This window comes from Mobula hypostoma, chromosome 18 (assembly GCF_963921235.1).
Source record: "Mobula hypostoma chromosome 18, sMobHyp1.1, whole genome shotgun sequence".
Lineage (NCBI taxonomy): Eukaryota > Metazoa > Chordata > Chondrichthyes > Myliobatiformes > Myliobatidae > Mobula > Mobula hypostoma.
Window position 1 is genome coordinate 27,890,009 of NC_086114.1, and position 216,313 is coordinate 28,106,321.

Sequence of the window (216,313 nt, forward strand, 5' to 3'; positions counted from 1 at the left end):
CCCCTTACTCACTCTTCCTTCAGTTAGTCCTGACGAAGGGTCTCAGCCTGAAACGTCGACTGCACCTCTTCCTAGAGATGCTACCTGGCCTGCTGTGTTCACCAGCAACTTTTATGTGTGTTACATACATGGATTGTCTGTCCAGTGATGCTAGGCTGTACATCAGGTGACTAATAAGAAATAATAAAGTAGTGGTGCAATTAGTAGATGAAAGTGTTGATCAGCCTTACTGCTTGGGGAAAAATAACTTTTGAGTCTGGTTGTCCTGGCATGGATGCTACATTTCCTCCTCCCTGATGGGAGTGGGATGAACAGTCCAAGAGCAGGGTGGGTGGGATCCTTCATGATGTTACTGGCCCTTTCTCAGCACCTTTCTGTATATATGTCCTTGTTGGCGGGTAGGCTGGTGCTGTAGAGCCTTCACAAACAAGAGAAAAACTGCAGATGCGGGAAATCCAAACAACACACAAATTGCTGGAGGAACTCAGCAGGCCAGGCAGCATCTATGGAAAAGAGTAAACAGTTGATGTTTCAGGCTGAGACCCTTCATCAGAATTTCATCAGCACTTTTGTTCTCAACATTGTCTGTTAATGGTGCAAAATTGCAATATTTAAATTCTGGCTTTCGATGTGAAGTGTTATCTCTCTTTCCACAGATGCTTCCTGGCCTGCCATGTGTTTGCAACATTTTGTGTTTTTATTTCAGATTTCCAGCATCTCTAGTTTCTTTAAATTTGCAATTGCCACAATTTCCTCCCTTTGGTTATTTCGCCCAGAGGCCAAAATTCAGGTATATCAGGGAAGCAGTGAGGCCCTTTATGGCAGTTGTGTTACTTGCCTATGGCCATGAATTCCACATTCTCACCACTGCCAAGGTAATGATATTTCTCCCATCTGTTCTGGTAACATAGACAAGAACAGATTGAGTTTGCGGACCATTCTAGGTAGCTTGATGGCTTGTGATGAAATGAAGAAATGTTTCTGAGGTGAGATCTTTGTTAATACTTTATTCACACAAACTTTTGAGTTGTTTGAAATATGTATGACTTAACTTTGAATTATTTGGGACTGATTAATTAATTACTAGCACGTATTTTATAGTATCAGTTAATATACAACTCTGGATTTTGCATAGGATTCGTCCAATGTTGTGATAAAAGAAACATTATGGGATGGAGGAAATTAAACATATTAACGTGCAAAGTGTTTTCTCTTGAGATGTTGACATCTGCTGTTTTTTGTAAGGTGTTAACATACTTAAACTCCTGTAGCTAACTGTAATTTCAGAAGATTTTTTTCAAATTTCACCTGTCTGTATTAGTACTTTTATGTTGGGCACTGAAGTTTATAATACTTCTCTGGTTCTAGACTTCTCGTGCTCTCTTCTTATTAACACCATTGGGAGGAGGTATAAGAACCTCAGGACACATACAGATTTTAGGAACAGCTTCTTCCCCTCTGCCACCAAATTTCTGATTGGTCCATGAATCCATGAACACTACTTCACTATTTTGCTCTCTTTTTGCACTATTTTTATATTTCTTATTGTAACTTATAGTAATTGGGAATTTATTGCATTGTACTGCTGCCGCAAAACCACAAATTTCATGACATCTGTCGGTGATAATCTAATTCTAATTCTAAACTTGTCCCAATTCATCTGTACTAAGTTAATTCTCAAAGTTGGAATATTTAATTTAACAATTGAGTGCAGAAACATTCCTAACACTAAATCCGTTTTTTTTTCCATTTTTGGCAAGTATTGGCATCATCTGACAAAGCTGTGATCCAATTTTTTTCAGTACATTATAAGCAATTAAATATCAATGCAATTCTGGTGATTCATCTCCTTGCCTGATACTGTATGCTATCTGTGTTTACTTCTCATCTGGCACAGTCACAAACCACACTCTGTGTCTGGTTTCAGAGAGCTGTTGCATTGAATCAAGCTATTCTGTGATCAAAGCTACAGGAAGTTTTTGGGTTGTGGTTCATGACCAAATTTCATAACCAAGCCACCTGATCTTGTGAAGTTGTGAGTATCTTCAGAATTCTTGCATAATGTTCAATTGGGACATCCACTTACAAAGGCAAAACAAAGATTTGTTGAAGTATACCAAATTTTAAATAAGAAAGTGCTTGACTGCTTGGTGGTATATAGTTCCAGTTTAAGGGCCATTTGTCAAAGGAAGGGTTCAGATTGTGAATATCATTTGGAGACGCAATTGTTTCTTATCCATGACACACAGACATGTAGGAGAAACATCCTTGTCTTGGGAGTGGTGCAAATATACAATTCATGACCATGGGGAGTGGTTCAGGCAGATAATACAGTTGCATAAAGGAGAAACTAAATAATAAGGAAAAAGAGTAAAGGTTCTGTCAAAAGGGTGAGGGGACAGTAGAGGCTTGCATGTGGAATAGCTTCTTTTGGCCAAATAATCTAACAATCAGAAGTAATTCCATGCAAATTGTCCATGGCAACATTTATGATAGATGGTTCATTATTGTATAACCTCAATAAGAGAGGATATAGTGTATGAATATCATATACAACATTAAGCCTTAATTTTTTACACAAGTGTTTTGAGCCTTCGGAATTCTTTACCTCCAAGGACTGAGTTGAGAATATTCAAGACTGAAATTAATAGATCATTGGACATCCTGGGAATCTAAGGCTGGGGTTTCAGGGCAGAGTGAATTTGAGATGTAGAATCAGGAATGATTGTATTAATTAGCAGAACAGAATCATGCCCAGATGATACCCTTTTTTAATGCAACACACATAAAATGTTGGAGGAACTCAGCAGGCCAGGCAGCATTTATGGAAAAAAGAAGCAGGAACGTTTCGGGCCAAAATCCTTTTTTAATGTTCTTATGCTTTCTTTGTAGATGCTATTCAACATTTTCTGAATTTTTTGTTCAATTTCTTCTATCTGCATAGTTTATTTGTTAATTAACTTATCCAGTAACCAAACAACAGGGATTCTGCAGATGCTGGAAATTAAAGCAACACACATCAAAGTTGCTGGTGAAGCAGCAGACCAGGCAGCATCTCTAGGAAGAGGTACAGTCGACGTTTCAGGCCGAGACCCTTCGTCAGGACTGTTCCTTCAGTTAGTCCTGACGAAGGGTCTCGGCCTGAAACCTCGACTGTACCTCTTCCTAGAGATGCTGCCTGGCCTGCTGCGTTCACCAGCAACTTTGATGTGTGTTACCCAGTAACCAACTACTTTTCTGCCTTCATGGCATTACACACCTCCTTTATCCAGTAAATGGAGAATTGATTGTTAATCAGTAAACTCACAGCAATCACATCCTGAACATAATTTATTTAGTGAGGATGTCTTCTTGGTTTCCAATGTCTGTCATCAACCATCAGAGAAATAAAAGGAAATGGTATTAAGGTGATGAAGTATTAATACTATGTCACTCAAACAGCAGATCTTGGATTCTTTATGCTTAAAAAATTAATTCAATATGTCTCTGAATTTGTATTGCTGAAGAATTATTGCTGTCTCAATTTATAGATCATTCCTTGCAATCAATCCAACACATTATAATATTAAGTATATACTCCATTGTTTGACTATCAATTACCATCGTTTTGGTAAACTGCCTATCATTTCGTCATATTAGTATCTTAAGGTGAATGTTAACCATCAATTAACACCAGGCAAATTAGCCGTCAAATCTGTCTGTCCTCCCGATGAATATAAAGAGACCCAAATTCACATCAAAGACAGTTCTTGAAGTTGTAAACACAATGCCCAGTTTGAAAGCTATGTTTTACTGGGAACCAATGTTTCGGAGGTCTGTAGTTTAACATTGCCTTAAGCAAAACCTACTTACCAGCTTCAACGCCTGAGCTGAGATTCTGAACTCTCTCCTGCCCCACCATGTGGTCTACTTCTTTCTGTCTTTGTAAGAAAGGTTAATTGCCCTGCTTCAGCTCTGCCAGTGAAATCTATTTCCACCTTTTCCTTTTTCTCCAGAATCAACTATTCCAGTGCTTTACTGACTGACCCCTCTCTCCAACCTCCATTGATAAAAATTCACCCAAAAGTCGGTCCCTCGTGTCTTTTCCTGCCCCATGCGTATTGCACCTACTGCCAGTAACACAATGCTTCTTATCTAAAAACACACGTCTTTTGTTTTCGTATTCCTCCGTGGGGGAATAGACCAATTGACTAAGATCATGGAACATAAAGTGGAGACGTATTCCTACAGGCAACCAAATTTGAAAGGGTTCTCCATAGTTAACACTGCCTGTTAACAGTCAAAGGCTTTAGTAACATTGAAAAAGGCTAAGACATTGGTGCATTTCTCTAAAAATTTTTTAATTGTAATTGTGTTCAAAAGAAGAGACAATGCTGATTCCAGGAACTCCAGAAGCTCGTTTTTTTTTTTTGGCTGCCATGGGGAAAATCTCTGCTCCTTCTTTCATGTGAACACATACCCAGTTTGAAGCAAGTGACTAATGTATGCATCAGAAATGGCACTGATCCCAGAGATGAACTTTATGTGATTGCTCTTTTGTCTTTTGAGTCTAAAAATCAGCCACTCCACATAATTTTGTGGCTGGGTCCAGAGAGTGGCTGCTGATGAACTCTAATCTATTCTCATTATTACTCAGTGTAAATTCCCTTTTATTTTGATCATGGGTAGGAATCCTGGCTGAATTTCTTCTTCCTGGGTGCCAGTGCTGCAGTGAGCACAAATGTTTATATGCAGATATTTTAACCTTTATTATTTCGGTGAGAACATGCATAACGTGCACACCCTCCTTGTCCAATTAGGAAGCCTTTTGCCAGCTTAATTTTTGCTTATTTGTTCCCTGAAAAAAATATTTTTAATGAATCAATAACAGAGTTAATTCCAAGAATACTTGGAAAATTAACAGTAACTTCTAGAGAGCAGACTTAGTATTTGATCATGAAAGTGAGGGCAAATGCCCAAATGACATCGAGAGCTCCCCCTGCTGCTCCAATCCAAAAAGAGCAAACATCCTCCTATCATTCCAAAGAACAAACAGCCTGGAAATCCTTTAAAAAAAATTTACCCACCAGTTTAACTAGAAATTCCACCAATGTTTATTTCATCTATTTAATATACAGGTGTCAGAAATAAAACTAGAAAATTCAGAGGGGTCAGGCAGCATTTATAAAACGCAAAAACAGTTTTGGGTCAATTCTGATAAAAGATCTGCCTGACCTTAGTGTTTTGGGGAAAGTCAGAGAGTAAAACCAACCATCATGAAATAGTAGGTTGGCCAGTATTTTCAGCCTTAATAGACTTCTGGAGGTGACCATATACAGGGGTTGTTAGTGGCCTGCGAAACTCTGTGGAAATAGAAGGGGAGTATCATGACAGAGACTGACAACAAAACTAAACTGAAGGAATGGGTGGTCTAAGATGATCATGGAATTCTGAATTAGGAATTGTTTAGAAAAGTCAAACTGTGAGACATATCAGGGCAAGAACAAGACTAAATTGAACTGCAATGAAATACTGTATGTACTCACCCTGAAGACATGTCTGATAAAAGCAACAACAGTAGAGAAAAACAGGCTTAATCTGAAACATAGTAATACCCAAGTGTTGAGGCTTGATCATGAGACCATTACCCATAAGGAGAATGAGGTTCTTGATTGTCCAGGGTTATTGATGACAGAAAAAATTATTCACGTGCTGCGGTGTACCTAAAACGATCCAAATGGAGGGTCTCCACTTATCGTTTTCCCCGGCTCTCTGAGTTCCTCCAGAGGACCTTCAGTCCTCTCAAGATGTTGCCTGACTCTTGTGAGTTCCTGCAGCAAATCTTTTGCTCCAAGTTCCAGCATCTGCAGTCCTTATGTCTCCATGCTACACTGCAGCTGTTTGTCTTTGGGCTGAAAACTAAACTTGTCTGCCATGTGTCTGTTTATTCTAACTGTTCATCTCTACTTTCCCCTCTCACTTTCTGTTGTTGTGTGAATGAAGTCACCGGGGAAAGGTACTAGCAAATATGAAGCAGCTTCTTTATTCAACAAAACAAGATACAGCAGCCATCATATTGAGGCGCTTTTGGTTGTTTGGCTGGTCCAACATGGGGCTTGATAGTTTATGTGCTAAACATCAAAGGACAATGCCATATTTACAATGTAGCTACAATGCTTTCTAAAGCTACACACAAACTTCACACCTCCCAATTCACACCCACACCACAGACCACATCCAAATTAATTTTAATCAGTATTGTCTGGTCTAGGATTCACAGCTTTTAGGAACCCGTTGTTCAGAGCTGCACTCCAAATAAAATCCACAAATTTATACTCAGACCCAAAGACTGGTGGCCAAAATCATGGGCTAAACCCAAAAATCATTCTAACAATTCCAATTTTATTTCATCAGCAAATTTTGAATAAATCCTGCATCCTTGACTAAGTTCTTAGTGTAGTGGTGCCCATGGATTGATCTAGAGAGGCTGCTTCTGAGGGCTAGTGTTGGGTAGCTGGTTAAGCACTATGGCCACTGAGAAATTTGATGTGGAGCTTTGTTCTGACCCTGGACATCTCAATGTCATAGCTGGAGTCAAGCTCAAGGGGCAGTGGCCACTGTTAAATTGGCTACCGTAAGGGAGTGCTCTGCGGCCAAATATCAAAGGTGGTGATGAGACAGACCATAGAATTCGGTGGCCTGTCAGCACAGAATTGGATGATGTCAGTCACCAGAAATAACCTGAATCTCAAGTGCTGAGCTGCTGCAGTACTCACCCTGACCAGTCTAGCATAAGCCCTCAGAGGCAGCCTGTCCATGTAAAGCTATGGGTAATTCACTGCTGGATTCATGCCAGGTTTTTTGCTACCAGGTCCCTGCACAGCAGTAATGTCTGTAATGCAATAGTTAGATCTGAATTTATTTATCTCTGTGTACTTTGAAAAACATACAGTGAAATGTGTTGTTTGTGTTAGCATCCAACACACCTGAGGATGTGCCAGGGCAATCCGCAAGTGTCACCACACATTCCAGCACCAACATAGTAAAGCAGAACACAGCAAGCAACAAAACAACAATCTCCCACACACCCATCCGTGCAAATGCACAGTCCTGCAACCCCAGGACAGGCTGTCTTCAGCTGCCAGTGGACTTGGACTCAGGACTCACAGACACTGGGCTTTGACTTCCTCAGTGGACTTGCAGAGATTCACAGACTCCTTGATCCTTGAATTCCAGACTTCCGTTCAACCCTCTGACCTCAGTACTAACCCTAGGTCCCGTCAATCGCCATACACTAGGCTTCAACCTTCGATATTACTGATTCGTGTACTGATGGGGGGGTGGGTGTTGGTGGAGTAACTCTGACTCCGGAACTACTGACAACTTGCTGGCCTGGGGGCAGGGGGAGGGGGAGCCACCGGCCTCATCCATGCTGGTCTGCTGGCTTGAGATCTGACCATGGATGTCCCATATCTGCATCACTGGCTTTTGAATGCGGAGCAGAGGTTTAGAGTCTGGCCTGACCTTTAACTCACCCACATCCCTATGTCTAAATCCCAAACTGACCTCCAGCTCCCCTCTCTGTCCCCAAAACCATCACTATGAACCTAAAGATGCAATGCTATAATGAGTCATTTGGTGCAGATTCCATTATCTCTTCCTCATACGAGCACAGGCTCAGCTGTAAGCAAAGTACCAATTTACCTCTCAGATACAGCAGTTGTCCCAGTGCTGAGCTCTGTATGACTGCATATACATTTCCATTCAGTCTGAAAATCTCCACATATTTGCATTGTTGAGTGGTTTCTGATAAGGTTATTTGTTAATGGAGAGACACAATCTATAATCTGCTGCAATCCTCACTAAATGTACACTTCTTTATCTTTAAACCATGAGTAGACATCCTGGCTGTTTTCCTCTTTCTAATCCTCAGGAACCCGATGGGAAACATTCTGAACTTAAAGTCAGTGAATAGGTGCCAAGTCCTATAGCGTTAGCTGAGCTTGATTGAGAGACCTTGCTTTAGTTCACCAGATTGCAGATATGTCCCACTCTGCATATTCGGCTATATTACATTGTAAATTGTGATATTTTTGATGAAATTGTCAGGATTTTCTTGCTTATTTTATATTGCTGTAACGCTGGCGAAGTAATGTTGCATATTCGCAAGAAATTTTGATGTTGGACATTCAGAGCAACACATAAGCTGCTGAAAGAACTTAGCAGGTCAGGCAGGAATAAGCTAATAATAATGGAGAGGAATAAGCAGTTGACATTTTGGGCTGAGACCTTTCATCAGGAATATCGCATATTATTGGATTTAGTAACTCATAAGTGTGTTCTGAAGTCTTTAATCTGCTACTTTCATTACATTGGATCAAATTATACCTCTAATTTATTTCACTAGGGTTTCACGGGATTTTTCATCATTCAGTAATGTTGTGCTTCATCAAATCCTGCAGTTGCCCTGTATGTGAACACTGGAGCAATTTAAAGAGAATAATTTCAAATTGTCTGCCAAGGACTTCAATGGAAAGAAAAAAAAGGTTATTGGGCCAATGAAGGAGAAATTTAAAAGATGTGCTCAAAGTCTTGAAAACTTGCAACATCCCAAATGATGATTTGGATATGTTGTCCAAAGTGGAAAAGAATTATTCAGAAACAACAGGAATTCTGCAGATGCTGGAAATTCAAGCAACACACATCAAAGTTACTGGTGAACGCAGCAGGCCAAGCAGCATCTATAGGAAGAGGCGCAGTCGACGTTTCAGGCCGAGACCCTTCGTCAGGACTAACTGAAGGAAGAGTGAGTAAGGGATTTGAAAGCTGGAGGGGGAGGGGGAGATGCAAAATGATAGGAGAAGACGAGAGGGGGAGGGATAGAGCCGAGAGCTGGACAGGTGATAGGCAAAAGGGGATACGAGAGGATCATGGGACAGGAGGTCGGGAAGAAAGACAAGGGGGGGGTGACCCAGAGGATGGGCAAGAGGTATATTCAGAGGGACAGAGGGAGAAAAAGGAGAGTGAGAGAAAGAATGTGTGCATAAAAATGAGTAACAGATGGGGTACGAGGGGGAGGTGGGGCCTAGCGGAAGTTAGAGAAGTCGATGTTCATGCCATCAGGTTGGAGGCTACCCAGATGGAATATAAGGTGTTGTCCCTCCAACCTGAGTGTGGCTTCATCTTTACAGTAGAGGAGGCCGTGGATAGACATGTCAGAATGGGAATGGGATGTGGAATTATTCAGGATGGTTTTGACAATCCTCAGTTCATGCTTTGGGAACCACTAGAGATCCTGTGTAATTGAAAGGAAGTAGCACACCCCTTCTGTCAGATGCCTCCTGTTTCTTTCTCTAGAAGAGTCAAAGGTCCTGATGTTGGCCTCATCAGTCACTTCTGAATTGTAAAGCCAGAGTGCAAGCTAGTCACCTTGATTCTGAGGGAGTGCTTCAGAAGAAAAACATGAATCAAGTGGGGGTGTAATGATGGGAATGTAACATAAGTGTCTGTAACAGATGGATAAAGTGAAATGTATAGTGGCTAGATATGTTTTGGCAAATGTGTAATGAGGATGTGTTATGGATGGGTCTTTAGCCATCAAGTGTAATGTGAATGAGCTATGATGGGTAGGTATATCATGGACTGGTCTATAACATTCTGTATGTGCATGGAGTGGGTGCTATGCACAATGAGTAGCTGTATTCTGGATTGTGTAATGCTACAGCGTGTAATGTGCAGTTAATTTTATAGCCTATTTTTCACCATTGTTCTTACGTAAATACACAACATTTTGGTTAAAAGTACATGTTTTGTTCAAGAATGCCTTTGAAACCTAGACTTATAGCTATTTTCATTGGAGTGTGGGAATTACTTGAAGGTCAAGCAGTGTCCATTTGATTTTCTGAAAGAAGACCTTTTGCTGATTCAGTTCCTGTTTGTTAATCTCTGAAAAGTGCAAGTCCAATATTTCTGTGTTGCAACAGTGTTACCTAGACACCAATGACGAATACAACCAATACAAATTCCTGCAACACAGTGCATTTTTTATACAGCTGGTGAATTATATTTTTGAGTACAAGTTACTAAAATTTGAGGTTAACTAAATAGAATGTGAAAATACCAACTTTAATCATGAAATGTGTTTCTTTAAGCACTTATGTGTATCACACAGAACTATTTGAAGCTAGATTCCCCCCTTTTTGAACCATTAATTTGCATAGGGTTTATCAGCACCACTTCCCATCAAAATTTCTGCATCTTGAGATATTCCAGTGTCTACTCTACTTTCCTGACCCAATTCCCTTGATCTCATTCTTATTTTGCCTGGTATCCCGTATGAGTTTTGTGCGGTTCTACAAAGTGGCACTGGTGCCACTAAAAACCCGAGGCACCAATTTACTGGGAGCAGAGGTGTGAGAGATTTACCTCTTTAATTATGCCTTCTCAAATACACTGTGTGTAATATTTAATTACTTTTGATACTCTTTGTAATACTTTCCCTTTCAAGTTTGTTCTTTGATGACCAGTTTGCTGTCATTCAACACTTTTTACAGTGATTTGATTATACTTTGCTCCCAGTTACATGACCATATATTTGCACCTTGATGGACTTACCAATCCTTATTACTTAGGTCTTCTGAAGTTCCTGAGTCTGAAAGGGATAGAAAGTTAGGCTTGGACTATAGTGATTTGGATGCAAGCAGGCAGTCAACCATGTTCACCTTTTTACCTCGAGATCAATATTGTGCTCATTCTGATGGCAGTGGCTGAGCGATGAATTGGATGATATCCATTTATTCAAAGAGTTCTGCAGTTCTTGTACTCGAACAAACAGAAGGGACCTGTGTTTAATTTCCCATTTGAAGTGCAATTCAACACCCATCTAGAATGCACTAAAGTCTTAAATAATATTGCAGGATCCAGGTGAGTGAAGGAACGTGCGGTGGTTCAAGCTACAGCTTTCTGATTCAGACAAGAATGTGATCATTTAGTTCTTTAGGGTCTAACTACATTTCTGATTAATACATAAAAATATTAATTATTTTAGTTTAGCCTGTAACCTCGATACTCTTACCTGCAACTCTATCCACATGAACTTTGAAGTTTCTTTGCATTTACTGATAAACCAAAACTTACCTGAAATTTAGATGTTTCAGGAGGGGCGAGGAAGGAGGTAAAAGAGGTGGGGAGTGTCATTGTTATTCAGGGATAGTATCACAGCTGTAGAAAAGGAGAACCCCTTCTCTGAGCTCTTCATGATTTTTGTAAATGACTTGGGTGAAAAATTGTAAGCGTGGGTTAGTAAGTTTGCAAATTACATGAAGATTAGTGGTGTTGTGGATAGTTTAGAAGGTTGTCAAAGTTCAAAATAAATTTATTATCAAACTACATACAAAAGTATGCAAAAGGTATGCAAAAGTTTGGGCACCCTGGTCAAAATTTACATTACTGTCAATAGCTAAGCGAGTAAAAGATGACCTGATTTCCAAATGGCATAAAGTTAAAGATGACACATTTCTTTAATATTTTAAACAAGATTACTTTTTTATTTCCATCTTTTACAGTTTCAAAATAACAAAAAAGGAAAAGGGCCCAAAGCAAAAGTTTGGGCACCTTGCATGGTCAGTACTTAGTAACACCCACTTTGACAAGTATCACAGCTTGTAAACGCTTTCTGTAGCCAGCTAAGGGTCTTTCAATTCTTGTTTGGGGGATTTTTGCCCATCTTCCTGGCAAAAGGCTTCTAGTTCTGTGAGATACTTGGGCCATCTTGCATGCACTGCTCTTTTGAGGTCTATCCACAGATTTTCGATAATGTTTAGGTCGGGGGACTGTGAGGGCCATGGTAAAACCTTCAGCTTGTGCCTCTTGAGGTAATCCATCGTGGATTTTGAGGTGTGTTTAGGATCATTATCCTGTTGTAGAAGCCATCCACTTTTCATCTTCAACTTTTTCACATACAGAGTGATGTTTGCTTCCAGAATTTGCTGGTATTTAATTGAATTCATTCTTCCCTCGACCAGTGAAATGTTCCTCGTGCCACTGGCTGCAACACAAGCCCAGAGCATGATCGATCCACCCCCATGCTTAACAGTTAGAGAGGTGTTCATGAAATTCTGCACCCTTTTTTCTCCAAACATACCTTTGCAGCCAAAAAGTTCTATTTTAACTTCATCGTTCCACAGGACTTGTTTCCAAAGTGCATCAGGCTTGTTTAGATGTTCCTTTGCAAACTTCTGACACTGAATTTTGTTGTGAAGATGCAGGAAAGGTTTTCTTCTGATGACTCTTCCATGAAGGTCATATTTGTGCAGGTGTTACTGCACAGTAGAACAGTGCACCACCACTCCAGAGTCTACTAAATCTTCCTGAAGGTTTTTGCAGTCTTACAAGGATCTTAATTTGCCTTTCTAGCAATCCTACGAGCAGTTCTCTCAGAAATTTTTCTTGGTCTTCCAGACCTCAACTTGACCTCCACCATTCTTGTTAACTGCCATTTCTTAATTACATTACGAACTGAGGAAATGGTTACCTGAAAATACTTTGCTATCTTCTTATAGCCTTCTCCTGCTTTGTGGGCATCATTTATTTTAATTTTCAGAGTGCTCGGCAGCTGCTTAGAAGAGCCCATGGCTGCTGATTGTTGGGACAAGGTTTGAGGAGTCAAGGTATTTATAAAGCTTTGAAATTTGCATCACCTGGCCTTTCCCAACAATGACTATGAACAAGCCATAGCCCTAACGATGCTGAGGATGTTCTACGAGTCTGTGGTGGTCAGTGCTATCATGTTTGCTGTTGTGTGCTGGGGCAGCAGACAACAACAGAATCAACAAACTCATTCGTAAGGCCAGTGATGTTGTGGGGATGGAACTGGACTCTCTGACGGTGGTGTCTGAAAAGAGGATGCTGTCCAAGTTGCATGCCATCTTGGACAATGTCTCCCATCTAATACATAATGTACTGGTTGGGCACAGGAGGACATTCAGCCAGAGACTCATTCCACTGAGATGCAACACAGAGCGTCATAGGAAGTCATTCCTGCCTGTGGCCATCAAACTTTACAACTCCTCCCTTAGAGGGTCAGACACACTGAGCCAATAGGCTGGTCCTGGACTTATTTCCTGCATAAATAATTTACATGTTACTATTTAACTATTTATGGTTTATTACTATTTATTATTTATGGTGCAACTGTAACAAAAACCAATTTCCCGCGGGATCAATAAAGTATGACTATGACTATGACTAACAAGCTAATTAAGGTCTGAGACCTTGGTAAAAGTTATCTGAGAGCTCAAATCTCTTGGGGTGCCCAAACTTTTGCATGGTGCTCCTTTCATTTTTTCACTCTAAAATTGTACAAAACGAAAATAATACACTAATCTTGCTTAAAATGTTGAAAAGAATGTTTCACCTTTAACTTTATGACTTTTGGAGATTAGTTCATCTTCTACTCACTTAACTATTCACAGTAACAGAAATTTTGACCAGAGTACCCAAACTTTTGCATGCCACTGCATATGTCGTCATATAAAACCCTGAGATTCATTTTTTGTGGGCGTGCTCAATACATTCATAAAAGCATCAGTGCACCAACTTGGGCATTCAACCAATGTGCAAAGATCTGTGCAAATGCAAAAAGAAAGAAATAATAATAATAAATAAATAAATAACAATAAATATCAAGAACAGGGGATGAAGAGTCCTTAAAACTTAGTCCATAGGTTATGGGAACATTTCAGTGATGGGGCAAGTGAAGTTGAGTGAAGTTATTCCCTTTGGTTCAAGAGCCTGATGGTTGAGGAGTAATAACTGTTCCTATACCTAGTGGGGTGAGTCCTGAGGCTCCTATACCTTCTTTCTGATAGCAGTAGCAAGAGCATGACCTGGGTGGTGGTGGTCCTAATGTTGGGTGCTGCCCTTCTGCAACAATGCTCCATGTCAATGGGGAGAACTTTACCCTTGATGGACTGGGCCATATCCACTACTTTTTATAGGATTTTCAGTTCAAGGACATTAGTATTTTCATGCCAGGCTGTAATACAGCCAGTCAATATGCTCTCCACCACACATCCATAGAATTTTGTCGAAGTTTTAGATAGCTGAATCTTTGCAAACTCCGAAAGAAGTAAAAGCGCTGCTGTGCTTTCTTCATAATTGTACTTACGTACTGGGCCCATGACAACTTCTCTATAGACCCTCCATTTTAGCTTCAGTAAGATATTGACAGGGTTTAGAGCTGGGCTAAGAAGTGGTAGATAAAGTTCAATCTTGAAAAGTGTGAAGTGATACATTCTGGAATGTTGAGCTTGATGGCAGAATACAAAGTTAATAGCAGGATTCTTAGTAGTGTGGAGGAACAGAGGGATCTTGGGGTCTAAGTCCATTGATCCCTCAAAGTTGCCGCGCAAGTTGATAAGGTGGTTAAGAAGGTGTATGGTGTATTGGTCTTTGTTAGTCAAGGGATTTAGTTTAAGAGCTGTGGAGTTATGTTGCAGGTCTATAAAACTGGCTAGACCACACTTTGAGTATTGTGTCCAGCTCTGGTCATCTCATTATATGAATGATGTGGAGGTTTCTTTGGAAGAGGGTGCGGAGGAGATTTACCAGGATGCCACTTGGATAATAGAACATGTCTTCTGAGGAAAGGTTAAGCAAACTGGGGCTTTTCTCTTTGAAAGGAAGGAGGATGACTGGAGACATGTTAGAAGTGTACAAGATTATAAGAGACATTGATAGTGTGGACGGCCAGTGCCTTTTTCCTGGGGTGGCAATGGCTAATACAAAAGGAAATACTTTTTAAGATGATTGGAGGAAAGCTTAGGGGAGATGTCAGAGATAAGATTTTTACAAGAGAGTGGTAAGTGCATGGACCACACAGCCGGGACGGTGGTAGATGAGGGATGTTAAGGAGACTCTTAAATAGGCATATGGATGAAGAGAAATGAAGGGCTATGTGGCAGGAAAGGCTTAAATTGACATTGAATTAGGTTAAAAGATTGACACATAAAGGGCTGGAGGGCCTGTACTGTTCTGTATTGTTCTAATTTCTGTTCTAAAACACATAATGTGTGAATATTCTTTCACACACATAAGCTGTACCTAACTTAGTTGGTTATTGAACAGAGGTAGATGTTTGTTAATTATATAGACTGACATACAGCACATTTACTTGTACTATGTAACAGAAACATATCATTAGGGGTATACAGCAGATCAAGCAGTATCCATAGGGAGAGAAAATGCCAACTTTTCAGGTCAAGGATGATTGTGTGAAGTTTTCTAACAGTGGAAATTGAATAGTGTCACTAGAACTACTTCTTTCACTTCTTTTACAGCTTCTTTTTCTTTCAAACCTGTTGGAGCCTGTGATCTACATTTTGGGGATGTGTTTTCGGGTTGATTGAGCAATCTGGTGTTTTGCTGTCTCCAAGGGGGTTTGATGAGGTTTCGAGCAAAATGTGCAGCCTTGAGGCCAAGAAGCCTGTAGATGAGGCAGGAAGGCCATGATCAAGTCTATTTCTCACCAATCTCGGCAATTAAAGTGTTGAAGAAGATGGAAATTCATCAAGGATGAGAGCTGAAGGTGGGTGGGTGTTTAACGCTGTGTACCTGCATGTGTCCAGTCTCTCTCTCCCTCTCACCTGCTGATCCTGGAGGAAAGTCCTTGCATTTGAATGACCTTTCTCTCTCTCCCTCTCGCTTGATGGTCATGGGTCTTGGGTAAGGTTCAATCGACGCAGTTTGTGGATTGGGTTTTATAGTTATGATGTGTTTCTGCTTTCTGGTCGCTTTTTTTGTTGCTATTTTGTGTGATTTTGATGAGGGCGGATCTGCAGGCTGAAGTTAATGAACGACACAGCACTAGATTGAACTGAACTGATCTAAATTGAATATACCTGGACTCTTTCAATGACTGTTTCCTATTCTGTGTTTTTCACTAGTTTTTTTTTGCCATTTGCGCGATTTGTTTTCTTTTGCGCGTTGGTGTTTGATATTTTTCTTTGAACATGTTTCATGGTTTTCTTTGTTTCATGGCTATCTGGGAAGACAAATCTCAGGGCTGTATACTGCATACATACTTTGATAATAAATGTACTGTACATTAACTATTACCTGGTGCTGGTCAGTAATTTTCTTTCCTTGGTGGAACGGATCAGGTGTGTTAGTGTTCTGTACATTGGACTTCAACTGAGCATTTAAAGAATATAAAGTACAAAGATTCTTCAAAAGCCTTGCTGCACAGGCAGAGAACAAAATAGACTCTGGTTTTGTTGACATTTTATTTCATTTAGAAAATTGTTGCTTGACAATAAATAGAGGCATTCGTAAGCCATAAATGTATATCCACCATCTTTGACTTTATTTAAGTTTAGTTAAACCATATAGATTCCATCTGTCACAAGAACCCAAAAGTTGTTCTTGATCAGTATACGGTAAAATTACAAAATGCATTGAAATTGAATAGGGGTGAAATGACCAGCTTTTAAAGAATATGTATTTTATGCAGTGATGATTATTAGCCAAGTGCCACTTTTAATCCAATGTTTTCCAAGTGCTCCTGTGCAAAGGCCAACTGAGTGCTGGAAACAGCTGGCTTCATGGCACTTGTCCAAGGGCTCTACAGATCATCAGTTTCAGCGTTAAACTCGAGATCTATTCCAAGGTTAATCAAATTATCTGTGCTTGTTGGAGTCCAGCCCAGAGGCGTCCTGTTGAAGTTGGGCCGAGTGCTGATGTCTTGGTGGAACACGAGCACCGGCTCAGGCTCTGGAAGAGTGGCTTCAAACTCTGGGAGCTGAAAAGTCATCAGTTTCACTGCCTTTTCAAACCCTCCATAGGGCATAGCAGTTCTGCAAAGTATTTTAAACATGTTTGAGTTTATTATATTCAACAATTCTTTAAATTTACTACTGACCTTTCTTACACTCTTTTTGGAATTATAATACTATTCTGTTGACATTTGAAATATAAAACAAGTTAGCAATTCTCTTGCTGACTTTATCCAAGGACTATCAGCAAAGAAACAATTAATGGTTAGAAATATTAAAGAGCAGAAGAGAGGTGGTAGGATGCTCATATGGAGCATAAAAAACTGAAATAACCTGCAGCTATATTATACATTGAAGTTGCTATTAAAGCACAAAAAATTCAAAACCAGCAGTGGGAATTAACTATGTAAAGAGTCATGCGGTCCGCAACTTTTAAAATCTATTTTTGGAATGTGGGGTATTGCTGACAAGATCAGCATTTAATGCTCTTGCCCTTGAGTCGCGTTGGTGAGCCACCTTGATCTGTTCTATTGTAAAAGTACTCCCACTATTATTGGGTAAGGAACTGAAAGATTTAGCACCCAACAACAGTAAAATAATGGTAATATAGTTCCAAGTCAGGATACTCTGCAATTTGGAGGAAACATGTCGGTATTAATAGAAACATAGAAACATAGAAAATAGGTGCAGGAGTAGGCCATTCGGCCCTTCGAGCCTGCACCGCCATTTATTATGATCATGGCTGATCATCCAACTCAGAACCCAGCCTTCCCTCCATACTCCCTGACCCCTGTAGCCACAAGGGCCATATCTAACTTCCTTTTAAACATAGCTAATGAACTGGCCTCAACAGTTTGCTGTGGCAGAGAATTCCACAGATTCACCACTCTCTGTGTGAAGAAGTTTTTCCTAACCTCGGTCCTAAAAGGCTTCCCCTCTATCCTCAAACTGTGACCCCTCGTTCTAGACCTCCCCAACATCGGGAACAATCTTCCCGCATCTAGCCTGTCCAATCCCTTTAGGATCTTATACGTTTCAATCAGATCCCCCCTCAATCTTCTAAATTCCAACGAGTACAAGCCCAGTTCATCCAGTCTTTCTTCATATGAAAGACCTGCCATCCCAGGAATCAATCTGGTGAACCTTCTTTGTACTCCCTCTATGGCAAAGATGTCTTTCCTCAGATTAGGGGACCAAAACTGCACGCAATACTCCAGGTGTGGTCTCACCAAGGCCTTGTACAACTGCAGTAGTACCTCCCTGCTCCTGTACTCGAATCCTCTCGCTATTGTTCCTCTGTATCTGCTTCCCCTATTATTATTGCTGATGAGGTGCTGCACTAGCAAGTAGTGTTCAGAATAACGTAAGTGCTGTGAGTTTTGATTATTGTGCCAGTGATGGAGAGAAAGTATGAGATATAATTAATTATATGTTGGTCAAACCAGCATTTTGCCTTGGATGTTATGGAGCTCATTAAGGTGACTAAGTAGCACTCATCCATGCATGTCATGAATATTCCATCATATACCTGACTTATGTTTTGCAAATGGTGGAAAGATCTTGGGAATCAGATTGTGATTCACTCCTGGGAGTATATCCAACCTGATACAGTTGATTGTGTTGAATTTTCTATAAATGGTGACCATCTCCTCCTAGGGTATTGGTTCTGGGGGACAGTGATGGCAATGTCACTGGATATCAAGGGTAGGATTAAGTTGTCCCATTAAGCAGCACCAGCCTGAATTGTGTTCAGGTCTGGTCACATGCAGGTTTGGGTTGTTTCATTTCCAAAGAAGTTGCATATGAAGTTACACATTGCAAAATCTTCAACAGGCATTTCCACTTTTGACTGTGATGGAAGGGAAGTCATTGATGATTGAATCAAGGTTCCTGTGAGGTCTGAAGCTAAACTAAGCATTATTAAACATACTGATCGCACAAAAGACTACGTATGCTGGAAACTGGAGCAATACACAAAACGCAGGAGAGCTCCGTATGGATTTGGCAGCACCTGTTGAGAGGAGAGGACAGTTGACATTCCTGTAGAAACCCATCAGTTTTGTTGGAGGCACAGCTATTTCTGGAACTTAAGACTTCTCAATTAAAAGCAACAAATCTAGTTCCATAGTTGAATCAGTCAGTGATTTCATGATATCATCTGAAATTACATAGTTTGGCTCAAGACTGACTTCTGTAATGTTGGAGACAGGATGGAGCTCAGGTGGACTTGCATGAAGATGACCTAAGGTGCTTCAGACCTGTCCTCACATGTTGGTTTCAACATTACTGAAGATGGGATTTTTTGGAACTTCGTTCCCCTGTCAGCTGTTGATCAGTTTATGGTTATTCACAAGTGCTATGTCAGGACTGCAACTCCACCACAGACGGTCCCAAGCCCAACTGTGAAAAGTTGTTTACAAGGCAACTTTACCATGCTTCTTTTACTGTTGGCATGCACGTCGTTAATGTAGCTTCGTTGTGTTGGTGCTTCATTTTTTGGTACACCTGGTGCAGCTCCTGGCCCACCCTTCTACTTTCTCCACTGATCAGGGGGCTGAATTCCTGGTTTGATTGGTAGAGCAATCAGTGGAGTGAGGGGTCACAAGATTAACTTATACTGAAATACAGTTATGCTTTTGCTGATAATCCACTGTTTTGAACTAATAAATCAGTTCCAATCAACCCCATTCAGCGCAATAGAGGGGGTATGGGACTGTCTCCACAACGATTAAGTGATGCTCACTCCTAATAATTTTGTCATGGACCAGTGCATCTCCAACCTAAAGATTGGTGAGAACAAAATCTATTGCACTTCCTTCATTTTGATTCACTCACCACCTCCTGCAAACTCAATCTGCCAGGTGTTTCAACTTCTGTAGATGCTCTCAAACATTCAGGTTCCTCATCAGGGCCCATTCTTTCACCTTGCTAGTATCATTTCCAATATTACTCTACATTGGAGAGCACAGATTCTTTAGCTGAAAGAGAACTGCAGGAAGTTCCTCTGTCTATAGTTGACCTGATAACACAGAGAGTTAATATTAAGCCCTCCCCCCCCCAACAAGGCCATCCTTCCTGCCTATATATCATAGTACAATTATCTCTGTTGGCTCTGAACTGTGATACAGAATGTACCAGGGGCTGTGATGGAGGAGTCTTGAATATCTGCCAAAACAATTCTCTGAATATGACACCAGGCTCTTGCTTGACTAGAGTGGGACAACTCTTCCAATTTAGCTAAAGGTCCACAATTGATCATGGGAAAGATTTTGCAAAGTTAACTGGATTAAGAATGATTTGTCCATGTCCAACTCTCATTCTGTTTTAAAGTAGTTTTATTTAATACAACAAAATGGCTACTGGGCGATTTCAGTGGTCCATTATTGGTTTGTCACATTACTACAGATCCAGAGTCACACTGGCTGTAGTAGACAGCGTAGTAAATCTTCCTCCATGAAGGTTATCTGTGAATGACATGTCTTTCAGGATAGGGGTTTCATGGCTCCATTGTAGAGTCTAGTTTTTCCTTAAAATTCCAGATTATTTAATTGAATTTAGCTTGCCCAACAGTTATGGTAGGATCTGAACCGATGCCTCTGTATTGGTAATCTAGATCAGGGGTTCCCAACCTTTCTTATGCCATGGACCGCTACCATTAACTGAGGGATCTGTGGGACCCAGGTTAGGATCCCCTGATCCAGTCATTGCATCGCTCAACTAGTTACTTAACCCTATACCACCAAAACATTACATTATGGTGCCATTTTTTAAAGAAAAGGTATTTGATATTTATTTTATTCTCCAAGGAGACTGAAGTCCTTTAAGTAAGGCAGCTCTGCTGGAAGAATGTGGACAGATTTCAAAGCTAAGCCACCATATCCAATGACACAGCTATATCAAGACACAGGGCAACAGTCTAATTTAAGAATACTGATCGGGTCACACAGATATTAGAGACTTTTGGCAGTATAGTGTTGAAACTCTTATCACCTTTTGCGCAGTTACATGCAAAATTGTCCCTTTGCCGCTTTATTATTTGATATTTATTGGAGGTTACAAGATCAGCACTAGTCATTCTGAGCTTACACACATTAATTATCTTCTAGTAAAATGGGTGGGCTGATTATTGGTCAGCATGCCTCTCTAACCAACCAGCTGTTGTAAAGAGTGCACTCTAGGCAGTTTGAAGACTAATAGGCAACAAGACTCATTGCATAATTATTTTCCGTACACAAAATGCCCACCCGGCCCATTCACCCCTACCTCCCACACCTTCAGTCTGTTGTTTCTCTTGCAACGACTTCTGCTAGCTATCTCCACATCCTTTAATCTGTACATTGCATCTGAAGGCCACTCAGCCTCTCAGGCTTGTTCACCAATCAATGATATTCATTTATTTAGAGATACACTGCTGAACAGGCCCTTCTGGCCCAATGAGCCACACTACCCAGCAACCCATCTATTAAACTCTAGCCTAATCGTAGGACAGTAACCAATTAACCTACTTACTGGTATGTCTTTGGACTGTGGAAGAAACCCGGAGCACCTAGAGGAAATCCATGCACTCACAGGAAAACGTACAAATGCCAGAATTGAACCCTGAGCTCTGGAACATACCCGCCCCCCCCCCCCAACCCCCGGAGCTGTAAGAGTGTTATGCTAACCGCTACCTGTCATTCTCATTTAATTAACGTTGCCCCGCCCCCCCCAAATCCTGACACCTTTGGTTAACAAATTTATCAGTCAGTTACAACTGATCTGGTATCAGCCAGCATTTTCATTTTTTTTTACCACTTTCTTTGTTGTATCCTACATATCCTGAGCATGCAGTGTAGAATATTCTGGTCTTTTAGGATATTTCTGACAGTTCCTAATTTCGTGTCAATTTTACTTAAGCGAAGTGTCCATGTGATGGAATAGTTACACATTCCACATCTAAAATGAACTAAAATTTTAAAGAAACAAAAAACATTTTCAGTTGTATGTGTATAAAAACAAGTTTGTACGTTCTCCCCATGACCCTGTGGGTTTCCACCAGGTGCCTGGTTTCCTCCGTATTCCAGAGACTTGTAGGTTAGGGTTGTCAGCATGCTATGTTGGCATTGGAAGTATGGCAACATGGCGGTATTTGCGGGCTGCCCAGCACAGCCCTAGCTGATTTGTTTTGATGCAAACGATGCGGTTCAATGTTTTGAAGTACATGTGACAAATAAAGCTAAGCTAATCTTTCCACGATACAGTAACATTTCCATATTAACTTTCACCTGAAATTTGGTTGCATTTACTTCAGTGAACTTAAATGCACCGACATTAGTGCATTCCATATCTGTTGCACGCAAGTGTGAATAAATTTCTATGTCAATATGGGAAGGTCAGAAAGATAGATAGGGGACAAATGAAGGGCAGACTGAATATGGTCAGCCAACACCCTGGCGAACTCTGCAGCCTAGTAATCGCATTAGTAGAAGTCACATGACAAGAGAAGGAGTCCTGTTGACTTCAGTGTTAAAACACATACTCCTGAAAACAGACTTGTAAATGGGCCAATGAAAGACTGGTAGTAGCTGTTAGTATTTCTTCCAACACTACAGATACCACACAAAAAAACACAAATATAAATATTCATACATGCAAAGACAGGTGATATGAAAGTAGTGACAGACCGCACCTAATTCTCTCTTTCAAGGTTGCTTTAAGGATGTGGAAAGGATTCAACAAGTGCACGATTAATTGAAATTGTTAGCCTGGATTTGTGACTAGCACACCTTTTACTATTTAAGAATTAACAGAGACATTGTGCAGTCAAAATAAAAAGCACTTCTGAAATGCAAGTTATGTACAGTAGAAAATGGAGAATACTCAGAGTACCAAGTGCTACCAAAGACTGGAGTGCCCATCTTTCTCCACCAGTCATTTATCTTCTTTCTATCCAGCAATGTAAGATTGTTCAGAATACTTGGCCAGTATTCCAGCTATGGCCAAGCCAATAATGTGTAAAGGTGCAGCATCACTTTGTTATTATATTCAATATCTGTTGTTTACAAAGGACTTCCCCAACCACATAGACAATTTGCTCTGCCACCTTCAAAGAAATATTGTTGACCCTAGGGTCCTCTGATCTAGTACTCCCTCAAATGAGGACCACTCAGATTATACCACTGCTCCCAAAGAGAACCATTTCATGCTAATTTGCAAATGTTGACCAAATACCTACCTCATTGCAAAGTTTCATATCAACTGCAATCTTTGGAATTAAATTTCCTGTACCCAAATATCAAAAGAAATAGCCAATATTAAACCCAGGAAAACCACAATGCATATTTTTCTCCATTTAGATATACATCCAATCACCATTAACCTTATTTCCCTTGTTGAGTTAGTTTTGTAACAATGTTATTTCTTTAAAATCACAAGTTTCAGTTTTCTGATTAATTCTGATGTGGCTAATTATGAAATGCCTTTTGGGAGTCATTATGTATATATGTTGCACTTCCTCTCTGTCACTTCTTCATTCCCTTGGGTAACAGTGCATGCAAGAACAATCGGGTATTGGCATCCAAAATATTCAAATGAGCTGGCTAGACTGACATTTTAATCTTTCCCATTCTTTCCCCAAGGTAACAAACTAATCTCAGAGGTATTCACCAATTTCTTTCAGCAACCATTTTGGTGCTAGGCCAAACTCCGTAAGAATTTGAGAAGAACAAAGTACCTCCAATAAAGAAGGAGAAAGAGAAAAAAAAAACAAAACTTCAGTTTTTCAGGGAATCTTAGAATTTTAGGGCACTGAAGGAAGCTAATAACGTAGTTGTTCAGCTTACTTCCACCTCCCAGGTCTTAGTCTGGTAGCCTGTTAGGGGACAGAATATTGTGCTCAGTGCCATCTTTTAAATGTGATGGGACTCTGTCTCCATCATTGTTTCAAGCAGTGAATTCCAGACCCCCACTAATATACATTTCAGACCTGCTTGCATCTCTCTTAAATTTTCTTAAATCTATGCCTCTTTGTTATTGGCAAGCAAGTCCTTCCTGTTCAAGTTGTCTAGTTCTTTTTACAGAAAGGTAAGTATGGAAATTGGCCCTTTGGCTCAGCAAGTCCACACCAAACATCAACCACTCATTTTACACTGATCCTACATTAATGGCATTTATTTTTATTATCCCCTCATTCTACCATCTACCTACACACTAGGGGGAATTAACTGACCTATCAACCTGCACATCTTGGGACATGAATGGAAACTTAAGGCACCCAATGGAAATCCATGCAGACACATGAAACCTCCACAGCAACCAAGTTGGGATTGAACTTGGGTCTCTGCCGCTTAGAAGCAGCAGCACTGCTAACTCTGCCACTGTACGTAATAGTCATTTCATAATTTTGTACACCCCAATTAAATTAGATTGCAACCTCTTGTGCTTGAAAGAAAACAATCCTAGTCTATTTCATCTCTCCATATAATTTTATAGCCTGGTCAAATCTTTATAAATTTCTTCAGCACCCATTCTTATACAATCATATTATTCCTATAGTGTCATGACCAAAATAATACTTCACACTACCATTGATGCTTTTATGCTGGCTAGAATTTTCTTCTCTATTAACCACACTGCCACTTTTGACATCATTCTCAGTTGTGGTTCTTCCATTTAAGTCCTTGTTATTAATGTACAGTATGTCGCAAAAAGAAAAGGACTATAGAGCCTTTCTGCTATAGATCTCCAGTCTCTAAAGCTTCAGTACTTTCTGCTTCTCCTACTGAAAAATAAATATCACATGGGCTTTTACACCCTAGTTAGTCTACCATGTAGGGTTTGTCAAATCAACTGCTTGTAAGTAGACTACGTCAAAATTACTATCCTCATCCGCACATTGTTTCTCAAAAAATGTTAACATAATTAGTCAGATTTGGACATGACTTACTCTTAGAAAATATATTATGACTGCTTTTAATTTAACTCTGAGTGTTGATTTACCCAATTTGAAGTCTTCAACCAAGGAAGACTGGACAGTAATAGAGCTATATCCTCCCTTGATTCATTTAAGAGTCTGGGATACAGTTTAGCTAAGCCTGGTGATTTATCCATTTTTAAAGATCCTGTTCCCTCTCATTATGCCAAAATTTCCAATATTTCTCATTCTTCCTTCTTAATGTTAATGACAACAAATTATGCTATTTATCTTAAGTATCTTTAGAACCCTTATGAAACATTCAGTAACAGCGCAAGGTAATTAATCCTCGTGAAACTGATTAACTGGTCATCGCTAGTTTGGTGCCAACTTTCTTCCAGTATAGAACATAAGATTTTGCACTAAATAATATTAGTTGACTGGGCAACTGTAAATCTCCTATTAACTATTTTTTTCTGGGGAGCCATTGCCAGAAGCTTAAATGTGGTTGGTCATTTTAAGAGGATTTCACCAAATCCTAATACCATGACAGTTCTTTTATACACAAATTGCTTGCCAATGAATTTTAATAATTCATGAAAGTGCCAATAAATTGCAAAGAGTGAGTTACTAAAATGGTGGCAGGTGCTGGTGTAAATGAAATGGAGTGAATGAGGGGGATATGATAGGTGGTGTAATTTTGACTTCTACTCCAAGCAGAGTGGGATTCTTGCCCAAAGTGCATCACTTTACCTCCCACCATAAATCCCCTGTCTCTAATTCCCAGATCCCACTCTTTTGGCTTCATCTCATGTCTGTGGATAGATAGCCCATCAAGGAGTGAAGCTGAGAAACTCTTAAGTGTCATTTCCTAGGCTTTGTAATTCTAACATCTGTTCACTTTGTGGCTAGAGCCTCACCTGTTAAAACACTTAAAGGCACGAAGTTTGGCTGGAGCACCTGGTGGTTCCATATGAAGACTCATGGTGGACTTCAGTTCCGGATCATTCCCCATGGCCTGTTCCCAGGGTGACACATAAGTTTTGATTGTCGATGTATGCTTTTTGCCTCCTCCTCCTCCAGTTCCCTTCCTATCAACACCTCCACCTGTCAGGGAGCAAACAGCACAGCAACGGATATTAACATGATGTCACACTACCATTCCAGCTCATGTAGTTCTGATCACCAGGAGAGCAAAGACCATGGTTTTCCAGTACCCATTTCTGTGAATACACACAATGTAATTACATTTATGCCTTGCTATGCTTTTATGAATATAACATGAAATTGATGTAGGAGAAGCCTCTCAGGTCTGTTCCACTATCAATAATGTCAGAGCTTATTCCTTGCCTCAGATCACATACTACCGATTCACTGGTTCTCCAACCCATTCCCACCACTCATGTTCTTCGTGTCCAGAAATCCATCAATCTCAGTCCTGAAATTTCTCAATAAATTATGGGGTTCTGTATAAAAAGGCATCTGAATGGACAATTCTTTATCCTAACAATATGCCTCCTTATTCCAGATTCATTGGATTGAGAAAACCGTTTCTGAACATCTACAACATTGATCCTTTCTCAGAATGAATTTCCCATTGATATCATATCTTGTCCTTCTTAACACCCAAATATAGTCAATCTTATTCAATTTTTCCTCAGAATTCAGCCCCATCATTCCTGGAATCAATCAATGAAATCTACAATTCACTGACTTCCAAGCTAGTGTACCCTTCTTCAGGTACAAAAACCAAAATTGCACTCAGTTGTGGAAATGAGATTTCACCAAAGCCCTAAGAATCCAGAAAGACTTCCTTACTTTTGCATTCTTGTAAAAGACACAAACATGATATTTGCTTTCCTAATTGTTTGCATGGTTACTTTCTCCAATCATGATTCAGCATATCTTTGGTATGCTAAAATTTTCCAGTGTTCGTCCATTGAGAAGTATTGCTCTTTCTATTTTTAGATTGGACAGTATATTTTTCCACATCATACTTCATGTTCTGGGCTATTTACTTAAATTGTATACCTTTAAAACTATTTTGCATTGCTGCTCACAGCCCAATTTCCCATTTAGGATAAGCAACATTTCACCCAAGTTTTTGATGCATTGATTCCTGTGGCACCCTACTAGTAATGGTCGTTCAACCTGAATGCAACCCATTATTGCTTTACATGTAGACTCTGCCTAATCAAAATTCAGTCTAACTTATGCCAGTTACAACATCCTTAATGGAGGATTCCAGTGTTATGGTGACAATGTATGCCAGGTAAACAGGTTTGTAGTTCCTTACATTTTCTCCCTTCTTAAAACTTGCTATTTCATTTACTACCTTTTAACTGCTAAGATAGTTCTAGAATTGAAGGAATTTTGAAATAATGCCAATAATTGTGCTGTCTCTATAGCCAGCTTTTTAAAATCTCTAAGGTGTAGGTTATTAGCCATAAAGGATTTGTTTGCTCCTTACTTTCTTCTCTGTTTTCTTATTTGTGGTACTAATTTTTCATAAACATTTAGTTTTGTTCCACTTAAGTCTTCAGCAAAAAGATAAGCACAAAATAGTTATTTAATGTTAAGATATTTACAATTATAATTTGAATCTTTATTTTTACTTTCTTCCTTTTACTGGTTCAAAGAAATTTTAACAATATTTTGATGTACTTTTTGGCTAACCAATAATCTATTTCTTTTCTGTACTTTAATTGTTCACTATTACCTCTTGCCCAAATCCTCAGGGTTACTGTTCCACCTGGCAACATCAACTGCCTTTTCTTTTGAATTAGTGCTATTATTAACTTTAGTTAGATGCTGATTATTTTTTATTATTTTCTACTTCTCAATAGAAGTATCAAATCTTATATAATTAGCTAGCATGTCTATTTTCTTGATTTTAACAACTTAGCTAAACCTATGTAAAATGATTCAATGTTGTATATCTATCTTTTTGTCTGTTATTTTAAGAAGGATAGTTTAACCAGTATTAGCTGCAGATAAAATGTAAATACTTACTTTCTGAAGCTTCCATGAATCATCATGTAAAGGAGGAATAAAGCAACATTTGCTTTTCACTCTACACAAATTCTCTTGCTAAACAAACTCCTCCTGACAGAGCACCCTATTAAAGCTGCACTTCTTTCAAATTTACCCTGTTCAATCACAGAATGTTAATAGAATCACTACACACAAAATGCTGGAGGAACTCAGCAGGCCAGGCAGCATCTATGGAAAACAGTAGAGTCAACGTTTCAGGCAGACACCCTTCATCAGGCTAACCTCTTCCTTTTTACACATCTAAAGGAAACTGTTATTTCCAAATCAGTGTTGATTAGCTTCCCAATTTTCACTTGCATAGCCTTTTCAATTTGTGTTGTTCTTTGTGCATTGGTTGGGAAAATGCAACTGTTTTACTGAAGCTTGAGGTTCGTCTAAATAAATTATTTTCATTCCATTGCTTTTTAAATTTTGCTTGTATTTTCTCCTCTTTTATTCCTTCTCTCTTGAAGCTATTTCACTGTCCTGATGTTTAATTTCATTGGCTGCTCCTGAACCAATTAGCCAAATCATTAAAATGTATGCATGGTTACTGAATTCAATTATCTGGATGACAGGGAGGGAGCAAGCACTACAACTGAGTACGATAATCAACAAGCTATGGATTAATTTTTCTTCCCCTTTTTTGCAGAGAATAAGAACAGTGGCCTAAATCTGGTGTTGATGAGAAGCATTCTCAAGTATCTTGCTCAAAATCCAGTGATGGGTGGCATTTAACACCTCAGCTCATAGAGAAGATCTATCATTGTGAAGACCCATCTTGTCAGCTAGGCTGTATCAAATGTGCCATTGTCAGTGCCATTCACATCCAAAGAATTTAAAGAAAGTTTGTTTGCTTTTTTTGTTACTGATTATTTGAAGGATAGGAGTCAGTTTACTTTTCCTTTGGAAATAGCAAGTTCTATGAAAATCTTGACCAAAAGAATTATGCATTTGTGGAAAACCTTTGAAGCAGTTGAATCCATTCATAACTATGAAAAAAATTCCAAAACAACTTAATTGGCTGCAAAATCTCTCAAGATTTTGAAGCTGTTAAAATCACCATAAGCTCCTTTCACACTGCCTATCTTTACAGATACTGGTCCAAGTTGACATTACTATAGTGTTTTGTTGTGGGTTTTACATATGCAGTGATAACCCATTTATTTCCTGAACTTCAAACAAGCTTTAAAATAGTTAGGATTTCTATCTTCTTGGCAGCCTTGGTACTTCTGCAAAATGTAGACTTCATTTCAGTATTCAAACCCTATGATGCTTAGTTCTCACTGGTATTTTCAAGCTTTCAGGAGACTCGAGGGGTCACTGGAACAGCAACTCTTTGGAGAAGAGCTAAAATATTGAAACATTCCTAATATTTTGTGGAGATAAATTAGACTCTTTTACTCCAAGAGACAAAAAAATCACATCATTTTTTCCTCTACTGACTGTTTGACCCCATGCACCCTTCCTTCCATCTATGAGGTGGAATTACTATGTCTCTGACAGAATAATTGTTTCAGAGTACTTGTGTTGTTTACCGACAAGGCTTGAGTGCAAGCTTACTCAGATCTTTTAGCCTCTTTGCTAAGTTCCTCAAAACCTATTCATTTTCAGAACCTCATTCATATGCTTACCCTGAACCCCACTTCCCTCTGGACCTCCAGCCCCTCCGCTCCCTCCATCTCCTTGGCCACTTCCTTGTTTCCCAATGATTCCAGAGACAGCCGCAAGATGTTGAGGTTTGGGTTGAGGTGCTGGTGCTGTGCCCTTTGAATGTGTTCCATGCAGGCTGTACCCACTTTGGAATTTGGAGTCCATCCCTCCAATCACCTGGATACCACCTGGCCCAGTCTTCAGCACAACACCAGAGCCAGGGAGGAATTTCTGGAAGTTGTCCTAGAAAATTAAAATTGTGAATAAAAAAAACATTTCATTAAATTTAATTGTAAACAAAGTTCAGAGGTGAGGTGATTAGGATTCTTGTTGGTTTCAATTGGAATTTGCTTTAGATTTTGGCCTTCAACTCCAATAACTTTTTTAAAAAAGGCTATATTGTATTATCAGGTATGGAAGTGTTGTGGGAATATGGGATGTGGTGGGTAAAGAAAGTTGCAGAGCAATCGTGTGAGATGATGCTTTCCTTTCAAAGTAATCCTCCAAAGCTCAAAACAAATATTTACCCACACCAACCAGGATATCTCTCTCTCCCAGCCTGATTTTCCTTTCCACCCCCCATTAGCTAAATTTGTTCTTTCATTCAGCTCTTCAGCATCCTCATGTTACTTAACCCATTGAAAAATGGTCTTCCACAGAGTTCTAATTATTTCTGTGCCATTAGCCTATCATCAGCTCAAACCACCTGTTGTATATTGGTATCCTCTCTCTTCAATCTTGACAGATTTTCAGAGATAGTTGAGGAACTCACAGTAAACAAGTCACATGATCCATTAGATAAAAACATTTTCCATCATCACTTGCCACACTGTTGTGCTAGCTTTCTAGTTGCAGAAAATTCAGCGACCCCAAAAATTCCTTTATGATGCAGCTTTCTATTTTTTTCTCCATTTAAATGATACTATTGATCTTAATTCCAAAATGAAAACCATCACATTCTGTTATAGTCCACATGCCAGCATTTTGCTTACTCACCTTTCTCTTCAATATTATATAAACTGTTTGCATTCTTGCAACTTGCTTTCCCATCTATTAGTGTGTCACCCACAAATTTGACCATCATACATTCACTTGTAAACAGTTGCAGTCCCAACACGGGTTCCTATGGTACCCACTTGTCACAGGTTAACAATATGAAAATGAGGACAAAAGAGATGCAGGTGCTGTACTCTGGAGCAACACAGAATCTGCTGGCTGAATGGCAGTAGGCGGAAAGAAACTGTCAAGATCTTGGGTCAGACCCTGTATTAGGACTGAGAGTGGAAAGGCAAGCTGGTCAGCAAAGACAAGGGAAGCAGAGTGGCAAGCTTGAAAGATATAACTAATACATATATTACCTCAGTAGCTGCTACTTTTAGGATTCTAGGATATAAGTCACCTGGTAAAGCAGTCTTATCAACCTTCCACCCCTATTAGTTTGCCTCATACTAAATCTCTTGTGATGCTCTCAGTATTTAATTCCTCCCCATCATCATTCAGTATTGATGTCTGTTGCACCCATTTTGTATTAAGATTTCCTTACTTTAATATTTCAACCCTCTTGAAGTAAGAGCCAACATGCCATTCATATTCTCTATTGCCTGCTACACTTTTGTGCTAGCTTCTTATTATTATTAAGAATCTATCTTACTACAATGTACAAAGATAGCTGTAAAACCTCTGTCAAGCTCCTCTGCCATTTCCTTGTTTCCCATAAACATTCACCAACCATTCTTTAGAGAGCAATATCTACATGGATTCCTTTCTGACTTTATATATACTGAAAGAAACTATTATTGTCAATAGTTATATTTCTCATCCGTTTTCCCTCCTAGTTTATTTCCTCTGTTTTTTATTATTATGGTCCTCCTTTACCAGATGCAGAATTTATCCCAATCTTCAGATACACTGCTGACTTATGCCTCTATATGCTTTCATTTTCAATATCTTCCTTAAATTCCTTGGTAAGCCCTGGTTGGATCATTCTTTCTTGGAATCTTTTCTTATTACTGGATACAATTTTGCTGAATGTTATGAATTACCTCATTAAACACCTGCCAATACTTAACTATTGTTGTCCTGCTAATCTATCAGCACAGTTTGCTTTAGCCTTATTCATTGTAATTCCCTTTATTTGTTACAATTCCCATACAACTGTTTCTGTTCCATTGCGGCTTTCTCCCTCTCCCTCTCAACTTACATACAAAATAGTATGATCCCGTGATGATTACTTACCAGGAGACTCAGTCAATTATTAAGAATCTGCCACACTACCCTTTATCAAAGCCAAGATAGCTTGTTCCTGCTTGGCTCCAGAAAACCACCCCAAATGCACTCCATGAATTCATTCTCAAAGCAGATTTTTCCAACTTCACTGACTGAATCAAAGTGAAAGTTAAAGATTCCTATAATGAAAGCACTGATCTTTTAACAGCTCCACTTCCCCCCATAATTTTGTTGATTTATATCCTTTCTGAACATGTGGTTACTGTTTGGGGATCTGTACACTACTCCTACAATGGTTTTCTTTCCCTTGTTGCTTTTTAACCCCAGCCAAATAGATTCAACATCTTCTGAGCCTTGATCAACTGTGACAAGTAAACCTATTTCATACCTTATTAATAGTGTTACCCACCACCCTTACCTTACTGCCTATCCTTGTTAAAAATCACATATCTCTAATCATTAAGTTCCCAGTTTTGATTTTCTATTAACCATGTCTCCATAATGGTTATGAAATTATACCCTTTTGCCCGATTTGTTCATCTAAGTACCTAACTGTAAATACTTCATGCATTGATCCTAAATCTTCAGGCATGCCTTTTCACCATTTTTTAATTATCTTGTCTTTTTTGTACTATGACCCTTTTGCTCTTTATTTTCCCTTCTTTTGCTTTTAAATTCTAGAGTTAACTTCTTCTTTTATTCCTGTTTTTTCTCTCTCTCTTCCTGGTCATCTTGCTTAGGTTCCCATTCCCCTGCCACTCTAGTTAAACCCTCCCCAATAGCACCAGCAAACAACCCTGTCAGTCCTTCACGGATGTAAACCAAACCACTTCTATAGCTCCTATCCTTTCCAAAACTGATTCCAGTGTCTCTGGAAACTAAATCCCTCCATTTCTTTAGTATGCATTCCCAGTCTATTTTTCCTGTACTACATTTAATGCTCTGCTTTTCTAATTTATCTTTTAGAAGCATAGAAAACCTACAGCACAATATAGGCCCTTCAGCCCACAGTGCTGTGCCGAACATGTACTTACTTTAGAAATTACCTAGGGTTACCCATAGCCCTCTATTTTCCTAAGCTCCATGTACCTATCCAGGAGCCTCTTTAAAAAACCCTACCATATCTGCCTCCACCACCATCGCCGGCAGCCTGTTCCACACACTGCCACTCTCTGTGTAAAAAAACTTACCCCTGACATCTCCTCTGTACCTAATTCCAAGCACCTTAAAACTGTGCCCTCTTGTGATAGCCATTTCAGCCCTGGGAAAAAGCCTCTGACTATCCACACGATCAATGCCTCTCATCATCATCTACTTTAGCTACTTTAATTTGTTTTCCAGGACCTTATTCCTTTCTCTCACCTATGTCATTGGTACTGATATGTATTACCAGCACTGGCTGTTCACCATCTCCTCTCAAGGTGTTCTGTCATTGCTCCAAGACATCCTTGACACTGGCATCAGAGAGGCAATATGCCACCCAGGAGTCATGTTTGTGGCTGTAGAACCACTTATCTGTTTCCCTTAGAATGGAATTATCTGTCACTCTAGCTCAACAACTCTCTGCTCACCCCTCATCTTCTATCTACTTTCCAAAGCAATAATTTATTGCAACCTTCCAGCTCCAGATTACAGTTTGATCTATTAGTTCACACTTAAAAGTGGCAGCCCACTGGGGGACCTGTTGAAACAGTTTTAGCATCCATCTGTTCTTCACAAGTTGTCATTTTCTCTAGTCAATCATTAGACTCCCAGTACCCAGATCTTTTCCAGTCAAGGGATGCATCTTAAACGTTACTTGTATTTGTAATTACTTTTGATGCTGTTGATTCCTAAATCTTTTCCAAACAATGAGAAATGACTGCTTGTAGTTCCTCTACTCAATGTGTTCTGTTTGCAGAGTTTAGGACACTTCTTGGATTATCCCTGTTCTACAGGTTTTCATTCGCACCAAACCCATCATATAATATGTGATAAAAATTAATTTATAGATCAATTTCAACAGAAAGGAAAATGGATGTAACATAAATTGGATTGAGGTAAAGATGAGGCTCAGTGTAAATCAGATCATGTGTGAATCTGGTGTGGTTTTAACTTGGAGCAAGTTTTTCCACTGAGGTTGAGTGAGACTAGAACTAGAGGCCATGAGTTAAGGGTGGAAAAATAAAATGTTTAAGGGGAATATGAGGAAGAACTTCTTCACTCGGAGGGTGGTAAGAGTGTGAAATGAGCTGCCAGCAGAAGTTGTGGATGTGGGTTCAGTTTCAACATTTTAGAGAAGTTTAAATAAGTACATGGGACTGGACTAGTTCAGCACTTACTAGATGAGCCAAAGGGCCTGTTTGTGTACTGTAGTGCTCTAAGAATAAAAACTGGCAGAGTGGAAAGTTGGCATGCAGAACATTTAAAGTAGCTTAAATGAGATGCAGTGTTTATCAGCAGAGGCTTACAGGTGCTTCAAAAACTAAGGTGCTAATTCATTATGAATTCATACAGTCTACCTTGGGACATATCTCCGCCTTTGAAGATGATATATCATTGCTTTGTGCACATTGAATCCACGTTGTGATGATAGGTTTATTAATTGTTCACTATTTTTATTGATTATACTTCCCACTTCTCTCATTACTGCTTTTTCCAGTTTACATATTTTTAAATACTTTTTCACATCTGTGCTATTTAGATTTCGTCTATTAGAATGCCCATACACTATGAAACATCATTGGGCCACACTAACTAACCAACACCTTATTTTAAAACATTTTATTACTTTCCCCAAACCTCATTTTACAGTATTACAAATTACTTAACACTCATACCACAATATCCATTCAGTATGGATGGGGAGATTTTTAGCATAAATAGATTGATGTTATGTTTATTTTATTTCAATATCTTCATTATCTCAAAGGGGGGGTCTTTGAATATCAACCTGACGATAGAATAAAAAATATAACATTTTCTTTAAGTGATGGAAATTTTTAAAAATTTTGCACTCTAAAATTTCATTCTTTTTTTTGGCAGACGGTATCATAAAAGCACATTATCGAGAAACATCATGAATAGTTGGGATGCATTGATTGAAAAGTAATGTTAATCAGTTTCTCATCAGTAATAAACTTGTTTTTTTTTCTTTATTTATGAGAGAAGTCGACAAGAACTTGAAGCCCAGTCATGTCAGTCAATTATTAGACATGTAGCATGTAGGAGGAAAAGTTCAAACAGAATGTCATGAAAAAAAATCAAATGAGTGATAAATTCCAGCGTGGAAAGGCAAATAGCACCAGAGGAACACACACAGAATGCTGAAGGAACATAGAAACATAGAAAACCTACAGCACAATACAGGCCTTTCGGCCCACAAATCTGTGCTTACCTTAGAAACTACTGAAGGTTACCCATAGCCCTCTATTTTTCTGAGCTCCACGTACCTGTCCAGGAGTCTCTTAAAAGACCCTGTCGTATCCACCTCCACCACCGTTGCTGGCAGTCCATTCCACACACTCACCACTCTCTGCGTAAAAAACTTAATCCCTGACAGCTCCTCTGTACCTGCTTCCAGGCACCTTAAAACTCTGCCCTCTCGTGCTAGCCATTTCAGCCCTGGGAAAAAGCCTCTGACTATCCACACAATCAATGCCTCTCATCATTTTATACACCTCTATCAGGTCACCTCTCATCCTCCTTCGCTCCAAGGGAAAAAAGACCAAGTTCACTCAACCTATTCTCAAAAGGCATGCTCCCCAATCCAGACAACATCCTTGTAAATCTCCTCTGCACCCTTTCTATGGTTTCCACATCCTTTCTGTAGTGAGGTGACCAGAACTGAGCACAGTACTCTAAGTAGGGTCTGACCAGGATCCTATATAGCTGCAACATTACCTCTTGGTTCCTAAACTCAATCCCACGATTGATGAAGGCCAACGCACCATATGCTTTCTTAATCACAGAGTCAACCTGCGCAGCAGCTTTGAGTGTCCTTTGCACTTGGACCCCAAGATCCCTCTGATCCTCCACACTGCCAAAAGTCTTACCATTAATACTATATTCTGTCATCATATTTGACCTACCAAAATGAACCACCTCACACTTATCTGGGTTGAACTCCATCTGCCACTTCTCAGCCCAGTTTTGCATCCTATCAATGTCCTGCTGTAAACTCTGACAGTCCTCCACACTATCCATTACACCTCCAACCTTTGTGTCATCACCAGATTTACTAACCCATCCCTCCACTTCCTCATCCAGGTCACTTATAAAAATCATGAAGAGAAGGGGTCCCAGAACAGATCCCTGAGGCACACCACTGGTCACCGACCTCCATGCAGAATATGACCCATCAACAACCACTCTTTGCCTTCATGCCTCCTTACTTTCTCAATAAACCTTGTCTGGGGTACCTTGTCAAATGCCTTGCTGAAATCCATATACACTACATCTACTGCTCTACCTTCATCAATGTGTTTAGTCGCATCCTCAAAAAATTTAATCAGGCTGGTAAGGCATGACCTGCGTTTAACAAAGCCATTCTGACTATTCCTAATTATATTATGCCTCTCCAAATATTCATAAATCCTGCCTCTCAGGATCTTCTCCATCAACTTACCAACTACTGAAGTAAGACTCACTGGTCTATAATTTCCTGGGCCATTTCTACTCCCTTTCTTGAATAGTGGAACAACATCCACAACCCTCCAATCCTCTGGAACCTCTCCTGTCCTGGATGATGCAACAATGATCGCCAGAGGCTCAGCAATCTCCTCTCTCGTCTCCCACAGTGGCCTGGGGTACATCTTGTCCAGTCCCAGTGACTTATCAAACTTGATGCTTTCCAGAAGCTCCAGAACATCCGCTTTCTTAATACCTACATGCTCAAGCTTTTCAGTCTGCTGTAAGTCATCCCTACAATTGCCAAGATCCTTTTCCATAGTGAATACTGAAGCAAAGTGCTCATTAAGTACCTCTGCTATCTCATCCGGTTCCATACACACTTTTCCACTGTCACACTTGATTGGTCCTATTCTCTCACATCTTATCCTCTTGCTCTTCACATACTTGTAGAATGCCTTGGGGTTTTCCTTAATCCTGCTCACCACGGCCTTCTCATGGCCCCTTCTGGCTCTCCTAATTTCATTCTTAAGCTCCTTCCTTCTAGCCTTATAATCTACTAGATCTCTGTCATTACCTAGTTTTTTAAACCTTTCGTAAGCGCTTCTTTTCTTCTTGACTAAATTTACAACAGTCTTTGTATACCACAGATCCTGTACCCTACCATCCTTTCCCTGTCTCATTAGAATGTACCTATGCAGAACTCCTTGCAAATATCCCCTGAACATTTGCCACATTTCTTCTGTACAATTCCCTGAGAACATCTGTTCCCAATTTATGCTTCCAGGTTCCTGCCTGATAGCCTCATATTTCCCCTTACTCTAATTAAACACTTTCCTAACTTGTCTGTTCCTATCCCTCTCCAATGCTATGGTAAAGGAGATAGAATTGTGATCACTATCTCCAAAATGTTCTCCCACTGAGAGATCTGACATCTGACCAGGTTCATTTCCCAATACTAGATCAAGTACAGCCTCTCCTCTTGTAGGCTTATCTACATACTGTGTCAAGAAACCTTCCTGAACACAACTAACAAACTCCACCCCATCTGAACCCCTCACTCTAGGGACATGCCAATCGATATTTGGGAAATTAGAATCTCCCACCACGACAACCCTGTTATTGTTACACCTTTCCAGAATCTGTCTCCCTATCTGCTTCTCGATGTCCCTGTTACTATTGGGTGGTCTATAAAAAACACACAGTAGAGTTATTGACCCCTTCCTGTTCCTAACTTCCATCCACAGAAACTCCGTAGACACTCCTTCCATGTCTTCCTCCTTTTCTGCAGCCGTGACACTATCTCTGATCAACAGTGCCACGCCCCCACCTTTTTTGCCTCCTTCCCTGTCCTTTCTGAAACATCTAAAGCCTGGCACTCTTAAGTAGCCATTCCTGCCCCTGAGTCATCCAAGTCTCTGCAATGGTCACAACATCATAGCTCCAAGTACTGATCCACGCTCTAACCTCATCCACTTTGTTCATAATACTCCTTGCAATAAAATAGACGCATCTCAAACCATCGGTCTGAGTGTGGCCCTTCTCTATCAATCTGCCTATCCTCCCTCTTGCACTGTCTCCAACCTTTCTCTATTTGTGAGCCAACCGCCTCTTCCTCCATCTCTTCAATTTGGTTCCCACCCCCCAGGAATCCTAGTTTAATCTCTCTCCAATAGCCTTAGCAAACCACCCTGCCATGATATCGGTTCCCCTGGGATTCAAGTGCAACCCGTCCTTTTTGTACAGGTCACTCCTGCCCCAAAAGAGGTCCCAATGATCCAGAAATCTGAAACCCTGTCCTCTGCTCCAATCCCTCAGCCATGCATATATCCTCCACCTCACTCTATTCCTGTACTCACTGTCACATGGCACAGAAAGTAATCCCAAGATTACTACCTGTGTGATCCTGTTTTTCAACTTCCTTCCTAACTCCCTGTAGTCTGCTTTCAAGACCTCCTCCCTTTTCCTGCCTATGTCAATATGTTGGTACCAATATGTACCACAGCCTCTGGCTGCTCTTCTTCCAACTTCAGGATATCATTGGCACAGCAGGTCAGGCAGCGTCTATGGAAAAGAATAAACAGTCGACGTTTCAGGCTAAGACCCTTCCTCAGAAACAATGACTATTACTCTTTTTCATGGATTCTGCCTGACCTGCCAAGTTCCTCCAGCATTTTGTATGTATTGTTGTGGACTTCCAGCATCTGCAGACCTTCTCATGTTGGTAAATAGCACCAATCTGAAAGAACATTTTGTATGGATGGAAGAGTTTGGTTAAACACTGAGACTGATAGACATAAGACAGATAAGAATAAGGATGTCCAGATGAAAGTCTGAAATAGCAAGTTATGTAGCAATTCCAAGTGGGATTCAGGAAATTTATTTTGATCTTATTAGAGCAAACTAAACAAATGTTCATACCAAATAGCCTTAGAGCTGGTCAAGTATTGTAATCAGGCCACCGAGATGTTTAATGTTTTAGGACAATGGAGAATTCAACATGCTATCTAATACCAAAGCACTGGATGTGTAGCATTATAAAGCAGACTTCTGCTGCACAGAAAAAGTCAGGAAAATGGATAGCCAACATTTCAGCTTCAGGTAGACTAGGTGAAGAGTTTTCACCCAAACGTTCAACTGCCCATTTCCCTCCACAGATTCTGCCTGACCTACCATGTTCTTCCCTCTTTCAGCATCTGTAGTCTCTTGTGTCTCCTCCTCATTACAATTATCTCATGCCTATAGTTATTAGTTGGGAGGTCCAGCATTAGAGTCTTCAACATTCTTAACCTCCAATTAGTAATCTTTTCCAACATTCAAAACTTGAATAGACCCCCTCTGTCAGGACAACTCTTGCAGCACAATTCTGTCTATACGTTATATTTCATGGGTTTACTTGTACCAGGCCGGGAATGAAATTGGGGGTGTGAATGGTTCAATATGAGGGTTTGGTAAAAGAGGGACAGGTGCCAAAGGCCTTCCAAGGGCTTAGTTGGATGAAATCATCTTACATTGGATGTTGATGACACAGAGGCAGCAAGTGATTGAGGGATGTGGGAGAAATAGATCTGGAGGGTGATGACATTTCAAGCAAAGCTGATGCCAGATTAGTGTAAGGGATGGAGATTTAGAAGAGGAGGAAGAGCAGGGTGTATCCCAGGAAACTTCAGAAGCAAGCTCAGGAAACAATTACTGGAGATGCTTTAGCATAGAAAGTTTAGGGTGTAGAAGGATACCATTTGGCCCATTGCATTGGTGATGGCTACATAGTGCTTTGCCATCTAATCCTACTTCCCAGCACTAGATCTGTAGCTTTCCTGTTCATGGTTTTTCAACTATACATCCTGTAATTTTGTAAATATCGCCAACATATTTTCAGGAAATGAACTTCAGGCTTCTTGATTCCTCCCTCCACCCCCCCCCCCCCACACACACACACCCCAAACCCTATCTCACCTCTAATCTTTCAAGCAATTATTGTAAATCCATGCTTTCTAGTAATTACTCCTCAGCTGTGGGAAATGAGATCTTCCTATTCACTCTACCTGGACCCCTCATGATCTTGTGCTGCTCAATCCCCTTACTCTTTTCCAACTTAAAAAATGAACAATAATTTTAGGTTATCCAATCTATCCTCACAGCAATAAATTTTCATCTTCTAGTTATCCTCTGTATCCTCTCCAGTGCAGTCTCTGTAGCGGAATGACCAGATTGTGGGCAGTACTCAAGCTGTGGTCCAAATAATGATGTGTAAAATTCTCCCTTCCTCTTATATTCTATGCCTCAACAAAAAAAAATGAAAGCATCCCATGAACTTTTTAAGGGTAGAACCATTTGAGGCATTTCCCATTAAGGTGATGAGAAGCTTTGGAAGGGAAAGATGTGATTGACTATGTCAGAGTTTAGGGAGGTCAAGGAGAATGAGTTTAATGCAGCACAATCACATTTACAGAGAAGGTCATCCATGTCTTTGGTAAGGCATATTTTAGTGGGAGGAACAGGAATCTGATTGGCGATCTTCAGTCAGGAAGGTGCAGAAGAAATGCCTAGGAGTTGGAACTTAACCATCTGTTCCATTGGAGAGGACGGTGAGGTCTGAGTACAGAAAGTTTCATGGAGAGATTGGAGTGAAAATTGTAAAGCTTAAGATGATCATCTTGGCTTTGTAAGAGAGATAGAACTACTTACCATAACACCATGGTCACCTGGAAAAGAAAGTTGTAGCATCAGAAATTTGGTGAGAATGGAGTAAGAGAGCAGAAGGTTGGTTTTCTGGAAGTTATGAGATTAATTGGTCCATGAGAGAGTTGAGAGTGACAATGTAGGGTGCTCAGGATTCAGGATTGTGTGAGATTCTGTTCAGTGAGCCAGAGGAAAGGAGAGCATAGAATGAAAGGGAGCAGGGTTCCATCTGGGTGAAATTGGGACCAACTCCTCGTCAGAGATGTGATTGCCAGGGCCGGTGAGCATGCATTTGAAGAGGACCTTAACATCATAAGTGGAAGAAGGAAGTCAGATGATCTCCATTAGAATTAGAATCAGGTTTATTATCATTCCCATCTTCTGAAATTTCTTGTTTTGTGGTAGAAGTACAGTGCACATTAAAATTACTACAAATTTCAAAAAATAGATGGAAAGACAGACCAAAAGGTATATAGAAAAATAGATAGTGAGGAAGAGGGAGGTAGTATTCATGGGTTCATTAACCATTCAGTAATCTGATGGCTTCCCGAGATGTTCTAGGACACTGTAGGATTTGGCACGGTGTCTGATTTGTTCAGGCCCCATCTGGTGATGAGCAGTTTAAACAAATTTAACACCAAAATTCAGATTAGTTCTTGAGGAAGCAAACACCTGTGTAATTGGGATAAGGCACCGATTTAGCTGGAGGCGAGATAGGATCTTGCCATCTCTACTCGTCTGAATATTAATTATTACTTGTTATATGTTGGGATTTTCTTTAATTCAAGTGTTAGACAGACGTTCACTGTCAGGCAATATAAAGTACTTCAGAGAAATGGAGAGGTGGCGTGCATGAGAATGTTACACAGATGGAGTGAACTTTTGTTCAGGGGCAGGATTGGAGGTTGTGTGTGAATATGAAAGTTAACTGGATAACATCCTGGAGGAAGAAATGCATACCATCGAATCGGGGTTAAAGACGTCGGGGTGTGACTCGTAGATGAATCTCTCGACCCTGCGCTGCCGCTCTTTAAACATCTGAGATCCTTTATTCTTCAGCAGTGACAATTCCTCCAACATCACATCCCGGGGGATGCTTATCTTCTTCCCGAGGTTAATCTCGGCTCCGGCTGCGCAGAAAGTTGGTTTTAAAAATGTGAAACAGTTAACTAGGGGGAGCGGCAGCAAGATCCACCTTTGGAGCTGGTTATTTAATGAACTGCACCCTCGCCAATTCCTCTCGCCTTCGAGGCTGGAGTTACAGGCAAGCGCGGCAAATATTAGACACATTTCACTCAGTAAATCATACACATCCTCAGCTGTTTGCATTCGACAGCGCAGGGGACTGACATGTTCTCCTCGGAGGAGAGGACAGACGTATGGCTGCGCGAGTTTTATAAAATTATTGGAGGCACGGACTGAGTGGACCAATCAGTGACTGCTTAAAAAAACTTGGAGAAGATACAGTGTTTATTAATAAGATGCAGCTTGCAAAATTTCACCATAAAAAGGCCATGTTTTCTGTATTAACTACAGAACTCACTAGTCACAACGCCTCAATTTCACAGTTTACCGCGTTATAATCAGCTGCGGATAAATACTAACAGCAGGTTGAATAACCCTGTAATCCGAGTAAGCGCTCCATCTTTTTTTGGGGAGAGCTCGAGCTCAGTATCTTTATAGGGAAAGCTGTGATCCAAATGTGTGCCGATGTGCTCAAGCGTTGGACCTACCTTCCTTCAGCGCTTTTGTGATGATTCTCGATGACTTTTTCCTCTTGGCGGGTGCGGGGGTTCCAGCTAACGGCATGGTCGATGGAGTTTAATCCTTTCTTGCCACTGTCAAGAGCCAGGAGAGGAAAGTACACACATTGGCAAAGTCATTAAAAATTGGGGAAGGTGTCCGATTGATGCATACTAACGACTATCCAAAGCACCAACATTTAGCTTCTCATTAACTACTTCAAGATTATTGATCTTAAACACCAAATAAATGTTTTAATCTTAAGATATTGGATGGATACTGTACCCACAACAGAAAAGAAGGAACACAAAAAGTTCAGACGTATTCTTATTCTCTGCAGTCAAACATTTCTATAACAAAGACATATAGAGAAAAAAATATCCTTGCAGTAAATCAACCACATAAAGCTGTTACTTTTGATAACAACTCCATGGAGATCCTGTCACTGCCAGACAATCCAACATTATCTTATAACATGGAGATGTTCACGGTGACATACCTTTAAAAAAAATCTGCTGGAATACCTGGCTACTGGTTGCTGACTTAGCTCCGAATCTGCTAAATAAAGATGTTCATGAGATAAGCTGAAGAAATTGTGCAGAAAGAACAGACAGGAGTTGGGTCTGCACAGCACCAAGTGCTGATGCAAAGTGCAGTGAATTTGATTCCAAATGTTTTTCTTGCATATGCATCATTGAGATAAATATAGTATTGAACCAAGGGTCTCAGATAGCAGTGAGACAAGATAAAACCATGTATGTAAGCAGTCTTCAAACTTCAGATGTTAAGGTAGAAACAAAATGAAAATCAGACTGAGGCCGTGAAGAACTGTAGTCCTCATATAATCACAAGGCAGCAAACTGGTCAGAATTTCCAAGAAGTGTGCTGGTTTTTAGTCAAGTAAAGAAAAGTCTTGCTGCTCCTCTGCTGACTCGTGTACAAAGGCATCGGGTGTCAAAGCTGGGAAGTTGACATGTTTGCTCCCTGACCTGCACTAAGTTAACAGGTGCTGCCCAGAACATTGAGTGAGTTATTCGAAGTGACAATGTCCTTGGCCAAGGGAAGAACTAAATCATCTTACAGGTTTAACATTCCCTAACTCCCATGGAGTGAGATAACACCTGACCACATATGTTTTAGCACAAACATTTAGCAGACATGAGGAATAAATGAATTGTCAGTAGGCTAGAGGCCCACTCAGTCTTGAGAGCTGATTCTGCAAACCTGCACTGATGTGGTGTTATGAACTTACTTCTTATCATGCAATGCAAGTAAAGGCTATTTGAAGCAGATAGGACAGTTGCTCAGACTGCATGAATTCACTATGAACTTCCCTGGCATTCCTTTACATTCCCTGTAACGCCTTTACATTGAGGTACACGGAGGAGGATCTTAGAATCATAGAGTCATAGAACAGTACAGGACAGAAATAAGCCCCTTGGCCCATCTAGTCCATGCCAAACTATCAATCTGCCTAGTCCTATCAACCTGCCATACTCCTCCCATCCATGTACCAATCCAAATTTCTCTTAATTGTTGTAATCAAAACCACATCTACAACTTGGCCCATCTAGTCCATGCCAAACTATCAATCTGCCTAGTCCCATCAACCTGCCGTACTCCTCCCATCCGTGTACCATTCCAAATTTCTCTTAATTGTTGTAATCAAAACCACATCTACAACTTTTGCTGGCAGCTCATTACACAGCCTTGCAATCCTCTGAGAGAAGAAGTTCCCCCTCATATTCCCCTTAAACATTCCACCTTTCACCTTTAGTCCATGAACTCTAAATCTAGTCTCATCCAACCTCAATGGGAAAAGCTTGCTTTCTTTTACCCTATCTATACATCTAATAATTTTGTATATCTCAATTAAATCCCCCCTCATTCTCCTACGCTCTAGGGAATAATGTCCTAACCTATTCCACCTTTCCCTATAAATTAGGTCCTCAAGTTCTGACAGCATCCTTGTAAATTTTCTCTGCAGCTTTTCAATTTTATTGACAGCTTTCCTGTAGTTAGGTGACCAAAACTGCACACGATACCCCAAATTAGGTCTCACCGATATATTATGCAACTTCATCACAACATCCCAACTCCAGTACTCAATGCTGTACTTTGATTTATGAAGGCCAATGTGCCAAAATTTTTCTTTACAACCCTATATATCTATGAAGCCACTTTCAAGGAATTATGGATTTGTATTCCCAGAATCCTCTGTTCATATGTACTCCTCAGAACCCAACCACTCACTGTGTAATTCCTACCATGGTTTGTCCTCCCAAAGTGCAACACTTCACACTGTCTGCATTTAATTCCATCTGCCATTTTGCAGCCAATTTTTCTAGCTGGTCCAGATTCTCTTGCAAGCTTTGATAGCCTTCCTCGCTGTCCACTGTAACCCCAATCTTGGTGTCATCCACAAATTTGCTGATCCAGTTTACTTCATTATCATCCAGATTGTTGATATAGATGACAAACAGCAGCGGACCCAGCACCAATCCCCGCGGCACACCACAATTCATGGGCTTCAGTCAGAGAGGCAGCCATCTTCTAACACTCTCTGGCTTCTCCAGCAAACCCAATGGTCTAATCCAATTTATGGGTTGAATTAAATGCCAAGTGACTGCACCTTCTTGACCAACCTCCCACGTGGGATCTTGTAAAAGGCCTTGCTGAACAATATCCACTGACTTGCTGTCATCAGCTTCCCTGTAGCTTCCTCAACAAACTCTATAAGATTGGTTAGACATGACCTATCACGCACAAAGACATATTGACTATCTCCAACCAGTCGCTGTCTATCCAAATACTTATATATTTGGTCCTTCAGAATATCTTCCAATAACCTACCCACTGCAGATGTCAGGCTCAGCAGCCTATGATTTTCTGGCTTATTCTTACAGCCTTTCTTAAACAACAGTTCTTTAATTATCCTCAATCCTCCAGCACCTCACACATAGCTAAGGACATTTTAAATATCTCTGTAATTCCTGCACTAGCCTCCCATGGGGTCCAAGGGAACACTTTGTCAGGCCCTGGTGATTTGTCCACCCTAATTCGCCCGATCACAGCAAACACCTCCTCCTCTGTAATCTGTATATGGTCTATGGCCTCACTGCTGCTTTGCCTCACTTCCATAGACTTGGTGTCCATCTCCTGAATAAATACAGATGCAAAAGATCCATTTAAGATCTCCACCATCTTGTCCTTGTTTCAATGGTTTCTCGTCACAGTTCTGCTCCTTCCCAATCTTTACAATGGTTCATTCTTAGCCTCCTCCTGTTTCTCGTTTACACAGTGTCCGTCAGCATTGGAAGATGTGTTGAGACCTGCACCTACCTTTCTCTATTTTCTAGTTCCTTTGCTTTCACTGGGTTATCTGGCACTTAGCCTCACATAATGAGCAAATCCCTCTAACCAGGTTAGACACATTGTCTTTAGGAATAAAAACAGAAGATCCTGGAAACACTCTGGTGTTCGGACAGCATCAGAGAACATGTGTTCTGATGAGATGTCATTGACTTGAAACACGGTTTCTTGCATTGCAGATACAGCCTGAGCTTCAGAGTGTTCCCAAAAGTTTCTGTTTCAGATTTTCAACATCTGCAGCATCATTACTTATTTCCTCATGAAATAAGAGGAGGCCATTTGGCCCATTGAGTGTTTGTCAGCTGTCAGAACAATCGGATTTCCCATTAATTTTCCTGCTACCTATTATCCTTACATTCCCACTGACTCTCGACACTTGTCACATTCTACTTCTCACCTATACCAGTTAACTCTAAATATTTGGGTTGAGGGAAGAAACCAGAACACAGCCTCATTGTTTTTACATTGTTTTCAATGACAACAGGAATATTATCTGGATGTAGTGAGGACCTACAAGTACCTGGGGGTGCACCTGGATGACAGACTTTAGTGGAGCACTAACACAAAGGCTGTGTACAAGAAGGACCAGAGTCACCTCTACTTTCTGAGGAGACTGAGGTTCCTTGGAGTATGCAGGCATTTCCTTCACATGTTCTACCAATCTGTTGTTGCCAGTACAATCTTCTATGTAGTGGTGTGTTGGTGCAATGGCATCAACACAGGTGATGCCAACAGGCTCAATAAACTGATTAGAAGGCTGGTTCTGTTATAGGAGTCAAACTGGACACACTAGAGGCTGTGGTAGAACGAAGGTCCCTCCGGAAAATTCTGGCAATTCTGGACAATGTTTCTCACCCTCTGGATGCCACCTTGGCTGAACAGAGGAGCGTTTTTAGCTGCTCCAAAGAGCGCTACATGAGGTAATTCCTACCCTCGGCTATTAGGCTCTATAATGAGTCAACCTATAGTCAGGGATTTGTTGACCCCCTCCTATTAAACTGTTATTAACTTCTGTTTACCAGAGATCCATTTAAGCTCTGTTTACCACACCCTGTGCAATATTACCATCACTTCTTATCTGTATGGTGTGAATGTGCACCCATTACTGTATAATATTACAGTAATTCTTGCACTACCATCTTATCAGTGTGAACTTGGAAATCTTGTAAATCTTGCAATCTTTGACTTGTAAATCTCGTACATCTTATTTTAAGATAACTTATTTTTTATTCTTTCTTCCTTTTCTTCTAATATTTGTGTATCTGTGCACGTGTAAAGCTACTGTGCCACTGTAATTTCCTTTGGGATCAATAAAGTATCTATCTATCTTATTTCTGTCACTGACTTTTGACAAAGTATTATGTACAACCTCCCTATAAATTAGGCAACTGTAAATTGGGTGTTGCACAAAATGCCGGAGGAACTCAGCAGGTCAGGGAAATGAATAAACAGTCGCCGTTTCAGGCTGTGACCATTCATCAGGAAATTGCGTATGCTGGAAATCAAGAGCCATAAAATAGACCATTACAACACAGAAACAGGCCTTTGGTCCATCTTGTCAGTGGCAAACTGTTATACTGCCTCGTCCCATCGACATGCACCCAGTCCATAGAGTTCTGTACCCCTCACATCCATGTTGAAACATCTCTTAAATGTTGAAATCGAACCTGCATCCACCAATTCCTCTGGCAGTTTTATTCCACATTTTGACCATCCTCTGAGTGAAGAAGTTTCCTCACAGAATCCCCTGAAATAATTCAAGAGAGATACAAGCAAAATAGATTTTATATTAAGTGGAGTTTAACTTAGATGAGTGAGTGTCATTGGGCATGTTGTAAACTGAGGGAGTAAAGACTGAGTTTGACAAAGTGCAGTTCAAGTGGTGGAGGATGTTTTCTGGACTGGGTCTCTTTCAAGTCGAGCAAGGCATAGTTTGGGTGGGGCGTAGTTCAAGTGTGACAGGATGTAGATTGGGGAGTTTGAATGGAATAGTATAATTTGGACAGGATATAAGGTCATCATCATAGCTTGTCACACCAGACAGCCAGCCACTCTAGTGTTGTTTGGTTGATGTTGAGCAGGTCAGTGTCAGCTAAATCAGGTGAGAGTGGGCAGTTGTGCAGAACGTGTTCAATATTCTGCACCCTTTTGCCACACTTACAGGATTCGCTGGGCTTTAAACCCACTTCACCATATTGTCTCCCGTCCTACAAACTCCCGCTCTCGCTCTGTTGAGAGTGCACCACTTCCATCTGTCAAGCAGTGCCCCGTCTGGTAACATTTCTGTGGGGTCTTGCACTGTATTGTTTGGTGGGGTTCTGGCTTCTGTTTGTTGCCAATCCTGTATGTTTGGGGGGTTGTTCCGTGCAGTAGACTGGTTAGAGTGTAGACTGTGAAGTGTGCAGTTTGAATGGAATGGGTGTAATTTGGTCAGGGTGTAGCAGAAATGGGATTGGGCATAGTTGGGTAGGGTGTCATTCAGCTGCTCACATTCTATATCAATGATCTGGATGAAGTCACCAAGTGCTCTATATCTGAGACAGCTGATACTGAGCTGGCACTGTGGATTGTTAAAAGGATGCTGAGAGATGTCAAGGGGATATAGACAAGTGAATGGGAGAGCAAATGAATGATGGAAAAGACTGCAGGAAAATGTGAGGGTATCCACTTGGAATGTGTTGTAATTGGTGAGAGACATCAATGGTGTTCTGGACATCGTAACAAATTGCTCAAAGTTAACATGCAGGTCAGGCAAGTGCAAAGTAAGAAAAATGCATAGTGCCTATAAACATTATTTACACCCTCTGGAAGTTTTCATGTTTTATTGCTTTACAACACAGTGGATTTAATTTGGCTTTTTTGACACTGATCAACAGAAAAAGTCTCTTTTGTGTTGAAGTGAGAACAAATCTCAACAAAGTGATCTAAATTAATTACAAATATGAAACAAAATAATTGATTGCCTAAGTATTCACTGCCCCCGCCCTTTAATATGACACACCAAATCGTCACTGGTGCAGCCAATTGGTTTTAGAAGTCACATAATCAGTTAAATGGAAATCACCATGTGTAGTCAAGGTGCTTCAATTGATTGTAGTAAAAATACACCTGTATCTGGAAGGTCCAACTGCCAGTGAGACAGTATCCTAGCAAAAACTACACCATGAAGGCAAAAGTATGTGCCAAGCAACTCTGCAGAAAGGCACAAGTCAGGAGATGGATGTAAGAAAATTTCCAAGTCACTGAATTTCTGATTCATCCCTGCCTTTCCGAGTCGTTGTTAATCATGTCCCTCAGAATATTTTTGATGACCTACCAACCACATGACACGGACCTATGAAGAGAGGTTGAGTCGCCTGGGACTATACTCTCTGGAATTCAGAAGAATGAGGGAGGATCTTATAGAAACATACAAAATTTTGAAAGGGATAGATAAGATAGAAGTAGGAAAGTTGTTTCCATTGGTAGGTGAGACTAGAACTAGGGGACATTGCCTCAAGATTCAGGGGAGAAGATTTAGGACGGAGATGAGGAGAAACTATTTTTCTCAGAGAGTGGTGAATCTGTGCAATTCTCTGCCCAGGGAAGCAGTTGAGGCTTCTTCACTAAATATATTTAAGATACAGTTGGATAGATTTTTACTTAGTAAGGAAATTAAGGGTTATGGGGAAAAGGCAGGTAGATGGAGCTGAGTTTATGGACAGATCAGCCATGATCTTATTGAACGGCGGGGCACGCTTGATGGGCCAGATGGCCTACTCCTGCTCCTATTTCTTACGTCCTTATTATGTTATTATACTACCTTATGTCACACAGCCACACATTCTTCTGCCATGCATTCTTTCATGTTGTGCTGCTGTATGTTGCACTTGTCATGCATAGTGTTCTCACACCGTCACACCGTCTCACTGTCACACGGTAACAAGTTGCATTGTCAAGTTTTTCTGTCACACCTTGCACTGTCAGTGAACACCTTGTGTTGTTCTGCTGCATGTTGCATTGCCATGTGTCACACGGTGCACTCACTTGTACTGTCAATGGTACTGCTGTTGCTCTACTCCAGGTACTGTAAACCATCGCACTACTGCATGTTATGCTACTTATGGACCGTATCGGATCGACTGCATGAATGTGGTAAGTGTGCATGTGTGTGCCTGCCAATTGATTGTTTGGTGAATCGATTGGGCCTCTTATGTGCGTGAAGCCCTCTCTTTTCAAGTTTTTGAGTTTTCAAGTGCGCACATTTTCATCTCGGCAGGCCCGATTCATTGCTCCAACGCTGTAGGTTGCCCAGCGTGTAACGTGGCTACATGGCTCAGTAACAATGTTTAATCCTACTGCTCCATTGTCGTTCTTGCTCCACACATATGTAACAATCTGTTTTTTTTCCATGGCGCAGTGTCACGTACTGTATTTCACTGTTGCACGTGTTGTCAATGACGCAAGCTGCTCTGCTAAGTGTAACAATGTTGTATAACTCTGTGAACTATGTGCTCTCGCACACTGCACTTTGCACTGTCACAGTTTGCATTGGCAAGTGGTCCCTCGAAGGATCTTCCTTCAAGGATATGGTGGGAACAGGTGACTCAGCCCACCACTTAGACGGAGCTCTGTTCCCTCAGGATCCAGTGAGAACATGAGCAGAATTTTGTGGGAGGATTTACCATAAGTCAGCTGGAGGATCATGTTGACGCTCCACTGACATTTATTGAATCGAACGGTGCCCTCCACCGGCCCTGGAGAGACAATGTCATGTGGTAGGACGAGCTGCCTATCGAGCACCTCAGGGCTCCAGTCATTCTCCCTTGCCAGCGGTTTGAGGTGCTCTGTCTGCTCGGTGTCTGAACAGACTGCACAGTAGAGAAGTGATCTGCATGTCTCAGGGGCTGGTGGCTGAAGTCTGTGATGGTCCTGTCACTTTGGATGTGAGGTGATCCCAACTGGGTTGATCCTCACTTAGCCAGAACTTCTCATCGGAGCCAGGCTCCAAAATATTCCTTTGGAACTGGTCCCAAGAAGGACTACAAGGACAGGCCAAGAAACTACAGATCACCAAGCCTTACATCAGTTTTGAGTCTGAATCAGAATCAGGTTTTATAATCCCTGACATATTTTGTGAAATTTCTCAGGGATAAGATTTACAGGGATAAGATTATCGAGGACTGATTAGGGATATGGACAGCATGGAAGGTCATGTCTCACTAATTTGATTGAGTTTTTTGAGGAGATTATCAAGAGGACCAACATGAACAAGGCAGTGGGCGTTGTCTGCATGAACTTTAGACTTCCAGTATGGTAGGGTGGTCCAGAAGGTAAGATCACAGAGGATCCATGGTGAGGGAGCAAATTGGATAGCAATTTGGGGCCACGGTAGCGCAGTGGTTAGTGTGTCACTATTACAGCTTGGGGTATCAGAGTTCAGAGTTTGATTCCAATGTCGTCTGTAAGGAGACTGCATGTCCTCCCTCTGGAATGCGTGCATTTTCTCTGGGTTCTCCGGTTTCCTCCCACAGTCCAAAAACATACCATTTAGTAGGTTAATTGGTCATTGTAAATTGTCCCATAATCAGGCTAGGGTTAAATTGGGGGTTGTGGGGCAGTGTGGCTCAAAAGGCCAGAAGGACCTATACTGTATCTCTAAATAAATAAATTGGTTTGGTGGTAGAAGGCAAAGGGTTGTAGTGGAGGGTTGTTTTTCAAGTTGGAATGATTTAGAGGAAGATATGAGCAGCATGATTAATACATTTTCAAGTAATACCAAAATTAGTGGTATATTGGACAGTGAAGAAGGTTATCTAAGGTTACAGCAGGAATTAAATCAACTGTGAAAGTGGGCTAGGGAATGGCAGATGAAATTCAACACTGATAAGTACAAAGTGATGCAATTTGGAAAGTTAAACCAGGGCAGGACACATAATGAGGGAGTATTATTGAACAGTGAGACCTCGAATACAAGAACACAGTTCCCTGGAAGTAATAATACAGGCAGATGGAGTGGTAAGGACAAAGTATGGTATGCTTACCTTCATTGGCTCAGTCACTGAATTTCAGAGCTGAGAAAACACACAACTGTAGTTAGACGGGCCACACTTGGAATATTATGCACAGTTCTTCATCAACATACCATAGGAAGGAAGTGATTAAACCAGAGAGTGCAGAAAAGATTCATAAGGATTTTGCCTGGACTTGGAATGCTTGAGTTATAAGGAATGATTGTATAGGCTGGGACATACATTGGGTATATAGTCACAATATTCTTTCCCAGGGTAGGGGCGTCAAAAGAGAGTTTAAGGTGAGAGTGGAAAAATATAAAGGGAGTCTGTGAGCAAGTTTTTCATACAAAGGATAGTGAGTGTATGGAATGAGCTGCCAGTGGAGATGATAGCAGCATGTATAATTACAGCATTTAAAAAATACATGGATAGGGAGGTTTTAGACAGAAGTAAACCAGATATAGGCAAATGGGATAAACGTAGACAGGCATCTTGGTCAGCATGGATGAGCTGGGCTGAAGGGCCGGTTTCCATGCTGTATACCTCAAAGAAACCTTAAACGTGAACAGACCCTCAGGAATGCACTCCATGCTGTCCCAGACAAAGGCATTTCCTGCACAGACTGTTCCTGCAAACTTTCCACATCCTCATTCTCACCTGCCATAATGGACAGCTCTGTCATTCAGCAGTAAGAGGTCTCCATACATGGTAGTCCTCCCCCTGTACATTGGGGACCTGCAGTTGACACCGTAACACAGAGCAATGCCATGAAACGGAGTTTTAGCTGGCTCATGAACTGCGATTTCCGTAGCCTGGAGGACTACATGTTCCATGTTTACATGCAATGTGAGGGGTTTCAGCCCCTGCTTTGCATTTAAAGGGGCTGCTCCTCAAGTTCTGGTTGCACCTCAAGCCCCTGTTCTTTATCTTCGGGCTCCATATTCAGTGTCGGGGGGGGGAGTGAAAATTGGTCACAGTACCTCCTCTTTGGTCTGATCCTGGGGCCTGGCCACAGTGCCCATTCGCGGGTCACTTATTCCATGTTCACCCATGGTGTGGTCACGTGGTCACACAGTCCACTGACTTAGTTTCCGCTGTATTGCATTTTTCTGTGTATGTTTTCCTATGGACTATCAAACACACTACTGATCGTGTTATTGAATCCCTTACACTGTCACACATGAGTCCCGATGAAGACTCTTGGCCCAAAACTTTGACAGTTTAATCCCCGCTCCTCCCCCCCACCATAGATTCTGCCAGACCTGCGAAATTCCTCCAGCACTTTGGCTGTTGTTTTGATATTATGCTGTCAGATGTTGCTCTGTCATATACTCATTGCTGTCAGTGGCAAATTATATACACCTGCTCATTAATGCGCACATCCAATCAGCCAATCATGTGGCAGCAACTCAATGCATAAAAGCATGCAGACACGGTCAAGAGGTTCAGTTTTCATTCAGACCAAACATCAGAATGGAGAACAAATGTGATCTAAGTGACTTTGACCATGGAATGATTGTTGGTGCCAGATGGGGTGGTTTGAGTATCTCAGAAGCTGCTGATCTCCTGAAATTTTCACGGACAGCAGTCTTTATAGTTTACGGATAATGGTGCAAAAAATTTAAAAATCCAGTGAGCAGCAGTTCTGTGGGCAATAATGCCTTGTTGATGAGAGAGGTTGTTGCCCCATTACTCAGTTATGGTGTTCTGTCACTGTTACAAGCTGTGCTGTCAAGTTGCGTTGACATATTCCTCTACCAGCCCTATCCCCGACGCACATCACACCGTCACATGTCACAGAATGACATTGCAATGATATCAATGTCGAGCATGTTTGGGCTCTCCAGCTTCACTGAGGCACACTGTTACACTGTACCCTACCAAAAGTTACATCCTTTTACACGGTGCACCGTTACGCACTAACATTTGTCCAAGTGCACAGTCACTGTCGAAAGCTGTGCAGTCACAAGGATGCTTAAGGCTGTGAAGGGGGAGGGGGTAAGTCGGCAGGTATCTCATCTGCTGCTCAGTTTGCCTTTGGGCCTGGCCAAGGTGGCCGTCTGTGGGTCCAGGCAGCAGACAGTCGAGGGCACTGCTCAAGCTGACTGCCTGCCCCTCTTTTTGGGGTTACCTCCATGCCTGGGTGTCACAAGAGAAGGAGGGCAATGTATCCACAGGTACAATGGGGGATTTCTGGGACCAGAGGGCACCTCAGGGGCTCGTGTGATTTGGAAAATGATGACCATATTATAATTTGAAAAGATAAACCATGTAACATGAAATCCTGTAATACTCCATTACTGTGATTTTGTAATTATTGAATAAACCAACTTCATAAAACATATTATTGTTGAAAGTTGCATAGTCACAAGGATGGTTATGTTCTCATTTGAATTTGAATTTTATATATATTCAGGTGGAAATATACATATTGTAAGTGCATAAATAAACCCTTTTTGCAAAGTTCATACAATGTTAGCCACATCAGATGCATTCCTTGCACCGTCACATGTTGCTGTGGTGTATGTTGAGTGAATAATGTCACATGACGAGACATCACACAGTGCTCTTTCACACTCACATACTGACATGGTTTGTTCTGTCACACTATACCTACATGCAGTGCTTCCAGCTGCCTGTCATTTCTGTGGCTGGGAGGAGCCAGTGTATATATGGAGTGTGAGAGGTTGTAGCCACTGTTGACCGAACAGCAGAAGCACGGGCCGAAGGGCATCCGAAACCTGAGGAGCAGCCCCTTCAGGTACGCAAGCATGTGTAGAGAGGGGGTGGGGGTGGGTTTGCTCCTGGGCCTGGCCAAGGTACCATTTAGGGGTCCAGGAGATGGGCAGTAGAAGTTTCTACCTGAGCCGACTGCCTGCCCCCCTCCTGGGGTTACTTCTGGTGCCTGTATGTCCTTGCAAATGCAGCATGTGGTTTCAATGGGTTCAACGGGGAATTTTGAGGAGCTTGAGTGCATTCTGGATAGAAATGACAATCTTATGTTGGAACTATGTTATATACTGTGAATAGTGGAATAGTGTAATATTGTAGTTATGTGATGCTGTAATCACTGAATGAACATCTTTTCAAACCACTTTCACATGGTCCACTCTCACACTGGACTCTGTCCCCTGCTCACTTTCATTGTCGGCAGCGTACGCTCACACCTTGTCCACTGTCACACTATACACTGCCAGATGCTGTGCGTGGTGTGCTTCCACACAGCGGTGCACTGCCACGTGGCATGTTGTAACGCTAGATGTACTGTCATACTGTCAGTTCTTAGCTGCTCCACAAACCGAGTGATATGTCTACAGCCCCTCATGGTATTGATGGCAGTGGCCCCACGAATAATTCCTGTGTTCTTTATGACCCACCCAGGTTATCCAGTAAGTGAGGGGGCAGGGAAAGAGGAGGATGTCCCAGTTAACCTCCTCCTGGGGCAGGCTAAAGCCTGATTTATACTTCTGTGTCAACTCGACGCCGTAAGTACGGCGTCGCTGCAAACCCTACGCAGAGCCGACACGGATCCCTACGCCAGAGCCTGATGCGCACCTCTCCCAAAATGTAACTACGCATCGCGGCAACGCAGAACGCAACAGCTGTGATTGGTCCACTTGGTAGCATCGCATTTCCTCCTACGCTGCAATAGCTTCCCATTGGGCGACTGAAGGGTGGGGAAGGAACTCTGGCTGCGATGCTTTCCATAAAGCTTTACAGACTTCCAAAATTATGGAGAACACATTTCGCTTTTACGAAAAAAGACGCTTGCTTTAAGCTTGTTTACCCTGAGAAAGACTACCATGACCATGAAACCTTGCGTGGGCAGGTGTTTGCGCATGCGCGACGTGCCCAGATTGCAGAGGGATGCAGACACACCAACGCACAAGTATAAATGCTCACAACGCACGTCAGTCACTTGCGTAGGTTACAGCGTCAAGTTAACGCAGAAGTATAAATCAGGCTTAAGATAGCTATCCGTGGATCCTGGAGAGGGGCAGCAGAGGGCTCTGACCAGGCTATCAGCCTGATAATGTTCAGGGGGTATGTATGTGCCTGGGTAGATGTCGAAAAAAAACTTGTGGGATTCACAGGTAACATGGGAGTGTTTCAGAACCATTGGACACCATGGGAGTTAAATGCCATCCTTGATGAGGATGGGAATGTGTTAGTTTAATGTATATTAGTTATGATTTGGCTGGTCTTTTGTAATATGATTATATATATGTAAAGAGGTTTGAATTTGTAATATAAGTTTTGTAACAAAAATAGAATGTGGGCTTTGTGACTTGCTGTCAGTTCCCTTCATGATTTATTCAATTTTGTCCCCTGCAGGAGGAAATTTATCCCTGCTTTCACTTTGCTCCAGGCCAGAAGGGAAGCTGCCAGTTGCTGGCTGATGACTGACTGCCACATTACTGTTCTGCCTGCTGCTTCGGACCACACGACTGGAAGGGCTGAGAGTTGGAGAAAGCATGATGGTGATTGCACCCAAAATACAAGAACAATCCCTCTCTTGTGGAATTCACCCTCACTCTCTGGCTGATCATCTCTTCTGCTCTCTACTCAAAGACATTCCAGGGTCTACAGCCAGGAGTGTGAACAACTTTGTGGTCAGGTTACTGGAATTAAAATCCACCAAAAAAGAAGTTCCAGGCCCACCATCCGATGGATCCAGTGAAAATGACATCCAAGTGCATGAAGATGGTCTCTGTGAAATGCAGACAGGTACATATGAAAATAGGAGGAGGAGTAGGCAGGCCACTCACCACCACCCCAACCCTTCTCCCAAGCTTGCCCTGCCAATCATTATGGCTGATCTATACTGGCCTTAATCCTCTTCTGTGGAAGTTCCTTCTCACCTTCAATTCCTCAATCTTTCGAGCATTTTCCCATCTGCATCTTAAGTACATCCATCCTTGGAAATAGAGAATTCCAGAGATTCGCTCTTTTTGGAGAGAAATATCCATGTACCTCAGTTTTAAATGATAGGCCCCTTATCTTGTAAATATGGTCACTTGTTTGTGACTCTCCCACAAGAGAAAGCATCTCAAAATCTAGCCTGACACAACCCCTTAGGATCACACTTGTTTGAATTAGGTCGTCCCTCATTCTTCTGAACTCCAAGGAGCACAGACCCAAATTGTCAAGCCTGACTTGATAGGACAATCATTTCATCTCAGGAATTAGCCTGATGAATCTCCTTTGCCTGCCTCCAATGACATCATATCCATCTTTAGGTAAGTGGACTTCAGTATTCCAGATGTGGCCTCATCAACAAAGTGTACAACTGTAACATAAACCTCTCTATTTTAAAACTCAATTAAGTTCATTAAAGGATGATCTTGGATTCTCATGAACATCTAGTTTCTCATACAAGTTCATTAAAGATCTAAACGCAATTAATGTAATGGGTTCATAAAGGTCTATATTTAGTTACAATCCTATACTATCATCACTAACTATATACTAAAATGGCTGAGCTAGACTCAATGCTTACAGACCATTATTCAAGTGGGCAGCCAATTGCTAGACAATAAGGCTATAGGCATAGACCAGGAGGCTGGATAACCTGCTGTGATCATCTCCCTAAAACCTTTCCACCATTCATAGGTCAGGACTGTGAGAGCATACTTTCTGCATGTGCAGATTTGTATGTGTTCATTAACTATCAAGAAACTTAACCCCATCCAAGATAAAACATTTGCTGAACTGTCACCCCACCCAACAACCAAGACACAAGAAAATAGGAATAGGTGTAAACCACAAGGTTCCTCAAGCCTGGCCTACCATTCAAAATGATCATGGCTGATTGAACCCAGACCTCAACTGCTGCCATCTGCCAAATCCCCGTGGTTTTCAGTTCCTTGTTCTTTCAAAAATTTATTAATCTTCTGTCATACCTCCTCAGATTCTTAAAAAAACACTCTCCTCTCACCTTAAATCTATCTCCTCATGTTCTTGATTCCCCAACCGTAGGAAAGAGACTGTGTGCATTCATCCTATCTATGCCCCTCATGATCTTGTACAACAACATAATGTCCCTTATTCTCCCACAATCCAATAAATTAAATCCTAGCTTGCTCAATCTCTCCCTCTAATCAGTCCCTATATATTAACATTTTTATTGGCTCTGAGATTATTGCCCCCGCTCCCCCAGCTTTTCATCTATCAGTTTCTAGGAGATTCTCAATTCTTGTAAAATCCAGACCACCCTGGAAGTTTCGCAGTCTTACCAAAAGAAAGATCAAAAGTTGTGCCTGTGTTTTGACATGTTGATGTTCCTAAAAAGACATGGATTCAGCTCCCTGGGCAGGAGCCAGATGGTTCCCACTGGCATCCACATCTGTTTGAGAGATGCATTTACGATCCACTCGAGACCCACAAATCACATTTTAACTTTCAGCAGCCCATAAATTTATCAATGATTCACATTTTATTATTTTACATCAGCAAACATAGCACAAATTGAACATTAAAACCACAATAAATGAGTATAGTTTGCACAAAGTAAGGCTAGACTTTTCAAGAAATAAAGCACATCATTTGGTGTTAGTAAAGTGCAGAGCTTCACTTACAGTACCTAAAGTGCCCCAAAGCCAAAACAGGTACGCATGTCATTCATTCACTGACGACTCTCAGCCCAAAGACGCTCCAGTAAAGCACCCAAACACTGCAAAGGTGCTTTTGTATCGTAATTACTAAGAATTAACAACAAAAGGTGCCGGGAGCACTCAGTAGTTTGGTTCTTTATTGGTAATTGTCTCTATTATCTATCTTTATCTCTATTTTGGTAATTGCTGGAAGGTTTATACAGAGCCTAACTGTACAAACTACAATGAAGGGAGCAATGCAAACAAGATCTTGAGCTAGCATTGATCTCCTGAGCTCATTTTCTTCAAAGCTGAAAGCAATTTAATGGTGATGAAGAATTAAAGCATGTGAGATTTACGGCTTACAAATTACAGCAACTTTACTTGCCAAAACTGATATCAAACTTCAGTCTGGCAATGCTAATAATCAAGGCACTTAGCAGTTTTGTGTGAAACTGCAAATAAAAGTGTAGAATTTCCCTACTGAACTCAAATATTTAATTCTCAGTGGTTGGTCAAAAACCATAGCATGAAGAAAACATTTGCAAATTATTAACTTTCGCAAATGATTAACCCTTGCATTATCAGACATTACAACCTAAACCAGCTCAAATCATTGAACTAACCCCTAGTTCCATTTACTCTGCTTCCCATCACTACATACAGAAACCAAGATCATCCATGTCTCATCTGATCCAATCTTCCCTACACCTCCAATCATCAATTCCACCTTTTCTGTCTATAACTGCTCATATCCTCATAATGTAACCAGTCTATATTCACCTTAGTTATTTTCGTACAAACACAGAAAGTACAGCCAGTTCTATGTCACTTAACACTACAGATTTTGCACTATTATCCAAAAAGCAGGTTTACCTTTAAGAGTAAGCTCATTATCTTACAATAAGAACTAGAGTCAATACTTGGCCATTCCTGAAGTTAATTCAGGAACAAATTGGATGATTTGAATTTGAATTTGAATTCTCTCACTGAAATGCTTCAACACACTTACAGAGATGCTTTTCGTCCTGACGTATGGTAGTGCTAACATCCAAAGTCTGGTACGTTGTTGATCAGTACCCTGTGTGATCTGGTCAGGTCGTCTACACTCTAATTGGACTGAAGGTGACTACAATCAGCAATGTGTGTATGTTTAAAACAATGCAGTGGATAGATATTATACTTATCCTTCAGAGCTAAGTGCTATTACACAGCTGATGAATAAATGCTTAACTCTACTTGAAAAGGATGGTACCAGATGGTTGACGACTCACCCTTCATTTAAATGGAAGATCAATTTGGAAACAAATCTAAACTGAGTTGTGCCAGAGTTAATTCTGTTTCCTTCAATGTAGATACAATCTCTATCTGAGAAAGCAGGGTCAAGCCATTTCTTTTTGGATTTTCCTGAGATTCTTCTGATGTTTATCTTTACCCTCTGAACTGTTGTCACTATTACAGTATATTTCACCATAGAAAAGAAAACAATCTAATTGTATTGTTGCATGTCCACAATTGGTGCTATCATTTATAACTCATGTGAGACATTACGACCAGAAATATATCTAAATTCATAAACTCCTCCAAAAATATTCTGTCTTGAAATCCTTTCCATTGCCCTGGCAATTTCTGCTTGTTGTTTTGACATTTAATATACATTTATTGCATACCACTCCGTAAGATAAAAGGGTGTGTGTGTTTGTGCACGCATGCCTGTTTTAAAGAAAAATCCTTCAAAAAGAAACCAACATTACATTACACTTCCATTTTGTTCTCCTAAGGAGACATCCAGGGTAAGGAAAGATGATTGTGTTTTATTAGTCAGAACCTTGGATAGGTTCTAGTAAATTATAGCGATGCACAGAGAGACCTCAAAATGACACCATCTCACTCCAATACATTTAAGGATATAAAGAAACTTATTCCTGCAGGTATTGCAACACAACACAACAGTATATGCTGGTAAATCCTTAATACAGGGCCATGTGAATAATCACTTAGGTTTAGATTGGCATTTTATTAGAACTAACGAGAAGAATTCTTGACTCTGTGTCAACAAATCCTGAGTTTGTGTCCCACTCAGAGACTTGACTGCATAATGTACACTGAAGCCAATGAGGTATTGAAGGAGCTCTGGTCCAGCAAAGGTAATGTAGAGACCACCCCCTCGTCCAACTTGGTGCATGGTGCTTATTTAAAAAAATATTGGGGAGAAATTCTGGGGAGTTGGGTCAATAATCTACCCCTCATACAAAACCCCAGAACAGGTCATTGTCATACTGCTATTTATGGGAGCTTGCTTTGCACAAAAATTGGCTGCAGTGCCTACTACACTGTGATACACTTCAAAACTAACAAAACTTGGTATATCCTGAGGTCCAGACAGATAACACATAAATGCAAGTCTTCCTTTCCTTTCGGGATTAGAGTCCTTGTTTTGATGGAAAATCTTCATCTATCCACTCAGAATCAAAGTGCATATAAACATACTTTCATTCCTGGAGTGTCCCTGGTCTCCATGTATGAGAACCGCTTCCACCCCTCACAGCCGAGAACCTTGGCCTGGGGACGGGGTTCAACGACTTCTTTTGCATTTGCACATCTTCTTTAGGTGGGAACTGAAGCAGTGAAGGTTCTAAGCTTACCTCTGGACTTTCTCTAGGTGCCCTCCCGTATTCCTGAATCAGTCCATTTCCGTGAGATACTTTGGGCGATGCTGGTGGTGGAGAATTAGGTGCAGACATCCACACGGGCTCAGCAAGTGTGGTGGCTGACCGTGGGGCAATAACTGTGGGAGTGACAGTAGGCACTGGGGTGGAAAAGCGTCTGATCTCAAAGGCTCTCGATGTCTTCACGGGAACTTGCTTTGTGGAGACAAAGGACTGTTGGCTGAGTGGTATGCTTGGCGCACCTCCTGACAAACCCTGTGATCTCACATTGGATTCATCGAAACTGAACATGGCCGGATTTAATTGGTAGGGTTGACGTCTCATGAAATCAATGGCTTTTATTCCCACCTTTTGGTTGCTTGTTGGCTTCCATTTCTTCTCCGTTTTGGAGGCAGATGCAGCTTGCGACCTGCTGGCTGCTAATGGGTATGACGGGGAATAAATGGGATTATAACCGATCGGAGGTGGAGCCCGGATGTTGGGAGAATATTTCCATGTAGCCGGAAGGGAAGGAGTGGGAGATGGCCCTCTTGACTGAGGAGAGCTCGAAGGCACCGAATCAATGACAAACTTATCCATGCGACTTTGTCTCTTAGCAAAGAGTTCCGCTCCCTTCCCCTTCAGCTGCAAGGTTACTGGTGGGTTGGTTCCATTCACTGCAAGAGAGCCACCACCAATTAACTGAGGCTTTAAGTAAGGCTTTGGGGCAACTGGAGGGGGAATACTTTGCCTGCGTGCCTGAGACTGCATAAAATTGGAAGCTTCAGCACCAAGACTCAGAAAGTCTTCCTCTGGGCCTGATTCGAATCCCACTCCAGCATGGTCTGGCTTTTTCTCATCCAGGTTTTGTACCAGGGAAAGAAGCTCGGGGTTTGGCGAGGCTTTTTTCTGTTCAGTCTTTGTAAACATTGGCTTCCTGGTGCTTCTGCGACGAGCCTCCTGTAGGATGCCAGTTTTAGAGGCTGGCACTGAAATTCTTTGCTCTCTCGTGGCCAAGCTTTCTAATGGCTGGTTGGCTGCCCAGGCTGGTGATGAAGTGCCCCCAACAGTGTTCACTGCAGATACGCTCTCTCTCTGTGGCAGCAGTGTTGAGGAAACGCGAAAGATAGCCGTGCTGGTGACCGGAGCCTGAGGTGCCGAATATGGAGTTGCTGTGAGCAGTGATGTCATTGATGGAGGTGGTGGTGACATCATTGCGGGTGGTGGTGACATCGCTGCAGCTGGTGGTGACGTCACTGCAGTTGGTGGTGATGTCACAGTGGTTGGTGACACCGTGGTTGCTGCAGTGTTTGGTGATGTCACCATGGGTAGTGATGACATCACTGTGAGTTCTGCTGGCTTCGGTGCACTCGATAGTAAAGGAACAGTGGTCGGCGGTGACATTGCCGTAGGTGGAGGTGACATCACTGTGTGTGATGGTGACATCACTATGGCTTGCTGCGACACCTTTACAGGTGGTGGTGGTGACATCACAGGAGATGGCGGTGACATCACAGCAGCTGCTGGCGAATAAGGGGTCTCCATTCCCACTGCTGCTGAAGCTTTCATTGGTTCAGATTGAGTAACTGCACTCACATTTGGGCTGGAGACCAGTGCTGTTGGATGTGCGAAAGATTTGGTTAGTTTGTTTTGCCCAGTAGTTTGTTCCCAAGGCTTTGGAAGTGACGCGTTTATTGTACTACGCCGATATAGCACTGGAGCAGAGACTGAGTGCAAAGAGCTCACGTGGCTCTGCTGTAATCCTGGAGTGAATGGTCTTGCTGTCCAATTTGCCACCCCAGGGAGGCTAGGAGAACCTTGTACAACATGCTGTGAACGCTGCTGTTCACTTGGCCTTGGCAAAGTGGTCTCTGTGCGCTCCCTTGGCGACAGATTCATTTCTGTATAATAGTTCAATGTATCTGAAGCTGGAGTCCCAGCACCTACAGTCGTACTCCTGGGCCAGGTCTGGACTTCGTTCGTCGTGGTGTAGCTCATCACTTCAGCCTCTGTCTTAGGTTTCACCTGTAGACTGTCTGGTGTCTGAACTGGAGGTTCCTCCAATATATACTCCTTTGCCCGTTGTCTCTGATGTTCAAATAACCTCACACCCTTCCCTTTGGTTTCAGTTAAACCCTGGGGCTCAGATTTGGGCTTTTGAATGTCCAGGTAAGAACTGTCCCAATCTGATCCCATTGACTGATTCGTCAAACTTTTTGCATCAGAAAATGCCTCTTCATCAAATTCAGACTCACTAGTTGGCAGAAGCTCTCCGTCCTCGTCGATGCTCTGCTTCTCCTCGTCCACACTCCCATAACTAACAAGGGTGTACTTCTTTGCCCTTTGACGCCGTTTCTTAAACATAAGAACCCCCTTCGAGTGAGGATTGGGTGCAGAGGTAAGGAGGGAGGCAATGGTCTTGCATTTTGACTTGGCTTCCTTGGCTTGTTTCTCCTGCACACTTTCACTCCGATGTAGCTCTGCAAAGCCAGAACATGAAAGAATAAGCTAACAAACTTCCAAAACAAGCTGTTTAAAGTTTAACAAAATAATCCCACAGCACCAAAGGATGTTTTCCTTATTCAGCCTTGTTCAAAACAGCAGTAAATCACTCCGACATTCTACCAGTGTTGTTACATTAGTTTAACCAGAATTCTAAAGTAATATGGCATCCATTAACCAAGAAGTGAATAAACCAATCAAATCTCTTTAGTTTTTAATATGCTTGACACAATCTGATATTGCCAAGTGTTATAGTTCTACAGGGTACCATGGAGGGCATTCACAGTTCGCATCACCATATCAATGGACGGGCCACTGCACAGGATCAGGGAAAGCTGCTGGGGTGGGGTGGGGGTGATGGTTATGGGTTCACTCGGCTCCGTCATGGGCTCTAGCCTCGCCAGCATCGAGGGCATCTTCAAAAGGCAGTGCCTCAATAATGTGCCATCCAACACTATATATACCCCCACCACACAGAACATGACTCCTTCTCATTTCTGCAATCAGAGTGGTAGGTCAGGAGCTGAAGACACACGTTCAATGTTTTAGGGACAGCTTCTTCCCCTCCACCATCAGATTTCCGAAATACAAATATAAATACAATAAACTACAATAAGAAATACATACACACACAAACTATATATATTTCTTATTGTATTTTATAGTAAATTTTATGTATTGCACTCTATTGCTGCCATAAAACAACAAATTTCATGACTTCTGTTAGTGCTAATAAACCCGATTATGATTCTGGGACAGAATCTCAGACCAGGACTGTGAAGAAGGGAGCGCAGAGGAGTGAAACAAGCTTTGGTCTTTAGGGGGAATCAACACCAGTTGGGAACAAAGCAGCAGTTTGAGAGAGCATGGAGAACCCTTTGATTTTGATGAACAGGCTGAGGCAGGTTCTGGGTTCAAGCATCTCTCCAAAGCCAAAGCATTAAATCTAGATTGCCTCTTCAGGGGTTACTGCATTGTTACAGTTGCTCCAGATGTGAAGCTCAACCTTCTATGCTCTCCGGTGGACTTAGAAAAAGAGTTGTATAGTCCTCCTCGGTGCCCTGGGCAATATTCGTCCTCAAGCAACGTCACTGATAGAGACTAAAAAGCAAAACAAAATGTAAGATGCTGGGCACTTTAAAATAAAAAGGAGGAAATGTTGTTGATATTCAGTAGGTCAGGCAGCATCTGTGGAGAGAGAAAAAGAGTTAATGTCCTTCACCAGAATTTTAGCATTTTCTACTTTAATAACAGGGATTACCTGGTTGTTATTACCTTGGTGGTGCCTTGCTAGCACAAGCAGACTGCAGTGTTGCACAAATTAAAAATGGGATTGTACAACACCAGATTACTGCAAAAAACAATGCAGAGTCCTAATCGCAAATGACCAATATACTTGATGGCTGCACTCCTCCGAAGGTAGACAGATGCTGGAGGGATGATCTGATTGTTATACGAACCTTACCTGAACCAGGACTGTGCAGCAAGTGTCACACTACACACAGGAGTTACTTCACTCTACATCACCCTGTATTCAGCAACATAATGATGAATTATTTGAATTTCAGGTATCTATACACAAAACATTACTTTTAGCAACCTGTGTCCAAAGTATTTAACGTAGAAACATAGAAAACCCTTCAGCCCACAAAGTTGTGCCGTACATATCCCTACCTTAGAAATTACTAGGCTTACACATAGCCCTCTATTTTTCTGAGCTCCATGTACCTATCCAAAAGTCTCTTAAAAGATCTTATCATATCCACCTCCACCACCGTTGCCGGCAGCCCATTCCACGCACTCACGGCTCTCTGCGTAAAAAACTTACCCCTGATACCTCCTCTGTACCTACTCCCAAGAACCTTAAACCTGTGCCCCCTTGTTGCAGCCATTTCAGCCCTGGGAAGAAAGCTCTGACTATCCACATGATCAATGCTTCAGTATTTATCACAGTATTGTCCCGTTCTGAGAATTAAATGCTTTAGCATTACTGAAAATTGTAAGCGATCCTTTCCACACCCATGGAAAATTCAACAATTGTCTTATATTTTTGGTCTTTTCCATCTTTTTTTGCATTTTATTTTCATGTTTTATTTTTATTTTTATTTTTTCATCTTTGTACTTTTATTCCATTGTAAAGCACCATGAACTATATCATCTATATGAAAAGTTCTCTATAAATAAAGTTATTATCATTATTATTACTGTAGCACTCAGTCGGCCAGGCAGCATCTATGGACAGGAATAAACAGTCAACATGTCAGCCTGAGACCTGTCATCACAACTGGAAAGGAAAGGGGAAGAAGCCAGATTAAGAAGGTGGGGAGGGGGTGCAGAATAAGGAGCACAAGCTGGCAGATGGTAGGTAAGAACAGGTGAAGGTGAAGGTGGATTGGGTGGAGTAGGGAGGAGGAATTAAGTAAGACACTCAAGATTTCCAGCACCTGCAGAATCCTTTGTTTATGTATTCGAAAGGAATTTGTCAATCGGGAGTACATCTCTCTGCAATTCCACATTTCCCCACTGGGGACAGTGAAGTGCATCAGTGGCAGGAAGAAAGCAGTAACAGCACAGGATGCAGAGAAAAATTCATCGTGAAATAACAATAATTTTTTTTTAGTGAAAGTATCCCCTACCCTACAATTGAAAGCAATGCCTAGCCTTGACTTTTTGTGAAATGCAATGGGTGTTCAGCAAGTATGTTCCTCAGATACAAGCATCGCAGAAAAGAGCAGCATTAAATCACCTATCCCAAATTGCCCTTGAGGAGATAATAGTGAGCTGTTTCATTTTTAAACCATTGAAATCCATGAAGGTGCCTTTTAGGAAGTTTCAGTGTTTTCCCCAGCGAAGTTTCATGCTAGTATGGCCTGACAGAGAGTTTGGGAGTGGTGCTTCTCTCAGTCACCTGCCATCCTTGACTTTCCAGGTGAAGATTCTGGTTGGAAGGTGCTTCCAAAGAATCCTTGCCAAGCAATGACAGTTTATAGCCACAGTGCTCCAGTGTTGGAAGGTGTGAGTCCTTCGGATAGTGGGAGGGATGAAAAAGTAATGGCGGGGTACTTTGCCTTGGATAGTATCAAACTTCTCCAGCTTTCCTGGAACTTAACTCATCCAGGCAGGTGAAGATTATGGCATCACTCTCGTTTAGAAGTTGGAATAGCTTTGAGAGGTCAGTGACTCCCTCTCTGTAGATGATCAAACGCTGACAACCTACGAGGCCTCACTGCAAGGATTTTCATAACCAGTGCTTGTTCTAAAAGAACTATCCAGAGGTACATACTCTCCAATTACCTACTGACTCACATTCAGTCTAGATTTCACCCAGATTGCTTGGCTTCATATCTCAACATAAACTTAGCCCAAGCAAGCAGACAAATTTTAGGGGTCTGGTGACAGCATTTGCTCTAGGCACCAAGGCAGTAAGTCTGGCATCCGAATCATGGTAAAACTGAAGTGAATGAGTATCAAGGAGAAAAACACTCTGATAGCTCACATCTTGCTTCACACTAAATACGTTGGTTGTAATTGTTGGAGGTCAGTCTCCTCAGCCCTGAGGCCTCACTGCAAGAGTTCCTGGGGCTTTGTCTTAGAGCCAGAATCTTCTGCATCTTCATCAGTGACCATTATTCCTTCATAATGAGCCATGGGATATCTGGACAATATGATGATCAATATGTTGATAATTTGACAACATTTAATTCTATTTTGTACCTCCTCAGCAAATAAAGCAGCTCATGCCTCCATGCCTGATACAAACTTGGATAGCAGTAAATGTCAGGTAACAGTTGCACCATAAGAGTGCCAGGCAATGGTAAGCACCAACAAGTTAAACTACCCCTTGATCTTTGATGACATTGCTGTCTCTCAGTTCTATTTCATCTACTCTCTGATAGTCACTAATGGCTGGAAACTCAACTGGGCCAGACACATAAGTATGGTAACTACAAATGCATGTCTGAATATAGGTATTACACAGTAACTTACATCTGACACCTTTCTACAATTGAATAACAACATTCAAGAAGCTCAGTATCATCAAGGGCATAGTAGTCTGCTTCATTTCAATCCTGTCCACCATCCTGTATTTTAACCTCTCAGGCCTCTTAAGTTTGTATATTTATAAAGTCATTTGGAATGATTTGTCTAGGTTACTCCAACAGTAATTAGAGAACTTGTGACCTCTAATGCTAGGAATGACAAGGGGAACACAACTACACGAAAGTTCCCCAAGTCATACAGCATCTTGACCTGGAATTATATCACTGGTTGTTCATTGTTGGTAGGTCTAAATCCTAGAATTCCCTCCCCAACCTCACTGAGAGCATCTTCATCAGAAGGGCTGCAATGGATCAAGGAAGTGGCTCATCATCTCCTCCTCCAGGACAATTACAGATGGGCAATAATTGCAGTGACACCCAGATAACAAAATAAAAGAATATGAACAAATTATGGATGAATGTCAACAGACTGGAAGTTTACATTAATTAATCTTCTGAGATGATTAAGGAAAATCATTCTACAGCAAATTGGTCATGAATAGCGCCAAGACACAGCTCTGATTCTGTGTTTTAAAATGTTACTGTTATCTTTTCATCTGACCTTGTGATAAGGTAAACTCAGTTTACTCTATAACATACCAGTTTATTGCAGCATGGTGATCGGTGCTGACGTGTTTGGCACAGACAGTTGTATCTAATAACTATTGACATATGTGGGAAACTAAGGCATTGAAACATTTCTGTTTGTTACAGGTTCAGAAAATTGCATTTCTGAAAAACTTACTGAAGAGATTCCGGAAACACTTAATCCAGGTAATCTTCATATATTTGTTTATTTTTGGTCATCCCTGAATTTGGTTTTCCTAAAACACTGATATGAAATGAACAAACCTGGGCTGCCCTGCTAGAAGCTAATGCAGAGTTCACTCCACTTCATGCAACAAAAGATATGGTTTATCTTGAGTGGCGGTTAAATACGAGACAAAACAAAATGTTAGTGTACCCAGATGATTAACATATCAGGGCACATATACCAGAGAACTGCCTGATGGGTCTAGGTGTGAGAAGGCCATGGGTGAAGAGGACATATAGCCATAAGCCAGTGATGGGGCCTGGAATTAGGGCCAGGAATGGAAACTGCAAGAATCAGAATTAGATGAGAGATTGCAAAGAAGAACTGGGGCCCAGAGTTGAGGGGCAGTGACCAAATGAGTGGACAGTGGGAGTGGAGAAGAAGGATAACTGGGACCTCCAGTGGCAACTTGGGGAATAACTGGATCAAGGATTTAGACTTTATCAGGATACAGTGACTTGTAAGGGAGGCTTTTAAGTAGCCATTTGGATCACAGTCTTTTCCTTGGTTGGTCCAGACCATTGAAAGGGAATCGGAGGCTGGAGGGCTTTAGAACTTGGGTCTTGGACTATGGGGATAAAAGTGCCTTATGGCTGTGAGGGTTAATGATTAGAAAGTTAAACGTAGTTGTCCCAAGAGTATTGTTCCCTGGATAACTTGGTCTAGTTTTTCTTGAGATGTTCCTAAGGAGCTCTGCATTGAGAATGTTACATCAAACGATGCAGAGTTCCTATCAGGCATGTAAGGTCAAGTCATTTCAAGAAGTCCACAAGTTAACTTCTGGAATACTCCAAAATTATGAAAATGACAAACACCATAAATAATGATATTTATACTTCACTTATGGAAAAATTCATTTTAAACCCCATGAAACTGGGAGGGGAAAATTATTTCAAATTTTTAGATACTCATATTAATTTTACTACACCAGCCACCAATTAGAAATAAAATCTCCCCCTTCTTCGACCAGTTCAAAAGACTGGTGACTGATAACTATCACAGTTCAGTAACAATAACATGGCCCTGCACAGAAAAAAAGCCAGATTTTTTCTTTGCTGTCTCAGAGATAAACCTCCACAAACAAAGTTTCACAGAGCAATTATTTGAGTTAATTTGCAATGCAGAGACCTTCAGCTCAATTGAAACAGTATCCCTGTTATTTCTAACCAGGTAAGATATACTAAACCTTTTGTACATCTATTTCTGCAGTAAAGAATATCCAAGAAGAAACTAAAATTTCCATATCTTTTTGCTAAATAAATAAAACACATCAAATGAAATAACATTATGCTAAAATTCTGACTTTCCACCTTACTTTAGATTATAGGCATGAAACCAACTTTGGTTGCAAAACTTTTATACACAGTACAGAATTCATCGTAAAATCAGCTAACACATTCAAATATACATACACATTCAAATACCTGCATAAATTTGATGGTTGCTGGTGTTCTTTTTTGATTGAGTTTGTGAGCTTTGCATTCTGATAGCACTTGGACTAATAATCTGTGTTCTCAATTCCATGGAGAGATTGCAATCTGTCACAGTCTGGATTGAGGCCAGGACTGTAAGTCTGCTAAGCTCTCTATCGCTTTTTACTCCCCTTGTCAGACCAGACAAAAGGATGGTTGAGAACTTCTGTCAGTTCAACTATTTTTACCCGGTTACATACCAACTAGTTCTGTGATGGAAACAAGCATCTGTCTGCGCTCACACTGACCTTCAGGAGATTTTTTTCCGGGACAAAAGCTATTTCACCAAAAACAACATATTGTGGCAATTGACACAAGAATGAATGTGACAACGTCTTTGACAAAGACGTCATAGAAATACTTCTCAGCCTTAACTTTGGGATGAGCAAGAAAGCATTGTTTCAAAATTCAGGTAAACATGGTCAAATGCTGAATATACTTTGAATCTATAAATTGCTCCCAATGGGGAAAAAAATCTGCAAATTGTAGCAGTGCCTCATTTCAACAGGGCAATTCTCGTCTCCATGTAGAATTTAAGGCATGTTTAATTTTAAATATGAGATGCTTAAATAGGTCATTGGTGTCAGCAGTTCATGAGCATTAGACAAGATATGCCTCTTTATCTGTAACTCTCCTTGATGGCATTGCAATGTACTAAAAACGACTCCCTCAAGCCTCAACCCCATGCTCAGCCTTTGATTTTCTGTCAACGCATTCCCCCACTCCCTTCCCCCTGTCTCTACTCATCACTGCAATCCAGCACTCTAAAATTCCTTATAAAGCTCTTAACCTTACTGCCCTGATCTGCATTTCTCAAAGCCCATGACCAGCAGTCACAAAGCCTCACTTCCAAAGTGTGTGTGTATATATACGCACATATATACCTACCCTTTGCTGACATCACCACTACCCACATCCCACCATAGTAATTAGTTTTGAATCTAATTACTTTAATGTGTTAGGTGATTTTTCGATGGAAGTTAGAATTCTATTTTATTCCAAAAGCTTTAAAGGTTCACATCATTATAGGCAGCTAGAGAGAGAGGGAGAGAAAAATCAATGTCAACATCAACCAGCTATCACAGTCGGTATGTTGAAACAGTTTTAGTCTTGTCCCACCTACAATGACATCACCCAGACTATCAAGTAACAGATAGCAACTCAGGCGCTTTTCAGAGAGTTGACCTCATATCCTTTAGACCTTTTTCCCAGCTCATGTTCCCCTAAATAGCAGCACACAGAACAAGTCAGGAGAGACATCAGAGTTTTAAATCACTTAAGGTCGTCTTGGAAGGTATCAAAATAAAACTTACTGGCTTGCTTGGCCTTCTGTTTGTAGGTGGTCGTCAGCGCCTCATCCACGGGGTTGTTGACTGGGCCCACCATGGGCACCAGCTGCGTCTCTCTCAGGCTGGGCACGCCGGCGGCCGGCAGCAGCTTCTGCTCAGGTGAGCCAGCGTGGGCGGGTACCTCCTGAAATCCGCTGTCAGCTTCCGATGTGCCCAGGTTGCCCTGTCGCAGGGCGCTGTCCTCGCCGCTGGACTGGGCGGACCAGGTGCTGGCATAGATGGGGTTCAAGTTGGGATAGGAGGGGTTAGTCGCTGGGTTGCTGGAAATGGGGTGGGTGAGACTGGCGGGGGTGGAAATGGGCTGGGTGATGCTAGGCTTAGGGTATGTGGCAACCTCCACCTTGGGCTGCCAAATGTTAATCTTGGCTTCCACCTTCCGAGGCTGAAACATCCTTGGGATCGCCCCCTGGGTGAGGCTGGTAGGCTCCAGCCGGGTGGGCGCTGCTGGTTCCGGCGACAAGGGGCTCAGGGGGCTCCAGACGTGCTCCGGGGCGCTGTCGTACTCGCTCTGCTCCGACGCCTCATCGGCCGATCCCCGCACCGGGGGTCGGGGACCGGGCCAGCGCCGCCTCTGCCTTCGCTGCCTCTCGCTCGCAGTGTGATCCGCGTCACTGTCGGTCTCGCCGTAGTAAGCCTCGCTGTCCGGGGGCGATGTGTAGCTCTCAAGCTGACTCCTGAGTCCCCTGGCGCCGCTGGCCGCTTCCTGCTTCACACTGGGGGGTTCAGGCATCTGCCGGGGGGCTTTTGAAGAGTCTTGGCTCCGTGCACGGGGGGCGGTGGCGAGGCCGGCCTCAGATTGAAAGCTGCCAGTTGCCGGGTTGGACGTCATCCTAGAAGAGGATTCAAGTTACTGGGATCAGGAGCTTTGGAACAATTGAGCATGATGGACCTGCACCCTCCTGGATTACTGACATCTCACGGGCCTATATGAGATAAGTGGGCAAGGGCGTCCCAGCGAGTGCCAGAGTCCCTCCACCTCATCCCTTTCCTCCAGCTCATATAGGTACACTTATAGAATGAATATAGGAATCTCCAGGAAGGTTGTAGGGTAGGGGCATGCAAAGTAGAGGTAGCAGTTGGTTACATAACTCCTTCCAGTCTGATCCAACACTTACCTTTCCTCTTTGATTCCCATAATCCCTGCTATCCCCATATCTTCCAAATGTATCTCAGGCTGAGATGTACCTAAGAGATTCTCAGCCTTGACTACACTTGATGATTCATTCCCACCAATGCCTCTCTAAGCCAGAGGGGTTCAACATTCCTCCAGAGACACATTGTGCTTCAATTATTTAACCACTGGGAACTTGGCCAGTACATGTGAGTACAGTGTTCAGCTATGAATGTATCATAAGCCCATCTCGGCTTCATGCTCATGCTTAGTCAGGTTGACGTGCCTGAAATAGAGATGAAGGACAGGATCCACAGGAAATATCTCACCACAATTGCACTGAGGGGCTTTGGATTCCCCACCAAACGGAATAACATCTCTGCATTTACTGTTATCATATTCCTTTATCATTTAACACAAATTAATTGGGTTTCCCAAACATCTAAACATAAAAGGAGTATAAAATATTTTTATAAAGACCCCATTTTTAAGCTATCTGCATGGTTCATATTTGGTACCTCTTGACCCAGATGCGCAGTGTCCCATCGGAAGAATCGATGATGTTCATGGCATCTGCATGTGAAATTCCACTGCAAGATCTTCCATTGATAGTCAATAGGATATCATTTTCACGTAACCCACCTCTACAAGCTTTCCCTCGCTTCCGCACCTGGAATAAGCCAATTAAAAAGTTCTGTGATTTGAGGCCCCATTTCTAGGAATCGTGCTGGTGTCCCAACTTCATTATTTTACACCATTTTTATCCCCTTCACATGAAACAAATGAATCCTAATCTCATGGAACAAAAAGCTGCCTAAGTTTTACTTGGAAAAAATGAATTTCTCATCCCGTTCAGCCAGACATGATCTGTGCTTGGCTGGGCTGTTACTTTCAGAGCAATACAATCAGCCAATCCAGAGTAAAATACTGAGAATTTTCCAGTAGGAGTGCACCCAGTGACAAATGAGTTTCAGCAAGTGAAGCTGGTTTTTAATGTGTTGTGCTAAAATTCAGCCTGAAAACTGGCCAAACCCCTTTATCTGGGGGGTGGGGGTTAGTTTGATACCATTACACATTGCTGAAAATTGCACCAATTCAGGCTGCTGTTAGAAATACAAAGGCACAAAACACATCATTAGTTCTTTTCCGAATATGTACCTACAATGTATAAGGTATATATAATTTATTCCATTGTGACCATTGTACACCAATGAAGCCAATAAATGGTTAAATTGAATTCATAAAGTCAACTTTGATTATTAAGAATTGTACCAAAGGTTGTAATACTGATTAAAAATGCTCAATTTTGTAAAAAATCATTTTCTGCTGTATTAATAAAATTGCATTTTAAATATATAATTACTTTTAAAAAAATATATACATTTATTCATTACATTCTAATCCATTATCCAATTGAGTTGGTCCATGCCTAAGCTTTTCATTTGTCAATATACAACTATACTTAGGTAAAGACTCAAGCGCAGCACAATCACTTCTAAAAACATTTGTAATTTTTTCCTAGATTACCAACTATCCTGGAAGTATAAATAGTAGGTCAACATGAACAAACTCATCATTCAGAGGTGGGGTCAGTCCAAACTGAGAAATTGCTACCAGTGACTGATCATACACAACCAGGAATAGTTCCATTTTTCAACAATTCTGTTACTGATCATTAATTGACAAGTGTCTTCAAAACCCATCTAGGCTGAACAAGGTCAGTGCAGAATATTGACATACTTAAAGAATCAAAATGACCTGAAGCTTGTCAGGTTAAAAAAGTGTCAACTATTTACTTGAGGTACCGCTAAGTACATCTTTACCTCTCCTCCCCTCCCCCCCACCCACTCTCTGCATTCCGCAGGGTTCGCTCTTTCCGTGACTTCCTTGTTCATCCAACCCTCCTGATACTTAGCCCTGCAAGCGGCACAAGTACTACATATTCCCATTCATCTCCTCCCTCGCCATCATTCAGGACTTAAACAATCCATTCAGGTGAGGCGAGTCAAGATTATCTACTGTATTTGGTGTGATCTCCTCTACATCAGTGAGATGCAATGTAGAATAGGTAATTGCGTAGTGAACCACCTTCACGCTATGGTTATGATGAAGCCACTGTCAGGCTGAAGGAGCTAAACCTCATGTTTCCATAGATGCTGCATGAGCAGCAGAGTTCCTCCAGCATTTTGTGTTATTTGAAGTACCCTGTTTTCCCTTAAGATCTCCTAATGACTCACAGAAAAACAGTCCAGTGCCAATAGAAAAAAGAAATGTTAGTGTAATGTAGAATTCAGATTCCTATATCTAGAAACAGTGAGGACAATAAAATATAGATGACTTATTGGATTATATGACACCAGATTTCAGATAATTGATAATGAAAGCAGTACAACTCTCTCCAGATATAGCAGCAGGGAATATTAGTCATAGTCCAGATCCTGATTGTGACTCTATGACTTCTGACATAGTTATTGGGGGAGGATTACATCGAGGTTGGCCGTGATGACTTTATTGAATAGTTTGCCCGTGATCAAACAGTGCAAGTGGGTGAAATATCAAAAGATGACTGTTGTTTGTGCGTCAGGAAGATCCTTCCAGGAAAGGACTGAAATAAAGATCAAACAATTTTTTTTACATAGAGTGATTGATGTCTGGAATGCACCACTAGAGGAGGTGGTGGAATCAGAGAGAAGGATTATGTTTAAGAGCCATTTAGTCAGGTACTTGAATAGACAAGGACAGAAGGATATGGACCTAATGTGGGCAAATGTATTTAGATGGCAGAACGTCCAGCATGGACCTGGAGGGCTGAAGGACTCAATTCTGCACCGTACATCTCTCTGACAACTGAAGTCTGTTGGGATGACCAGAAATTTGTATTTTATTGTTGCTGTACAGCCTAAAATTTCAGAGACAAAACACTGCAGATGTTAGAAATGTGACAGAAAATACTGAAAATCATTAGCAAGTCAGGCAGCCTCTACGGTGAGAGAAACCGCTTTAATATTTTATTTCAAATATATTTCCTCAGATAACTGTTCTCTCTGCACAGGTGCTATTTGACCTGTGAAATTTTGCAAGATAAAAATCCAAGTAATGCTAACTGTTTTTGTTCTGAAGTATGGAAATAATTTAATGGAGTTACTTCATAGAAATAATATTTCACTTTTCATAAACTGCCCTGATTCCTGTAGTCCAAAAATTAAACAAATCCCACTGGCAGCTGTCAATCAAGGGAAGAAGATTTCTCAGGGTGTTGCAGACACAGAGAATGTCTGGATTTGCAAGTTTGGTTCCCAGTAGGAGGGACTACAGTAAGGCATTCTACAATGGATGAAGATGAAGGCAAATTAGACTGAGGTATAAACAATGACAAAGGATGGGGACAGAATTGATGGTGGTCAGCTTTGATGGAGTGGTTAAGAACTAGAGATCACAGGCTAAAAAAAAGATTTAACAAAAAAGTACATTCAGTGGCCACTTTATTACCTCTTGCATTGAACAAAGTGGCTACTGAGTGATGTCCATGGACTTCTGCTGCTTTATCCCACCCACTTCAAGGTTCAATGTGCGGTGTGTTCACATGCCATTTTGCACATCACTGCTGAAACGTGGTTATTTGAGTTACTGTCGCCATCCTGTCAGCTTGAACCCGTCCGGCCATTCTCCTCTGACCTCTCTCATTCACCCATAAAACTGTCACTCACTGTATGTTTTTGTTTATTGCATCATTCTCTGAAAACTCTACGAGACTGTGTGCTTGAAACTCTCAGGAGATCAGCAGTGTCTGGAATACTGAAAGTGCCAAGAATGGCACCAACAATCACTCCATGGTCAAAGTCACTTCGATCATATTTCTCTCCCATTCTGATGTTTGGTCTGAACAACAACTGAGACTCTTCAGCTTGTCTTTTATACATTGAGTTGCTGCCACATGATTGGCTGCTTAGATATTTGCAGGGGTACAGATATACCTAATAAAGTGGTCACTGAATGTAATTCTAGTGTGAGACTTGTGAGCAGCACAAGGAGATTTGCACTGGAGTTCTTTCATTTCCCCCAGTATCTTCACAGCCGCAAGATGTCTCAAAGTGATTGACAAGTGTAGGCATTTCTGTAACATAGGAAATGCATCAGCCTATTTGTGCACAGTAATCTCCCATAGACGGTAATTTAATAATCTTAAGGTTTTTTCTGATGGATTGATTGGGGAAATCAGTTTTGGACTGATCTCAAGATTAGATCGCACCACTCACTGGCAGCTTTGTGAGAAGATGTAGAACTTAAAAATGTCTCAAGTTCAGGCAAGAATGCGACTGACTGTGTAGACAAGCTGAAGTTATTAGCATTATCAAGAATGTTAGGAAGAAGTTACAGGGAAAGGTTGAATAGGTTAGGATTTTATTCCTTAGGGCATAGGAGAAGGAGAGGAGATTTGATAGAGGTGTGCTAAATTATGAGGGGTATAGATAGAGTAAATGTAAGCAGGCATTTTCCACTGAGGTTGGGTGAGACTTGACGAGGCCATGGTTTAAGAGTGAAAGGTGAAATACTTAAGTGGAACTTGAGTGCATATTTTGACCCTTACGGGTTGCTGTCAAGCTTTTCTCACCTCTCTGTCTCTCGTGTGCGTTATTCATGGCCACCTGGCTTCCCAGTACCAAAAGCACAACAATTGGTGACGAAGTGACAAATCCTCATGTGATATTTAATGCTGTGTTCCCTTCGGCAAGGAATATCCATGTGCAACGCCAGCGGTGTACCGCCGTGTAATGTGGGTGAGCAAGAGAAACAGCACTGGAAGCGTGATGAGTGAGAAACTGAGGGGAGAGAACAAGAAAGGGATGGTTAAATAGAACGAGTAAGAGAGGGAGAGGGAGAGATGGATAAGACTAGTTAACTTTTCTGGACAAGGACTGAGTTTGAAAATTGTGAAGTATGGGGCTGTATCATGAAACTACAGAGCAATGGAGATCATATACTGAACGATTTGCATGTTTTGCGCTGGCAAATCAAATTTCAGATGATATCATGCTCCAACTTTCCTGACTGTGATGGGTGCAAAAATGTTTACTTTATTAGGCAGTTTTGTGCAACCCGCTAAGCCTGACAATAAACCTTATGAGGACATAGTTAAAGTCTTAAAGGACCACTGTTCACCTAAACCTTTGATTATTACTGAGTGGGTTAGATTTCATAAAAGGAATCAAGAAGAAGGTGAGCTTATTTCACAGTTTGTGGCAGTGCTGAAGCAATTGTCTGAACACTGGGCCTTTGCTGAATGACACATTACGTGTAGACTCATGTGGTCTGTGCGGTAAACCAATCCAGAACCATTTGCTTACAGAAGACAGACAAGCATTACAGATAGGTCATTGAGATTAGGACGGCTATGGAGATGGCAGCTAAAGAAGCATAGCGATTAAGCGCATCTTCCCAAGTTCATAAAATTTCCTCTGACTTTAAGAATAAGAAACCTATTGGTAATCAGTTTTACCCTTGTGATAAAGCTGGGCATTCAGCAAAAGAATGCTGGTATAAGGATTTAGATTGCTGAAGCAGTGGCAAATAGGGATATATTGAACATACTTGTGAAAGTAAAAAGACACTGTCAACCAAAAACACTGTCATAAAGAAAAATGACTTTTGGAAAAACAAAAAGAAACACTTGTACAAGATGGAGCATACTGAGCATGGACTGAATGACTCTCACTCTGTGGTTGAAGAAGCTTTGTATGTTTTATCTGTTTCGGGACCCAAATATGGCTATTGGGTGACCCCTGGTTGGATGGGGCCACAGTGACCATGCAGGAGTACACAGGTACTGCAGTATCGCTGGTGTCAGAAATAGTTTACAAGGAGAAATTGCAGCATCTTACCCTAGAAGGAGCAATGTTGACTTTAAAGACTTACACTGGTAAGGTTATTCCAGTGAGGGGAGTAGTACATGTTACAGCGGAAATCAACAAACAGAGAAAGAAGCTAACATGGTACATCTTTAAATGTAGTCATCCAGCACTTCTGAGCCACTCGTGGCTGGAGCAGCTCAAACTCAACTAGCACGAGGTGCACTTGATTGTTGAGAGCACTGGTCTACAAGAGGTATTGAAGAAACACGCAGAAGTATTCAAGACAGAACTGGACTGGATGAAAAGAATCACTGTTAAGCCTGACATACCACAAAGATTCAGATCCAGAGTAAATTTACCCAAATGCCTGAAGGCAAGGCCTGTTCTATATGCCCTCAAACCAGAGGACCCAGCTTCAGAATAGAGAGACGTCTATTTCAAATGGAGATGAGGAAGAATTTCTTCAGCCAGAGGGTGGTGAATCTATGGAATTCTTTGCCACAGTGAGCTGTGGAGGCCAGGTCATTGAGTGTATTTAAGGCGGAGGTTGATAGCATCTTGGTTAGTCAGGGCATGAAAGGTTATAGGGAGAAGTCAGGAGAATGGGGTTGAGAAGGAAATGGATCAGCCATGATGTTTAAGGGTCGGCACAACATTGTGGGCCGAAGGGCCTGTACTGTGCTGTACTGTTCTATGTTCTATGAAACGGCGGAGCAGCCTTGATGGGCCAAATGACCTAATTCTGCTCCTATGGTCTTACAGTCTAAACCAAAGGTTGGGACTGAATTGGAAAGACTCATCCGGAGTAAGTTAGTGGAACCAGTGTGTGTGAGTAAATGGGCAACTCCAGTTGTTCCTGTCCTAAAAAGGGATGGGTCTTTAAGACTTGTGGAAACTTCAAGGTAACAATTAACCCAGATCTTACAGCTGAACAATACACTTTTCCCCTCATTGATGACCTTTCTGCAGGACTGGCTGGAGGACAGACACTTAGTAAGATTGACTTAAGGAAGTATGTGGAGCCAGAGTCACAGGAACTATTGACCATAGTGACTCACAAAGGGATATTCAGGTACTGAAGATTTCCGTTTGGTATCACCTTGGGTCTCGCACATTTTCAGTAAGCAAAGGACCAGATCCTGAGCAGGTTGACAAGGGTGCAGTGCTATTTTGATGACTTATTCCTCAAAATAGGCTCAAGGAATATAGGCTACGGGTCCAGAAGGACAAGTGTGAATTCTTTCAACCTTCCATTGAAAATTGGGCCATGTCGTCGACAACTCCAGGCTTCGCAAGGCACCATCAAAGGTTAAAGTAATCATGGAGGCTCTATCACCACAGAATGTAAGTCAATTAAGATCTTTCTTAGGACTACTAACATACTAATTAAGTTTGTTCCTAACCTGGCTAGCATGTCGAAACCACTACATGCGTTTTTAAATAACACAGTGGCTGTGGAGAGATTGCTGTGAAGAGGCTTTCAAAAAGGCCAGAACAGCTTTGTCACAATCTGAAGCACATACCCACGTCAATGTGTCATTGCCCATAGTTGTTCTGTGATGCATCACCCTATGGTGTGGGGGCAGTTATCTCACACATCATGCCATTGGGTGATGAGTGTCCAATCACTTTCGCATCAAGGACATTAAGCAAGGCAGAAAGCCACAATGCCCAGATTGGGCAGGAAGTACTCGCAATTGTCCTTGGTCAATGATTTACACTACTGACGAAACATCACCCCCTGACTTGCCGGCATTGGTTGCTAGTTGAATCACCTGCATGTGTCATGAAATTTGTTAACTTAGCAGCAGCAGTTCAATGCAATACATGGTAATGCAGAAAGAAAAAATAAATAAGTAAATCAATTACATTAAGTATATATATGTATATTAAATAGTGAGATTAAAAATAGTGCAAAACAGAAATAATATAAACAAGTGAGGTAGCGTTCATGGATTCAATGTCCATTTAGGAGTCAGATGGTAAAGGGGAAGAAGCTGTTCCTGAATCACTGAGTGTGTGCCTTCAAGCTTCTGTACCTCCTTCTTGATGGTAACAATGAGAAGAGGGCTTGTCCTGGGTGATGGGGGTCCTTAGTAATGGATGCCCCTTTCTGAGGCATCACTCCTTGAAGATGATGGGACTTTCGAGAGACTTTGAGACTTTTACTGTGCCATGGTCTGTTCTTATCAAATTATGGTATTGCTTTGCACTGTTGTAACTATATGTTATAATTATGTGGTTTTTGTTAGTTTATAAGTCGGTTTGTCGTGTGTTTTCATGATATCTTTCTGGAAAAACATTTTATCATTTCTTAATACATGCATTACTAAATGACAATAAAAGGGGACTGCATGTCCTCATAATCATATATCATATACTACAGAGGCTAGTACCCAAGATGGAGCTGACTAATTTTACAACTTTTTGTAGCTTGTTTCGGTCCTGTGCAGTAGCCACCCCCCCCCCCCACCCCATACCAGATGGTGATGCAGCCTGTCAGAATACTCTCCACAGTACATCTATAGATGTTTTTGAGTGTTTCAGGTGACAAACCAAATCTCTTCAAACTCCTAATGAAATATAGCTGCTGCAACATTGCCGAATGTAACACTGGGCTCTGTTACTATCTGCACATCATAACAATACAAAGTACAGGAGATCCAGGCACCATTCGAATGCTGATGGATGATCCAGACTATCCAGGCATCCCCAAAGGAGACCCTTTACTTCAAGGAAGTACCTACAGCTCCAATAATTGCGGCATAAGTCCAGAATCACAAACATACTGACTCTGTTCTATCTAAAGTGTGGTCATGGTAACTCACGAATGGAAAGGAGAGCCAACCATAGAATTGAAACCTTACCAGGCTCAATGGAAGGAGCTCACAGTCCAAATAGGATGCTTACTACGGGGCTACCATGTTGTCATTCCGCCACCATTCAGAAAGCAATTCCTTAACGAGCTGCATACAGGACACTGTATGTAGCTCGCATGAAAGAAATTGCACACAGCTACTTCTGGTGGTCAGGACTGGATGTGACCTTTGGATAGAAAACCAAAGCATGCCCACGTTATCAGCAATCGGGAAATGTTCCTCAACTTGCTCCTTTGCATCCATGAGAATGGCCTGAAGAACCATAACACAGGATTTTGCAGGACCTATACAGGGCCACATATTCTTCGTTATAGTGGATGCACACAGAAAATGGCCTGAGATTGCCATCATAAAGAGCAGTACATCTGAAAAATGCGCTGAGGAGCTACATTCCATCTTTAGCCATTTTTGGATTGCTCAATAGCTTGTAAGTGACAATGGCCCACAACTCCTGTCTGAAGAATTTAAGGCGCTTATGGAAGCAAATGGATTCTGCACATCAAGTCAGCACCATATTATCCAGCCACTAATTGCCTTTTTGAATGATTCATACAGACAATGAAACAAGCCTCAAGACTTCAGAGGGAAGCCTTAGCACTTTCTTGCTGACATACTGCAACACACCTCATGCCATCACCAAAGTGGCTCCAGCCACTGCACTGATGAGAAGACAGCTTCACACCTGGCTTGATCTGCTAAAACCCCCAAACACAAAACCCAATGAACAGAAAACCCAAGCAGAGAGACATGCCAAAGTGAAGTACAGACGTTTCATGGCAGGAGAGAGGGAGAGGATTTGCCCAGAACTAGAGTGCTGTGCAAAAGTCTTAGGTGCATACACATAGCTAGGATGACCAAGTCTTTTGCACAGTACTGTATTAGTCAATGTGGAGCAGAGAGTGAATTTGTAAATCTGGCAGGAACAAAGGATGTTGGGAATGGTGAGGGTGGAGCACCTTGGGAGGGATGTGGGACAGGTGGCAGAGAAGGAGTACCATGGGTGGGGGATGGTGCGATGCAGACTCACCCAGCCTGAGACACCAGGCAAGGTCATTTGATTCCAAACAATTGGCTATTGATTATTACAGAATGTCTCTCTGGTGCTTCACTCTACCTCCCCTCTCCCCTCTCCTTTTCCCAACCATGATACCCCTCTCCCAGACTCCTTCCCACTCTTTGTCCATAATAGAGACCCATATCAGAATAAGATTTATCATAACTCACATATGTCATGATATTTGTTTTCTTTTATGACACCAATACAGTGCAAAATTTTTAGGCACCCTATCTCTCTCTCTCTCTCTCTATATATATATATATATATATTTAGAGAGAGAGATAGAGACACACACAAAATACACACACACACACAAAGTGGACTCTTGCGACAGTGGTGGCACGAACTGGTCTCCTGTCGTACACAGTGAAAACTAGTAACCACAGTATCCAGATAAGGCATGTTGATCAGCTGTGGCCCACTTCTGAAGCTACTGAAAACTAACACAAACTGATCCAGTTGCAGAAATGTGACAAGATTCTGAGGCAATGACTGTAGAACTTCCACTGAGATCAAATGACACAGCTAGTACTCCCCCATCACCTGTGCTTTCTGAGGTGGCCCCTACTGACAACATAGTACCCGAGCCAAGATCTATAGATATACCACCATGGGATAAAATGACTTTGGCATCATCCCCGAGTTGTTGGTACCCTCACAGGAACTGGCAGCCTCCAGACAGATTGAAGCTCTACTCTAGTGACTAACACTCAGCACATGAGGCATACTATCCCAGGGTTATGTTTGGGAATAGAGGTAGTCTACCCTCTTTCCCTAGTTAAGAAAAAAATCTTTTTGTTTGTTGGTTGTTGGTTGATGTTTCATGATTACTCCATCGAATTTTAATAGGTCAGCAACTGATCTGTGAATGGGAAGGAGAAGAAAACTTTATAATAAGCCGGGGGGAGGGGAATAAGTTATGTATTCATGCCTATTTTGACCCTTGAGGGTTGTCGTCAAGCTTCCCTGTGTGTTACATACTGAACGCAATGTGAGAGGGCATTCTGGGTAGATGACTTACAAGCAAATTAACAGCAGCATGCCTGTTCCACACCTTTCCCACTCTCGTGTGTGTTACTCACGGCCACCGAGCTTCCTAGTACCACAAACATAACAATGAGAACATAGAACATAGAATTGTACAGCACATTACAGGCCCTTTGGCCCACAATGTTGTGCCAACCCTCAAACCCTGCCTCCCATATAAGCCCCCACCTTAAATTCCTCCATATACCTGTCTAGTAGTCTCTTAAACTTCACTAGTGTATCTGCCTCCACCACTGACTCAGGCAGTGCATTCCACATACCAACCACTCTCTGAGTAAAAAACCTTCCTCTAATATCCCCCTTGAACTTCCCACCCCTTACCCTAAAGCCATGTCTTCTTGTATTGAGCAGTGGTGCCCTGGGGAAGAGGTGCTGGCTATCCACTCTATCTATTCCTCTTAATATCTCATACATCTCTATCATGTCTCCTCTCATCCTCTTCTCTCCAAAGAGTAAAGCCTTAGCTCCCTTAATCTCTGATTATAATCCATACTCTCTAAACCAGGCACCATCCTGGTAAATCTCCTCTGTACCCTTTCCAATGCTTCCACATCCTTCCTATAGTGAGGCAATCAGAACTGGACAGAAGTACTCCAAGTGTGGCCTAACCAGAGTTTTATAGAGCTGCATCATTATATCGTGACTCTTAAACTCTATCCCTCAACTTATGAAAGCTAACACCCCATAAGATCTGTGGACATGTACCCCCAGATCCCTCTGCTCCTCCACACTACCAAGTATCCTGCCATTTACTTTGTACTCTGCCTTGCAGTTTGTCCTTCTAAAGTGTACCACCTCACACTTCTCCGGGTTGAACTCCATCTGCCACTTCTCAGCCCACTTCTGCATCCTATCAATGGCTCTCTGCAATCTTCGACAATCCTCTACACTATCTACAATACCACCAACCTTGTGTCATCTGCAAACTTGCCAACCCACCCTTCTACCCCCACATCCAGGTCGTTAATAAAAATCACGAAAAGTAGAGGTCCCTGAACAGATCCTTGTGGGACACCACTAGTCACAACCCTCCAATCTGAATGTACTCCCTCCACCACGACCCTCTGCTTTCTGCAGGCAAGGTAATTCTGAATCCACCTGGCCAAACTTCCCTGGATCCCATGCCTTCTGACTTTCTGAATAATGTGGAACCTTGTCAAATGCCTTACTAAAATCCATGTAGATCGCATGCACTGCACTACCCTCCTCTATATGACTGGTCACCTCCTCAAAGAACTCTATCAGGCTTGTTAGACACGATTTGCCCTTCACAAAGCCATGCTGACTGTCCCTGATAAGACCATGATTCTCTAAATGCCCATAGATCCTATCTCTAAGAATCTTTTCCAATAGCTTTCCCACCACAGATGTAAGGCTCACTGGTCTATAATTACCCAGACTATCCCTACTACCTTTTCTGAGGGGAAACTTCAGTCTGAGGCTGGTGGGACTGTAGAGCAAGCAGCTAGCTGAAGTGGTGAACACGGGCTCGATTTCAACATTTAAGAGAAACGTAGGTAGGTACATGGACGGAAGGAGTATGGAGGGCAATGGTCCGGTTGCAGGTCAATGGGATTAAGCAGATTAATAGTTCAGCCTGATTAGATGGGCTGAATAGCCTGCTTCTGTGCTGCAGTGTTCTATGACTTGTATGCCTCTAAGTTAGTGACATTGGAAATAACAGCATATATGTTTCATGATAAATAAGAAGGAAGATCAATCATTATGATGATTGTGCTCTTGCAGAGCAATGGTTAACAACGATGGCCATCTGAGCTTCCTTTGATTTTTTTTTGGTTTTATTTTTAGATTTATTTTGAGATACCGCACGGAACGGTCCTTCCATCCCACCGAGCCACACTGCCAAGCTACCAATTTAACACTAACCTAGTCACAGGACAATTTACAATGACCAATCAATCTACTTTGGACTCTCGAGGCAACCAGAACATCCAGAGGAAACCCATGTGCACGTGTGAAGAACATGCAAAGTTTCTTACAGAGGACTCTGGAATTAACTCCAAACTTTGATGCCGTGAGCTGTAATAATGTTGTGCTAAACGCTACACGACCGTGCTGCAAAAGAAATCAAAGATCAGCAACTCACCAAGTCAGCTGGCTTAATGGGTCAAGTGGTGTTGACTTGTTCTATTAGCTGGTGTTTACGATTACTTATATTTTTTGATTAATAAATTTCAATTAATTCAATCAGTGTGACGTCCTGAATGCATGCACATAATAATTTGGACAATACCAAATACTAGAAGCTATAGGTCCTCTTCAATCTTATTTCTCTTAAAAGGTTGTTTCATGGTTAGGTATCAAAACGTAATAAACAATAATATTAAAATGAAAGCTAAAACATCTCAGAGGATGTGACATTTAAAAGCAGTTGTATCGTCCATGTCTGCTTAGCTCAACAAACAGAATGACCAAAAACTGCTCTGCATTGCAAATGTCTGTCCTGCGACCCTGCGCTGCTGCTTTGCCAAGTTGAGCTGAAGGCAAATCCCAAGTTACTCAATGGCCGAAAATAGCAGGTGTCTCAATGACAGGTGTCATTGCAGGCAGTCCACACATTGCAGGCACAGTGCTTGGCTGTCATTTCACATGCATTATCTCCCTACACACAGTTTATTTAGGGCACTAACTTATCTGGAATGTGTGTATACCATTCCCCAGTAAGCAATGAGACACAGTTACGCCCACTCATGGGACAGCAACCATAAGTGTTCTTTAAAAGGTGCATCCTATTTTCACCGACTGACTTCATATTGTAATGCTTGTTTACTTCCCTGCTCTTCACTCTTCTATTTCTTTCCTCTCTTAGCTTCCCTACTTTGCGAGCCAAGGGTGCAAAGTTATCTTGTGCTTTAATTAATTATTGGAATCCTTGTATATTAAGTCATCCTTTCTGGTAATCATTCTGTTTAGAGCTGGGGATCCCTGGATTTTGTTCCAGTGTGACACCTCCAAGCTACCTCCACTTAATGTTGATGTACGTAAACAACAGCCAACTGGCTGAAATGCTAATAGAAACTTGGAATTAGCAACTGCATTAATGGAAAAGAAAATCATTTATAGTGGGAAGATGGCAGCAGGCTCATTGACAAGTTTATTTCTGAATTCAATGCGGAACATTTAATTGTTCGGCAGTGACGTAGAACATACATGGCAACCTTTTAAGAGCTCTAAAGCCAAATTAAATTGTGTTTTAATAAAAGAGCATGGAGCAGAAACTTCACCTTCAATTATCTGATAAAATCTATTGCAGTTAAATGTTCCATGTTCTCTACTAGAAAACAAATAAAATTGCAGATGCTGGAATCTGAAAGTTCTCCACTCCACTTTTATCTACAGTCTGCCTATGGGGTCCAAGATTATTCTCAGCTGATGACATGGGATTTTAAGTGCCCTCTAACTCTGGTTTGCTTCACCTCAAATGACAATTGCAGCAGTTTATGGGATCACTATCAGTACCATTATTTCAGGTTTGGCATATTTTACTCTCGTCTTTGGGTTAAGATCCTGAAAACATTAGCTAACAGCATTGCATATGATCATCATAACAAAGAATACCAGTCAAACACAACCTCACGTTTTTAAGAACAACTAAGGATGAGTAATTAATGCCTGTTTAGCCAATAACCCCCAAATCCTGTGTTGAACAAAAGAACATCGACTTAATCCTATGATCCACTAATATCCTCCCAAAACTGCACATCAACATGCTGTCAACATCCCAATCATATGATTAATTCACTAATTATATCTTGAATAAATTAACATCTCAATTAGTATGCAGATACACTTACTTATGTTATAAATGGTTACCTTGGAAACTTGCACCATGATATTATGTGTGATATTTGGCTTACTGCATTACTTAAGTAAGTAAGCTCAAAATTTATTGGAATCTAAGCATCATAGCAATTTTATCAACAAATAAGGAGACACCCAAATGCCAAGTTTTTATATTTTTATGGAAAGAGGGCTTTGTTAGAAAGGTCAGAATGTACCACCAATCCCGATTTGCCCTTGAGAAAGTGGTGAAGAGCTTTTTTTCTTGAACTGTGCTGGTGAAGGTGATCCCACTGGTGATTGTGTTAACTTCAGCTATCCATTCTTGTAGAAGAGGCCACAGATTTGGGAAGAGCTGTTGGAGTTGCCTGGGTAATTTCAGAGCATTTATAAATGACCCACCCTGCCAGCCTGATGTACAAGTGCTGGGGTAGGGAGTTGATAGGTGAGAGTTCGGGGGACAGTGTTGAGCAAACTATGAAACAGATGTAACAACCAAATAACAACTATCAGTTTTTTAGCTGTTGGTTGTGAGATAAGTATCAACAGGACATAACATCTCTGATTTTATTTGGAAATAGCACCTTGGGATCATTATGAATACCTAAGAGTACAGACAGAGACTTGACTTATTTGACTGACATCCATTGCTCCAAAATCAATGGCCATCTACCTTGCCCCATGAGGTAGACTCTGGCACTTTCTTCCCCATGGAGCCTGGCTCTCAGTATTTCAGCATGTTCAGCACAATGGAGAATCCATCTCAGCATAGGCCGCACTCAGCAACAGCTCTGACAGCCAGTGATGCTCCATCAGTGCACATACAGTACATGGGATCTGTGTGAAAGGTAACACTGGTAAAAAGTTGGGATTTCTTAATTGTCTTATTATTCTTATTAAAAAGCCTGAAAGCACATCCACATAAAAATAATTAAAAGTTATTGGTAGACTAAAATAGGGTACACAGTCAGAATCTTTCTCCCAGGGTGGAAATGTCAAATAGTCAAGGGTGTAGCTTTAAGGTGGGGAGGGAGATGTGCAGGGTTAAGTTTTACACAGAGAGTAGAGGTGCCTGGAATGCATGGCCAGGATAGTGGTGCAAGCAGGTACAATGGTAGAGTTTAAGAGGGTTTTAGATAGGCACATGAATAGAGAGAGAGATTAGTTTAATTTGGAATCACAGATATCTTGGGCAGAAAGGTCTGTTTTCGCACAGTATTATTCCATATTCCACGCTCTATAACTCAAAATAAATAGTAGAAGTGTAGTTACTTTTTCCTGGAAGCTGATGTCTCTCATCCAGTTTAATGAAATTACTGCATTAGTACCAGGTTTAACCTGGTTCACGCTGGGGCAGATTTCTCAACCTGATTTTCAGAGAGCTGGGAAATCTGGAGGAGCGGGCTGTTGCTGTAGGTGGGTTAACAAGTCGTGAAAAGGACATAAAGGACTGGGAAAATGTTTAAATAAGTTAAGTGAACAGCAAGAAATTGGCAGATGGGATATAATGTGGGAAAATATTAGGTTATTTTAGAAGGAAGCACTGAAAAGCAAAGTAATATTTAAACTGAGTGAGACAAAATTGCAATGATACAGCCCCAGTGCTGCTTGTGTGCATGAAAGAAATGGGGGGTATTCAGGACAACAACTGGATGGAAAGACTAATGAAATGTTGCCTTATATTGTAAGGAATATGATGTACAAAAGTAGAAAAGGTTTGATGCAAATTTACAGGACACTCGTGAGACCTAGGCTAAAGTAATGATACAGTTTTAATATCCATATTTTTGGAAATATGTGTTTGTATAGCAGGCGGTGCAGAAAAGGTTTACTGTTGACTCCTAGAATGAAAGAATTAATGTATGAAGAAATGTTGCACAGGTTGGGCTTAAGCCCATTGGAGTTTAGAAGAGTGAGAGGTGACCTTATTGAATCATACCAGATTTTGAGGGGGAATTAGCAGAGTGGATGCCGAGAGCATGTTTCCCTTAGTGGGGACATCAAGGACTAAGGGATCTGGTTTCAGAATAAGGGGTCATTCTTCTAAAACTGACATGAGGAGGAAGGAACTTCTTGTCTAAATGGGCTATGACTCCATCCCTGAGAGTTGAGTATCTGGGAGTCATTGAGTATATTCACGGCAGATCCTGAAAGATATTTGAATTGCAAGGATTATGCATAAAGAACATGAAAGTGATGCTGAAGACAGTATTAAGTCAACCATGACAGAAAAGAAAAATAAGAGAACGACACAGCAGTGATTTTACTTTAGATTTCCAGCATCTGCATTTTTTAGTTTGATTCTCATTTAGATCCACTGACATCTTTTGGAATAGGGAGCAGGCAATTGATCAACATCTGACTTTTTTATTTGTTAAGTTAAACCTAGAGTATCTTAGAAAATAATCTATTAAGTGACTTGCTCAAAATCTTGCTGCTATTGACGCTGCTGTGGATCACACATAAATAGCACTTGAAGACAAGATAGCACCTGCTGTCAGCATTTTACCCATAATAGCTTTGTCTGGTATTGTGGTTACGTGACTTTAGGCACATTGCCAGTCTTTCCCATTCTCCTGGCGTCCTCTATCTCTGCAATCTGTCCCAATCAGTGTCGAATACTTGTGGATGTAAATGAGCTTTGGAATTCTATGCCATGTGGTACTAGATAAAAATAAAAATTATCGCAGTGCATGTCCCCCATCCGAAAATAGTACACGAGAGTGGGGAGGGAGCATTCCACATTACTGTATATTCAAGGCTTGAGCTAATGCAACGGAATGCACCAGCTCAAAGAAGCAAAGAATGATTTAATTTTTCCAAGGAAACTCTGTTTTTGGAAAAAGAAACCAGAGAGACTTTAGTTTTACTAACACACCAAATACTTTCACCTCTTCCATTACCTAGTCACAACTATGTGGAGCATTTTAAATGGTTTGCTGGAAGTAAATTTCCCTTGAATCTGCTCTTGATTCTAGTTTCCTAACTCCTTAAGCAAAACACACGGACAGAATCCACTTATGTTCTATTGCCAAGCCAAAATTGCACATTTTGAAAGATCCTTCATTGCAATGAGTTACTTGCCCTAGTGAATTAGTGAAGTTCAAAGCAAACTTATTATCGAAGTGTGTATATGATCCGAATGGTAGATTTTTATTGGTTAGTGGTTTATTATTTAATAAAAAAGTAGTTTTGGTTAATGTTTATGCTCCTAATATGGATTGTCCGGAATTTTATAAATCATTGTTTGATCAGTTTCCGAATTTGAACGAGTTTTCATTGATTTGGGGCGGAGATCTTAATACCTGTTTATCTCCAGCTTTGGACCGTTCGGCTCCTTTACGGACTTTACCTAATAAATCTGCAAATTTGATTAATTTTTTCCTTTCTGATTCTGGGTCGACGGACATTTGGCGTTTTCTGCATCCTCAGGAAAAAGATTTTTCCTTCTTTTCACATGTTCATCATTCCTATTCAAGAATTGATTATTTTTTCATTGATTCTCGTCTCATTCCTTCAGTGATTAAATGTGATTATGATTCTATAACCATTTCGGATCATGCTCCACTTAAGCTTTCTATTAAAATTATGGCCAATATACCAAACAATAGACAATGGCGTTTTAATTCGCTGTTGCTTCAGGACTCGGACTTTGTTAATTTTATGAATGAACAGATTGAGCTTTTTTTTACAATTAACCATACAGAAGATATTTCGGTTAACACTCTTTGGGACACTTTTAAAGCCTATATTCGGGGTCAGATTATTTCGTATTCCGTTGCTTTGAGGAAGAAACAGAAGCAGGAGGAGATGGTAATTGTGGACAAGATTAAAGAAATTGATAAGAAATATGTTATGGCTCCTTCTGAGGAGCTATACAAACAAAGAACTGAACTTCAAATGGAACACAGTTTACTACTCTCGTCCTCGATTGTAAACCAATTAAAGAAAACAAGAAGTGATTTTTATGTTCACAGTGATAAAATTGGCAAGCTGCTGGCTAATCAATTGAAATCTAATTATGTTAAATCTCAAATCAATCAGATTTATAACCAAAATGATCGATTGATATTGGATCATGTGGGGATTAATCAAACCTTTTGTGATTTTTATTCTTCTTTATATCAATCAGAGTCTCCTCGAGATTCTAAATATATGAATGATTTTTTAGATAAGTTAGACTTCCCTCTGATTTCACAGGATATGTCTTCTTTATTAGATACTTCCATTACAATGGATGAGATTAAGAATGTTATTTTTTCTATGAATCTGGGGAAAGCTCCTGGCCCTGATGGGTTTACCGTTGAATTTTATAAATGTTTTGCTTCTTTATTGATTCCTTGGCTCTATAAGGTTTTTGAGGCTTCTTTGAAACTTGGTAAACTTCCGGAATCTTTTAATAGAGCATCAATTTCTTTAATACTAAAGAAGGATAAAGACCCTGCTCAATGTGCATCTTATAGACCAATATCTTTATTAAATGTTGATTCTAAAGTTTTTTCTAAGTTATTAGCAAATAGACTAGAAAAAGTACTCCCTTCTATTATTTCGGAAGACCAAACGGGTTTTATTAAAGGTCGTTACTCTTTTTATAATATTCGTACATTGTTAAATATCGTTTATACTCCCTCACAAAACGTTCCTGAGTGTGTTATTTCTTTAGATGCCGAGAAAGCTTTTGATAGAGTAGAATGGCCTTATTTATTTAAGGTGCTTGAAATGTTTAATTTTAGCTTGAAATTTATATCCTGGATTAAACTGTTATATCACTCCCCTGTAGCCTCGGTTCGTACTAACTCCTTAAACTCACCTTTTTTTCCTCTCTTTCGTGGTACTCGACAAGGCTGTCCTCTTAGTCCCCTATTATTTGATATTGCATTAGAACCTCTTGCAATTGCTATTCGAGAATCTTCAAATATTACTGGGATAACTCGGGGATTAAAGTCCCATAAATTATCACTCTATGCTGATGATTTACTTTTATATATTTCTAATCCTGAGAGATCCATTCCTGCTGTTTTAGAGTTATTAGCACAATTTGGTCTTTTCTCAGGTTATAAATTAAATCTTAGTAAGAGTGAACTTTTTCCGATTAATAAACATCTTCCCTTATATTATAAATTTCCATTTAAATTGATTAATAATTACTTTTCATATCTTGGGATTAAAATTACTTGTAAACATAAAGATTTATTTAAGACTAACTTTTTACCATTAATAGACCATATTACTCAACTTTCATCTAAATGGTTTCCCTTATATTTAACTTTGATTGGTCGTATTAATGCAGTTAAGATGTTTTTTTTGCCAAAATTTTTATATGTGTTTCAGGCATTACCAATTTTCGTTCCTAAATCTTTTTTTGATAAAGTTGACTCTAAAATTTCTTCATTTATTTGGCAGAATAAGAATCCGAGACTGGGTAAAATACATTTACAGAAAGCTAAGAGAGATGGAGGTTTAGCATTACCTAACTTTAGATTTTATTATTGGGCTATTAATATTCGACATATGAAATTTTGGTTACTTGACCGGGACATACTATCTATTCCTAAATGGGTAGCATTGGAATTACAATCTGTTCAGGGTTATACACTTGGTTCTATTTTAGGTTCCTCTCTTCCTTTTGATTCGAAACGTCTTAAGCAGGTCTCTAACCCGATAGTTAAATATGCTTTGCGCATTTGGTTTCAATTCAGAAAATTTTTTGATCTTAATCAATTCGGGTTAGCGATTCCTATTTTAGGTAACATATTTTTTCCTCCCTCTTTTACGGATCGCGCTTTTCAAACTTGGAAGACTAAGGGTATTTTACGGTTTTTGGATTTATTTTTAGATGGTTCCCTTATGTCTTTTGAACAATTATCTAATAAATATAACTTATCAAGAATACATTTTTTTAGATATTTACAAGTTAGAAATTTCCTAAGTACTATACTCTCTTCCTTTCCAATGCTTCCTCCTATATATATTTTAGATTCGATAATTAACCTTAATCCATGTCAGAAAGGTGCATCGGCTATGATTTATAATATTATTATGAAACTTAGGAAAGCTCCATTTGATAAGATTAGGGTAGATTGGGAACAGGAATTGGGGCTTACCATTTCTGTGGATGATTGGGGGCAGATTTTACAATTAGTTAATACTTCCTCTATTTGTGCTAAACATTCCCTAATTCAATTTAAAGTGGTTCATAGAGCACATATGTCCAAAGATAAGTTAGCGCGTTTTTACTCGCATATTAATCCTTTCTGTGATAGATGTTCGGGGCAGATAGCCTCTTTAACTCATATGTTTTGGTCTTGCCCTACTTTGGAAACTTTTTGGAGAGATATTTTCAATATTATTTCTAAGGTATTAAATATAGATATCTCTCCTCACCCTATTACTGCTATCTTTGGACTACCTAAAATTTCTAGTAATCTTTCCCCTTCAGCCCGTAGAATGATTGCATTTCTTACTTTAATGGCGAAAAGATGTATTTTACAACATTGGAAAGAGCTTAATGCTCCAACTACCTTTTTTTGGTTTTCTCAGACGATTTTATGTTTGAATCTGGAGAAAATTAGAAGTAACCTTTATGATTCTTCATTTAAATTTGAACAGATTTGGGGACCTTTTATTCGATATTTTCATTTAATGTAATATTTACCCTTCTTGTTTTTTCTTCACTGTTTTAATGGAGGTCGGGATTGAGGACGTGATTTTAAGTTTAACTCTGTTTGGTTTCAAGTTAGCCCATTGCTTTGCTTTGCTTTTAGTTAGTTGCACGGTGGGTTTTTTTTTTGGGTTTTTTTTTCTTTTTTTTTTCCATTGATATATATAAAATCTAGTATACTATTATGTTATCTTGGTTTCTTATGCTTAAATTACATTGTTTGTAGTATTTTCTTTTTGGTATTGTTATCTTTTGGAATTTTATTATACTTTAACATTGTATTAATGTTTATATGGCTTACCTTTTTTGTATACTTACTCAATAAAAAGATTTAAAAAGAAAGAAAGAAGTGTGTATAGGTCACCAAATATTACCTTGAGATTCATTTTCTAGCAGGCATTCACAGAAGAACAAAGAAATAAAATAGAATCAGCGAAAAACTATCGTACGCATAATCAACAACTTAAAAGCAACCAAAGTGCAAAAGAAGGCTAACTGTACAAATATTCTTTTAAAAATTAAGAAGTTAATAAATAATACTGAGAACATGAGTTGCAGAGTTCTTGAAAGTGAGTCCATAGTTTGTGTTCAACGTTGTGGTGAGTGAAATTTTCCACGCTGGTTCAGGAGCCTGATGGTTGAAAGGTAATAATAACTGTTCCTGAACCTGGTGGTATGGGACCTAAGGCTCCTGTACCCTCTTCCCAGTGGCAGCAGTGAGACAAGTGCATGGCCTGGATGGTGGGGGTCCTTGTTGATGGATGCTGTTTTCTTGTGGCAGCGCTCTTTGAAGATGTTCTCAGAGGCAGGGAGGGCTTTATCACTGAGAACTACAGCCAATAAGCTAAGCATTATTCTACCTTTTTTTTAAAACAGAAATACCATCTAGAAGATGAATAACAAATGTGTAGAGGTTTTCTTAGACTTGTCAACCAAAGCAGAATCAGAATCAGGTTTAATGTCACTGGCAGATGTCATGAAATTTGTTGTTTTGTGACAGCAGTATATTGTAATACATAATTATATAGTTTTTATTATTGTATTGCAATGTACTGCTGTTGCAAAACAACAAATTTCCCTACACCTGCCAGTGATACTAAACTGATTCTGATTCTGCTTTGGTGGACAAGTGTAAGGATAGAGGGTAGTGAGAAGATGTGAAGACAAGGGGAGTGGAAAGAGAATGAGTGGAGATGGAGCTATTCCCTGCAACTAAGAACCAAGAAGTAAGTAAGGGCAACTGTGAGTGATTAATCCTTTCGTTCTTGGGTTCACTCGGCCTGTAATACACATCTAGTGCAACCACAGATTAAGTAGGCAAGCCATATTCATTTGTTCATCTTCACAATTCTCTGATATGGAAAAGTTGAACAACCTTTTCAGTTAAGAGACTATTTTGTATTCATTTCTCTTTGCCTCCCTCCCTGTTGATCATTCTAGAGCTCACAGAAAAGCCCTCATCCTATCTTGGCGTAATGCTGTTCAGAAGCCTAAAACCTAATAAGCCTTTGTCTCCTTCTTTGACTCTTCACTTGTAAATGATTCAACAGGTTGGGACACATTTAGGACCATATGGTGCAAGCCATCTATGGGTAGAACAGGGAACCAGAGTATCTGGACACAGTTATACCAAGCACTAGACCAACACCTTAACCACTTGGCCACGTGCCAACACCATACGAAGTTCGCTAGTTCGAGCCTCAGCTGAGGCAGCGTGCTGTGTCCTTGAGCAAGGCACTTAACCACACATTGCTCTGCGACGACACCGGTGCCAAGCTGTATCGGCCCTAGTGCCCTTCCCTTGGACAACATCAGTGGCGTGGAGAGGGGAGACTTGCAGCACAGGCAACTGCCGGTCTTCCATACAACCTTGCCCAGACCTGTGCCCTGGAAACCTTCCAAGGCGCAAATCCATGGTCTCACGAGACTAATGGATGCCTATATATACCAAGCAATTACAGCATTTCAATTTCCCTTCATTCTATTTCTAAGCATTCTTATAAGATATGTTTGCTGCTCTTTCTTCAGCCAAAATGAATTTAGAAGTGCCTTTAGCACATGGTAGCTTTATCAGCTTTCCCCTATGTCTTGATAAGCAATTAACCTTCAATCACCGTCACAAAATCTGATCATTTACCACAGTACTTTTAAAGAAAACATATTTTACAGATTGACTGTTATATTACTTCCCACACAATAACTACATCTCCAAAGTGTTTAAATAGCTATAAAAAGCTTTAGAATATCCTGAGGTCATAAAGGGTGTTGGATAAATGCAAATTTCCCCTTCTAGTACAACACATCATCTCTGCTTCAATCAACAGTTAAACTACCAAAAGATTGAAAGTGTTGTATTTTTGCTGTCCTTAAAATATACTTTAATGGGCTTCATTGTTCATGAATAAATAAATGTACTGTTCAATGTGCAAATGAGCATACAAAATGGAATAGTTTTGGGTAAAACCTCTAATCTGTAGTCAGACAGTAATCAGGCAACAATTATCCTCAGTGTTCTGGGTCCCTTGAAGAGTGTGGCTCAGCTGTAGCTTGTACTTGACCAAGATTGCCTGCATTTCCGTATATCATCACAATACTTTGTCTCCAAGAACGCACCTATAACTTGTGCTACTACAAGGCTGATGACCTGTTTCGCACATTTTCCAGCAAGAAACAATACCTTCGGGTAAGGTACTTTTTAAATCCATGTTTAACTTAGGGAATCCTAAATACATATTACGGGACTCCTGGTTTTCTGTCAAGTTTATGAAGAATATTGGTCATTTATCCCAAGTATTTATTTTGCTTTCTACCAAGTCTCATATTTTTATAGAGTTATCTTAGCACCACAATTCAAAGTCACATACGGGAGAATCTTGGCAAATGGTGTTCATTAATTGGTTGCATGATGAAATGAAAGCATTGGCAATTTGAAGCTTGGTTAATCACCACCTCAGGACAAGGGTCAATGTGAGGATTTATGTCAATAAGGTGGCATTGGACATCACAAACACTCCCTGAGAGAGGTACCACATGATCAAATCAATCATCAGGTACGCAGTGAGCTAGTTTCCATGATTAATTATGGATCCAACACTGTCCATAAGATCATAAGATATATGTCCACTCTGAACATTTCCAACACTGTCCACTCACAACAAAATGTTCTAACAGCACTTCAGCATCTTCCTCTTAGACCGCCTTGACATGATGCTGGTTTGATTGCCTTTGAGGATGAAACTGGGGAGACTCTTCCCCACTCTGCCAACAGTTTGATTATAGTATGATTGAATAATGATTGAGGGTTCCACCAATAATTGGATGAGGCAGTCTTTAGAGGCGTTTTTGATGTGTCAAGTATTTCGCCATCATGTTTGTCAATTTGACTCAGTCTCCCATATAGAACCCATGTGCAGTATTCTAAATTTGAAGAAGTTTAAAAAAAAAATCACTGCATCAGTTGGAAGTAGTGTTTAGGTCTCTGACTGACAAACAGCAAAGAAGTGACAGAGCAGGTTTATCATTCACAATGGTTACTTGGGGAGATGCCATGAACAGTGAACATTGATAGAAATGGAGCACAGTATCACAGAGCGAATAGTCCACTGTAATGTTACCAGTGGAGGTACAGGAAAAGATGAATCAACTGGTGCTATGTCAATGGAAATGTTAGGAATTACAGATTTACAAATTAAAAATGACAGTGTTACTGATCTATTGAATGTTTAGACTGGAGGGGCAGAAGAAAAGGGTAAAGGGATCCCAAGTCTTATTCTGTGTTGGAGAAGTGTGAGTAAAGAGCAGAATATTGGAGCAGACATGATTAGTAGCCCTGGAAGAGAAACAGTAGCAGAGAAAAATAGATGTTGAGAACAGAATCAATCAGGTTTAGTATCAGTGGCATATGACATGAAATTTGTTATTTTTCAGCAGCAGTTCATTGCAATACATAGGGAAAGAGCTATAAGTTACAATAAGATGTATATATTTTAATAATAAGTTAGTATTGCAAAAAGAGAGGGAAAGAAAAACTGAGGAAGTGTTCATAGGTTCATTGTCCATTCAGAAGCGGAAGAAGAGACGGAGGGGAAGAAGCTGTCCCTGAAACGCTGAAGCAATAAAACAACGGTGGAGATAAGTTGGGAGAATGGAAAAGCGTTCTCACAGGAAGCAGATGTTTCAACTGGCAACACCACTGCTTGGTTTATTCAATCTCTCCAAGTCTCCAGCCTATCAGAGATCCCTTATTTTGTTCTTTCCATTCAAAGTCAAAGTAAAAGTAAATTTATTATCAAAGTACACATATATCACCACATATTGCCTTGATATTCATCTTCTTGCATGAATTTACAGGAACATAAAGAAATACAATAGAATTTGTGAAGAAAACTCTGCATAAATAAAGATGAGCAAACAGCCATCAGGAGCACAGGCCCCATCAAGGGCACTGGACACAGTGGATGACCCCAGCAGATTCACAGGTGAAGTGTTGCCTCTCCCAGAAAGATGGTTTGGGGCCCTGAATGGAGGTGAAGGAGGAGGTGAAAGAACAGGTGTGGCAGCCTGTCTGCTTGCAGGGATAAGTGCCTAGAGAGAGATTAGTGGGGAGGGACGAATGGACAAGGAAATCATGGAGGGAGCAATCCCTGCAAAAAGTGAAGGTGGGGAGGTAAAGATATGTTTTGGGAGAAGTTGAGGAGAACATGAGATGTAAAGTCCTTGAAAGTGAGCCTGTAGGTTATGGAATCAGTTCAGAGTTGTTGTTAGTAAAGTTTGCCAGTTCAGAAGCCTGATGACTGTAGGGTAATAACTGTTCCTGAATCTGATGGTGTGAGACCTAAGGCTCCTGTACCTCTGACTTGCTGGTAGCACCAAGAAGGGAGCATGGCCTGGATAGTGGGGGTCCTTGATAATGGATGCTGCTTTCTTGTGGCAGCACTCCTTGTAAATGTGCTCAATAGTGGGGAAGGTTTTGCCGGTGATGGACTGGGCTGTATCCACAACTTTCTGTAGGCTTCCATTCCTGGGCATTGATGTTTCCATACCAGGCTGTGATGTAACCAGTTAGGATACTCTCCACTGTGTACCTATAATAGTTACTTTCTACAACTTCGAAATTTTAAATTCTACCTTTTGCTATCCTGATGAACAGCCATTGACCTAAAATGTCAATTTTGTTCTTCTCTCCACAGATGTTTCCTGACCTATTAAATTATTTCCAGTTCTTTCTGTTTTAATTTCTGACTGACTTTTCCTTTGTTCACACTTAGTGAGTGTAAAGGAAGACAGGGTTAGCAAACAACCTCCATTCAGGGCCCCTCCTTTTCCTGTCCTTGGCCCTTTCCACCTAACGTCTCCCAGCTTCTTACTTCATCCCTCTTCCCCCACCCACTTGGCTTTACCTGTCACCTTCTAGCTTGTCCTCTTCCCACCACCTTATTCTGCTATCTTCCTGCTTACTTTCCTTTCCTGATGAAGGGCCTCAGCTCAAAATGTCAACTGTTTATTCATTTCCATGGGTTCTGCCTGACCTGCTGAGTTCCACCAGCATTTTGTGGATGTTGCTCTAGATTTCTAGCATCTGCAGAACCTCTTGTGTTTATGTTAGCAAGAAACTGTTTGAATAATCCTGATGAAACAACCTATCATTCAATAAATAATGAGCAAAGCCAGATCTTATATGTTTAACATATAAAATCACTGAATAATGTGAGAAGAAATCAAATTCCATTTTATTGCAAGTGAATAGTTCAGGGACTGTATTCCCTTGACTATCACTTAAAAGGAGAAAACAATCCTTCACTTGTGTCACATCCTGCAACAATCTCTAATTAAAGCTTTTAATTATTAGCTTCAGTCACAGTCACTCAGCAGGAGCGCTGTCTCACTTTCCGTTTAACTGTTAAAGAAAATGTTGCTTTCTTACAGCCAGCAGCATTCCTTTATCAAATGATGTGACATTTAATCATCAAGAAAGTTTTCCCAAGCTCGAAGCTTTTCCTTAAAGTTGTGAAACTTGTCACGGTTTGAACTTCCAATGCTGCTATCGCAAAATGATCAGTGCTTGAATGCCGTACATCTGGCCAGCTGAATTGCTGGTCTTTCTGTTCCCTCCCACCTTAAAGTTCCACAGTAGACTCTACCCTCTTCCAACAGGAGAGCTTGGTTGCACTGTCAGCAACTAGAACTGGATTCTCTAGAACACCTTTCTCTCCTTCTCCACTGTTCATCTGGGATTGACAAGTACAAGAAGGTGATGATTTGTTCACTATCCTAATATAGCAACAAGACTAAACCTTTCCTCTGGCTATTTCGGGAGGAAAATGGAGTACTTTCTTCCTGCCTGGATTAATTCAGCTTTAACAACACTCAACACACTCTGCACCAATCAGGGTAAAGCTGCCTGTTTGATTAGTACCAATCCACTATCTGAAACTTTCATTTCCTTCTCATTGAGCGAGCACCATCTACGAAAAGTACTGTGATTACTCACGTGGATGATTCTGATAGTACGACCCAAAAGGCATCAAACGTTAGGAGGAGAAGGCAGGAGAATGGGGTTTGGAGGGACGATGAATCAGCTATGAGAGAATGATGGAACAGGCTTGATGAGCTGTTTGGCCTAATTCTGCTCCTATGTCTTATGGTCAGACCTGCAACCATGTCGACATCAGGAAGGATCAGGATAGCTCCTGATTCACTCCTGAAGCTGCACAGCATCCAGATTTGAAATCTGGAACACCCTATTTGAGAGTTATTGACATTGAGTACCTTCACCAGTGTTTCACGGAAGTGGCTCACTATTACATTCTGTAAAGTAGTTGGGAATGAGATATAAATACTTGCCAATGGTGGTCAAATCCCCACAAACAATTCAATGATTTTGTTTTTGTGAAATGCAAATTGCAGACTCTACCACAAGAAAGGTTCATCTGGATCCTGTGGCACTGTATTTCTACGTTTCCTTTGGGAAATAGGATCTTTAAGAATGCAGCCAAGCAAAGAGTCTAAATGGTGTAATGAAATGAATTCGTTTCCTATGAAGCAACAGCCTATTAGAGTAAGGGGACCAGGTCATGATATGCCACTGGGAAAGAATGATTACATTGAATTTCTCTATTCTGGTAGGCCCTGGATTTTCAGTCATTATGTAAAATCAAGAAAAAATTATTTCATGGAGCCACAGTTGCTTCCCCTTTTTAATGTTCTTAAAAAACAAAACTATTGTAGATGTTTGTTTATATTAAATCCTTCATCCTTGATGTTATATGTATATATATAATCTAAACGCAATTACCTTGCTGACAGAAGAAAAGATTCAAGGATGTGCTCACATTCTATTTTGAAAAACAGCAATTACCCACTGACTCCAGGAGTACCCGACTCATGATGGCTTGAAGTAGGGAAGGGGCAACCAGAGTCGTAATTAGAACCTCGAGTCCATGTTTTGGGAGCACATTGATATGGGTGAAAGGAACACACCACCTCACAAGCTAAACACCCACCCACCCTGTCAAATACCTCCTGCCTGTCTATTGAAGAGTCTGTAGTTCTAAATTTTTAATATTTATATCTTTTTATATTAACGACAGACAGTGTGGAGTAGCCCCTTCCGGCCCTTCGAGCCACGCCACCCAGCAATCCCCCAATTTAATCCTCGCTGAATCATGGGACAATTTACAATGACCAATTAACCTACCAACTGGTACATCTTTGGAATGTGGGAGGAAACTGGAGCACCAAGAGGAAACACACACAGTTATGGGGAGAACATACAAACTCCTTACAGGCAGCAGCGGGAATTGAACCTGAGTCACTGGTACTCTAAAACATGCTAACCACAGCGCTACCATTAGCATTTGTAACCTCAGTATCACAGATGGGAGTTGAAGCAAGTCATTTTTGATCCTGAGTGGTTGCCTAAAAAGGAACCTGAATAAACTTTTAAATCAAAATTGCTGGTGAACGCAGCAGGCCAAGCAGCATCTGTAGGAAGAGGTGCAGGCGACGTTTCAGGCCGAGACCCTTCGTCAGGGCTAACTGAAGGAAGAGTGAGTAAGGGATTTGAAAGTTGGAGGGGGAGGGGGAGATCCAAAATGATAGGAGAAGACAGGAGGGGGAGGGATAGAGCCGAGAGCTGGACAGGTGATAGGCAAAAGGGGATACAAGAGGATCATGGGACAGGAGGTCTGGGAAGAAAGACAAGGAGGGGGGTGTAACCCAGAGGATGGGCAAGAGGTATATTCAGAGGGACAGAGGGAGAAAAAGGAGAGTGAGAGAAAGAATGTGTGCATAAAAATGAGTAACAGATGGGGTACGAGGGGGAGGTGGGGCCTTAGCGGAAGTTAGAGAAGTCGATGTTCATGCCATCAGGTTGGAGGCTACCCAGACGGAATATAAGGTGTTGTTCCTCCAATCTGAGTGTGGCTTCATCTTTACAGTAGAGGAGGCCGTGGATAGACATGTCAGAATGGGAATGGGATGTGGAATTAAAATGTGTGGCCACTGGGAGATCCTGCTTTCTCTGGCGGACAGAGCGTAGATGTTCAGCAAAGCGGTCTCCCAGTCTGCGTCGGGTCTCGCCAATATATAAAAGGCCACATCGGGAGCACCGGATGCAGTATATCACCCCAGTCAACTCACAGGTGAAGTGATGCCTCACCTGGAAGGACTGTTTGGGGCCCTGAATGGTGGTAAGGGAGGAAGTGTAAGGGCATGTGTAGCACTTGTTCCGCTTATACGGATAAGTGCCAGAAGGGAGATCAGTGGGGAGGGATGGGGGGGACGAATGGACAAGGGAGTTGTGTAGGGAGTGATCCCTGCGGAATGCAGAGGGGGGGGAGGGAAAGATGTGCTTAGTGGTGGGATCCCGTTGGAGGTGGCGGAAGTTACGGAGAATAATATGTTGGACCCGGAGGCTGGTGGGGTGGTAGGTGAGGACCAGGGGAACCCTATTCCTAGTGGGGTGGTGGGAGGATGGAGTGAGAGCAGATGTACGTGAAATGGGGGAGATGCGTTTAAGAGCAGAGTTGATAGTGGAGGAAGGGAAGCCCCTTTCTTTAAAAAAGGAAGACATCTCCCTCATCCTAGAATGAAAAGCCTCATCCTGAGAGCAGATGCGGCGGAGATGGAGGAATTGCGAGAAGGGGATGGCGTTTTTGCAAGAGACAGGGTGAGAAGAGGAATAGTCCAGATAGCTGTGAGAGTCAGTAGGCTTATAGTAGACATCAGTGGATAAGCTGTCTCCAGAGACAGAGACAGAAAGATCTAGAAAGGGGAGGGAGGTGTCGGTAATGGACCAGGTAAACTTGAGGGCAGGGTGAAAGTTGGAGGCAAAGTTAATAAAGTCAACGGGTTCTGCATGCGTGCAGGAAGCAGCGCCCATGCAGTCGTCGATGTAGTGAAGGAAAAGTGGGGGACAGATACCAGAATAGGCACGGAACATAGATTATTCCACAAACCCAACAAAAAGGCAGGCATAGCTAGGACCCATACGAGTGCCCATAGCTACACCTTTAGTTTGGAGGAAGTGGGAGGAGCCAAAGGAGAAATTATTAAGAGTAAGGACTAATTCCGCTAGACGGAGCAGAGTGGTGGTAGAGGGGAACTGATTAGATCTGGAATCCAAAAAGAAGCGTAGAGCTTTGAGACCTTCCTGATGGGGGCTGGAAGTATATAAGGACTGGACATCCAACCTTCCTGAAGGGGGATGGAAATATATAAGGACTGGACATCCTGATGGGGGATGGAAGTAACCTAGCTATGCCTGCCTTTTTGTTGGGTTTGTGGATAAAGGTGTAGCTATGGGCACCTGTAATCCTAGCTATGCCTGCCTTTTTGTTGGGTTTGTGGAACAATCTATGTTCCGTGCCTATTCTGGTATCTGTCCCCCACTTTTCCTTCACTACATCGACGACTGCATTGGCGCTGCTTCCTGCACGCATGCAGAACTCGTTGACTTTATTAACTTTGCCTCCAACTTTCACCCTGCCCTCAAGTTTACCTGGTCCATTTCCGACACCTCCCTCCCCTTTCTAGATCTTTCTGTCTCTGTCTCTGGAGACAGCTTATCCACTGATGTCTACTATAAGCCTACCGACTCTCACAGCTATCTGGACTATTCCTCTTCTCACCCTATCCCTTGCAAAAATGCCATCCCCTTCTCGCAATTCCTCCGTCTCCGCCGCATCTGCTCTCAGGATGAGGCTTTTCATTCTAGGATGAGGGAGATGTCTTCCTTTTTTAAAGAAAGGGCTTCCCTTCCTCCACTATTAACTCTGCTCTTAAACGCATCTCCCCCATTTCACGTACATCTGCTCTCACTCCATCCTCCCACCACCCCACTAGGAATAGGGTTCCCCTGGTCCTCACCTACCACCCCACCAGCCTCCGGGTCCAACATATTATTCTCCGTAACTTCCGCCACCTCCAACGGGATCCCACCACTAAGCACATCTTTCCCTCTCCCCCCTCTGCATTCCGCAGGGATCACTCCCTACACAACTCCCTTGTCCATTCGTCCCCCCCATCCCTCCCCACTGATCTCCCTCCTGGCACTTATCCGTGTAAGCGGAACAAGTGCTACACATGCCCTTACACTTCCTCCCTTACCACCATTCAGGGCCCCAAACAGTCCTTCCAGGTGAGGCATCACTTCACCTGTGAGTCGACTGGGGTGATATACTGCGTCCGGTGCTCCCGATGTGGCCTTTTATATATTGGCGAGACCCGACGCAGACTGGGAGACCGCTTTGCTGAACATCTACGCTCTGTCCGCCAGAGAAAGCAGGATCTTCCAGTGGCCACACATTTTAATTCCACATCCCATTCCCATTCTGACATGTCTATCCACGGCCTCCTCTACTGTAAAGATGAAGCCACACTCAGATTGGAGGAACAACACCTTATATTCCGTCTGGGTAGCCTCCAACCTGATGGCATGAACATCGACTTCTCTAACTTCCGCTAAGGCCCCACCTCCCCCTCGTACCCCATCTGTTACTCATTTTTATGCACACATTCTTTCTCTCACTCTCCTTTTTCTCCCTCTGTCCCTCTGAATATACCTCTTGCCCATCCTCTGGGTCACCCCCCCCGTCTTTCTTCCCGGACCTCCTGTCCCATGATCCTCTCGTACCCCCTTTTGCCTATCACCTGTCCAGCTCTCGGTTCTATCCCTCCCCCTCCTGTCTTCTCCTATCATTTTGGATCTCCCCCTCCCCCTCCAGCTTTCAAATCCCTTACTCACTCTTCCTTCAGTTAGTCCTGACGAAGGGTCTCGGCCTGAAACGTCGACTGCACCTCTTCCTACAGATGCTGCTTGGCCTGCTGCGTTCACCAGCAACTTTGATGTATGTTGCTTGAATTTCCAGCATCTGCAGAATTCCTGTTGTTTTTGTTTAAACTTTTAAATTATATCTTGTTATTCGAAAAAATGCTGAAAAGTAATCAGCTTGTCATGTGATTAAATTTTTTTTGACTGAACTTTTTTTCAGTTGAGCCAGAGAGAGCTCAGTACCATCTCCACACCTGATACTATACACAGAGCTATGCGGGTCCTTGCATACTTAATAAATGAGTCTCCCCTTGGGACCAGCTAGGTGGCATCGTCATGAGCTGAGAGAACGTACTATTGATCTAAATATGGTTCTGGCTGGCAATTTGGTCTTTATTTCTTGATTACTGATGACACATAGAGGGTAACCTGAAAGAACACAAAGAGAATCTGCAGATGCTGGGAATCCAGAGAAGCATACACAAAATGCAGGAGGAACTCAGCAGGTCAGGCAAAATCTATGGAGAGGAATAAAGCGTTGAAGTTTGAGCAACTTGCACCAGTTCCACCTGAAGAATAATCTAGTGGTGTGAATTGACAAGCTTATGAACACGTCTAATTGTCAACTGGTTGAGAATCAGGCAGATATACTGTTAGTGAGGCACTGCATTATCTCCCAGGTGGAAATTAGAAATCGGCTCCTTCAGGTTGTTATAGCCAGAGTGGTAGTGGGCAAAAGCCCCCAATACCATGCATCCCAAATAGCCTCTGACAACCAAGTCCAGCTTCTGGCCTTCACATGTGGCTTAGCGACTAAGCCCAGTGGAACTGTTTCTATGACAGGGGAATGGACTGGCAGATCACTGGCGCCTTAAAACCAGCTGAATTGGACAGATGGGGCTCGTCAACTGTGGTTGGTAGTTCACCGAGGAGAAGGGAAACTTTGATCTCAAACCTCTGCTGCCTTGCGGTCATACTTACTCATGGGAAAGGCTTCGGGAGCAAACCCCAAGGAAAAATCTAAACCTGGATGCCCTAAGACAGTCCTGCATTGAGTTCAATGCTTACTGGCCACTAGTAGTAAACTGTATTGGTCTCTACTGTACCTTTGGGTTCATCAGCTGTGTGGAGAAAGGGAGCCTGTTGCATGCATAACAGCTTGCTCTCCATATCATACTGCCCTGTCCTGTGTACTGGATTGTGCGTCACGTACACAGCTAAGGCACAGCATCCAACAGGGGGGCCTCAGCTTTGGAAGCTAGTCCGATGATTTATTAAATAATAAAATAATTCAGATGCTTGTAGGCAGATAAAGCTTTCAAGTTCAGGATTTGGTTTGTAATGTTAGAACAACTGTTGCACATTAGTGTGTGGTTACAACATTTGATCCTGAGAGTGAGAGGCTTTAATTGTGAAGAGGGATAACAGAAGCTGCTGCTTTATTCAGAAGAACAATCAGCTACAAGATAAGACCTGTGAGAGGGGTTCAAAGGTGTTTATAAATAGAAGCAAACTTTTTCCACTGGTAGATATATCAGCAACTATGGGGATAAATTTACAAACGTCATGGAAAAGGTAGCGGATTAAGAGATGTTTCAAAGCAGGGGTTTGCTGTGACAAGGAATGTCTGACCAGAAGTAACAGGGAGACTGAATTCAAACAATATTTTGAAGAGGAAATGGATTAGTTGCTGAAGGACAGAAATGTAGAAGGTTTTAGCAAATTACTGGTGGCCGAAGCAAAATGGGGCTGTTCTTTTACTGGATGCGATCTGAATTGTTTCTGGGAAACTCTGTCACTTTAAGGGCTGATTAACATTTGTAAAATGAGACAAAATTATTTGCTCTCAAGATAGGTTTCTCCAGTCCAACAAGTGAAAAAACGAGGATTGCTTTGAATGTAACATCAAAGACTAGTGGAAACAGAACAAATAATAATAGTGAATTTAATAAATATTTGAAAAGGGAAAATTTGCAAGGCTGTGGGAAAGAATTGGGGAAGTGGAAAAAACTGGATACTTCTTTCAAAGAGCCAGCACAAAGAAAACGGCCAAATGGCTCCAGATTCAAGTGCATATATTTATAAAATGTACATAACAACCTAAATATTTAACCAAGAAATGTGCTGCATTGCCTTAGGTCACCACGAAATACTGGATACTGAGAGTTTTCTGGCGAGGATTCAGCAGCTGTGCTTTCCCATATCAAATACCATATCACTATTTCCACCCATTTCGACTAGCAGACAGGAACTTGGTTCAAGCAATAGTTCAAAGAACAGTCGTTCAGATACTGTAGCAATGATGAGCTGTGCCTGTGCCCACAGATAATACTCTGTTAACTGATCTAGGTGATGTCACCATTAACCAAGCTAAAATGCCAGCAAGCAATGTCCGAAGTACTTCTCACCTTTCCCCGGTCAGAACTGAATATTGCTTATTTAAATTTCCTTATAAACATTCAGCTGAGGAATGCTGATCTTCATTTCATAAGCAGAGTGAAAGTGACCTTCCCCCTACCCAAAAACTAATAAAAACTTTTCTCTATAATCCACTATGATTACACAATGGGATACAAAACTGTAATTAATTGTTGAGACAACATTTAGAGATAAATTATAGTATTGTGGCGGCCCGCACACGCAGGACTCGAACCGCCATCGGGAGCTGCAGGCACACGGTAGCGCGTTTGGAACTACCCGCTCAGGGCGGACCTTCCGGGGATAGTCTGACGTCATGTCCACCCCGCGGGTCGCAGGGGCCCATGGGAGGAGAGATTGAAGCGCGCGATTGTGAATCAGTAACGGCATTCTGAGTTCAGCTCTCTCTGCCTCCGTGTGTTTCTTTAGTAGCACGTTTGCGCGCGACTACAGTATCATCAGTAAACACCTTTCGAATTTCTGCCCTTTATAAATTCATAATAAATTTACAAATAGTGAAGAGAGACCTTCAGAGTCTGCATTATAGGTTTTGCAAACTTCTAAAATATTTCATTGTTATTTTATTTTACCGTTTACTTTGTCTTGTTAGAACAATCCATTCAATTGATGTTTCAATGGGTAAAAATTGTTGGAGAGTTTGCAATGTCAGTGCTTTATCTGATGATGAACTGAACCTCTGGCCCTACATTCATCTCTTTGATGGCCTAATTTCCCCTCTGTAACATTACCTGTCGTTACCACTGCTTCAACCTGTTTGCTACTAAACCCCTTAAGACATGCTTTTATTACTGCAGCTTAAATTAATCTGAATCCTCATTCACACTATTTATCCTCTGGCTCCCAGTTCAGTTTGTGTTATTATTAAAATTAACAGCATCATATTCAAATCTTTGCAAGTCCCAACTCAAGTTTGACATCTGTACATTTCTGCAAACTTGGCTTCATTTCTTTTACTTCTTCATTTCTTCTACTTTTTTCACGCCAGTATTGGAAGTTGTGCCTTACATTGCCTGCCTAGATTCTGAAAATGACTCAGCAAATCTCTCTGTCTATTTATCTCTTTCCTCCCTAAATCTACCTCTTTCATTCAAATCTTAGAGACTATTTCTAAATGTGGTTTAGTGTTCATTTTTATCTGGTTACCTCTGTGAAATCCCAGAATACTTTGTCCTGTAAAGAGTTACATTAATGCATCTTGTTTTTGAGAGTAGTTTCCGTTGTTCCTCTCCGTGCCTTGCAGCACGTTGGGTGACAAACTTGCCATTTCTTTAGCATTTTTGTCTGTTTTTTTTAAACGAGGCCAACTTGTTAGCTCAATGCTTGGCACAGATGGAAGGTGTGCAAGGAGCCAACCAGATTCGAACCCAAAACCACTCGTCTTGAAATCCAGTGTGGTTGCCACTACATCTACAGCCAGCAATTTTTAAGAGTAGGGAGCCACATAAACTTCGGTGATTTTGAATTTTTTAAAATACTTATTACAAAGTTTCAACTATTTCTTATGATAAAACTGAACCACCAAATGCCAATGCATGTACTGTTATATCTAAGGTGGTACTCAACATTAGTTGTGATGTACTTGAAATTTTGAATCACTGAGAAATTCCACAAGAACTAAACACTACTCAGCATTTCTGAACATTGAGTAAGCTTTGACTGCTTTGGACTTATATAGTGGTGCTAGAAATTTTGTGAACCCTGTAGAATTTTCTCTATTCTTGCATAAATATGACTTAAAATGTGATCAGATCTTCACATGTCCTAAAACTAGATAAAGAGAACCCAATTAAATAAATAACACAAAAATATATACTTTTTCATATATTTATTGAGAAAAATGAACCAATGTTACATGTACTTGTGGAAAAATATGTGAACCTCTGGGGTAATGCCTTCTACAAAAGCCATTTGGATAATGAGATGAGATTGGAGGTCTAGGTTATAGAGGAGCTCTGCCCTATAAAAGAGGTACACGAAGTCAGGTTACTGGCAGTACCTGTGCTTCTCTAGAAAGATCTCTTTATGTGCACCATGCCTCGATGCAAACAACCTTCAGGAGGACCTTAGAAGAAGTATTGTAGAGACGTATGAAGGTGGAAAAGGCTACAAAAGTATTTCTAAAGACCTGAGTGTTCAACAGTCCACAGTAAGAGAAATTGTCTACAAATTGAGGAAACACAGTACTGTTGCTACTCTCCTGCAACCTGCAAAGATCACACCAACAGCACAACATGCAAAGCTGAAGAAATGGTGTTCATGGAAGGACTCCATGGAGGAAACCATAGCTCTCCAAAAAAAAACATTGCTGCACCCCTCAAGTTTGCAAAAGACCACCTGGAGGTTCTACAACGCTTCTGGGACGACATTCTGTGGATAGGTGAGACAAAAGTTGAGCTTTTTGGCAGAATTGCACATTGCTATGTTTGGAGGGAAAAGGACACTACGCACCAATACCAAAACCTCATCCCAATTGTGAAGTATGGTGGAAGGAGCATCATGGTTTGGGGCTGCTTTACTGCCTCAGGACCTAAACAGCTTGTTATCTTTGAGGGAACTTTGAATTCAAAATTGTATCAAGACATTTTACTGGTGAATGTCAAGGTAGCAGTCCTGAAGCTGAATAGAAGTTGGATAATGCAACGAAACTATGATCCGAAAGACAAGAATAAATTAATAAATGGTTTAAAGAAGATTTATGTTTTGGAATGGCCAAGTCCTGACCTTAATCCTATAGAAATGTTGTGGGAGGACCTGAAGCAAGCACTTTATGCAAGGAAGCCCACCAACATCCCAGAGCTGAAGTAGATTTGTAAGAAGGAATGGTCTAAAATTCTTCCAAGCTAACGTGCAGGACTGATCAACAGTTACCAAAAAACATTTGGTTGAAGTTATTGCTGTACAAGAGAGTCATACCAGTTACTGAAAGCAAAGGTTCCCATATTTTTTCAAAATACATGCAATATTAGATTATTTTTATCAAATAAATGAACACGTATAATGTTTTTTGTGCTATTTAATTGAGTTCTCTTTATCCAGCTTTAGGATTTACGTGAAGGTCTGTTCGCATTTTAGGTCATATTTATGCAGAAACAGAGAAAATTCTACCCGGTTCACAAACTTTTCAGCATCACTGTGTTTACTTTAAACCAAATGGACACTGCATATCACCTCAAAGAGATCCAAATCGATGCTCCTCTGTTGTCTTATAAAACCTTCCTGGCTGTTTGTGAGCAAGTTTGCTTCTTGCTGCTTGGCATCCTCTTCAATTGGATTGTGTCAAATTTTTGAACAAATTGGTGCCAGATTGTGTCATGACACTTGTAGTCTGCCTCCAGCCTCACCCTCAGGTGTGCCGGTGGTTAACACAAACGATGCATGTCACTGTTTGATAATTATATTTGACTCTTGAATCATTAATTAACAGAAATGCTATGATCATCATGATAGCCTCAAGCTTCCAAGGACTCAATCAACCGATCACTTTTCAGCTACCCAACTTACCTCATTGTCCTTCCCCAGAGTTTTCACAAACAATTATTTCCTCCACTGTCACCAACAATGTTTCCACTGGCACAAATGAATGGAAAAAATGTCTAGATACTTGACATGTGAATAAGCCTTGGCTTAATTACTGCTGTGCCTAACTTTAAATGTTAAGTGCATTCTGCAAAACCAAATCAGCAACATAAATCTTGCTCAGGATTATTGTTCACATTTCTCTGAAAATGATCTCCCTTTCTGCCACCACTTCACTTTTTCTTTGCTCTCATTGCACTCACTGGCAGTAACCCTCATTAATATAGCTTCAGGAAGATAAGATCACTTCTGAGCCCCAATCCATTCAGCTGCCTCTAATTCTAAAAGATAAGGCTGCCCATCTGCTTGTTTTGAACTGTGATTCAGGGCAACAGCAGTATCTACTAATGACATTACAAATGCAATTTCTGCATATTCTACCCTGAAACTGACTGTGATATTCTGTAAAATGCAGTCAATGAAAAAGAATTGATCAATCAGAAACTTCATTAAATTGGTGTACATTTGCAATCGTCCGTAAATTGGCTCACAGAATCAACTATTATTTTCACACTCCCTTGGGATATGAGGAACCAAATACCCTGAAAAGCTGAAAGATTTGTGGTGTTGGGAAGTTTCTAATCCAAAACTGTCTGGTCTCAAACCTTTTATTTCTGTATCCTTTTTACCATCTGTGTTCACCCTTTCCAATGTGATTATTGTTCAGCAAAGTATGTAACTATTGATCACATTTCTAAGGAAGAACAAAAAATGAATAAACTGGCCAAGGAGAATTACAGAGTTACACTGTACAGAAGGCTATTTGGCCCATTGTTCCTGTGCTAGCTATGTGAGAAGACCATGAATATGCATGAGTCAAAGAAAGAAGTGAATTTGTATCTGCCTTTCAGAACCTCTGAGTATCTCAACTCAATTCACAGCCAATGGGGTATTTTTGTAGTGTAATCTCTTATGCAGCACAAATATTTAGCGACAAATATAATTTATGTTCAGTATTATTTCAGAATGGGGACGAGACCAAGAGTTCAAACAAAACTTCAGAATCTCCTCCCCTCCCTATCCCATGGAGGGTTGTCTTTGGCATCTGACCTCCAAACATTTCAAGGTAAAAATGTTTATCTTTGCTGATCTATGGAGTGATTCAGTCTGAACTATCGGGTTTCTTCTTTTATGTGCGCATCTCTAATAGCCAGCAAAAGGGTTTCACCGAAAATACATTGAAAATAGTATAATTTGTTTTTTTATGTATATTTATATTACAGGTTGAAGAGGTCATGCTGGGAATGTGTTGGAACTGAGGATGATACTGATTCCATGCGCTGGGTTTTAGCAACAGGGTAAAAGAATATGATACAAGCGAAATCCCGATAAGAGTTTGGCTCCTGTAAAGCTCCCCGTGGTTCGCATACGATACCGTTCAAAGTTAGTTTGACTTTACCCCTTTGACATTCTCCACCCGCCTTGCAGTTTGAAATCAAATTCTAAACCAACTGCGTAAAAATCAGGTTGAGCATGGCCATAGTATAGTTTTTAAAAAGTACACTAACTGTGTGAATGTGTGGGTGCCCAAAACTCCGTAATCACTTTACAGCAGAAAGGTGGGAGTGGGGGGAAGGGAGCGTGTAGCTTTCTGAGATGAGCGAACCCGGGGTGTCTCTTAGTATGGGAGTTTCTCTGACGGGATGGCCTCATGGTGAGTGTCTTCCTCCCTGGCAGAAGATCTCTCTCTGAAGCAGAGACCCGACCCCCCCCCCCAAACTCATGTAGTGTTTGGGGCTCTTCCTTAATCGATCTGCGTTTGACGGTCTCTCCGTCGGGTGCCTCTTTCTATGAGCAGGTACCTTTAGAAAGGATCTTACTGATGGGCGTTCGCTCTGCGAGTTGGCGTTCCCTTTTATTGGAATATTGATCACCCCGAGTTGGAGGGTAAGATTGTCGCTTTAACTCTCTCTCGCACGCTCTTTCCCTCCCGCTGACTTTCCTGGCGTATATATCTCTTTCTGTCTATGGGGTTCTCTCTCTTTCTCTCCCTCTCTGGCAGTGGTGCCTCTCTCCCTGGCCGCGGTGGTTTATTATACTGGCTCCCTGTCCTACCTTGGCGACTCGAAGCGGCGTGTTTAGGTGGGATCCTCCATGTAGCCTGAAGCCCCAGGGCGCCCCACCACTAAGGGTGACGAGGATTTCTTCCCCGGTCCCCATGACCTCTCCCGCTCTTCAGCAAACGCTGGGTCCCTGGGAAGTCTTCATGGCCCTGAATTCACCCATCTTTCACATCTTGTCCGAGCTGGCTGATCAGGCGCTGGGAGGTCACTGCAAGACACCAGTCTCAAGTCTCCTCTCTCCCGCAAAGCCGCAACAAACATAAGGGGCTCTTGGTTCAAGGCCAAGTTTCAGCACATGTTGCGTCAATCTCACAGCGCTGCTGTGGAAAGATCTGTCTATAAGGAAAATGCAAATACTTGAGTTCAGGGTTAAAATGTTGCCTGCCGAAGAGGGGCAAGAGGGTTTTATCTATTTTGTCACCACTGAGAACACCATAGACACATAGCTGGGGTTCGATATCAAGTACTATTGTACCCAGGGTCTGGACTGCGAAAATATTGCGGGACACTTGGTTTAATACAAAAACTGGATTGTAAAAGGACAACACCCGTTTCTGGTGGTTTCGGGCGTGGTCTCGATTCCAATTAAAATTTGGTTTATGTTGCAAAGATTAACATTCTGTATAATCATTGTAGTTTTCAATGTGCCGAACCTCGCAACGAGAAGAACTGAACATTCATTATGCAAATAAGAACATGCAAATTACCCCTCCACAACATTTACGCGAAACATTTTAAATTAGGCTGAAGTCTTTACTTGACTAAGTATTATGTTTACAAAAAGAAGGACCTCGCGGCCGTGCAGCCAATGACATGCTTTCCTGATCATGACTGGAAATGAAGCAGCCAATCTGAACATAACAGAGCGATTTATTTTAATAAGATCCTCACACTTTCCGGTTAAACTTTCTTTCTCCACGGGGGCGCCGGACTTTCATTATCTCCAGCCCTTTCATTATCACCCCGCTCCCCACCCACCTACCTTCGCCCTCTCACCTGAACTTATCTGTTACCTAGTAGCCTGTGCTCCACCTTTCAATTCTGTCTTCTGCCCCATTCCTTTCCAGTCCTGATGAATGGTCTCGGCCCGAAAGGTCGATTGTTCATTTTCCGCCACTGTCATACGGGGGCGTTGATGGCGGACCCAAATGGAAGACACAGAGACTGCAGTACGAGGAAAAGGACAGGACTAGAAACTAGTCCTGTTTGCTGTTGTGTGCTGGGGCAGCAGGTTTAGGGTAGCAGACACCAACAGAATCAACAAACTCATTCGTAAGGCCAGTGATGTTGTGGGGATGGAACTGGACTCTCTGATGGTGGTGTCTGAAAAGAGGATGCTGTCCAAGTTGCATGCCATCTTGGACTTTGTCTCCCATCCACTACGTAATGTACTGGGATGGGCACAGGAGTACATTCAGCCAGAGACTCATTCCTCCAAGATGCAGCACAGAGTGTCATAGGAAGTCATTCCTGCCTGTGGCCATCAAACTTTACAACTCCTCCCTTGGAGGGTCAGACACCCTGAGCCAATACGCTGGTCCTGGACTTATTTCCTGGCACAATTTACATATTTACATATTACTATTTAACTATTTATAGTTTTATTACTATTTATTATTTATGGTGCAACTGTAACGAAAACCAATTTCCCCCGGGATCAATAAAGTATGACTATGACTAGAGTTAGGGATGTGACTGGATGCAGACTAGGAGCTGGGACAAGAACACAGACTTGGCCTAGGACATTGGCTAGGCAAGCGGGACCAGGACAAGGAACCGCAAACTAGGATCCTGGGCTTGGGTTCTTCGAGGCGAGGACATGACGTGTCATAGTGGGGCGTTGGGAACGGACCCAAATGCAAGACACAGACACTGAAGTACAAGGAACAGGACTTGACTAGAGTAGGGACGTGACAGGGTACAGACAAGGAGCAGGGACAAGAACGCAGACTTGGATAAGGACATGGACTAGACACAGGGAACTATGAACTAGGAGTCTGGGCTTGGACTCCGAGCCAGAGACTGGACAAGGACCCAGGACCTGGGTCTTGCCTCAGGGTCAGACCCCAGAACCAGTTGAGGACATGACAATGGCTATTGGACAGGACGTGGCTGGGGTCTTGGCTCTTGAACTTGGAGAGAGGCCGGAGGAGGAAAGGGGAGGGAACAGTCCAGCAAATTAAGCTGACCCCAGGAGCTATTTATGTAGCCAGCCCAAAATCAGAATCATGTGCCTCAATTAAGGCAAACAACAGGACAAGGGAAAACCAGAAAACCTGGAATACGGATCGATGGACTGGACCGCGAACCGGAATGCGGACTTCACAGACCAGACCATGACATCCACAGATGCTGCCTGACCCGCGGAGCTCCCCCAGCATCTTGTATCTGTCATCTGTCCAGTCTACCATGAGAGCTAGACTGGAGCCCTGTTGTGTCAAGATAAGGAACTGTCTATTGTTGAGTTGGAACTGTCTCTGTGTCCATGCCTTTGCTAGGTAGGTCCGGCCATTTGCTGCTACCTAGTGTTGGGAACCGTCTCTGTGTCCACGCCTGTGCTAGGTAGGTCCAGCTGTTTGCCGCTACCTAGTGTTGGGAACCATCTTGTCGTGTTCAGCATTCTGTGTAGAGCCCCAGCCCCAAGTCCTGTTCCCAAGGAGGGGTCCTGGCTCTGTGTTCCATGTCCCTGTGTTCCTGTCTCTGAAGACCAAGGCTCTGTGTTCCTGTCCTCCCCAAGACCAAGGCTCTGTGTTCTGCATTCCTGTCATCCCAAGTCCAAGGTTCCAAGGTTCCGAGGTTCCTGTCATCCCAAGTCCAAGGCTCGGTTGTTCCTGAGTACCAAGTCAGGGCTTCATGTTCTCGTCCTGCCCATGTGCCTCATCCTGTCCAGTCTCCAAGACCATGTCATGTCTTTGCCTAGTTCCGGAGTCCGAGCCCGAGTCAAGACCTAGGTTCTGAGTCCTTGTCCAGTCTCTGGCTCGGAGTCCAAACCCAAGCCTTGTCATGTCCTCACCTCAAGGAACCCAAGCCTCATCATTTTTATACAGTTACAGGTATTGACCATTTGATAAATTGTATACTTTTGAATTCCACTGGCAAGATCAATCACTATTCACTATAGTGTTGTTAAAAGTCAATCAAAACTTCAAGCTGACAACCTATGATGTTTTGAAGTAAGTAAAGTAATTGTCCCTGAGTTGCTGTGTGTAGTTCCCATCTTTCTGTTATTCCTATCTTGACTGTCTCCTGCACCCACTACTGTGAAAAGGGAAGCGATGTTCTTTTAGAATCCAGAATCTAGGTTGATTAAACACTACCATACCAATTCTTAGGTCTTGGATATGTTTAATGTTCAGATCAAGTTCCAGGAGCTTGAATGTGCTGGCAAAAGCATCCATTATGCATTGCAGATCCTCCTCAGGATAACAACCTCTCCCTCAATGTCCAAAAAGCAAAAGAGCTGATTGTAGATTACAGGAGGAACGGAGACAAGCTCAGCTCAATCAACATCAATGAGTCTGCACTTGAGAGGGTGAGTAGTTTCAAGTTCCTCGGTATACACATCACCGATGATCTTGTCAGGACTGTACACACCGGCTTTGTGGCAAAAAAAGCACAACAGCATCTCTTCCATCTCAAGTGACCGAAGAAGTTCGGCATAGGCCCCTAATTCCTCAAGACATTCTGCAGGGCCACCATTAAGAGCACCTGACTGGCTGTATCACAGTCTGGTACAGGAACTGCACCAACCTTGATCGCTGGGCACTGCAGACAGTGGTACGGACAGCCTGGCGCATCTGTGGATGTGAACTTCCCTCAATTGAGGATATTTATAGCAGCAGGTGCATAAAGAAGGCCTGGAAGACCATCGGGGACACCAGTCACCTCCACCATAAACTGTTTCAGCTGCTTCCGTCTGGCAAACGCTGCCACAGCATTAAAGCCAGGACCAACAGGCTATGGGACATTTTCTTTCTACAAGCCATTAGACATAAATTCACATATCTGAACATTGCTGTGTACATGCATCTATTGATGCTTCTGGACACATCTTCAGTGATGTTCCTGGAATCATCGGGTGTTTCAGGTCTTTCAACATCATACAACCTCCTCCAGGTGACCCAGCCGGGGCTGATCAGACCCCAGTTTGTGTTCAGATGGGTGAAAGAGTTGAAGTAAGACCAGGTGGCGGAACCCCAAAGTGGGTGTTTGAAAAAGCTGATTGGGGTAAGTTCCAGAAGTTGAGTGAGGGAGGGTTGACAAAGATTGATATTTCTGGAAATGTAGATGAATTAAACAGTCAGGTGACTTCAGCAATTATCATGGCAGCAGAAGGATCTATACCTAGGAGTAAAAATAGGATGAATAGAAAATTGGCACCATGATGGACAGAGGAATGTTGTCAGGCTGTAAAAAACAGAAATAGAGCATTCAGGCTAGTTAAAAGAACCCATAATAAGCAGCATTTGGTTCAATATAAGAAAGCACAGGCAGTGGTGAGAAGAACTATACGTCAAGCTAAAAGGGCAAGTTGGAGGAGTTTTTGCGACAAGGTAGGAAGAACAACACCTGTGGGAGAGATATGGGGAATGATTAAGAGGATGGGAGGAGATAGAAGGGAATGGGAATATCCAGTAATGATATCTGAGGAGGAAACTGCAGTCTCCAGTAGGGATAAGGCTGAGGTCATGGCCAAGTCATTTGTACTGATACACAGTTCAGAAAATTTGTCTGAAGAAGGGAGAAGAAGAAGGGAAAGAATAATGAGCCAACACCCAGGTGTGTTAAGCAGGAGGGAAGGAACAGATGATATAATTGATGATCCATTTACATTAGCAGAAATGGTGAGAGCAATAAAGAGATCGAGACCAACCTCCCCAGGGAAAGATCTGATATGCTCTGTGATGCTAAAAAATCTAGGAGAAGGAGCGCTCTTGAAGTTGCTGCATTTTTATAACAGAGTGTGGGAGGAGGGAAGATTACCAAGTGCATGGAAAGAAGCAGTAGTAATTCCAATAAGGAAGCCTGGCAAGGATCTGTCAAAACCCACTAGCTACAGACCAATTGCATTAACATCAAGTATATGTAAGATAATGGAAAGGATGATAACAGAAAGGTTATCATATGAGCTTGAGAAAAGGGGAATGCTGGCAATTTATCAGAGTGGTTTTAGAAAGGGAAGGAATTCCATCGACTCAGTGATCATGTTAGAGACTGAAATAAGGAAGGCCCAGGCAAATAGAGAGTCAGTAGTGGCAGTGTTCTTTGACATTGAAAAAGCCTATGATATGATGTGGAAGGAAGGATTATTAATTAAACTGCACAAGATGGGGGTTGGTGGGAGGGTTTTTAATTGGATTAAAGATTTTTTGTTTGGTAGAAAAATTCAAGTTCGGATTGGATCAGAATTATCAAAACAGTACATAGTGGAAAATGGCACACCTCAAGGTAGTGTGATTAGCCCGTTACTTTTCATCATTATGATCAATGATGTCTTCACAAAGGTACCAGTGGATATAGGTAGGTCACTGTTTGCGGATGATGGGGCCTTGTGGAAAAGAGGCAGGAACATGGACCATATAATCAGGAAACTACAAGAAGCAATTGATGAAGTGGTGGAGTGGGGTTATGATTGGGGATGTAGATTTTCAGTAGACAAAACTCAAACTGTATTTTTTACCAGGAAAAGGGTTGACGTAGGGAAGAAGTTAAGGATGTATGGGGTTGAATAAGAAAGGGTTGCATCATTTAAATTTCTGGGAGTTATATTTGATTCACAATTAACATGGGCAGACCATATCAGGAAAGTTGAGGAGAAATGTAAAAAAGTAATAAATGTGATGAGATGTTTGACTGGTAGGGAATGGGGAGCAAGTTGTTCAGCTTTGAAGAGAATGTATGTGGCTTTAGTAAGATCTGTATTGGATTATGGAAATATAGTATATGGATCAGCAACTAGGTCTCTTATAAGGAAACTGGATGTGATTCAGGCTCAGGCCTTGACAGATTGCAGTGGGGCTTTTAAAACGTCACCAGTGTCAGCCCTACAGGTAGAAATAGGAATAATGCCTTTGGAACTAAGAAGGATGCAACTGATCGCAAACTACTGGGCTAACTTGCAGGGGCACAATGATTCTCACCCTACTAAAGGAGTGTTGCAGGAGTACTGGGAAAATGGGAGGTTTCAGAGGGATACCTTTAGTCGGGTAGGGAATGATATCGTGAAAGAATGTGGAGTATTTGATCTGAGGATAAGTCCTTCAGTAGTTTATCCGGTTGTAGCTCCATGGAAGCTTGTATGGCCTGACATAGACTGGCATTTGTTAGAGGTAAAAAGGAAAGAAAGATATAAAACAGATTTGGTAAATGCATTTAACTGTCATGTGATGGAAAAATATAGTGATTATACTCACATTTATACGGATGGTGCGAAGGAACCTGAAACAGGAGTGACAGGGTTTGGGGTGGTAATACCAGCAAAAGAAATTGGAATCAGCAGAAGAACATCTAATAAGTTAGGAGTGTTTACAGTGGAGATGCTGGCAGTGTTGGTTGCGTTGCAATGGGTGCAGAAAGCCAGACAAGCCAAAGCATTGATATGTTCAAATTCATCCTCAGTTCTAGCAAGTTTAAGGTCTTTTCACACAAACAGTCGGCAAGATGTACTTTATGAAGTCCTTCAGTTAGTTACAAGAATTGCAAATCAGGGAGGTCAGGTAAAATTTCTATGGGTTCCAGCACATGTAGGGGTGAAGGGGAATGAGAGGGTGGATGAGTTGGCAAAGAGGGCGTTAAAGAAAGAAAATGTGGAAATGCACATTAGTATCAGTAAAGCAGAGGTTAGGTGTGTAATCTGGGAAAAAGTCAACCGAATGTGGCAAGAAAGATGGGACAGGGAGGGGAAAGGGAGGCATTTATATCAAATACAAAAGAGTGTTACAGTTACTAGGATAGGTAATGGAAACAGAAGAGAGGAAATTGTGTGGACTAGGTTAAGGCTGGGGCATTGTGCATTAAACAAAACATTGAAAATGATAGGGAAACACCAGACAGGATTGTGTGAGGAATGTCAGGAAGAGGAGTCAGTAGAACATGTAGTTTTGTGTTGCAGGAAGTATGGGATACAGAGAGAGATGATGAGAAATAAATTAAGGGAGTTGGGGATGCAGGAATTCACATTAAAAGGGTTGCTGGGCATGGGTGAGAGAGCACAAGTCCGGGTATTTTTAGCGTTTTTAAGGCGTACAGGGGTTTTTTATAGAATATGACGAATAAACAGGAATAGGATACTAGGATGGTCAAAGATGGGAGGGTGAAGTGTAGGTGTGTATATATGTGTGTGTGTGGTGTGTGTGTGTGTGTGTGTGTGTGTGTGTGTGTGTGTGTGTGTGATTGGGTGAAGGGATTTAGAATGTATGTCTAGTGCACATTCTGGAGCAGAGGGTGGCGGTAATGCACCATGAAGCTGGATGCCAACCGCCGTAAAACAAGATACAGACAGACAGACACAATCGTGACTCAATACCAATTGCAATGGGTCAGCCACATCATCCATATGCCTGACTCCATCTTTCCTTAATAACTCTTGTTCAGCCAAGTCAAGGATTGCATTCCTGGAGAGCAGAAAAAGCGGTTCAGTGGCAATATCAAGACCCACCTGAGGAAGTGCCACATCAACCTGAATGGAAAGGAGAAATTAGCACAGGATAGGGAAAGCTGGAGAAGGACTGTCTATGAGGGGACTGCACAGTTCGAAGGATAAGTGGCTGAGACCAAGTGGCTTCAATGTAAGGAGAGATAGGGAAAGGCCCAACCAGCTACATCCACCACCACTTCAATGACCTGCACCAGCCAACACTGCAATAGGACTTGTGGATCACGGATCGTCTTCTTCAGTCATCTCAAGACCCACAAGCCACCAGATCAACCACCAGGAGAAGAATCATACTCGACTATGAGTGATTGCTGATGATAATGTGGTGGATGGGGTGGGGGAGTCATTCTCACTTATCTGACTGCAATAAGCAGTCTCACTTGAAAGGTCTCCCTTGTCTGGGTTTGGTGATACACCATTGTGGTCACATTCATCTGAATGTTGTCTTTAACCCTTGCCTTACTGCAGTTTCCACAGAAGCTGAGAGTCAGCAGTTCTCCACCACTGTTCTAACAATTAAAAAATAGCCAAGTGCAGAACTGCCTCTTTTCTGCTCTGGATGTCAAATTGAGACTACATGCTTAAATATATGGTATGTGCCTGTAATTTTTGGCAAATCTTCTTGAGTTGTAAGTATTGAGTTTTGCAACTCTGCTTAGCAGAGAAATTCCACAATGCTCAATACATATAAACTTCCTTATATGTGTATTATTCACAAGCAGCATCAAGAAGAAGAGCTGCGATGCTGTGAAAATACCATTATCTCCAAGTCCCTTCACCTAAACTAGAATAGCCTGGAATTTCCTGATATATATCTGGCACAATCACCACAGGGTCTGTCGCAGCAAGAAGACTTTCCTGAGCTTTCTCAGTACAAAGAATAATGTCACTGAACCTCATATACCATGCAGGGGAGTCCATGAAAGAAGAAGTGTGGTTGATGAAAATGTTAATTTCTGGTGTTTTCAAATCAAGAATCCCACCTTGTTTTCACACACAATCTTGCCAAATTCTACTTGATCCCCATCCTGAAAACCAGTGATCCCCAACCATTGGGCCACAGACCAGTAACGCAGAGGCAAACATTCTAGTCTACTCTTGAATCTCATCTTTTATCACCTTCTAAATCTTTGATTTCCTCAGTGTCTGAATTTTCCATTGGGGAGAACAATACGTAATGGAAAAATAAAAGTCTGGCTGATTAACAGGTTGACATAGAGCAAACACAAGAGATTCTGCGGGTGCTGGAAATCCGGAAACCTGATCTGCTCTGTTCTTCCAGAATTTTGTATGTGCTACTCTGGACGTAGAGTATTATAAGTGATCCATTATGGTGGTGAATTGGTTTGTCCAATGTGATTTGAAATGCCACACAGACCAACTTGCCTTGGTTCTTTCTGAGAATTCCAAGCAAAAGCTCCAGGATTAGCCAAGGAGGCAGGAGTACCATCACTGAACCAGAGATTCCACTCCCAACTTGTATAACCTGCTTCCTATTAAATAGATTGGATCAGCTCAAAGTTGGTTAAATGACCTCTTATTCTTTTGAACAGTGCTTTTATACCATCTAGAGTGATGCCATTGGAGCCTAGTCTGAAATAAAGAACTGCTTATAAATTAATAGGAACTTCAGACAGGGTTGTGTTTACTAATATCCTATTTACTGACATTCAAGTCGATCATTTCATAACTCATTTTCTGAGATCAGGTATGCTGACATCTTAAAATAAATTTAATCAGAAGAGACATTTGCTGTGAAAGTGTGAATTAAAAGTTATACTCCTGACATTAAGACTTTGATTTTATTTTACTGTTTCTTCAGTAAATTGTTTAGATATTACATACAAAACATGTGACTTCAAATCAAATGGTGAAAGAGTGGATTGTCCAGTTTGCTTCTCTCTCAGGACAGCATGGCACCACAAACAAAGCCCTCCCTCATGTCAGTCAATTAGTTCCCAAATTAATTGTTCACTGTTCCCGCAGTGAGCCTAATCAGCCAGTACCAATCACTGTCAGCAAGACAAGCTGTTCATTTCCCCTGTGGACCCATTCCTTCATTAATCTGACCATTTTTGTTGCTAAAGGTGTCTGATACTTCCTAAAATGTGTTGCATATTAAATCTAATCCCAGGCAAAATAGTGTATAACATACTTATGTACCTTGAGTAGGAATAAATTATTTGTCACATTCTTAAGACTTAACTCCAGGTTGACACTTTAGTGTAACACTGAGAGCAGGCTGTATAGTTGGATTTCTTCGATGATGTAAGAACTTTATTGTTGTAGACAAAATTGGGATATCATTTACAGTTTGAGATGACATACATTCATCTGCTTCAAGTTCACTTACTCAGTTAGAACAGGGAGACAAAAGTTAAAAGGGGAGACAAAAATTTAAAAGGGAGGGAGGACCCTTACCCAGATTATGATCCTATAGTGATATGCATGAAATCCTGTAAGAAACTTGGTGAAGAGAAAACAGAAAGAGAGTTAAATGACACAGTATAACCAAAAGTCTAAGTTCTCTTAGAGTTTGCTGGAAGCATGTTATTGTTTTTGAAAAGCAATATGGCATTTCTGTGTTTGGCGTATCATAAGAAAACTGGACTGTAGAAATTGAATTATTTCTGGACGCAGTCTTTGCATTATTGCCACTCACTAGTGTAGTACAGTGTTAGCTAGTATGATTCCCATACTCTAATCACACAGTGACACAATTCCTGAGAATTTGGTTATGGCATTCAATGATACCGTTCAGAAAAGAGGTCTTGACTGCATTTCTCTAGCTCATGGCCCCACTTTATGTACCTTCAGGCAGAGAATCAGTTTTTGCCTGAGCTATGATGGTGTTGTAACTTTCCCTTTTATTGATTGCAGCCCTTGAGGTTGGACTTAAGCAATAGGTGATTGACCATGGTCATTTAACCATAACGAAAATGGCAGAAGCACACCAGCTGAAAAAGAAGTGTAGACAAGATTGTGTGGAGTAACTGAAAGATAGATTTATACTGGCACCAAGCAACAAACAGCAGCCAATGTGTCTTTGATGAAAAAAATGAGGCAATGAAACTGTCCAAATTCCTTGAATATTTGAAGAGAATACATTCTGATAAAGGAAACAAGAACTTGTTATATTTTCAGTCACTTCATGAAAACTTTCATAAATGGAAAACACTTCAGAACGTTTGCTAACACTTCACAACAAAACAGTGATGGTTTGCTTGCTTCATACAACTTTACTTTGCTCTGTACTAAATCGGGAAAGCCCCATACAATTGGAGAACTGATTCTGCCAGCAATAAGGGAGGTTCTCAGTACAGTTTTCCATAATACTAAATAATTAAAGCTATTCCTCTCAGTGACAACTCTGTTCAAAGATAAATAGATGAAATATCTGAAAATGTGGAAGGCACATTGTGCAACATACTTAGGACAATAGAATTTGCACTGCAGTTGAATGAGTTAACTTTACCAGGCAACAAATCTTTGCTTCTTGGTTATGTTCACTTCATAAAAGATGAAAGCATCGTACAAAAGTTGCTATTTTTGACTATTTCAAGAGTGCTTTTAAGAATGATGAACAGCTTGAATTGCTGGTCCACAGCAGTCAGATGGCTCTCAAAAGGAAACTGTCTGAGACGCTTTTATGCACTTTTTTGAAACTTTGATAAAACTCTTCAAAGACTCAAAGGCTTCATTCTGTAATCAAATTAAGAATATTAGGCATGCCGTTGCTAGTTGTCAGAATTATTTGCAAATTTAATTAAATTGATCTTCAATTACAAGGAAGTGCTATGAAATATTCAAAGTCAAATAAGTCATCCCCACATTTCAGAACAAATTAACTCTATTTAAGTGCAACATCGGCTGTGGTGACCTTTCTAATTTTTGAGCCCCTCTGAGTTGGAAGATAAGGTGATGATCTTCAAGTCTAGTTGCAAGAAAAAGTTAGTGAACCCTTTGTAATGACCTGATTTTCCACATTAATTACTGATAAAATGTAATCTGATCTTCATCGGGCTTGTCCCAAAGGCTCCTCAATGGCACAAGGCAACATCAGTGCAGAAGAGATGACTCGTGTTGGAGGAGTTGAGAAGACAGGAGGAGGCAGAGCGACATGCCAGGGCCGTCTCAATGACCAAGCAGGGCCACTGGACTAATTGGGAGAGCCTGGAAAAGAGGAAACTTAGCTGGTGTGACATCTGGGAGATGGAGGGATCTCGGCTAAGTTTTGTCATCAGAGCCACTTATGATCTACCCACACCCCAGAACCTGAACCAGTGGTGGGGAGAAGACCCCGCTTGCTCTCTTTGTCAAGCACCTGGATCACTAAGGTGCATTTTAACAGGATGCACCACGAGCCTCACCCAGGGGCAGAACACTTGGCGGCATAACCAAGTTCTCAGAGAGCTGGCATCAATCTTGGAACAGAGGCGAATCATCACAAATGCTCTCCCACAAATATCGGCATGAAATGTCCACATTACACGATTTGTACCAGCAGGCCAACCTCCAGAGCACCATATAATATCAAAAGATTTAAGCATTCTGCAGGTTGCTTGGAATTGGAAAATGGACGTGGACTTGGAAAAAAAGCTTGTGTTTCCCCCAGACATTGCAGCTACAACACTTCAACCAGGCATGGTCCTGTGGTCCACAACAGCCAAGCTGGCATATGTTGTGGAATTGACAGTACCATGGGAAGATGATGTCGAAGAAGCTTATGAGAGACGAAAAAGACCAAGTACTCTGAACTGGCAACTGAAGCTGCCCAGAATGGCTGGAAGACCAAGACTTTCCCTGTAGAAGTGGGATGCAGGGGATTCGTTGCTACATCTCCGACCAGTCTATTGAAGAAGATGGGGGTGAGGGGTCACTCCCTCCAACAAGCAATCAAGTCCTTGTCAAATGCAGCAGAAGAAAGCAGCAATTGGATTTGGATTAAAAGGAAAGACAACAATTGGGCTGCTAACGTTAAGGATACATACAGCTCCTCTCTCCTCCCCCCACTGGGAAGGTCAGATCACAACCTGGTGCATCTAAAACCCTGCTACGTGCCTCTGGTGCAGAGTAAACCTGCAACCTCGAGGACAGTGAGGAAATGGTCGGAGGAGGCTTATGAGGCGCTCCAGGGTTTTTTTGAGGTAACAGACTGGCAGGCACTCTGTGAGCCACATGGAGAGGATATTGATGGGCTCACAGAATGCATCACTGATTACATCAACTTCTGTGTGGACTGCAATGTTCTGACGGAAGTAGGGAGGAGCTGAGGGCAATACAGAGGAACCTGAAAGCCAGGATCAGGGAGGCTAAAGACAGGTACAGGAGGAAGCTTGAGTGGAATCTCCAGCAGAACAACATGAGAGAGGTCTGGAGGGGGATGAGGATCATCACTGGGGTCCGGCAAACTAGCAACAGAGGAGCTGAGGGCAGTGTGGACAGGGCCAATGAACTTAACCTTTTCTTTAACAGATTTGACATTGTGACCCCTGCCCATCCCCCACATGAGCCATCTGTTGTTGGCCCCCAACCAACATATATTCCACTCTCCCCTCCTAACACTCCTCACAGTCCCCCACCCTGCTTTCATGACTATACCCCTTCCCCACATGAAACCACCACGGTGGGCTTCACGGCTGAACAGGTGAGAAGACAGCTGAAACATCTCAACCCAAGCAAGGCTGCAGGACCGGATGGTGTCAGTACCAGGGTGCTCAAAGCCTGTGCCCCTCAGCTATGTGGAGTACTTTGCCATGTATTCAACCTGAGCCTGAGGCTCCAGAAGGTTCCTGTACTGTGGAAGATGTCCTGCCTCGTCCCTGTGTCGAAGACACCGCGCCCCAGCAGCTTCAATGACTACAGACCGGTGGCATTGACCTCCCACATCATGAAGACCCTGGAGAGACTTGTTCTGGAGCAGCTCCGGCCTATGGTCAGACCAGGCTTAGATCCCCTCCAGTTCGCCTACCAGCCCCGACTAGGAGTTGAGGATGCCATCGTCTACCTACTGAACCGTGTGTACGCCCACCTGGACAAGCCAGCGAGCACTGTGAGGGTCAGGTTTTTTGACTTCTCCAGTGCGTTCAACACCATCCGCCCTGCTCTGCTGGGGGAGAAGCTGACAGCAATGCAGGTGGATGCTTTCCTGGTATCATGGATTCTTGATTACCTAACTGACAGACCACAGTACATGTGCTTGCAACACTGTGTGTCCGACAGAGTGATCAGCAGCACTGGGGCTCCACAGGGGACTGTCTTGTCTCCCTTCTTCTTCACCATTTACACCTCGGACTTCAACTACTGCACAGAGTCTTGTCATCTTCAGAAGTTTTCGGATGACTCTGCCATGGTTGGATGCATCAGCAAGGGAGATGAGGCTGAGTACAGGGCTACGGTAGGAAACTTTGTCACATGGTGTGAGCAGAATTTTCTGCAGCTTAATGTGAAAAAGACTAAGGAGCAGGTGGTAGACCTGAGGAGAGCTAAGGTACCGGTGACCCCTGTTTCCATCCAAAGGTCAGTGTGGACATGGTGGAGGATTACAAATACCTGGGGATACGAATTGACAATAAACCGGACTGGTCAAAGAACACTGAGGCTGTCTACAAGAAGGGTCAGAGCCGTCTCTATTTCCTGAGGAGAATGAGGTCCTTTAACATCTGCTGGATGATGCTGAAGATGTCCTACAAGTCTGTGGTGGCCAGTGCTATCATGTTTGCTGTTGTGTGCTGGAGCAGCAGGCTGAGGGTAGCAGACACCAACAGAATCAACAAACTCATCCGTAAGGCCAGTGATGTTGTGGGTATGGAACTGAAAAGAGGGTGCTAAGTTGCATGCCATCTTGGTCAATGTCTCCCATCCACTACATAATGTACTGGGTGGGCACAGGAGTACATTCAGCCAGAGACTCATTCCACTGAGATGCAGCACAGAACGTCATAGGAAGTCATTCCTGCCTGTGGCCATCAAACTTTACAACTCCTCCCTTGGAGGGTCAGACACCCTGAGCCGATAGGCTGGTCCTGGACTTATTTCATAATTTACTGGCATAACTTACATATTACTATTTAACTATTTATGGTTCTATTACTATTTATTATTTATGGTGCAACTGTAACAAAAACCAATTTCCCCCGGGATCAATAAAGTATGACTATGACTATGTAGATGAAGACAGGAGGGTATGGAACTGAGGGGGGTGTATCTGGGACGCCAGGTAGCACCGTTGAGCCCTTTGGAGACGTCGTGGACTTATCAACGAAATGTCAAAGGAGGGTGCCTACCTGATAACCCCGATGACATACCTACCCTCCCTCCTTGTCACCACTCCAAACCCACTGCCAACATCGAGAGTGCCAACTTATTATAGGGATTGAAACATCAAGTCCTAGTAGCTGTACTAAGTCAGAATAAAAGAAACAATTATACTTCTTCTCATCATTACTGAGTACACCATTTTAACAATCACAGTCTATGTTCAAATAAGTATGTGAACCTTTGGGGTAATGCCTTCTACCAAAACTACTTGGAGTTAGATGTTCCAATTCATGAGTTGAATCTTAATAAAAGTTGGATAATGCAACAAGACAATGATCCAAAACACAAGTGTAAATCAGCAACATAATGGTTTAAAAAGACGAACATTTGTGTTTTGAAATGGCTAAGTCAGAATCCAGAGCTTAACCCAATTGAGATGCTGTGGCATGACCTGAAAAGGGCTGTTAATACAAGGTATCCTAGAAATATTGATGAACTGAAACAGTTTTCTATGGAGGAAGAGTCTAAAGTTCCTCTAAGCCGATGTGCAGGACTGAACAAGTTACCAGAAACCTTTGGTTGATGTTATTGCTGTATGCGGAGGCGGGGGGGGGGGGGTGTCACACCAGCTACTGAAAGCAAAGGTTCACATACTTATTTCAACGAATACAAGTAATATTGGATTTTTTTCTCAATAAATAAATGAACGTGTAAATTTTTTGTGTTATTTAATTGAGTTTTCTTTATTTAGCTTTAGGACTTACATGAAGATCTTATGGCATTTTAGGTCATATTTATGCAGAAGTAGAATTCTAGTGTTCACAAACTTTCTAGCACCACTGTATATTGTGCCCATCTGGGTGAACGTCAGTTTTTCAGGATTTTTTCTCCATCCAAATACAAAATTGGGTAAAACATTTCCGGTCAAGATGGTGGCAGCGAATGATTCCTCAGGCAACATTTTTCAGATAGCCAATCTCTTCAAGTATTTCACTTTCTCTATATCTTGTTCTTTTTGTCTTGATTGTGCTACAGAAACTGTTGGGACCTGTAACGTGCAGTTCGGAATTTGATTAAGCGATCTAGCGCTCTGCTGAGAACATGAGCTGCCTCATGGAAAAATCCAGAGATGGCTGCAGGGTTATGAATGACTCCATTTTGAAACGTTGGGTAAGATTTAAGCATTGAGGCAGATACCGATGTCAGAGGTTGCTCTCAACGGAGGCCACGGGGTCAATGGCAGACGGTAGCTGGGTCAGTGGCTTTTACCCCCGGTGTGACAGTTGCTCTTCATCTAAGGACTGAGCTTGTGTGGCTGCTCCCCTTGGATTCTGACAGGAAATTTGAGATATACATGACTGTACTTTATATTGGTCTCCTTCAGTTTTCAGTGTTTTCTTTCTTGCTGCCGATTGGTGGGTAGTCAGTATGTTACTTTTTGTGAGAGGAGTTGTGGATTTGGGGTCTGATGTTTTTCTGTGTGGGCGATCTGTAGTTTTTTTGTGTGTGAGAGAGGAGGTCAAAGGTCTGAGGTTTTAATGCTATTGTCGATTTTCTTTTCTGCGAGGGAGGGGGTAGGGTGTTTGCTGTTCCACCTGACCTTTTCCACGTGGGCAACAAGTTTTTTGTGTGTGTGGGGGGGGAGGGGTTGGGTTTGCAAGTTTTGTTTCTTTTACTTTTTCATGCCGGAGGTGGGGAGTTGATGTCTTTTCTTTCAACAATATCCATAGTTTTCCTGTATTTCATGGCTATCTGGAGAAGACAATGCTGATATGAGTAGTATTGTACATGCACACTTTGACAAAAAAAATGAACCTTTGAAAATCCATTCCTGAACACAAGTAATGAGGAATTAACAGGAAGGATGGAGGAAGAGCTAATCTCGCTACAAAATGACTTTGATTTGAAGATATGATTAAAAAGTCATTATCAAGACATTTAGTTGCAGAAAGAAATCACTGAACACTCTCCTGCACTGTGGAAAAAGATCAGGTTGTTCTTTATTGTCTTTCCAACATCATATTTAGCGCAGCACATTTTCTGTGCAGACACCCAACTTCTTTCAAAGCAGATTGCAAAATACTGAATGTGAGAATCTGAGACTCCTTCTGATTGACATTCAGCCTGACGTTGAGAAGTTGCTATCATTGCACCAAACCCATCCATTGCATTGAAAGATGAAAAAGCAACAAAGTAGTGAATAGTCGGACTAATGTATGCTCTAAAATTGTGGATGAAAATTGTTTTTAATGTAATTAAAGAAATAATCTTACTTGTAGCTTTAAACAGATTTGAGTAATTTTTGCAATCATTTGTCACTACTTTGAATTTGCAATTTTTCATAGTACCTCATAAATCAAAATTGTTAATCATTTTTATATAATGGCCAGAAAGGGAAAGGAGGGCATTGGGGATGTGGAAGCCAAGGGAACAGGAACCTAAAAACGTTTGGAAACCACTGCTTTATTCCTTCTACCAAAATGCACAACCACACACATCCCTACATTGTATTCCATCTGCCACTTCTTTGCCCATTCTTCTAATCTGGCCAAGTCCTTCTGCAGACTCTCTGCTTCCCCAACACTACCTGCCCCTCCATTTATCTTTATATCATTGGCAAACCTGGCCACAAAGCCATCAATTCTGTCATGCAGATTATTAACAGATAATATAAAACATCTTTCCTAAATATCTCCAGCTCCAATTCATTCCATGTGGATTTGAAATTCTACCCTTTACAATTTGAATCCATCATACATCACAGGTATATTCACATTCAACACACTTTCAACTTCCTTCTCTTCAGATGTCAAGGACTGCAAACGTCAACTGCTCTTGGACTGAAATATTTTTCTATATCTTTCTTCCCAGGCATTTTCCTCTGACCCCATCTCTTCCCACTATCATTACTGATGTTCCCCTCATGATTTCAAATGGTCAGTTCTCCAGTCTTCAGTCTCAATCTTATCTTAATCAATTCCAAACCCATTAAGACCCTGGGCTCTTCTGCTGTCTTTACCCCTGTGCCCATTTCATCAGCCAGCAGTCCTCAACACAGACGGTTCACTGTTTCTACCATGTCCAGAATTCCAGGTCCACCTGGGTCCCCAACAGTTCTGATGAAGTCTTCAACACCACATATCAACACCATTTCTCTTTTCACAGATGATGCCTGTTCATTTTCTGTTTTTATTCCAAATCATCAGCATCTTCATTGTGTTTTTGACTTACATGAGATTATGAGGGCTACTGACAGGGTGGGGACTAAGATGTTTCCCCTAGTGCAGGAGCCTGGAACTCGACACAAAGTTTCAGAATAAGGGTCAAAAACAGACAAGGCTGGAAGAACTCATTCAGTCAAGCAAGAACTACGAGTTAAAACCTTTCTGGTCCATTTATGAGAAGGGGTCGCCTATTTAAGAGACCACCGAGGAAGAATTACTTTTTCCGAGCCATAGAGACGGAACCTGACAATCACTGAAGGCAAACAACAGGAATTCTGCAGATGCTGGAAATTCAAGCAACACACATCAAAGTTGCTGGTGAACGCAGCAGGCCAGGCAGCATCTCTAGGAAGAGGCGCAGTCGACGTTTCAGGCTGAGACCCTTCGTCAGGACTAACTGAAGGAAGAGTGAGTAAGGGATTTGAAAGTTGGAGGGGGAGGGGGAGATCCAAAATGATAGGAGAAGACAGGAGGGGGAGGGATGGAGCCAAGAGCTGGACAGTTGATTGGCAAAAGGGGATACAAGAGGATCATGGGACAGGAGGTCCGGGAAGAAAGACAAGCCGGGGGGGGGGGACCCAGAGGATGGGCAAGAGGTATATTCAGAGGGACAGAGGGAGAAAAAGGAGAGTGAAGGCAGCGTTGTGAAAGGCGGTGTTGAGGCTGAGGTGGGGCCCTATCTTCTTGAAAGTCATGATCAGGATGCAGGGGCCGACTGGTCTTCCCCTACTCCTGGTCTTTCAGCTCCTGAAGTATTTTTCGGCGAAACGTAGTGATTCTCGGCCTGGATTCGTACTCTCAGCGGCTGTTATGATTGACATCCCAATCCGGAGTATCTCATAAACAAATTGAACACGGCAATCGATGAAGAAAGAATTCAACCAACAACCCCCGAGCAATCACAGCAAGAACCAGAGGACACCTCGTCGGTTTGCTTATGCGTCTGCGTAGCATCCGGGAGTTTATTGTGTGCGATGACGTATCATGTGCGTCCTTACGCCAGCGTTACGTGCGGCGAGCGAAAGACGGACGTGGCAGCGACAGGGGAGACGCCGAGAGAGGCCTTGGTCAGGCGGTAAGTGGCCGGGGTCGGGGAGTGGCTGGAGTTGTGGTTAGCGCTCCGGCGTATTTGGCACTGAATGCCCCAGGGTTAAACACATCGCTGGCGGCAGTAGCGCAAAATTTAGGGCTCAGGTTAGCCGTGTGTGGCCACAGATCTCTGCCCGACGTTAACGGTGAATGGGCACAGGCAGGCGCCTGGTAGCTGGGGCTTGGCCCGAGGCAGGCGGCTGGTAGCTGGGGATCGGTTCGAAGCAGGAGGTCAGTCACCCGGGCTGGACCCTGTCTTAGATAGTGGGTGGACCAGGGCTGGAGGTGAATCGCCCCAGGGGTGTGTCTCAGATTCGAGGCCTGTATGCTGCCCGTCCAGGGTATCGATGCAACAGGCCCCGGGTTTATGGGGCTCCGTCTCTCCGGCCTTGGGGCCGAGGCTTGGGTCTGAAAAGGCTGGTGAATCATATCGGGCAGCGACCGGATCTTCCGCTCATTTCTCTGTAGTTTGATGCTTCTGCACTGTCTAATCCACCCCGGAATCTTCCTGATTACCGGCCAGACGTCAGGGCTCTGCTGAAACATTCGCGGGTTTAATCCACTTCACTGTGTGATGTGCCCTTGGCTCAGACCATTGGCTACAATAACAGAATGGCTGGATTTTAGCAGCGTCTTTCACGATTTCAGAGATTACCAGTTGGGAGTGTGATCACTACAACTTTGTTTGAGGATCGTATGTTGGTGGGGCTTCTGGAGGGAACTAATTAGCCTTTCATCAAAATTCTACCTTTTGCTTTCACCGGAGAACTTATCTGATATCCAAAACAAGGGATATCTAGGTGCTATTCCATATAATTTAGTGCACTTTGGCGGTGTTTTGGAGAGTCAGGATGAGGTTCTATGATTAATACTTTATATTAATTCAAAGCTGGCATTTATTGCCCATCCCTAATTGTTTTTGAACTGATAGTGAGTCATCATCTTCGACTGTAGCAATTTTCTGGTGAAAGTATCCCTGAGGAGGAACTTGAACCCATAAACTTTTAATATAGGTGGAAGTTATCCACCAATTATTGCCAGCACTACTTCCAGAAATGCAAGTTTTGGTTTAACATGCATTAATTTTGTCTAAGGATGTTTGCTCCTGGTTGTATTAATTCTCTTATTATTAAATTATTGGTTGTTGAATCATGATGAGAATTGGCTTTGGTTTACTGAGAGTTTGAATGTTGTGATACATCTCAGAATCAGGCTGATTATCACTGTTTAATGTGATGTGTAATTTGTTTTGCAACAGTAGGAGAGTGCAAGGTATAAAAATAGAGGATGTTTAGAAATCTGATGACCAGGGAAAGGGCTGTGCCTCTTCAGGCTTCTGTATCCATTCTCCACATGCGAAGTGAGAATACCCTGCACGGTGGGAGTCTTTAATGTGCCTACAGCCTTCTTGAGGAACTGCCTTTTGAAGATGTTGCCAGTGGTGGGATGTTGCTCATGATGGAACTGGTTGAATTTACAACCCTGCACAGCTTCCAATCCAGGCTGTGATGCAGCCAGTTGGGATGTTCTCCACTGTACATCTGTAGAATTTGCAAGAGTCTTTTGACACAAGAAATATTCACATTGATTTGCAGTGCCTCCAAGTATTGCCTGCAGCAGTATCTTTTGAAACATGGTCCGTTCCCATTTCTTGCTAAACTGGAATGAAGTGGGGGAGTGATGGTGTAACATTAAATGCTCAACAACTTTGATCACTTCCTGTGAGCATACCTAACGTAAGTGTTTTTGTGCAGACTTTCTTGGCGCGTTTTAACCTGTCCCTGGAAGAGGAAAACTTGCTTAGGCTATATGGGAACAACAGGAATTCTGCAGACGCTGGAAATTCAAGCAACACACATCAAAGTTGCTGGTGAACGCAGCAGGCCAGGCAGCATCTGTAGGAAGAGGTGCAGTCAATGTTTCAGGCCGAGACCCTTCGTCAGGACTAACTGAAGGAAGAGTGAGTAAGGGATTTGAAAGTTGGAGGAGGGGGAGATCCAAAATGATAGGAGAAGACAGGAGGGGGAGGGATAGAGCCAAGAGCTGGACAGGTGATAGGCAAAAGGGGATACGAGAGGATCATGGGACAGGAGGTCCGGGAAGAAAGACGGGGAGTGGGGGGGGACCCAGAGGATGGGCAAGAGGTATATTCAGAGGGACAGAGGGAGAAAAAGGAGAGTGAGAGAAAGAATGTGTGCATAAAAATAAGTAACAGATGGGGTACGAGGGGGAGGTGGGGCCTTAGCCGAAGTTAGAGAAGTCGATGTTCATGCCATTAGGTTGGAGGCTGCCCAGACGGAATATAAGGTGTTGTTCCTCCAACCTGAGTGTGGCTTCATCTTTACAGTAGAGGAGGCCGTGGATAGACATGTCAGAATGGGAATGGGATGTGGAATTAAAATGTGTGGCCACTGGGAGACCCTGCTTTCTCTGGCGGACAGAGCGTAGATGTTCAGCAAAGCGGTCTCCCAGTCTGCGTCGGGTCTCACCAATATATAAAAGGCCACATCGGGAGCACCAGACGCAGTATATCACCCCAGTCGACTCACAGGTGAAGTGATGCCTCCTCTACGGTAAAGATGAAGCCACACTCAGGTTGGAGGAACAACACTTTATATTCCGTGTGGGTAGCCTCCAACCTGATGGCATGAACATCGACTTCTCTAACTTCGGCTAAGGCCCCACCTCCCCCTCGTACCCCATCTGTTACTTATTTTTATGCACACATTCTTTTTCTCACTCTCCTTTTTCTCCCTCTGTCCCTCTGAATATACCTCTTGCCCATCCTCTGGGTCCCCCCCCACTCCCCGTCTTTCTTCCCGGACCTCCTGTCCCATGATCCTCTCGTATCCCCTTTTGCCTATCACCTGTCCAGCTCTTGGCTCTATCCCTCCTCCTCCTGTCTTCTCCTATCATTTTGGATCTCCCCCTCCCCCTCCAACTTTCAAATCCCTTACTCACTCTTCCTTCAGTTAGTCCTGACGAAGGGTCTCGGCCTGAAACGTCGACTGTACCTCTTCCTACAGATGCTGCCTGGCCTGTTGCGTTCACCAGCAACTTTGATGTGTGTAGGCTATATGGAACTTTTGCAGCATTATGTTAACTCACTGTTTTATTTCGGTGCCTCCAAGCTTGCTTTGAAGAGTGTATCTTTTCTGACTTGAAGCTGTGGCTCTGCCTAAGCTGTGTGGCATTACAGTCTTTCCTTTACCACTTCATTTTTATCCCTCTTGGCAGAATTCAAGATTGCATAATGTCATTTCCTGTACACGTGTAAAGGAGAATGAACAAAATAATTGTTACTGCAGATCTGATGCAACACAAAAGATAAAGAACATTATAATATAAAAACAGAATAAACATAAATACATAAGATAGCTTTTATGAGTTGATCGTATGTCCATAAAGTAATGATAGGTGACTGACAGGAAATAATAAAGTAGTGGTGGAAGCGTTGATCAGCCTTGCTGCTTGGAGAATATAGTTGTTTTTGAGCCTGGTGGTCCTGGTGTAGCTTCCACATGCCTTCTCCCTGATGGGAATGGGACAAACAGTCCATGAGCCGAGCAGGTGAAATCCTTCATGATATTGCAGGCCTTTTACTGACACCTTGCTGCTGTATGTGTCTCCTTAATGGTGAGGAGGTTGGTGCTGGTGATGCGTTGGGAAGCTCTGTCTCCCTGCTATAAAATATTCCTGTCCATTGCAGTTTCTGAACAATGATGCAGCATGTAAATCATAAAGTACCTCCATTAATTGTTGCCTTTCATGAATTAATTGATGGATGCAGTTACCTTCTCTACATTTGTCAAGTTTTCTTTTGAAATGGCTTTTGGTCTACCTCTACTTGTTCACACACTGTATCTAAATTCTAATTTCAACTGCTTTCACTAGCTTCCTGACCTAATTTCATCAGCTTTTTCAACATGGTGTCACCCACGCATTAACTTTTAAGCGATCACTGCTTATTATTTGGATGCATGTCAGTTACTTGTTATTGAGTATATTGACTTTTAGAACATTTGTAATGTTAAACTGGTTGCATTGCATCCTGCATTACTTATCTTTAGCTCTTTAATACTCAGCCCAATGTGGATGGTGACAGCTTTCCAATTGACACGTGTCCTCTAAATACTCTAGTGAAAGTCTGTTTTAGAAGTTGCGTGATACCTGTTTTAACTGTCTTGGAGTCGAGTTATTAATTTTAAAATCTCGGTGTCTGCAATTAAACCCTACAGGACTTTGGAACAGTAAGATAAAGTGTAGTTTGTTACCGTGTGATGAGCAGAGTCCATGAACTCTGATTTTCATAGGCATTATCAGAAATGTGTAATTGCAGGTGCAGCTGATTGCTGTCTGTCCTCACTTTGTTGAAGTGGAACACAAAAAGTTACAATAATATTGAAAAGGTTTGTTCCAAATCGCACTGAATTCAGCATGCAAAGATTAAGGTGATTTTTGTTCATTGTTTAGTGAAGAAAGATTAATCTGCACTTAATTATAATTGTGCACCAGAAATATTTGTGGTGTTGTTGTTCGGTCTCTAACTTCGGTCATAAGCAGTTTTTCTGTAGTTGCGTTTATGAGAAATCAAGTAGGCTTGACTTGATGATTTTTATAAGTGTAATACATTTCATTAGCATGTGAGTATCCTGAAAGGGAATGGTAGGAGGAGATGTTGAGATGCTGTTTCATCTCCGGACTTTTTCCTCCATTTCCACAATTTTGAACTTAAGTAGAGCCTCAAGTTGGACATGAATCACTTAATTCTTGGGGAAACTAGATCTTTGGACATCCCACCAAATTCAGCTTGGAACGAGTGATGTGAAGACGGTGGTTTCTTCAAAATTTATTCTCAACATTGTGGATGTATGAACAGATTGGAATTTGGATAAAGACACATTCCATGTGTTTACTGGTGAAGCATGCTTTATGGTCTACTTGTACTATCATTTTAAATATGAATCAGTGGAAGTTATGTGGAGTACAAAAGTAGGAAGTTTTTATTCTAACCTTACAGGTTCTTGCTACACGACATTTAGAGCGGTGTCTACTATATTAGTCTCTGTATTTAAGGATGAATATCCCTTTTTTTGGGAGCATTGAAAGATTCTCTAGGATCATGGGTTGAAGTATGCAGAGAGTTTGAGTAAGTTGGATTACATTCATTGAAGTTTAGAAAAATGGGGATTGATCTATATGAAAGATGCATTATTAAGGGTCCACACCATCTGGGACATGCCACTACAATAGGGAGGAAATATAGGAACCTGAAGAACCATACTCAGCAATTAATTTTTGAACTGTGTATAAACACGACCTCATTATTTCTTTTTCATTAGCACTATTTATTTTGTCATTTATAGTTATTTTGTCTTTGGATTGCTGCTGCAAAACATATTTGCCTCATACAAGATGGTGATAATAAACTTTATTTGGAAAGCATAGGATATATACATCCCAAAGAGAAAGAAGCATTCTAAAGGTAAGGTAACACAACTGTGGCTAACAAGAGAAGTCAAAGCCAACATAAAAGACAAAGGGAGGGCATATAATAGAGCAAAAATTAGTGGGAAACTGGACAACGGGGTGACCCATTGGGACACCCTTTGAGAGAAGGGTAGTGCAATCTGATGTGACCAGAATGAACATTAAAATTTCCTGAATGCTATTGGCATCGCTTTGCTTTAGAAACTGAAGTAGAAAACCTCAGTTTATTAAAGAAGAATGACACGTAGCAAAGCAAATATAGCTCCTCCTCATTCTCATTTAATGAAGGAAACTTTTGATGGCATCATTTCTGGTTTATCTGCCATCCTTGTGCCTCTCGTTGTCATTCTGGAGACATGCAACCCATTCATCCTGTCTCTTCTGCTGTTTGTCTCTGATCCTGGTGACGTGCATGCCTCTGCTCCTCTGTCTCTTCTCTCATTTTTTTTTGTCCTGGCTCTTAGATCCTGGAGTCGTGCAGCCCTGGCCTCATCCGATTCTTGTTCTCTCCCTCTCCTTGCTGCTTCCCGACGACGTTTGGCGTCATCTCTTGACCATAATGTCCCCCTTCCCTTTCCACGCGGCATAATTAGGCTGACCATTTTTTTAACCCTAATGCTGGATAGAAGATACGAAGCAGTAACACCTTAAGGATGCTAATTATTCTTGATGATGTGGTTGGCGCTCTCCTAAATGGACATGATATAGTCACCGCTGTCCTTTGACTGCAGCATGGGTGTCTCAAAGTACATCATTACAATAAGATTTAATTATCTCTTATTGATGGGTGGCAGTTAGATCTGTCCCAATCCTGCACATGCTGATGGTGATCAGCAGAATGTGACCCGTCGAAATAGAGCTGCCCTGCCTTTTGCTCCGGTAGGTGTCGCTGCTGAGACTGGCCGTGCGCATGCGTCGGGCTGTCGCGTCCCGATTTCCATGATGGCGGATCAGCTCTCAGATTAAAAGGGAGCCTGTTAATTGGCGAGTGAGCAATTTTGTACGAATATATAACCCTGAACTTGGCCTGCATTCTGTAAGTTAGCGCATTTTAATTCGATTTAGCCAAAAAAAGTGCCGCTGTAATGCATTGTTTGCGCTAATTGGAGGTCATAAACAGTCAGACCATGAGAGTTTTAGTAGTATATAGATTACAGGATTGGAAAGCTTTTAAAAGCCAACAGAAGGCAACTAAAAAAGTTATTAAGAAGGTAATGATGGAATACGAAAGAGAGCTAGCCAATAATATTCAAGAGGATACTGGAAGTTCCTTCCAGTACATAAAATGTAAAAAGGAGGCAAAAGTGGATATTGGCCCTCTGGATATCAATGCTAGAGAGGTAGTAATGGGAGCCAAGGAAATGGTGGACGAACTGAATAAATATTTTGCATCAGTCTTCACCGAGGAAGATGCAAGTGGTATGGTGGAAGTTTCAGTTGCCATGGGTCATGAAGTGTGTGAAGTTACCTTTAGTAGGGAGAAGATTCTTGGGAAACTGAAAGGTCTGAAGGTAGATAAGTCACCAGGACCAGGTGGTGTACTCTCCAGGGTTCTGAAAGAGGTGGCTGAAGAGATTGTGGAGGCATTAGTAATGATCTTTCAAGGATCACTAGGTTCTGGAATGGTTATGGAAGATTGCAAGTGTCACAATACTCTCTAAGAAGGGAGAGAGGCAGAAGAAAGAAAACTGTAGGCCAGTTAATCTGACCTCAGTGGTTGGGCAGATGTTGGAGTCGATTACTAAGGATGAGGTCTCAGGAAACTTGGAGGCATGTGATAAAATAGGTCATAGTCTGAATGGTTTCCTGAAGGGAAAATCTTGCCTGTCAAAATTGTTGGAATTCATTAAAGAAATAACAAGTAGAATAGACAAAGGAGAATCAGTGTATGCTGTGTACTTGGATTTTCAGAAGGCCTTTGACAAAGTGCGACACATGAGGCTGCATAAAGCAAACTACGAGCCCAATCTATTACAGGAAAGATTCTAACATGGATGAAGCAGTGGCTGATTGGCAGGAGGCAAAGAAAGGGAATAAAGGGAGCCTTTTCTGGTTGGGTGCTGGTGATGAGTGGTGTTCCACAGGGGTCTGTGTTAGGACCAGTTCTTTTTGTGTTACATATCTGTGATTTGGATGATGGAGTTGATGGCTTTGATGCAAAGTTTGCAGATAATATGAAGATAGATGGAGGGGCAGGTGGTTTTGAGGAAGTAGAGAGTCTACAGAAGGACTTAGACAGATTAGGAGAATGGGCAAAGAAATGGCAGATGGAATACAGTGTTGGAAAGTGCATGGTTATGCACTTTGGTAGAAGAAATGAGAGGGTTGACAATTTTCTAAATGGAGAGAAATTACAAAAAAAACTGAGATGCAACAGGGCTTGATGTCCTTGTGCAAGACCCCCAAAAGGTTAATTTGCAGGTTGAGTCTGTGGTAAGGAAGGCAAATGCGATGTTAGGTTCATTTCAAGAGGACTAGAATATAAAAGCGAGGACATAATGTTGAGACTTTATGAAGCACTGGTGAGGTCTCACTTGCAGTATTGTGAGCCATTTTGGGCCCCTTATCTTAGAAAGGATGTGCTGAAACTGGAGACAGTTAAAGGAGGTTCATGAAAGTGATTCCAGGATTGAATGGCTTGTCATATGAAGAGTGTTTGATGACTCTGGACTTATACTCAGTAGACTTCAGAGGAATGAGGGTGACCTCATTGAAATCATCGAATGGCCTTAATATAGTGGATGTGAAGAGGATGAGTGAGTCTAAGACCAGAAGACACAGCTTCAGAATAGTGGGGTGTCCTTTTAGAACGGAGATGAGGAGTGCATCCAGAGAGAGGTGAATCTGCAATTCTTTGCACCAAGCAGCTGTGGAAGTCAAGTCTTTATGTATATTTAAGGCAGAGGTTGATAGATTCTTGATTAATCAGGGCATGAAGGGATATGCAAGAAGGCAGGAGATTGGGGCTGAGGGGAAAATTAGATCAGCCATGATGAAATGCTGCAGCAGACTTGATGGGCTTGAAGCCTAATTTTGCTCCTATATCTTATGGTCTAATATTGAGATTTCAAAGCAGATGAGTCCATTGGTGGAGATATTTTAGATCTAGGCAAGGTTTCAGAATCAGAGAGTGCCATCTTTTTGGTGATAACTAAGAATTTTTTTTCAGCATTCTGATTCTTTGAAAATTTCTACCCCAAGGAGTAATTGAGGCTGATTCACTAAAATTATTGAAGTTGAAACCTAAAATGCTTGAGGAGAGAGCATGAAAATGGCATTGAAGTCAAGACTGGAGCAGCTGCGAGCTTAGTGATTAGGAGGCTGAAGGGTGGCTGGCTTACTCATGTTTTTTGTTGTTCTGAGGTGTTTTCTTTCTGTTGTACTTTTGAGTTCCACTAATGTCTGCTTTCTGGGTCTCTTTCCCCCCCCCCCCCATCAAGTAGCTTTCTCTAATTGCTCTCTCTGTTGAATGTTATGATTTCTGCTGTTCCTCCTGTCTCTGGTGTCTGTATGTGGTGAGACATGAAATTGCATTAGAGCATGGATTGCTAATTTGTAAGTCTATATTACACAAACTTGCACTCAGTGGGCCAAATGGCCTAATTCTGCTCCGATGTTTTATGAAAATGAGAAGATTGTTTGCAGTGAGGTAGCCCGAAAACCCTACTAGACCGCCACCACCGGGACTCACACCCCAGACCTCCGCGCTGCGGCAGGCGGTGGATCAGAACCTGGATGGTTCTTGTCACCTGCTGTGATGTGAATGGGACTGATCGAGCTTGTGAATGCTTCCCTTTGTTTTCTATCAGTGATCCCAATTTAGTAATCTAGATTTTTGCATGAAATTAATTTTGAAATGCTGTAATGACTCCATTTAACGTTTTTGTTTTCAGGTATACAGAATATTGTTGTTTCTTTATCTTTTTGCATAGCTGAGAAATCTTTTTTCAGAGCTCCATCTATACTTGTTATCAAAACTATGGAGTTATTCAGAAATAAAAATATCAAGGTCAAAATAGAACTTGTGAATACTAGGGGAAAATTAATGTTCTCAGTGGATCAGGCAACTTTGAATATTGGGTTTCAAATGTGATAATGTTCTCTCTGAGAGGTTTCATGACAAACTTATTCTAGGTTATCGGGTAATTTGGAAGTTTGAGATTATTTTGGAACTCTGGTTGTCAGCTACAGCTCTGCAAACAGGTGTAAGAATTTTCTATTCAGTGGTGGATTTATTCACCGAGAGTGAGGTAATCATAATGGGGGACGTACAGGTCCACCCTGGCTTACTATCCTGTTGCTTATCATTGGCTTAAAACTTTTCCCTTGACTTTTGGTATTCCTTTTTGACAGTCCTTAGTGAAGGCTCATTGGTAGTCTTTATCAAAGCTTCTATTGTAATCTTTTTAAAAAGTTGAAACATGAGTTTCTCAGATATGTATTTGCAAAATTTTGAGTTGCTGATGTCCACAAAGTAGGAATAACTTTTAACATCGGATAATGCAGCAGATTATCAACATTTTAGAGTAACTCTGAAATTTGGATTATTGGTTAACTTGCTTGCTCGAGATGACAGGGCAAGTGTTTTTGGATAAAGTTGTCAAATTTCTTACTGTACTAAACTTTGCATTTCAGTTTTTCCTTGAGCTCTTCCCCACTGATATTGACAGTTGAGGCCAGTTCATTGGCTATATTTAAGAGGGAGTTAGATATCGCCCTTGTGGCTATAGGGATCGGGGTATGGAGAGAAGGCAGGTACAGGGTCCTGAGTTGGATGATCAGCCATGATCATACTGATTGGTGGTGCAGGCTTGAAGGGCCGAATGGCCTACTCCTGCACCTATTTTCTATGTTTCTATGTGATTGCCTAGTTAGTGTTCCAATGGATAATACTGAAGCAGACCTCAGGAGATGGTGAACTTGTGGCTTAAGATTCTTTAACCGAAGAAATGTGCAAGTACACACCTTATGGGTGGTGTGTACTGTATTTTTCCCTCAGTCTCAGGTCCTCTACTGAGAGCTTGAGGGTTAGGCACAGTATCCTTGCTGTTCCTAGTAGTGCACTCTTCTGGACCAAGATCTTGAATCTTGTTCTTGGGATTTGTGGAGTCACTCCCTCAGTACAGGCAGTGGCAGCCTCAGCAGACACAGGTAGCACCGGCCACTGTGAGGACACTGAGTGCAAGAATCAGCAGGTATTCAGGCAGAGCCAGAGGCTGACACTGGGAACCATCAAGCCTCTGCTCCACCGCCTGCCACAACGCGGAGGTCTAGGGTTCAAGTCCCGGTGGTGGCGGTCTAGTAGGGTTTTCGGGCTACCTCACTGCAAACAATCTTCTCATTTTCATAAAACATCGGAGCAGAATTAGGCCATTTGGCCCACTGAGTGCTTTGTGAATCAATCATAGCTGAGTTTTATTCCCCACCCACCCAACCTCATTCTCCTACCTTCTCACAATAACTTTTGCCCACCCGTACAAATCAAGAGCCTATCAACATCCAGAGCCATCTGTGGCAGTGAATTGCACAGATACACCACCCCCTGTCAAAGAAACCTTTCCCCTTGTTCTAAGGGGACCATTTTAGTCTGAGGCTATGCCCTCTGGTCCTCAACTCTCACTACTGGAAGCATTCTCCACGTCCACTCTTTCCATCCTTTCAGTTATTTGGCAGGTTTCAAAGAGACCCCTTACCCTTCTGAATTCCAATCAGAGCCATCATATGCACTTCTGTATGCAAACTTTTTCATTCTTGGGATTATTTGTCTTGTTACTTGTTTAGCGACAGTTTCCTCCTTGATGTTAGGTTTCCTGGTTTTTCCTTTGGCCCTTTTAAGGGCCTGATTGATTTCCTTCTCCTTGTATCCAATCTGTAGGAACGTTGTGCGTAATCATCTTACTTCCTTGGAGGCTCTTCATATTTCATCTTGTTACCTGTTTAGTTGTTTATTGGTTTTCAAAAGCTTCCCAATCCTCTCGCTTTTATGCTGTCTTAACTTCCTTTGTCAGCCATGATTGCTTCATTTCCTCCTCCTATCTACATAGTTAGTATCCACATGGACCACAACAACTGTACCTTTTCCCCTTGCATTCCAAGTTCCTCTGCAGGTCAGATGAGATGTCTTGATCCCAGGCACCAGGCAGGCAATACAGTCTTTGGGACTCTCAATCCTTGCAATAGAATTGTGTCTGTTCCCCTGACTATACTATCCCATTTACAACTACATTTCTCTTCTCTTTCCCCCCTTGAATGACTCCCTCAGCCAAGGCATCACAGTTAGTGTTGCACTGTTTGAAACTAGATCACTCATTTGAGTCAGTTGTGATTTTTTTTTTTTTTGAGGGTCGAGTATTTAAAATTCTTAATCAAAGGGGAGCCAAAGCAGATTTTAGATGAGGTAGAGATTGCTTCTTGATATGCGAAGGGGAGAAAAGTTATAGGGGTGGTTGGAAGTGTGGAGAGTTGAGGTTATCACCTTCCATTTAATGTGCTGGCTGTCACAAAAACCTTGCACTTTAGCAACATCTCTGCAAAATACATTCAGATATTATTGCACCCTGTTGCAATATAACAGTGGATCATTTGTGATCATGATTTGTTTGAGGTCTTCTGTATATATTTCTGGAGAGTTTGGGGTGGAAGAGTGGTGGAGGGAAGTGCACTGATCAACTCCCCATTGTCCACCATGGTTACCACAGTCTCTTGTCCTGCATCAAGAAAATGGTTGCCCACATCTGTGTCTACCTTGGTAATTTTAATTCTAGTTAAATGTAACCATCACTGCTTTGTCACAGTTGCCACTTAGAATCATTTCCTTAATGGGCAGCGTGCTAGGGTACTTGTTAACACAATGCTTTAGGATACAGATGACCCAGGTTCAATTCCTGCCTCTGCGTAAGGGGTTTGTACGTTCTCCCTGTGCTACTTGGGTTTCTTCTGGGTGCTGCGGTTTCCTTCCACAGTTTAAAGACTTACCAGTAGGTAGGTTAATTGGTCATTGTAAATTGGCCTGTGACTAGGCTAGGATTAAATCGGGGTATTGCTTTTTTTTAGTGTGTCAGACCAGACATTCAGCCATTCTTGTCTGGCACATGGTGTCAGGATTAACCGGGTCACGTTATGAACGTTCCTGACTCGACCCTTGTATTTTTTACGAGGCCAAGTGGCTAGCTCGACACTCAACCCGGCATGGATGGAAAGTGTGCTCAGGGGTGGTCTGACCTGATTCGAACTCGGGAACCTTCGCTCCGGAGTCCGGCACTGATCTCACTGCGCCACCAACCGGCCTGGGGTATTGCTGTATTCAGCATTGTATCTCAATTATAAAAACACCATGAGGGGACATCGTATTTGTGGATTTCTTTAGTGAAGATTCATAACCACCAAGTAGAACTTTGAAATCCAGATTATTTTAGGGCATAGATATATTTTCTTTAATATGGAGGGGTTGGAGTTGCCAGAGCATGGCGATTTGCATCTGAGAATATTGAAGGAGGTGGCCTTGGAAAGCGTAGCGGCATCAGTTATCATCTTCCAAAATTCTGTCGGGGTCGGGTTCAATATCACTGGCATATGTCATGAAGTTTGTTGTTTTGCAGCAGAAGCACTTTACAATACATAAATTCCATAAATTATATTTTAAAAATTAAATTAAATATGGTGCAGAAAGGGGTGGGATAGTGAGGTATTGTTCAAGGGTTCATTGTCTATTCTGAAATGTTGTGGGGGAGGAGAAGACTCTGTTGCTGAAATGTTGAGTGTTTCTTCAGGATTCTTTTACCTTAATGCTAGTAATCAAGAGGTGTGCATGTCCTGGGTGATGGGGATCCTCTATAATGGATGTCCCTGTCTGAGGGTGCCCTGAGTGCTGGGGAGGCTAGGGCTTGCTGAGTTTACAACTTCCTGTAGCTTTTTCTGATCCTGTGTAGTGGCCTTTCCATATCAGACAGTGACGCTTTCTACAGGGAACGCAGTGAAAATTCACCAGACTGGTCCTGGAATGGTGGGATTGTGGTATGCGGTCAGATCGACTTGGCCTGTGCTCTCCAGTGCCTAGAATGAGAAATACATATTTTGAAAGCAAGAACTATGGTAGGTGAACGTGGAATTTTTTACTACAGTAATCCTTGGAGAGCAACTTGTAAGAGTAAGATGGTGTTATTGATGCCCAGTGACTACTTATCAGCGGCAAAAAACAAAACAAAGAAAACTACTCAATACCTCCAGTACTACTCAATAACTATTAATGCTAACAATGGAGAAGCGAGTGGAGGTGCAGGCAAGGCATGGTCGAAAAGCCAAACTTGGAAGCGAAGCATGGTTCAAGACATGCGAAGGAAGAGATGAGGTCGAAGCAGAGTCATAGCGTTCCCGATGAGCGAAGAAAGCTGAATTGGAAAGGTCAGGTATGGGCCAAATCGTGGTGGTGGGATTCGGGCCCCAGAGCGGTCTGAGAATGCGGAATAACCTGAAGTTTGGCCGATTTAAGCACCGGGCCAGATTGAAAAGCTCGGCCAGAGGTGAGGCGAGGATTGGTTCTGCTCTCTGCTTCAGGACGGTTGAGCAGCTCTGCACTGAGCTGAGGCTGTGGCCTGTTCTGGCTGCCTGGCTTTGTGTCTGTGGTCTCGCAACCTTTACTTGGCTCTGCTCTGAACTGAGACTGTGGCTTGCCCCAGCTGTATTGATGCCTGACTTCATATATTTTGTTAAACTTCAGTTCTGAAGTGATTTGCTTTTATTTGCACAATTTAGTTTTTTTTCTCTCTGTATTGGGTGTTTAACAGTCTTTAATGGATTCCACTGAGGTTTCTTTGCTTTGTACTTGCCTATAAGGACTCAAAACTCAAGATTGTACAATGTATGCATACTTTGATATTAAAGGTACTTTGGACTTCTGTGCATGAGTTGTTAAGTAGAGCAAAGTGCAAATATGGTATCGAGAGGATCAGCTATGATTGAACTGAATGGCTGAGCAGGCTTGAAAGGCTACTGTATTTGTAAGCTGCGTGGTTAGTTTACAGAAGACCAATTCTGTTTTAATTATTACAACATTACACATTTCCTGCATCTACAAGAACAGTCCACCAAATTTTTAACTTGCTGTTCAGAGTTGTTGGATGTGAATCTTGAATTGCCGGCACAATCCAGAATGACTTTTGAATTGCAAGTGTTTTACCAAACAACTGATCCAGTTGTCTCCACTAGTTCACAGATGGGCTGTCAGAATGGCAATGGGGTTGGTTAAATATAAGTACCCAGAGTCAAGACAGTGAGAAATAAGCCTGGATTGTTGTCAATTTATTTTAAAATACAAATGTGTGGATATTGGATGGGTGCAAGATTGAGCTTATTGTGGGTAGCCTCTAATATTTCCACACAGGAGAAAACCTGCAGATGCTGGAAATCAAAGTAAGACACCCAAAATGCTGGAAGAACTCAGCAGGCCAGGCAGCATCTATGCAAAAGAGCAAAGAGTTGACATTTCGGGCTGTCGCTTCAGTCCACATGAAGGGTCTCGGCCCAAAACGTCACCTGTTTACTCTTTTCCATTGATGCTGCCTGGTCTGCTGAGTTCCTCCTGCGTTTTGTGTGTATTACTCTGGTATTTCCAGACTGTACTAGTTCTCCATATACTTGTGCTTGCTAACTACACTTGTAAAAAGTAACTTACAGTGACATTTGATTAAACAGTACCTAGATTTAAAAAAAACTTTTCTTTCAAATCTGTATGGTGTTGTTCCTCCATTTCTATCTCTTCTAGTCATCCAGACTCTGTGTGCTGTTTTTTTTTTCATACTTTTTTGACATACTCTATTTTCATATCTTTACTTGTGGACTACATGAATTCTCTACTAAATCTTGAGATGCTCCTTAAATCCAATTTCTGACCAAATACATTGATCATTTGTCTGCTTTGGTATCCTTTATGGTTGTGTATTAGAATTTAATGCAGTGAGGTAGTTTATATTAGCAGTTTTCTGTAAAAGACTCCGGGAAGTTAAGAATGTGGCGTGTGCTTTCACGTAGACCATGGGTCCAGCGTGTGATTAATGAGATACATCCCCAAATACTCCAGTATGAATTACAACAGTCGTGCACGTTGGATTGGTTTAACTGTAATAGGCCCTTTTGGAAAAGGATCTAGGGCTTTCCCAGTGTATATGATGAATAAACTCTTCTTGGGCCTCCAGCTGAGTATAGGTGTCGCTTTTAACCAACGTTTCAATGACAAACTCTGCCATCTTCATCAGGGATGATGCTTGGGTATGGAATTTATACTCAGGTCATCGGTCCCTCCTAATTGGTAATCAATTAGGTTTCTGTTATCCCACCTTATTAAAAATTGAATTCCAGTTCTTACTTGGAGTGAAACCTTTGTCTTAAAGTTCGTTTCCTCTAGTTTTATTTCAGTGGCTTCCTTCGCCAGGCAGTCCCAAAAGTCACTGGCATGTCACAGTAGTTTTGTGTCATTCAACTCAGTCCTATTGACTTCAGTAGCAAATGCAGTGTTCTGCTACTGACAGTTTCTCCTGGTAACCCAAATGGATACACCTCTTGTGCTCCTTGATGTGGGTTTCCACCGTGTGTCCTGTCTAGCTACTCACGCACTGCTCTTTATTCACAGGGAATCTTGTAAAAGCTAGCCTTTGACTTGCATAATCTGTAGTTTGAGCTTGCTTATGGGTTTGTGGATGGTATTAATCCAGTATTTCTTCAGGATCCTGGTGATCCTTCCAGAAACCATGGAACTACATGGAAGAGAGGCAGTAGCGACGGGTTTTCTGGTATTTCCTTTGGCCCTTTTAAGGGCCTGTTTAATTTCCTTCACCTTGTAGCCATTCTGTAGGAACATTATGCTTAATCATCTTTTTTCATCAAGGAGACTGTCCAGGTCTGAAATAGTTTTTGCATGGTTGATCAAAGTAGAAAGTACCGCTCTACGTTGGGAGGCATATTTGGTGGCTGTTATTGTTGAGGTACAAGTCTGTGAGAGTGGGTTTCTGCTTGATGCCCTGTCGGAAGCGACTATCCAGTTTTTGTCGTATTAGAATGTCCAGGAGCAGGAGACAACCATTCTTCTTCTCCATCATAAATTGAATGTTTGGATGGAACTACTGGAGTCCATGAGGCCACACCTCAAAGGTGTCATCGATGTATCTGAAGAAGCATTTGGAGTATAAGGGCAATGAACTCAGAGCCCTTTCCTCAAAGTCCTCCATGTAGAAATTAACAATAGCCGGTGACAAGGGCAATCCCATGACCACTCTGTCCAATTGTCCATTGTAGTTTCCCTTATGAGGAAGTATGTTGATCTAAGGGTGTGTTCTAAGGTCAATGGTACCTTTATCAAACTTGACTGCAGGAGGACCAAGCTGTCTTTAATAGGAACTCTCATTAACAGGGACACCACATTGAAACTGACCATTATGTCCTCCGGGGTTAGCTGGATGTTGGTTTTCGTTTTTACAGAGTTGGTCAAATTTGTGATGGGATGCTCACAAATCCTGACAAAAGGAGACCACATCGTTGATAAATGGTTAGTGAAGTAGTAATTCACAAAATCTATCCCACTGACAAAAGGCCTCGGGGGAATCCTCCCTGTGTGTCATTGATTGTAAACAAGGTGGGACAGCGGAAACTTGACTAACCAGTCGGGAGGAAAGGACGATGGGAGTACAAATACTGCCAGACTAGACATGCCCAGGCATCATCCCCGATGAAGATAGCAGAATTTGTCATCGAAATGTGGTTAGAATCAATACCTGTACCTGGCTAGAAGCCCGAGAAGAGTTCATTTGTTCTTTTCTTTTTCTTATTAACAATTTGATAAAGCTGATATTGATAATATACTTTCTTTATAATTTTATGTGGTATACGACCTGTTATTTCTTGCCGACCGATAATTGTGTCTGGGCAGTATTTACACAGAAATCCTGCCTCAGCAAGGACCTGGACCCATTGCAATTTGCCTATCGCCATTATAGGTCAATGGCAGATGTAATCTCAATGGCTCTCCATGCAGCTTTAGACCACCTGGACAATGCAAGCACCTATATCAGGATGCTGTTCATTGACTATAGCTCAGCATTTAATACCATCATTCCCACAATCCTGATTGAGAAGTTGTAGAACTTGGGCCTGTGTATCACCCTCTGCAATTGTATCCTTGACTTCCTAACTGGAAGACCACAATCTGTGCGGATTGATGATAACATATCCTCCTCGCTGACGATCAACACTGGCGCACCTCGGGTGTGTGCTTAGCCCACTGCCCTACTCTATATACACATGACTGTGTGGCTAGGCACAGCTCAAATACCATCTACATATTTGCTGGCGATACAACCATTGTAGGTAGAATCTCAGGTGGTGATGAGAGGGTGTACAGGAGTGAGATATGCCAACTAGTGGAATGGTGCCGCAGCAACAACCTGGCACTCAATGTCAGTAAAAGGAAAGAGCTGATTGTGGACTTCAGGAAGGGTAAGACAAAGGAACACAGACCAGTCCTCATAGAGGGATCAGAAGTGGAGAGAGTGAGCAGTTTCAAGTTCCTGGGTGTCAAGATCTCTGAGGATCTAACCTGGTCCCAACATGTAGTTATAAAGAAGACAAGACAGCAGCTATACTTTATTAGGAGTTTGAAGGGATTTGGCATGTCAACAAATACACTCAAAAGCTTCTATAGATATACCGTGGAGAGCATTCTGACAGGCTGCATCGCTGTCTGGTATGGAGGGGCGACTGCACAGGACTGAAAGAAACTGCATAAGGTTGTAAATCTAGTCAGCTCCCTCTTGGGTACTAGCCTACAAAGTACCCAGGATATCTTCAGGGAGCGGTGTCTCAGAAAGGCAGCGTACTTTATTAAGGACCTCCAGCACCTAGGGGCATGCCCTTTTCTCATTGTTACCATCAGGTAGGAGGTACAGAAGCCTGAAGGCACACACTCAGCGGTTCAGTAACAGCTTCTTCCCCTCTGCCATCTGATTCCTAAATGGACATTGAATCTTTGGATGCTACCTCACTTTTTTTAATATACAGTATTTTGCACATTTTTAAAAACCTATTCAACATATGTATACTGTAATTGATTTACTTGGTTATTTATTATTTTTTTAAATTTTTTTTCTCTGCTAGATTATGTATTGCATTGAACTGCTGCTGCTAAGTTAAAAAATTTCATGTCACGTACCGGTGATAATAAACCTGATTCTGATTCTGAAATCATTCAAATCAAGCTTCCTTTAATTGGAACATCATGATGTTCCTGTTTGGTTGAGCCCCCGATCATACCGACCCTAGGTGTATATTGTTTATAAAAGGTGACCTTCTCACTGCTGAGTCACCTGGCTGTTTGCCAAGTTTGCGTACGAGCCCGTTGAGAGGGTTACAATAGTCCTGTACAACATCCTCAGATTTTTGAAAAACAATAATGTTCATATAATGTAAGTAACAGGAAATCTAACTATTTAGTGTAACTCCAAAAACATGGCATGGTTTGGACTGGCAGATTTTCCAGATTATTAGATGTTTTGGCTTTTGGCATCTTGGCATTCATAAATCAAAGTATTGAGTATAGAACATCGACTTCTCTAACTTCCGCTAATGCCCCATCTCCCCCTCATACCCCATCTGTTACTTATTTTTATACACACATTCTTTCTCTCACTCTCCTTTTTCTCCCTCTGTCCCTTTGAATATACCCCTTGCCCATCCTCTGGGTTCTCCCCCCCCACCCCCGTCTTTCTTCCCGGACCTCCTGTCCCATGATCCTGTCATATCCCTTTTGCCAATCACCTGTCCAGCTCTTGGCTCCATCCCTCCCCCCCCCCTGTCTTCTCCTTCATTTTGGATCTCCCCCTCCCCCTCCAACTTTCAAATCTCTTACTCACTCTTCCTTCAGTTAGTCCTGACGAAGGGTCTTGGCCTGAAACGTCGACTGTACCTCTTCCTAGAGATGCTGCCTGGCCTGCTGCGTTCACCAGCAACTTTGATGTGTGTTGCTTGAATTTCCAGCATCTGCAGAATTCCTGTTGTTTGTATTGAGTATAGGAGTTGGGATATTATGGGAAGGTTGTATAAGACGTTGGTGAGGCCAAATGTGTACAGTTCTGGTCACCTAACTATAGGAAGTTTATCGGTAAGAATGAAAGAATGCAGAGAAGATTTACTAGGATGTTGCTGGGTCTTCAGGAGTTGAGTTACAGGGAAGGACTGAACAGGTTAGGATTGTATTGTTTGGAACGTAGAAGAATGAGGGGAGATTTGATAGAAGTTTACAAAATTATGAGGGGGTATAGACAGAGTAAATGTGAATAGGCTCTTTCCACTTAGATTAGGAGAGAGAAATATGAGAGGTCATGGCTTTAGGGTGAAAGGGGAAAGGTTTAAGGGGGAACTTCTTCACTCAGAGAGTGGTAGGAGTGTGGAACGAGCTGCCATCTGACGTGGTAAATGCGGGCTCACTCTTAAGTTTTAACAATAAATTGGATAGATACATGGATGGGAGAGGACTGGAGGGTTATGGACTGGGTGCAGGTCAATGGGACTAGTGGAATAACGTTTTGGCACAGACGAGAAGGGTCGAATGGCCTGTTTTCTGTGCTGTAGTGTTCTTTGGTTCTCTGGTTATTTTATTAATATACCAGCCACCTTAATTAGTATTTTTAGTTGTGGCAGTTTATTAAATTCTACAGTGAATATGGATACTTCAAAGGAGTGCCGGGATGGGATTCTGATGAGTCTTGGTACTCAAATTGGGCCAAGTATTGAACAGTGAGGATTTCTGAATAATTGGATAGCAGATTACTGTAGATTGAGATGCTATTGAAGTCAATTGAAATGATTGAGACAAAAAAATTGGCAATTTGCTTGATCTTGTGTTTCCTGCCTGATTGCATCTCAGTTTTTGATTATTGTTGGGGGTCGGTTGCTTTGCTGATGCTTATGCCTGAGAGTGGGGAGTTAGGGGGGCTTTGGGGTTCATGGTAACTGTCATTCATTATTTGGGGCACTCCTCTGTTTTTGTGGATGTTTGCGAAGAGAAGAATTTCAGGATGTATACTGTATACTTTTCTCTGACATTAAATTGAACCTATTGAAGTTAATTGTGTTCTGACTATTGATTATTGTCGGAACTAAACGCTTTGGTCTTTTTTTGTTTCTTAAAGTTTTTGTTTCAGCTGTATAATAGAACCTGTGGATTTTTATTGCAATGGTATGGAAAAGTTTGACATTTGTGTACGTTGTATTTTGTTACACTTGGAAATAATTTTGGATGGAATTCTTGGAATAATCTCGGTAAAGTCATTCCAAATTTAAGAGCCAGATGTCATATATTTGATTATTCTTAATTGGGCTTTTATGACTGATACGCGATCAGTTGCTGTTCTTCCTGTATCTTATGACATATACTGAGCTACGAAGTCGATCCTAAATATTTCAGAATTCTCAAAAATCACACAATCCCCAAAAGGCTTATGAATGATATTGGAGCTCATGGAATTGAATCATCTGGTTAACTCCCAATGGGCCCTTGACCTTTACAGTCAAAATCTGCTACTGTGTTATGACACCTGATGGACAGGTGTTAGCAAAAGCAACTCAGTTTTGGAAGTACAAAATAATTATTTTCACGTTCAGCACCTTTTAGCTGATCCCAGATTCTTCTACCAAAAATAATCTGAAATTTTGTATTTTTTGGTACCATTGTATGAGAGTATTTCTGGAGCAGCAGTGAAAGAATCCAAAGACAATTATCAATTAATAGCAAACATTTCTCTCATTAATTTTAACACTAAACTTAATCTTGTTCTGTTGTGCAGCAAAGTTTGATTTCAATGTGATAAATACTTAAGGATATGAAACAATACAAGCCAGGATTTAATTGCTTTTGCTATCTTGCAGCCTGGAGATAAATTATTTTTCACATAACATGTTAGGATTTTTTAGATCTGAAAATTAATTTATTTAAAACATGAACTGCTGTCTGCAAAATACACACATTTTGATGCTCCTGATCGGAAGAACACAGTTATGTTATAACATTTGTTAATAGCAGTGGAAGTCACCATAGGTCAGTGTAATTTAAAGAAGAATCACTTTTTGGAATTTGTGCGTAATTGCCAAGACCAGACATTTTGGTTTCAAACACGAGAATTCATAATGCAAGATCTGTTACTTTGTCTTGTAACAGCAATAATATTGTCAAAAAGTGATTCTTGGATACTGTTAGAATATGGAGACTTCCCATTGTGCTTATAGCTAAAGGTTTGCCAGTCTTCTCTGCTTCATTATTGAGAAGCTGTTACAAATCAGCATAGATACAAAATGGTAAGGCAACTCTTACTTGTGTGGCAAGGGGATTGAAGAGAAGTGGTCCTGAATGTGGGTTAAGAAACTGATATAGACAGATTTAGAACTAGCTAATCTATTCCAGGTATACATAGAAATTCATTTGTCTCCTGAAGTTCTAACAAAAGTATTTGACCTGAAACACAGATGCTGTTTCTTTTCACACATATGCAACTTGTCCTGAGTATTTCAAGTATTATCTGTTCTTGCTTAAGATTTTCAGCATTTGAAGTTTTGCATTTTACCATTTTATTCAAACTGAAAATTTGTCATATTTTGGCTCTCACTTAAACTTTTCAATCCAGTTCCAGAGAAGAGTCTGACTGAGGAACTGGTAATAATGTGTAATTAATAGCAAAGCATGATTTGTCTATCTTCTATTTGTGTAAGATGTCATCTGCACTTAAGTTAATAAGAAATTGAGTAGTTTTATTTAGGGTGAGCGTGCTCTTTGCCTGTAATGAAAAATGTAGAAGTTTTTAGAGTGTAATGAGAATTTTGACCGTGTGCTTTTCTTCCTCCCTCTTAATTTCAGGTAACATCAGTTTGGGGATGAACTTGGCCAAATAAAGATGAATCAGCAGGGTCACATGGCATCTTATGGGCAGCCTCAACCTGGTTACCAAGGGTACCAACAGTTTGCATATGACAACCAGCATATGACTGGGGTTCCGCCATTGCAATATGGACCATACAATGGACCTGTCCAAGGTTACCAACAAAATGCTGTGCCACAAGGTATTTAATGAAATGAAATTAAAACACAATTGATCCAACGTAGAACAGCGATACGGAATGGAAACAGGCCCTTCTGCCCAACTTCTGTGCCGAACATAATGTCTACTTGAACTAATCCCATTGGCCTACATTTGACTTGTATCCCTCTAAATCTTACCTATTCTTTTGTCTGCCCAATTATTTTTTTAAACATTGTAAATTGTACTCGCCACTAAGTACCATGTAGCATAGCAGTTATTGTGACACAATTACAGCTTGGGGTGTGGGAGTTCAATCCCAGCATCCTCTGTAGGGGGCTCATACGTCTTCCCCATGGAATGCATGAGTTTTCTCCGGTCTCTGGTTTCCTCCCGCAGTCCAAAGGCGTACCAGTTAGTAGGTTAATTGGTCATTGTAAATTGTCCAGTAATTAAGTCATGGTTAATCAATGGTCATAGGGGTTGTAGGCCGGCCTAACTCAAAGGGCCGGAAGTGCCTATTCCGTGCTGTATCTATGAAGAAAATAAAATATCCTTTGGCAGATTGTTACCCATGCCAACCTCTGTTTGGGGAAAAATTTGCCCTCTGGTTCTCTTTAATTATTTTCCTCTCATCTTTAAACCCATGCCCTCTTTTAAGACTCCCCTACCCTGAGGAAAAGAAGTGGATCATGCACCTTATCTATTCCTCTCATGATTTTCTGAACCTTTATATGTACATCCCTCGGTCTCCTAAACTGCAGAGAAAACAACCTTAGAGTATCCAGTCTCCTTAAAATTCAAGCAGTCCAGTTCTGGCAACTTTGTGAATCTTTTCTCTGCCCTTCGCAGTTTAATGAAGTCCTTCCTATAGTTAGATGGCTAGAACTGCACACAATTCGCTAAATGCGGTTTTAGCAAAGGTCTTTGTCTCTAATTTTTCATTGAATGAATGATTTCCTTTGACTTGAAAGATGCTGATATTCTTTGCTGTGAATTCTAAATAGGATAATGAAACGTTTCTTTAGAGGCTCTAGTTTTTCAATCTGTATTCTTTGTTTACTAATGCTGAATATCAGGCAGATTGAAGAAACTTTAAAAATGTTAGACATTATGCCAAGTTGTACATCTTTACGGAAATGTTCATTCAGTTGTTGAAGGAAGCTGAAACCCAACAGTGTAATTGAATTCTGTTGCCTAATAGTGAAGTCCTACATTAGTCATGTTTCAGATTGTTGAAAAGAGATTCATTCCACCTACAAGAAAAAATATTGATTGAGTAAGTAATGATGATTTTTGAAGTGCAAATTAAAGTACTTTTAAAACTAAGCAAAGGAGGGATTGGATGATATTGATGAAAACAACATTGAACTGTTTAGTATATTTTATTAATTTTAAGGTAAAATTTACTTTTGTAGTAGGCATTTTGAAAGGATTGTTTCCTAAACTGAAGTAATTTTAAATCCATGACTGATCCAAAAGTAAAATAAAATCTGGAATTTAAAGAAAAATTGCTCTGCACTTTTCTGGCTGACATTACCTTCATTAAGGAGGAATTATAGACAATAGCCAACAGATGCAGGAGTAGGTCATTCGGCCCTTTGAGCCAGCACTGCCATTCACTGTGATCATGGCTGATCGTCCACAATCAGTACCCCGTTCCTGCTTTCTCCCCATATCCCTTGACTCAGCTATCTTTAAAAGCTCTATCTAACTCTTTCTTGAAAGCATCCAGAGAATTGGCCTCCACTGCCCTCTGAGGCAGAGAATTCCACAGATCCACAACTCTCTGTGTGAAAAAGTTTTTCCTCAACTGCGTTCTAAATGGCCTACCCCTTATTCTTAAACTGTGGCCTCTGGTTCTGGACTCCCCAACATCGGGAACACGTTTCCTGCATCTAGCGTGTTCAATCCCTTGATAATCTTATATGTTTCAATCAGATTCCCTCTCATCCTTCTAAATTCCAGTGTATACAAGCTCAGTCGCTCCAGTCTTTCAACATATGACAGTCCCGCCATCCCGGGAATTAACCTCATGAACCTACGCTGCACTCCCTCAATAGCAAGAATGTCCTTCCTCAGATTTGGAGGCCAAAACTGCACACAATACTCCAGGTGTGGTCTCACCAGGGCTCTGTACAACTGCAGAAGGACCTCTTTGTTCCTATACTCCAGGGGTCACCGGGCTGCAAAGCTTGTGCTACCAGGCCGCGAAGAAACGTTATGAGTCAACTGCACCTTTCCTCATTCCCTGTCATGCACTGTTGAACTTGGACACATGCTAGGTCGATACAGCAGTCGGGCATTAACCTACAACTACTCGATGAGTAAAAAAACAAACGTCGCTTGAGAGTTCTTATGGAAGAGATGGTAGGGGACATAAAAGGCCTAGCGATGATGATAATGCAGAGACAGCTGAGGCGGAGACTGCAAAAAAAAATTCCTTCAACAGAAAATACGACGAGTCGTACATAAAATATGACTTTATTGTGACCGTGACTGGCATGCTCCAAGCCCCCTGTGTGTGATATGTGGAGACAAGCTGTCTAATGAGGCAATGAAGACCTCAAAACTGCTTCGGCACCTTGAGTCCAAGCACCCTGCACTAAAGACAAACCCATTGAATTTTTTGAGTGGAAAAAATGTGAGCAAGTGAGACAGAAGCAAGTGCTGAGAGCCACCACCTCCACAAATGCTGCAGCTCCGAGAGCGTCGTACTTGGTGGCTAGCTGTATTGCTCAGGCTAAGAAGCCTTTCACTGTTGGTGAAGAATTGATTCTGCCTGCTGCCAAGGACATATGCCTAGATCTCGTTGTACTTCCCCTTTTCCTAACTTGACACCATTCAGATAGTAATCTGCCTTCCTGTTCTTGCCACCAAAGTGGATAACCTCACATTTATGCACATTAAACTGCATCTGCCATGCATCTGCCCACTCACCCAACCTGTCCAAGTCACCCTGCATTCTCATAACATCCTCCTCACATTTCACACTGCCACCCAGCTTTGTGTCATCTGAAAATCTGCTAATGTTACTTTTAATCCCTTCATCTAAATCATTAATGTATATTGTAAATAGCTGCGATCCCAGCACCAAGCCTTGCGGTACCCTACTAGTCACTGCCTGCCATTCTGAAAGGGACCCGTTAATCCCTACTCTTTGTTTCCTGTCTGCCAACCAATTTTCTATCCATGTCAGTACCCTACCCCCAATACCGGGTACACCACATCCACTGGCTCTCCCTTGTTCATTTTCAGTTACATCCTCAAAAAAATTCCAGAAGATTAGTCAAGTATGATTTGCCCTTCGTAAATCCATGCTGACTCAGACCAATCCTGTTACTGCTATCCAAATGTGCTGCTATTTCATCTTTTATAATTGATTCCAGCATCTTCCCCACCACTGATGTCAGGCTAACTGGTCTATAATTCCCTGCTTTCTCTCTCCCCCCCCCCCTCTTAAAAAGTGGGATAACATTAGCTACCCTCCAATCTGCAGCAACTGATCCTGAATCTATAGAACATTGGAAAATGATTACCAATGCGTCCATGATTTCTAGAGCCACCTCCTTAAGTACCCTGGGATGCGGACCATCAGACCCTAGGGATTTATCAGCCTTCAGTCCCATCAGTCTACCCAACACCATTTTCTGCCTAATGCGAATTTCCTTCAGTTCCTCCGTTACCCTAGGTCCTCTGGCCACCATTACATCTGGGAGATTGTTTGTGTCTTCCCTAGTGAAGACAGATCCAAAGTACCTGTTCCACTTGTCTGCTATTTCCTTGTTCCCCATAATTTCACCCGTTTCTGCCTTCAAGGGATTCTGGGATTGTGTGCCTGCAACTAAAAGCTAATTTCTCCCCCACGTATTAAGAGTCTATTTCTAAGATGTGTATGAAATTATTTTGTATTCCAGATTCCATTATTTAGATTTCATTGATCGTTGCTTTGGTTGGAAGATAACAGCAAAATTGTATCTAATTTTAACAGTTTGCATATTGCAGGAATTTATGAATAGGGATTTAGCTCCCTGATTATTTTATAAAGTATTGCCATTTAAAATTTTACATTTCTTTAGTTTACTTCTATTAAGATCAGATATTTTGGTTTCTAATACCTTCAGTGAAAGTAAAAAATTCAGCAATAAGCAGCTTATCAGAGCCGCTCTGTGCAGAGCATTCTAATGACAAAGGAGCGATCCCTGCGGAATGCAGAGAGAGGGGGGGAGGGAAAGATGTGCTGCACAACTCCCTTGTCCATTCGTCCCCCCCATCCCTCCCCACTGATCTCCCTCCTGGCACTTATCCGTGTAAGCGGAACAAGTGCTACACATGCCCTTACACTTCCTCCCTTACCACCATTCAGGGCCCCAAACAGTCCTTCCAGGTGAGGCATCACTTCACCCGTGAGTCGACTGGGGTGATATACTGCGTCCGGTGCTCCCGATGTGGCCTTTTATATATTGGTGAGACCCGACGCAGACTGGGAGACCGCTTTGCTGAATATCTACGCTCTGTCCGCCAGAGAAAGCAGGATCTCCCAGTGGCCACACATTTTAATTCTACATCCCATTCCCATTCTGACATGTCTATCCACGGCCTCCTCTACTGTAAAGATGAAGCCACACTCAGGTTGGAGGAACAACACCTTATATTCCGTCTGGGTAGCCTCCAACCTGATGGCATGAACATCGACTTCTCTAACTTCCGCTAAGGCCCCACCTCCCCCTCGTACCCCATCTGTTACTCATTTTTATGCACACATTCTTTCTCTCACTCTCCTTTTTCTCCCTCTGTCCCTCTGAATATACCTCTTGCCCATCCTCTGGGTCACCCCCCCCCTTGTCTTTCTTCCCGGACCTCCTGTCCCATGATCCTCTCGTATCCCCTTTTGCCTATCACCTGTCCAGCTCTCGGCTCTATCCCTCCCCCTCCTGTCTTCTCCTATCATTTTGCATCTCCCCCTCCCCCTCCAGCTTTCAAATCCCTTACTCACTCTTCCTTCAGTTAGTCCTGACGAAGGGTCTCGGCCTGAAACGTCGACTGCGCCTCTTCCTATAGATGCTGCTTGGCCTGCTGCGTTCACCAGCAACTTTGATGTATGTTGCTTGAATTTCCAGCATCTGCAGAATTCCTGTTGTTTGCAATTAAATAAGGTTGTTAAATTTCAAGTTAAATTGGAGGAAGTGAATTGGGAACAAGACTTACAGACTTCAATTTCTGAGGAAACTTGGAATGAAATTTTTAAATTGGTTAACACTTCATTGTTATGTGCCCGCCACTCTCTCCTACAATTTAAAGTGGTCCATAGGGTTCACATGACCAAGGATAAGTTGTCTCATTTTTATTTGGATATATCTCCTTATTGTGATAAATGTAATAATGGAGAAGCTTCATCATTCATATGTTCTGGACATGCCCAAGTCTTCTTGAAAAATATTGGAAAAAAGTATTTGAAACATTCTCTGTACTTTTTAAAGTAAATTTTAAGCCTAATCCTTTGACCGCTTTATTTGGTATTGTTGGAGGAAAGGATATTATTTTGGAGAAATCTGATTTGCACATTTTGGCTTTTATTTCTCTTAAAGCTAGGAGGGCGCTCTTGCTGAAATGGAAAGATGCGGTCCCGCCCACTCAGATTCAATGGCTTCGTGATGTGATGTTTAAGTTTAGAGAAGATTCAGTGTTCAATTTCTGAATCTAAGCAAGACTTTCAAACATTATGGGGACTTTTTTTGAACTATTTTTGAATTATTTTCAAAACCTTTGACTTGCCAGTAAAGCACAGATGATGGCTAATAATATACTTTTTTTTCTTTTTTCTTCTTTACTAATCAGCTTCGGTCTTGGTAGTGGGTTAGATTTTTTTTCCATATAATTACCATATTTCAATATTATGAGTCAATCAATTTGAATATAGAGTAAGGAGTTTGTATGTGCGATTCAGTATCATGTATTTGATATATTTTTTTCTTGAATTCTGTATTCTATGTAGAAAATTAATTTAAAAATATTGAAAAGAAATTTCAAGTTGAATTGGAGGAAGTGAATTGCCTCTATTGGCAGATGTACGCTTGTTCTCCTGAAGGCCTCTGCTGAATGTCGACTTCTGAACTGGGGTCCTTTGGTTGGTAACAAGATAACTTTAATCCTTCACCCATGCTGCATTCTCCCCAGCAACATACTTTTTGAGCAGAGGTGCTTTTGCATCTGTCTAAGCTGAAATCTGTAATAATCAGTAACAAGATTTTAATCTGGTCTTTACTAAAGGTGTAAAAGTGAGTTGTAAGGGTCTGCTTAATAGGCTGTCATGTCTGGTAGGTTAAACCTTTCAAATACTGGGGTCATTTGGTTGGTAGTATGGTAATTTTAATAATGAAAGAATGAATTGCTACAATTTGTTTAAGCAAGCTGTTTAAACACAAATGTTTTCATTGTGTGTAGCTCTCGCTACAGTCCCCTTCATTGCCAAGAGCTTTCAGGGTTGCAGCAATACCTTAATGGTGAAATTTTTTCTACACAGTAAATGTAAAATTCCAAAGTGGGGAAAACAAGTTCAGTGTGATCTCGCCATTTTCGTGTACTCTTGTCAAGAAATTCAGTTATTTTTCTGGTTTGCAGAAGTGAAAGCAGTGACCTACAGGATAAATTATATTAAAAAATACAGCTGATTTTAAGTTTTCATCTTTTGTTTCTTTTAAATAGAACCTAACTAATTGTCAATTTTATACAAACGTGTGGCTTATATGAATTTGGAACCATTACTGTTGGCATTTTCAAAAATACAATTCTAGGGTTTCCAGGGTTTGCTAGTTTTTTGAAAAAGCAGATTTTCAGTTCTGCATTTAAGGAGGATATAAATTCTCTTTGTTTAATGTTGAGATGGCATCAGCAGAAAAAACGTTTTTTTTTTCCTTGTGGTATTTAAAATTGTGATTTTTGTTTTGCGTAGGTCCTTTGAGGCCACCACCAGGATCAGCACCACCCCCAACTTCAATATCTCCGTCAACAACTGCACAGCAGTCTGTATATAACCAATATGGACAGGGGGATGTACACAATGGCCCTGCAGCGCCTGACCAGATGCAAAGGTTTGTTTCTCATTGAAAACTCAAAAAGGCGGGTAGATCAGAGGAATATATGGAAGCAGATGGAGCCAAGATTTTTCTTGAGCTTTATCATCCACTGAATACTAAGTTGCAAACTTTGCATATTCCATTTAATGTGATTTTACAAAATGTATAGTGTGAAGGATTGCTCTGTTTCTTTCAGTCTTTTTTGAGAATTTCATTAAAATGCCCTTTAGTTTCACCTGAGAATGGTTGAAGGCCAGAAAACTGCCTTTACAATATGTCTGCCTAAATTTAGTGTTACTTTATTTTGAGTGAAATGCATTCCTAATACTTATTTGGCTTCGCATACTAGGTTTTAAAATTCTGCACAAGCCAATGTCATAAATGTAACTTGGTGATCATTGCAGGTATGTTGAAGAATGTTGCTTTTGTAAATAAAGCCGAAGAAATTTAAATCCTTGTTATCAAGGATTATTAGGTGCTTGGACATTTTACATATAATCAAAAATGCCATACACCAACCCTTCAACTGAACATAATTTACCCTAAAATGTTCTTGTCATTTTAACATGCATTAATAAACACATTAAAACATTTAAATATCTAAAAGGAAATGGTATTTTTTTTTAGCATTTATTACTTTGATTAAAGCAGAGATAATTTTAAAATCACAGGGTGCAACTTTATGGAAAAGACTTATTAGAACAGCAAGTGGTCTGGAAATTGATCAGTGTATTTGTACAATAGTTAATACATATGTACATAGTTTGGACCATGGGCCAACCATAGATGTTTAAGTGTCAAATATGATTATGACGATTGAGAGTATTGTGTCGTTTGTTTTTGTTATTAACATGAGATGTGTATTCTACAGTCTTATTATATAGTAGTACTGAATTATAAAAAATGGCTACAAAGACACTTTAAAAATGGAAAAACTACATTCTTACCAAGTTTGGTTGATGTATATCCACACCCCAGCAAAGTGATCGTCTCTTGTTTATTCAAGAGGCATGGGCTGCTACAGATGTGCCAAAATTACTATTCACAGGAAGAATACCTTCAGAAGGTTGGCAGCTGTTCAGGAAGGTGAATTAATTGTATCTATTTGGACATCCACATCACACCAATCAATAAGTTAAGCCATCTGTGTAGCAAATAAGTACCCTATGCTTTCTCTTCGAAAAGAATTTTCACTTAACTTTCAATTCATTTGTAACTTTGTGAAACCTTTTTTCCCAATTTAAACTAGTCTTTTTTTGTCTCTTGAAACTTCACTATAAATCAGCTGAAAGTTATTACTCAAGTGGAGTTTTTTAGGAACTTGATTATACCAAGTAATGATAACAGCATTGTTAGGTAAAAATTTTACACACACATATTTTCTATTAAGTGATAAGTCAACCTGAGGCAGCATGAGCCTAGGGTCTGTATGGTTGTAACATGTATATGGATATAAAGATATAGTTATCTCCATGATCTAGCTCTTGCCTTACAATGTTCAGCACACTGAATTCGTATGAGGAAACTTTTCAGATGAAAGCAGCTGGTGGGGCCTGACAATGGGCTATGAGTGGGATGTATTCATACTGCATTCTTTTCCCTCAAATCAGTGAATGACAGGCTGCTATTAGTAATCTGGAGTGGACTTGGATATCTATTTTAGACACTGATAGTCATATTTACAGTGAAGTGTGATTATTATGTTTTTTTCCCCAGCCCTACTCACCACCCTCGGGTAAAAGTGGCAATCCACGTGCATCCACTGTACCTTAGCTGCTGGCAATTCACAGCCTAGGAGGCTGGTGCACACCCACCCACAAAGAACAGTTTGGCAATTTATGGTTGCAAACCAGTTCAGAACTTTTCTTCTGAATACACATCCCCTGAAATGTATCACCCACTAGCAATTTGGTCACAAAGTTATGTTTCAACGTGATCTCATTCTAGTCATAAATGATAAACCCTGCTCAGAAATGCATTAGCACCCTGTTAAGTCATGCCACTCGCTTAACTGGTTGTCAAAACTAAGCTTAAACATTTGTTAATGCCTCTGTCTTTCAAATAATCTCAACATTGAAATATTAAATATTATACTGTTAATAACTTTTTGAAGATTAAAATGCTGATGCATGACATGTCAGAAATAATACATCTGATTCTGATTTTTTTTAAAAGCTAATTACCCATAACTCATCTTCAGCATCCCCACCAATTTGTATCTCCCTCAGCAGTTCCCCTCCACTGAATGACTGAAGTTTTAATCTGGTGCAAGTTGAGCAGACAGATCCTTCAGCATTACAACTGGGAAAATCAAGAGTTTGGTCCTCTGTATGAGCAAAGAATGGAATGACAGCAGGAGAATTTGACAGGAAGTTAGGGATTTTGTTTACATTATTGCACAAAAACTCCTGGACTTTCTGACAGTTATGTGGGGCCATTTGCACAAGATATCTGCTGGGACTTCTCAGTAAACTTAAATATTAAGCAAACTTTAAAATTTTAAATTATATTATACCATTGAAAAACATTTAAAGTCAACTTGGGATGTTTGTTCTTGAATTGACCAAATGTTTTCTAGTATTTAATACCATTTTGCTCTAGAATAAACAGATGCCGTAGCTGCACCAGGATAAAGAGTGCACAATTTCATTGGGCAGATTTTGCAGTGTAATTGCTGAGTATTTATCACCTGTTTCATTCACTTCTGAAGTCCATGAGGAGTCTGGCATTGGTCAGCATCACTCAGTAAATGCAGGGCTTTATTGGGAATACTGCATGCTATCTTTTATTTACTCAATCGCTTTTGCTGGAATGAAATAATTTCATCTGCGCTCAGAGTAATTAAGTAACCTGTTCGGTGATAATGGTTATGTTGTTAACCCTGTCTGCAGAACTTGAGTCATTGCAGTTGACATTGGCTTTGCACTTAATACCCAAATCTAACTGGTGAAATCCTTTCATAGGCTTCCAGTGTCTCAACCATACTTGCCTGGTAACACAGTTCATTCTGCTGGTCAACCAATGCCATATCAACAGTATGCACCCCCACTTAGTCACGCTCAACAGTTACCAAATCAGATGGCCCGAATGCAGATCAGTGGAGTTTCCACCAACAATGCATCACCTTCAGTTAGTCAAGGTTACGGTAGGTAAAGTTGATTATTTTTTACAGTTGAAGACATATCTAGAGATCAAACAGTCATATACTTTTATAGTTCATCAATTAGTTAATATTCTGAGATCAATATTCATAATATTCAGAGGTTGTCAAGGAATTTACTGGACAGCTTAACTTTTACTAGTCAGTCCCAATATATGTGGTATAGGTTGTACAAAAAGAACCGCCTTGTAGAGAAATATAGTTATACACACTTTTAAATTATTAATAATGGACACTGTGACATGCTGCTTGGCTATAGGACCTTTGACTTGCCAAGTCTGTGTCAAATATTAAGTACTCTTTTGCACTAATGTTTGCTGATCCCATTTTGTTCTCTCCCACATTCCCATCTATTCTCTGCAGATTCTACCACTTATCTACTGTATATTAGAGGCAGTTAACACTGGCCAGCTAAGCTGCCCACTTGGTTTTGGGTTAAGCTGGGATGTCACGAAACCACATGCCCAAGGGTAAAGGTACAGACTCCACCAAAGCAGCAGTGGAGATTGGAATTCTGCTAGCTGGACAGCCTTATTTATCTACTTTTGTGGAAGTGTGTTAGTGACCAACAAGAAATGTGTGTCTGCTTTTTTGCAACTGTTGACCCAGGAGAGCACATGCACCCTGGAATCATGTATTACTTGAATTCAGCTATTGATAAAATGTACTCCTAAACAGGTGTAGTGGCAAGAAAAAAGTTTGTGAAGCCTTTGCAATTATCTGGTTTTCTGCATTAATTACCCAGGTCTGCTAGAGGTTACTGACTAGAATGTGCTTTGTGAACCATATGAGTAGGACATTAATGGACTTCTGATTGTGTCACTGGCTACACATTAACTTCTCTGTGAACACTGCAATGCCATCAAGGACTCTTCCCTGCTTCCCTAACAACAAACCACAAAAAGAGAGCCTTTAGGTCAGGAGACAGGGAGGAATTGAAACATGCAGAGGGAGTTAAAGGAGAAGAGCAAGGTAGCTAAAGAGGAATACAAGAAAGCTGGAGAACAAGCTTGGGCAGAGTAGCACATGGGAGATGTGGAGAGACATGAAGAACTAGCTATAGAGCCTTGGAATGCAGCTGTAAATGGACTAATGAGTTAAGCCAATTCTTCAATAGGTTTGACAATTGCCCTCTTGTTCACACACCAGCTCAGGTGCCGAGGCTTCCAGCTTCATGCATCTCTACAATTCTCCTAAGGTCCTCTGAAAGTTGTTTTGATTGAGGCATGGTGGACATAAACAGATCTATCTTGAGAAGAGCAGGCTCTGTCAGTAACCTGACTTTGCATCTTTTTTTTATATAGGGCAGGACACCTCGACAACCCACATCTCCAATTTCACTTGTTGATTGAAATGGTGTACTCAGTATTGACGAGAAGAAGTACAATTGTTTCTGTGTTACTAGTTTAGGCAGATTGGGTTTACTTATTATTGTTTCTTAGATGAAGATCAGACCACATTTTATTGAGTAATTAATGCAGAAAGCCAGGTAATTGCAAAGAGTTCACAAACTTTCTTCTTTCAACTGTATATTAGCTTCTGAAGTCAATTCTCTGATTTGCCACTTCAGGAGAAAGTGAGAGAATTTAACTGATAATAAAGGGTCTTGTCAGGATGAATGTGGACAGGATATTTCTTGGAGAAGGAAAAATAAGAGCTCATGTTTAAATCAGATGAGTTTTTTTCTTGTTCATTGGGTAATGTCTTTGGAGCTATTTCTTGAATTGCTTTGCAAACTTTGTCCCCAGAAGGTGGCTTGATAAAGATAAATGTTATTTTACTTGAAAGAATGACTCTTTCATTAAGCTTTTATTTACATGTGAATTCATGGGAATATTTTGTATGCATGAAGTGTGCTACTGTTGCTTCAAAATAAATTATTGTAGGTAAGTGTAGCTATTTGATGGTGTGGATGTATGTGATGTCTTTGTTATAACAAATCCTGCTGTTTCTCGTGTATTGAGGTATATGGTTGAAAGTCTAATGAAGAGCTTAAAGTGAAATGCTGTCCTTGGTGTGGACCGTTTGCTGTCTGCCGCAAAGAGGTGTTGGATCTGTGTACGAAGGAGTGTGCAGTCTAATAGCGAGTGATTGTCTTCATTGGCGGGGGAACTGCATGTCCTTTGTTGAAGTATGAACTGGGCTTCATGCTGCGGTGTAGCCTGTTGCATCCATCTAGGAGATGATGCCACAGGCGCTGTAGTGCAGCATCTATGCTGGCATGGATGCTGCTGTCCGGTGTTCGTTCAGTGGAAGACAAGCTGGATTGCATTTGTCTGGAGATTGGTGTGGGCTTGTTCTTGCAGACAATATCCATGAACTCAGGGACTTTGGCTATTTTTTTGTGTGACTGTATGATTACTGCAAATTTTAGTACTGTGTTTTGCACCTTGGCCTGGAGGGATGCTCTTTCATTTGGTTGTATTCGTGGGTTTTCATGTATGGTTGAATAACAATTAAACTTGAACTGTCCAAAATTGGTCATGAAGTTGACATTTTCTTTCAGTTTCAGTTATGAACTATAGCAACTCAATGAATTTTCTACTTTTGCTTCTCTAAAAATCTTTATGACTGTAAATATATTCTGCTTGCAGGACCTCCAGCTTCTCGTCCTCCAGTTTCAACTAGCTTACCACCTGCAGGCCCAGCAACGTATTCTGCTCCGCTACAGAATGTTCCTTCGAGCACACCCCAAAATAATAGCCTTCCTCAGCATTCTTTTCCTGGTCAAACGACCCTTGCATCAACTTTCACATCTCCTCCCACAAATACGGGTGTGAATCTTCCTCCTTCAATAGGGATGCAAAGACCTCCCATGATGCATGGACCACCTCTGCCAGGACAACCTCCATTGGGACCTTATCCAACCCAGCCTAATAACAGGCCTATGGGTCCTCAGCCTGGTATGCCAGGAGTAGCCCCTGGTGCACCAACTCAGAGCTTTCAGATGCATCCAGCACCTAATCAGGGATTTGTACCTCAACAGAATGGTAAATTTTTATACAATCCTTGCAGCAGAGTTTAAGCTATTTAAAATATCATCTTAGCTGTATAATTTATATATATATATATTTAAAACCTTTAAGGTTGGCCATATTCCTCCACTGCTACTGTTGTGTTGATAGGCTGTGCTGTAAATGACGTCAGATTGCACATTTACCATGTAAATGTAATGATTTTCAGAATTATACAATATTAGAATGAAAATGTTTCCATCTACATCAGCATGAATCCTACCTCCAAATATGAATACTGCATAAATACACTTGCATTTGAAGACCTAATTGGCTAGTGGGATGGATACAGTCGTGTGTAATAAGGAATTGGTTAAATTATTTTTGCAATTTCAGGGAACATGTGATAACTATTGTTAAGTCTTTATATGGGCTAGATAAGATGAATGGTTAGTAAATCACAAAATGTTGGAGGAACTCACCAGGTCAGGCAGTATCTACGGAGAGGAATAAAAAAATCAACGTTTCAGGCCGAAACAATATGAAAATGGGTCTCAGCCTGAAACGTTGACTCTTTATTCCTCTTCAAAGATGCTGCCTGACCTGTTGAGTTCCTCAGCATTTTGTGTGTGGATTTCCAGCATCTCTTCTGTTTGAGAAGAATGCAATGTACTTACAAAAATAAAGGTTTTGTTAGATACACATTCTCTGCACTATTATGTAAAGTATTCAGATTTCAGTGAATTTGTGCAAAAACAGATGAGAACCAAATTACTGTAGTATTGAAGCTTGTTTGAACAAATAGTGATATATTCCATTTTCTTACTGTTGAGATATGCAAATTTATTTTATTTGATACACAATGTCCTAGGTTCTTTTGGGCAAATGAGGGCACCACAACCAAACTATGCTGCACCTTGTCAACCTCAATCTCAGCAAAAGCGACTGGACCCAGACAGCATTCCTAGCCCTGTAAGCACACTGGTTTGTTATTTCCTTTGTTGATGAGTGCTGTGGTCTAATGCTCATAGAATTGCTCTGTAAATTTTCTCATTTTCTAATCTAAATTGCTTGAGAAAGGAATGGTTTGATCGGTTTGGAGTATTAAATGTACTTCTCCTCTCTCCACCCCCCCCCCCCACAATTATTCTTCAATGTGAATGAATTTGTTTGGAAATATTGTTTAGCGTAGCCTCAGTGTTCCATGTGTACCTAATCTGATGGTATCAAAAATTCTGCAGTAGCAGTTTTTGCACAAGCAAGTAGAGTTAGCTACTTTAGTTACTGATGTAGTTAGTTTACATCAGCTTGATATTCTGGACTCGGTGGTCTAACTAGTGGGAGAGATTAGTCTGTTCCTGTTCTGGTATTAGTATCATAGCTTCCAGTCTACATTTGACTTTGAAGATACACCTCATCTTGTTCTTGTCAAGGTTGCAACTTCTGAGCCTTTTGTTAGTATCCCTCATCTTTCCATGTTTTGTCTGAATCTAAGTCTGCTGATAGCTACATCCTGAGTACATGGAAATGAGATCTAGAAAGAGGCGAGTGGGAAACTGGTGGAGGTTGATAGACGTACAGCTGGATTAGAACTGAAATGCCTGGAGCAGCATTCAGGTGAGATAGTAAACAACCTTGTCATAAGGTGCTCTGTACGCGTAAACCATAGCAGCACTATAACAAGGCTGATTTATTCCTGATGTGCAAGTTGGTGTTTTATTATGGATATAAATGTTAATATGTCAGTTGAAATCCTAGCATCTGTGCTTGTGGTATTATAAAGAATATTCAATTGCCTGACAAAACTTAATTTTTCCAGTTGAATGATCAGTTTTTTGTTGAGTTGGTGCTGACTTTACATGAATTTAAATACCCAAGCCAGACAGAGAAGGTTATGTTCTTGAGGTCTTGTAATATGCCTCCAAGCAATCCAGGAAAATTTAGCTATTCAAACTTCTATTTGGGTTAAAAGTGGAGTTATTCAGAATGCAAAGAAATCACAGCCCTTTGAATACTAAAAGTGCTGAAAATCAGAAGAAAATCCACAAATGCTTGAAATACTCTGCAGGTAATAGGGCATCTGTGGTCTTGATATTTTGAATTGCTTTTCTTTTGTAAGTAGTTCAGGAGGACAGGAAGCAAGTGATAGTGCTTGGAAGAGACTGAACTAGAAATAAGAGTATTTTTGATAGATGGTGAATAGATGAGTTTTTAATGATGTGAAACAGTATCTATTTGCACAGTTGCCTTTAAGACCTTTTTTGTTAAAGTGGGTAATCAAGTCTTCTGAATCTTTTGTTAGGATGTGCTCAATTTCTAGGACATTAATTCTACGATTATACGCTTCCTGTTTTAACCAAACAACTCAGATCAGCTGATGCATTGATAAATTATTGATTGTTTTATGAAGTGAATAAAACATCTTTAAAACGGGAATCAGCCACAGTCCCAATAGTATAGCACAGGCTCATATAGATGTACATCTGTTCAAAAACAGTGACACTTACTTCTTTAAGCAGTTGTAGTGACCTTTCCTTGTGTTTCACACCATTTTAGATGTTAACTGTAGTGACAATATTTTGATTACCAGAGTTTCCCTACTCAGGAGATGAATGAGCTTCCTATGCTGTCCTCATCATTTCATAACTGATCATATCGTAGATTTTGATACTTGGTCTAGAGTATTCAGCATTTTAACTGATTCCTTTGGTGGGCAACTGGCATGAATGAGGCTGAAATCATCATTAACACTGCACATCATATGAATGTAATCCTTTTATATTGCACTTAAGTTAAGATCTTCTGAATTAATGTTAGACTGTGCATAGTTGAGGAGCTAACACATTTATAGATGAAATTCTTCTTCCCAGAATTTTATTTGGAATGCAAAAATGTAAAAAGCCTTGCATTTGGTATTAACGTGTTCAGGTAGTCAGTCTAACTACTTGCATGTGCAATGATGTATATCAAAGGACTTGCTGATGTGGCACCGTTTGTGCAGGAAGGTAGAAGTAACAACTGTTACTCTTGTTTCTCTCCTGTTTTGCTGCTCATTTGTGCCTTTATAAGCAACTTAATGAACTACCAACTCAAAAGAAAACAAGACATAGAATAGATCCAGATGCAATTCCTAGTCCAGTAAGTCTGCTTGTATGTATGTGCTGTTACCTACTGCATTACTGCCCTGCTTAAACTCCAAAAGGCTCATTTATTTGTAAATGTCAATTACATGCTGTAAGGTCATAAAATATTGTCCTTCATTTTGTGCATCCTTCTTTGCAATTGCACCTTTTTATTAAAAAAAGGTAAATGACAGCATGAAAATGTATGCCCAAGAAAATATCTGTACTGCAGACCTTTCCAATAGAAGGCTGGAACTTTAGTCATCTGATTTGTGGATAATTTATAACATTTGAACAGATGTCATGAGCTGCTTTGGTACCTTACAGTCATGTTTTATTAGGGTAGCATTAGATATAAATGTAATTTTTTATTAACAGGATCTACACTTGCATACATGATGAGCATTTTTGGTCTTAATTTTAATTTGCAGCACTGACTAGCTCAATTAGCTAAAAATTTGCTGTTTCTTAATGCACCACCATCAACATACTTAATGCAAATCACTTTAATTTCCCCCCTCAATTAGCTAAAAATTTGCTGTTTCTTAATGCACCACCATCAACATACTTAATGCAAATCACTTTAATTTCCCTCCTTTTTTTCATTATTTTCATGAATTGTGAATAAGAAATTGAAACCATCCTATAGGATGCTTTAGTTGTAGACGCCTTGGTGTACTAATTAAGTCCTAACATTAATTTAGAAGAATGTATATTAATAAAGTAGTCATAAAGCGTTCTAAAAGCTATCTGTGAAAGTTTGCTGGGACAAAACTATTGTGCTTAGGTATTGAATAGGACGAGCTTCAGTGGCTACAGAAAAATAACTTTTTACTTAGAATTTTTTTTTGTGAACATTAGCTTCTGAATGAGTGTCCCTCATTGAGAGGTACTTCACTGATACATTCAGAGATATCTTTGAAATGCAAATGTTGGTGTAATGCAAGTCTAGATTCAGTGTGTAGAGGATTCATATCAAATTTATTTTTTTACTGTCCCCACCATCCCCAGGCATTGTCAATGTTTTCATCAATAATTCATCAGTTTTTTCACAATTTAAATATGTGGGTTAGTACCATTGTTTTGTTCCACAGGTGTCAGTAGTCGATCTGGTATCTTTTAGACAACTGGTTGAGTGATGCAAAAGACTTTCACTGTTCAGGCTGTTCCACTGTGCACAGCATTGAGAGATATCATAGTTGAGCCCAATTTTATGCTCAGATATGTTTAACTTTGCACTGCAGCAGTAACTACTGAGCACGGGATGGGATTGGGAACTTGGGCTGATTTTTTTTTTGCTTGTTAGGAGTGCCAGAGTAAATTGTGATCCTGTGTTGATTAGCTAGTTCAGTAGCAAGGCCTCTTTGGCATAGGCAGCACGTGTTAGCAAGGCTAGGGTGAAGCTTTGTTAAATGGCTAGTCAGTGTTATAGAGCGTATTTGTTCATCTCTACAATCTGTAACAAATAGCTTGAACTTTAATGAATGACTCTGAAATGTTGTATTGTGTGCTGTGACAGATTCAAGTGATTGAGGATGATAAGTCAAATCGAGGATCTGAACCATTTTCCACTGGTGTAAGAGGACAAGTTCCACCACTTGTGACTACTGACTTCGTCGTCAAAGATCAAGGTAGATTTTCCTTAGCTTTGGTTATAAGCAGTTTCAAATCGCAAATATGGAACATGCAGTGGTTACCTGCATATTTGATTAATTGCTTTTGTGTAAGGTGCTCAGGACATGAATCTCAAAGTTTTCTAAAAACCTTGGATGATTTTTCAACTTGTAAGTAAACTCCAAAAAATACTAAACTGAGTAGATCAGTGATTGAAAGATAACAGTGCAACTTTAAGAGCTAGGAACCAACTTTGCAGCTCCGGCAACCTGGGTTGAATTCTGACTTCTGCTGCAATATGTGTTGAACTTGCACGGTCTCCCTGTAGCAGCCTGCGTTTCCTGAGTGCTTCACTTTCCTCTCAGACTTGCAGATACACGCGGGTTGGTAGTTGCTCTGTAGGTGAATGATAAAATAAGATTATTGTAAATGGGTTCTGGATGGTGGTACAAACTTGTGGCTTGAAGCGCCAGATTTTGTGCTACATAAATCTGTTAGTTGAATTATAAATTATCTCCCAATTCCAAATAAGGCCAACAGTGTGTCAAACCTAATTTGAGATACAATTTTTTTCAACTGCTTGATTATCTTCAAATGAGTTACTTTGCTTGCCCCAGAGCCAATTCAGTATTATAGGATACTTCACTTGTGTTCCTTGGGAAATGGACATATTTTAATGCAGTTCATTTATCGAGCAAGGGCATTCTCTGGAAAAGCTAAGATACTGGAAAAAAAAGCACTAAGAGCTTCAGCTCTTCATCTTTCACCGCCAGGGCCTTGAGCAATCTCCCTCCCTCTCCCCCCCCCCATTAAGATTCAGTGGCACAGCATGCATTAACCATACATAATACACTTCAGCTCATTGTGCAAAGGGAATTAAACCTCACACATCCCTAACCATTTGTGGCTTCATATTGTCCTTTGAATAACCCCTTTTTATTATCATTCTCAGGATGCTATGAGCTGTTATCTAGTAATTGTCCTTATTTCTACTCTGCATATGCTTTTAACTTTTTTCTTTAAACTGATGTAGTTTGCTATACATCTTCACAGTGATTTACCTTACCAGTAAGTTCTAAAATTTCCCTTTGAAAACAATGTTGGTAAAGACTGAAATAGATACAAAAATTAGATTCTATTATTTTGTCTTATCTATGGAAGGGTAAATGCCCTAGACTTAATAAAGCTCACCTTCAAAAATCTAAAAAGGAAGGTGGTATGGCCTTGCCTAATTTTCGTTGATATTATTGGGCAGCCAATATTCATTGTCTTATTTTTTGATCTTTCTTCCATAATAAGTCTGACTGCCCAAAATGGGTGGCAATGGAGTTGAACTCTACCAAGGATCTTTCAATTTCTGCACTTCTCGGATCCGCACTTCCTTGTCATTTGCCTAGACTTATTGTTAATCCTCTTATCAGACATACTTTAAGAATATGGGCTCAGTTCAGAAAATTTAATGGTCTTCATGGTTTTTCTCTCTCTAGCCCTGTTTTACACAATCATCTTTTCCTACCTTCTATGCGGGATTCAACATTTCACGATTGGTATAGAATGGGTATTAGGCGTTTTGAAGATCTTTTCATAGATAATCGTTTTGTAACTTTTCAACAACTGTCTGTAAAGTTTAATCTACCTAATACTCATTTCTTTAGATATCTTCAAAATTAGACATTTCATTAACCCTTTACATAGAAACATAGAAAATAGGTGCAGCAGTAGGCCATTCGGCCCTTCGAGCCTACACTGCCATTCAGTATGATCATGACTGATCATCCAACTCAGAACCCTGTACCAGCCTTCCTCCCATACCCCCGATCCCTTTAGCCACAAGGGCCATATCTAACTCCCTCTTAAATATAGCCAATGAACTGGCCTCAACTGTTTCCTGTGGCAGAGAATTCCACAGATTCACCATTTTGATATCAAACTTTCCTGAGATGCCTGAGAAAAATGTTCTGGACTTGTTTCTTTGTATCAATCCATTGGGTAAAGGTTTAATATCTGCTGTTCGGGATAAGTTAGTGATTTAGAGGCGTGCCCCCTTTGATAAAATTAGAACTGCCTGGGAACAAGATCTAAATATCTCCTTATCTGATGCAGTTTGGGATTCAATTCTTAAGTCAGTCAACTCAACCTCTCTATGTGCTTGCCACTACCTTTAGCAGTTTAAGGTTGTACACAGGACTCATATGTCTAACGCTAAATTATTGCTGTTTTACCCTGACATTAGTCCTGTCTGTGATAAGTGTAAAGGGGCTGAGGCTTCCCCTATTCATATGTACTGGGCCTGTCTAAGTCTAGAGAAATACTGGAGAGAAGTTTTTTCAACCCTATCTCATATTCTTAATTGCTATTTAGAACCTAACCCTCTGGTTGCTCTTTTTGGCACCTTGAGTGAAGTAAATATGCACTTGAGTCCGACTAAATGTTGAACATTATCTTTTGCCTCTCTCGGCTAGATGGTTGGTTCTTAGGTGGAAAGCTGTTGCCCCACCCACTCACGCTCAATGACTGAGTGATATTATGGCCTGTTTAGACCTCAAAGATTAATTATTCACTTCTTAATTTGGACATAAAGTTTCATAAGGTATGGGGACCTTTTCTTGAATATTTTCATAACTCTTCAGTGTAAGTTTATCCTTTTTTTTGTATGCTACAATCCCTTACTTTCAGCTTTTTTTTGTAAGTTATACGGTTTTTTGTTGTGAATTACATTATACTCGGTAGTTGACATTATACTTTTTTCCTATATATATTTACAGTTCTCTGGGATTGAATGCTCCAATTAATTTTTTTTTCTTTTACACACAGAAGTGGTTGGCTTGGGTTTTTTTTTTCAATGGGAGGTTGGGGTGGATACTAATTATACATAATTCTCTTCTGGGTGCTTTTTCTTATTGTTGTGAATTACATATTGGATTTGTTTGTTTCACATTGTATAAATCTCCATTTTATTGTTTTTTTTCCCAGTAGTTTTACTGTAGAAAGGCATAAAAAAATTAATGATAAAAAAAAGAAAATGTTTAATCTTGGTTTTTCAGTTGGAATAAGTCATGCTGCGCATTGTGACTAAATCTAACCACTGTTCCAAATGCATTATGGGGATATTTTCTTTATTCTATTCTCTGTTCTGCATGAATCTCAACAATTTATTTAAAAAAATTATCATTGGGAGTAAACGGCCTCCTATGTTTGGTCACCTTTCAACTCGTCCTCTGCCAGCACATGCCAATCTTTTTATCCCCCAATATGTATTTAATCATTTAAATTGGGGGATATTTGTGTATTAGTTGCATAATTAACATGTTACTTCATCTTGTGCTGCTTGCTTTTCATTGCTGTTCACTGTCCTCAGGATGAAGTTTATTTAAGGCATTAAATTAGCATTAGCCACGTGCCTAAGTGAAAATACAATTTTGGCTAATTGTAGTTCAAATTGATCAGAATTCCTTTTGGGCATGTTACCTGGTGTTTTTGGTTTCCTGTGTTCTTGTGTGCACTTGAACATTTTTTGTTCATTTGGTAACATTAAAGTTCAAAGTAAATTTATTATCAAATGCATGCATGTTACCGTATATTCTACTACCTTGAGATTCATTTTCTTGCACGTTAAACAAAAATGCAAAGTTGACATTTTTATCATCTTTACATGTGAACATTTGACTATAAATTATTATCTTGGTCACAATTGTAGTTGCTTGGCAGTCTTCTCAATCCACACACTTCAATTGATCAATACAAGGCTAAAGGCTATGTGAGTGGAAACTATTGAATGCTTTAGATTCTTGACTTTCCCTGCAGTATACGTTAAATGTTATTCTAAAATGAAATGACAGAAGAGTTTGTAAACTTGACCTTCAGTTTTTGGTTGATTCACTGGCAAGCAAAATGCACCAAATGTAGATTTTCTTAATTAGTGGATTGAAAAGTTACATTTTGACTATGTATGAAGAAACCTAAAACAACCTGTTCATTGTCTTGCAGGGAATGCAAGTCCTCGTTATATTCGATGTGCGACTTACAATATACCTTGCACTTCAGATATGGCAAAACAATGCCAAGTTCCCCTCAATGCGGTCATTAAGCCACTTGCCACCCTACCAGCTGATGAGGTAAATGTTTGCACTACAATCTCAATGCTTCAAATGTTGAAGCTGTATATCTTTTAAATGGATGCACCTGTTCAAGAATGTGTATATAATACAAAAACTATTTTAGACTGAAGTGGAGGCAACTAACAAAAGTACTAAACCAAAAGTATTAGCTGTGGTCTCTGATTAGATCTATCATTCACAAAAAGAATTAAATCCATAACAGGTATTTGAAGGATCACTTTTGCATTAATTACTATCAAGTAAAAATAGGATAAGATCAAATTGGGTAAATAACCTTCATGAGCTGTGCATGTATGAAGAGGGTTAGCATGTAGAATGAACATCTGAAGGCAACATCTGGGATTTACTTAAGCAACATTTGAATATTATGGTGTCTGCCGGTAGCTTCTTTGTGGACATGAGAGCTCTGATGAAGCCAAGTCTTTGGTTGGAGAGTGATCATTGTGTCATATTGTGCAGAAAAATGCTGACTTGCTGGGGGGTTAACTGGCAGCATGTGGGAAATAATTTCCCAGTTGATGCATTTAGCAAAGGAAAGGAACATGGATCCAAACTTCCAATGGAAACTGTTGCCTCATAATTTAAGTGGTTAAATTCATGTATTGTCATTAAGTGCAGTTGCTTGATGAATTGGGTTACTTCGTGGGTTAAGTTAGTGAAGGGGATAGCAAATACAGGCAAATTCATTTGACCTCTTTCCAATTTGAGCAATGTTGGACGTTTGTAACTTAGGTGGTGCTCATCCTTGTACTTCATTCTATTTCAAGCAGTTAATGCTGCTTGAAGTTAGTTAAAGCGAGCCACAATACTGTATTTGTTGTTCTTTTCATAATCAAGTTGTGAAACAATACTGTATTTGTTGCTGTTTTCACAATCAAGCTGTAAAATTCGATCTGGCTGCATTTGATTAGGTCTGTCTACTGACAGCTGCTGAACAGCTAGAATTGTACACCAACCATAGAGGTGGCAAAGTCGGTTGTATCCAGAAACACTCTAAACGTAGCTTCCTGTTCTATAAAGAAATTTTAATATATGAAAATGAGTATGTTTACTTGACACAATTCTGAAGACAAGTTGATACCAAGTTTGTCAAAATCTACTTGATGGGAGTGATGAGGTTCTCTTTATTGGTACACCTCCACAGAAACACATGAAAGTGTGCTCAATGCAAAGTCATTTTTTTCAAGTTCTTTGTGCCATTTTGTCTGCTGCAGCTGTTGAAATAAATCCAGAAGTTGAAAGCGACACCAAGTGGCTTGATCAGCATATTTGGTTTGTATCATGCACTTTTGAGATGCAGTTGATAGACCTAATCAATGTGAATTGTATTTTTCCACTTTTTGATTTAAGATTTGGAGTTTTACAGCTCTGACTACCTACATTTATTCAAAGTTCAGTTTTCAATAACACCTCATTTATTTTGAGCCACCTCAGAATCAGGTTTAATATCACCGACATATGTCGTGAAATTGGTTAACTTTGTGGCAGCAGTGCAATGCAATACATAATAGAGGGAAAAAACCCTGCAAATTACAGTGAGTACATATGTATTAAATAGTTAAATAAATAACGCAAAAAAATAGAAATAAAAAATGGTGAGGTAGTGTTCATGGATTTAATGTCCATTCAGAAATCAGACGGCAGAGGGAAAGAAACTGTTCCTGGATCGTTCAGTGTGTGCCTTCAGGCTTCTGTACTTCCTTCCTGATGGTAGCAGTGAGAAGAGGGCCTGAACTGGGTGATGGGGTCTTTAAAGATGGATGTCACCTTTTTTGAGGCATTGCTCCTTGAAGATGTCTTTGATACTACGCAGCTTTATGAAACTAGTTTTGGCTGCATCTGGAGTATTGCATACGGTTCTGTTTGCCCCATTATAGGAAGGATGTTAGGCTTTGGCAAAGGTGCAGAAAGGTTTACCAGAATGCTGTCTAGATGAGAGGGCATGTGCTATAATGAGAGGTTGGACAAACTTGGGTTGTTTTCTCTGGAAGGGAGGAGGCTGAGGGGAGATCTGATAGAGGTTTGTAAGATCATGTGAGACATTGATGGAGTAGACAGATAGTATCTATTTCCCAGGGTTGAGATATCTAATACCAGAGGGCACGCATTTAAGTAAGAGGGGTAATTTCAAAGGAAATGTGAGGGACAAGTTTTTTAGTGTGGTGGGTGCCTGGTGCAGGGGTAGATGCAAATACATTAGGGACTTTATAGTAGTGTTTAGATAGGCACATGAATGTGAGGAAACTGGAAGGATATGAACATTGTGTAGGCAGAGGGGATTAATTAAGCTGCCAATTTGATTATCAATTTTATTGGATCAGCGCAATATTGTGGATTGAAAAGCCTGTTCCAGTACTGTACTGTGCTATGTTCACTACTTTAAGTTAGGAACTATGAAGAATTTGAAAGTATTGACAATCATTGTGAATGTTACACTGAACATGAAGACTTGGACTGCGCAATTGTCAAAAGCATTGTATGAAGGCACTCCATTATCTGCAAGAGGTGTTTTTGCCGATTTTGTTCATTTACAGTCAATGAAACGAAGATGGCAGCATACACTGGATGAATTCCTCCATTCATAACTAGTAGGAACTAAATCAGTTTATATAGTACTCTGGATTTTTCATCAGGGTTTGCTCCTGAAGCCTTCCCATGAGAAGGTATAGCTGCAAGGCAATGGAGGTTTGAGATCAGAATTTTCCTTCTTGTAAATGAGCTGCCAATCATGGCTGATGAGCCCCAACTGTCTGAAGTGACTTGTTTTAAGGTGCTGGTGACCCACCTTTGCTCCTTCTGTCAGTAGAAATGGTTTTGCTGGGCTTAGTAGCGAAGCCATGGGTGAAGGCAGGAAGGAGCTGGACTTGGTTGTTAAAGGCTATATGAGACACACGCCATTGGGAGTATTTAATGGGTAGTGGGAGCACAAACCCATAACCATTGGCTATGACAATTTCAAGGATCTCCCTAAATCCCTGCAATTAACTTTCCAAATTGTACTCTTTGTACTTATCTGAGTTAGAGTTAAACTCAGATAATTTTATCAGCCATTGGCTTGCCTATTTTCCCAGGTAATTTGGATTGTGTTTAAAACCTGAGGCAACCTTCTTCACTATTCACTATAAACTAGTTATTGGTCTCCAATGTGCAAAACAACTCTCCAGTACCATCCTCTGCCTCCTGACATATGGATCCTGTATTTTCAAACCTTCTGAACGTGCTGTGTGTGATTTTCGCCAAAGCCTTGATAAAATCCATGTAACAATATCCAATGCCCTGTGCTCATCAATCCTCTTGGTCACATTATCAAAATAAAAACTCAAATCAAATCTGCAAGGCTTCCATGCAACTTCTATGAATAAAGCTGACAATTTCTGATTAGTCCTTGCCTTTGCAACAGCAAATGAATCATGTCCCTCAGAGTCTCCTCCAGTAATTGGAAAAGCCTCGTGCAAAATTTAATTTTTTTAAAAACCCTTCTGCAAAGGTTACTTCCAATTTTTTTTCTGTTGTGGCCCAGGTACAATAAAACTCCAATAATCAGGCATCAGAACAAATTCTCAGGATTTTGATACTGGTCTGGCAGATTTTCTGGATTATTGGGCATTGCTTCTGTTAATACACCAAAATGATTTCAATTCTCTTTTCGATGTTCCACCATAGGATAATTTTCCTGTTGAGCTTGAGGTTAGGAAACGTGGTCAAATGTTTTTGTTTAAAGAGAGCTTGGGAACTGTGACCTTTCTATCAGGAGAGTGCAGTAAAGAAGGCATGGAAGCTAGATGCTGAGCTATCTGGATTTCTAAACAATCAAGCAGTGGGTTATCAGTTTCACTCAACATTGAATTGCTTAGCATAGTAAGTTTTTGTTGCTTTGTTTGGTCTAGTATCCAAAATAATTGTTGACATGGACTGCAAAATAGGATTGTAAAATACTGGAATAATTGGAATTGTTCTAGTGTAATCACAGTCAAAAATGTTTGCCATTATTTCTGCAAATGGCAACTTTTGTGCATTGAGAATAGATTTCTAGAATCCTTTTTTGGAACCACATGGCAACAAGCCTTAGTAAATCTGAGCATAAACAAGAATTTCATATAAGTTCTTGTAGTTTAAGTACCGTAGTAGATGAGGATCAATGAGATGTCGAAAGGTTTTAAAATCTAAGTTCCGGAAAATTAACTGAAGTTAATTTAAATGAGTTTTTTCCGTGGACTGCAGGAGGCTGAGGGGTGACCTTCATAGAAGTATATAAAACCATGAGGTGCATAGATAAGATGAATGGTCAGTCTTTTACACAGTAGGGGAGTTTAAACCTGAGGGCATAGATTTAAGATGGGGGGAGAAAAATGTAAAGAAGAGTTGAACGGCAAGAATTTTCCACAGTTTGGTGGGTGTTTAGAAGAGCTGCCAGTGAAGTGGTAGAAGTGGACATAATTACAATGTTTAAAAAGCATTTAGACAGGAAGGGTGTAGAGGGAAATGGCCAATTGCAGTTAAATGGGACAAGCTCAATAGACAGCTTGGTCAGCATAAGCAAATTGGGCCAGAAGGCCCGTTTCTGTGTGTGTGTGTGTGTGTGTGTGTGTGTGTGTGTGTGTGTTTGTTTGTTTGTGTGTATGTATGATGTATGTGTATAGGTGTGGGAAAAGGAAGAAGTGGTAATAAAATATAATGCAAAAACCTATCTAAAAGGTAAGGCTTCACTGGGTAGTTGAGAAATCATGGTCAATAAACAAATTCGTTCTGTATTCAGCTAAACGTGAAGGCTGACGCAAAGTTGTAAAAATCAGATGGACTGAGATGAACAAGTTTGTGGTAAAATAATCATGCAAGGGATGAAATAGAATAAAATAACTGATTAGTATTGGATGAATGCTTTATAAATTTGAAAAAAGTATGGATATCATTTTGTAGTTATTTACCAGGGGATATCATTTTGTAGTTATTTATCAGGATTGAAAGGAATAAAATACCAACTGTAACCAGAATTTGAATTTTATATCTATGATTGCAATGGAAACAATGAAATGTAGTCTAAGTTTTGATGTCTTCCACCAAGAATGTTGAAAAATAGATGATAAAAATACATAAACATTGATCCATGATTGGACCTGGTTAGTTTGGCCAGAACTTCAGTGTAGTCTTGTAGATTCAATGATAAACTGAGGTTCCTCTATCCTCCTTTGGTTGTTAAAGGCTATTATACTATTTTGAACTGATTGAGAAATATCTTAGTATGCAGACCAGCATTTATCCATAAACAAGCATCATCCAAATTAATAATCTCGTTATTTGACTATTAATTGCCTATAGATTGCTAAACTGTAAAGTAAATAAATTCACAGGTAAATTAATGTGGAAAAAGTGGATGTAAAATGCACTGCGTAAATAAGCACCCAATAAATGATGCTGTAAAGGAAAAACATGCATGTAATCTCGAATTCGATAAATTGCTGGAAAGGTAAGTTATGGAACTCTTTTTGTCCTTCTAATTGCAGGCACAACCTTTCATTGTAGATCATGGAGAAACTGGTCCAATAAGGTGCAATAGGTGCAAGGCCTACATGTGCCCTTACATGCAGTTTATTGAAGGAGGGCGGAGGTTCCAGTGTGCCTTCTGCAGTTGTGTTTCTGAAGGTAATTTTTTCATTTCTGTTAGAATGTAAACTTATTTTTGAATTCTCCCTCGTTTGATGTTCGCATAAAATTCACAGTATTTTAGGTAGCATTGTCTTATAGTAACTTCTGAATATGGCAGAAATTACTGTAGATGCCCAGCTTTTCACTTATTGTCTTCCTACCTACTATAATTGGCAGAGCTGGAATCAGTTCACGTTAGGGGATTTCTAAATTACCATGGAACAGCCTTTGATCTTCGGAATTGCCAGCTCTACAAATCCTTAACAAATATCCTGCGTTATTTTGATAATGTTCAAAATTAATCTGCATGCCTCTGTTAATTCTACGAGATTTTTAAGTTGAAGTTATTTTTAGTGGTTATCATTGTAAAGTTTTTCTTAATGTGACTGACTTGTTCTTGTTCCTATCTCACCTTTTTGGCGTACTTGGAAGCAACACTGTAACTCCTGTTTTTCTTTCTTTAGTGCTGCCTCACTATTTCCAACATTTGGATCACACTGGCAAGCGAATGGACTACTATGATCGACCGGAACTCTCACTTGGTTCCTATGAATTTTTAGCCACTGTAGACTACTGCAAGGTATTTTATATTTAATTTACTACTTAATCAATGCACCTCTTTCGCAGAAGTTAAATTGTAAGTTAAACATTTGATTTACAAAAATACCTGTTCTATTGATCTTAACCAAATATTCTAAATATTAACCCTGTGCCTTTAAATAATATATTATGAAGTCAATTGATGTGGGTAACTACAGTCTGCTTGTAAATTCTTTCGCTTTGCTGTATCTGCCATTTAATATTGCCAGGTAACAAGCTGACTCTGATAAGGAAAAAAGATAATAGCTGATAGGTTTATTTTTAACACTGAATGGAGGTGTCTTTTAACCAAAGTTGCAGTGAGGCGACTTATCAATGATCCATGACTTTCTGCTTGTCTGCACCTTTCATTCTTGTGAATGAGTTTATAGGAGAGACAAGTCAAACAAACTAAGTAAGACCGTGTTTTAGGATTTTCATTTTTGTCAAACTAAAAAAAGCATGCCAATGATACCATTTTGGCAGTAGTTTCAGTGGAATTTTGTAATAGGCTTTCATCATTTTTTAAAAATCTTCTGAAATTTCTTTTTAAATCACTGAAGGCAGTGGTTGTTCTTGGTGCAACTCTCGTGCATGTGCCTCAGCTGGCAATGTGTCCAGCTAGTTGTAAAGTTGAGGCACTGCTATGGCTGATGCAAAGGGTCTTGCAGATTCTTCAATTTCAACTGAGGAAGAATTTCTTTTGCAGAACAATAAGTTTCCAAATCCGCCTGCTTTCATCTTTATGATTGATGTGTCCTACAATGCACTGAAGAGTGGGCTGGTTCACCTATTGTGTGAGGAGCTCAAAGCTTTGTTGGATTTCCTTCCAAGGTGAGAGCATTTTGTTGTGCCCATTTAAGCAGAAATAACTTGCTCTGTAAATTCTCAACAGTCTTCATCAATTATCACTTGAAGTCCAGTTGAAATCACTTTCCATTCCAATACTTAACACATTTAAAAGAAAAATCATTTATCTTTTGTATATATTGTTCAAGATTGCCAGCATCTTGTGTCTTCATTTTATTTATCTTCAAAGGAAGCAATCTTTCTTTTGCCTACTTTTCTGTCTAATGGGGTTCATTGTTTCTGACACCATGTTAATAAATCTCTGTATCCTTTCCTTAGGTGATATGCAGATTTGCAGGTGTTCCCTTTAAAATGAAAATGTTCCTAATAACAGACACTGTATCATATTTCTCAAATCTTAAAAGCATTTGTTCACCATTCACATGTCTCTTTGCCCTTTGGCAAATTTCATCCATATTGCCATTGTTTGTGACTGCAGTTACAATTTGTGTATTTCTATTGTTCTAGCATAAAGCATCCTGTTTAAAACATTTTGTTTAGTATCTTTCCAGATGAAAACCTGGTGCTGAGAAGTAATGTTCTTGAATCTTTTGCTCCTCTTCCAGGGAGGGCAATGTGGAAGAATCGGCCATTAAGGTTGGCTTTGTAACATACAACAAAGTTTTACATTTTTACAATGTTAAGAGCTCGTTGGCTCAGCCACAAATGATGGTGGTGTCCGATGTAGCTGATATGTTTGTACCCTTGCTTGATGGATTCCTTGTCAATGTGAATGAGTCACGGGCTGTGATAAACAGGTAAGGACCCCATCCAGTGGGTTAGTATATAGTGTTATGTTAGAAAGCTTCACTTGAAGCATGAATAATATGCTAATATGTTCTGATGAGTATTGTTGTTAGGTTTTAATGGTGTCTCTTATCAGTATACTGCACAGTGAACTCTGCTAATTGCTAAACCTATTCATATTGATGTGGAGATAATTTTTAGAACCCTGAGTTGTCATGTGGTTTGAGAAATCTGAAGTGAGATACCTAAATATCATTGCTACAGCTTGCACTGAGGTGTAGCCTCCAATCGTGCAAGATGATAGAAATTCGGAGTTTATGTTGCTCAGATGAATTCTCAGAACTATTGAATTTGATTTCGTAACTTGTGATGGTGCAGTTTGTGGCTTGTGGATTGCTGAGCCAAAGCCAGTTGCATGCTTTCCAATGGGGGTCTTGTGCATTGTACTGCAAAGTTAAGCAACTTGTCTGCTTGTTTGCATTTTGAACCAAATACCATCTTTAGTTAAATCTGGGTATTGTTAGTTGAATGCTCGCTGTGCAGTTTATGTAACTGAATTGCAGTCATACTGAACAGCCGTAAGTAATAACAATTATGGCAATTTTCCCCTCAGTTTGTTAGAGCAAATTCCTGAGATGTTTGCTGATACCAGAGAAACTGAGACAGTTTTTGGACCTGTCATTCAGGCTGGTTTGGAGGCCCTCAAGGTAAGTCCACTTTTAGATCCACAACCATTTTTGAACCTGCAAATCATGTTGAATATCCAGAGCAATGGATTTTGACCTTTGGATTTTTACCTAATTAGAATAGTAATGATTCAATGACTCATCTCAGTGATTGGAGTTGATCTTGGGGCCAGAATTGTGATCTTAAGTATGTAAATTTGCATTTGTTGGGGAAAATTATTTTTGTTGTTATTGGGAAGAGTTCATGCAATTACAATCATGAGTTCTATTTTCTTTATGTGTCTTTGACTTCTGCTCTGTCTCTATTCCTCTGAGAGAAGGTGCTGATGGGGTTTTGTACTTGCAGGCAGCTGAATGTGCTGGCAAACTCTTCATATTCCACTCTACCCTGCCTCTTGCTGAAGCACCTGGAAAACTAAAGAATCGAGATGACAAGAAGCTTATCAATACAGATAAAGAAAAGGTAGGATGATGAAGATAGGTTTCCATCATTTGAAGTTAATTTTTTTTTTTGAGGCTGCTATGTTTGGAAAAACAATGCTTTTTGAGTAACTTCATAAATAGTCTCTCTATGTGCGATGCAGTTAATGCCACATTTACTGCCTGGGTCTGGCTGCATAACAATACGTGAGTCAGTATTTCTGGAGGTAAACTAAAATGGTTTATTATTGTCACATGTACTGAAGCACGGTGAAAATTTCTCTTGCAAATCATCTGTACAGTTCATTACAATGGTGCTTTGTGGTAGTACAAGCAAGAACAAAAATGTAGAATAAACTTCTGAAGTACAGAGAAAGTGCAGTGCAATTAGTAAGGTGCAGGGTTACAACAAGGTAGGTGGTGAGATAACATGTCTATCTTGTACTAGGACACTGTTCAATAGTCATAACGGTGGGATAGAAGCTGTCCCTGAGCCTAACATAAGCTTCACGAATAGAACCTCTGTTTCTGACTAAGTATGTTGTAACTTCAATATTTAGAACAATGATAAGCAGAATTTCTGGCAGGCATATTTGATTTCTAGCATTCATTGGTCATTGTAGATAATTCTGCTTTTTAAACTCCCAAATCTAACATTTTTTCATCCCATCTTTGGTCTTTTAATCTCTCCTTCCTCTTACCCTATTAGAAATGTCAAAGTACATTTATTATTAATGTTTGTATGCAGTATACAACCCTGAGGCTTGACTTCCCGCAGACAGCCACAAAACAAAGAAATGCCATGGAACCCATTCAAAGAAAACATCAAACACCCAATGCGCAAAACAAAACAAACCTTGCAAGTGGCAAAAATGAGCGATAAACACAGAATATTAAACGTCAAACTCGAGAGTCCTTAAAACAGTCCGGGAATGTGCAGTTTAGTTCAGTTCAATTTAGTGCTGATCGTTCATTGTCTGCAGGCTACAGAGCCAGTTTGCCCCAATCAAAATTGCACAAAATAGCAAAAAAAAAGGAACACTCATAACTTGAACTGAAGTGTCCTCTATAAACGAGTCCAATCCACAAACCATGCTTATCAAACCTTTCCTAAGACCCAAGACTCCAGTACCTTCCGATAGGGGGAGAGAGAGCGAGAGATCAAACGCAGGCACACAGTGTTGATCACTCACTCGCCTTCCAGTCTTATCCTCGTTCAGCTCTCTTCAATCTTGCTAGACCGTTTTAATCAGCGAGAAATGGAGTTGATCATGGGCTCATGCCCAGTCTTTAGGCGGCACACTCTGCTCCAAGCCTCTGAGAACTCCCACAGACAGCAAACTGCCAGATCACTCATTCGGCCCAAAAACACACCTTCAAAATGTAAATCGGAGATTCCAATTGCATGCAGCTTAATAGTAGAATCATATTTGAAAGAAGTAAAAAAAAACAGTTTCATGTGTTGTCTGAAGGACGTTGCCATTGGTGATACTGATGCCATCTTCCTCTGTTTTTGTGCTCTCTGTCATTATTTTTTCATTAAAACATCTAATCTGTTAATTCCCAACAGATACTCCCAACTCCCCAGTACTTTTTTTTCCAATTTCCAGCATTAACACAATTTTATTGTATTGTTTATGTTCATTTATTTATTTCAGGTTCTATTTCAACCTCAGACCAGCTTTTACAGTAATCTGGCCAAGGAATGTGTGGCACAAGGCTGCTGTGTAGATCTTTTCCTATTCCCCAATCAATATGTCGATGTGGCAACCTTGGGATTAGTTACTTATCAGACTGGAGGTTCCATTTACAAGTACACATACTTCCAGGTAATGTTTATCAGATTACTATGGCGATAGATGAATTTTGCAACTCTCTTTCAAAGTATTAGCATGGATTTGGCTCCTCCAATGCACACAGCTTTTAAACAGCACTTTCACTTTTGTCTTTTAAGGAACGTGCATTCTTATGTCACAAGCGATTTCTCAAATTAATAATAATAAGTACTTTATTGATCCCGAGTGGGAAATTCTTTCGTTATAGCAGCAACATTTAAAAACACACTTAGTAATGTGCAGACAACTAAAAATAAAGTACAGAATAATATACACAATAATTTACCAATGTGTATTAATGATATAATAAAACAGACTGTTGTACTATGATATGTGTTCTCCTGTCGCATAGATGAACTGTTGTATATACTTACTGAAGTTGGTAGGAAAGATTTTCTGTAACGATCCTTGTGACTGTGGTGCTAAATGAGTCTATTCAAAAGGGTGCTCCGCTGCTTATTCAGTGGGTCATGGAGAGGATGTGCCAGATTGTCTGTAATGGATAACAGTTTGTTTAGTAACCTCCTCTCCACCACTAACTCAAGAGTCCGAGTTGAAGCCAAGGACGGATCCATCCTTTTTGATGAGTTTATTTAGTCTTTTTGCATCACTAGCACCAATGCAGCTTTATGTTTGGGGAGCAGCATAGAAGACTGCACTGTCTACAACAGACTGGTTACTGGTTTGCTGGTGAATGAGTTTTGGGCTGCATTACTTGGAATAAATCAGAGTACATGATGTTTCTTTTTAATGAATTTGATTGTGCATTTGTGTTCAAAAATTGCTCTGTTTCTCTGGAGACAATCCAGATCCATTGTGCACAAGGAGCTAAGATTCCTTCAGCATATTTAGTCCAGTTCACACCTCTCGTGTTGTGGATCACAGTTGATTGGGTGAAGCAGCTGTGGGTAGTTTCCATTTCAAATAATGTAAGGTGATATTGCAACCGCTTTCCAAACTTGTTGCAACAGGGGAGAATTGAATATTGGTTTAGACCCTAATTCCCCTTGAGGATTTTCTAATGTTATTAGTTACATTAGAGCATGCAGCGGTATGCTCTTGCATACTCAAATAGTGCCATAAATAGTCAAAACATTTCGCTTGCCCACTTGATGAATGGGATTTAGCACAGTCCTGATTATTAAAGATAGAAAACTTGATTAGCTCAAGAAAACTTTGAGCAAAAAGATAGGAAATGGAACAGGTGGATTGGGGTGTTTTTTAGCCTCCCAGTCTATCTGTTTGTTATTAATGACAGTCATCTATTACTTTGGCCTGCTAAAAACTAAAATTGCATTTCTGGAAGCTCTGAATAAGCTACTGAAACAACTTTGGAAAAACAAAACAACTAGTGTTTTCTTTATTGTGCAAGTATTGAGAGCATTTTTTGTTTTCTTTAAAAAAAAACAGGCACAAGCAGATGGTGAACGTTTCTTAAATGATCTGCACAGGGATGTTCGAAAAGTGATCGGTTTTGATGCTGTGATGAGGGTACGCACAAGTACAGGTACGTAAGTTCATGAACAGACATCCTTTAAAAGTTGTTAGTATTTATGTTTTGCAATGTCTGTGTGAGTAGATGGTAGTCCACAGTGCAAATTCAACACAGCTTCAGAACAACCTTTGCACATAATGTTTCTCAAGGAATATGCATTCTCAAATCACTCTATGGAAATGCAGTCTTTACATTTTTTTTATACGCAATGCACTTCAATTTCTTGGGCATGAATAATTTCATTAAACAGCATATCAAAAAATAATTAAAAGGAAGTTGGATTATTTGCAAAAAGCTTTCATTATTGAATTGACTTTATTCCTTCCTTCAAATACATGAGGAGTTAAAACTCTTATATCTCCATTCAACTGTGCAATTATAGTAATTTATAATCTTATGTACAGCAGGATAGTCAATATAACATAGAAATACAGTAACATCAGCATGAATTAAGTCTTCTGATGGCTTGGTGAAAGAAGCTGTCCTAGAGCCTGTTGGTGCTGGCTTTTATGCTCTGGTACCGTTTCCCAGATGGTAGCAGCGGGAACAGTTCATTGTTGGGGTGACTGGGGTCTCCAATGATCCTTCAGGCCTTTTTACACACCTTTATTTGTAAATGTCTTGAATAGTGGGAAGTTCACATCTACAGATGCGCTGGGCTGTCCGCACTACTCTCTGCAGACACCTGCGATTGAGGGAAGTACAGTTCCCATACCAGGCAGTGATGCAGCCAGTCAGGATGCTCTCAATCGTTCCCCTATAGAAAGTTCTTAGAATTTGGGTGCCCATACCAAACTTCTTCACCTGTCTGAGATAAAAGAAATGCTGTTGTGCCTTTTTCACCAGTGCTATTAAGAGTGCTATTCTGCAAAGTTGACCTTTTGTTTCTAAAGAAAAATTTTTGATTTGTATCCCAATCAGATGCTGATATTAAAGAAACTACTTGTAAATACAGTGGCATGCAAAAGTTTGGGCACCCCGATCAAAATTTCTGTTAATGTGAATAGCTAAGCGAGTAAAAGATGACCTGATTTCCAAGAGTCATAAAGTTAAAGATGACACATTTCTTTAATATTTTAAGCAAGATTACTTTTTTAATTTCCATCTTTTATGGTTTCAAAATAACAGAAAAGGAAAAGGGCCTGAAGCAAAAGTTTGGGCACCCGGCATGGTCTGTACTTAGTAGCACCCCCTTTGGCAAGTATCACAGCTTGTAAACGGTTTCTGTAGCCAGCTAAGAATCTTTCAATTTTTTGTTTGGGGGATTTTCGCTCATTATTCCTTGCAAAAGGCTTCTAGTTTCGTGAGGTTCTTGAGCCGTCTTGCATGCACTGCTCTCTTGAGGCCTATCCACAGATCTTCAATGATACTTAGGTCGGGGGACTGTGAGGGCCATGGCAAAACCTGCAGCCTGCGCCTCTTGAGGTAGTCCATTGTGGATTTTGAGGTGTGTTTAGGATCATTATCCTGTTGTAGAAGCCATCCTCTTTTCATCTTTAGCTTTTTTACAGACGGTGTGATGTTTGCTATCAGAATTTGCTGGTATTTAATTGAATTCATTCTTCCCTCTACCAGTGAAATGTTCCCCGTGCCACTGGCTGCAACACAAGCGCAAAGCTTGATCAATCCACCCCCGTGCTTAACAGTTGGAGAGGTGTTCTTTCCATGAAATTCTGCACCCTTTTTTCTCCAAACATACCTTTGCGGCCAAAAAGTTCTATTTTAACTTTATCGTTCCGCAGGATTTGTTTCCAAAATGCATCAGGCTTGTTCAGATGTTCCTTTGCAAATTTCTGACACTGAATTTTGTGGTGAGGACGCAGGAAAGATTTTCTTCTGAGGATTCTTCCATGAAGGTCATATTTGTGCAGGTGTCGTTGCACAGTAGAACAGTGCACCACCACTCCAGAGTCTGCTAAATCTTCTTGAAGGTCTTTTGCAGTCAAACGGGGGTTTTGATTTGCCTCTCTAGCAATCCTACGAGCAGTTCTCGTGGAAAGTTTTCTTGGTCTTCCAGACCTCAACTTGACCTCCACCGTTCCTGTTAACTGCCATTTCTTAATTACATTATGAACTGAGGAAACGGCTACCTGAAACACTTTGCTATCTTCTTATAGCCTTCTCCTGCTTTGAGGGCATCATTTATTTTAATTTTCAGAGTGCCAGGCAGCTGCTTAGAGGAGCCCATGGCTGCTGATTGTTGGGACAAGGTTTAAGGAGTCAGGGTATTTATAAAAGCTTTGAAATTTGCATCACCTGGCCTTTCCTAACGATGACTGTGAACAAGCCATAGCCTTAACAAGCTACTTAAGGTCTGAGACCATGGTAAAAGTTATCTGAGAGCTCAAATCTCTTGGGGTGCCCAAACTTTTGCATGGTGCTCCTTTCCTTTTTCTCACTCTAAAATTATACAAAACAAAAATGGTACACTAATCTTGCTTAAAATGTTGAAAAGAATGTTATATCTTTAACTTTGACTTTTGGAGTTCAGTTCATCTTCTACTTAACTGTTTACAGTAACAGAAATTTTGACCAGGGGTGCTCAAACTTCTGCATGCCACTGTATTTGCTGCTTTTAAAAATAGTTTTATTTCAAAAACATAAAATGTTAAATATTTATTTCATCATTGCAAATTTTGGTTGTGCTTTTTGACAGTATTTATGTAAATGTCTTGTAACCAGTGAAAATGAAACTTTCCCATTGAAGCTACTACATAATTTTTGATCCCTCCATCCTGCTACACTGTGCTCATTGAGTTAAAAAAAAATCAAGTAAAGTTAGTTCTCTGCTTGTAGAACCTTATTTCTAATTCTTTAATGTGGCGTAACAAAAGTGTTTTTATTCTAGGCATTAGAGCAACTGATTTCTTTGGCTCCTTCTACATGAGTAACACAACTGATGTGGAGTTGGCAGCATTAGACTGTGATAAGACCATCACTGTAGAATTCAAACATGATGATAAATTGAATGAAGAAAGTGGAGCTCAGATCCAGGTGAGAAATATGTACGATTGTTGTGACTAATGCAATTTTTCCATTTAGTAATTTTTCTTGTGGATTCATGAATATTCCAGAAAGTTAAGAGAATTTAGGGAACTTGTTTTATTTGCTTATTACACTTGCCATTGTTCATTGGATCCATTATTATTGATAATTCTTTCTGAAGAATTTTGAAATCAAAACATTATACTGTGCCTTGTCTGTGATTGGCACTTTCACCTCGCTTTTGCCTTCAATGTTGCATCTGTTGGGTAAAAAATGCCAGTTCCCTTGTTTCTTTTGACCCTGCTGTCTGGAGCCTAGGTCTCTGACCTGCTGCTAGAACTTGAATATCTGCTTTGGTAATCAGAATGCTGGAGGAACTATGGAAAAAGAGGGAAAAAAAACAGTTGATGTATCAGGCAGAGATCTTTCTTCAGGAGTGGAAAGGAAGGGGGAAGACAGCAAAATAAACAAAGTGGGGAGAAGGGAAAGAGTACTGCCTCAAAGATAATTGGTGAAGTCAGGTGGGTGGAAAAGGTAAAAGGCTGGGGAAAAAGGAATCGGGAGAGAAGAGTGGACCATTGGAGAAAGGACAGAACGAGGGGCACTGGAGGAGGTGATAGGCAGGTGAAGAGAAAAGGTAAGAGGCCAGAGTGGGGAATAGAAGAAGGGGGTGGGGGAAAATTACTGGAAGAAGAAATCAATGTTTGTGCTATCAGGTTCAAAGTTAACTTGATGGAATAAAAGGTGCTGCTCCTCTACCCTGAGGAAGCCATGGACTGACATATCGGAATGGGAATGTGGATAGAAATTAAAATGGTTGGCCACCGGGAAATTCTGCTTTTGGCAGATGGAGTGGAGGTGCTCAACAAAGTGAACCCCCAATTTATGTTGGGCCTCAATAATGTAGAGGAGGCAGTATCAGGAGCACCAGATCCAATAAATGACCCCAAAAAGATTTGCAGGTGAAGTGTTGCCTCACCTGGAAGGACTGTTTGGGACCCTGGGGACCTGCATGAAGGTAAGCGAGGAGGTGAATGGGCAGGTGCAGCATTTCTGTCACTTGCAGAGGTGTGTGCCAGGAGGGAGATTAGTGGGGAGGAATGAATGGATAAGGGAAACACAGAGGGAGTGATCCCTGCGGAGAGTAGAGGGAATCTAAAGATCTGTTTGGTGGTAGAATCCCATTGAAGATGGCAGAAGTTGCCTGAGAATGATGTGTTGGATGTGGAGGCTTGTGGGGTAGCAGGTGAGGACGAGAGGAATTCTATCCCTGTTAAGGCAGCAGGTAGATGGGGTGAGCACAGATGTCCAGAGAAGGGGAAGATGAGAATGAGGGCAGAATCAATGGAGGAGAAAGGGAAATCCCATTCTTTGAAAAAGGAGGACACCTCTGATGTTCTGAAAAGGAAACCCTCATCCTGGGAACAGATGCGGCAGATATGAAGGAACTGAGAAAAGGGAATAGCATTTTTACGGGACACAGGATGGAACGAGGTAAAGTCAAGTTAACTGTGAGAATTGGTAGTTTTATAAAAAGATGTTGGTAGACAATCTCCCTTGAGAGATGAAGACAGAGATCAAGAAAGGGGAGAGAGGTGTCAGAAATGAACCAAGTGAATTTAAGGGCATGGTGGAAGTTGGAGGCAAAATTGTTGAGCTTAACATGGGTGCATGAAGTAGCACCAATGCAGTCATCAGTATAGCACAGGAGGAGTTGGAGAGAAATACCAGGGAAGGCTTGGGACACGGAGTATTCTAAATAGCCAGTGAGAAGGCAGGCAGAGCTGGGACCCATGGAAGTGGGAAGAGCCAAAGGAGAAATTGCTGAAGGTGAGGACCAGTTCTGTCAGACGGAGGAAGGTGGTAGTGGAGGGGAACTGGCTGGGTCTTTTTTTGAGAAAGAAGCATAATCAGATTTGTGCTACATACTCTGCACAATCTGCACTCAGACCAGAGAACTCCGTAGTTTGAACACATTGTGATGTATTTCATTTGTTATATCCTAGTTTCATTATTCTGTTCGTGTTGTTAATTGCTTGTGCTTATTTTGAAATAAGTGCAGAAGCTAATGTGCACATGGTAAGATTCCAGGTACATTAGTCTGGTTTTAAAACCAGGTAATGTTTTTGGAACATTGAGTGAAGTCAACCAATAGGTGAAAGTCAGAGATGTCTCCAATCACAGTCATCCTAGAAATTCCAGGCAATGCTTGTTCACCCACTGGAGAGAGAAATTCGATTTCTGGTTTAACATTTTATCTACTATCCACATTACTGCACAGGATTAACAGTGTTGAACTTTGTACTCTAGAGTCTAGAGTGGCACTTGAAGCTAATGACAGAGGCAAAAGCTGAGTCATGTTAACTTGACAACTTTACCTGTGCAATGTGGCTACTGTTCTTTGATCTTGTGTGTTTATGCCATCTTTTGGAAATAGTTATCATTTAGCAGTATACCACTACACTTCTCGTGCATATTTCCCGTGCTTTTCACTTACCTGGACTATTTTTGAAAATTACTATCAGGTTTGCTTCTGTCAAATCAATCAATGCACTGACTAGTATTCAAAGTTCAAAGTAAAATTTATTATCAGAGTGCATACATGTCACCACATATAACCTTGCGATTTTCTCCTGTGGGCATGCTTAGCAAATCTGTAGAGCAGGGGTCCCCAACCCTTTTTGCACCGCGGACTAGTTTAATATTGACAATATTCTTGCGGACTGGCTGACTGAGGGGCGGGGGGTGTTCAAGTAGGGTTAAACTCACTTCAACATGTCTTTTACAGTTAGGGTTGCCAACTTTCTCACTCCCAAATAAGGGACAAAAGTAGCAGTCAAATGTGGGACGCTTGGGAAAGACTACCATGACCATGAAGCCTTGTGCGGGTACATATGTGTGACGTGCGCATGTGTGTACATGCCGATTTTTTTTTTCCACAAATCGGTTTTGGCTTAATCTTCCCGATGACACTGTAGATACATTATTTCTATTTTATATAAGCTGTGTATTTATCATATCATTCTGGCTTTTACTATATGTTAGTGTTATTTTAGTTTTTACGTGCTATTTGGTATGATTTGGTAGGTTATTTTTTGGGTCTGTGAACACTCAATTTTTTGCATATAAATTAATGGTAATTGCTTCTTCACTTTACACCATTTTGGCACAAAAGGTTTCATAGGAATGCTCTACCTTAGCGGGGGAAATACGGGACAAAGCCGGTCCCATATGGGACAAACCAATTTAGCTCAATATACGGGATGTCCTGGCAAATACGGGACAGTTGGCAACCTTATGTCCAAGTGCGTGAAAAGGAGTGAGGAAAGGTGCAGCTGACTCGTATCGTTTCCTCGTGGCCCAGTAGCACATGCTCTGCGGCCTGGTACCGGTCTGCGGCCCAGTGGTTGGGGACTGCTGTTATAGAGCATTAACTGTAAACAGGATCAATGAACAACAAACTGTGCAAATGCAGATGTAAATAAATAGCAATAAATAACAAGATAAAGAGTCCTTAAAGTGAGACCATCGGTTGTGGGAACACCAGAAATAGTATAGTTATTCCCTTTTGTTCAAGAGCCTGGTGGTCGAGGGGCAGTAACAGTTTTTGAACAGTTTAAGTTCTAGGTGTTTTGTGTGCGAGTTAAAATTCAATGAAAATTACTTTCACTTTGAGGGTTTAAGTGTTATCCCAGATACTTTAAGCAGCGAATTTGAGCTGACACTTCAGTGTAGCACTGAAGAAATGTTGCACGAGTTATTGGTATTTTTGGATGAGATCCCTGTGTGCTCTACCAAGTGGGTATATAAGATCCCTGAAACTATTTTGGAAGAGTAGAATGGTGACTAGGTATCCTAGCTGAAAATCTTTCATTCGTCCTGTATCACTGAACGTATCATATTGCAGTTTGCCCAAGATGTTGTAGGAACATTGACTACATAACAAAAACAACTGCACTTTAAAAAGCACTGTAAAATAACATGGAATATTGGAAAAGGGACCAAAAGGTGCTTTTGAAATTCTGGGCCCTTTTTCTTTCTTTTTCTTTTCTTTTTCTTTTCCCTTTCAATCTTTTTATTAAGTTTCAAATTAATAAACATAGCAATAATAATAACGATACAAAGAGATTGGGATTACATTAATAATGGTTAACATATAGAAGCACAGATTCCAAGTAACAAATGTAGTTTAGCCTCTCAATCTCTTAGTAACTAACCATGAAAAAGATATTTTATTAAGAGGAAGAAAAACCTAAACTAAAAAAAAACTTACAAAAAAAAACAAAAACAATGATTGGGCTGCCATATTTCATTGGCTAAAATTATTATTTGTCGTTAATTGCAGTAATAGGATGAGGTTGTAAGTCAATACGCAGAACTACTGAAATAATATCAAAAATATCTTTCCAATATTTTTCTAGAAGAGGACAAGACCAGAACATATGTGTCAAGGAAGCTACCTCAGAATTACATCTATCACAAACAGGATTAATATGGCAGTAAAAGCGAGCTAACTTATCCTTGGATATATGAGCCATATGAACCACCTTAAATTGTATCAAAGCGTGTCTGGCACATATTGAAGAAGTATTAACTAGTTGAAGAATTTTCTCCCATTTCTCTGTAGGTAAAGATATCTGACGTTCTCTTTCCCACTCATTTTTAATTTTATCAGAAGTACCAAAGTGTATTTTCATAATTAAATCATAAATAAATGCTGTTAAACTCTTCTGATAGGGATTTAAGCTTAAATTTTTTTTCTGGAACTTCAATTTGATATGATAGCGGGAAGGTAAGTAAAATAACATTCGGAAAGTTTCTAATCTGTAAATATCTGAAAAAGTGTGATTCAGGCAAATTATATTTATTAGACAACTGATCAAAAGACATAAAACAGTCATCTATGAATAAATCACGAAACATGTTATTCCCTTTGTTTTCCATGAAAGAAAAGCTTGATCAATTCTAGTTGGTTGAAAGAAAAAAAATAGATATAATAGAACTTGACAGGATAAATTTATTCAGTCCAAAAAATTTACGAAAGTCAAACCATATTCGTATTGTATGTTTAAATATTGGATTTATCATTTGTTATTCAATTTAGTAAGTGCAAAGGGAAGCGCAGCCCCTAAAATAGAAGCCAATAAAAACCCCTGTATAGACTCACGCTCGAGGTTCATCCATCGTGGACATTGAGTTTATCCAACTCTTGTGTCCAAAACGTTAAATAGCGAATATTAATTGCCCAATAATAAAATCTAAGATTCGGTAAAGCCAAACAGCCTTCCTTTTTTGATTTCTGTAAATATTTCTTACTTAACCTAGGATTTCTATTCTGCCATATATATGAAGAAATTTTAGAATCAATAATATCAAAAAAAGATTTAGGGATGAAAATTGATACTGCCTGAAATGGATACAAAAATTTAGGTAAAATAATCATCTTAATAGCATTAATGCGACCAATCAAAGATAATGACAATGGGGACAATTTAGTAAACAGTTGTTTAACATGATCAACTAAGGGTAAAAAAATTAACTTTAAATAGATCCTTATGCTTCTTAGTAATTTTAACACCCAAATAAATAAAATAATCAGTAACCAATCTAAATGTTGATTGTCTATAAATTGGAACTTGCACATTTAATGGGAAAAGCACACTCTTAGTAAGATTCAATTTACAACCAGAAAAACTACTAAACTGAGCAAGTAGTGTTATTACTGCAGGAATGGATTTCTCTGGATTAGAGATGTATAGTAACAGGTCACCTGCATATAGTGATACTTTATGCATCCCATTTCCACGAATGATGCCAAATATATTGGGTGAATCATGAAGAGCGATTGCCAAGGGCTCCAGGGCAATATCAAATAGTAAAAGCCTTAAAAGACAGCCCTGTCTAGTGCCTCGAAAAAGCCTAAAAAAAAGGGGATCTTTGATTATTGGTAAATACAGAAGCCAAAGGTGTATGATATAACAATTGGATCCAAGATATAAATTTTGGGCTAAAATTAAATTTCTCAAGTATATTAAATAAATATTCCCATTCAAGTCTGTCAAACGCCTTCTCGGCGTCAAGCGAAATAACACATTCTGGAGTATTAGATGAAGTAGTGTATACAATGTTCATTAACCTCCTAACATTAAAATGTGAACAACGATTTTTAATAAATCCTGTCTGATCCTCGGAGACAATTTGTGGCAATACCTTCTCCAATCTAATTGCTAATATTTTGGAAAAGATTTTAGAATTCACATTCAACGAAGATATAGGTCTGTATTGTGCACATTCAGTGGGATCTTTATCTTTTTTAGGAATTAAAGAAATAGATGCTTCATAAAAGGATTGTGGTAATTTACCTACAAATAAGGCATCTTTAAAAATTCTACATCACCAGGGAAAAAGTAAATCTGAAAAAGATTTTAAAAATTCAGCTGTATACCCATCCGGACCAGGTGCTTTACCAGAGTTTCTCGAAAAAATTGCTTTCTTTATTTCCTCTTCAGTAATGGGTGTGTCTAGTGCTAAAGATTCATTAACTGATAATTTCGGAATATTCAATTTCCTTAAAAATTCATGCATTATGGTAGAATCATCAGGAAATTCTGACAGGTATAAATTGGTATAAAATTCTTGAAAAGATTTGTTAATTTCATCATGGTCAACCGTCAAAATACCATCCCATTTACGAACTTTATTAATCTGACGTTTTGCCAAAGCAGCTTTCAGTTGGTTAGCCAGTAATTTACTCGATTTATCAGCATGTATATAAAATTGACTCTTAGTTTTAAGTAATTGATTTTCAATCGGGGATGTTAATAATAAACTATGTTGCATCTGAAGTTCAACTCTCTCTTTATAAAGCTCCAGATTGGGAGCAATAGAATATTTTTTATCAATTTCTTTAATCTTATCAACCAATGTACGTATGTCACTATTAATTCGTTTTTTCAGTCCAGCAGAGTATAAAATAATTTGCCCACGGATATAAACTTTAAAGGTATCCCATAATATCCCACTGGAAATTTCTTCTGTTGAGTTAGTTGAAAAGAAAAATGCAATCTGTTCTTTAATGAAGTTAACAAAATTTAAATCCTGAAGCAAAATAGAGTTGAACCGCCATTGTCTCGTACTAAAGGTTACATCAATTAATTTAATTGATAATTTCAAAGGCGCATGATCAGAAATGGCGATTGCGTCATACTCACAGGCAGTGACAGACGAAACTAATCGAGAATCAATAAAGAAGTAATGGATTCTAGAGTAATTATGATATACATGAGAAAAGAAAGAGAACTCTTTATCATTAGGATGTAAAAACCTCCAAACTTTTAAAATTCTGGAGTCAATTAAAAAGGAATTAATAAAAATAGCAGATTTGTTTGGAAGTACCTGATTGGGCACAGACCTATCCATCATAGGATTCAGACAACAATTACAATCTCTGCCTATTATTAACATATTAACATATAGTCATTAAACTTGGAAGAGATGCAAATAAATGCTTAAAGAATTCAGGATACCGTAAATTCCGGTGTATAAGATGACCACCCCCCCCCCACCCCCCATTTTCAAGGTTAAAAAAGTGACATTTTCATGTTAACTTTGTATAAGCCGACCCCTTTTGTAGAGGTTTTTGATTTAACCAGAAAAGATCACAAGCACACACATGCCAGGTGAGACTCAGCTTTGTTGGATCCGGAACATGGAAATTTTGTGAACCAATACCTGCTAAGAAAATAGGCCTACACATTATAGAGTGTTATAAGCGAATTCTTAATAAATAAATCAGGGAGGGAAGTTTTGGATTAGATTCCCAATGGTAAAGAATCCTCTGAAATGTAACCCCGTGAAACCATTTAGCACCCATCGTAATCTTGTTGAAACATAACACGGGGTGGCGGGATCAGTATGTGTACTCAGTATTGAGTTTGCTACCACCATGTACAAAAGATTGAAACGAAAGCGATGTAATGCTGGCTTCAAGCTGAAGGTTGTTGATTTTGCTAAAGGAATGAATAATTCTGCAGCTGCTAAGTTTAGTGTAAACGAGAAACAAGTGAGAGAGTGGAGAAAGGCAGAGGACATGCTGAGGGAAATGCCAAAGATGAAATGTGCAAACCGCTGGAAAACATGCCAGTGGCCAGAACTGGAAGAAAAAGTTTTAGAGTGGGTGAATCACCAGCAATCGTGTGTATACATTGTTACCAGAGAAATGATTTGAGTTCCAGTGTTGAAATGGGCCAAAAAACACAGCGAAAATTTCAAAGCTATGCGAAGTTGGTGCACCCGATTTATGAATAGGCGTGATCTTGTGTTGAGACAAAACACAAAGATTGCTCAGAAGTTGCTGAGCGACCTTGAGAATAAGATTACGGCCTTCCAATTGTTTGTAATCAAGCATCGATGGGCACATTCTTACCTGCTGTCACTGATTGGTAACATGGATGAGACACCAGTGTTCTTTGATTTTGCTGGCAACCGCACTGTCAATCAGAAGCGGGAGAAAACAGTCCTTGTCAAAACAACTGGACACGAGAAGCAGAATTTTACTGTCGTGTTAACGTGTATGGCTGATGGGACCAAACTACCACCGATGGTGATTTTTAAGAGGAAAACATTCCCAAAGAAAGAAAAATTCCCACGGGGTGTGGTTCTTTACGTTCAAGAACACGGCTGGATGGACGAAGCGGGTTGCTTGAAGTGGGTTAAAGAGGTGTGGTGTTGATGTCCTGAAGGTTTCAGGAATGCTACTTGTCTGGGACATGTTCCAAGCGCACTTGTCAGGTGAGGCAAAAGCAGCATTGAAAGCTGAAAATACAGACATTGCTGTCATTCCTAGTAGTTTGATGTCTGTGCTCCAGCCAGTAGATGTGAGCTTAAACAAACCATGCAAAGAATTCGTGCGTCAACAGTGGAATGAATGGATGATGTCTGGAAATCAGTCATTCACTCCAGCGGGAAATATGAGGGCCGCATCTCTAGCTACAGTTTGCGAGTGGGCATTTGTATTCTTTTGTATTTGACTCAAAAGCAGCCAATAAATACGACCTGTCTTCCATGTATTCATTTTTCCAAAGTTGGCACCCTCTGTATAAGCCGACCCCCTAATTTTAGACCAAAAGTTAGAGCCAGATTCTCGGCTAATACACCGGAATTTATGGTAGTCAGTATTTGGTGCGTAAATATTAACCAAAACTACTTTTTGGTTATAAAGTAAACCAGCAATTAATAGAAATCTACCATATGGGTCTGAGATAGTATCATAGTGAACAAATGAGATCGAGGAGTCTATAAAAATAGGAACACCTTTCACCTTAGTCGATGAGTTAGAACAAAATTGTTGTTCTTTCCAAAACCTAAAAAAACGCTGATTATCCTCCTTCCTCACATGAGTCTCCTATGCAAAGATAATCTGAGCATTCAATCTATGAAAAGCTTTAAAAATCTTCTTCTGTTTAATTGGATGATTCAATCCATTCTTATTCCATGAAACAAAGTTAATAATATTATCCATTTTCCTTAAATAAACCATATAGTATGTAAAGGGTTAACCATATTGCATAGGAAACTCATGAATCAGGAAGAGGGAAAAAAGTTTAAAGAGGAACCAGAAGTTACAACAATACAGACATTTTTGTAGTTCAAATCAGCCTAAATGAAAAATACTAAACTAAAAATGCCCCCACCCCCACCCACAAAGACCCAAAACCTGGCCAGCAGACAGCCAGAAAACTATCAAGAACCTCCCTACCCCCATCTCTCTTGAGGGCAAGTCTCTAAATTAAAAAAAATTAAAAAAACACCCATAGTCAAAGCATTGCGAAAGGAATGCCAAACACATGTTAAGAAAAAAAAAGCCATTTGCAGACCATTTTAAAAGACAAGGTCTTAAAAAAAAGAAGCAGAATACAATCTTAATAATATTTCAAGAAAAAAAATAATTACCAAGTCAGAATCTTAATAATTTTCAAAAGCGAACAATTAAAAATAAGAAAGTAAAATAATAAAGGAAAAAGAAAGGTAACTTTAACATAGAAGCATAATAAACATCCGTACACCAAAACAAGGTACAAGTAGAATCAACCCAAGGGCAAAGTTCTACAAACTTAAAATGTCAAAATCTATAAGCTGGTTATTAACTAATAAACCAGATGTATACAAACATAAAGGAACGGTAAATTTATTAGATATCCGAGCTCAATCATTGATCCTCAAGAAATTGTTGTGCTTCATCCACGGATTTAAACCATTTAAATGATTTATTAGGCAGAACAACCCTTAGACGAGCAGGTTATAGCAAAGCCAGTCGGAATTCCTTTGATATAATTCCGATATCACCGATTTAAAAGGCGATCTTTCTTGCATTACCTCAGGACAATAATCTTCAACCAGACGAAACTTAGGATTTTGATGCTCAATAATTTCTTTCCGATGAGCAATTCAAATTAAATGCTCCTTAGTATTCACATAGAATCACAGGGCGCGGCTTTAACTTTTTCGACAGTTTGGGTCTCAATGCCAGATGCGCACGGTCGAGTATAGGAGGAGGAGAAAAGACCTTAGAGCCAAAGACCTCCATTAAGAATTGAAAAAAAAATTTAGTAAGATCCCCGCTGTCAACGTCTTCACTGAGTCCTATTATTCGCAAATTCTATCTGCGACTACGACTCTCCAAACCAATAATCTTGACTTTATACTGCTCCAGTGTATGAGTGGTCGAAGTTGATTTCTTTTCCAAAGAATTCAGTCTGCAATCTCTCTGTTTCCCAGCTTCAGTAAGTTCTGAAATTTGCCATTGCTGTCTTTCGTTCTCCTTTTTAAGTGCTGCCAATCTACCTTCGTTCTCCTTTAACAATACTTCCAAAGTAGCAAATCTTTTATCAAGTTTTTCTTCCAAGAGTAAAGACACCTTCTTTCTTTCCATTTCTATTACCAGTTTCCTTGCCTTCGGCTAATGCCTCTTTCTTCCTCTGGTATTCATTTCCATCGATTAAAATTCAGAATTCAAGCATATAAAAGTGTTATAAACACTTTGATATCGATAGTAAAAGGGTGGTAAAGAAATTGAAAAATGAATGGAGCAAAGCCAAAATGCAACCTACTCCATCTAGCGCCCCCAAGAGAGTTCTTGCCTTGAAACATTCATATTCTCTGTGCAGTTCACATTTCTTAGATGGGCACACATGCAACATTTGTTCAAGTAAAATTTGGTTTTTATTGAGCTATCCATTCAAACATTTGTGAAATGAGCATCTTTTCTCTCCCCTACAGTGTGCTCTGCTCTACACCAGTTGCAGTGGACAGAGGAGGTTACGCATACACAATCTTTCCCTAAACTGCTGCACTCAGCTTGCTGACTTGTACAGAAATTGTGAGACTGATACACTTATCAACTTCTTTGTAAAGCTGGGTATGTTTTTGCTTAAATTGTCTTATTTCAAAACTGTCTTTATGTGGTTAAAAATGAGATGAATTCTGTACAGCTTCTTTGACCTGGTGTTAAAATAATGTGGCTTGATCTCAGTGATCTGGCCTTTGTTATTCTGAGTGAAGGGTATGTCAGACTGGAATTCCAGCCCTCGTTTTTATCTGGGTCGTGTGCATGAGGTTAAGATGTGCTTTGTTTGTAATGTTGTGTAGAGCTGAGTGACTACCCCAGCAGCTGAATTATGCACACTCTGTATTACCTTAAGTAGCCCAAGCTCTATGGAATTGGCCTCCATTTGACACGTGTATTAGAGGAGAGGTGAAAACCAGCAGAGAAAAAAGGAGAAAAGTGATACTGCAGTTGGCTATAGAAACTATTCAGCTAAATCCAAGGCTGGTTTCTGGTTTCAAATAATTGTCAGCTACCCAAGGTTCATTATGTACAAACCTATCTATTCTACAAATTCAATTATGTGTAGTTTTAAAATTAATCTCAAATGAGTCCTACAGATAACGCTGAGAAATCCTGGGGAGCTTGTTTTTAATCTTGTTCTCCAACTAATGGATGCTTGTTATTTAAATAAGTTGGTTTCGAGTTGCGACCTTTATTGCAATCTTATGTTTCCTTGAACAAAGCTAGTAGGGTGTCCTCTGTAAAGAAAAATATTGTACAGGGTTACTGATGATTCAGAAAGATGTGAAAGTAAAACAATACACATTAATTTCAAAAGCCAGTAGTCTAGTTATAGTATGCGGACAGTTCATATAATACCTTGGATGTAATAAATTTCCTTTACATCTAAAGTTGATATTAAAAGATTTCATAGCTTTTTATGATTAGTTTGCCCAACTGCTGAGGATAGTTTTTTGTTTATATTCAAGTTAGTATTTGGAGTAAATGTGACTAAATGGAGCAGATCAAACTTCACTAAATGTGAATGTATAAAAATGCTAAACAAAAGAAGAAAAAGGAATTGGCCATTTGGTTCCTTTGCAAAAGAAAATCCAAACAATAAGCAGATGTTGAAAATCACAAAAAAAAAAGGTGCTGTGAACAGTCAGGTCACGCAGTATCTGTGGATTCTCATTTCTTGTCTCAGGTACAAGATCCTGTGCCAGAACCAGGAAAAGAGAAAGGTAGTTAGTTTTCAATAGCAGAACTCATTCATAATTTTTGCTGACAGTTTCCACCCTGTTTTTGTATTCACTTTGAATCTCCCCCATTTCTGGATCACTTTGTTTCCATTCCAAGGGATAAACAAGTAATATATCTCCACAGCTTCCCAACAGTTTCTACGTGATCCACAACACCACCAGTCTGTGAACTAACTAACCCACCATATACATTTTCATCCAGGTCACTTAAGTACATCACAAACAGCAGGTCCCAGTACAGATCCCTGCCAAACACCAGTAATCACAGACCTCCAGCTAAAAGTACCACCTTGACCAATGTCCTCTGTCTTCTATGGGCAAGCCAGTTCTGAATCCAAACAGCCAATTCACTATGGATCCCATGCATCTTAATCTTCTGGATGAACCTCCTGTGAGGGACCTTGTCAAGCACCTTAGTAAAATCCATGTAGGCAATATCCACAGCACAGCCTTCATCAGTCACCCCAAAAGCTTAAACGTGCATGCCCAAGGCCCTGTGAACTGTCACACTATACAACGTTAATCTTCATTTTCTTTCCTGTGGAAGTAGATGACTTTATATTTCTGTTATCTTAAACAACTCCCCTTGAAACCTTTACAACTAATGGAGAGATAGAATTGAAAAGAAAGGTGATTAAGTAATGTTAAAAATAGATTGCTCTTTTCTGATTCCCTCTCATCTTGTTCTTATCTCAAATCTTCATAAAATCTTAAAATATAAACTAGGTAATTTCCCCCCATGTTTTCTCAACCTATTAACAACTAGTGGCCCCATTGAATTGTGTTGATATGATCATTCATGTCCCTTTGTGGAAGCTTTTGTTTTCTAATTCTTAACAGTTAAAAAATTACTTTCAGATATTCTAATGTACAGTATATTACTTTGAAACCTTCTAGTCCATACCTGAAATGCTATCATGTTGTATAATGCAGTTGGTCTAACACTTCAATGTCATGTTTGTAGCTTATCGTGGTGTTCTGAGCAACCCCACAAAGACCGTACGAGAGTCCTTAATTAATCAGTCTGCTCAGATTCTGGCCTGCTACCGCAAGAATTGTGCAAGTCCATCATCGGCTGGACAGGTAAAACGTGGTCTCTTTTGCATATCTATATAGTAATTTGCTTTCACCCACACCAAGCCAGACCTGTATTTAATGCCCTTTCCAGTAGATAAATTTGAATTGCAAATAACCATATCTGGTTTTTATGGCAGATCGGTAGCTCCATGATTATTGGTGCCTTTCATTCCCAATTCAAATAACAATTTAAATATCCAATAGTGGAGTTTTATCCAGGACTTTGGTTTACTAGTCATGTAACAAAAACATGCGCAATTTGCATCCCACATTTAGAGGGGGATGTCAAATTACATGTTGGTGCAGCAAATTTGAACGCAGCTTTGTCACTTTGAAAGATGCCTGCATCGTAGAGCTTGAAGAACTTGCAAGGTTAGTAGCATTCAGTAACTTTTGCAAACTGAGGAGCAAGCCCCTGTAAAGCAGCCCTGGGTTCCTGCTCCTGATAGATGTGTTATCTGCTAACAGATTAGGATCAATCCTGGACTAAGTAGTACCTGTTGCATGCTCGGGGAACATTCTGCAGTTGCCCCTGATCTAGGCCGACACTTACGTGCTGGGTGGCACCTAATTAATAAGTTTGTTTATTTCGGCTTTTTTCTTAAAGATGTGCTGGGTGCGTTCAGACTACCGCTGCACCACTGCATTCTTCGCGGCAATGTATTAGTCCGCGGCCCGCAGGTTGGGGACCACTGTTCAAGAACACTGAAACCAATTACATCACCTACCAATTTACCTGCATTAGATTTTGATTATTAATATGAGCAGTTTGTTATCAATTGACAATGAAGTTATTTTTAGCAATGCTTGAGATTCATCTATTAATATCTCAAATACATAAGTACATTTCAAATGTGTTGCCAATAGGTGGTTTAATTACAGCAAAACTGCACCTTTGTGAATAATGCTCATTCGTTTTCAATGTACACTGTTATAATGCACAGTTAAGTTCAGAAATGTAGGGAAGGATAATACTAAATATTAAACTTGGGTATCGGGTTATTTCTTTAAAATATGCAATGCATTGTCTTTTGAAACAAACAAGAGAAAATCTGCAGATGTTGGAAATCCGAGCAACACACACAAAATGCTGGAGGAACTCAGCAGGCCAGGTAGCATCTAGGAAAAGAATACAGTCGACGATTCGAGCCAAAACTCTTCGGCTGGACACAATTGTCGTTTCGGGCCAAAATTCTTTGGCAGGACTTTGATTTTCTGTTTTTCAAGCTTCAGCTGAGAAAAAAAATGTGAAATTGCAGTTTACTTAATCGATCTTCTCAGTTTTACCTTTTTTTTGGCTGAAGAATTGCTCTTAGAACATAGAAATCTACAGCGCATTACAGGCCCTTTGATCCACAGTGTTATGCTGACCATGTAACCTACTCTAGAAACTGCCAAGAATTTCCCTACTGCATTTCTCTCTATTTTTCTAAGCTCCATGTACCCATCTAGGAGTCTCTAAAAGACACCATTGTATACACCTCTATCACCATCAGTGGCAGTGCATTCCACGCACCCACCACTCTCTGTACTCTTAATTCTTTTGGCTCCTGAGTTTCATTCCATGCGACAGTTCCATTAGACATTTGATCTAGGTCACACAGCACCTTATGCTGGGATCTGGAGCAACAAACAAATTGCTTAAGAACTGAACAGATTGGGCATTATCTGTGGAAGTGGATTGGGGCGAGAATGGAGTCCTGATGCAGGATTTTGAGCTGGAATGTTAATTCTCCCTCCCCTTCACACCCCAGACTTTTTGTCCTGCTATACTGGTTAATGAAGTAGTTATCATTTCTAATTATCTTTGAGGAAAAGTTTACTATGCACGAATTGGCTACTAGATTTTCAATGTTATAAGTGCTTGTATTTCAAAAGAGCCTAATTGGTCATGCATGACTATTAGATTACCAGAGTGAACAGAGTTAACTGAAGTTTAAAAAGAAAACACAATATCTCCATATAGTTTTGAAGTTCAAAAGCTTCCCAGTTTCAGTGTTTAATGATCCAAATTTAAATGTTGAAGGGACTTTGAAAATACAGTATTTGCACCATAGTCATTTTAAATGTTTGTACTTTTGACAAGCAGTGGTTTAGTGATCTGTTCAGGTGCTTGGTTGACATCCGTTAACATTTATTCAGACAGCTTGTAAAATAACCTTGCGTATGGTGCAGTAAGTAACAAGGTGTACCTGTCACAATTGACACGTTTATTCTTGGGGATGCATGCAAGCAGAATGACTTTATCAGGAGGTTGAAATATGACTGACACTGCCACCTATGTGCACGAATGGAAATTTGTCAATGGACCCTCAAATTTGAACCAAAGCTTTTTAGTCACTTGTGCATTATTGGATTTGTTCAAATTAGCTTGTGCTGATCTTTTGAAGTTAAATTAATTGGGTGGGTCATCAGTGTGTATTCTTAGTTATGCCCACACCATAAGAATGGATGAAAGTTGCATTTCATTCTGCTTGGGGAGCAATATCCTAGGATCCATAGACCATTGCCATAATGGAATGGTGAAAGGGCATGAGCTCTAAGGGTGGATGATATATGCTGGATCATCACAGAGTGTCCCCAGTCCTTCGACGCTGAGATCTGAAACTGAAATACATTCAACACACATCAAAGTTGCTGGTGAACGCAGCAGGCCAGGCAGCATCTCTAGGAAGATGTACAGACGACGTTTTGGGCTGAGACTCTTCATCAGGACTAACTGAAAGAAGAGCTAGTAAGAGATTTGAAAGTGGGAGGGGGAGATCTGAAATGACAGGAGAAGACAGGAGGGGGAGGGGTGGAGCCAAGAGCTGGACAGGTGATTGGCAAAAGGGATATGAGAGGATCATGGGACAGGAGGCCCAGGGAGAAAGAAAAGGGGGAGGGGGGAAAACCCAGAGGATGGGCAAGGGGTATAGTCAGAGGGACAGAGGGAGAAAAAGGAGAGAGAGAGAATGTGTGTGTATAAATAAATAACGGATGGGGTACGAGGGGGAGGTGGGGCATTAGTGGAAGTTAGAGAAGTCAATATTCATGCCATCAGGTTGGAGGCTACCCAGACGGAATATAAGGTGTTGTTCCTCCAACCTGAGTGTGGCTTCATCTTTACAGTAGAGGAGGCCGTGGATAGACATGTCAGAATGGGAATGGGATGTGGAATTAAAATGTGTGGCCACTGGGAGATCCTGCTTTCTCTGGTGGACAGAGCGTAGGTGTTCAGCGAAACGATCTCCCAGTCTGTGTCGGGTGTCGCCAATATATAGAAGGCCACATCGGGAGCACCGGACGCAGTATATCACCCCAGCCGACTCTCAGGTGAAGTGTCGCCTCACCTGGAAGGACTGTCCGGGGCTCTGAATGGTGGTAAGGGAGGAAGTGTAAGGGCATGTGTAGCACTTGTTCTGCTTACAAGGATACTCTGTCCACCAGAGAAAGCAGGATCTCCCAGTGGCCACACATTTTAATTTCACATCCCATTCCCATTCTGATATGTCTATCCACAGCCTCCTCACTGTAAAGATGAAGCCACACTCAGGTTGGAGGAACAACACCTTATATTCCGTCTGGGTAGCCTCCACCCTGATGGCATGAACATTGACTTCTCTAACTTCTGCAAATGCCCCACCTCCCCCTCGTACCCCATCCATTATTTATTTATGTACACACATTCTTTCTCTCTCTCTCCTTTTTCTCCCTCTGTCCCTTTGACTATTCCCCTTGCCCATCCTCTGGGGGTTTTTTCCCCCTCCCCCTTTTCCTTCTCCCTGGGCCTCCTGACCCATGATCCTCTCATATCCCTTTTGCCAATCACCTGTCCAGCTCTTGGCTCCATCCCTCCCCCTCCTGTCTTCTCCTATCATTTTGGATCTCCCCCTCCCCCTCCCACTTTCAAATCTCTTACTAGCTCTTCCTTCAGTTAGTCCTGATGAAGGGTCTCAGCCCAAAACGTCGACTGTACCTCTTCCTAGAGATGCTGCCTGGCTTGCTGTGTTCACCAGCAACTTTGTTGTGTGTTGCTTGAATTTCCAGCATCTGCAGAATTCCTAGTGTTTGCATACTGAAATACATAGCAAGTTTTCTTCCTGAAGCTAAAATGGCTTGTGTCTTCTAGGTTTAAGCTACCATTAAGTGCAATGTGGCTGTGATAGGAATGGATTATTTCTGTACTTCAGTATTTGAGCCAGAGTAAGATTTTTGGGAATTGAATGATTTTCTTTGTTAAAAATAAAATGCTTAGCATGAGATTGAAAGTTTTTGTTATCTTGACATTGTGGAAAATTTCCCCTGAAACTCCAATTTTAGCATTGTAATAATGTTGCACAGATGTTTTTTGCCTCTACATTTGTCACTTGATCTCTTGTTTTGTTCCTGATAGTTTAATACAAGTAATTGATTCCCAAAAAGTTTATGAACTTGAACTGTTTTGTAACTGATTTCCCCCAACACACACACGTTCCAGCTTTCCTCTGTAAAGTACATTGTGGAAGCTTTACATGCACAGATGTGCTTAAAAAATCCTTGATTTGTTTTCTCATTAGTTGGAAGAAGGGAATGTGCTTTGTCTTTCCTGGAACTGACTGTGCAAGCCCCTGAAAAATGTCGGTGCAGCAGTATGCTTTCTAACTTGTCCTCTTAATACCAGCTTTATGGTGTTTTGCTGTATGTCGGAAACAGTAATTTTAAACATGTGAAGCCTTGTTTAGATAGCTTTCCCCCCCACATATAGTGCAAATGCATTGAGTTCTTAACTTCTCATATCTTTAGTTCATATTTTGGAAATCAGTGCTGCTGGCAAGTGATTGCTTATTCCTAATTGCTCCTTAACTTGACTCATTGGGCCATTTCAGAGTGTGTTTAAGTCGGCTTCATTGCTGTGGAACTCGAGCTACATACAGGCCAGATGTAATCTTGCCCTGCTTAACATCCGAATTACAATCTCATGAGTCCACACTCCTTTTCACTCTATCTATCTTCCTGCCCTTTCTCCTAGCTGATTCTACCAGAGTGCATGAAGCTACTGCCTGTTTACCTGAACTGTGTATTGAAAAGTGATGTTCTCCAGCCTGGAGCTGAAGTTTCTACTGATGATCGGGCCTACATCCGTCAGCTCATCGCAAGCATGGATGTGTCAGAAACCAATGTTTTCTTCTACCCTAGGCTTTTACCTGTGGTGAGTTATGATTTATGCAGTTACTTACTGGCCATTATGCTGCTGGCGTTCAGGGCAGCAGTGAAAGTCCTCCATCTGTGTGTAGAAGGATTCTTCATTGCTGTTTCCATAACGATTTTTGTTTGATCAATCAGGGTTATTAGCCCTGAGCTGAATCCCCGAACCTGGAGGACATGGGAGCACTTATTTTAAAGCCTAGCCTCTATCCTTTGACCTGTTTGGCATGGGTAACCCTAACAAGGGCTAAAACAAGGCCCTGACTCCAGCCAACATAGCTGTCCACATCATTGAGGCACACAAGTCTCCAAATCTTGTGACAAGGTTGTGGTCCTCTTTTGAATTCACACAGTTATTGTAGAATAAATTTGGAAGTTCAGCTGTGAGTGATTGTGACAAAGTGCTGAATTCTTAGCCTGCAGTGTTAGCTTCCAGTTTCCTATACCTTGTTCGGCTCTTTTAGATGTTTTAAAACCCTGAAAATTTGTGCTCTGAACATAAAATGAGAGATTTCAAATGCTCATCTATAGGATGGGCAAGACATGTAGATCTGCGCTAAACACAAGAAAATTAGAAATTAGGAGTATCTAACAAGCCCCTCAACCCTGCCCTGACATTCAGTATTATCATGGCTGATCTTCTGTGCCAGATACCCATAATCTTCACTTCCTCTCTTTCAGATAATTGTCTGTTTCCACTTGAAATGTATCCAATAATCTGGTCCCCACCACTTGGTGAGGGAGTTGGGTGTCCTTGCCAGGGCCCCTTATTTTATAGAGATGCCTTTTTGTTTGTAAATCTCACTTTGGTGAAAACATCTCAACATCTACTCTGATGAGTCCAATATGTTTAAATAAGGTCACCACTCATTTTCATAAATGACAAGGAATACAGACCCAAGTTGTCCAGCCTCTCTTGATATGAAAATCCTCTTCTATAAGAAATAACCTGAATGATCTTCGTACTTCCTCTAATGCAACTGTATTGTTTTTGAATAACATGTCCAACACTGCATAGTATCCCAAATATGTCCTCTCCAACATTTTGCACACATATAACAAAGCCTCCCTGTTTTCAGAAAAGGCTGACATGCCATTTGCCTTAATTACTTGAAAAAAAAAATTGCTTGCTACCTTTTTTTAATTCATGCCTTGGTACTCCTGAAGTTCCCTGATTCACCAGTTTTCTTCCTCTTGGCTAATCCAGATTTTGATTCTCTTTCTGGAAGTGCGTGAAAGGGCAACGTGGTAGCATAGTGGTTAGTGTAATTCTATTACAGTGCCAGCAACCTAGGTTTGGTTCTACTGCTGTTTGTGAGGAGTTTGTATGTTACTCCTGTGACCAAGTTTGCTCCAGCTGCTCTGGTTTCCTACCACATTCCAAAGACATAAGGGTTAGTAGGTTAATTGGTCACATGGGTGTAATTGAGCGGTGTGGCCTTGTGGGGCCGGAAGGACCTGTTACCATGCTGTATCTCTAAATAAATATATAAATCCACATTAACATGTTTTAAACTACATTTTCCAAGTTTTTATCCATTCAATCAGTATGTCCCATTGCTGAATCATAATGTCCGTATCACAACATCATTCGCTTTTGAGAGGGAACACTCTCAGAAGTGTCATCTAAATGGCTCCATGAATGTGTTTTTTGCCTTTTGGTAGAATTGTTGAAACATTGTTCAGTCTCTAGGCTTCAATTGTGACAAAACTATCTCTTTCTCATTAGCACAAAATGGATGTTGATAGTGATGAGTTTCCAGTGGCCATTCGTTGCTCAGAGGAACGATTATCGAAAGGTGGCATCTATCTGCTGGAGAATGGTTTGAACCTCTTCATATGGGTGGGAATGAACACACAACATGACCTCATCCAGAGCATCTTTAACGTGCAATCATTTGGCCAGATTGACTCTGGAATGGTAGGTTTCAGATGAACATGAATCCTCCAATTATATCTTGCTCTGTGAATTTTGATTAATACTAAATATCTTTTGTTGTGAATCAAGAGTAGCTATGCAGAACATTTATGCTATACATTCTATGATTTGGAAATGAGTAACAATTTGTTCTCCATTCTGATGAGTTGCTATCTGAAGGTTAGGAGCATTGTCTCAAATTTTATTTGTTTATTGTAGCTTTTCTTTTCAATCAAATGAGTTTTTGACTGTTACAGTAACAGCCCTTTTGGGGTATAACTTATAAATGCACATCTGAGTTTTCCAGATCAGCATAACTTAATTTGAACTTGCTAAAATTTGGGAAATTCCTTTTTTTGTAGTACAGCTGCTATATCAACCATAACTTTAGCATTGGTATGAATAACCTGTACTTTGCACCAACTCCCAACTGATCGTTGTCCTATCATATCAGGATTTTACTCTGGATTTAGTAATGACTGAAACTGCTTTACATTGTCACTGCATTTGCTGTGAGTCCATTTATCAACAGAATTGCAAAATCAAACTGGTTAACTCCAAATATACTACTGATGAAGTTATTTCCCAGACAAGTTTAAGTCTACTTAATTTAAAAAGTGCTTCTACTAAAGTAAATACTAAAGTGTGGTGATAAAGTTGATGAATGTCCTCATTGTGCATTCAATGCTAAGTTTTGTGGACCATATATTCTGTCTTCTGTGCAATGCCAGCCATCTGATTCAATATGTATTTTATTTTCAGGCCACTCTGCCACAATTAGATAACCCATATTCCAAAAAATTACGATCCATGGTTGATGCAATTCGTGCCCAGAGACCCAGGTTTATGAAGGTAAAGTTAAGTCCTGAACTACATAGGTGCTTAATTCATAATTTTGAGTACTACAATGGGATCTTATTTTTGGAATACCTAGTGTTCAGTGCTTTAGAAATCTTGGAGGGAGGGGTTGTCAAAATAGTAAATTGAAGATGGTGACTGGACCTATATTCACGAGTATCTAGACGAATTAAATGAATTTTCAGTGAACTCTGCAAAGTTCTGATGGGGTTTGGCAGAGGGCACTGCTGTTGGAAATTTTCAAACATGGGATTACCATCTCAAGGTAGGTAGTAAAAATATTAGGATTGAGAGAGAATTATTGGAGAGTGATTAACATATATGACAGTCTTTTATAAGATTGTGGTGGCTGAACCAGGGGCAGTGTTGAGGAAATCGATGCAAATGGCATCAAGGGACATGGGGAGAACCAGAACATGAAATTGAGATAGTATTCACTGTGATCTCATTAAACTGTCAAGTAGGCTCGAAGGGTCTCATTGTGCTCTGCTTTCCTGTTTTATTTTCTTGGTGTATGATATTCTTGGTAAATTTCATGGACATAAAACATTTGTGTTGGCAACAACATTTAAAACTTCTCTCAATGTATGCACTTCTCAGATAACCAACTGTTGTGACAGTGGAGGTAACCAGTTGTCAATGAATGGTTACCTTGGATCAGTGCACAAGACAAAACTCAGTGCCCTTTGCTATATAAAATGCGGGTCCATTTTTGTATTGTTAAAAAGATGTTAAAATTGTTCTTGTGGTTCTTTAAGAATCTGAATGCTGCTTACTGATCCTTGATCTTAATTATTTGTAAGATTATTGGCACAATCTGTTTGACACATTGCCACTGGGGCTTGTGTCCTTGAAGCCTGCAGAAATCGGGATTTCAGTTCCATACAGCTCTCAGAAACTGCGGTCCCTTCCTCTTTTTGCTGCCCCAGGAACAGGTGGTTAATTCTCAGGTAGCACAAGTGCTGTGAGAAATAAAGTCTGGCACTTGAGTGTAGGTTCAGGGAGGAGTCTGCATCACAGGATTAGGTGCTGACCTCTGGCGTTTCTCCTCTCCGGTAGAGGTCAGAGGCCTCTGCATTCAGTTTGATGAGGAAATGAGAATTCTCTATGCCCCACCCAACCCTGTGCATTAAACATGCCTGCTGAAAAAGAATTATTTCATTGACTATTTATGTGATCTAACTTAGTGCAAGTATGCTGGTGGGTTTTCCACAGAACAGTATTCAAACTGATTCCATTAGCTGTAAATACATCATAGCTTGACCTGTGCTTAAAGATTTGATAAAATACCTCATCAATACACTGATTCTTATTCTTACAGCTCTTGATAGTGAAGCAAGAAGACAAGATGGAGGTGCTCTTTAAGCATTTTCTCATGGAGGACAAGAGTGCAAACGGTGGAGCCTCATACGTGGACTTTCTGTGCCATATGCATAAGGAGATACGGCAGCTACTCAGCTAATCTGGGAGAGTAGAGCAGGGATTGAGATGGTTGGGTGGAGCTGTTTACTCTGGAGGTGTTTCCCGGCTTCTCCCCAGTGGGCCCAGTGCTTGCTGTCAGCAAGGCCCCTGATTGTCAGCAACTGCCATGGAAGCAACATGGATGTGTGACTAACCTGTTAATACTGAATGTAATGTAAGGAATTAATAGTACAGTATAATGTATATGATTTAGAATCTTATATGAGAGCTATCTTTTCAACACTTGTATTACTTTGTCGCTTGTGTATGAGGAGATGTGGAAGGGAATGCGCTGTGTGGATGGATGTATGGATGGTAAACTCCTAATACGCAGGATTTCAAGTCAATAAATTGAACAAAATCCAATTTGTGGCTTTGCTAACATGGTTTGACTTCTGGAAATTATTTTTATATACATCAATAGTAATCATTTCATGTTGTACCACAGCCTTTTTTTTTCTTGGTTGTTAATTAGGTCTTTAAATGTGAATAGATTTGTCAATGAAAATAATTTATCTATTCACTCGTGAATGCTTAACCTTTGATTAAATTCCATATTCTGTTTTGCTCCCTTGCAGATTCTTAGAAAATTTGACTTACAGAAAGGCCTTTGGGGTATGGGGGAGGGTGAGAGATTTTTAAAAACTGCATATCTTTCTGTATTTTTGTTTCTGATTTTAGAAACTAATCAGAGAAGGGAGCAGAGAGTAGGCATTCTCAGCTGCTGCTCTGTTCAAAGTCACTGATGATGGTCTCTAATGTGTTGTTTTGTAATTAGAATCCCAACCAATATCCAACCAAATACAAAAAAATGATTTAATTCTATTCTTTAACCACATCCTCATGTTTTGATTGTATGCATTGTGATTGCAAGACTTTGTGATAGGATTTGATGCCAATCTTTGACAGAGAAAGTACATTACTGCATTGTGTCCATTTCAAATCAGATGAACAGTAGTGATCCAGGATAAAAGGCACAATTCCTTTTCAAAGCCTTTTTCCTTGTATTTTCCCATTCCTATTTATTAGATCGGTTTACCATGCTGACTTTTGCAACCTGCTGTAAAATATATATATATATTAAAAACACAATGTGCTGTTGTAAACGGGACATTAATTTTTGATGCAATAAATATGTTTCTTTCCAAATGTCTCACTGGGTCTGCTCTTGGGTTTCTGTTGCAGTGTTAGCGTATTGATGCATTTGTACTGGAGGGATTCAGCTGTTGCTGATAGAGTTGCAGCACTGATGTCTTCACATCAGAGCCCTGGGCCCAATGACATAACGCTGTGCAGTACTGCACAGACGCAACAGGACCATTCCTGTGCAGGTCCAACAAAGAGCTTGAAAAAGCAGCAAGGTTTTCAATGGGAGTCATTGATTCAAGTACTGTGCAGACGCAACAGGTATGTTCCCTCACAGGTTCTCCAAGGACTTTCGACAGGAAACCCAGTCTCTGTAAAAGAGGTACCACCGAGCAGAGTGGTCATCGTGGAAGCAGTCGTCATAGAAGTAGTCTGAGGTAGAGTAGTAAGGCTTTGACTCAACAAGGCTTCAGTGAGAACAGG

General features: G+C 40.8%; 3 protein-coding genes and 1 long non-coding RNA gene across 11 annotated transcripts; 2 read left to right on the forward strand and 2 right to left on the reverse strand.

Annotated features, from left to right (window-relative positions):
- Window positions 1–16,233: 16,233 nt before the first annotated feature.
- On the reverse strand, window positions 16,234–42,988 carry LOC134358419 (myozenin-1-like). 2 transcript variants are annotated; one of them, XM_063070632.1, is made up of 6 exons: window positions 42,612–42,988; window positions 42,078–42,182; window positions 41,305–41,474; window positions 29,310–29,571; window positions 25,563–25,749; window positions 16,234–16,832 (listed from the first exon to the last, which is right to left on the reverse strand). In XM_063070632.1, exons 2-6 carry the CDS (start codon window positions 42,151–42,153, stop codon window positions 16,601–16,603), a joined length of 927 nt encoding a protein of 308 aa, XP_062926702.1. In that variant the 5' UTR covers window positions 42,154–42,182; window positions 42,612–42,988; the 3' UTR covers window positions 16,234–16,600. The 2 variants fall into 2 exon arrangements, with proteins under 2 accessions (XP_062926702.1, XP_062926701.1); XM_063070631.1 differs by having other exon boundaries at window positions 42,587–42,983.
- Window positions 42,989–57,869: 14,881 nt separating this feature from the next.
- On the reverse strand, window positions 57,870–112,863 carry synpo2lb (synaptopodin 2-like b). Of its 2 annotated transcripts, XM_063070640.1 has the most exons (4): window positions 112,618–112,863; window positions 72,500–72,651; window positions 70,835–71,700; window positions 57,870–63,173 (listed from the first exon to the last, which is right to left on the reverse strand). In XM_063070640.1, the coding sequence occupies exons 1-4, from the start codon at window positions 112,720–112,722 to the stop codon at window positions 60,538–60,540; spliced, it is 3,759 nt and encodes a 1,252-aa protein (XP_062926710.1). In that variant the 5' UTR covers window positions 112,723–112,863; the 3' UTR covers window positions 57,870–60,537. The 2 variants fall into 2 exon arrangements, with proteins under 2 accessions (XP_062926710.1, XP_062926711.1); XM_063070641.1 differs by lacking the exons at window positions 72,500–72,651; window positions 112,618–112,863 and adding an exon at window positions 71,986–72,093.
- On the forward strand, window positions 70,831–85,871 carry LOC134358425 (uncharacterized). Its single transcript, XR_010020871.1, has 3 exons — window positions 70,831–70,969; window positions 79,025–79,174; window positions 84,623–85,871. It is a non-coding gene; the product is annotated as an uncharacterized LOC134358425 (long non-coding RNA).
- sec24c (SEC24 homolog C, COPII coat complex component) lies at window positions 112,426–215,908 on the forward strand. Of its 6 annotated transcripts, none has more exons than XM_063070647.1 (24): window positions 112,426–112,449; window positions 154,234–154,436; window positions 161,346–161,484; window positions 164,433–164,614; window positions 167,224–167,619; window positions 168,455–168,555; window positions 170,653–170,721; window positions 172,225–172,336; window positions 176,307–176,434; window positions 181,939–182,077; window positions 182,545–182,660; window positions 183,369–183,493; window positions 184,075–184,266; window positions 184,869–184,962; window positions 185,288–185,404; window positions 187,020–187,190; window positions 188,607–188,703; window positions 191,540–191,685; window positions 202,954–203,092; window positions 205,229–205,347; window positions 210,332–210,511; window positions 212,237–212,428; window positions 213,188–213,277; window positions 214,605–215,908. In XM_063070647.1, exons 2-24 carry the CDS (start codon window positions 154,271–154,273, stop codon window positions 214,743–214,745), a joined length of 3,351 nt encoding a protein of 1,116 aa, XP_062926717.1. In that variant the 5' UTR covers window positions 112,426–112,449; window positions 154,234–154,270; the 3' UTR covers window positions 214,746–215,908. The 6 variants fall into 6 exon arrangements, with proteins under 6 accessions (XP_062926717.1, XP_062926712.1, XP_062926718.1 ...); XM_063070642.1 differs by lacking the exon at window positions 112,426–112,449 and adding an exon at window positions 131,343–131,838; XM_063070645.1 differs by lacking the exon at window positions 112,426–112,449 and adding an exon at window positions 131,953–132,083.
- The last annotated feature ends 405 nt before the right edge of the window (window positions 215,909–216,313 follow it).

Excerpts from the sequence above, each read along its gene's own strand:
- LOC134358419 (XM_063070632.1), bottom strand. The coding sequence starts at position 42,153 with ATGCCGTTAGCTGGAACCCCCGCACCCGCCAAGAGGAAAAAGTCATCG. Across the intron at positions 41,475-42,077 it reads CACAAAAGCGCTGAAGGAAG|CCGGAGCCGAGATTAACCTC; the intron begins GTAGGTCCAACG and ends CTTTCTGCGCAG. Across the intron at positions 16,833-25,562 it reads GCCTTTAAGTGTTTTAACAG|AACTGCTATGCCCTATGGAG; the intron begins GTGAGGCTCTAG and ends AATACTTTGCAG.
- synpo2lb (XM_063070640.1), bottom strand. The coding sequence starts at position 112,722 with ATGGGGACCGGGGAAGAAATCCTCGTCACCCTTAGTGGTGGGGCGCCC. Across the intron at positions 72,652-112,617 it reads CGCCGCTTCGAGTCGCCAAG|GTGCGGAAGCGAGGGAAAGC; the intron begins GTAGGACAGGGA and ends GGCTTATTCCAG. Across the intron at positions 71,701-72,499 it reads CTGCGCATCTGGGTCAAGAG|GATGACGTCCAACCCGGCAA; the intron begins GTACCAAATATG and ends ATCCTCTTCTAG.
- sec24c (XM_063070647.1), top strand. The coding sequence starts at position 154,271 with ATGAATCAGCAGGGTCACATGGCATCTTATGGGCAGCCTCAACCTGGT. Across the intron at positions 154,437-161,345 it reads ACAAAATGCTGTGCCACAAG|GTCCTTTGAGGCCACCACCA; the intron begins GTATTTAATGAA and ends TGTTTTGCGTAG. Across the intron at positions 167,620-168,454 it reads ATTTGTACCTCAACAGAATG|GTTCTTTTGGGCAAATGAGG; the intron begins GTAAATTTTTAT and ends ACAATGTCCTAG.